The 288,358-nt window shown below is 40.7% G+C and overlaps 1 protein-coding gene and 1 long non-coding RNA gene across 2 annotated transcripts; one reads left to right on the top strand and one right to left on the bottom strand.

Annotated features, from left to right (window-relative positions):
• The first annotated feature begins 77,531 nt into the window (after positions 1-77,531).
• Positions 77,532-80,775, top strand: LOC148595413 (uncharacterized). Its single transcript, XR_015913162.1, has 3 exons — positions 77,532-77,583; positions 79,074-79,215; positions 80,225-80,775. It is a non-coding gene; the product is annotated as an uncharacterized LOC148595413 (long non-coding RNA).
• A 16,705-nt stretch (positions 80,776-97,480) lies between these two features.
• On the bottom strand, positions 97,481-234,686 carry GLI3 (GLI family zinc finger 3). Its single transcript, XM_010223780.2, has 13 exons — positions 234,426-234,686; positions 187,543-187,648; positions 164,354-164,559; positions 159,710-159,856; positions 151,667-151,868; positions 136,191-136,407; positions 134,637-134,753; positions 133,220-133,360; positions 108,766-108,915; positions 108,012-108,176; positions 104,576-104,866; positions 101,124-101,451; positions 97,481-99,974 (listed from the first exon to the last, which is right to left on the bottom strand). The coding sequence occupies exons 1-13, from the start codon at positions 234,613-234,615 to the stop codon at positions 97,684-97,686; spliced, it is 4,551 nt and encodes a 1,516-aa protein (XP_010222082.2). The 5' UTR covers positions 234,616-234,686; the 3' UTR covers positions 97,481-97,683.
• Between the last annotated feature and the right edge of the window lie 53,672 nt (positions 234,687-288,358).

Raw genomic sequence — 288,358 nt, 5'->3', positions numbered from 1 at the left:
AAAACTTTTACCTTTCTAGAAAATTGTTATTTAATATAAGAGAAAGGTATATGGCTACTCTGGCTAATCTGGTTTCTACCTAGCTGCACACTCTTGATTATTCCTTTATTCAAAGTATTTCTGAGCTCAGTCATATGCCTTTTGTTGCCTAGATCACACTCCCCTTCCTTAACTCTGGCTGCCACATTCAAAATTTGCCAGTAAATCCATGCTCCCACAGTTTGACAGATTTACTAACAGATTGTTACCAGGCTTACTGTTTAATAGGCCAATTTTTTTAAAAAAAAAATAGGGTGGCAGTTACCCTGTGATTTGAGCATACATAGCTCTTTCAGTTTTGTTTTCACTTCAGATGTGTTCATTCCATTTCCAAATTCTCTTTTTGCACTTACTATATAAACCTTTCCTTTTTGGCTCAACATCCACAATTTTACTGGAAATTGAGAGGAAAAAAAAAAGAAGAACATTTTGGGAGATATATCTTGATTTCTATCGCAACATTTCTGCACAACATTAATCTTGTTATTTTATTATTTCTACTCAACAAGAATCCTTTGCTGTTTGCTTTAAAAAAAGTCACAAAATACACCAAGTCTGTGTGACTCAGTATGACTTTTGGCAACTTCATGACTTTCAAAACGCAGTCATACTCATGCAGGCTTAGTTCTTTTCCACAAAAATCTTTCTGTGTAACCTAGTATTTTTTTGATACCCTAACTCAGTTAGGTCTGGAGCCCTTCTTCAGATATTTTTTTAGCCTCTTTGGGGATACAAGTACAGTCTTAAATAAAAGTTTTGTGTCCAGTGGAGTTCTTAAGGCTGGCAGAAAAAGCATGGCATGAGTTGTTACAATATTTTAAGATTTCTGAAGCTGCTACAAAATAAAAATCAAAAATGGAAATTTGAAAAAAAAGATAAAATAGTTTATATCAAATGAGACATTATCTGCCCACTTTAACCATTTTTATTTTTTTAAGTTTGTAATATTATTATTTAAAATATTATTTGAAAGGTGCTTCAGACTTCATTTTTCAATTTTAAAATGAGACTTTTACTAGAACAGAATCATTAGAAACTGTAGGTAGTTTTTCACTTTAATTCACAGTGAGGAAATTCAGCACACTGCCTTTTTCTACTAAGTTTTAGCCAAATCAAGGGTTTTTTTTTTCCTTATGATCAAGAATTCCCATCAAAATAATTTCTCCTGAGCGTTATCACCCAGACGTATATTATAATGCAGTGTCATATTAAGCCACTACCTTCTGTCACTTGGCTGTCCCCTTCATTTGACAAGATGCCCATTCATTATATGCTGTAGCATTCTGATTCTGATGCATTTACTTTTATAAACTAAGGTATAAGAATTGTAGCTATTTATTCTGTAGCTTATCTAATGGATGGATCAACACTGGATGAAAGTTACCTGTGTGAATGGAGGAGGTTGATGAAGGGCAGGTGCTCTGGATCTACCATATTGCATTCTTTCCCTCGAGAGAGCATGTACTAGTACAACAGGTGCTAAAAGGATTCATACTGAGATAGAGATGATGTCTTTGGAAGAGAAGCGAGACCAAATTTCTGTCTATTTGCGGTCATTAAGTTGCCCTGTTCAATGGCACTTTCTATCAGTGATCCTATTCAGTCTCACTTCTTTGACTTGATCTAACTTGATAACTATATCTCATGAGTCCAACATTACATCATAGTTTTGCCCGGTTTGGTATCATTCTCAAAGCCCTTATGCATAGAAAAAGTCTGATGTTTAGACATTGTCACATTTCACTTCTGTGCTAATTCTACCGCTAGTGCAATAAATAAATAAATAAATGCACATAGTTAAAGAAATGTGTAATGTTCAGTTTCAATTGTGATTAACTGCAGAAGGATCAACCTGCTTCAAATCTGTCCTAAAAATTTGCATGAGTCTGAGGTGTTAATGCCTGCTACTATGGATTTCTAACATTTGCCTACTTGATTTCACCTTTTGCACTGTAGGCAAAAAACTTGCATGTAGCTCAAAGCAAAATTAGAAATGTGTCCATTTTTGCATGCTTCATATAATGGGATCAGCACACTACAGGAATTCTTCTAAAGTGTATAGTCAACATATTTAATTGATTTTGAACTGATAATGTTGTGCAATGTAACCAAAGTTCTTCCAGAACTTCAAAATGGAAGATGCAAATCTCCTGAGAACAGTGGCTTATCAGAGATAGCACCAGTCTTTTACTATGTTTCAACTCCCAAATAAAATCAGTGTATAGCATTTGCCTCCTTTCAGACTGTAATATGTATCTTGAAACCTAAAACTGCTGACTCCTAATTTGCTCTAGTTGACCATTTCTGCTGAGGAAAGTCTCCATTGCGAGCTCACACAGAGGCTGAATTATATCTTTGGCTCCATGAGAAATAGTCCCTTCAGGTCACATTTGAAGTCATTATTGAGTGGTTTCTAAAAGCTTGTCAGTATTAGGAGCATGTTGTTTCCTTGTTCTTTGAGGCTTTAACCCTACAAAGTGCTGAGCACTTTTGGTAGATATGGAGCACCATCAGCTTCCACTTGGATTAAGATAAAATTGAGGACATTCAATCAGTTTTGTTTAAAACATTTAGTTTTTCATAAAATTGAACCCTGACTGACTTTTTTTCTTTCACTTTATCATCCTTAGAGGATCTTAAATTTAATTACAAAAATTCGGCTGAAGCTCAGGCAGAATGGACACTAGCACACACCAATAGTATTTAAACCTATGTGTCAATGGAGTATTGAATTGCTCATTGTGGATTTTAATAGCTTTTTCTAAATGAGTAAAAATAAATTATTTAAATCCCATGCAATGTAAATGAAATTAAAATGTACTTTTAGTACAAGACAGTTCATCCAGAAATTGTTGGATATCTCTTCTACACTCAGGGGAAAAAAAAGACATAGAGTTTAGGAGTTCTTTTTAAAAGTCTAGTGAGGGCTTAACATTTCTCTGTGCACTCCTTGAAATCAGAGATAACCAAATGATGAGATAAGTGGATAGCGCTTTTTTTTTTTTTTTTAATTCAGTGAAGGCCTCCCAGTGCATATTCCTGTTAGAGTTGATGAATAGCTCCTCTGGGATGCTGTAAGCTCCACTCAATGTATTTATGGAATACCTTCCATTTACACAGACCACATTTTTCTTGATCAACCCATGAGAATCAGCAGAAAGTAAAAAAGGCAATAGGCTCCTAGGCTCTGTTTTTTTTCCCCCCCGCTTCTGTACAGTTCTTTTATGCTATGCGATTATGGCAAACTGAAACTGCTGATATTCAGTCCGGCCATAAACCTAAAAGATAAAGTCCCCCCAAAACCCTCAAGACATCTTATAAAAGGCTCCATTGGTTATTACCTTTCATTTTTATATGAGGTAGCCACCCTGTGTAAGGAAGCTTCTGGGCATGGATAGGAAGAAAGCCCTTCTTTCAACTCACTTCACAAAACAGGAGCATTTTCTATGCCATTTCTTTTTCAGCTTTACCTTTAACATAGTGGGTCGTGATTCTTATAGTTTTTATGCATGGCCAGCAGTAGCAATAAGTACACTGCAGTGACACCCCTAAATCTCAGCAGAGTATCTGGAGGCCAAATCAAGTGGCCAGATTTTGTCCACTGTCATTAAACTCCAAGATCTCCAAAGGACTTGCACAAGAGCTGGGCAGTGTCCGTCCAAAACACAGATAGTGGCTTGCACACAGAGCATTTGTCTCTGGTCATCTGTCAAAATGATCATCTGATCATCTGTCATGATTCTTCTATGCTGTGACTTCAAAGCATTCTGTATACTTCATCCATCACATGATATAGCTCAATGGTGGTATTTCCATTTTACGTTTGGAGATACTGATTCATTATAGCAGTTAGCTGACCAAGCACCCTTAATTCCATTCTTGCATTAGAACCTCCAAGCATGTTGCCTAGTGATCCTAGGGTGTTGTACTGTTGATAGGGGAAAACAGGAAGGAGATGAGTTTTGGTTAAGAACTCATTCTTCTATGAAGTACTCCTCTCCTGTAAGTGACTGGGAGGTGGCTCTGGTTGAAAGGTTTGAGGTAAGGACCCTTCTCTGGGTCAGACCAGCAGAGTGTGGTAGGTTTTTTTGGTTTTGGCTTCCGCCATAGCAAAATTTATGATTATTTCTTAAAATCATTTTATGCTAAAATGCTGATGTTTTCCAGTTTTTAGATGCTGATGCTGCTTGATGCTGTGTTAATTCTGTGGCATACTCCATTTTTCTTAATTTTATTACATAAGAACTGGTTTATGATCTGTGGCATGTGGAGTAGATGTTCTTCTACGAACTGTTCGTGATTAAACATCTAATTGATAGTAGCCTACGGTGTGAAGAATGGCTCACAGATGGTTACAGATGGTCCTTTCCAGTTCTGTGTTCTTATATTTCTATTAGAGCTGAAGGGTAGCAGCAGCAAAGGATAAGTGAGAATCTCTGTAACATCTTCTCTGGATTAACAATGCTCTATCATCTCCAATTCCTTTGAAAGAAAGAAGGAAAAATATTTTATTTGAAATGAAATGCAGGAATGAAGAGTGAAATGCAAGGTTAAAAAGAAACAGCATGAGAAAGCAAGCAAGTGAGCATTTTGCCATGGTTGACTGCAAGGTTCTCACTCCTCTATTTTTATCATTTTGCTTTGGACTGCAGTGCTTCTCTTCAGCTACCAAATCAAGAGCACCCCAAAGGTTTTCAGCATGCAAACAACATCTAAGAATATCACCTCTTCACTAATACTAATATACGTAAATTTTATTACCCAAAATATAGGAAAGTGTCAGTGTTTTCCAAAACTGGACATTATGTGCATTCTATATCTCCATGTCTATCTGTGACTGTGATTTTTGTTAATAGCTTGCAGCACGAACCACTCCATATCTTACAAAACAAACATATGACATATTTTTAGGCTGCATAAATATTCCACATTGACGTTCCCACATGCTTTACTTACCATGCGACATGCATGCTGACGCAGAGCAATGAAGCAACGCAGAAGGGGGAAGCCCCAGACCAATAAGGCTCACTGAAATGCAGAAGTTGCTGAACATCAGATCTGCCAAAGGAAAGATCACAGACCTTCCTTGCAACAAGTAACTCATGCACAATTAGAGCAATAATCAATTGTCCATGTACAGCTTGGACAGCTTGTCCGTGTTGGCCAGGCACACAGAAAATGTATCCTAGCTAACAAGGCTGGAGTAGTGCTCAAGAGCTCATTTTCCACATAGTGCATAACACGGAGTTTCATGCTCCTTGAATCATTAGTTATGGGGATAAGGATCCAATTAAGCCCATGTATGTTTGGAAGCTCTCACTTAATATGTGTATGTTTCCTGTGACCCTGTTTCTGTGACTGTGATTCGCTGTATTAGAGCTGGGGCTCAATAAAGCTCTACATCTACAAAATTAGGGAGAGCTGGGATGAACCTTGGATTCAGACCAGAATCCTACGGCTCAGGCCCGTGTCTGCTGTAAGCGTTTGTGAGGCTATGGGTGAATAGTGAGGCTTACTTGTGTTGGTGCATGCAATTGCATAAATTGCATATCTAAGATGGTGAAACTAGATAGCCGAGGGGCGATAAGGCAGAGCTGGCACTTTTGCCAGATCACAATTTCTTTTTGATTGAAAGGTTGTGGGTCTATATTCCAGTATACTTTAAAAGAGAATTTCCTGTGTGCCAGCACTTAGAAGGAAATTATTGAGCTGGTGTCTTAAAAATTTGAGTCAACTATATAATTTATCAGTTTGAAGTACAAATCAGAGCAATCTTTCAGGGTTGAAAAAGAGAGGGTAAACCATGAGACTGTTGTTTCCTGACACTATTATCATGTATGGCAAATGAGGGGCTCTGATGCTATCAAGATTAACTGAATTCTCTCTGAACAGTTAGTTATCACGCTGGACCAAAACCATCCCTCAGACATGTTCACCAAGGTGTTTTAGATTGGGCAAATATGACCTGTCGTGTATATGTAAACCCATCTTCTTTTCAAGTGCTTCAGCCCACAGTAGTCAGCCAAAAATAAAATATTGGATGTTTTTTCCTCATTTGAACAAGTAATGGGGAAAGAAGTTTTAGTTTTATAACTTGGTGGACTTCATACTTGCTTTTGCTCTCATACTGCCGAGGTCTCAAAAGTGACTTTGAGAAGCAATTGCTCTCACTTCTTTTGAGTGTGAATAATCCCACTTATTTCTGTGTTGATGGTTTGTTTCTATTATGGATTTCCTTGAGCCTAAGAATCTTGAAATAGGACCTTTATCTTAAAAAGTTTGAACTTGATTGAGTCACAGTCTGTAGCTGTCTGGATATGTAAATGCATATCTATTCTTGGCACCTGTATGGCCTTCACTAATGCAGTCTTTGAGCATCTTGCAATCCTAAGAAAGCTTTATTCACCCATTGCCCCTGCCAGGCAGGGAAGTATTACCTACATTTTGCAGACAGGAGGCTGAAGTGTAGCACAGACCGAGTTGCCTGTTCAAAGTTGCCCAGGAAGTCCAAAGTGCAAGTTCACAGTACTGTCCAGTAGGTCATCCTCCATGCTTGCCTGCTCTCGCCATACAATCAGAGCAGCTGCAGGAGCAAAGTAAAACAGAACTGGTATAGCATATGTTAACCCACTTCTGAGTTAAATTTGGCCCCTCTTAACACTGACAGAAGCTTAAAAAAAAAAAAAAAAGAATTTTAAGGGTGTATAACTTTCTTCTTGAAAAATACACCTATGCAATCAAATCAGCTTAATAGTTAAGGGACAGGACATGCAAAATAGTGTAGGGAGGAAGACTGTGATTTTTAGGGGCTCTTCACTCACAGGAGGAGATTTAGGTTCTTTCATGGTCGATTCCACCTGAATCTTCTGTCGTCCTGTTTATGTGACCTAGCCCAAATCATCTTGTCTGTCTATGCCTTTTGTTTATGAGGTGTAAAATGGGGATAATGATGTTTATACATGCATACACTACACTAGGAATCACAGAAATATATTTAGTAAGGAAAGACTCAGGCCTGAAGAATAAAACAGTGTGAAATATCCTTATTGCTCCCCTGCCTGAGTCATGTTCTCAAATGCTTGCCTTGAGGAAGGCACACATTTCCCTTTGGCAAAAAAAAAAAAAATGGCCTATGAGGGAAAAAAAAAAGAAAGAAAGAAAAAGAAAAAAAAAGAAAAAAAAAAAGGAACAGAAAAAGAAGCTACAGGTAATGAAGTGTGGTTTCTCCAGTGTGGCAGTTCTGCAACCAGTGTCCTGTCTACCTCTTTTCCGTCTGCATGTGTCTGTTTGTGAGCGAGTGAGCAAGCTAATCCCCATAAAGTGAGACCCTTTAACCGGGGCTTTAATTAACTAGAAATGCTGATTAATATAATTCTGGGTATTTATTTAATGTTTGAGCGCCCTCTCCTGGAGCCAGGTCACACGAGAGCCCTGGAGGAGCCCTTGCCAGAGCCCTGCGGCACAGGCTCCTGCACCAGGCACAGCCCCTGTTCCAGGCTGGAGCCCAGAGCTTTCATTAATAAGAAAAGGGAGTGTAGAGAAAAGGGGGATAATGTCACTGTGAAGTTGGGAAAGCGGATTGTATTTATTCCTGATTTTAGTTTCTTTGAATAGAAGCCCATCTTGCATGTAGAATATTACCGAACATGGGAAACTTGGCCTGGTCAAGATTCCCAGTCTTCCCCCCTTCTGTCTCCCTCCTTGGTCTCCACCAGCTGAAAATCATTGCTCCATTTTGCCATGTTGTTCAGTGTCCAAGAGTTGAATTATCTTGCATCTTTTCCTGTTGCTGACTTCTCTGATGGTGCTCAGAGATAGGCGTCAGTCTGGGTTTGCCTCCTAGTCTTGCTCAATCTCTGTCCCTGTGAAGGAAGGAATATTCTGGGCTGTCATTTCTTCTCTCAAGTGCCAGAGCCTAACAGTCTGTAGTCCTTCAGAAAGGTCTCACACCAGTTAATTTGAGGAATTTAATGTGGGTTGCATTTTGGCATACACGGAGATTCTTCAGGAATAGCATTATAATTGATTTCTTTGCTGAGAGGAAATAATCTATGCGTCTCAGTGTTTTAACACCATGACCATTATTAGAAGATGCATACCTTATAAATACATGGTAGCTAGAGGAATGATCCTGTAGACAGAGCAATGATCTTGCAGAATAGTGTTGGGATAAATACAATTTCCATTCATTTAAATATTTTCTGTTTGTTTCAGTGATCTGCAATCTGGTGGATATTCTTCTTATTTTTATTTGTTTTGCTCTTAAAGCCATTCCACACACACAAGGGGTTCCTTCAGCCTCTTGTAAAGGATGAATTCCAGCAAGGTAGGAAATACAGAAGCAGAGTCATTTGCTGTGGGAACCAGCAAAGACCAAGAGCATCATGAAAAAGGAAAAACTTCTGCACAGCTATGAAAAGAGTACCAGGATGGCCAGAAGAGGGGAATAACTCTGTTCTTGAGCACAGATTGCTGTCATATGTGGAAGAGATTGAAGGAATTTGTGTCCAATGAAACAAGAGAGTTCTCAATGTCAGAGCAGCCTCTGCCCTTGCTGTTCCTCTCTTGATTTGAGTGTCTCACTTTCTGATAGAATCTGCAGTCTGGTTCCTGAATTTGTTTCACCCTCCCAAATATCCAGGGAGAAGTCAGTAGTTGTGTAAGGCTGGAGATGCCATGTGGTATGCTAGGGAGTGGGGGGGGAAGGGAAAAAAAACCTTTGGCTTACAGGCCACAGAGTTGACATAGACTGAGGTTGTGGGCCAGCCACAATTGTCTTGGGATTGTTGTTCTCTTCTGCTGGCACGTCATCCTGCTTGCAGCAATGTGCTGACTGAGCTTGCTTGTCTATTGTAGCTCTGATTCTACCACTCCTTTGCCCTGTAGAGCATTTCTGCATCTCAGCTGTGGGTCATAGCTGCTAGTCTTGTTTCTGCCCCTGCCCTCTTGGGGCAGGAACAGAAGCAAATAGATTTTCTTGTGAGCATGGATGCTACTCTATGGTATGGATATGTGTCCTCTGAGGTTGTGGCTGAGTCTACCAACCTGTGAGTCTCTCCTTTTTATTCACTGTATTTAAAAACACAGAAGGTCACTCAAAAGACTTCCTCTCCCGACAGCCAGGCTATGCAGTATCTCACACATTCTAGAAAATTTCAGAAGGTAGGAGTAATCCTAGGAAAGATGGGAAGTATACCTTAGGGAGGAATATCCCACATTCAGTGAGCTCTCTGAAGGCAGAGACTTGGTAACAGCTAGGAAGAGGCTTCCTTTGAGTAGGCTTCACAAGTGCTTGTGGAACTGGCAAGTACAACTAGCAATCAATTTGCCTATGGCTAAAAATGCATATCAAAATAAAAACAAAAAATAATACAAAAGAATTAAAGCCTTGGCTTCTCTTTTTGTGCTTTCTCAGGAAAGATATAAACAAGGAGCAAAATGTTCTCAGCATCAGCAAAAATGCTAGTGCTGTCAAAAAGATCTGAGATGTGCTAAACTTCTGCAGATGCAAAAGAAATGGTATCAGATCTGGTCTCTCAAGGAGCTTTGTGGCCAGAAATTGTACATGAAGCCATGTACAGTATCTCCAAGAAAGACCATCAGGAGACAAGGTTCTACTTATGGTGCAAAACAGTGGGCTTTGCAATTGTTCTTCTTTCAAAAGCCATTTTCCTTTGCTTCAGTGAATTTGGACACTCCTATACTCTCAGTATGGGATAGCAAAGTGTAACAGTGAATGCAGCTCCTTAAAGGACCTGTGGGAATAGCTGGTCCTGCTGTATAACAAAACAGTACCCAAATACTGGAAATTAGCCGAGAGCTACAATTCCCAGCTGACATCCTAGAAGGAACAGAGGGAACTAGAGGCAACTCTTTTAGAGGAATAGGCTTTCAGTAGGGCCAAAAGACTAAGAGGCTGTTCCTAAGTGAAAAAGCCTTTTTCCCCCTAGATTAATATATAGGGCATTTCTGTCCAGCTTACTCAAAAGAGGTTTATCGCATTGGCTTTGGTTTTTGTTGTCCTTGGCTAACTGAAAGCAAAACCAACCTCTACTGTGTACTCAGAGAACAAATTGTGTTTAACCTAAGTTATAAACCTCATCATCCCACTCCTGTTACTCCAACCTACTTTGGAAGAGGATTATCCAGAGGTGACTTTAGATCATTTCATTGTCATTTCATTTTCATTTCAAATGCTTGACCTCCCTAAGTGTAATATAGATTGCAGTGGTGTTTTTAAGGAGATTTCTGTTCAGCAGGAACAGGACTGCAGTCACTAAACTCACTCTACTCAGGTCAGAGCACAGAAAGCAAATGCCAACAACTTCGAATCCCTAGTATGATGTTTGACCCTACTTTGTTTCATTTCAGTGTAATAGCTATTACTTCTGCTCACCTGAGACTGATTTTTCATCAAAGAGACACTTTGCAAGAGTGAGCAGATTTTACCAGGAAAATCCATGGTTTCTAAAACCACATCACCAACTGACAAGTCTCTTCCTCCAGGCATTTTGCTACTTCCACAGGCAGAGCTGAGAATTTCAATCAAAATTTAATGAAATAAATTAAGGTGACTTTTCAGATCCCAGTATTTCTAGTTGAGTGTTTGGTAAAGATGTGAAAGGGTTTTAATGATACGAGATGTTTCTTCCATCACAGATTTCCACTTCTGTTCCTTGCTGCCACTTGTCCTTTTTTTGCTCTATTTAAGGGAGTGTCATTGCTGAGGGCTTTCTCAGACATCTCATTACTCTGTGGATGATTTGAGCAATTGATATACCTCACTGGGTGTTCAGTCAGTAATCTGAACTGCTGATATTCTTTGCCTTGCACATCATGATTTGATATGAATAAACATCGACACTGTACTAATTGTTTATTAGCTTTGGCTTCTCTTTGAATTTTAGAGTAGGAATCATATTCTAAGAAATAGGTTTTTAGGTCAAATTCTCTCTTGCTTTTCCCATAGTCTGTCATTTCATGAACTTGAATTAGTTTTTTTCATTTGTGTTCTTTGGAACTATCGTGTCTTTTATCTAAACATGTATCCCAGGCCATAGCAATACTCGTCTTACCCTTTGCTAACATTTTTCAATACCTAGATATGTTGTGTTTTGTTAGGACTTTGTTTTTCCCAAACTGTTTAAACCATCACATTTTCCCTTCTAACATTGTAAGATTCTTTCTATTTGTTTCTTCCTAAAATAGCTATTTAATAGCTTAATAGCTATAGGTTGTGAGGATTTGAATTCTCTTTCCTCACTCTATCCTTACAAAATGGTTGATTTTAGTTAATGCAAAACTAGAGAGGAGAAATAGTTTTCTGACTCTGCAGAATGACAAGGAATGTGCTTTATTTTTAGCTAGTATGGATCTGTTTATTGCCTTGCTAAGCATATGACCTGTCCCAAAGCCAAATTGTTTTTTATTTCTGTGTTCTAGGTGCTGCTAAAGACAAACAAGATTGCAAAATGAATTCTCAAGCAGAAAGCATTTAATTTAGATAAGTAATGTTTTGTTTTATATTGGTAAAACAACCTACGAACATGCTTTGTTTCAATATGGGCATAGTATTTTTGTTCCATTTAAGAAAAAATGCTGGTTTTAAAGTTGTTGAGCAGTCTTGGTATAAATAGAAGTCACTGCCCTTTCTGCATTAAATGCTTCTTTGAAAGGTGTCTCTACCTTCTATACAAGAAAGTAGCTTGGTCGACCAAAAGTATTTCAAAATTAGTGGACAGAATTCTTAGTGACTGAAAGAGTTGTATGTGCTCTCCTAAAGCTACACAAATGGTGCTTTTTACAGGCATATCTTTGGTAAGCCACCAGACTTAATGATGGAAATTCCCTTCAGGTGAAGCCACTCATAGATTAATTAAAATTACTGTCATTCTCAAAAGTGGTGTTTTTTATTTCAGTGCTAGGAAAGCTTGTTCACTAGTAGGGAGGTACTTCATACTCCAGGAGCTAGGTGCAGGTTAGGGAGGAGGGGTAAAGGGCAGTCATAGCTTTGGGGTAAAAAAACAAGGCCTGCCAAGCCCAGCATTGCCATGTTATTGCAGGCATGAGTTGCAGGTATGCTATGGAGTGTGCTGAAGCAACGAGATGCTAGTGAAAGGCTAGTGAAAGGATTTGCTCTTGTAAGCCAGCTCTTTCTGCTTGTTCTCAGTTCTTGGTAGACAATTGTCATGTGACCAAGCTTAAGTTCAGCATTATGTTTCTCTATCATAGGCAAAATTTGTCCGCGTAGTACTGACTTAGCTCAGCAGACTAGGTTCAGTATCTTCTAGGTTCAGAAAATGCAGTTATTTTTTCCTCAAGAGGATTCATCAATGAGTTTCTCAGATGTACCTGCAGCAGGTCAGTAATATGAATGCTTTGTTTGACTTTGACTAGATGCTCACCCAAAAGACATGTGTATGTTTTTCCTTCTCTTCAGTAAGGTGTGCAATGTGTTATTAGCACCTGGACTACAAGAAGAAGTTTATGCATCTGCAGTTATTTTTGTTATTAGGCTTCACCCCTATTATCAAGCTGAATTTTTATACCAGCTCTTTAGTGAATGGAATTTCTCTTGGCAGCTGAATTGTTAGAATTATTGATTTGCCCTCTGTGTGGCATTTTTTTCTACTACCACAGATCTGAGGGTTGTGCTGGTTAGCCTTGCAGTATGTGATCTATGACATCTATAGCAAGAATTTTTTAACTAATTTCCTAGCTGAGCAAGTCTTAATCCTAACATCGGAGATAACAGCTCCATTTATGACCCAGAGGGCCATCATTTTATTGTGCCTGATTAACTAAAGCATTATTCCAGTTTTGCTCTGGTGTGGATTTAGATCAGTGTTACAACTTCAGCAAAGTGGTAAATTAAACCCAGCATGCCAAAACCTGACTCAGCTGAAGCTGATAGCAGAAGTTCTGTTGACATCACATAGTGAGTGACCTCTTTTAAAGCCCTTGCAATGTCCTCGTATCTTAACTTCCTCACGACTTTTTGTGACTGAATGTGGTAAAAAAAGCTAAAGCCATTTTCTTCCAGCTTTCTGTATGCTCTCTCAACATGCTCTTGCGCTGCTTTCGCAAAATGCAATATATATCTGTTACAGTGTCCAGTTCAAAGAATGCAGCTCTGTTGCCATTGTCTGGCTTGTTATTGTTCACCCTGTGTTCACTGAGCCTCCAAAACCAGCTGATTTACTGCCGTACAGTTACCCAACCGTGGGACATTCTTGTGGCTTTAACTGTTTGGCATATCCTTAAGAATGGTTTTCATTTGATTTTTAAAGCATAATTGATCAAATGAGGGGAAGTTTACTGGCCCATATGCTTGACCCCTGTTTAATGAATAGGAGCTTTTCCCACTCTGTAAACCATTTGTTCTTGTTTAGCTTGCTGGTTGGCTTTTCATACTTTAAAGTGATTTTTGGATGATGTAACATGGACTGTCCCATTTGATAGTGGCGATTTAACACCATTTACCTCAGTGGAGCTCTGACAGTTTTACCAGCTGAGGATTTGGCCCTGATTTGCACTGTTTTAATTTCACACAGCATCTTTGGTCAAGGTTAAATCAGCTTTTCACAGCAGTCAGAATGCACATCAATTATTCATTCTGTATTCTACATATGAGCTTGTATTTTATTCCCGTCTTCTCACAGCTGTGTCAAGCACCAAGCAGCTATCTAAACACTGACTATCTCCTCGTAATAGAGTTATATGGTTGCCTTAAAATCATGTTCAAATTCCAAGTTTTAAGGCAGCAGTATATGAACTGGCTCTATCTTATTGACCACAGTAGTAAACAAAAGATGAATGTGACACAGCTCTTGAGGTGACGCTGTCACTTTTATGTTTTCCTAGCCTTTGTTGCTTACTGTTTATCCTTTCCTCATGCAAAAGTACAATGTACCTGCAGTAGGACCATTACGTGAAGAAATGTCATCATGTATGAGTTCCCTCTGTGAGGGAAGGTATATTAACTTCCACAGTAAAGAGCTCCCGTTTTTGTGTTTAAGTCCCTTGCAACTGTGTTGCATCTAGACTGGAATGTTAGATCAGCTTTGCTGGAATAAAATACATGATCCCTTGGAAAGGGTCATCAGTTTTCATTAAGAAAGATCATATGTTTTTGATGGCACTTTGTTCAAATGAATTCCATTCAGTTTGTGGGCACCTGCAGTATATGTTGGGCCTACTTATCAACTTTATGTAGGAACATTCACTCTCAAACACTCAGTCTATTTCATATTTTTAATACTTTAATAATTCCTATTCAAGTTGTGTGGTAACTATATTTACAGGATTCACATCGTGCAGCATGCATCATCCACAGAAACATCCATTGAATATGGGAAACCTGGATAACTCCAGCTGTTGTTGTTGCTTTTAACCCAGTGTGCTTTTAACCCAGTGAGCTTTGGGGTATTTTTCCCACTGCCTCATGTTATGATAGCTCAGTGCATAGATTTGTAGGATCTCTTGATTTTTACTAGAACTAACCTGGAGTCCACAGGTTAGCAGAAGAAAATTTGGATCAGAAATGCAAAAGAAAGAAAAGGGAGTTAAAAAAGAGGAGCAGAGAGAAAATGTTAACAATTTTAGAGATTTTCAGATTCTTCTGCAGCACGCCTCTAAACCTGTTCCACTCAAGCCAGTCCTACAATGAAATTAGACTGACCTCATTATTATTCTAGTTTGCCTTGACGAACAGAAATCTCCAACTGTCTCCCATTGATAGTTCTGCCATGGGGAAATATTTTGATATCCTGCTAAACCATTTTTGAAATTCTTCTGTGCCAGCAGATAGATTTAAAAACCCCAACAACCACAACCTGGGCCAAGATCTGGACTCACTTTCCAGTTTCCCATATGGGAAACTTTATCATATGTGAAAAATAGAACAGACACCTGCTTATATACAAGGACTCATGTTAAAGTACTGCTGCACTTACGTGAAAAACAAAGTGTTCATTATTTCATCCAAGATTAGTCAAAAGCTTGTGCTTTAGCATCCTATTTCATAGTAGGAATGATAATCCAAGCACATAGTTTTTGATTGCTGTTGCTTCATTTTCCACCTGCATTAAATCTACTTTGCTGCACAGTCGCATCTCAGCAAATGATCCATTCCCAAGCGTCCCGTCTACCAGTTTCCTGCCAGAACCACCAAACCACACACGAAGTATTCCTCCCAGTACATGGCGTAGTCATCAAATAATAAATGCCGTTGCACTGGATCATCTTCAGACGAAGCCACTGAAATGTCTGAGAGTCTAAGAGAAGATGGTAATGATGAAAAGTAGGCCATGTCCCTGTGTTTAAGTCTCACGGGCAAAGCAGGAGACTCAGCCCCTCTGCTCAGTGGCAAGGCAAGAAACATGTTCTTGCTGTTACTAGTGCAGAACTCTCCACACTAGAAGAAAACTCAGATAACATTTCTAAACATTTTTCAGCCAGGGCTGAGGAGCTGTGGTTGATCCTAAATGACCAGAGTAAGCAGGAAGAATTTTGTGTGCCAAGGGTTGATTGGTTTGTCTCCCTAGACCTGTCACCATGCAGAGCATTAGGGATAGCTGCTAGATGAACTGTTCTGCACTAGCAGGTGTTTCTTTCCTGATGCTCTACTACCAACATTAAGGCTGCAAATGTCTCCACAGTAGAATGCCTATGTTAAACACACTTAATCCCAAGCAAGCAGTTTGAAAAATTCACATTGGAAATCTGAATCAAAGTTGTTGGGGCCTCTGGGAAGAAAAATAATTTTAGGAGTACTTCACAATGCTCAAAAAGAACGCATTTTATCTCCACTCCAAGTCTCTATTTTCATAAAGGGCTGCTCTGAGACAAAGCATAAGGACATTTTTTTTTCCCTGTGAATCTGAATGCTCTCATTTCACAAGTATCGAAGTTCCTGAGTTACTATGAGTATCAAAATCTGAGCCAAGCAGAAGGACAACTCATTTTTATAATGATCAGAACAAAGCCCTTGATCTCAAACATCTTGGCTCATCTCCTATACAAACCCCGGCCTGGGTTTCACAGTTTTAGCCCATCTCTCCTAATGACACTCTACTTTTATCCAGAGGGTGCTCTGCACTTGTCATGTCATTAATCCCAAGGCGTATTTTTAATTCTAACAGCAGCGTGGCCAGAAGTGAATAACATATATCAGAAGGGATATTCTAGTGGAGTTTGTCGTGGTTTTGGTAGACCTCATCTTTGAGGCTCAGCACTGGACGTAGGCTGCACAGCTGGTTCTCAGCAAGGAAGGGACAAGTTGCACTAGCTCACTGTTGAGCAAAGAGAGTGGTTAACATTGTGCATGTCCGCACTTCTGTATCCGCGCAGCGTGCTCAGTGTCGAACTGGACAGCTATCATGGAAAGACCACTGATTTTCTTCCCATGTTCCTTAACTGTAGTCACATGCGGCCAAGCTAAACCCCCGCAGTGCAACTGTTTTTTCCTATTTACACATGTTACTAAGAAACATCAGCTAAGGATATGTTATTACAAGTTGGGAATGACCCCATTCTTGGCACGGGGCCAAGCCAAACATTTTATTTCATTTAAAAAAGCAAAATGTGATAGTCAGTAGTTATAATTATGATTGGCAAGCAGAGGTGGAGTGCTACTATGAAATAGAAAGACAGGAAATGCCAATAATCGTAATTAATAAGCATAGTCACTAATTCCATTAGTGGGATTGTGGGATAGAAATCTTGTTCTGTCTTAAAAGCAGTTTACCCAAGAAAGAGCCCAGGAGACAAACTTTTTGTAAAAAAGGCGTATTCACTGATCAAGGCACCTTGATATGAAGAAGATGTTAGTATTGGAATTTTTTAGCAAAGTTTATTTTTCTTAAATTTATTAACTTTCATGTCTAATCAAAAAATGAAGGAAAAAGAAAAACAGAAATAAGATTTAAGTAGCAATGAAACAAACCAAGAGGGTGGAAAATGATGAAATAGTCTTATGAAATAGTCAAAGATGGGTCTAAAAAACATTTAATGGTCTGAAAGCACAACACAGAATGCTTTCCCTTTGTCACACCAGTACTATTGTAAGCAATTCCTTTGTCCTTTACTTCTCCTGTTTACATAGGCAAGAGGGAATATGCTGCTTTCTCTTTGACTGTCTCTTGTTCGAACATATGAACCACAACATTCTAGTAACAAAATTACCCTGTTTTTGTGGTTATTTTCTGAGGAGGGACAGTAATTCAGAAACAACTATTTTCCTCTCTTTGTACTGGTTATTTCATTGTGGACTTTAAATGCTGGCATGGGACACACTGACTGCACTGCAGCAGGATTTGAAGGGGATGTTACTGGCGCATCCACTTGCACTGTTCTGCTGGAGAGTTTGACAGTGCTTCAATTGCAAACTGCTCCTTGCGGAGATTTATAACTAGGTCATAAAAGTTCCCTCCCAGCTAAAATTTGCACTTCTTTTAAGTTTTATGACACAAACACAGAATAGGACTCTGTTTTTTTTTTCATGGGATATATTTCATCTTAATGCATAAAGATTTATGCACTTAAATCCATCTTTGCTTGGGAGAGTTACACATCAGGCTCCATCTGCAGGCATCAGCATGGATATATAGGGGCAAATTGTCACCTGGTGTCTTGACTCCAGTCTCAGCAAAGCCCACGGAACAGCACTGATTTACACAACCTGATTTGGCTCACAGTCAGTATCCTTCAGTTGGTGGCTGTGGCCAAATTGTTTTTCTCAATCTTTTGAATGGTATCATTTCCATACACCTCCTAAGCTAATTGTGGGAGAGAGAGCAAATACAACTCAATGTACCACATAAAGCTGGCGTCGAAACAGTGTAAAATAGATAATGAAGTCTGAAATATACTATTTTTTCTCATCAGAACTATCAGCTAGAATCCAAACTGATCAGGTGTTCAACAGCCTCCTTGGTTATATGCAGAACTATATAATACAAGAACAGGAATAGTGCAGAGCACACAGGATGATCTTCACTGCTATTCCAGGTACAAGATTTATATTATACACACACACAAAAAATACAGATTTCAATTGTTTATATGTATTATTTCATTTGAAGACATAAAGATTTATGCTTTTCCCCATGCCTCCATCTGTTTTGTGGTCAAAAGTTGTGTTTCACTTCATAAATGACCTTTACAAGAGTGGCATAGAACTGGGTATCGGAGAAGTGCAGGGGCCGCTGAATCAAAGGTCCTTTCTTTCCTGAAGCTTAATCAGACCTATCAGAGAATAATGAGGTTTTTTCAAGTTCACCTGAATCACACAGAAGCCGAGTCTTTGGGTAGTTGGGGGGAGAACTATGGATTTGACAATTAAAGGTGCCAAATCCATCCTAAGTAGGGTCGTTTGCAAACATGCCACAAAAATATTTGGGCTGCCATTGCATATTACACCTTTTTTTTTTCCTAATAGCACTGTTGCTATTTTACCAATCCAGGTTTCAGGGATTTAGTTCTCTTTTGTAGACACAGCCACATTGTGTTTCCTTAGCCAATAACTAAGGCCATGTGAAATACTCACTGTGAAATCCCAAACCACCCAACACCGGCCAGGTTTCAGTTTTCATTATGAACTCAAAATTCAGACCGGGATGGTCTGTTGAGGAAATGGTTTGTTAAGGTTCACAACCCTTTTGAACAAACTTTGGCCCCATTTTCATTAACCCCACCTACTAAAGGGGGGAGGTATGTTTGGGAACCAGGTTGAAGATGGCTCCTCCTGATGTATTTCCCAGGCCTCCAGCTAAGCCAAGCAGACATACCAACCCTACATTTAACCATGGCTTCTAAACAAAATGTGTAGCTTGATCTGGCACTCTTTACCCCTCAGATGCTTAACTAATGTTAGAGCATAGCACTGAAAGAGCCATTTCAAATGGTTTTGAAACATGCTTCATTCTAAGCATAGACCTGGAAGTAGCTCAGCAGAGCTGTATGGATATAGTGTTCAGACTTCTTGGTCCTCATCCAGAGGTACACAGAGCTTTAGGTTTAAGTTACTATTCAGTTAGTTATATATTCAAAACAGAGTGACAGTTTAAACTTCCAAATAAACTGATAAAAAAGACCTCCCTCGCCCTATTTTAACACTCTAGAATAGCTCTCCCCATTACAACATTCAGTGTGTGTGGGTGTGCATGCATGACGCACATACTTTTGCTTTTGTTTTTTGTCTCTCCTGGTATTATATTCCCGAGACGTTGTTTTATCACCAGATGAAAGCCTTGGCAATGAAGTATTGCCGTGTGGCTTGCATTAGTGATAGCAAGTGTCTGCTCCAGAGTCACCCACCCAGCATGCCTTTGAATCTGTTTGATGGAATTGACCCGATGAGGTCTTAGACGCGGTTAATCTTTGGCAGACTGTCTTCATTAGGCCATGGCAGGATTCTTCAGGAGCAGCAGTCTGTCGGGATACTGTCATCTCACAGTATGCGGAGCTCACAGGCCAGAAGGGTTAAGTCAGCACAGGACGAATTTAAATGAGGTTTGGTTTGTTCTCCACCACCACTAATGTCTACGAGCTCCAAAGCTGGGGCTCCTCATATCAAATCATACTACATGGGGTGCCAAAACAGGCAGACTGTACATGAAGCAAAACTCAGTTAGAATCAAGTCTGGGAGAGGCACTAAATCTAGTGCTGCTTGTGGCACTGTTGATGCTAATTCTGCCTGGCAAATAGGAATGAGTCTGAGTAATGCTGCAATCTGTCACCTCTCACCCTGGTTAGTATGACAGCACTCACAAGGTATCGCATGTAAAAACCAAACATATGTAAAAAAGAGTTAGAAACTAATATGACATGACTTACTTGATTTGAAACATTGAGTTATCAGAGAAGACAGCTTTGTAACAGTTCAGCTGTATCCATGGAGCAGCAATAGCTTCTCAGAGTACTGTGGGTTTGCAAACTGTCCATACTAAATATTTTCCTTTCTTTCTCTCTCAATACCTTAGTTTATCTATATATTTAGAAGATATCCAAGTTTCTGTTCTTAATGTTCTGTTCAAGTTTGTTTCACAGTAATGAGTCACGGAAAATAAGTCAAACAATTTTTTTTTCCCTATATGGTTGAGTGGCTGAACTGTTTCCATCTTAGGGAAGGGGGAGATAGAGAAGGGAAGATAAACTAACAGAAAATTACAGGGTTTGATGCACATATGTCTAATACCCCAAACATGCAGTTTTTCATGATATAGGTACAGGACATGCATTGAGCATAAAGAAAAATATTTAAAATTGACTAAAAGAAATATCGTGGTCTCAAATCAGCATAAATCGCTTTGTCACACTCACTGCCACAAGATATACTTGATATTCTAGAATATGTAGGAAAAGGGGCTAAACATCAAGTGGAGGAATGATGGGGAGAGACCAGGAGTCACCATAGGAAAGAAGGAAACCAATGGTGGATGAGAGTATGCAAGTGTCTAGTAGTGGTTGGGAAATTAACACAGAGTCAGAAGGCAAGGGAGAGAAAGGAGGACCCTAGACTACGGAGTAAGGAAAACTGGAACTAAATGTTTGGATAAAGATTTGGAGGCAAACAACTAATGAGAAGGTAGTTAAAAAATGGTGTACATCCAGTGTATTGGAACAGAGGACAGAAGCATATGGCAACATGTAGAGGTCAAAGGGGAGTTAATGCAGGGTAGCAAAGATAAGTAATAGGGCAAGGCTGCAAGGCAAAATGGGACTTGAGGCTGTCTGGACTGTATGACAAAAATCGGAAAAGAAAAGTAACTTTGGATTTAAGCATCCAAAGGATTCAGATTTGTTAGGCAGAGAGGTTCTGGGATTAGAGAATGGAATAGTTTCATGGGAAAGAAGAAATTGGGACAGTGAGGGAGCAGCAGGGAAGATATAATTAAAGTAAACTTATATCAGAGAAGGTGAGACAGGAAGTGTAATGCTGACATGGAATAGAAAAATAGCCAAGGAACCTGGAACAGAACAAGTGATATTCAGGTCTCACCGTTCCTCTGTAGTCAGCAAATATCTGTTTAAACACTAGCAGAGTGTGTGTCATCCCCCTTCAGTGCTGCCAGTAAAGAGGTCAACAACCTATTACTATAAGCTACTCCATAAAATTAAATTACTTAGATCTGTGTGGAAAATTCATATGGTTGACAGTGTAGTACTTGCAAGTAGTTACATGATGGAACTTCTGTTTTTTCACTTTGCTTTTAGAAAACATAATAAATAAATCAAAATGCACAGAAAAATACATATTGAGACTACTATTAAAGTTGCATTTAAGCACCTGAAAGTTTTCAGATTTCTAAGGCACTCTGAACTTTGCAACTACAATTATGTTTCCCTGCCCTGTCCCATAAATTTGCACTCTGATACCATCTTTAATTGCAGGCGTTCAGATTATTTTTTTCCACAGGCCATTTACTCATGGACCTGCTTTGGGAATGAGTCAAGGATGAGTACTGGGGCAAGGTATTGTCTTTGACATTCTTGCTTCATTTGTTGCAAAAGTCGTAAGATGGTTAGTGATGGCAAAAGGGGCTTGTAGGAAGAAAAAGGGACAGTACAGCTACAATTGAATACTGGTTGAATACTGGCCCATAAAATTGGATTCTCTCCCTGCATTTACCATTCAGCTTCTATGCCTTGCCAGGCATAACACTTTTCCACAGGTGGTCACTAATTGTGTGTTCCTCATTTTTGGGGGTCCTGAGAGGGGACTCAGGGGTCTGATTTGCTGAGAATTCACAGCTGCAGCTGAAGTTAGTGGTAGTTGTGTTTTAAGCACATCAAGGACTATGTAATGCTATATACTCCAAAATAGCTATATGATAAATTTTAAGGGAGCTAGTTAGTGAAGTCAACTGGCCAGAAGACTACAAGGATTTGAATATGGAGGATGTTTGGAATTTTTTTAAGTCAAAGGTACAAAGCTATCTGGAACTTGTATCCCAGCAAAGGGGAAAAAAGACTTACCAAACAGGGCCCCAGCCCTAACTGGATGAATAACCATCTCCAAGGGGATATTAAGAGTAAGCAGGGAGCTTAAAAGGGATGGAAAAAAAGGATCGACCAGCAAAGAAAGCTTTGTCTTAGAGGTCAGGAAGTATAGAAACAAAGTGAGAACTGCCAGGAATTAGACTCAGTTAAACCTTGAAAAGAAAATTAAAGCAAACAGCAAAAAGTCCTTTGGTTTTAGAAATAAGAAAGAGAACAAGAAAAAAAAAAGAAAGAAGGAACATGGCATCGGATTGCTATATGAACTAGCGATATGGCAGAGATTACATCCCCAAAGCATAACTCAAAAAGCAAGTAAATATCTCAATTTTAAATAAAAGTGATGGTGGGCAGGATGACAAATGGGACTAAAGATCTGCAGAAACCAGAATGAGGTGAAACCAAGCTCACAGTGATCGGTGACTCTGATCAAGTCAGGAGAGTGGGTGATCTGAAAGGATCCACCTCTGAAAGCTGAAAGAACTAACACATGAAGTGGATTTAGTCAGTGCTTTACTAAAAATCTCTTATGGATTATATATTGACTGTCTATGGAAAATAGTTAAGAGGCAGCAGACAGGGATTAAGATTGAAGTTTCAAGGAGGGTAAACAGGAATGGTTGGTAATGACAGGTGAAAGACAGGCTGCAAGAGAACACAAGTAGACTTCTGCGAGATGTTTTTGCTACTTATCTACTAGTCTATTTTCATTAATGATGCTGGCTCAAAATGTAGCAGTATGCTAATGAAATATGATTTCCAATTGGGAAGCACTGTGAAAGAAATGAGATAGATATTATATAGGAAGAACTGTATGACACTAAGGACTGGAATATTTGTAAGGTACATAAAGCACTAAAGCCAGGGAATTCTGCTATCAACCAGGAGCTCATCAATTTTACTATGTGTGAAGAGGAGAAATACCTGAGGTTTTGGGTTACATCATGACAACAAACATTCATGTCACTTGAAGAAGCCCTAGAAGTAGCAAAGACTGATGCATTTAAACTAGAAAGCAGGCAGAAAAGGGCTATAAGAATAATCCAAGGTCTATCTTGTGAAAGAAAATTTAAAAAGCTTTGCTTGCTTTGAGCAAAAAAAAAGGAAGCTGAGGGTATGCTTATTATCTCTATAATACAGGGGAAGAGTTGGAATTGATTGGAATGTGTATGGGGAGTGTGGAGCAGGGGGGGGTCAACCCTTGATATCAATAAAATGTCTTTAAAGGAAGGTAAGGGCAAAAGAATTTTCCAATGTGAATTATTTGTGCGCACTAGGTTAGGCATTAGAATGATCTTTGTAGGTATCAGAGGGGTACAAGATAAAATCTTATACAGCTGCAGGTAGCTTCCCACCAGTGTACATCGAGTTTTCCTCTTGCTTTGACCTGCAGCAGTCTAGATACCTCCTTACAAGCTCCACACAGGTTGCTGCATGTTCCCTTTTAAATATGTTTGTTGTTTCCATGTCCTCTGTGCCAGTACTTGCTGATTTTCTGAAGCCAGACATTACAAGTACGTAAGTCACACAAGAGACGAGGAATCTTGTCTTGCCAGCCCATTACAGTTGGCAGCCTCACAGATGTTCAAATATATTGGTTTTGAAATGAAACTCCCACTAAGTGGTTGAATTATTGCTGTTAGTGAAGGACCTGCCTCCACCCTACCTGGCTTGCCTTTACTGTTCAGTGGTGCTCTCGTAGTCATCCATGTGACTGGCATACTTTATTTCCAGCGATGCTTAAAGCTCTTTCAGAGTTCCCCATTTCTGGCCTTGGTCCCATTTCTCAGGATATGCTGACTTTCTGCCATTATTCCACAGCTATATTCACGTTTATTTCCATGATTGCCTTGCATATGCAGTTATCTCACAACAATGCCCCAGGTTAAACTGGAAGGTGCATCCCTAAGCTAGTATCTCACTTCTGAGGATGGTCAGGGCCAGAAGACTGAAGAAGGGTGTGGGAAGAGGGCGAATGTAGCGAGACTTCCTCAAAACACTCTTCAGCCTCCAGGAATTTGTGGCTCGGGTAATTCCTGAGCCAGAGATGGGGCCTTTGTTTTTAATGGCTCTGATGGATTTTTCTTCTGTGAATTCGTTCATGAAGCTTTAAACTCAAGCTAACTTGTGGTATCCCACAACATCCTGTGGCAAGGAGTTAGTTGGCTTAACTGTGAGTTAAGAAAGTGAAAAGCTACCTTTCTATTTGCTATAAAAATGCTTTCTGGTTTCCATTTGATGCTCCTTAGCTTGTATATCAAACAAAATAGCAAATAGTTGTGTCCTAATTACTGTGTCCATGTCACTCACGATTTTGCAGACCTCCATTACTTTGTGCCTTTGGCTGAAGTGTCTTAGTCTGTCTAATCATGTCTGATACGGAAGCTCTTCCATACTCCTTGTCAGCAGGGTTATCCTTCTCTCTACCTTTTCCAGATGTACTTATTGTTTGGGTGAAGTTGACAGTGGCTTCTTCGTGTGTTGGGTTGTACTGGGACTGCATGTCCAGCCAGTGCCAAAAGGTGAACTGATGGTGCCTCTGAATTCCAAAAGCTCAGTCAGGTGGTGTTTCAATTTTGAAGCCTTTAATGTGACTCTGTCATCAAGTGCTTTGAGCTACTGACTTTATGCAGTGTTTTGCAAGGTAACTTTCCTTACATGCATGCTTACGTGCTGCCCTTCTGTATACCTTTTCACCCCATCGTCAATGCCCCCATCCCAAGGGTAACAGCTTATGCTCTCTAAAAAATAAATCCTTTCCTAACACCATCTTCAAATGACAGCAAATTGGGGCCTGTCTCATCTACCTTTCCTCCCCTTCTCAGTTCTTATATCCAGTTCCCTGCACATCACCACTTCACATCTGCTTCTCCATATTTCAACTCCTGAGGCTCCAGAATTTTCTCTCTGTCTCCTGCCTTGCACCTCCGACCTGTGCTAACACCCCAACCTAGTCATCATAACCATTCCCCAGAGCAGCCTTGCTTGAGCTGATGATCTTGAACTCTCTCTGGAAGTGGAAATACAGCCCTAATGGGATCCCGGCCTGAATTAGGAAGAGCGTTGCCAGCAGGTCAAGGGAGGGATCCTCCCCCTCTACCCAGCTCTGGTGAGGCCACAGTTGTGTGCAGTTCTGGACTCCCCAGTACGGGAGGGATGTGGAGCTACTAGAGAGGGTCCAGTGTATAGCAACGAAGATGATTAAGGGACTGGAGCATCTGTCTTATGAGGAAAGACTAAGTGAGCTGGGCTTCTTTAGCCTAGAGAAGAGAAGGCTGAGAGGAGATCTGATCAATATGTGTAAGTACCTGAGGGGTGAATACAGGGAGGATGGGGCCAGACTCTTCTTGGTGACGGACAGTGACAGGACAATGGGTAATGTTGAAACAGAGGAATTTCCATCTCCATGTGAGGAAGAACTTCTTTACTGTGAGGGTAACAGAGCACTGGAACAGGCTGCCCAGGGGAGTTGTGGAGTCTCCTTCTCTGGAGATCTTCCAGAGAAGATGGACCCGCCTGGATGCGATCCTGTGCCCTGTGTTCTAGATGTCCCTGCTGGAGCAGGGGTGTTGGACTAGTTGATCTCTAGAGGTCCTTTCCAACCTTAACCATTCTGTGATTCTGTGATCCATATTGTATCCATAAGCCATAGCTCATCCCCTCAGCCCAACCCTGCTCACCATTGCACAGGAAAGGGAAGGCATGGGAAAGAGGAGGCAGCCATCCAGTACCTGCCTTTGCAAAGCGATCTTCAACCGAGCCACAACCTTTGACTCTGTCAGCTTCCTATCCCTGTGTGCCTGTTGACACAAAGTAAATGTGTCAAATGCCTAGGCCTCAAAGGGCTGCTAGAGAATAGGAAAAGGTTTCCAGAAAGGAAAACAAAAAAAAAGCAGGGGCGGGGGGGGGGGGGAGCAGAATCAGGTAGAGGAGAGATAAAGATCAGCTGAAATTTTACTTTTGCTTCATTCCCTGTTGTTTCTTGCAGTCGTTTTGAGGCCATGAGTGAAATGATGCCTGACTGAGAACCACTCAGTCTCCTTTGCCCCACACATCTGAGGCACTTTCTGGTTTTCTTACTCTTTTCTGAGCCTACACAAGACCATCCCTGGGTGACATCCATGTTTGTTAATTGACTAAGGGAGAGTGAGGAGAAAGCAAGACCTAGAAAATCAATGGGTTGGCCATGTAAATCTTTGGATTTCTTTTTTATCTCTCTCTTTCTCAAGTCTGACCAATATCTCTTGGAGATCAAAAGATGTCTGGTTGCAGCTTGTCTGCATGCAGACATATTCCACTCCTATAGTGTCTTGCAAATCAGTTGTGATATTATTGTGTAATTACCTGGATAGTCTGTTCCTTGTTGCCTTTGGCTACTGCAATAGTACCTGGTGAACTACAGGCTTGATGCCTCTTTTTAATGACAGGTTCTTACCAGAAACCTTAGGGAGCTAGGTTTATACGAATGATATTTATTGACACTTGCCTAATTGGGTGACAAATTGTCATGTGACTGGTAATGATTCCTCAATGCCATAAACCCCTCTGGACAACATGAACCCTGAGTAATTTTGGTAGTAAGGTCTACCTTGCTGGGGGGTGGTCTTCTGTTAGGCATCCTGCTATCTAGGACCCATCCACCTTGCTTTGAAGATTTTACCATGATTACTAAACCGCTGGTTAACTCTGTACAAACTCTGTTTGTGCAGCCATAAACTCTTGTTTGTAAAATTACTCTCAGTGACTTTATCATGGCTGCATTTTGACTTGCACATGTAGAGTGCATGCTTCATGCTTCAGCTTGTCTTGTGTCTTCTTGAAAGGTGACTGTTTATGCTTGAAAATACTGGACAAAGTAACCATTCTTGCTCCTGTCACATATAGAGAATATTCTAATTCTCTATGGCGTCTTAGTTACAAGAAACTCCATGTGCATGTTTTTGCACATGTTCTTGTGCATGTATGTGCATGATGTTTGTTTCTTCCTGAGAGTTTGCACTTGATCCTTTACTCCTAAATAATTATTACTAAAATGACAAGTTTATCCAGTCTTCTATTAATTGCTTAGCAATATTGTATTTCCAACAGGATGGAGTTAGGTTTGATCAGTATCTTAATCAAATCTATTCATCGGTACCTTTTTTCATGGTAGTTTAATTAAATTTAAAAGACACTGTAGCATGTTTGTTTATTTTCTACCATTTGTGGAGGCCAAAATTGGCATCTGTGTGAATGGGTTGCTACATTATTCTCATGGCCTAGTCATCCCTAACTGCTCTGAACCACAAATCATTTGCTCATTCCTGTTCAAGCCATCAGTTATAGCCCTCTGGGCTTTGCAGAATCCAGCAATAAATCTATCTCTGATGACCCAGATCTCCTGAACCCTAACCTTTGAGTTAAGGTTAATAGTCCAGAGACCCTGTAGAGCAAGAGGATTAATCACAGGCCATTTGTCCCTTGTAGCCTAACTTCTAGTTCTACAGGTCATGCCATACCCAGCTACTAAGCTATCTCTTTAGTCCCTGCTGCCCCAAATATAATATGAACCTTAACCCTAACTTTGGCTTAACCTCAAGCATGAATCTCTGTTCTGTGGTATAGTAAAGAGAGAGTGCTGGTTAGACTTGGTGTTGATGGCATCAGAACGTGCAGACTAAAAAATATGGCTTGTTATGGCTCCTGCAAAATTCACAGTGCTAGCCCACTAACAGCAGAAAGTCTGAATAAGTAAGGATAGGTTCTCCTGTTATTGTGGCTAGAAATGCTTAGTTTTATGGCTGTGATAAACTAACAGGTTATAACTCAGAGTAGGTATGAAAATGAGGAACTGATAAATTATCTTTAGTACTGGATCATTTCCTCTCCAGTGAGGCAAGGAAAAGGCCTCATTGCACTAGAAACTTCTAGTGCAGAAAGCAAAGAAGAGACCTAGGGGCAGCATGGCAAATGTTGCCATATTCTCCCAATCCCTGATACTGACATGTAGATCTAATCTTACTAACCTGCTGACTTGATCCTTATTTGCAGTACCCACACAGAAACAATCCTTTTAGGGCTTAAAATAAAATAGCTCTTCGGCAGTTCTGCTTCAAAACCTTAGACCTAATCTACTCTACCGTCAAATGGCCATGAATTCTGGACTAGCTGCCCTGAGTTGTCCCTCCTCCTTGGACTTGCACAATGAAGCAAAAAAAAAAAAATCCTGTAGTGTCTCCTGCTTGAAATCTTGACTGTCACCCAAATACCACCATTTCCTTAATGTATAGAGACCAAGAACGGGAAAAGATTATTCTGGTATGTGCCTTATCCATAGTCTGTGGATGCAACAAATCTTCAGTCTTGAAATAGCAACCTGAAATACTCACTCCATAATATGCTGAATGTTAAATGTAACGCAGAACTTTCTCTCTGCGTGTAAGGGAAATCTGATTTGGATTTGAATGAGGGTTGTAGGGTTGATCTTAGTGTTAGAACTCAGTTTAGGTTTACAGGTGGTCTCAGAAAGTGAGAAATGCTATAGCTTATTCTACAGAGAACTTCTACTTGCCTACGTTTTGCAGTCCCCAAAGGATTGTGAAGGTTGAGGAGAAATGGCTTATGACTCGTATAAACTTACTGTAAGTTATGGATCTTTCTTTAGTCTTGGGCAAGAGTTAACACTGAGGAATCATAGATTTAGTTTTATTACTTAGCCTCACAGTTTTTGGTGAGGTAACATGATGCATACAGGTAGCAGTGACGAAAGTCTTAAAAGGAGTATAAATGCTGCAAGGGGGTGACTTTTCTTTCAGTAATAAAGAAGAGAAGACTGTGTACAGCTAGATTTCTTCCTGAATCTTACAGCTACTGAGAGGCTAAGATGTGGAACAAAGTCAGTAGGGAAAAGACGTTATGACAAATTTCTTATCCGTCATCAGATGCGACTAGATTAAAATAGACTAGGGCTAAACAACCTGCAACTCATGAGAACTATCCAATTAATCATAAACTATTTGGCCGGAAGGCTACTTACCTCACGTTGGTCATGTTGGCAAGCTCCCAAATGAAAACAAAACAAAAACAAAACAAAACAAAACAACAAAAAAATGAAGTTCTAGACTTCCTTTCCCCTATCTTATCTCTGCCTTGAAAGACAGGTTGATAAAGTGATGATATTATTCAATTCTTTTCTCCTGCTATGTCCCTCCCTGTACCTGTTAGGACTTGCAAGGTGCAAATATAAAGTTATCCAGAGGCTTTCTTTCCCTCAGCTTCAACCCTGAAAGGATGGTCTGCCTCTCTACAGAAACAAAAATGATTTCTGCCAAATGAGCACATGACTGACACAACTTTCAAGATTCAGGAGTAATACTAACATGAAAGTTTGTTTCAGAAAAAAAAAAAAAAAAAAAACAGTTTTCCTAACCGCATTCCTAATCATGATCCAATGCAAAATCCACAGATCATACAAGGAGAAAAATAATTACAAAGTAATTCTTCCTGATAACGTCATCTCTTTTTAATCACACCAGGGCTTGCAAGATTTAGAAATAAACCTCATTTTACATTTCCTCTCTCCCTCTTCTCCAGCTTCATGTGTCTAAAAGAGGTACTTACAACCCAGGAGAGCTAAGAGTTAATCTGAAGACACTTGTCTCTGCTGTCACTTCTCTACTTGGCTGGCAATTCCAAGGTTTGATATTAGAACTAGCTCTGCTGTTTTTCTTTTCCTAAAACCTGATTGTAACTAGAATGTTAACTCTTAGCTGGGTCAGAGACTAGAGAGGCAGAATTGATCATATGCCTTTTCTCTGTTACTAATCACTTGTTTCTTCCTTCTCCATCACAACCTGCAAGGTGCTATCTCATGTAGTTTTTTGTTCTAGCTAAATTTCTTTACACTGAATTTCATTTCATGGTACAAACATTTCACATTACAAACTTACATATCTAAGTTGCATCCTTCACCTACTCATTTGAAATTCCAAGACTAGGTAAAGGAAAAAGACTTCTGGTTCTTTCATTTTGATCCTCATCATAGTCCTCGGAACTTGTAAAAAAAGGAAAAGATACATGTGACCATGAGATCAATAAAACTGATCACAAGATATTTTTCCCTGCCAATGAGATTTCTCATCTCATTTTCTGGGGACTTGTTCAATTTAGCAATAATCTTATCTCTAGAATTCTCTTAGTCCTGAACCTGAACCCTAGCACAAACCTGAAATAAAAGTTCACAAACCAGAGGATTGATAACAAACCATGGGAGTGTTCAAAGTAACTCCCTCCCCGCTGGGGACCTCTGGCAGAGGCAGCATGCTGAGGTCTGTGCTAGGAACTGGCTACATTTCCAGAAGCACCTCAAATGCCAAACTGTGATCAAGCAGTTTTGTACTGTAGAGGAGTGTTTTCTGGCACCCAGAAATTGTTCAAGTTACTAATGTTTGCCTAGCTTTAGAAATAACCATTGATAAGTAACCATTTCTCCTGCTGTTGAAGATAGTGGTAGCACAGGTTCTTTCTGCTTCTGGTTTCTTAAATCCAAAAGCTAGGCCTTTTTTCCAAGAGCTGTTATAAACCTCACCTGATGCGACACCCGCAGAAAGGCCTTACAGGGCCCATCAAGAAAGATTTCAACCCCCTCCCCTCTTCAAAACTTTCATTTAAGCACAGTTTATCAGCTCACACCTGCCACAGAACTTCTGACAGTGGGGGACCTAGAAGGATCTGGCAGTAGCATGATACGCTAAAGCAAATGTAGCCTAAATTTTTCCTTTTTCTTTCTGGAAAGTTGAAGAGCTTTAACCTAATTTGAAGTTGAGTACTGGCTTAAGGACAAAAATTCAGTGGAACTGGAAAAACCTTGGAGAAGTGTAATAAGGATGATCAAAGACAGCGGATGGCTTTAATATGAGGATCATTTAAGTAAGCTAGGCATTTTTAATCTAGAAAGGAGACAACAAAGAGAGGACATGACAAAGGTTTATAAAACCACTGGCAGCATGGAAAGTAGCAGCAGGGATCATTTGTTCACTGTCTCTTCCTATACAGAAGTTAGGGTAATCAAATGAAATCAGAATGATGAATATTTAGAAATGCTAAAATTGGTTCCTTCTGGACCAAGTAACTGTGTTTCAGAATTCCCTGTGGGATGGTCCATGGATGATGTGTTTGTATATGCTCAAGGCTACTCTAGACAAGATCATGAAAGGAAAATTCATGGCTGGATATTGGGAGTGTATTGTGAGGTTTACTCTGTTTTATACCGTAGGCATTTCCTAGTGATTGAGATAAGATCCTGAGTCAGGTGGACCTTTGTCTTGACCCCATATGGGCAGTCTTACATTCCCATTTCCAATGCCAATGTGGTATTACCGAATGTGGTCACTAATCTGAAAGTCACAGATCAAGGGACGAGCTTCTCTCACCTGCCACACCATAGCTATTTCCTATGCTAACCTCACAAGGCCTAAGAGCAAATCAAACTAGCCAGTCCCTGCTCTCCTGAACCCTAACCCTGATTTTAATATTAGATAAGCACAGGAAAGTTAATTCTAATCCACTTTTCTCTGACATCCTTGCAATGAACAACAAACTCATTTTGAACTCTAACCTAGCACTGCATGCATAGACAGAGACCCTTAATCCTGTCACCCTCCTGTATTTCTGCAAGTCTTGCAATGAATTATGCTTTTTTTTGTCTCTATTTTTCCAATCTCTAATCCCAACACTTGCCCAAGGTTGTATCAGTTTTGTGACTCCATATCCCCATAGCCGTAAGCCTTTTGCCAGTGCTGGCTGCAGACTGTCTACTAGCTCTGTGGGCTTGCAGGATCTGGCAGTGAAACTGAGCTCCTCAGACCCTGCTGCTTTAAACCCCAATGCTGTCCCCAACTTTAAGATTAGCTTTCCCAGGTTCACCATAAACCCTGACGATTCCAGACATCTCCTAATCTCTTCCTCTTCTGAAAACTGTTCTTCCTTCTTGGCTGGCTGGATGCTGGGACAAATTTCCTGCACCCTCTGCACTTGTATTCAGTGGCTGAGAATGTTAATTTCTGCCTTTCATGTTTTTCCCACAGTATGTACACTGCGCCTTGGTTTTCAGTCTGGCTGTGTCCTGAGTCATTGGCTTCTTTGTCTTGCATCTATGTACTTGTTCTGCACACTAGTGGCTGTCACTGTTTTGATTTTTCACTTGGACAGCTCCTGTGCTGTTGACATTTGTATGTGTTTCCTCAGGGTTGGAGATACTTCTCTTGACATTTTCTCCTGCAAACTGAAATCACATGTCTCACAAAGGATGCTGTTTCTGATTAGAGAATCTTTTTTGTCTCCTGAACTACATGTGAGAACCAGAGCTCACCATTGTGTAACTCACATGTCTTAGCTACTCTCTTCCTCTTGATACCAGGTGAAAACACTCTCCTCCATCCCAAACCCACAGTGTCACTATGTCTGAAGTCATGTGCAATTATCTGTCATTCCGGTATTTCCTGGAACACTGGGAATGAGACAGGGACAAGTCTTTGCCTTATTAATTGGTGAAGTCAGTTCTGTATTCAGAATCCATTTCTCCCATACACTGTTTCTGTGATTATGCAGGGCTTTTTGTCTAGAAACGCAGCTTTCTTGGGGGATGAGCTATATTGATTCTTTTCAGAAATATTGCCTTGTTTTCCTCTTATATATACCTTCCTTCTTCAGTACGAGTGTCACTCTGCCACCACTTCAAACCTTGGACATTAAAAAAAGGGCAAAATTTCATTATCCTTATGCTAAAGTGTGTTTTTATTAGGAGAACTGTACACAGATGCTGCAAGTCAACCGCAGCTAACACCATGACTGCCTAACGGGAGCAGACTGCTGCCTCCTCTAGACTTCACTCTCCTCTGTCTTGCACCCCATGTGCATGGCAGCGTCTCCCAAGAATGATCAAAGAAATCCACACAGCTCTTGGTACACTTTCCTCCTTTTGCAGGCATTATAGGAGAATTTTGCTGGCAAATTCCTTGTTTGCCATTTGGCTTACGCGGCTGTGTTTCCATGGTTAACCCAGCTGAGCAGAAGCCATTTTCATCTAGGTTTTCAGTCACAAGATACCATTCAGTTGAGTTCCCTGATTCAGCTGTGGGGAGGAGGGGGAAGAACAAAATAGGGTGCAGGTGGCAGAGGGTTTATTTCTAGATTTTCAGCCTGGTCAGAGCTCCTTTATGCTGATATAATACCACTGCTTCAAACAGCGCTACACCTGATTTATACTGGTTCAAGTTGTACCCAAACTGGACAGCTGCAGCAATTCCTGTCCAATCAAATAAATTGACTGCATCTTTTAATTCCTTTGGAAACTGCAATATTTTACTGGTATGTGGGATGTCGTGCTTCTATCAGGTGATTATGCTGGCTCTGAGTTCCTATTTATACATTTTTGGAGTGGAGAAATAATGTCAGTTTGCCCTCTCTCTATTGTAGGATAGTTGATACCTTGGTCCTCACTGAAGGATATGTTTTCAGTAATCACTAACTTCCACCGATTGCCTTTTTAGATCAGTGAAATCTGGGGCAGTGCAAGTGGGAGAAGCTGGAGAAGAGAAATAGGCCCAAACCCTGTTTGCTGCTGCTGCTGCCGTTGCCCAGGAATATAAGCTGCAAGCAGGGTCAGGGAAGGATGTTTACAGCTGGAGGAAGTCTGGATGCCAAAATACTCAGCTGCAGCTTTAGTCAAAGTGGTTTTGGCTGTGCCAGTAATCTGCAGCTTTTCTCGTAGTCTCTGTAGGGAAGAAGTGTCCTTGAAAAGCAGGGATTTTTTTACATCACACCCAAAGGGCATGGTAATGGTGGGATATACCTTATGCCTGTGTTATCTTAAGGCACCTCGATCTGTAACTTTGCTGCTGCTGGATTTCCAGCTGTGTGATAAAACCTGCTGCCTCACTGGTAGCTAGCACTGTGGTTCCTTGCAGGTATGTGGCACCATCAGCACTGCAAATTCCTGAGAAGTCATGACTCAGGCTGACCTTTTTTTTTGGGGGGGGGGGGGGGCGGGGGGGTAGCCATGGCCACGAGATGTTATTTTAGCTCATTTTTCTTTTCTTCCATTCTTTTTTCATACAAGAATGCTAAGCTTCTTAGGTAATAAGCCAGTTTCAGCAGTCAAGGCTGTAAGAAAGAAAATGCAGCCATCATTATGGGTGCAATAAAAACGGAGACCCTTGCAGATTGCAATCACAGGCCACTCTCACTGCTCTGCTGAGGGAGAAGTGTCCCCTCTGAGCTGCTCGGCTGCGTGAGGGCCAGCGTGTCGTCCACAATGTCCTAAAAAGTGACCAACATTTAGTGGTCAGAGAGGGACATACGTCTTTCCACTCTTTCCTCCAGAACCTGCTTCACCATTATTGTTATTCCAACAGAAGCAGCAGAATAGGAACAGAAGAGCTGTGAGTTTTCCAACCCCCTCCAACTTTTTTTTTTTTTTTTTTTTAAGTCTGGGATTTGATAAAACTCTAACTCCAAAAACATATTAAAAAGCCTGAGCTGCTTACAAAACCTCCAGCTCCACAGGGTTTGCTTATCCCTAGTAATTATCACTTAATATTTGGCCCAGCACAGCCATCTTTCAGTCTTATAAGGATAAATGTATTTGTTTCACTGCTATCTGAACTCTTTTTCACGATCAGGCTGAAACCTATAGTTTATTATTCCTGGACAGAGGCCTACACACACTATGTGTTACTTCTGTAGTTCCCTCAGTCAGTGGGAAATGTTTTAGTATTATTATCATTAAATATTTTGCCAGACGCTGTGGTCTTCCAACTTTCACAAAGATTGGGGGCAGGGGGAATGGATGGATGGATGTGTGGCTAAAGAACAGACTTAAGAGATGGGAGACAGGCCTTTTTTTCCTTATCTGTGCCAAACTGCTATAAGAGAAAATTCCTCTAGTAACAAAGGCTAGAAGGCCCGTAACTAGCAACTATCTCCTTGTTCTCGGACTTCTCAATCCATCAAATTAAATGTAGCATTTCATGACCAACCACAGGTGCATTTAGCAATAAAACTGAGGCCTGAGTAACCTAAGCAACTCGTCCACTTACTGAGCGTAGCTTCCCATCATTATTTCTTGGTGTGCTTAGAATGGGACCCACTTAGTTCGTTTTCTTGGATGAAGTTTATTTTCAGGATCCTTGACGATTCATTATTTCAGTGATTTGTACCTTCTTAAGCACTGTATTGCTTGTTATATGACTTATTGTTACTTATATGTATTAAATCTATAAGGTTAATCTTGAACCAAAGATAATAGAGTTCACATGCATAAGGGACTGACACCAATTTATTTAATTGGTGCAAAATTATGAATTAATGAATGAGTGTCAAGTTCATCCTCCAAGGTATTTAAGGCTCTAGCTCACAGTGAAAATGATAAACAGTAGGTACCTCAATACCTACAGACTCCTTAATTATGAAATAATTATTATATTTATTATATTAATATTGTGTATCACAGCATGTTAGTCTGAGAGCTTTAGGTGCCAGAATAGGGTGAGACACAGTACAAGCACAAAGTATATTTGCAATAGGAAATGCACAAATTTTGCAAACTTCTGATTTATCACTGCTGATGACCTGACGCTAATAATAATGTTTCTGAGAAATCCCTTAACCGCTGCCTGAAAATAATATGTATCAGTAATCTAATTTGACTTTACCTATAGGCAATACCTTTACCTTTAGCTATAATTGAAGCATATTGATTTCAGAGCCAAACTTGAGGAACTGTCAGTCTCCTCTTAACATGTCCACCTGCATTTTGGGAGATGTAAGCGGACTTGGGGCTCATAGTTTGGCAGGAAGACTGGATGCAGGTGGATGTGGAAGTTGTGCACTGCCAAGTGCAATAGTGTGCTATTCCCCTCCCAGCCACCTCATAAGCCCCTCACTTCTTCCCTGGCAGCACGGGCCATGAGGACCGCTAACACACATGGTGGTGAGCAAGTTAGGAGATCTCCTTATGGCCCGTATACATTACATGCATCAAATGAAATGAGTATGAGAATGGCCCATTACCTGCCTGAGATCCAGGGTGGGATTTTTTCAAACAAATTTGGGTACATAAAGTTGCAGGTGGACAGCGATATTTTCAGAAGCACTCTTGTGCCAGATTCCCATAGATTTCTGTATGGATTAGACACATGGAGAGTCCTTTGAGAGGTGAAGTATTTTGCATTTACTTCAGTGTCCTGCAGGGTGCCTGAGGGTTGTTAGTATAGAGCAGCTCTTGTGCTGCAAATTCAACATTCCCTCTTGCCCTGTGGTGACTTATTTATCTTCCCGAACCCCGTGGAACAAAACCTGTTACATACATCCCACATACTTGCTGACCAGGGAACAATGGCTATTTGTGCTCTGCAAGCCTTCCTTTGAGTTTACTTTCTCCAGGAAGAAGGGGGAAAGACAAAGGGAGAGGCAAAGAGAGAGGCATCGGTGTCCAGCACGCAGCACATTTACCCGCTGCGCTGCCAATTAACATGCCAGGATTCCCTGACTTGCACATGTTCTGTTGTTTTGATTTAACTAAACGACAGTTGCATTCAGCTGCTTCTTCTTTCTATGGAAAAATCATCTTCAAAAGAGCAGATGAGCCTGACCCCATTTCTCATTTTGTTTCCCATTACTTTAATTGTATGTGTATTGAACATATCATCTATTGCGGAAAATTGCTTTCGTCTCTGTAACATCTGCAGGACACTACTATGGAAAAGACTAGCGCATCTGCTGATGCAGCCCTTGCTCTATGAATTTGTGATTTCAAATAGCAAATGCTCACAAATGTCAATGTCCAGCCTGCTAAACACACCGAATTCACCAGGAAGTGCAGGTGCTCAGTGACACAGCCCACCAAAACATCTTTATTTAGGTGTCTAAATTTGTCTGTACTAGCTTAGACATTTGGCCTCAACATTTTTGCTCTGGGAGTATTAATCTTGCATCTTGAGTATACGGTAATGTCCATCTAAACCTGTTAAGGATTTGTTTCTGTGTTTTTATTAACACCATCAGCAGAGCTTGTCCTTGCTTCAGCCTCAGTGACAGGCCATGGCTTGCTCATCGGCAACTCCGTCATGATCTACAAGTGTGGTCGTTTGCATGCATGCAATATTCATTATTATAAGAAGAACATAAGCCCCATGCTGAGACTTAGGCTGATAATAATTTTCTTGCATATTCTCCTCAGCGCCTTGTATAAACCAGAGGAGATTCTGGCTTGACAGCCGAGCTGGAAGGTTTGTGCAATTAATACGGAGGCTGATTTATTCTGCGAATGACCCTGTTTAATCCTGCGACTGTCTGTGTGCAGCGCATGCATATGATCCCCCAGTGCCTTGGTACACGTTAACAGTGGGAAAAGTACTCGGTGGAAGAATGTAACTTCCTAACTCAGCTGCTGCTGTTGGCAGAGGCTGCTCCTCTCCCAGGCCACAATTTGTTTTACTTGATCTTGTGACTGCCTGTGGCAGTGCCCCAAATGAGTTTTCCTGCATTTTCACCTGCAGATCTTTAAATAAGGGTCAGGAAAAGCATTTCATCAGCATTGAAATAAACCTTTTTTAATTGTCCTCTTTTATAATTTTTAAACTTTTTTTTTTAAAAAATATTTTTTAAAGATCAAAGTAAGCTAGTTGGGAAAAAGGAGAGGGCAGAGTTCCACATGCTGAATTCTTTTTAATCCCTTTTTTTTTGGAGGAGGGGGAGGAGTAAAGACAGTTCATCTCCCTTCAAGCAAGCATCTAGCCGTTAAAGTGTGTGAATGGTTTTCTGAGAGCCCTAGAGATCCTGGAATATCTGCCAAGGACAGAGACATTCATAGTTAAGATTGAGCACCAGATCTTTGCTCCTTGCCTGCTTTTCTTCAGTGCAGGAGCATCTATGCAACCCTTGGGGTGCACCCTCTGACTTTTCAAGGGATACATGCATGGACCTTGAGAAGTGACTCAGAGGCAGCTGTAATATTTGGGACTTCTCCACAATGAGTTCCTTCTCACTGTTATCGCCCTGTTAGTCACAGGACCTCTCTGAGCTCTGCAAGATGTTGTATTAGAGACATCTCAAATTTATTTTACCCAGTTTACATAACAGGGAGCGTGTCTGTGTGCCCTGGGCAGACAATTTTGGTTTTCACTTTTCCCATTCTGCTGTCCAGCTGTCTGTAAATGCATTTAAACAAGTTTATGGCAGCTTACTTGCTCAAGATCAGCTTTTGCAACAGTAGAAAAATGTTGTATATAAGGATATGGGGATGTACATGTTAGATAAAGATATATACATATTTTTTTTAAAAAAAAAAACTACTCTAGTTTACTTAAAGTAGAGGAATCTCTGTGCAAAACAGGATTGAAGTTAGAGGCAATGGGAACATTTTCCCTACATTTCCAGAAGTACTGAGCCTTCTCTGCAACTTGCATCTGAAAGATGCACTTGTATCCACCTCCTGGAGCATCGCCTCTGACTCCGTATGCGTCTCTGTAAAACTGCTTCGTGTTTTGGATCTTTCCTATTTGTACTTTGGTCACAGTAGTCAAGTTCCTTACAAACATGAATGGTTTTAATTTTTGATATCCTTAGACAAGGAAAAGTCATCAGGAAATATGTATCGGAGAATAAATCAGGTTTTGAGGATTGAGTCTGAGATAATGTCAGAAGTAAAGGTCATAGCTGCTACATTTTTAAAACTCAATAGGTAATTTTGTTCAAAACTGCTATAAGCTTTAGGCTTAGCGAATAAGGCTAAATGTCTAAATGTTCACATGTAACATATTCAAAAAAAATACAAGTTCCTTTCCAAAAGGCATGGAAGTTCTTAAGTTTCCTAGACTGTCAGTGGGAATTAAGATTGCAAAATACTTAGGAAAGAGGAGAGAGGAGAGGAGAGGAGAGTTGAGTTCTGGTGCTTTGCAAATGTTGTGTTCCAGTCAGGTCAGCTCAGTCCTCATTTTAAATATAAGAGCTTAGAAAAACAGCATGCTTGTTACTTTTTAGAATAGATTTGCTGTTTTCTTCCCCACTTGATGGAAATGACTTTCTTAAATCCCTCCTCAAATCACAAACAGAATAGCCTTGCCATGGCCAGTAACCCAGCTTCTTGGTAAAACAAACTTTCAGGCAAGGCTTGTAAATTTACCATAAGCCACAGAAAAAAGGGCAGAAGCTTAAGTTAGTGCAAACATAAACATGGATTTAGTGTTTGCATGTATTTAAACCATTTACACATTCACTTTTTCTTTCTGTGTGCAATCTAGGAGAATGACAATATGTGCTAAAAGCTGTAGAAATTGAATTGGAAGAGTCCTTTAAGGAAAAAAAAAAAGAACTAAAAAACCCCACCTTTCTAAGTTTTTCCATCCTTGGATCTAATACATGTGTAGGTTTGAGTCCTCTGTGGAAGTCAGTGGGAGTTTGCCATTGGTTTCAATGGAAACATGTTCTTTTGCTGTGAATCCCCTGTTAAGAGAATCCTGCTAATCAGCAATGACTCATGTAGAAACAGAACTTGTGATCTGTTTAAAACAACTGTTGTTCTATATTTAGCACTGCTTAAAATGTAGTATTTAAAAGATCTCATAACAAATTAGCTTACGAAATGCAACTGAAGGGCCCCCTTTTCTTCCTCAAACCAGCCTCTTCCTCTCTCTACCCACTCTTCCCCCACTCAGAAGAGCAAAGGATACAATAATGCCAGTAATTACGTGTTATGTGATTTTTATTGCCTCACAATTTATTACAAATGTTTTTGTGGGTGGTACAAAGTATTTGAACAGGTTTTCAAACTAGTCAGAAATTTATTAAATATTGGTGATTGTTATTACAGGTTGTGTTTTATGACCTATGGTTGATTTATTTGCACAAGAACCACAAGGCAACGCGGTGTGGCTTTTCTAGCATTCTTCATGCAGGAGCCTTCGCTGATGTGTAGTGAGCCTCTCCAAACCAAAAGCTCCACAAAAAGATGAAGAACAAAAGACTATTATTCAAGCACAAACAAAGGCTAAAGTGCTCTGCATACCCTGCCACTTCCACCAACCCTTATAGGATTTGTGGATAGTGATCTCTGAAAAGTTGGTAGCAAAATTTTAATATTTAAATATGAATAGGAAATCCTAACTTTAGCTATGGGAATCAGAACATTTTGCTCAATTAAATGTTGAGGATCACTTGAAAGGTAGATGTAATATTATCTTTCAAAGGAGGGATCAAATAATTGTTGTTATGATGCACATTGGATTAAAAATTAATATCTTTATCAAAAAGGGAAATGCACAGGGAACATCATGAATAACAAATAGAACATAAGATCATTCAGATTATTTCAAGATGCATGCTTTTAAAACTGTGCTATAATGACTAATAGCCAGAAGAGTACACATAGATATATTTGCCCTGTGAATGTTCTGCAGATCTCAGGATATCTAGCTGATTTTCTCAGAATTGCTAGACCCTCCACACGTTACCCCATTCCAAACACAGATGGTAGCACCAATCACACCATGGTCAGGATACACCATCTCTCCTCATCAGCAGTGATTTCTATCCTGAAGGGTCTGAAAACAAATAAAAACGAACAATCAACCACAGAAAATCCTGAATTTGAACAAGATGTTTTCAGATAAATAAGAAAAAGGCCTGGAAAAAAAAAATCAAATGCAATGCCTATTTACGTGCACAAAGGCCTTCCCAACTCTTCTTTCCCCCTAACTAGTAGAAAACTACGGATAACTGGTAAATTTAGAACTGAGAACTTGCTCCACCCTACTTTATGATGGAAAATATTGAGAAAAAGAAGGGCACGGCTGCAGGCACGGAGGTAGCATCACCTTTTCTCTGCAAGCCTGGTATGGCTGGGTTTATAGACATCTAATTTGTTGGCCCAGAGGTTGGGCACTAATTTGTCTTCAGCTGCCAGAGGTAGTGGTGATTGGGGAATGAGTCACATCTCCCTTTGCTTCTGTTGTTGAATCAGCGGGATTACCAAACTAATGAGCTGCAAGGCTGTCTAGGTTTCCCAAATGGTAAGGTCCCAAAGAAAAAAAAGCACATGTTTTGGGCTAAAGGCCATCTCTATGTACTTGCATTACAGCCAGCAGCAAAAGGTTTCTGCTCCATTTCAGCCTTCAAAACGCTTAGATTTTTTTTTCTCACATTTCTCAGAAGCAGCAAAAAAGGTAGGTATTCTTAAGTACAGAAGGAAAGACCAAGTGAACCCCTGGACAGGCACGAGAGAGGAAAAAGCTGTAGTTAGAAATCTATGCAAATCTGTGATGAAAAATAGTCTAATTTTTGATTCCTGTCTCCTCCAGGGCTTGAAAGGAAATCCTGTCTAAGGATCCATACAAGCAAGGATTCATACAGACATTTTCCCCTGAGATACTTCTCTCCAGCATGCTGTGCCTGTCAACATAATCCCAATCTTTTCCAAAATTAAAACTTGACATTGCACATGCTGTTCTCCCTCAGGTAGCAGATGCAAGAAATGCCCCATAGCTCAAGTGCACTTTGGAAAGCATAAAAGCATTATAGCGATGAAAAAAAAAAAGAAGTTGCTTGACGAATGACATTAGAGGCTTTTATTTATTTGTCAATTGTTGAAGATTTCAATTAAAAAATTCTTTTAGCTCTAAGTTTTTGGCACAAGTTTTACGTCTCTGCTGAATCCATCAGGTCACAAGGCTGTAGCAAACAGGCACATCATTCCTTCTTTAGGCATTTAAGTCCCATTTACATCAATGGAAATTATATAATTTACACATCTGGTCCTCAGTCTAATATTTCCAAGTGCGTCGTTGGAGTACTGAAGTTCATACAGTAAAACAGGCCTATTCTCACCATCCAAAATCTAGGTGTTTTTGCAGTAAGTAAAATTTGATGCTTCAAAGTGGAGACACCTAAAGCCCTTATTTATGTATATATATATTTTACATCTTCATTTGTTTCTCTGTACATTCAATCAAAAGTATCCATTGCTTTATAGTTTTGTTTAACTCTTCAATCATTAGGATTTTAGACTTAAGGTACATTGATAAATAGCTGTTTTCTTAACTTTGAGGAAGATAATAATTTCTTGCACTATTCCTTAGTCCATCCCAAATGTCCCTCTTCATATTGCTATTTTTATCTTTTGAATTTATTATTGTTACTAAACTTCTTAATAAAACACATACATGCATTCACATATATCCATACACACATCCAAAGTTGGTGTTTAGGTGCATTTTGCTTGCATGCAATTTAAAATACAGCTTTGTCGTATGTTATTGGTAATGTCCCTTTCAACATCATTCTCGCTATGTAAAATACACATTATAGAATTATGTTTAAATGAAACTCAGTTAAAAAGACAGTCACATTTCTCTAAACAATATACTCTTCTGTGGATAGGTGAGGACCTTGTTAATTTCTCATCACAAATCATTCCTTCAAGTCTTTTGATCAGTTCCACTGGTTTTCTCTAAAACAATTCTGAGTAGTTAACTGGAATGAGGTTTCAGAAAGAAAAATAATAATTCAGGTACTGTAAAAAACGGCATGGTTCAGTGCGCTGATCTTACAAGGTGCTAAGTGGTCTGAATGCAGTCCAGAAGAAACTTTCATCTGCCTGCACACTTTTATACTGCTTACAGTCTGTGGGAGAAACTCTGCCTGCAGTGAAATCGAGGTTGGATCTTCCTTTGAGTTCCATATTGTCAGAGTGCCACACTAACCATCTGCACTCATTGCATTGCAGACACGTTGCTGCACTGCTTGGACGATGGATTCCTCTGTATGGTGACTTTCTGTTCTGTGATATGATGCTGTGAGATGCTGCTCCAAGAGTGAACCTCTTCATGTATTTAAGGTAGACAATGTGACTTTGTTTTCTGTATTCCTGGACACGTATCTGAGCACCATCAAGACAGCTTGCTGCGTGCCCTGCCACAGAAGTAGGAGGCAGCAGCTGTAAGAAGTCATACCAATGCCACTTCCTTAGTCTTAGCCTTCTGGGTACCAGCCTTTCTGATGGGATACTTTTTTTTTTTTTTCACACAGAAAGATGAGGAGGAGAAGGGCCAAGGGCTCCTTGTGGAGATGAAGGCTACAAAGGAGAGCATCTGAACAAGGGCCAGTTCTGCCCTGGAGTGTATGGAAATAAGAATGGGCTCATCTCAGCAGGAGGGACTGTCAGAATTTGGATTCACAGAAGCGGGTGACTAAGTGAGCACTTTGCTCTTTTCCAGAGGTCTGTGATTTTCAGTTCCTTTTAAGGATGGCATGAATGTATTTAAGACATTTTTCTGTTAAAGCATTACTCCTTGCTACTCAGTCACATCCTTCCAGTAGGAGGGGAAACAGGAGACATGGAATCATAGAATCATAGAATCGTTATGGTTGGAAAAGACCTTCAAGATCATTCAGTCCAACTGTAAACCCTCAACACCATACCTGCTAAACCATGTCCCTAAGCACCTCATCTACACATTTCTTGAATACTGCCAGGGATCATTTCCACCGCTTCCCTTGGCAGCCTGTTCCAATGCTTGACTACTCTTTCCGTGTAGAAATTCTTCCTGATGTCTAACCTGAACCTCCCCAGCGCAACTTAAGGCCATTTCCTTTGTTTCCTTTCCTCTTGTTTCCTTTCCTTTCATTTCCTCTTGTAGTTATCCTCTTTCCCCTTTCCTTTTCCTTTTCCCCTTTCCTTTTCCTTTTCCCCTTTCCTTTTCCTTTTTTCCTTTCCCCTTTCCTTTCCTTTCCTTTCCTTTCCTTTCCTTTCCTTTCCTTTCCTTTCCTTTCCTTTCCTTTCCTTTCCTTTCCTTTCCTTTCCTTTCCTTTCCTTTCCTTTCCTTTCCCCTTTCCTTTCCTTTCCTTTCTTTTCCCCTTTCCTTTCCCCTTTCCTTTCCCCTCTCCTTTCTCCTCTCCTTTCTCCTCTCCTTTCTCCTCTCCTTTCTCCTCTCCTCTCCTCTCCTCTCCTCTCCTCTTGTAGTTATTCTCCAGATCAATCCCCACCTCACTACAGCCTCCTTTCAGGTAGTTGTAGAGAGCAATAAGGTCTCCCCTGAGCCTCTTCTTCCCCAGACTAAATAATAACCCCAGCCCCCTCAACCACTCCTCAGAAAAGCCCCTCTGAATCTCAAGCAGAAATGCACACCAACTGCCAGCATTGCAGGAGGTGGGCCGGGATCAGGCTGGCCCCACCACAAGGTTTCACATCTTTGGGAAGGGACATGGGGAGGTCTGGGACCCTGCACAAGCCAGTGTGAGGAGAAGCAACTCGGGAACGGCTGGGTTTGAGGCAGGTGGGACCCTGTGGACTGAGCCCACTCACAACAGACCGGTGACCTTATGTGATGGTACCAAGCCAGATTGTGACAGATGGTATTCCTGGATCTGAAAAGGAATCCTGGCTCTTGCTGTTTAGTTAATTGAGAAGAACGTACAAATTGACTTGGTAAATTGTGGATATAGTATAAAACCCTCTATTTTTTTAGATAGCTCGTATCCAGTGCTGCAGTTTAGTGATTAGTTTAATCCAAATTGCTGATGGATATTTTTTTTTCCCTGATTTTTGTCAGTTGATCCCTAGAATTAGTTCTGGAAGGATGCTTTGAAAGATCTATGATAGAGCAGACGAGGTTTATTAGACCTGCAAGACCAATGGGAGAGAGACATTACTGGTCCTAATATATACCTCTCTATCACAGAATGGTTAAGGTTGGAAGGGACCTCTAGAGATCATCTAGTCCAACCCCCCTGCTCCAGCAGGGACACCCAGAGCACGGGGCACAGGGTCGCCTCCAGATGGGTCTTGAAGATCCCCAGAGAAGGAGGTTCCACGATGTATGGTTTATATCCAGCGGGTCTCCAGAGTAAGGCTGACGTGGTTGCAAGTATTTTTCTGCACCAGACATAATACTGAAGTGCCATATTTTACCTCTTGTAAGTTGTAAGTTGAATTTTTTGAAGCTGCAATGCTGTATACAAAATAAATAAGTAAATAAATGATGCAGAAATAGAAAATAAAATAACATAAACATGCTGGCAGACTTCTGAGTGCAAATGGGAGGTTTAGTGGATTGGACTCATTGCCATGCTTTGGGCTACTCACTCGAAGGAGGATGTTTGTGGCAAATCTGGATGGGTGTTTCGTGGAGCAGCAAACATTCAAAGAGGCAGAGGCAGCAGGGCAAGGTCCAGCTTTGGCCACGCTGCCCGTTCTTGCAGGCATGCCCTCCATGGCAACAGTTAGCAAGGAGTTAGTTGTCCCTCCATATCAGGAGGAATCTCCTCCTCTTTGGTGAGCTTTCAGATAATGCACACACTTTAAAGTCTTTTTATTATTATTATATATTTTTTTATTTTAATCCCAGCAGTGCAACAAAAGGAGTTGCCACAGCCCAGCCTCAGGGTTAGAGCACCATCTCCTTCAGGCACTTCCTTCAAGACCTGAGTGATGCCTCTGCACCAAGATAGCCCATTTGCCTCCACAGTGGCTTTTTTCCAGCAGGTTTCCAGGAATGAGAAGAACAGCTGGAGAAACTGAATGTTATGCTTCACTGATGGGGGAAATTCACTGTACTGCAATATTAGTACTCACTGCCTGTTGTGGTCACCAAGCACTGTCATCAAGGAGGTTTCAAGGGGCTGGTAAGGAAGTGGGATGTACTGAAGCTCTCATGCTTGAGCAATACAAGTCCAGAAGGGTAATGCAGGGAGTATGTTTATCATGTAAACAGTGACCGTCTGTAAAAGGGGAAGTTTTATGCAGGGATGGGGGGATGTGGGAAAAGAGAAACTAGAGATTAGTGAGAAACTGAGGTTGAAAGTAATGACTGATTAATTTTGATTTCACTTTGGTCAGAGTGGGAAGGGGAGGCTCCTAGGCAAATACAGAAGCCATAGCATTTCATGGTAAGTCTCGTATTGGCATGGATTTGAGATAATTCATAAGTGACTAACCCACATCAGTACCAGTAGCTCATGTTATACCATTCTGTCAGGTATTTTGCGTGTGCTATCAGAACAGATATTCCAGACAAGTCTTTTTTAAACATTATTAGAAATTCTGTCTTTTCTCTTTACCTATAAAGTTTCAATAGTGTTTGCTGGTATCTGTTTCTCGGAGCAGGGTGCTGGAGAATAAAAAAAAAAAAAAAACACTGAAAATACCTCTGCCATTGTACTGTGACTAGAAACACCATAACTTTCCAATCACATTTCTCAGACATTCCAAATACAAATATAGATACAGGGTTGTGTAGAAAGCCAGGAATCTCCCTTTCTGTTCTTCCCAGCTCTGGCCCTCAAGGTCGCTCTGATCTCAAGATTTACTCTGATTGTCCTTTTTTTTTGTTTGTTTGTTTTTGGCAGGGCAAGATTTTTGGGAAGGTTATCTCCAATGTGAGAAGTGGCTGAGAATTGTGCAATGGTAAAAGACATCTCTGTTCTTAAGGACAGAGGTAGGGCACAATTCTTCAAGTTTTACTGAGCCTTCTGGAAATGCATAGTTGATGCAGTTCATGGCAAAAGCCCGTCACTGATAACATGTATATCAAGTTAACAACATGTAGCTGAATCCAATGTCATTTAAGGTGAGGAAAATGTGTTTTTTCCAGGATTGTTATAAAGGTAGAAACCTATTTTGTGGCAGAATTCTCAGTTGTTAATTAAATCTGTGTTATCTGGAAAGAGCTCAGCTTGTTAGCTGTAGCTCAGGTGGTGGCATGGACAATGAGGCTCAGGTGAGTGTTTCCGAAGCTCAGAGACCTGTTTGCCTCCAAAGCACATTGCTTTCTCCTCTGCTGTATCACATGCACACATGTGGGAATCCTTCCACCATTCCAGAGCTGGGAGCAGCTTTCAAACTGTTAAAAAAATCCCTGCCACAAAATAGTTTCCTTTTTATTTTCCAAATGTAAAATTCTCAAATTACACTGATGTGTTCTGCAAGAAGGTTTTTTGTTTTTTTTTTTAAATGTTGGATTTGTTACAGGATGAAGGTGCATTATCTTATGAATCATTGAGCAAGAAATGGGTGCTTTATACCAAAAAGGAGAAATTAGGGATTTCCTTAGCACAATCTCCATCGTGCTCTAATCCTGACATATGGGAAGTTACATACACTGTAACTGTACAATGATATTTTGACACTTTGATTGAACAAATTTGCCTTCTAATCATCTTATGAATTTGCCTTCTTTTCTCATGAAAAATGTTTTAGAAAATGTCAAACTCGACTCCTAAATTTGCCAAGACAAATCATCTTAATTCTGGATACAGTAAGATATGTAAATGATCAGTGTTAGGTAGGAGGAACTAGATTCTTATAAATTACTGCAATTTACATTTGCAGTTTCATATAAACCCACTCCCATCCACTTTTCCTGCTGTGTAGCTTCATATTTCTTTCTCATTCTATCCCAATTTTTGCTCACTGTAGGAGTAGTTCTTTAAATAACTAGTTTCTAGTATATTATTGAAAAAGTATACTTATTTTGCACTGTGGTTCTGTAGCTCAAGTGTATGTGCACTACTGTGATCACATCAGACTTCTGGAAAAACAACCTACAAGAATTACCTGATATGCTGATAAGCTGATAAGAAAAAAAAAAAAAAAAAAGAGCGAGAAAGGACAAACTTATGTCTGTAAAAGATCTTCACGAGTTCCAGAACAGAGAATAATTGGGAAGGAAACTTTCTTTCTTAGACTCTTAGAAACACTTGCCTGATACTACCTGTGTGAACAGTAGGAATATTTTCATGTACGGATCAGGAAAAAAAAAAAAGAGGGGTCAAGAGCTAGCAAGAGTCTGCAAGCTCGAACAGAGCTGACTTTATTAGCTCAAGTTAATAAAACAGCCCACAGCCGAGGACAACCACTCTAGTGCTTAAGAAGCGTAGAGATATGATGGCAGAGCACAATTTGGTACCAGATTTTCCATAGCACCATCCTGGGGCTTTGGGACTGTCCTGTGTTTTGGCCAGAACTGAATGATGCTACATTATCTATGCCAAGTTGAAAATGAATCTGTGTGCTTCACTTTTGTAAGACAAATTTTCCATCTAGAGGCTTGGCCTTCAAGATTAGAGTAGAGCTTCTTCAGTGCAGCTTCTTCTTCCTTAAGCTGACTAGTTTTGAGGAAACCATGGCATTTTTAGCTCACTCATAATTGCCATACATACCTGATTTCTACTCTGCCACTGGCATTTGCTTTGACCTGCTCAGCACATGGGAAAAAGTTATTTGTTGCATCTGTCCCTCTGAGCCTGGCTCAATTGCTTTAGCTTCTTGCAGCCCCATGTAGTTTTTTGCAGTATTACTGTCAAGGTGATGTTGAAAGAAATAAATCTTGGGGTTACACCATGAATGTTGTTCCTGTAGTGCAGGCATGTTTCACTTATATTTTATGACCAAATCTTTAATTCCTTGGAGTTATGATATCACTATGATCTGAACATACAAAGTTAGTGTATTAATAAGGTAGAAGCATCTGAGAAAGAGACAATATTCCCCTGCAGACTGCATCATATGAGAAGAAAGTAGCCTTTTGGGAAATAATTTTTCTCCTACATACAAGAAGGGGAATTTTTAAAATGAAGTGTCTCCACAGATTGAAAGTGAAACTTTAAAAACTTGAGAACTCTTGAGTGAGGGATGAGATATGCCCGTAATGCTGGCGACTCATATCAAACTCTTCATCCAAATATTTTCAGCTTCACAGGTGATCCAGACCCGTGGATCTGTTTCAGAGCCTAGGAGTTTACAGTTTTTCATACCTAGCAGTATAGTTCTGACTTTGTATGTACAAGTCAAGAAAACAATTTCTGGATGTAAAGCCTGCTTAGGTCAAGTTCAGGTCTGAGTTCAAAGAACACTGAAGTTTCATTTCAGATGTGTTTACCGTGAAATCTTACCAGTCCTTTGTTGTCCATTATGTCTGCAATGTCTTCTAACACAACAGTTCAGTGTTTAATGGCTCAGTGGTTAATTCACAGGAGCCTTCAAGGAGTCCCCGATCATGTTTTACCACCTAACTGAAAGTAAGGTTGAGGGACTTCTTTTCTTCTCATGTCGTTGATGGAGAAGTGGGATCCATGGGATTCATAAAAATATTCCCGTTTGGAGAAATGGTCCCATTCCTGGTGGAGAAAATTCCTTTCCACATTCCAGTTCCTCTCTGCTAATGCATTATCTGATGCTATCATTACAGTCACTGTGCCATGTTAGCCTAGACTCCAACGGTATCTGCACCTAATCCGAGGAAGAACTGGGTACTTTTAAATTTTCTAAGGAAAATTTCAGAGGACCTAAGTTAAAATTTAAATTCATGAAAATATATATAGTATTTTTTTTCATAAGAAAGTATTTTGTAGGCCACTTGACAAATGATTAGCAGATCAGCAGTGTGAGGATAGCAATACTAAAGTCACTGATATTTCTGCTGTTAGGTCAAAGCATCACAGTAATTTTACCTGATATCAAACTGAAACCATATTCTGTTTCCAATAAGGATTATCTCAGAATTAAAAATACTCAGTGTCTGAATCCAACACAACTCACCTGCAATATTTTACATGCAATTCCCTCATGGTGGAGCACTCTCAGTTTTTAATTTAACTGTCCCCTTGAGACCCACAGTGCAGAAATACATTGAGCAGTTCTGTATGCTTGGATGTCTCTTCAATAGTACCATTCATACAGTGGTTCTTAGCATGAGTCAAGAATTAGGGCTTTTTGTTCTAGTTTAAACATCCATGAAATCCAGAGAGGGTCTGATTTCACCGATCCAGTAGAGATTTCTCAGAAAAAAAAAAGGGGAAAAAAAAGTATTTTAAAGATATTCAGAACTACTAATCCAGCCCCACATTGAATTTCAGTTTCCCTTGCAGTCCGTTGTTGTTTTCACCATTTTATGGCAGTACTGGCCAAAATCAATCTTTTACAACTCCACTTCCTACTCATTCTAAAAGAAAAAGGTTGGGGCCTTTAATGAGAGCTATTTATATTTTCAAAATGAGGAAGACATTCTGAAAAAGAAATTGTTTTTGCAGCCAAATCAGGGACTGTCTACAAAATCTGCTCTAGACACTTTCCCACCACAACTTTTTTTTCCATTATTAGGAACTTACACCACGTTGTATTTAGTTTGGTATTTTGCCAAAAAATGTTCTTTAGGTCTCTATAGTACAAAATCTGACAGAAAGCATAACACAAGGAAAAAAGAAGGTATTTTTAAGTCCCTACTTTTTTCCATTTTCCCATCAGATTTTTTTTTTTTAATACTAGTAATATAAATCCATCTCTGTTCCAGTTTTTGCTCTGGTTATTTATACCTTTTAAATATGATCCATGTAGAGAAGTCCAATGTTATTAAATCTGTTCAGATAGTCTTTCAATCTATTCAGGAGCTGAGTGTACCTGGCACAAGCATCGAGTATTTCCTTTTGGTTTCTGCACTTGAAGTAAGTCTGAAAGTAAATGATTTTCTGTTATGATAATGATGATACTACCAGACGTTCTGAGTGGAAAAGGCCAGGGAGGTTCCGATTCTGACTCACGTTCTGATATTGCCTCTTTCTTTTTTAACCTAAGCAAAACTCAACTGAGATTCTGTCTGTGGTTTTCAGCAATAGTGCTTTTCCCTTCTTCCTGCACAATTTTCCAGCCAGATTGGTTGAACTACAGAAAGGTCAAATGACTTACTTGGAGGATAAGCCATGAGTCAGTAGCTCAGCTAGCACTGAATCCAATCTTTTCCTGTCTTCCAGTCCAACCGCTAGACAACATACGATTGCTTTCATTGACCAGAAAGCTTTAATGAACTCAGCATTAGCAGTTTCTGTGCTAGGATGAGTCTCGGAACAGTACTATCATACATTAGCATGAGTATGTCAAAACTGGTCATCTTACACAAACAATTCATTTGGTATGTGGCAGACAGCAGACCCTGGGTCCCCCCTGTCTTTGTGTTCTTTGTGTCCCGTGTGTGCAAATTGCCATTTGTGCACACAGGTCGCGCAGCTGCGCTCCCATCTACACCAAGAGTTGCTGAGCACAATCCTATTCAGGAGGCTGAACTGCAGCCTCCATTCCCCACCTTTTGGTCACAAGACCTCCAGGGGAATTTCAGCTGCCTCTCCTTTATAACCAGGAAGAGGAGAACAGACTTTTTTTTTTTTTTTTCTATTGCAAAATGAGATCATAGTTTGGGAAATGTTCAGAAATGCTGGACAAGATAAACTCAGTAATCTACTTTGACCTTAGAACCTAACAATGTTTAGATTTAGTTGACCTGTATGCATCTGTGCAAATGTTGGCATATGCATATAGACATCTGGAAATTTTGCAGATACACTGATGCAAGAAACTGTAAAACATATAAGCGATGGCTGGAAGGGAGCTTGAGCAAGCATCTAATCCATCTTCACCTAAAGCAGGATGGGCTTTATCTGTATCATTCCTCAGAGGCAACTCTTAAAAACTTACATCCTCTACCTCCCCAGGCACTGTGTGCTGTCACTTCACCTCTCAAATTATGATGTTAATCAATAAGGGGACTTTTTTTTGCTCTTCCTCTTCAAAATAAATGTACTACTTTCATATATAGGAGGTAGTAAAAGAAATATATCATTTGGAATGCCAGGTTTTACAAATTTTGCAGATGCAAATGTCTCTTTAGCAAGCTTTTTTTTTCCCCTTTACAGTGCTTTTTTGCAGTACAAAGACATTTTTTTCTTGTCTTTATGCTGCATAATGTCTGCTTCTGCCTTTCTCCTAAAAAGGCTCTATTTGCAAAGATTTTCTCAGTGTATGCAACTGACTGTGTGTGAAGAAAAGGTAACAGGAAAAGAAACAGTTTTCAAACAGCACTGCAGATTTGACTTTTAAACTTGTCAAAGCCAGGAAATTCATACTGAATCATCCGACTGCGTTTGCTGTGCTGCACTGTGCTGTACTGCGATGCTTTAGCTCATATGGCACACAAGATAACCACTGTTCAGAGACCCTGCAGTAACTCAGCAAAATAGGATGAATGGAGGATGACGTGTCTGCTATAAATCATCGAGTCTATTGTGTATATGTGTGATAGACAGGGCTTGGGAAATAGGGAAATACAGGACGCTTATGGCATTCCAGAAGGAACTTTGTAACATGTTTCTTCTGCTGATTACTGGCTGGCAGCTCAAAAAAAAAAAAATCTAGTATAAAGACACCATATAAATTAGAAATGGAAACAGCTACTATTAGATCATCTTTTCCATCCCCTTGTCACTGCGGAATTGTTCCCTACAGTGTGTTCTTGAGTGTTTTGTCCAGTCCACTCTTAAGTAACTTAAGCAACAGGGTTTCCATTGCTTCTCTTTGGAAACCTACCCCACAATGTAGTAGGTCTCGTTAATAGGAAATGTTTCTCTACAGCATAAATTTTCCTGTTCTCAGTTTCATCTCATTAATTCCACTTATATCCCCTTCTCCAGTCCTAATCAATTCCTTTGCCTCGTAAGTGTTTATATCCTTCCAAGACTTATGTGGAATTATCATACTCCAATTAGATACCGTTCAGCCAAGATATGTGCAAAGCCCATTCCCTTCATTTTCCTTTAGCCCACATCTAAGCCTTGGATCATTTTTTCCTCTCTCTGAAGTCCCTTCAGTTTGTCATCGAGTCGCTCTCAATTTAAGTTGAATAAAGGTCTGGCCCCTTCGCTGCAGCCAGAGATTCAGCGATCGGGTTTCCAGAACACCATCAATTCACAATTTTCCAGAAAATAAAATGGAGAAGAGCAGCCATGGAGACCACTCAGGAAGAAGATGAAAACAAAAAAGAAAGGTAGACTGCAGGGGAAGAACGATGCAAAATGTCAGCAACAGCAAATAGCCACGGTGCAGAAGGGAAAGGATTGCCTTAGGTGGAGAAGCAGACAACTTCGCACTATTCTGGGACCTGCAGAGCAGTGCATAATGTCCCCTAGGAGATGAAGTTCACCAGGCCTCACGGGACCCAGCCTGGCCCCTTGTGCATCCCTCAAATCGCTCATCTGTCCATGCTCCTCACGCATCCCGTGCACATCCCACTCAACAGGGCTACCCTCATCGCTTTGCCCCTATTTCTTACTGTTTCACGGGATCCCACATGATGACCTCATGAGCAGAGACAACTTGGGCCACCATGTGTTTTGCAGATGGACAAAGGCAGTTCTGTGTGCATTTTTTTTTTCTCCTCGTGGCTGTAAAATTAGGGGTGGGAGAGAAACCTGGGCTATATCATAGCCTCCTGGTGGTCCACCCCCTCAGTCCAACACCACAGACCATCCAAAACGTTGTCATTTCACCCCAGAAGGCGAGCAGGCCTGGGGTAGATCCAGAAGGGATTACAACATAATCCAATTCACAGGGAGGGGTATTTTTGAAAGAGGATTATATTTTTTTTCTGGCTGGCAGCCAGAAATAAATAAATGCTGTAAGAATAATGTAATGTTTTTAGAGGGCATGGCGATGGAAAGAGAAGGCTTGTTTCCATATCCATGTTGGAGAGGGGGAGGAGGTAACTTGAGTTTCGCAGTGCGAACCAATGTGAGGCTATGTGAGGTATAACTGTTGGTATTTCGCACTGGAATTTCAAGCACAGTATTTGTCTGAAGAAGGCAATGCTTCATTTTTAATCAGAACAATGTCCTACCAGGGATTGGTCTGCATTTCAGCATCAAAAAGCCCCCTCCTGAACCTTTTGTGATCTTCAGAGAGTTTTGCATAATTAGCTTGATTAAAGACACGGCACAATTTTAGCACCAGGGACCAAAACCCACAAATTACTGAGGATCGCATGTTTTGCAAAATAATACCATTCATGTGATTATTTGTTTTCCTCTAATCGTTTTTGAAATATTACTCCATTTCTTGGACTTGAATTGCTGGTTGTAACAGATAGCCAATTCCCAAATAAAATTTAAGTCTCTACAAAAATGTTTCCATTGCATGAGAAACTGTTATTGGATTTCTCTGATATCACAGGGCTGGGTTTGATGTTTGTATTATGGATATTACTGAAAAAGGCCTTCACTTCAAGTACTTCTCAGCTATGTATGCTGTTGTCTCTCTGGGTCTCCCTCAGGGTTTACTCTTACAATTTTGAGTTTAGTGAGTTAATTTTAGTTTTTCAGTGCTGTAAATCTGATAAAAATAGACCCGGAACATATACCAATATATGAGTAGACTTCCACATCCAGGAGGAGTCAGGTTGTCTTACAGAGAACAGTTTGGGCTCTGCTTTCACAATGGATCGAGGAATCTGCAAAATGAATGTGAGGAGATGAAGCAGAGGGGAATACTGCCTAATCCTCCTTGGGTCATGCAGGGTAGACACTGTGCAGTATATTTCCAAAGCTTTCCCAAAAGAGATAGATATGCCTGGCTATTGATATAAATAAAAGGCATCACTTTGGCAAGGTGTCCCACCTACCCTCTTCATGCAAAAAGAGGCTGTTGAGTTGTTTTCGCTCCTCTCAGACAAGCGGTGTTAATTTCCCACTGCCTGACAGTGGTGGGAAGAGGAATGCATGTCCCAAGTGTGTCTCAGACCCAGATGCAGAGCTCTTTTATAGGATCTTCATCCTCTGCCAAACATCGTTTTCAGCACTGCTTTGGTTTGGAGCAGTCATGGATCCTTGCCCATCCTCTTGCCTTTCCTAACAGGTTTCTCGACATGTTCCCTCTTCCTTGTAATGAAAAAAAGAAAGAAAAAAAAAAAGAAAAAAAAATGTCGGGCAAGTGTTTTTGGGTTTCCATGACCTGCTTTCACATGCATATGTAACAGTGTAAGGCCAAGCTTACATCCTGCTGCTCCTCCGCCTGATTTCCAAACTGAAGAAAGTCCACTATGTTACAGGACTTGCAAGCTATTTAAAGGGACCCTGCCCTCATCCTCACTGCACCCACAGTCCTTGCTGTCCACGGGCCTGCTACACATAAACGTATGCAACCCTCTGCTGTTGGTGTACCCACATTGCTGCCAAAGACCTCAGCTCAAGACCTTCATGTGTTAAAAGAAATTAAGGAAGTTGCAAAATCTGTTGGTACAATAATAGCAGTGGGTGTTCTTACAGAAACCAGTAGAAGCTGGTTGAGTGGCACATCTGGGATGGTTTTAAGAAGAAACTTGATTAATACCACAGATGACTGCTATTTAAAGCCACTCGTTTTTATGCATAGTTTGGGGGAGGTTTGGTCTAGCCTTAAGGAAAAAGCAGGAGTTAATACAGAGCGTGAGCGTATATGCAGCACTGGACAATCTGATCACTGCCAGTTTAGTTTTGGTGTTTTAAAAGGGAGGAACTTGCTTGGAATAAAGATGAGGTAAATAGCTGATGACTATTTCTGTGTTTGTAAAGAAACTTTCCTTGCTGACAGGAAAAAATGGTAGCCATGTAGAAAAGGTGCACGCCTTAAATTATGCTTGTGACACCTATTACTGAATTTGCCCTGCTTTGGCTGAGGAAATGCAGTTTTGAAGTTTCATACGGTAGTCAATATTCCTCTGTGTTAAATCTCTATAAACTGGACGCTGCCATGGTTTTTTCTGGTTTATCAGATTTTTTTTTTAATTTATATGTAAAGTTTAAAATTCATAGCAGCTTCCAAAGAAAAGAGATATTAATTGCAGGAGTGATAGCTTTTTTGCAGGATCAGTGCTGGAGGTTTGTAGTTGTGCAACTCGCTTCTTGTTCTTTGGAACAAGACTCCCACCACGTCTCCCAAGGCCTGTGTGGACATCTCCGCATCTGCAGTGCCTGTACTGAATTGCCCTCCTCTGATGAGGGGTACAGAAGAGCAATAAATGAAAAGGCAACATTAAGTTGACTGTGAGGCTGACAGAGCCCGGGAATAGGCTGCCCAGAGGGGTTGTGGAGTCTCCTTCTCTGGAGATCCTCAAACCCCGCCTGGATGCCAACCCTGTGCCATGTGCTCTAGGTGACCCTGCTGGAGCAGGGGGGGTTGGACTAGATAATCTCTAGAGGTCCCTTCCAGTCTCAACCATTCTGTGGTTCTGTGAAAACAGCAGCAACCACCCCTGTGCCTTTGATCAGAGATTTAACCTGAAGGTCAGGTGAGAAGATCTGGTTGAAAAACTAAGTCAAGGAGAAGTAAAAGAGCATATATCTGCTGCAACTCACTCTTCAAAATTAAACCCCTAAAAGAAACCTACCACCCCCCAAAAAGTGAGCACACAATGGTTGCTAAGTGAGATTTAAGCAGGAAATTAACAGGGTCGTGGAAGCTGATAATGATAACGGCTCCTTGTTGGCTGCTGCAGACATCAGCTGAGTAACAACTGAAGAAGATTTTGACCCTGCGTGTGCAGGGGGGTTGGACTAGATGACCTCTAGAGATCCCGTCCAACCTTAAGCATTCTATGATTCTATGAATTTGGTGTAAGTAAGTGAATGTATGCATGTTTTGATCCTTTGCTGTTCAGAGATTCCTGATCCCTCCTTTTGCTAGAGTATATATGCTGATCAGAATTGAAGACTCTAGGACTTGGAAGAACTTGGAAGAAACTCACATTTAGTAAATTAGGGGGACCCTAAAAGCAGCTATGTGAAGGAAGTATGAAATAAGTGGGATGCTATCACAGAGATATACTGAATGCCATATAGCTGTTATTAATCAGCACTAGAAAGTTTGCCCAGTGACTATTTTAATAAAAATCAGAGGAAGATGGTAGAAACCTTTCACTTAAAAGCAGTAAAAGCTTCTCAGGAATCCTGGAAAGTGACTGAGGATCCATTTGGCAATAAATCAGTGAACTGTATGTGCAGCTTACCATAGGCCAAACCTACAGAGGCTCTGCAAGGGAAACCCTGCTCTGCTTTTCAGTGGAGAGATTGCTCCACAGAGATAACTACTACATGCAGAAGTAGATGAGGATGAGTGATGAATCCTCCTCTGCGAGCTTAAATTTTTAATAACTTTGTCACAATGTTTTGTAACTTTTTTTAGGCAGCGAGGGAGAAGTTTTCCTCTCTTCATGTAAGAGAGGAACACTGCAGCTTTGAGGAGCAACAGATTTTAGGCAGCACTCGAGTCAGCATACACACCAGTGGCACCATATGGGAGGTGATTGGTATTATAGCAATTGATATAGTGGATTGGATGGTGATCTGGCGTGTGCTAGTTGTAGGCAGATGCAAGTCCTCCAACTGTAATGGCTTTACAATAATAGCTTTGATTACAATATATCTCCAGCAAGCAAAGAAGGACTCACGATTTCTGTGATATCTCTTTTCCTTTTTCTTCTTGTTTTTTTCCTTTTTAACTGAAGTACTAGCATGTTCTGTGGTGTGACCTTTTTGTCATCATTAATAGTTACCGCTCTGTGGTAAGTTGCGTGCAGAGCTATGCAAAACAAAGGCATCGCACTGCGCTGTGCCAGCTCTTCGCTGAGGAGCTTCGTAGCAGTTTTGGATGCATTTTTCTTTGCTGGGAGTGGAAGGGGGGAAAAAAAGAGCATGTGTGCACAGCAAAGGCAAACTTTCCAAAGCTGGTTAATCTTGCGGTCCTCTTGCTGTGAGGACCCCAGCTGTGGCAAATGAAGTGGAGTCAGAAGAAGCATGAGGTATGTGAGGAAGGAAGGAAACAGAAGAGAGAAGCAATGGAGGAGAAGGTAGCAAGGTAATAAACCAGACAAAGAGGACCAGCAAGCTGCAGGCAGGCTGTGATAGCAGTGCTGCTCTTGGACAAGGCAAAAGCGAGTGGAAATATTTCCTTACAGATAAAAAAAGCCCCAGCAATCTGGAGCTATGCTTCCTTTCTTCCATGTGAGAACTTGCCTTCTGCCCATCCATTTCCCACCATTAGTCATCAGCTCTGCCTGAAAATGTGAAGCTGGAGGAAGCAGGCAAAAGTTATCCTAAAGAAGAGCTTCTAGTCCGGTTTAACACATATTCATGGCAGCAGGTCACTCGCCACCAGTGCATGGCCAAGACAGCAAGGAAAACAGGGAATAGTGAGCAAGGTGGGAATGATGGTAAGCAGCAGACACAGGCAGGGCTGAAGGAAGCAAGAAGAAATTTGTATAGCCTTGCCATTGGAAGGAATATGCCTTGTGCGGTTGTTAGAGCTGCTTTTGTCTTGTCAACATGGGAAACATTGAAGAGTCCAGTCCTGGGAGGCAGCCACAGATTATGGAAGCTGCCTTTGGAGTTTTCTCTATGGCTATGGGCTGATGTAAATTTAAAGAGGACAGTATGCTATTGGGTATATTTGTGGGTTGTTGTTTTGTTTTGCTTTGTTTCGTTTGTTTGTTTTCTTGCAATGGTTAAGTGAAGAAAATGTGCTGTAAAAAGATGTCATATTTACTTTCAGCATTGTAGCTTATCCTGCTGTGGATAATATTCAAAGTTTGGGATTCCATTTTGCTATAGACTGCTTTGATCAAACATGAAGAGGAGCAGGCTGCAAAATGCTACCCTTTGTGCAGCAAGCACCTGACTGATCTGCTCCCTTTACAAGTGATAGCTGGCAGAAGTGTGAGCTGTGGGCTGCGGGATGGAGGGGTGGGGAAGGCAACCCATAGAGTGATAGCATGTAGGATATCTCTAGGTTGCACCAGACAGGCACTATACGTGATTAATTAATGCTATGGATTCTCCCAGTAGTAGTTTTGGTTCATGTATGAGCAAATTGCAATGCTGTTAACATCTATGCTGACTGCCCTTGCCATGGCAGCAGTACAAATCAAGAGTAACTCCATTCACTGAATGGGACTGCTATGAGACCAGGGCTTTGGCAGTGTAGGAAAGAAGGTTTGAAAGAGAGATGAGATGACTGCAGAAAGCAGAGTAGAGGTGATATGACTCTCCTTTGCCATGCCATCTGTTCCTCTGTGTGCTCACAGTCGTTCCACTGAAGGTTACTGAGCCAGAATCAGGCTCGCCAAAGGATATGAGTGTGCATTGTTTCTGTTGGACCGCATGATCTGTCAGATGACATGATTTGAGGAATGAAGACAGAAAATGATGACATTCTTCTGGGGTATGAAATAGCAAAAGCCATCATTTAACCAGGGGAGGTCCCAGGGGGATTTGGGGAACCTCTGGGGTGGAACTGTAACGCAAGGCAAACCATGTGAGTGCATTAGCCATACTTGCAGTGTTTGGGATTTTCACAGCAGCCATGCAATGCAAAAGGCCAGGGACCTTCCCAGGCCTTCACATCTCTGCATATTTGCAGAAGAGAAAACATAACATTTGTTCTGTTCTTAGCTACAGCCGATGTCAATAGAGTCACAATGGAGAGAAGCCACTGTGACAGGAAAAGTTTTTTGGGGGTTGTTTTTAAATATTTTAGTCCGTTCCATAGTTCTATCAGCAATGCCTTGCCTTTGAATGTAGCAGCAGCATGCGTTATACTTATCCCAGCTCAATCCTTAATAGTGTCGTTATTTTCAAATATGTCAAATGTTGCTGAGAAGCCACTTCTCAGTGAGGATTAGCTGTGTGGAAGGATTCGACTCTTGGAGTTCATCTGTTTTTAATTACCCATACAGATAAGTATGACTATTTCTTTCTTTGAACTGGAAAAGGTTTCTTTTTCTGTTTTTAACCCCTGAAGATGGTAGAGTGGTTCAAATTAAAGTTTTCAGACTAGAAATAACCTTTTGTTTGTCTGTTTTATTGGCCTTTTTTTCTTTGTTATTATTTTGTTTTGTATTCTTTGCCCTTTGAGAACCAAACACAATTTTTCACAAGCCAAACTTTAACCCATACCTATTCACTTCAGCTTGATTATATTCAGGTCAGGTTTGTACAGCTCTATAACCTTAGCATCTGAGCACCATCCAGCTGTGCACTGAGCAACATGACTTTCATTTCTCTTTTGAGAGGGCCCTTCCACAATACCACGCACGCAGAGAGGCCCTGCTTAGCAAAATTCCTCATTGAGTAAGATGCTACTCGACATGTAGAAGGGTGACAAGATCTGGTCCAAAACAAACATGTATGCCCAGTTTTCCAAAAGAGCTCAGCATGTTGCCATTAATGCCACAATGGGGAGAGCCTGCGTGCTAAGCACTTAAGAAAATCTGGCCCTTGTTTAGATGTGAATGGGGGCTTGAGCTCTTTTGAAAAATCTGGCTGCAATTGTGGGTGCTGAGTATTTAGGAAGCAGTGGTGGTCTTGAACTGGTGTTGCCATTACTCCTTGATGTCAGCCCATCGATTTTCAGCAGAATTACACCCTTGCGGAGCTGGAGCAGCACAGGCGGGCTGTGAGCCCTTGCCATCACTTATAAATCAGAGCACATATAGATAGCTTTTTTATTTTTTTAAGAAAATGTTTTTGAAATATTACCCTGTTGCATGAATCTGGACTGCTCCTGAGTGACTGCCAGCTCCCAGATTAAATGTAAGTCATTACGGAATGTTTTCCTCACATGGGAAAGACTGGAATGGCTCGGTGTTAGTTTTGCCCTCCAACATTAATTCTAATTACCTCAAAATGCAAACATGTTTGAGTTTCCAGCAGATGACATTATTTTCTCTTTGACATCAGACATCAAAGGAAGAAAAATAAACATGGGACAGTGACAGCATTAGGCCTCTAGTCATTTTTCAGAAGGTTTTTCATGTTTTATTCCAGACTGGTTCTTCTTTAAGTCTTGTCTTGGATATTAGGGAGGGGAAAGGTTTGCAGACTTGGAGACCGATGGAGTCTTTTCCCTTCCAGTCCTCTTTAAATGATGGTGGGGCGAGGGGTGGGGGGGCAATAGAGAAAGAAGGGAGACAGTCTGGTTTAGATCAGATTTGGAGTCTTGGTTTTTCAGACACACACATACAGACACAGACTCCCCAATACTTGGGTTGTTGTTTTTCTTTATTTTTAGCATTTTCTTTTGAATGCTTCTGCGTGATACTGTTACTTTTCAAAACTGCAATAATTCTGAGGCCAGAAATTTGGCAGCTATAGAATATTTTGCTCATGCCCAGCAATCAGATTTTAAACATGTTTGGTACTTTTTAGACACTGCTGTCTTGTAAAGTGTCACTCCAGTAGAAAGTAGCTGATGTTTCCACGTACCTCCTCCAGAGAGTAATGACCCTTCCAGTACTGTGGGTGTCGAGAGAAGACTGATGGGGGGACCTGCCTCTGCACCCACTTGGCAGAGCTTGGGATGTGCAGGTTTTCAGCCCTCCACACCCTCTTTTTGGAGGCCTGGAGATGTCAGTTTTGTCGTATGAGAACCTTTCACAATCTAGATGCAGCGCAAGGATCTTCTTGCCAGCACCGTTGTCCTGCACCTGGAGCTATCTCTTCCCAGATTTATCTGCAGCTACTGAGTGATGCTGGGCCACCAGCTGGAGCCTCTGTCTGTGAAATGGGAATGCTGCTACTGCTCAGCATCATGGACAGCACAGGGAGAAATAGTGGACCAGCGATCAGGCACCCTGTGCTGTGGTGAGGCGGACTGTAGAAAAGCTTATGCAAGAAGTTAAATCCTAGGAAAAAGACAAAAGTCTATTCCCAAGGAAGGGTTACTATAGGACGTGGCCTTGGTGCCCTGTGTCGGTAGAGCTGTGCGGGAAGCTCGGGCAGCAAATCTGCACCCCTTGCTCAGTGTAGCCCTAGGGACTGGTGCTTACTGACTGAGCTCTTCTTCAGAGGTTTAGTTGTCGCTGTGTGTGCTATCAGGAAATTTCACTGTGACAGTCCTTCTGCCAAGAAGCATTTTAGGAAAGGTTACAGCTCCCTTCACAAAAGGTATAAAGAAAATGATTGAGTAAAATGCTTTACCTTCTCAAAAACATCCCTACTGGCTTTAGGAGATGTCTAGTAAGGGACATCCTGAACAGTTCTTTTGAAAAAAAAGAGCCTTGAAAACCTGCCGTCTGAAAGTCAGTGTTTCCATTTGGGCACTCAGAAATGGATGTGTTTGAAATCAAGCTTTGTATGGAAATTTCAACCAACTTGCGTATTAATACTGGCAACAGCTCTGCCTCTTGGTAGAATGCACCACTCCTCTTCTGACAAACCATATCGTTTGGAGATATGCTTTCAAAATTAGATACCGAAAACTTTTTTACAAATGGCTTTGATTACTTTCTGCCTGTAGATGACCAAGTTTGTGTAAGCAAATAGGCAACTGCCTGAGGAGAAATGGGTAGTGGAGTACGTGAGTATCCTTTTTCACACACATCAGTGCATATTTGGTATATGAGGTGGTGCTTACACGTTTTTCCTTTCACTGTTTAGGCAGCCAGTTTTTCTAAATGTGGCCTGCGGTGTTTCTGTTCCTTTGATGATTTCAGATGAGTTCCAGTTCTCTTAACGTATATGTTTTATCTAATTTTCTGCTAAGGCTATTTCAAGGTTTCAGAGAAAATCTGGATCAGGTTTTAGTTTATCCAGGCTATCTCACCCATCTCTAATTTAAACAAAAAGGGAGCTGGATCCTTTGGTAAAACTACATTTACAACTTTGTGTTTATGATGTGAGAGATCCTCTTGCTCCAGAAATTCACACTCCTTCCATTCTTGTTAAAAGAAAGTCTCTGCTGGCTGCTAGAAGCATCAGGCCTATGAAGAGTGGGTGAGATGATACTCTCAACTCATTTGGATGCTGAAAGATGGACAATAATCAGGTTTACATGTAGACTTTTAAGGTCACCCATGGTTATAAAACAAGACCAAAGATACTGGCACTGGGTTGCATCTTCTGAGAAATCTGAACCAGACATTGCTGGCACTATGCTATGGGATTGAGCCTGACCTACATGATTTTCTGCTCAGGCCGTGAGCAAAAATCAGCTGTATGATTTGCTGAATGTAGGACTGCTGTGAACAGAAGAGGCTCATTCGTGCGAGCTCTTGGGCACCTCCAGCCCTTCACTGAGATCAGTGCATGTACCGCAGTTGCTCAACTGCTCCTCAGGTCAAGCCCTCACTAAATTGTATCCCTAGTAACTGCATAAATGTACAAAACTGCACAAAATGACGTGTGTGCGTGATAAGTAGCAATGTGTCCGCTAAGACTGCGTGACTTGGTGGAGGAGAGATTTTTCTAGTGCAACTTCAGAAGCACTTAGGACAACAAGATATTCTCTGTGGGAGCCGTCTACTTTCCACGTGGAAAATGCAGGATGGGCTTTTGGGTAGGATTGGATACATTTTGCTGCTTTGAATTACTGCCTGGATGAGTCAAGCTATTTTTTTGTCTTGTCTGATCTCTGTTGTGCTGGCAAATGGCTCTTCTTCTTCATGGACTGTGGATTAAAGTTTCTATTAATGGTCAGATTCTCTTCAGCTCCAGGATTGCATTTTATTTTTTAAATGAAAATGAGTATTTGAAAATGATTCCTCTGCAGTTAATACCTGTTTGGTAGTCTGGATAAGAATAAGAGCATGTTTTTGGAAGCAATGACCTACTGCCATACACCCTTGATATTTCTTCAAAATCTGACTGTAATATATCTTTGGGCCCTTATCTCTGCTGCTGGACTCATTCCTGTAGAATGAGTCTACAGGAGTAAAATAGCATTTTGTATGAGGTAGTAGCTGCTGTTGTTGTTGAGTGAGACTGTGCTGCAGTCATTAATCTCAAATACTCTTGTAGACATTTATTAACAAGAAATAAAAGCAAGAGCATCACTGCTTGGAGGTTAGAAAAGGAAATGGTGCCATTCAAGAGGAAAGACTCCAATCCACCAGATCAGAGTATCAAAGCATTTTTCCCAGATGAAACTCAGTAGTCTGACCTAATACTACCTTAAATAGTAGAATTTCTTTCAGAAAAATTGTGTTTAGGAGTATTCAATATTTGCTGTGCTTGGAACAGAAGGAAGCCTTCATAAGTACATTCATATGAACTATTTTCACAAAATAGTGATCACTGGCTGAACCTAGCAGCAGACAGAGTCTTGTTGCAAATATATGAATGCTAATATAAAGAGATCCAACCACAAGTTTCATTATTCTCTCTTTTAACATTATGCAGCTAGTACATCGAGGAGTGATTGCAACAAGGAAATAATTTGCCTTTAGGTATTTACAGATGTGATGCTTTATAGTTGCTCAACATTTTAATAATTAATGAAAAGAAGAAAGTAGCTTGCACTCCTCAAAAGTATGTGAGAAACTTTAACAATGTTCTGTGCTTCCCCGTACTACCAGTATTTAAATAGACATTGATCTGTTAATATATGTATGGGGACACCTCCAGAAATTCTTCAGAGCATGTTCAGTTCAAGATTAGCTCTCTGAAAATGGCCATGTAAGAAAGATAACAGGCCATCAAGATGCTCTAGTGATGTACAACGTGACTAAGCTCCATACTGTTGCACAAAAGCAGTCTGATTTTCAGGTGTGATGAGTGCTAAAAAAAACAGGTGATACTGAGAATTCTCTCTGATGTGATGTGTCCACAGACACCTTCCCAGCTCATGTGTGTTTGTGGTCCCTGTTCTTTCCATAGCCTTTTCATGACACACGCATAATCCACATACAGCACTGTATGAAGTATGGCTCATAAAGTTCGTCCAGATTGAGCAGAGTCCAGATTGAGTCAGCGCTCATCTTCCAGCGTGTCATTTAGGAAGGGACTGGAATAGAAACTTGCTGTCCTTCCAATATGATTTGGTTCAGCAAAGAACTGTGGGAAGAATCCCTTATATGTGGAGCTGGGGCTGAGCCTGAGCAGTGTAGCAGAAAATGAGGATCCATCCGTAGTTCTGGGACGATCAAATGGTAGCAGTGGGAAATAGGATATTGGGAGAGGGGTCACCATTTCATGGTGGAGACATGTTACAATAAGAAGTTCAAGGAATTGCTGCAATTCAACAGCTGGTTTGACCAAACTAGCTGAAACTGCCCTCAGTACCATCCTGGACCAGATTTTTTCCAGAACAAAAAAAAAAAAAAAAAAACAGCAGCTTGGTAGCTAAACCCTTTTGCAAAACATCTTACCACTTATTGTCACAATAGAAGCTGCTGGATGCTGACCACTTCAGAGAAGCTGGACCCAACGCGAGATGCCAAGCACTTGAAACTCTGGCGTTGACCTCTGTGGAGAATTTGATCCATTATGTGCTCCTCCACTTCAAAGTGCATAGCAGCTTGTGACAACCATACAGCATCACAGAAAATGTCACTTTTTGTGCAAACATTTAACCAACAGAAAGCAGCTTTTTCAGCTTTTTTAGCCTGGTAGTAAATTTCACCCGAGTTTCAATTTGCTTTGAAAATTTTCAGAAGTTTTACTGTCTGGAAAAGGAATATTGGGCTTGGGCCTTTCTGATGAAAATTTTTGTAACCTATGGGGGAGGGGGGACAGTAGAGAAAAAGGAGGGATACATTTCCCCACCAAGCCTCGTTCACTGTCCTCTGACACAGCACAAAGGACGAGTCTAAATACAGAAATAAAGGCAAAACCTCCCCTTTTGATAATATTTACTTCTGTCTGGATTGATGTTATAACTTTGGGAGGAAATAAAAGGATACATAACATCCCCAAAGAAAAGAGGAAGGCCGTTTAACATGGACTAAGAGCTGTAGTTCAACTCTGCAATCTGGGTTCAGACCCATCTCCAGCTTTCAGTATAATCTTTCTTTGGATATTCCTTTCTTAAATCAAAACCAGGAATTACACAGCTGTTGAGATAAGAATAATTAAGAACAATGCATTTCCTTTTAAAGCTCCTCAAAGGATAACCTCTAATAAGATGAATTGAGCGTCTCATTCAGGCCACACACAAATGATGGCTCATATTTAGTAACAACATTTTTGGGGGCAAAGATAAGCTAATTTTGCTCAAGAACAGAGGGTGGTCTTTAAGCCTTGCATTTGTCAAAGAAACAAGCACTTTTTTATCTATAGTGTATAATCTTCCACAGCTCAAAGAGGAATAGTACAGGGGGAGGGAAATTCAGGCAATGTATTTATGTTGGAGCGCAGGCCCGAGCATCTGAACAGAGCATGAAGTTAAAGAGACAAGAGGCTAGATCATGGAAACCGTACTTGCACTCATAGGCTTTCATGAATTGATGCCATTACTTGGCTCCATGACTAATTTCAGGGTCATTTGGTCTCCTGCGAAAGTGCCACAGAACTAATCTGCATTTAAAAAAATAGAATTCTCCATAGCATAGTTAACCTCCCTGTTTTGTTTGTAAATTCCCTGTCTCTTTTTATGCAAATGATTTACCACTGAACTATATGGGTGACAGCAATGTCATCACAGTGGAAGTGAGCCTGCAGGGTGCCTGCTGCTCCGCTGCTCCCTCCTATCCCTTCTGGGATGCAGCGTCAGGCAGGCCCTGAGTTTGGATGAGAAATTGGGGCCTATGTGTCCCCTCTCAGTCCACATTCCTGCTAAGAGTGGCTCTGATTTTGCTCCTTTTGCACTACTGTGGACCTGGTATAATAGGATGAGGATGTTCTTCAGCCCCACTTGGTATGGCAGAGCGGTGTGAAATCTGGTGCCAGGTCTCCGTGCTGGGGAAAGTGACCTCATTTGGAGGAGTTCATGGAGGAAAGCCGTGGAGTCCCTGCAAGCCATAGTGCAAAACATGACACTGACAAGTTCTCCTCCTCCCCTTGAGACATTTCACCTGAAAAAAGAGAAGTGCCAGCTGGAGTTATAAATGATTCCAGCTCCTAATTGCCAAATGCTTCCCCTCTCCCCTTTATATCTGTTACAGATGCATCATCCACATATGAATGTTTCCTGGAATTTGGTTCCAGAGATTTGAGCCTGTGAAGTTTTGGGGCCAGAATTGCTCAAATGGAACTCCCAGGGAGCAGAAATTGCCTCTCTGTTTAAATCAAGGGGCTTATCAGGGAATGCTAAATGATTTTTTTACAGCTAAAAGTCAAAAGATCTGACCATTCTTCTCCTTGCTGTTTGCTGCATGACTTTCAAAAAAGAAAAAAAAAAAAACTGCTTTCCAGTGCCCCTGATCCTTCATCCAGCAGAGTCTGCTCCTGTCACCACCCTTCAAATTACTGGAAAGACCCCACTTGGCTAGAGAGATCAATGCAGGATTGTTTTACACCAGTCCAGATATTTTCCCAGCTTAATCAGAATCTAAAGATTAATAAAGTGATCCATTAGTCCATCAGATGGCATTCAATCAAGCAGTGCTCCGCATTCATCCAGCATTTTTCATGATCAGTGATTAAGCATTCATTGATTACAGGCATTAGTTAGGTCTAATCACATGCCTGCAAATAAGGTGTTATGGAAACATGAAAACAGGAGTGCTGTGTTTTAAAAGAGGTTTTGCTGGTTAAGGAGATGGGCATCTCAAGGGATCCCCAGAAGCCCCTCATGCACATAATTCAGAAAGACAAGGTAGTCATCACCCTCTGAGATGCAGGCCCCACTGGGCTCTCTTAGGCTGTGCTGTTAAACATTAAAGCCTCTGATTCTGCTCTCAGCTGAACTCCAACCACTGCCCCATATTACTCCAGTATAATGAAAGAGAGCACAACAGGGAGAGAGCAGACAAGCGAGTCGGGGGCCTGGCAGGGCCGAGATTAGGGACAGAGCTGCCCTGACCAAGGACCACACACTGAACAGGGAGCAGTGAAACCTTGGAAATTGTCACGGCCAAGATTAGATCAGCACGGCTGTAAAGTTTGCTAGTCTCAGTAACGTACCTGACGTTTTCCACTGTCATTTTTCCAACCGCAGGATAGCTTTCTATAGGGATTGATTTTTTTAAGGCCATTCAATTTACACATGTAAATATACACATGTATATTTAAAATATTTTATCTAATGGCAAGGTCATCCAGTTTATGCCTTAGGCTGAAGGTAGCTCATCATAGCCCAGTGAGCTCTGTTAGGAACTCAGTACCTGCTTGTGCTTTCAATAGGTACTAGGTAGGTATTTGACACATACATAGCACAGCTATAAGTCAGCATCTAGATGCATAAAGGGACTTTTCTGCTCCCAGGCTGGCCCCGCTGCTCACATCCTCAACCTTCTTATTTTCTCATACTCCTCCATTCCACTCTAATTTCCATTGTTTTATCTCACCCAGCTCTCTCTGTCCCTCCCCTCAGCAGGACACAAAATAAACAACTGTCAAAGCCTTCATTTTGCAATGTTGTAAAATTGGGTGTGTAAGTACCAGGAAAAAAAAAAAAAAAGAAACCCAATCCTTTCTCCCTGTACCCGTGGCTGAATTCCAGTGTGGAGGGAAGAAACGATGACCAGGCTGCGTTCACCAGGAATGGAATGGGCACCTGGCTGCACAGCTGTGTGGCTGCCAAATCGCTGCCGGGGAGCAGCATGAATCACGAGTTCCACACATACGTTTTGCTCCGTGTGCTTGGACAGCAGCGTTGCATCGCAACGCCCACTCTGCCGCCAAGGAGCTCATGGCAGAGCAGGGAGACGCGACGCAGTCGCATGAGTAAAATCGGTAGGTATGTGAGCACCACAGTGGCACGATATGGATCACATTCCCATGCCAGTCTAGACCACTCCACCCTTCCTCCATGGATAGGTGTGGAAAGTGGATGCTCAGATTGACAGTTGTTCAAAGGCTGTTTCCTGTGGTTAGAGAGTTTGCACCCTACAAAAATCTAGATCTCATGTGATGCAGCCGTCCTCTTGGCTCAAACCTCTAATGCCCCTGATTTGTGCATATGCAGGGAGGCCTATTTAAGATCTGCCCTTGATTTTTCCCTTGCTCCTATAAAAGAGGAGTAAGGTCAGGTGACTTGTGACATCACTGTAAACCAAAGCAGGAACCCCAAAATGTGGTGGAAAGGTATCCCCTCAAGAGGGTTGATAACGATTCTGATGGGCACACTGCAATTGCAATAGCGGAAACGGAGCCTTTCAGCAAAGAGTGTGCTACACGAGCTGCAGCATTAAAGTGGTTGCAGTATATGACAATAATTTGAGAAGGAAGGAAAATCTGGGCACCAAATGGTACAGCCTTTTAAAGGGCCCTTCAAAGCCTATGCACTCTGATGATATTCAAGTGGCCAGCTGCAGAGGCTGACATTCGTGCAATACTGCAGGGAGGCCAAAACCGGAGTGGTTCCCCATAAAGTGCTGACCTCTTCCTCCTGATGGTGGTCCCCCTGGACTTGTGGGTAAGGCGACAGGCAAAGCACATCATGGAAGTCTTCATCAGTGCTGCTGCTGTTGCTCAACTGATGAAGTGTTTGGGAAAAGCATGTTGTTTCTTGGCATGGTAAGTAGGGTGGCAGCGTCTGAGTCTCCTCTTTCTTCTGGCAATGTTTAATGACTCCACAGGTCTCAGTGGAGTTGCCTCCATGCAAAACTGGCACAACAGTAAACCAAATCAAACCTCCACATCTGTAACACCAGATAGGTTCGCAAGGATTTAATTCACCCTTAAGCATGTACAAATCACACAGGATGAAAATGCCAAACTCCCAACATTTCCACATAGCACGGTACTGCCACTGTTCACTGGGAATTTCATATTTGCATTTTCCCAAATGCAGTAAAAGTAATCTTGCTCATCCCTTAACACTCAATAGCATTAACTTGTTTTTCTTTCTCTTTCTGGAGAAATAGGCCCGGGTTTTCCATACTGTGTCAAAATCTCTATGAAGAGTCACCTCTCCAGGGAAGAGGAGAGCACCTAAGAATCAGGGAAATAAAACAAAGGTGGGTTTGAGCTTGGGCCCCAAAACCTGTGGGCCACACTGGGGTTTTGCCTGCAGTGTATAATGGCAGATGCCACTAAGTACAACAAGCATCTGGGAGCATATCAACACTACTCTATGAGTTACTGACTGCATGAACAGTCAACTCCAAAGCTGGGGGTAATACAGAGTCGTTAGGGACTGGGACTTATCATCTCAGTTGGAGTACTAAAACCTATCTTTTATTTTAAGAGTCACACTCGTGTCTCCACATGACTCTGCACTGAGAGCTTACACCAGCTTGGTTTTCTGTAGTGCGCTCTACTGAGGGCCGTATGTCTTGAGGATGTAGGGTCTGCCTCTTGTGAGATGTGGTAAGTTGTATGATTTTTACTTAGAAAGGGTATGTGTCCACGCAGCTTTATGAGAAAGAAGGGCATCTGCAGGAAGGGTGTCAGGCCTTGCTCTTGAAATATCTAGCTCAAATGTAGGAATCCAGTCTCAATGTAAGTGTCCTAGGATGTCCTCCCAGGTTCCTGCAGACCCATGCTGATGTTTCAGGTGCTAGTTGGGTATCGAGAGCAGCACTAGACACTTAATTTAAGGCAAATGTTAGTTAGCTAGAATTCGCCTGGCAAAAATATTTGCTAGGTGTTGTAGAAAAGAGGGTGTTACATGCAGTATGCTCAGGTCACTTCAGAGACGGTATACCTGTGATTTAAGGACATGAGTCCTTCTCTGTGAGTGCAAGAAAGAGTCTTGAAGGACAGCACCCGCCATTTATCAATAACGGGGTGACACTGGTACCCAGGCAAGATTTTCTTAAAAGGTTGCATCACTAATAGCCACTAGAGGTTGATCAGGAGGTGCGCAGGTTGCATCCATCCATACTCACATTTGCCCACATTCCTGAAGCAGGGTTCTCAGGTCTGGGAAGGTCAGTCCCAGCCTTTAAAGGAAGTATCTTTAAAGAAGGAAGTCTCTTCTCAGCACAGAGAGCAGATGTTTCAGTCTAGGCAGTCAGAGACTTATCTGTCTGGAAAAACCAATGGCAGGGGGGGCACCGTGCTACACGGAAACAGAGCTGGATCATCAGGGTGACTGGCGTGAGATGCTATCGACCCAGTCTGTGCAAAGGCCATGTCTCACCTATGGCACAACAATCCGCACAAACATGTTTGCATAATAAATTGCATTTCCAGAGCCAAGTTTGCCACATCTTGCTGGCACGGTATTTCATTTCACCCCAGAGTAAAAGGCTGGTTTGGATCAGGGTCATTCACCACCATCGCGGGCAGGGGAGGAGGGAAAGCTGGCTCTGGTTTCTGCTCTGGGTCCAGCTCTGCAGATCCTGTACCATTAAGCACAGCTAAGCTTATGAGCTGCACTTGTGTTGCTATTGTCTTTGCTGCTGTTTTTATTGTTAATACCTTGGCTGCTGCTATTATGTCTGGTGTTTTTAGCATGAAAACAGCATTAACTGAGCAACCTCAAGACAGCAGGGGTTGCCAGATTGAGAAACCCTCTGATGCTGGGAAACAATGCGAGTGTCTCCTCATCGCAGGGCTGCGACCTGTACAGGCTTTGGGCCACAGAAACCCACACAGCCCTGGGGCTGAGTGATGCCCATGATATGTGCAAGTGTTAACAGCGTGTGTTTGGGTTTGGCTGTTTTATTTCATAAACCACACCTGCCAAAGGTGAGGGCACAGGCGCTGAAAATACTTAGCCGCTAGAACAGGGAAGTAACAGCTGGGGTATTGGGCCTTTTTTTTTTTTTTTTTTTTTTTAAGTGCTCTAAATCATTCACAATATCAGTGGTTTCCTGTGACATCAAGCTTTTAAACATTGCCTGATTGCCGTAAACTGCAGCCCATCCAAATTTCTATTCCCAGCTACACCCAAGCTGCGGCTCATTTGGAAAGCTGCTTGTGCAAAAGACATTTGCCAGATAGCAGCCAAAGAGCCGACAGAGGCGGGTGACACAGAGACACCTTGTATGGCTGCTCAACACTGGTATAGAGGCATCCATGTGATTTCTTCCATTGAATTTCGAGAGAAATGATGGCAAACGAGATAATGAGTCAAAGGGAGGAAGTGAGAGCAGAGGCTAACGAAGAGTGTGTGAAGAGAGAGCTCTGCGGACAGCTCTGCCAAGAGCTGGGGAGAGTTTCCGTCAGCTGGTTGGGAAAGTCGAGCAGCTGGGGACCAAACTACTGTCTTGCCTGCCTCTCAGCGTGTCCGCAAGCACCACTGCCCTCTTTTGGGTGGAATTAGACCTGTGCATCTGTTTGTTTACCAGCGCACGCTCCTGGGTCGCGTGGGTCAGATGAGGGGGCACGGCTCCTGCAGCGACGCCGATGGCAATCCTCCTACAGCTGAGGAGACAGCGGCGAGGTGGCATGTGTGCCATTACACATGTGGCACATCTGTGTATCCCTGCACTCTGTGCCAGCTGCTGTCCACCCCCTGCGCGAGCTCTGGTTCTTGTGGTCTGAGTGATCAGAGCCACAGCCCATTTAGGCAGCGCCTCCCCACTATTTTGGGGTCCAGGAGCAGCCATGCTGGTACTACTGTCTCCACTCATCTCCTGCTGCCTTGCCAAAGGACCCGGGGAATCAGCGAATGACTTTTGGCTCCACTCTTGCAGCAGACAGGTGATCATTTCAGGCAGCAAATGCTGGTGCCAAGTTGTATGGAGAACAGCATGCTCGATAACTTTACCATGCGGGAGCTGGTTCTGCTACATCTAGGCAAAGCGCAGCATGAGCTGAGTGTTGCATGTCGGGCCAAGGTTCATCTGGAGGCTCCTCCACAGCTGCAAGCACTATTGTTAAAAGAGACGTAAATTCAGGATATGGGTCAACCTACTGGTTCAGCATATTTGGTGGCCTGTGTCCAGTAACAGTCAGAACTTGAAGGACACGTGTAGTGGTGCTATTTGTCTTAGAAGAGAAAGCAGCCCTTTGAGAAGCAGCTCATGACCCCAGCAGTATCTGATTACGCTTCATTTAGCTTCCATGGCCACAAAACTTTATCATGCTGGGTCACAATCTGCCAAAATCCTCATCGTGACCTAGGCATAGGATCTGGCTTGATGACTGACACTTTTTTTGACACCAACTGCTTCATTATGAAACTTCTGAGGTTGGGCGGGGGGGGGAGAAAAGGCCCAAACAAATAAGAACATGCCGATAATTAGTGCATTTTTACATATCCTTCCTGTAGCATTCATGGCTGTGTGTAAAAGGCAAGCATGCCTTGTGATTGTGGGAGAGTGGCTAAAAAACATGAGTCACACAGTCAAACCTTGTGACTTGGTAGAATTAAGAAGGTCTCCATAAAGGCAATTTGTAGAAGAATTGGAGAGAGACACATTTTTTTCAAGGTCAGCCAGAGGCTAATGAGCACTCTTTCAAAGTGTGATTGTATTGCTTGAATTTCTGCATTTCAAAGCCAGGCTAACTACTTTATTGCTGAAGTACTGTAACTGAAGAGGCTGTAATAATATTGACGAGTAATCCTGCCAGAATCCGAGATGGTATTCAGCATAATATGAAACATTTTCTCCTTGCCTGTTTGAGTACGGAACAAAGAGTTAAACGAATGTGTGGTTCCCGCGAGTACCACTTATCTTGCTTCCCAAAGGGCATGCGTACAGATGCTTTGTAAGTTGGGTTGTCAACAACTGAGGCTTGTGGCCAGATTCACATGTTCCCCACCTTTTTGCTTGTGAACTGCAGGAGACTCATCTCCAGAGGGACAGTTTTTCATAACTTAATTAGATTGGCGCCATTCGCACAGCTACAGTTTCAGGTTGGCTCAGCATTGCTTCTGCTCTAGCTCTCTAGTTCAGGGGATTACAGTAGCACTTAAATTGGTTCTGAACTAAACATTTGGCAACTTCTCCAGGTCAAGGAGGTAACTCTTGTTGCTGCTATTACTAAATTAAAAATAAATCAATAATCATTGTGTGGCCCTTTATAAGAAACTAGGAATGAGAGGCAAAATGGTTTTGCAGCTTTTTGATGAGTATGTAGATAGAATTAGACTGCTTTGGGTTTTTGTTTTTGTTTGCTTTATTTATTTTTATTTATTTTTATTTTTCCCACAAACAGACTACTGTAGTCTAGTAAACCACTTTATTTAAAGCAGAGTAAACTCCAAATGCATCCTCTTGGTATGGTATTTACACCATGATTACATAAGTGTTTCTTAATGAGCTGGGAATCCAGTGAAATCTAGCAAAAGTAAGCAAGTGAAGGTAGGTTTTCCACTAGAGTTTGTGGTGGTTTAACCAAACCCATTTAGTAATGCATTAAAGTCATGGAGATTTTTAGCATGGAAAAATAGCTTTTAACTCTGCCTAGGGGTGTATTTCATGCTACTAAATTGCAGTTAAAGAAAAAGGAGATTTACAAGCAGGAAGAGTATACCGGAGGAAAAGCAAGAATAGGGATGCATTTCCAAGCTCTGTGCACAACATTGGTCCCTTCCACCTGTGATGTGCAGATGTTCATTATAGCAAATATTCTGCACAATATTTGGGCTTATTTCCTCTCCATGTTATCCACAGACACTCACAGGATGGCCAAAGTCCTTGGCTTTCTGAGGTGGTCAGGCTTACCTGAGAGGGTGGTAGCTGTGTAACTAACTACGCACCTATGGCTTCTTCACCAGCTTCAGTGATGGCTTGCAACCATCTCTAGCAGGCAGTTTTGAACAAATCAGTTTGTAAATGTCATTTTAGCAGAAGGCAGATGGAATAAATTAAAAGGAGTCTGGCAAACCCTGTGCAAAGGAGGCAATATAAATATTTGCAGGGATGGAGAAGAAAGATAGAGAGCTAGTAAGAACAACAAAAAATTGTCTTCACTTAATAATGAATGCAAAAAGTTCACTTAATAATAAATGGAAAGAAAACAAGCAAACCCACAATCCAATTTTCTCACCTGTCTGTAAATTAAAACTATTAGACTTTGCTCTCTGCAGCCCAAGACTTTTGATGCAAAAATACTTCCTGACACAGTGGTTACAAGACTGGGTTTCCCTATCTACTGTGAACACTACTGATCTACTGATTATTTGGTGGGTTTTATTTTTTTTCACCTTGTCTGTGATGGCAGCCATTTGTGAGCAGGAAGCAATCTGTGGAAGTAAGTTAGCTGCCTGTCTGTAGCATAGAACAAATAATAAGCAGGTTCAAGCCTGTGCTTCACTGCATCCTGTCTGGGGCAAGTGGTCAGCAGAATATTACAGATTATTGCTGAATCTTCACAAATATCCAAACGCATCACTGCACCAGTTTCTGAATGCCTGACATTCAAGTTGCACTGACTTGTCTGTCCACTGGTGGTGCAGTGCAACCACCAGTGGTGGCTATGCAAAGGCAGGTAAATCACTTACCTGGCACATCTCAGGGATCCTAGAGGGCAATTCAGAGCAGGACCTTAATTTCACTACATCGCATAAAGCTCTACAGGGGATTTTGTCTTTCTCCGTGGACTGAGAAGAGGCTGGAGAGCCTCTCCGAGCAACTTGGCTGTTTGCAGTCGATGGTGTGAATTCTCTCCCTGCTAAAGCCAATGAAAACATCAAGAAACAGAACTATCTGTGACCTCTCTAAGTAATTTATTCACTCTCATTCTTCACACTTGGTGCCAGCTTTCTCATTTGATCTGGCTGGAGTTTGTCTCCTTGAACTCTTGTTATGGCTTTCCCTGCTAGACAGAGAAAGATGAAGTAGTGACAGTTTCCTTCCTTCACGCCGAAATCAAGGCATCTGAATCTTCTTTGTGATGACAGGAATAAACTCATCTCTTAAAATCTGTCACTCAGATGCAGTCTTGCCATTCATTGTGTGGCTTCCTGGCAGGTTTGTAAACACCCCTTTGGAAACCTGACTTCCAACCACAGCAAGTGCTGCGGGCCAGTCTCACCGGTGCAGACTGCGAGATGATACCCTACTTCTCCTGCCGACTGCTCCTCACACAGGGCAGAAGGATTTCACCCCGGGCACTTTCCACCTACCTGCAAACAAATGCCTGTCACAGAGTGATATTTCTGAGGCAGCGCTCTCTCTAGGATCTCTCTCAAGAAACCTTTGGCACGGCTCTCAGGCAGAAGACTATGCTGCTCAATGTAAGAAGTTGTCCTTGCTTACTAACAGATATGGAAGGTAATTTGCCTTCTCATGTGAAATATGTTCCTTTTCCTTTTCCAGTACTGAGCAGAAATTATCGGTAACATTTTCTGCTTTTCTGCATCAGTTTTACTAATTTTATAATTGCTATCTGCTGCTTCTAGGTTGATTTTTCTGTTCTTAGAATCTCCAATAACAGATTATAAAGGCCCTCAGCTTCCCTTGCTACATTTCAGCATTTCATAACATCTCATATGTGTTCTTTTCTTTTACCTCCTGCTTTTTTTCTCTCTTTATCTAGTAGTTTCCAGTTGCTGCTGAATTTGGATGAGTTTTTAGCTTAAAACTCTAGCTTGATTGCAGAGTGGAGGGAGAGGTTGTGAGGTTTATTATACCTACACATTTTTGTGTACATATTTCTTTTGTCAGGCTTTTTGTGCTAAGTAATTTTGCTCATAGTTTTTGGCAACTTTGAGAAACCTTTTTGATTCAACATGTAGAATTGATTACTACTCGCAAGACTCCTCTCTTTGCCCATAAGGAGTGTGATCCAGTGTGATTACAGGTCCCTCTGTAAGCAACCACTTCCAATTCAAGAATTAATCACTTAGTTGTTACCTGCTATAATGAGGTCTCTGGTAAAGTTACCTCCTTTTGTGTGAAATTGCTTCTTTGTTCTCTAAGTGTTGCCTGTTATTGGTAGAAACTCTAGCTTGTTTCATTGCGGGATCAGTGAGACCTCAAGAATGATTTTCTCAAACTAAAGTCGCCTGTAAGAGCCAACATTCCTCCTTTCCCATGTGAAAGATGGGTGATGAAGGAACGATTCATCCTTCTCCTTTCGTAGGCCAAGTGACCTCGAGTCTCCCCTTGGGCTTCATGTATGACAGTAGAGTTACACAAATTGAAGACCCACACTCTCAATGAGTGTTCAGCAATCAGTAGGCCACAAAAGGCACCCACAACACATCTGTCTTATTGCTTTTTTCCTTCCTGCTGACACACTATCCCAGTGTTCGAGTTTTTCCAGTCCAGACAGTCTACTATCGCTTTTTAATCTTATTTCTTTACTGGTTTTTCTTACCAGTTATCCTAACTTCCCCAAAAGATACATAAGCAATGGAAGAAATTGATCATTCATTTAATTCTCTATTTGACTTGTTTTCATCATGTTAAATTTGAGATTCCTCTTTCTTAACCTTGAATCGTTAGTTAATATCAACCAGAAAATTCACCTGGGAAAACTTGAGCCCCTTGGTTTGAGATGCAAGAATTCCCATCCAGTTCTTCTGTTGCAACCTGTTTGACAGTGTAAATATCATCAGTTTCATGCCAACCAACACAGCTCCAAAATTTTCTGCCATCTCTATTCACACACCCCCAGAAAAAGAGAAATCTTTGTCAATACTGTTTGGGTATTTTCCTTCTTCATCCCCACTTCTGACATTCCTGTACACTTCTATGCTCTAGGCAGATCTACACATTATCCAAGTGCACAGCAAAATCCATGGAGATTTCCTAGGCATCCCAACGCGTTCGGCTGCTCTGAGGGAATGGCATGCTATCCCACCAGCCCCAGCTCTCCAGCTGGTGGCTTCGTGCAGTGCTGTTCAGGCAAGGTTGCTGATGACACCCAATTGCCTTTGCAAGGCATAGTTGCTTTTGCCTTCTTCATCACTAGTTGTTTCAAGTATTAGAGCAGTAACCAGGTATGGGACCAGTAGCAACGGTCTTTGGAGAACCTGTTTGCCCCAAGACGAGGTCCTCAGTGTAAGTAAGTCCTCTCTATTCTTTCTATCTTGAATGCTCCCTGACTTCTTTTTTTTTTCCACTTGTATCAGATGATATCTTTAACACAAATAACTGTGATGTTTTGATTGTACAAAAAATGCCGTAGGTGGTATTTTTTGAAGTTTCTCTTCTGTTTTTTCGAGTTGTTACTCTGCACCCTCCCATGTGACTGTGCTGATGTCCCCCAGAAAAAAATCTTAGGGGACTTGAGGAAAACCAGAAATGCCTAAACACCTTTGCTGCTAGGCAATGACAGCTAAATGGTTTGCTAAACCGCATTTCTAAATGAGTGTCTTTGTCCATCAGGATTCAAAGATGGGATGAGAGACTTAGTCAGTATGGCCTTTTAATATTTCAACATCTTTAAAAGTCCAGTCCTAAAGACTTAGGGTTTTATGTTAGACCGCTTTCTAGCATGGTGATGTGGATGCTACTGCAATTTGTATATATATTTAAGCTAATCCAGTTCTGGGATAAGATTTTGCCTCACATAATATTTTTATTAAAGATCTGTAGCCAAAAAAAGACTTTAAATTAGTGGCATGAGCTTATAAGTAACATTGAAAGGAAAAAAAAAAGAAGCTTTATTTAAAAACAACATAACCAACAATTTTACTTATTTTTGTCTCTACACAGATATTTCTCTAACAAGTCATGTGTACTTTAAAATCATACCTGATATATACATTTTTTTTTATTTTAGAGCAGATCAGCAGTTTTCTGCAGTTATTTCTGTGCAAATGATGCAACTAAACTGCATATTTCTGGTGGAGTTTGGTTTTTGTGTAAAAGTTCCTCTGTCTCTTAAAATTGCATGTTTCTACTGATGGTTGCATTTTTTTTAAAGTGAATAATCACTTTTCTTGTCTTCATTTTCTGTATCCAGCTTTCGATATTTTTTTAAGAAAGCCTCATCTTCAGCAGGCATTAAATATCTAACTTCTTGTATTGTGCTTTAAAATGTTTAAAGGTTAAGTACCAAAACAACTGAAACAATCAATAGCTGATCATTTCTTTTCTTAATTGGAAGCACTAGAAGCAGGTGACGATTTTCATTTTGGTTTTCAATGAAGCCAGCAATCAAACTCTGGAAACCCTTTTCGAGACAGGACTTGCACTCTTCATGCAGCAATCTCTGGCTGCTTTATCACAAGTGCCTGAGATGAAAGTTTGTGAACCAGATAAAAATAAAAATGCTAGAAAAGGGAATTGTGCTTTTCACGCTGATTTAACCGTTCACAAGTTATGCTTATAGATAGTAGATTAATGTGATTTATCTGCAGCCCAACTTTGTCCCCTTAACCACAATACCTGGCGAGTGCCTTAGCACCTGGACTCCAGAATGAATCATCCACACTAGCTTCGGAAGTAAACCTTCTCAGAGAAATAGCAGCAATATCCGGACTGGCCATCAGTTTCTATTCCATTCAGCCTCAGCTGATATATTTCATATGTTTTTTTTTTCTCAGCTGAAGCTGGGCCAGCACTTCTCAGGCTTTGACAGAAGGGCTAAATGAGTGGAGGGAATTTTATGTGCCTCTTCCCACAACATTCCAGTAACCATGCAGGAAGTCATTGATCAAGGGGACTTAGGCAACGTGCACAAGAAAGGTACATGTGTGTGGCCCGGTGGCTTTTACAGCATGTGCTATGACGACACCACCGTCTGATTCAATAAACGGAGGGATAAGAGACTAGGTGGTAAGCCACACACACCAAGTTTATGATGCATCTCCATAGCTGAGTGCACGCAGTGTGGTCTTTTTTTTTAAAGCCTGCTCTATAACGCTGAATGTTTCTTACTAACCCTATGGTTTAGACGTGGTCATAACAGAGAGATCTTCCTGGAAAATTGCTTAACCTGCTGTCACAAACACAGAGTAAGTTGCCTGACCCAGTCGCTCAGACTTCCCTGGAAATAGGCATGTGTTGACCCTTGGTGGGTCACTCAGGTTTATTTTGTTGTCATGATTTGTATAGATTCCCAGTACTGCAAGTCAGGAGAGGATGTGAGAAGTCGTGTCAGCTACCATGCATTAAAGCCACACAGACATGGAGAGTGAGGTAGCTGATGTGCCAGCGTACATGAGCCAGAGTTGTTAGCATTGATGGTTCACAGAGAAGCTCTGCACTTTCTAAGCTTGCTCCTGGAGTGATTTTGTAGACCTCACTGCATGTAAAGAGTGGATAGAGAGAGCAGATAATACCAAAACAAACCACCACCACCACCACCACCACCAAAAAAAAAAAAAGACATTATCCAATGAATGGGCATAAATTGTCTACAATTGCTAAAAGGCATTAAAATTGGCATGAGGAGGCCCTCAGGGCATGTACCTGTCTATTTTGCAAAGGAAACTTCACAACAGTGAACAGTGAACAGTGAACAGGCATGCGTATTAGCCCAGCTAATCGCCAAAAAACACTTCTGTGACTCAATTTCCCCATTTGGCCACATTACACTGCTCAGTGTAGGATGCAGCTGTGACAAGGAGGACAGGGAAGGAGTTGATGTCCACTCAGCATTCTGTCACTGCATGACTTAGAGTATAAACTAATGAAGTAAATCTGCTTGTTTGCTTGCTTGCTTGCTTTCTTATCTGCGATTTTCCACATACAGAGGAAATGGAGAGGGGGAGGCAGTGAGAGGTTGTTATCATGTAACGATGAGCCAGGCTGCAGAGAAAAAGATGCTACTCCTTCACTGATCCCAAATGTGCTCCCAAATTTCAGAGGAGCTGGATATTTCAGCTAAAAGAGTTGGTTGTGAAATAATCTATTCCCTGGGCACTGCAATAGTTGTCATTATTGTACCGCATCAGCAGTCCATTGACCTGAATGGGGACTGCCCTTACAGAGCTAGTATTTCAGTCTGTCCACCTGCAGCCTAGTAAATAATGAAGAGGATAGTTTACTGTTACAGAGGGATTGGAATTGCCTGGCTGAATGGTCATGATCCAAGAAAATGTGTTTTAATTTAGCTAAATGAAAAGTAATACATCTGGGAACAAAGAGTTCAGGCCATACCTACAGGATGAGAGATTCTGCCTTGGAAAACAGGATTATGGGGTCATTGTGGTAACTACCACTGCAATAGCTGCTGGTTCAAGGGGGCTGGAAAGGGCTCATCTGGCTCTGGGAACGGAGAAGTAAATAACTGGACTTGGGGAAGGCACAAGCATTGATAGGCACATCCATAGGCTGCAATGATCTCAGCTGGTGTCCAAATCTCAGCAAGGCCCTGGAAACACTGGGGAGAGGTCCAAGAAAGGCCACTGGAATGATTTGATGACTGGTCAAATAATTTTTTTTTGTCCTGCAGGGGTTCAAGTGTGTGATTTGGTCAGATTTTCTAGGCAAGTTTTCATGTCTTTGTGGCAGTGGATCACAGCATTGCCATGGTGGGATGCTGAAGTTAGGCTAATTCAACTGTGATATGAGATGCTACTGCCCAGCAGTGGCTATCGATGACCAGGCAGGAGACAACAAAATACCGATTCTGCAGGCAGGCAGACTCAAAAAATATATCTGAATCTACTTTTTTACCTTATTTACCTTTTTTTCACTTTATCTGCCTTTTACCAGAGAAAGTGTCTGGCCCAGACATGTAAGGTCTGATTGGAATAATAATGAGGTCTCTTCTGACCTTCTGCAAATTTTCCTTTCTGTCCATTTGGTCATGCTGATGGAAAGAGATGGATAGTTCACATTTCTCTAAATATGCTCATTGCTGCAGCTCTGCCATGAGCCAGTGGCTGTGCCAGGCCTTCTGCTTTAAGGTTTTTGCATTGCAAAGGGCCAAAGACTTTTCTTCTCCAGTACAAAATAGTCAATGCATTGCAGAGTTTCCTTCACCTTCTTCTGAAGCATCAGGAACAGACAGGGAAAACACTTTGAAGATATGAACTATGTCCTGGTATGGTGCAGCTCTCTACTTTTGGGACTTGGCTGAGGTCTTGCCTGTGATTGCCACCTCCTTGACCACTTGCTGAGCTTGGGGGGAACTTCTGCATTTCCCTGCAATGATATGGTCTATCTGACAAAGTCATTTGAGTGTGTTGCACACATGCATTCCCTGGGCTGGTGTCCTCTGGTCTTTACTTGTGCTGTAGACCAGTTTAGGTTTCTGAGGACTGCACAGAATAAAGATATCAGGCTTAATAGAGGAGCTGCTAACTGGCCTGTGCCATAAGGGAGGTCATAATAAGCTCGTCTTAAACTCTGAGAGTCAGAAAGTCCAAACATTTCTCTGAAGAAAGCATCTAATCACACAAAGAAACAGGGCCAAAAGTATGTTTTTTTCTGTGATTTAAAGACATAAAATTGTAAAATATGAGCAAGGGGATTGAGGCCACATATGCAATATTCCTGGGATAGCAATCCTACATTATTGACGCTAACTTTGATCACTGTGTTAAGTTTCTCATTTGCTACTTCTGGAAGAGAAGGCAACAGCTGGCTTCTCCAACTTCTCTTAAAGACTTTCTTTCTCATGCAGGGGTGCATAAGGATATTTCATGGTATAACAGAATTTAAATCTTTGCACATTTTTGCATGCTTCTCCCACCACAACCATAGACTGCCCTCATCTTAAATTTGCATTGCAACTTATGTGTGAACTTTCGCAACTTAGGATCTTGGGTTTTGGGTCAAAGCATTATCAAGAGAAAGAGTGGCTGAGATGAGGGAGCTCCAAGACATCCCAAACCGTGGGAGCGCTCCATTTCATGCAGATCTGACCTGGGCCCATCTCTAAATATAATAGTAATGTAATAATAATATAAAAAAGTAACTAACTGAGAAATAACTGTAACCTTCCTTCCAACAGTGGTTGAATTATTACTGTAGTTACATCACAGCTGAAACAGGTGCAAGGAAATAAGCCTCCCCAAAGTTTCTATTCAGGAGGGAAATGGTGGAAGAAAGCAGAGGCAAAGGAGGAAGGAGGAGGTAAGGGTAGGAGCCAAGGGACAGAGAGGAAGTTGTTTCTCTTGGGACGTAGCCAGCTTAGTAGCTATATGAACCCATGAGAGGTCTCGGATGCTCTTCTGTTGCTATCTTTTTGCCTTTTCAGGCAGACTATTTTCAGAGAACATGATAATGCCACTATTGTGTTGCCCTTTGAATACCCTATTGTCTGGGATCTTCATAGGCTGCCGAACCACATTAAGGCCTCATGCAAGCAGGCATACATCCTTCCAGGCATATTTTGTGCAATTTCTGAGGAATCCTTCAAGGACTCATCAGCCCAAGTAATTCTTTGCCCCAAAACTATGGGGAAGGGAAACGATTATGAGAAGGCTCATGTTCCTCCAGCAGCTGCAGACGCTTTGGGTGGGATTCATCTGACTAAACATAGATGTCTCCATCTGAGGTAGTCACACTAGACTCCCTTTATGGAGGAGAAAATGGAGGCACTGCTATGAGTCATCCTCTCCCCAAGTCAGTATCTTAAATAGGTCAGGCAAGTCTTGCCCATTTCTCTTGCCTATACAAGGAACTACAATGAGGAAGCCAAGTGTAGGCACATAAATGATTTGATGTGGGGCCAAAGGGCCAAGTCATGGTAAAAGCAGCATTTGCCAGCAAATACCGTGTAACCACGGGAGAGCAGAGTGAATTGGCATAGTCAGCGTGAGCATATTTCAATGAATGCTTCACAGTGGGATGGAAGGCAAGAAGTATAATGTCGGAAAGGAAATGGCCTAAGAAAAATGCCTTTAAAGTCACCATGGGACATCACTTTGGTGCCAAGACAGGGTTTTTTTTGCTATTTTTTTTCTTTTTTTTTTTTTTTTTTTTTTTTGAACAAGTGCAGGTGCCTCTGTTCTTCTGTTTGCAGGTTAGAATTACTGCCTTCCTGCCTCCACTACAATGCTCTGTGTGACCCTGCTACTTCACCTCTCCTGGCCTCCCTTTCCTTCCTATCTATCCTTTTTGGACTTCAGTTAAAGCAGTCCCATCTTCCTATTCACGTGTCTCTGAGCACTGCCGAGCACACACACTACCAGGCAGGCATGGCGCTTATGTTGGCCACCATTTGTGACAGAGCTGTCCTTCTAAAACACTCGCAAGTGCCATGGACATTTGGGCATCTTCTGGTGGGAATTTAGCTCTTCGCATCTGGTGCTATAGCTCCTCATTGCTCAGTTCTCCACATGTCCTCTCCCTGGCCTAGCTCTGAGCTGCATGTTGAAATAGAGGAGTATTTCCCATGCTTTGTGTACGTCAGTGACACATGGAGAGAGGAAATGCAGCAGTTGCCAGAAGCACCGCTGATGTTACTTTATGTCGTTATCTGATGAGAAAATTAATGAAGCAAAAATGCTTTGAGCATGCAGTGAGACAGCTCCTCTGTCGAGGGATTATGGCTAAGGACTCTCAAGACCTCATCTGCACCCATGACTGTAACCCGTGAGTAAGAGCATGAAGCATGCACAAAAGGTAAATAAATGGTTAGAGAGAGCTGCTCCAAGTCAAATTCCTCCCTCTACATTTTTTTTCTTTCTCACCATTGAAAGACATACAAAAGCTCAAATGATATCATGAGGCCATGTATTTCATAAGTTTTTTTATGCTTTGTCCCAGCACACAACAGGCCAGTTTCATGACATTGTCCTTGCATTTGCTGGCAGAGACACACACAGAAATTACAGCAGGGCCTGGTGATACAAAGCATGCGCAGAGGAGAGATGAGGCTTTTCAGATCTACTGCAAAAAGTCCCACTCAGTGGCACCAAATACTAGTACAAAGGGCAAATGCCAGATTTCCCAACCCATGGTGTAGGCGGTTGACTGGCAGAGAAGAGCAGGAAGAGTTGTGGAAGGGTTGGCTATATTTTTGTTTACCATCTCAGTCTCTGTAGATAGTTTTCTTCCTGGAAACATCAGAAGAGTGAAAGTTCTGCTTAGAACAATAACAACAAAACAATGGGTGTAATGGCGAGGGTTGTATGTGTCTAACATATATTTTGGAAATACCTGAGGAGACAAAGTCCTCAGCAAATGATGTGGGAATTTAGGACCTTTTCTTGAATTAGGAACTTGGGTTTCTTAGCCTCTGCAACACACTCATTAACATTTTTTTTTTTTTTGAGAGAGAGATCACCTTTTGGATAGAAATGTGCCTTTAACCAAAAGATCTGGTATCAAGGCAGCTCTTTGTGCCTGGGTATTTCTGGGAACGCTGGAGCCAGAGGTACAAAAAGGCATGTTCATCAAGTGCCACCACTTGGAGTTAAAGGACCAAGCATGCTCCTGCTTTCTCACTCTGCTACAAGTGGCTTACTGAGAGGTACAAAGTGGTGACGGGTGGATTATGAGAAAACAACCTGGTAACTATTATCTCAGCTGTGGAGGGGTGGGTGACTCGTGGCAGGTCCTGAGGCACATCTGTGAGTGTGAATGTATGTTCCTGCTCCCTCCCTCATGCCATGTTCCCTCTCCCATGCCCCTCCAGAAAGCCATGCCTGCCTCCTCATGCAGTAGCCAGCTGCCTGTGGGATATGGGTGGTGGATCCTAACAGCACAATTTAGCCTGCCCTGCATGATCAAAACAAGCTGCCTCTCAGCTCCCATGCCAGAGGTGCAAGGACACAGGGTAGGATCCACTGAGGCCCTAGGCTGGACTGGTGCAAACAGTTATTTGTAGAAAGAGAAGAAGGGACTGCGGGGAGCGGGGGAGAGAAAATCACAGTTTGCTCTCCCTGCTAGCACCCTGCTCTGCCGAAGTAGAAAGGCATCACCATGGTCCTTGCATGCAGTTTTCTACACCATCTACACCAGGATTTTTGCTTTCTGCAGAGAGCTGACAATCAGACCCCCTCTGGCACCTGAGTTGTACATGTGCCCTATGACACTCTCTAAAAATTTGCTTTGAGACACAGCCTGTTGTGCCTTCATCCCAACAGTTTGGCCAGCGAGCTTGCAGCTTTCCTGAGGGAGATGAAGGGTAACAGCTGAAACCGAGGGCATGATTCCTTTACTTAGAAATATATCTGCAAATGTTTCATCATTTTAATATACCTGAAAGGGAGGGCTGAAATACAGCTCTGGGTTTGCAGCACGCTGCAAGCCAAGAAGGCATGCAGGCACTCTCCCTTTAAGAACTGATTTCCTAAGTAAGTGAACTGTCAACATCCAGTGGCTATAAAAATCTGCAAACAATTTCTAGTCACCAAACAAAGCAAATCTTTGTACTCTACTGTGATAGTTCATTATTAAATAAAGACTTCTTTGTTATGCTGTAAGAAATATTGTGTACTCCACTGCTCTTCATAATATGCCTCAGTGTGACTTTACAATGAATATAAAAATCATATTTTGTGTCCCATGAAAAGATGACATAGTGGGTTATTTTAATTTTGGTAGGAAAAGCACAGGGTGAAGTAAAGATCATAGCAGAGCTCTGATTTGAACTCTATTGTTGATACATTTGATTCATGATCATAGGAGTGTGTCCCAGAGGCTGGACTTTCTCTCATTTGCAGTAGGCTAAATGAGAAACAACATGGGTGAGATTAGTGGGCAGAAGACAGAGCAAAAACTTAGCAGAAGCAACTTCTGTGAGCTATGTTCACTCACTGCTCTGCCCTTCCGCAATTCTGGGCTTCAATGAGTCTAAACAGGGATCAAAGTGTGTTAACATTTTCTCATCCAGAAATGCAAGTGTTTCCAAAACCGCTCCCATCTTTCTTTTGTGGTGCAAAAACTCCCAGTAAAATGCCACTCTTGGACACACAGCTATAGGGAAGTCCGAGCCCTGTTCTCCTGCCCAACATCTGCTGGCCAGCCAGGGGCATAAATTCACCTCTGTGTTGTGGACTGAGGCTTGTACAGAATAAGGTGACCCAGGGTCACTGCCTGTTCTCTGCACTGGGGGCTGATGGAGCAGCCCTTTGAATTTTGGTGCGCTGGCGGCGCCCAAATTTCTGCCTCGGCTAGGAGATGCAGTGGCTCTCGGGGGATTGCAGCAAATGCTGGGCAGGTTTCCTCCAACTCTGCTCACATTTGGCTTTCAAGCAAGCTGCAAACAGGCCTGTGCAGGTTACTCACGTGCCAGCTAATAATAGCAACTGCTGGCCATGCCAGCAAAGTAACTGACCATGGAAAACTCCACTCTTCTTTGGGCCACAGGGCCATGAGTTTTCATGAGCTGAATCGGCCGTGGTCAGTGGCTTTTCTTCAAAGGTAGGCTCAGCAAGAGGCTGCAGCATTTCTGGGAGGAGTACTCCCCCACCAGCCACAAGCCCTCGTACCGATAGCAATGGCACTGCTCGGCCAGACTGTGCTGGGCATGAGAGGGAAGCCAATGGCTCTTCATGCCACTTTACAAAAGGCAGTTGCTACTGACTACCTCACGCGCTGGCCTTCTTCCAGGTCAGGTAATCACACGCAGCCCAACTAGCACCCGCAGTAGTCTGAGGGAGAAATTACGTTTTTTTCCTTCCTCTCCATCCCAAATTGCTGTTTAGAGCATCTACAAAGCACTGCATAATTGCCAAAGTCATCTCAGCGGCAACGTCAATGCTTCTCTTGCATCCATGAGGGAGTGGGAGGCTTGCTGGCAATGCTCCCAAGGGGTGAAGGCAAAGCGAAATACATCTCATTCCCCATCACCAACCTCCTGACAGCCAAGCATGTGCCTTGCGGCCTGCTTCGTTTACTTGGTGTGGTTTTTGAAGATACCCATAGGAAAGGAGTTAGTGGTAGAGGCTGGAGGTGGCTCAAGGGGCTGAAGCACTAGCTCATGCTGCCTGCATATCCCCTTGGTCCACGCTAGCAGTGAGGGGACAAGCACTTGGCAAATCTGTATTACAACCCAAGTCAATTCCTAAAGCTCTCCTTAGGATCGCAGTGGGACTGTGACTTCTGGAGCCGGGAAGAGCTTTGTGGGCAGGCCTTGGCCGCACAGTAAGCCCGTCCTCCCACAGCGTGGCAGCACTGAACCGCTCACGGTGTCAGCACACCCACCTCCAGCGTGGCTCGTTCTCCGCTTTTTGGGATTTGTGAATTTTACCAGGCTGTGTTGCTCGGCCCTGGGTTGAAAAAGCCTTTAGGCGATATGAGCGAGGCCAGATGCCAAGCTGTGCTGAAATACATGTGTGCAACTTGCCATCGCAGTTACTTCTCTGCTCACTGGTAGTTACTGCTGAACCGACCTGCAGCAGCTGATGCACATGGGTTGTGGCATGTTCTCTGTTGGGTTAGTGATGAGCTGAGATGGGGAGGACACAGCAGAGACCCCTCTGTGAGGAGGGGTGTAGGTTTGTGTTACAGGTGCAGTGAGTTTTGAGTGGTTGCAGGGCTGCTCAGATGGGCAGCAGGAGGACATGTTTGAGGCAGTGACACAGGCTTGGAGGCCAACCACACATCTAAGGGGAAACAGAAGCACTCTGATCCACTGAAGGTGACCAAGAAATACTGAAACATGATTAATTCAAGATAGAAAGTCAATTTATGGTGGAGCAATGTGTGTTAAGCAGCAAAATGCGGCAGCATAGACAGGGCTACTGTTACTCCACAGGGCCCTGTCCCACTTACTACCGGAGCCCCTGCTCTTGGTGGGATGGCAAAGAGGAGCAGGCCAGGCCTCGCTGTGGTCACGGAGGCAAATGGCTCGCTCTCCAAACCCGCAGCTGCCACCAGGGCTGTGCGCTGTGTTGTGACTGCCCCGGTGACGCTTCCTCCAGACCAGCCTTGCCCAGCTGTAAATTGAGTTGCTCCCTGGAAAGCTTCCCACGTAGCTCAAGGACATGGCAGATGGCCTGGGCAGGGGAGACACACGTTTTCCTCGCCTGGTGCTGGACAGGAGCTCTGTCCTGTTCTTCGGTTTCACTGCTCTCTCACTGCCCTGCTCTGGCCCCCAGCTTCCCAGCAGTCGGGGCCATGGGATGTGCCGAGCCGGCACCCACGCATCACCCAGAGGAATTTCTGGGACTGCCTGGAAGGCATCTGGGACCGCCTGCTTGTCCTTTCAGTTTTGCTATTTATTTTCTGTTCAGGAACCCCCTTTCATTCCTGTGCAGAAGGAAACTGGAGTCTGTGGAGAAACCTGGACAAGGCTAGCTTCAGTCCTTGCTGACCTTCACCTTCCCATGTGTGTCTCTTTTAAAAGGGAGAGAGTTGCATCCAAAACTGAGGGGAAACCCTGAAGTTTTCAGGACAGTGTCGACATAAAATTTATCATCTGGCATTGGACCAAGGGGAAAGAGAACAGAGAACATGTCACTCTGCAGCCTTTTCTCTTTAAGGAAGATATTTTGTTGGTAATATTCACACACATATAAAAAAAGAGGAAAAAGTTCACCCACACACATATTTAAGCAGATAAATCAAAACTGATACTGGTTGTCTTGGGAGAGTAGATATCATTTGTGACTCGTAGCTCCCACAAAATGAATGTTCAAGAAGTTCAGGTAATTTCCAGGGCTTTCTGAAAATCTGGCAGAGACAGTTTCCACCCAAAGACCCTAAATTAAGTAAGTGATGTGATAATGGTAGATTTGATTCTAGAGCAGGAGACGCTCAGATTTGACGTGTATTTCAGGGGAGGGCTGTAAAGATCTCAGACAAATACTCTAGTTTAAGTGAACACCTTGGACCTTGAGAGAGGCCCTGGCCTGGACATCAGCAGAGACATTTCCAGGCAGGGAAGGTTTCCCTACAGCATTTTGCTGGCTGATGCCCCAGCCCTGTCTTTCTCTGTCAATGCTCAAGCTGAGCTGGAGCCAAGCCTTGCTCTAAAAACCAAGCACAGTTCAGAGGAAGAGCTGCTTCAAAACCCAGGCCTTCAAGCACATGAAGGTAAATACAAACTGCTGTATTGGTTCAAGATTACATGTCACTGAGCTGAACAAGACATAGCTGTTTCCCTAATTGTGTGTTTAGTCTTTTCACAGCTTCAAGCATTTTAACTACTTCTATAATTTGGAGCAAACAACAGCAATCTCCAAGGGACCAGCTGAGGAGAGAAAAACAATGATGTGCTATATTTTTTCCTTGTGTCCCAGCACAGTCTTGAGAACACGATGAAAGGGTGGAAAAAGAAACCCACGGCAGTAAAACGAGCGAGTGCGGGCAAGGTGTAGGAGTTGTGCCACCAAGTTTACTCTTACTGCGCCACATGATCTTCAGCCAGCAGCCTGCATCAGGGCTGAGTGATGTGCACAGGATGGAGAAACTGCACTGGAAACTTTAAAATGACAGGAATGACCTGGATTCATAAAACAAGTGCACATTTACCAGTAGTGGCGGCCAAAGTAGAGAGCCTCTCAGCTGGATCAGCAACAGGAGTTTGCCTGCTCCAAGGGTGATGCTAAGAGCAGCCCTGGCAGTCTGTCTCTGCTGCTTCTTCCAGGGGAGCTGGAAAAGAGAGACTGATGCATTTCCTGCTTCCTGAGGGAAACCAGCCCCAAGCCCCACACAAGCTGCAACAACCTTATTCTGCTCTGATTTTTTTTTTTTTTCGTTTTTGTACCTTGACTGCATTGCCATTTTTTTCGTGTCTCCATCTGTACAGCTTGGCAGGTGTGTTCCATGGATTTGAACCTTCTTGCCTTGGCTGCTTTCATTGCACTCTTGCTTTAAAGGGAGGTCACCCAAACACTGTCATATTTGCTGTCGAAGTGCAGTGCATGTGTATAAAATGGCATGGCTTAGCTCACCATAACACCGTGGCATGGCTCACCATACTGCCACAGGTACAGTGCTTCCACCCTGGACAATCTAAAGCCCAGTGTGCAGCCACATCTTTTTGGAGCTGTGGCGAGGTGCCTATTCACAGCTGAGCTCCACAGCTCTGAGAAACCTGTGGAGTTCAGTGTCTGGTCATGGCTTTCACATAAAATACAACCCTGTCAACCCAGCTCAAGTATCAAGCCAGAAAAAAAAAACATTGCCATGACCCTTGGGCACTGGGAGATGTGCTGTAGGCCTTCAAAGCAAAACTGCCTCAAGGTAAGATAGGCAAATTGACATCTTCCCATGCCCGACGGGGCCTGGACATAGACTAGGCCCTCATGATGTAGAAATAGGATGTCTTCCAGCAGAAAACCTGCAGGGGGGCTTCTGGATGGGAGCGAGGAGATGCTTGTTTCCCACAGTCCTCCCTCAAGTGTGATGACCAGGCTGCCAGGCAGAAGATGCTGTCCTAAGCAACAGCCCTCTCTGCCTGGGTCTGTAGATGCCCCTGCACTGAGGGTTTAAACTAAGGGATGCTGTAAGCATTCAGATAATTCTACACATCCAGGGCTAAGTAAGATTCTGCTCCAATTTCCCATCACTCACATGGGGACTGTGGACCAAGCTGCACTGCCTCTCTGAGGAGAGTGGAGGATGCTCAGGTACAGCAGGAATGGGGCTGTTTAGCTCTGCTAATTAGCGCTACTATTTCCATCCCTGGTCTTTTCTCAGCTCATATCCATCTGGGCATCTTTTTGATCATTATAGAGCTTTCCACTCTCTTATTTTTTTACTTCCCTGCTCTGTCTTCCAGATTTTGCCACTGTTTTATGTTGTTATCCAAGTTATTTGTCTCTTCTGCCTTGCTCTGGCCATGGGAACATTAGTAATGTTTTTCTGTAGCACAGGGTGGCTCAGAGACAGCCTCACAGACCTGACAGCAATCCTAATACTGCTGGCAAAGGCTGGAGCAACTCAGCCAGCCCAGGGAAACTATCCTGTTTATAGTTTATTGCCATCTGATCTACCCACTGCTTCTCCCTCCTGCCTGGGCCCAACTGCACCATAGCTGTACTTGGCCTTGTAAAGCAAGGCAGAGAAATACAGTCTAATGCTCTTTTTTTCCGCTTTCCTGTCCCAGCTGCCCCATGCACGTATGCAAAAGGAAGCGTGAGTCACACACAACTCCCACCCATGAGTAACAGCTTTGGTCTATCACGTCTCAGGGAGCCACAGCAGTTTGGAGGGAAGCTGCATCCCCCGCGAGGCATGGAGAAGGCCACCCCTTCCCCGGGACACGGGTGAAATGGGGTGCCATGACTCGTGAAGCACAGTGCTGTGAAGCACCCTTTCACCCGGCCCTTTATATATGCTCCCGAGCAGTGTGCGATGGGAGCAAGGGATTTAATTGTGTGGGAGGACGTTTTGCTGATGAACAGTGCGGTATGTGCGTGTTGGGTGCACTGGTCCCCTGCAGCACATGTTCCCATTAAATGCCTGTGTTGGTTCTTCCTTCTGCGTTGCCCCAACCCACTTTCTGCCTGGGAAATCCACGGCATAGTTTAAGACAGGGAGGAAAAATGGGAACAACAGCAGTCGAAACAGAAACTGATTATGTGCTTCTCTTGGTGGAAAGAGGCCCAGGTCATTAAATAGTAGGCAATTTTAGCATGAGTTATTATTATTATTTGTTTGTACTGGGAAGCGGTGCCTGAAGGCTCCCATTGCACTAATCATGTAACAAAGCTCTGTCCCTGACACAAATAGCTTGTGTTTCAGCACGCAGGGAACAAGCAGTCTTCTTCCCATTAGCCCCCTGTGAAAAACTGTAGCAAGATTGCACAGTCAAGCCCACAAAAATTGAGAATGGAAAAGCTACTTTGGCCTGCTCTGCAATGTCATTCCTTGGACATAGACAGCCTGATAACCTCATCACCACCTTATCCCATGTTAGTTCCTCTTCCTGTGTGACTGCCCTATTTCATTCACTACCTTGCCTGATCTGGTCTCAGTTATTTGTACTAGTGTTATTAGCTATTTTGCTCTTGTGTTTGGGTATATTCACCTCACATACATAATCTTTTGGGGAAAGTCTCTTTTCCTCCTGCACTATTCTGCCCCATGCATAACTGTAGCATCAACTGGCTGAGAAACGGCTGCAGCTCAGCAGGTGGCTGATCTGTTCCAAGAGACACTCAGCAAACAACGTATGAGACATAGTTGCAGGTCACAGAAGAGGGTCTCACACAGGCTGGCCTTGACCTCTGAAATGACGTTCTCCTGGTGGCAGAGAGCTAAACATCACGGTCCCACCGCTCTTACACAGGAGAGCATTCCCCCTCATAAATTTTATCTGTGTAACATTTCAGTTTTATCTATTACTCCATTCTGTACCCTCCACCCCCATTTTTTTTCTTTAAAGGGAAGGTAGACACCCTGTTTTGATCCTCTTAGAGTTTATAAAATGTGGATGAAATGAAGCAATAGGCTCGGTAGAACAAACAGAAAAGCAAGCAAACATTAATGGAACTGATACATGGCCTGATTGCTACCAGGCTCTTCAGTGAAATTAAAAAAATAACTGCCTCCCCCAAGGAGATATTTAAAAACTGAAAGCTAAGAACTTAAGTACAAAGGCTTTTGTGTTTTTATTGACATTATAAGAAACATTTTTTCTTTGTTACAAAAGAGCTAAGTGGTTCTGAAAGCAGAAGTACAGTTTATATGTACACAGTGCTACAGACCCTTCAGATCAACCTAAGGCTCAAGAAACATCAGATCATAACTGCAGGTTTATCAAATGAAGACCACTAAGGCCTGTTACAGCCGAACACTATTCCTACTGTACGTAAATGTATTTACACATTTTTTTTAAAAAAAGGATTACAAGCTTTATAAAAAAAAAACTAAAAAAAAGGTGAAAAAAAATGAACACAGTTTTATCTTACACATCTGCAGGACCGACAACAGTAACTTTTCAATAGAAGACATTCTATCAATTCAAGGACAAATAACACGTGAATACCAGAGGTTTACAAGACATTTGAGACACTATTAACAGTGGTATGTGCTATTAGCTGAAATGGTGAGTAGAGCCTCATTGTGGAAAAAATTTGGCAATACATCTTGGTCCCTCTCTTTTACAGGATCAACACAAAATAAGGCACATACATTGTGAGAATATAAACACCGCTGTTCAGGAGGACAAGCCATCGTGTAACATGTGTGGGTGAGCCAACCGTCCATTTCGCCAAAAGAAAGGGAGGGACGGGGCAGGAAGGGATGACTGGAAGTGAGCAAACAAGCCAACATTTTAATGCACGTACCACTTGGGACCATTCTCCATGGAGAGAGAAACATCATCTGCCATTTGGATGAGCTAGGCCATAGTACTTACTAGCAAACCGACCCTATTGACATATCTGCAAAATACCTTTCATCCATGCAGTTGTACCTTATGGATGAGACCCCACTGACAATTCCCACTTTGTGGGAAATAAAAATGTCTGGAAAAACATGCACGCTTTATGCACATTGACCAAGGCACATGCACCCAAGGCCAACAGTAAAAGGAACTGGAAGACTTCCCCCTCCCTGCCAAGAGCCACTAAAAGAAATGGTAGACTGAGGCTGTACCTCGATGGTTTGAAAAATATGAAAATCATTTCAGCATTTTCTGGTAGTCTAGGGTGAGTGGTGGCCTTCCAACTGCCTCCAAGCCAGCTGATGTGCCAGATAAAGAAAAGCAAGTTTCAGCTGTGTAACTGGAAAAGCAGGAGCAGAGCACCTGTGTGCAATGTGGATGGGACTTTCAACAGATTGCCATGTTTTGAGAAGGAGGTTGAGGACCTAAAAGTTTTGTGTCCAGCCTAACTGTGCCACGACAAAGAGGCCAGACTACCTCCTTAAAAAGTATGGTTGGACTACTGTGTACTGGTAACTTCATGAGTACCAAAACAGGATTTTCAACATAAAAGCATGAGAAGACACTAAAAGTTGAAACGTGACATATTTAAACCCAAAAAAAAAAAAACAAGCACACATGCTTAATGTTGAAAACAATTAACCATTTGCAGAAACTCCCTGGGGACGTGGTGGAGTCTGTCTTTCTTTGCATCTCCAAGTCAAAACTGGATGCCTCTGGGGAGCATGTGGTTTATGGCAAGACACATTGTTGGCCCAAGATGGGGGTGAGTGAGTGACAAAGGTCTGTCAAATCCAGGAAGGCAAGTTTGTTCTTCCAACAGTCTCTTTTAGCCTTCAGCAATAGGAATGCCTCCTCCTAAGCTCTGATGGATCACATCTGTTTAGAGCTTCCCATCTTCAAATAGACCAGCAAATACAATCATGAACTGGAAAATTAAGTGTTTAGGATTGTTTGTTTGTTTGTTTGTTTTTAATGTACTGGCTCAATAACCATAAAAGGCTTCTCTCCCAAAGTCACCTACTACCAAAGCAGTCCTAAGTCGCCCTGTTGAAATTGTTTATGAACATGGAATTGATGGCTTAGTGACCAGCCAGCCATTGGCTACTGAGAACTATTTGGACCAGTTCCAGCGGACGAGCGAGCAGCCTTCCCTGGCCCGTACACTGGTGTTTCTCAGCAGGGGTATGAGCTGCCTCACAGTGCTGCAAAGCAAAGCGTCAGCATCTTAACACTCCGCACCTCCAGCCCTCCCACACCCACCTGCTGGGCCTGAGGAGAAAAGGAGAGGCAAGGCTTGAGTGCAGGGGATGGGTCTTCAGTGCTGCTGAAGGTATAAAAATCATTTGTTATAACCCTGAAGTGTCAGGGCCTTTTTTATCTCCCCATTCTGTATTTGGGTCCCCTCAGAGTTTTCTTCTGAACCCATGGTGTTGCTAATGCATGAATTGCCTCTGCTCTAAGCTCTTGTGAGAGGGCAGGCATCTGCAAGGTGTTGCCGCTGCCCCAGCAGAAGGACGTGGAAGTGGGCACAGGGTTGCGGCCTAGATCCCTTACAACAAGACCGCCCAGGGAAGAGGGCCGCTCCGCCAAGAGCGAGGGATGCTCTCCAGGCAATGAGCGCACGGCTGGAAAAGGCAAGTCTTAGCCACATTGTAATGGAAAAAAATCGACCATCTGCTCTTGTGTGTTGTGCCCAATTCCTCATGCAGGCTAGAGACCACCACAGAAGTGTTGTCGTGTTTGGATCACAGGCAGGGAGGCTGGCAGGGGACCAGCAAAGAGCAGAGGTCACAGAAGGAGGGGATTACCCATGTGTAACACAAATCATGGAAGAAACGCTTGCTAAGGACATAGAGAAATTCAGGAACAGGACAATGATAAAACTTGCAGGATATTGAGAAAAGTTTTCTCTCTATTTGTGTTTGCTTTATTTCTGACATTCCAGCTCATAGTGTAGCTACTGAAAAACATTTAGCACATGCTGTAATAAGCCCAGATATGGCCCCAGCATTCTACTTCTGTGATGGTTTCACAGGCATTTACAACTTCTTTCTCTGATTTTAACAGCTGTTGATATAGTAGTGTGCCAAAGTTGACCAAATCCCCTTTCTCACCATATGTCCATGCATTAGTTCCTTATGGATACCATATCCATAAGTGTATCATCTGCACCACTTACATCCTGTCACAGGACTTTAGAATTAGGACTTAACTGAGCAGTGTGGGGCCTGGACTTGTAAGCAGCTTCTAAGAATGAGTGAATTTAGCCCTTGGTCTTGGAAATGTTCTCCAGCACAACCAGTATCCCCAAGAGCAGTGTGTGTCCAGGGGAACAGGAAAAAAAACACAGGAAACACAAGGGAAAAAAAAAAAAGATTCTAATAGCTAGATACTACCAAGCAAGTTCTGTTCATCTATACCAAGCAGTAGCTTCTCAGGAATAACATGGCTGAATAAACTCCCACTAATATGGCTAAGCCAAGACACTGGCCCACAGATTTGCTTTGAAATGGCATGTGAATTGGTGTCACCAAGTTTGAGGAGGTATTTTAGTCCTTTTTTTTTTTTTAGTGCTTCAGTTATCTGCCAGAAATATTCGCTATTCAACCTGCATCTTCAACATTTTTAATGGGAATTTGAATAGTTTAATTTTGTAAAGACTGGATACGCTGGAAACACATGTATGATTATCAGGTTGGTTGCAAACCCTTATTTTATTTGGCCAGTCAGAGAACACAGCCATTCTTTTTTTTTTACTGCTTTACATGCCAAGTCCATGATGCTTTTGAAGCTGTAAATGTGTCATGGTAATGGGTGTTTATATCCTTTTAAACATATGATCTATCTCTGAAACTGTCTGTGCTAGAAGGGCTATATAAGCTAGTCCTGCAAAAAAGCTATTACTGTGAATGAGAACTAATGGTTCAGCAACTTAGGTGTCTCAGTGATTTGCACTTAAGCAAACAAAAAATCATTCAAAAACATGGAATAGAGGAATTTCATTGTGTGAAATACCCTATGATGAGACCCTGAACCTATCTCCAAGAGCGTGTTATACAGTGAAGGAATCAAAGACTACCAAAATGACCAAATGTGCATATAATTGTGCTCTCTAGTCATTAAAGAGGCTGAAAAAATGAAATATCAAATTCAGTAAAAATATGAATTGTACTAAAAATATCTTTCTGGTCTCCCTTTCTTTTGAAATTGGTTAAACACATATGACACAATTTTTGCATCATTAAGCAAGGGAGTGGCATCTATTTGTGTGTGCTTACAAAAACCTTAAACATTTGCTTGGGATCAAAGGGTTGATTAATTTACATTTCTTATTTGCTTGAACTTCATCTTTCTTGTGTCCCACCACTCTGAACTATAGCCTAGGGGTACCATGGCAGTTCACTTCTAAATCAGTTGTCCACCTCAATGCAATGTATCCAATGTATGAGGAAATAGTTCTTCCATGTTCACTTCATTTTGTGCCTGGTTATTTTGTGCCTGAAGGTTTAGTGGGGGGGAGAATTGCAACAGTTGTACAAGATGGACTTTCTTCTGCGCAACAGAAAATTGCAAAGGCATTTAATTAGGCCTTTCATTAAAAAAAAAAAAAAGAAAGAAAGAAAAGAAAAAGAAACCAAAACAAATAGAAAAACAAAAACATGCACTTCACACGTTTACATTGGTTTACAATAAAAAAAAAAGGGAAAAGGAAGGATAGAGACATTCAGAAAGGGAGCGAGAGAGAGAGAGAAGAGGGGGAATGGTGTAGCAATACTGATTCAAAACTGAAATGGAAGACAGTTTCTCCCTAGAACACTTTAGGGTTTTCAGAGTCCTTATTCCATAAAAGGAATATACTTGAAACACATCCCATTTAGGTGAGATGAGATTGCTAAAATACATACACAACTAAAAAATATGAGTCTTTTTTTTCATTTGTTATCTCCTAAGTGTTTTTTTTTTAATCATGTCTATTGCATAACAGCAAGAAACTTGCTTTCTTCTGCAAGTGAGGTCAACAAAGAACTCATGTCCCCAATAGCCATGTTGGTTGTGCTTACGGGCATAGCTGGGAATGTAAGAGACGCTCGGGGAGTGGTGAGGCGCGAGGAATTGCGTGAGAGATTCTGAATGATACTCGGACTCAGGGCTCCGGAAATCAAGCTAACATGGTCCCCATCATCTATGATAGCATCGAAATCGATCTGCACACCTTCTAGGCTGTTGCTGTCAATGCTGTCAACTGTGCTCGTCACTTGGTTTGCCCCCGGTGAAAGAAGCTCAGATGAGTTTGCGGCACCAGTCCCCTGCAGCAGGCAGTTAGCTTCCGAAACGAAGAAAGAACCTGTTTTCATAGCTTGATGGCTAAAGCCTGTGGTTTGGTCATATAACTGACCAGAGTAATTCTGCGCATTAGAGCAGAACTGCTGTGATTGAGCTTGCATCTCCATCTTAATGGTGTTTACCCTGTACGTCTGGTTGCCATCACTTATATGTCCTTGCTGTTGTGCCAGGTTGTTTCTCAACACGTTTTGCTGCCTGTTGCCATTGTAATTAGCACACGGCTGGTAACCTTTGGCCACCAACAAACCTGACGATTGGCTACCAATGTTGTGAGACACCGGTGGACAGCTCTGCGGGCCTTGATACAGACTGCTTTGTGAGGTAGGACTAACCTGCCCTAGTATCATGTGATTGGGTTGACTGACTCCCTGGTAATGAATGCCATCCCCAACTGGTTGATTTTGCAAATATTCCTGTTCCATCATATTCCCGTTCTGCAGTCCATTTGCCATACTGGTGCCTTGATTGCTGGATGCCATGGGATGACCAAAATTCTGCTGGTTCTCACTCACTGGCATGTTGCCGTTCCTCAGCTTCTGCCCTTGAACTGCCATGCTACAGGAATTGTCCGTTGCCCCAGAAATCATTGGTTGCCTGCTGATGCTTTCGCCGAAAGGCTTATTGGGCTGCACACCAAAAGAATTACCAGCGCTGCTGCCAAGAACTGCATTTTGCTGCAAACTGTAGGAACTGTGGTTTTCCATCAGGTTCTGATAGGCATTTTGCTGGGCCATGTTGCTTCTCTCCAGGTTCTGCTGCTGAACCATCATATTGTTGTACAGTCCAAAGGCCCGAGTCTGCTGTGCTGCTGAGCGCTGACCACATTTCAGTTTTGAAGGAGATAAGTCAGAACTTCCTGAGCTTACTTCATTCCACTGAATTGGCAAGTCATTCTTGTTTGCTTCAGAGCCTGCCTGTTGATTGCTCGGCGGAGGGACTTGGTCGAAGTTGCTGGGGTTGTTGTTTCCTAACATCGAGCCGTGATGCATTTTGTTGTTGTCTAGGACATTATTCAGCAAGTGGTCGTACATGCCCTGGTTCTGGGAATTCAAATACTGCACCACATCATCTGGCAGGAGATCCTCATCATTCAAACTGCCACCCGCTTCCATCGTAGCAGCCTCCAGGGCGACGTTCTCGCTGATGCTGGGAGGACAGGGGGAGCTGAAGCCACGGAAGACGCCACCCTCAGAGCGGGTGTAGTTCTGAAGAACAAAGTTGCGCTTTTCCATGGATGGAGGCAGAGCAGGAGGGTTAAAGCTATTAAGACTGTTGAAACGCTGGACTCTAGGGACAGAGAGGTTGTCGGAAACCATTCTTACCGGATCACTGGCTCTCCTTGTCCCGTTTCCTAGACCGTCATGAGACAGAAAATGCCTCCTGCTGTAACCATTTGTCCCACCATCACTACATCTTCGAGGGGCATTCACTGGAGGCAATGGAGATACTCCAGACTCCCTGCAGTCACCCAAGAGTGCCATCCTTGTTTTGAGGCTCATCCTCTCCATGTTAGGCAGTGGAGTTGGTGGGGGTCCACCAGTAGCTGCTGCATATTTAACTTTCAGCCTGTATTGCTGGGCTGGGGTGAGGCTGAGGAGACTCGGCAGGTCATCGCACTGGCTTGCTTCACTGGAACGCCGGGAAGCATCCGTCGAGATGGGGTCATAGGAGTCTGCAACACTCACGTTTTGAGGTCTTCCCTCCACCTGGGAGGCATCACTGGACCTCCGGCTGGAAAAGCAAGGAGAGATTCCAGAGGACCTGCGGCTGCTCAAGTAGGCTGAACTGATTGTGCTAGTATTGCTGTCCCTCCTGTTCAGCATGTTTAACACGGTGATGTCTGTACTTGAAAGTTCGTTCCTGTTTGGTAGAATAGTCATGGATCCTCCTACACTGCAGCTGCTGTTTGACTGGGTACCTGGAAGTAAAAATCACAGATAAGCAAACAGACATTGTCCAGAAACTGCTACAGAAAACACTCAGTAAAGAAGTAAGGGGCATATAGCAAAATGCCTATGTCATCATAACAGCATCCTTTATTGAAAGAAGTTGGGATAAAAATTGTGTTCTTAAGTTAAAAGTCAATTCAGAGACTTAAGGGTTACAATTCAGTGTGAATCCCATCACAGAGTTTACAGGACAGGGCCACCAACTGTCATCAGCTGGTGTAGTCCCCTGGCCCTCAATGTGGTTCTCCGGATTGATGTGCCAAAAGAATACACTATAGGCAAAATACAATTGAATGGGCATATGTATGGAACAGCAAAACAGACAAACTAGAGACTATTCAAGGTCGTTTCTAAGACTTCTTGGTACATTCTTGAAATAATCCATAACAACTGCAATCCTTGCTCGTTTCCTTGCTTTGTTTTTTAAGTAAACAGAAAACATTTCCTAATTTTACATAGCTTCTTTCGCTTGAGTATGTTTCAGAAAACATCCACAGCCACTGCTGGGTGGACAGCAGAAATCTACAGGTATACTGTAGGTGCTGCAGAGGCAGAGAGGATATGTATTTTGGCAATGACATCACCTCATACAAAAATACGGATCTTCAGGGCTGAATCTAGTCTTGCAGCCATTCATAGATACCTGCACTTTGTAGCAGGTATCTGTCCATAATCACTTGCATGTGTGGAAACAGCTCATCATGAAGGTTACTTAAAAAGGCAGACCAACATATTTATGTAAAGGATGACTTGTTAAGGCCTCACCTGAAAGATTCCCATACAATAAAGTGCTAGGTATTAAATTCATCTGCCTGAAAAGGAGACAAGCTTCTGCTGAACTTGGGCCTGAACTTCTAGCTCTTGGGAATATTTCAATTGTGAAATATTTGGATGTCCTGCTGACCTCCATTGCTATAAAATATGGGACTATTAGGCTACTCTCAAAGTGAGTAGCAGAATTTGTAATGAGGAGATAAACAATAGTGCTCAGTTTAAAGACCATTCTTGAAGCTACTGAACTTTGTTAAGTTGCACTGCTGCAAGGGCTGCAGATTTGAGCTAGCAACCAATGAGTTCAAGGACAAAAAGTGTTATCACTCCTGTTATGTGTAGCTCACCATTTCCTATGAGAGGTGGCAAGGTCGGGGCTTTAGAAGGTGGAACGGGGTTCAGTCTTGGAAGCAATCCATTAACTTGTTTCAACCGTTCTAATTTGACTTGCTCCATCCATTTGGTCCCTGTCATATTTCTTCTGGCCTGTAAGCCAAGTGCTGTGGTGGCAGTGGAAATGGTAGAGTCCATGATTGGGGTTTCATCGATGACACTGAGGTCTCCTACACTACCGCCACCATTCAGAGTAAGCTCGATCCCATTGTTGGAATAGTTGCTGATGGGGGACTGTTCGCTGCTGCATGTAGACTGACCACCAGGGCTTGGCTGAGATGTCTGTTGGAAAGCAATAAGAAGGACCATTATGATTAAGCAAAAATGCTAGCAAAGTACTTGCAACAAATGTGCATCTAAATGAACCAAAGAAAATACAATATAAAGAAAAGTTTAGCATTAAGTGATGACAGTGATCATTAAGAGGCTTTCTAGATTATTGATTTTAACAATTTATTGTTAAACCATTGTAAACCTTAACATTAAAATTCACTATAGTATCTTGCTCATACAGTACATTATATCTGTATCAATTATTTCTGTTATCTCCATAATTGCTCATATCACTTCATACAGTTTGTGAGCATGCATGTATGCATACCCATATTTTGGGTATGTATGTGCCGTTCCCACATGAAACTGCAGGTCAACAAATCAAAGCAGAATCCAGCCATGTGAGAAGAACTTATTTATAGCACTAGCTTGTAACAAAGAAACAAACAACATTCCAAAAACATCAGATTTTTTTTTAATTAAACTTGTGACTAAAGAATGTATTTTCCAGGCTTAAGGCTCATTGTTACAAGCAGTTGTTGGCCTGAAATGCTGGCATGTAATAAAATAAACACAAAGCATCAATACAAAAATACTGTATCATATTATCAGTCTTCTGAAAAACCCTAGCATACAGTTAACTTATACCACCTCTTCACTGACTCAGATATAAACCTGCCACAATATAATCTCATTTCTTAACTGTGTTCCCAGGTGTCTATTTCTTTCAGAATTCTTTATGAAGGCTTGATCTCTTTTTTATACTAATATGGCTTTCATAAAACAATGTGGAAATTCCTTTAACAAGTTGAAACTCCAACAGACTGACAGACAAACAGAGAGCAAGACAGAAGACTCTGCAAGTAAAATCGTACTGTGCATGGTATCAGTGTGATTACAAACCTGTGGTCATCTGTGGGGCAGGTAATGCCATTCTGCTTCCAAAAACAGTTTTGTATAAATATCTTTCCTTTTGCATTTTGCATTCTTTTTGCATTCTTTTCTGCCAGTCTGTGACTTTTTGCGAATTCTTATTGAAAAATGCTAACCAGAATTTCTGAGGTAGCAGTGATGGCTTTCACTTTTAGCATCAGTGAATGAAGACACAGTTTCATGGCAGTTCTGCAGCTTCATATGTCCCTCAGAAGTACATTAAGGTGCAAAAACTGCTTTACTATTTCTAACCTGAATTATGACACTCAGAGTTTATGAAGCCAGACTGAATAAGTTGATTTCCCAATCTTGGCCATAGTAGATTTGGTGACAGGAATAGAAGGAACTGTTATCACATGGACAAAAGCTTCTGGACACTAGATCCACACCAGATGGAAGGAGGGCACTAATGGTTAGAAGCCTGTTCTTGTAGTCACATGTCAAGACCACACGGAGCTAGGTTACAAGAGTAAGAATACTGTTATGGGAACATGTATCTTTAGGTGCACAACACAAAAAATAAATGGGGAAGGTGCAGTGATATCAGAAAATATTTCATGAATGTGAGACAGATTTTTGCACATGTCAAGTGCTACAAAATACACACAGCACACTACATTTGGGAATGAGTTTGGTGGATTGCACATTACTAAATAAAAGAATGATTGGATAACAGGCAGAGGGTTAAAATAAAGACAAAAATAATGTTGCAATAGGAAAAACAGCAGAGTTTTTCTCACCTTATTACCCACTGTCCTTAGGAAGTTAGAACAAGACATTTAAGGGCATTAGACAGAAGAGACATTGGATTAGTTGAAATACAGTAAGTATATCTTAATTCATACAAGCAAAGAAAAGCAAGAAATACAGAAAATTAACTCTTTTCAAAAGACCATTCTTAGTGAGAAATATTTAATACTATGCAAGCAATACACATTAAGACTTCTCTCCTGCAAACTTTATTCACATTAAAAACATTATGCACATTAATGCTCAACAGCTCAATATAGCATACTAATGCTAAGGATTTATCTACCTAAGCAAGAAGGAATAGGTGTTGTTTCTTTGCAACCTAAGGTAATTATTATCAAAGACAGTAGAGGATCTCATTTAGACTTCAATGAAAGTTAACTCTAGGCCCTTGGAAGTTTATGAATTGGGATTAATGTTCTACAGATTGGAACAGTCACAATATAGTAGTAACTCAAATTTCAATGAATAATCAGTTTGAAATGGAAGCAAGGAGATTAACCCCATGAGCTAAACCCATGAGAACTTGGAAAGTCTGTGTTTTTAATTCCCCAAAGCTGGGTCCAGATGAATTGTATGGCCGAGATGTGGATGTTAACACTTCGCTAGTTTTAACCCTTGTGGATGGTGCATGAAATATAGGTATATGAAAGAAAAATATTTCTTTATTTAATATACTCGTTCAAAAAGGGAATAATTATTGGGAGGTTCCAGAAAGAGGGATAAGGCACTTTCATCATCGAAAGTTATACTGGTACTTTAAACTAAACCAATGAAAAGACCTATAGAGACCCTTAATTAAGCTTAATTTGGTTAAATGGGAATGAACTTAACTTGGTTAAGTTGAATTAAGTATTAAAGTAACATAAGAAATCACTTCACAGTAGAGATCAAATGACATGAAGAGATCTCCTCCTAATGCTGAAGCTTTCTTTATCCTGCTTCAGTTTAATCTATGCTTTGTGTACAAACCTGCCAATCTCTCTCTCATGAAAATCAATAGTTTCCGCAAGTTTTCCAAAAATTATCACCATCAACATACTATTTTGGACTCAGTTTTATTTTTAGTAGCTTATACTATTTTCGACTCAGTTTTTGATTCGAGTGCTCTTTCTTCTACAAAGAAGAAAGGAAAAACTTGCCTTTTTGAAAAATGAAAGTTGAGATTTTCTCATAATATGCTGACTCCAGAAAATATAATTTTAGCAGAAACAATTATTATGGGATTGCCAACACTGCACTTACGGTATTTTGCACAATCTAGATATAATCTTTGTATTTGTTATTTCTTAAGGCTTTAAAAACATTTTTCAATGTAAATGAAAACGAAAACCTCGCAAAACCCAAGTCTTCTGAGCTAGAGTTTATGGGCTCGAGCATTTCACACAGGGATTATGAACTGATGGCAATAAGAAAGAGGAAGAAGGGAAGGGCACGGTATATTGCATACCATTGGTTTTTCTGACTTGACTGCTTTCACTTGGAGGCATTCTTCACGCTTTGAGGTAGTGTTGCTGAGGTCCTTCTGCTCACCAAGTGCACCCTGAGTCTGCTGGCCTGGTGATCGGGTCTGAGAATGGCTGCCCGGGTCTCTCGGTGGTGGAGGCCTTGGGTGGATATCCCCCCGCTGCTTCTTGGTGACGTGGGCCTCTGGGCCATGCACGGTCTTCACGTGTTTCCGGAGAGAGCTGGGGTCCGTGTAGCGCTTTGTGCAGCCTGGTATCTTGCAAACGTATGGTTTCTGTCAAGTCAGGATAAACACTCAAATCAGACATAATTCCCTGTGGAAGTCTTCAGGAACTCCTCAGAGCACTGCTGGTGATATAGTTACACCCTTTCACAATGAATTTGGTACCTGTTTTGTAGCCTCTAGCATTAATGCTGCATAGGTAACAGAGGGCAGAGCTTCTCATGATAGGAACTGGCATAGCTTTGACTTACCATCACAGCAGAGTCAACAGAGCTGTGGCAATTAATGAAGATCAGACTAATTTTCTATGCTGCCCATTGCTCTCAATAGTTCGATATCCTGTTTCTAGCATACCCAGTAACTACTCCTTGAAGTTCCCCTTCACAACTTGCTGGGACATTCAGCACGTTCCATGAGGGAGAAATTTTTTCTGGCCTCTTCAGATCACTAGTTTAAAATGCCAAAGCATAGGATTCAATTCCATAAGCATTTTTAGCTTGTAGCAGTATATAAACTAGTACTTCACAACTATATAAGCTAGTATTGTACTATATGTGTACTAGTACTCTAGCATAACTGTTCATTCATTTTCTTTAAATCCAGCAGCCTTTGTCTGTGAGTATGTTCACTAAGCAACAAAAAAATGAAACATTTATGCTTCTAAGCCAAATTTACTATCTTATAATGACATGAAGAGCTTGCTTATTCTTAAGTGTGTCAGCATAGAAAGGAAGATTTGAACACCATTTCCTCAGGAAACAAAGTATCATTCACTTCCATAACTAAACTACTTCCAAAAAAGACAACTTTTTTTTTTTTTTTTTGGTCTTACTTATTGGATCAAATGCACTCTCAGCAAGTTTGCAGAGTAACCATACCTGGGAGGAGTGGCATATGCATCAGTTGGTCACAGAGGGACCTGAATGGCAGCCTGAGGGACAGGTTGGAGAGATGGGCAGAGAGGAACCTCAAACAAAGGCAAGAGTAGAGTTCTGCATCTGCAGAGGATGCACCTGTACAGCCTGGAGGCCGATCTACTGCAAAGAAACTCTGAAAAGGGCCTGAGGGTCCTGGTGGACAACTAGGTGATCATGGGCCAGCAACCTGTGACAACGATGCCCAATGGTATTAAAGGCTGTATTAGGCAGAGTGTTGCCAGCAGTTGAGGGAGATGACTTAACCTTGGTGAGGCCATATCAGGAGCCCTGGATTCTTCAGTACAAGAGAAGACTGCATTTATTGAAGCAAGTGCAGCAAAGAGCCACAAAGATGATGTAGGAACTACAGGATCTGTCATATGAGAACAGACTGAGAAAGCTCATACTGTTTAACCTGAAGAAGAGAAGGCTCTAGAGGGATAACCTCTCTCAGTGACTTACTCTTGGACATGAAATTTGTATCTTAAATAACAGGGAGTACAGGTCTACAAGTTCATGTGGATCTTATTTATGAGCTAGGAAACCAACAGATTGGTTCAGAGAGTGAACAAAATGGAAGCTTAGTCAGCTAGCGAACATCCTACTATCTACTCCTGGTGACAACTCACAAGGTTGCTGCTGGACTTTAGTGCAGCTGTCAGTTCAGCTGCTGAGAGCGCACACTCCAGTGACAGGGCAAAGTCAGATATGCATGATGCTGTCTACTTAGCCTGTGTCTCAGAGATGCTGCAGGGACCATGGCATATGGAGATCAGTGCCTCTAGGAGATTTTGTCAGGACATCCACATGCCTGTGATGAACCTGACAGACAACTAGAGACAAGGCTTGTGGAAATGGGTATAGCTGGTGTGGCTCCAGGCTACACTGTGAGCATGCTGGTTTGTTCTGCCCTGCTAGAGCACTTTCTGGTTTAGGGACAGAGCACAGGAGACAGACTGTGCTCCCCCAAGATGACATGAATTCCTATCCTGAACTTGAAATAGGGCAACAGAAACAGGGACAAAGGATTAATATGATGTGACACTTGAAAAAGACGACAGCAGTAATAGAAAACAGAGCAATGAAGAAATGTTACGTTGAGAGTCTGGGAGACAGCTATGACTGGCTGGTTTCCTGAAGAAAGATCAAATTTCCTCCAGTGTATCTATTCACCTCTATGTGGTGAGATCTTTCAGAATGGAAACGAAGAGGGCGACAAAGATGATTAAGGGACTGGAGCATCTATCTTATGAAGAAAGTCTAAGTGAGCTGGGCCTGTTTAGCCTAGAGAAGACTGAGAGGAGATCTGATCAATATGTACAAGTACCTGAGGGGTGAATGTAGGGAGAATGGGGCCAAACTCTTCTCAGAGGTAGCCAGTGATAGGACAAGGGGTAATGGGTACAAGTTTGAAACACAGGAAGTTCCATCTCCATGTGAGGAAGCACTTCCTGACTGTGAGGGTGACAGAGCCCTGGAACAGGCTGCCCAGAGAGGTTGTGGAGTCTCCTTCTCTGGAGATCTTCCAGACCCGTCTGGATGCCACCCTGTGCCATGTGCTCTAGGTGTCCCTGTTTGAGCAAGGGGGTTGGACAAGATGATCTCTAGAGGCCCCTTCCAACCTCAACCATTCTGTGATTCTGTGAAAGAATGAAGCAGTACTGATGGAGAGGGAAACCTCAGAACTTCAAGGGAAACTCAGTTTTCCTAGCCTCTTCAGACTCCTTTCTATTTGTCAGCAGCAGCTGAAGAAGACAGCTTTAGTCTTGCAACAGCCTCTCATAGAGGCCGGGCAGTCTTCGCTCCCCCTCTCCCGGATAGCAGGACGCACACTGCAGCGCGCACTCTCCTGCGCTGGAGATGCAACTGCAGCTCCACCAGTCCCTGAGCAAAAGCTGTTGCTTAAAAGCCAGCAGATGTCAGCACAGAACAACACAACTGCACTGCTCGAGACTGAACGTCTCCATCCATTTCCGAGTGAAAAAACGATCCCTGCATTTCAACTCAGACCTTCTCCTGGTTAACACAGCTTTCTGTTAAATCACTCCTTCAATTCTCCCTTCCTCTTATGCTTAATAAAATGACTAAGACCTCTTTAGCCTCTGCATGGCACTAAAAAGATTGTTTTTGCTAGTAAGAGATATCTAGAACTTATTCTTTTCAGGTTGTTGAGGATTTCTCTGTCTGTATTCCATAATAAATTGTTATGACCACAGTTAGCTCTATGAGACTCTGGACCTTTTTTTTTTCTTTTCTTTTTGGAAGCTGTCATTACTTACCTCATTGGAATGAGTCCTGTTTTGGTGCTTGGCCCTGTCAGATGCATTGGAGAAAGCTTTGTTGCAGCCTTCATGTTCACACACATATGGTTTCTCTCCAGTGTGAGATCTCAAGTGCGTTTTCAAGTTTTCTAGTCTGGAGTAGGCCTTTGTACAACCTTCAAACTGCAGATAAGAAATAAATCTGGATTAATTTTAATATTTGTACTTGCAAGAAATGGTAAAAGCTGACCTGCAGAAGTTCAGAAACAAGGCCTTCATAACCTTGCCTAACCTGATTTTGTTTTTATTTGCTGGATTTCAATTTTACCCAGGCAGAACCCATCACAGCTCAAGTTAAAATGCTTCTAGCATTATGTAAACTCTTACAGGAAAGAACAGTATTTGTGTACTTCATCTAAAACAAAAATCCACTGCAAATTTATAAGGATGCTGTGGCCAGCAATAATAACCAGATGTAACTGTGTAAGAGAAAGTTCTCCTAAATAATTAAACAAATTGAGCGCTATTTTACAGTGCCTTTTGGGGATTCTTTGCACTTTCAACTTGAGGAAGTGGGCCAAATTGCCCAGTGACTCTCCTCTCCTGAAGTCCTTATCATCTGGGCCAGCTGGATAACAAAACAGTCAGGGTAGTCTTCTCTGCAACTAATGTCAGATGGGCAAGAGATCGGGGAATGCCGCATCTGAGCTGTTCTCTTCTCTGAGTAACCCAGCTCCCCTGCCAAAGCCGGGACCTCTGCGCGTTTACTCACAGTGCATTTGTGTGGCTTTTCCCCTGTATGTCTCCTCATGTGGACCACCAGCATATACTGAGCTTTGAATGGTTTCTGCTCCCGGGAACAATCCAGCCATCGGCACACAAACTCTTTCTTCTCACCATGTATATGGTCATTATTTATATGCTGTCGGGTAGAGAAAAGGTTGCAGCTTAACACAAACTTGTTGAAGTCGTCATCAGCCTTGCTGTTAATTTACACTGAAGCACAGCACCAAAGGCTCAGCTGTGTACCACGGACTTTGGGTGCAAGCAGAACAAGACGACTGTCCATGCTCCAAAGACACCGCAGGTTTCAAGCTATCTCACAGGAAGTTTGCTAAGGCCCATGAGTTTGTTCCTACTGACATTGACAGGCTTTGGATACAGATACTTCAGGGATACAGAATGTTAAATGGATCCAGGATAATCTCAAGCATGGAGGCATTTACATGATTCACACCGAGTAATGCTTTCTTGGACCAAGAAGTCTTACTTAAGTGCTATTCAGTGTGAATGAAGTATACAAAGCCATGCCTTTAAAAAACATCCTGCAACCTCAAAAAATAACAGAATTGCTAAACAAGATTTCCACAGCTTTTAACTCACTACCCGTATTTTCTTTCAGTGAACACGCTAGGCTAGCACACACCCTAGATACTCCAGCAACTAAACACTCTGGGCATGAAAGCATCCATCAATGCAGTTTTTACCTTTATGAAACATGCCTTTGCTTGAGTTTTACTGAGAAGTCTCTAGGAGTTACCCCTGCCCAAGCCACCTGATACTCATGCATGTGTGCACACTCTTATCGTCAGGGTAATCTGTGTGACTGTACCCACATACAGGCAAGGGATGTGTTTTCTACTCTTCAAAAAAAAACTTACTGACTGTGTTTCTGAGCAGAAATTTGCAGCTGGATCAGGGCTGACCTCAAGTTGCATATTTTTTTTCAAGGCTTAACTGTTTACTTTTTTTTTTGCGTAACTTCAGAAAAAAAATCATCTTAAACGGGACTTTCAAAGGTGCCTGAAGGATGGAATTTTAACTTAAGCTAGTTGATGAATTCTCTTGAACTCTCTCCAGGAAATCCGAGCCTCAGAGATTGCACCACTACCCACTACTTCGCCATGACTTTCCACAGGAGTGTTCAGTTGTGCCACTAGAGGGCCCTCTCTCTCAGAGAATGCATTTATTTCATTTAAGGTAAGTAAGATAAACTCCTCCAGAGTTTCTACTTGATTGAAGCACGGAGATAAAATCAATCTCTACTCCATAAGTAGCTCACAGAAAAAGTTAGGCATACAGAAAGTCAGTAGTTCATACTGGAATACAAAAAAGATAATCCCGATCTTTTCAAAAGTCCTGAAAACAATCAGAAAACCAAATAAAATCACTTATGTTCACAATTATACAGCATCCCCATGGCAAACAGATGTGGATTGCCTATAAAAGATGACTGCTCTTTTTCTGGTTTTGAAACTTTATTGCCATTTCTTAAAAGTTCTGATGGCATACAGAGCGTATGAAGAGAACAGATGTGCTGGACAACGTACAACATGTAATCTGTAGGAGTTTATGTTTCAAGTGCCTATCTCTGTAGTCCATTCATATTACACATGCTTGTACAGAAAGTGTACAGATGCCCAGTGTTTTGAAATCAAATCAGAGCAATACAATGAGGTTAATGTGCACTTTTATTTCCTGAAAGAAAAAGAAATAACAGGACAAACCTCAATGCATTGAAGTAATTCTTGACCAAATCTTTCTGTAAATAATACAGACTGTGAGCTATTTGGTTACACCTACACAGACCAGGGGGGAACAAAATAAAATTGGGTGTATGACCTAGGCATTCCATCTCATTCAAAAACTTCAAGACTGGTTTGATCAGTTCTTTGTTATGAAACAGAACAGCACCTCCTTTTACCTTTGCTGTCCTGCATGGGCACTCAGGTCCTATGGCTGCTTTTATGGAAGAATTTGCAATATGACCTTTTTCCTTTTTGTTCCTGAAGTTGAGCTTGCTCCTCCTGCCCTCTGGACCTTGAGCTTTTATCAACGTGAGCATCTTCCAGCTGGTTCTTCTCACCAGTACAAGTGGCCTTCCCCACTCTCCTCCTCCAGCCAGGCTAACAACTGCTGGGAAAAAGTTTGCCCAGGATGGTGACTGGCTCATCCACCTCTGTAATTCACTGGCTCATCTATCAAGTATCTTGTGCATCACCTTCAAGACACTGGGTAACTCTGCCTTTCCCTACTCATCTGCCCTGCACTCTTACGTTGTCACTCCTTTCCAGTTTCCTCTGCCCTTCCTACAACCAAGCTCCTTGATGTACTCTTTCCGCACATGGCTCTGCTATACCAAGCAGCACCTGGGAGCCAGCCTGCAAAGCCATCTTGTTCTCATTTAACCTAAGGATCCCAACCTGCACGTACTGCCTAGAAGAAATGAACTATTACATCATCTAGTAATCTGCGTAATTTCTTTAGTTCTCAGATGAGCTGCTCAGTTGCTTTAGACAGAAGGGTAATATATTAGCAGACCTATAAACTTGCCTGAATACTCAAAGACTGATGTGGAAGAAGACACTGCTACATGTCAAACCATCACAAGCAAGAGCGCAACAGTAGAATTCAGCAATGCTCATACCTAAGGGGTCTCACAGCTTTCATCATCCTGGTCACACAGGACCCCGGTCAGATAGCTTCCCTCCCTTAAAATGTGCTCTGAGAACAGACCAAGCATCTGCCACGGACATGTAGACAGAACAACGGAAGTGAAGGACAGACTAAACCGGACCAGGGATTATTCTGCAGAAAACAATGTGCAATCATTCAAAAAAAAAAAATAAAAGTTCCAAGGAAGAGGGTGTTTTTGCCATGCAAACAATGGCAATTAGAAATGATCAGAAGTTTGTGAACTCTGGCATTCAGGTTCTCTGAATCAGATGATTACCTTTGGATTTTGCACGGTGTTTTTGACTCCCTGCTCTCCATTATAAGAGAGAATGAATGGTTTTGAGCTTGTAAAACAAAGAACAGTCTGGAATAAGAGTATTATGCAAAGCAGAAGCTTTGGTACAGTACAATAAGGATTTATAGGGTTTGAATTTATAATCTGTTTGTAACCTTATTACACCCATGAAATGTCACATTCCAGGGACTAGATCAGAAGGATTTTTTTTTCCTGTTGAAATTGAATTTTGATGCAGTTGCAGGGTGTGAAAAGGCTTTTATTTTAATTTTGTAGGCCCAAACCTGCAAGTTTTACTCATGTTGGTAATCCTTATTATAGTAAATAGGCGCATGAAGGCCAATGATATTACTCCCTAGTGTCAGGTTTGCTAACACGAGGCTCTGAAGCACCAGCTCTGTAGTATTAGCAATTTCTAACCTGAAAAAAAGAGAGAAAAAAAAAAGGCCACTTAAAAGCTAGGATTCTGCCAGCTATCTCCCACTGCACACAGTTCTCTGAATCTGCTAACCAAGGGTCATTCACAGCATACCAGTGACTTTCATGCCGTTTCAATGCTAATTACCAAACCCAAATCTGTCCTGGCTTTTCTGGTTTTCTATGGAGTTCCACTATTAACTTTTGGCTCCAAAATACCCTAACATGAACTAAGGGAGCTGACCTAAATACCAGGTTTGGTGTCAAAACACTATGGCTTTGGAAAAAGGAGGCCCTAAGACAGCTTTCAATTCCAAATCAAAATAAGCCAGCGAATTAACTGAAATCAAGGGTGAACTTGGCCTATCATGTCTGCTGGGAAAGCTCAAAAAATAGAGGCCATAAGAAGAACAATCTACAGCATTCTGAAAACACAAATGTTTATATGATATGCAACAGTATTTAGAATAATAACATCTTAAAAGGTATGTGTTCTTATTTAATCAATACATACACGGTGTGCAGCTCTCTACTGCAGCAGATAATGCAAGGTCTCTTTGGAGTTATGCCCTGCCATAATCTTAATGTTTTATTTCCTCTTCAAGGTATTTTTCAGAAGAAAGGAAATGCATTAGTATTCTCAAGTCAACTGCTTGTTACCTATTAGTTACTGAATACATAAACAAAGCCCAAATGCGCATGCACAGCAGTCAAACAGTCCCGGGGAAGCCGATCCTTCACAGCGGTGGAGTGAGTTGGGTGGTATGGTGGCATAACGCATAATATGGGCATTACCAAAGAATGCTTTGTTTTCAACTACAATTACAATTATAGATTTTTTTATCATCTCACAATTATTTTCCTCTATTTTAGGAATTTTGAAAGTGTATATGAAGTAACTCCCTGTGAAACCTCACTACTGACTTCAAACAGAACAAACATTCAATCACGGCCTCCTCACACAAACCTGCCCCTCAACTCCACCGTTTCACAAATGCCCTCAGACCAGCCCTGCTGCTGCAGTTGCCGCGTACAGGATGAAGAGCAAGCTGTGAAGAGGCATCGCGGTGGAACAGCCGCTAAACACAGCTTATCCTGCAGCTGCACGGGGGAGCTGGAGAGCCCACAAGTCGCACAGAGGAGACATGTGGAGATTGTGTCCGGCAGCAACACACTGAGGCTGCTTTGGAAGGGGATTAGTTGTTCCTGACCAGAAAGTCCTGCAGGGAACACACTTTTATTTAGGTGTTTTGCACAGGCAATGTAGATTTGTCCCTAAGCTCATACACAGTTAGCTACTGGAAGGGACTTTCTGGTCAAGCCCATCCCTCGCTATGGCAAGCCCCACTACACCTAATCCTGTTCATGAACAGAGCAAGCTTCATCTTCTAAGTACTTTGGTGTTCAGCTCCCTCTATTCCCAGGGGAAGGCTATTCTAGGAACTCACTCCTCTGCTGGTTAACAACTGTCTAATTTCTAGCTTGGATTTATTCACAGCCAATTTACACTCATTTGTTCTTGTGCCAACACTATCCTTCAGCTTAAATAGCTCTGTTTCCCTCCACCGTGTTTCTCTCCTTCCCTCTCTATTCCCCTTCCCCCACCCCCCACCAACCCAACTAATTTACAGACAACACTCTCCCGTTTGCCTTCCTTTTCTGGGTTAGATGAAATGTTTTTTTCTAGTCTTCTGGAGAAAGATCAATTCCTCACTGCCTGTCTTAGCCTGCTTTGATTCCAAGTGTGGAAGCCCCTGCATCTTACTCATGTCTGTCATTTTGGCCCTAAGTTCCTCATAGCTACGCATAGGGCTGTGTTAGCCCACCCAGCTCAGCTGTCCTCTCAGCCCTTCTCTTTGCCTGATCTAGAAAGACATCACCTTCTTGGCCACAATAACATGAAGTGTCTGAGAGCTCACCTTTTTTTTTTTTTTTTTTTTTTTGTAACAGAATTTAAAATTACCTATCCTCACTTAGGTGTATTTGCAGATCTCTCTCTCTCTCTTCTGCTAGTTACTTGAGACCACTAGAAAAGCATCTGAGTATCTTACAGCTTGTTAATATACCTCTCCTAACAACAAACCTTGGGAAATACTATCTACTACTATGGTCACATTAGAGATGAAGATTTAAAGCCCAATAAAGCTAAGACTCACAGTCTTTAGACTTTAGGTTACTGACTCCCACTGAAATCATTCATGAATGGCATGCATACTTCTGAGGTTCTTGACCCACACAGCTTCCTGAGGTACCTAAGTGATCCACTGTAAAAAGAATACCAGCATTCAAAATACTATCAGGGAACATTTAAGCAAGTATCCATGCTTAACTTACTCCCCAAGGATGCAATCCATGGTTCTACACTGCTCCTCGCTACCATTTTAGGTAGTCAGGCAACTAAGAGATGACTTCAGTCAGTCCTCCCTACCATCTCATTAACAACTCCATAAAGATTAACTCTAAGATCCATGGCTACATGGACAGACAAAAGGTCTGTAAATGAGCCAGGAGATAAAGGATGGCCTGGTGAGGCAGGAAATATCCTCCAACAATAGAAATCCCACTGTGGCGAAGCAAAAAAACTCCATCTCTGTAGAGTGAAACCCCCAACAGACTTTTCAGACACATTCCAATCACTGCAATCGAGTCTTTCTCTAACCTTTGTGACTCTCTGTTAGAACGACACATGCATTTTAACTTCCTCTCATCTGCTGGAAAGTAGGTACGGATCCCTTCTGTCTTTTCCCAACTAAAGACCATTCGCAGGCACAACCACGTTAGACAACAAGAGACTAACATCTCCTTCCTGTTCTATTAAGAAGAGTATGCATTTGACCTCACTCCTTAAGTACTTAAGCTGTTTTCAGTTCAAGCACTTAAGCTGCTTTAAGCCATTATGGTGGCATAAACACTTAAGCCGCTTTCAACTCCTAAAGCCGAACAGAAGCTATAGCTATACATTAAGAAGCCTGCATAGGCACATGCCTGAGGAGAAACTGAGATAACTCTCTCTGTTCCTGTTTCCCTTCCTTTGGATACATTTATTGTTATGCTATTAGAGTTCTTGTGACTGTCCTGCATATTTTACAGAAGAATTAGGAAATACTGTTATGACAGATCTGATGAGCGACATGCCAATTTGTACAATCCACATATCTGGCCCAAAGCAGGTCAGTGTCTCAACGATCTTGACAGCTTTGCTGAAATGGAATACCCCCAGTTAAAATCAGCCGGATCTTAAAAGGACTGCATGGCAATGTCCTATACAAAGAATACAATAGATACTGTGTCTGCACACTGCACCCCTCAACTTGTAGTGTTTGATCTTTGTCATTCAATTTCAATACCCAGTTTTCAAAATTTTCCACTATTAAGAAATTAAATCCCCTCCATCCCCCAAATTTGGTCATGATTGTAAAGCTCAATGAGGACTAGAGGTACACTACATTTCACTAATCAGATATTTTGGGCTTTTATGTAAGAGAGGATTGCAACTTTTTTAGGAGTACAAAAAATATGCTGCAAATGTCTATCTCCAGTAGGACTGGAAAGTTTTTAGACATCCCATTACCAAAAATCTAATCACTAAGTAAAGAAAGTTTCATTCAAAATAATGGCTATTTCAGAATTTCAAAAATAAGAAATGTAACTTAAACCATTTTAGAAACTTAATACATGAGCTGTGCACATGAGCATTAATGTTTAATTCGAAAAGAAAAGAAAAGAAAAGAAAAGAAAAGAAAAGAAAAGAAAAGAAAAGAAAAGAAAAGAAAAGAAGAGAAGAAGAAGAAGAAAAGAAGAGAAGAGAAGAGAAGAGAAGAGAAGAGAAGAGAAGAGAAGAGAAGAGAAGAGAAGAGAAGAGAAGAGAAGAGAAGAGAAAAGAGGAGAAGAGAAGAGAAGAGAAGAGAAGAGAAGAGAAGAGAAGAGAAGAGAAGAGAAGAGAAGAGAAGAGAAGAGAAGAGAACAGAAGAGAAGACTGTAACCAGCATACTAGCTGACTTCACAGCTGCAGCTCATTTATTACTATGCTCTTCTGGATTCCCGTCTCTATTTTTTAAGAACGTACAATAGCCGTCAATGAAAGAAAGAGAGGATTGAAATCGGAAGGCCAAGTCAACTGAAAAATAATGATAATCTATAACTTGAGAAAGCCCACTGGAGATGGAAGAGAATGACAGGCATTAGAGAAAGACAATCTGGAAACCGACAGTTGGAAGAAAGAATGGAAATGGTAGGAAAGGAGGAAGCTGGGGAAGGAGGATTGGGAGAATGTGCTTGCCCTCCTGCAAATCTGAATTCAAAGGTGGCTACTTATATTGGTAAAACACTTTGGGATAGTCTGTCAGGAACCTTGCCACTCCAACCAAGAAGCCTTTTCCTGCCCTTTCACCCACCATTGCCTCTCTGCACCAGTTCAGCAATTCCCCCTGCTCCCCGAGTAGGAAAATTGTTTGCAACACACACGTTCTGCCCCAGGAAGCGGTGCTGATCCTGAATGCTCTGGGTGGGAACAAGCAAAAAGTCCTCTGCCAGAGGAACTCCTCTGTCCTCACTCTTCCTCTGGAAGTCATTGCTTTTACTCTCGGGTCGGGAGCACAGAGCATATTCTGGACACACCAAGACACTAATTTGAGAGAACTTGCTGCCCTTCCAACATCTATAAACAGCTCACCTCACCTGCCACAGTGAGAATGGCTTAGGCTAACTCGGCACCTTCTGATTGCAACATCCCAACGAGCTCTCTCTTGAGAGGTGCACACTACACTGAGGAGGACCCTAATTTCCAACAAATGTGAACGGCTAGGGACAACTGCTACCATTGGCCAGTGCAGATGCCGCTGGGAGAAGACCTGGGTCTACAGTCATAATTAAAATCTGCATTAAAGATCTGGGGTCAATATAGCAAACAGGAAGAAAAGTTCTTGTCTCACGGGACATAAAACTTTGAAAGCAAGCAATACACGAAGAGTAGGCAGACTAACAATAATTAATAAAGATTTACATTTTGTATATTTTTTGTCCCAAATTGTATTTAACCAAGCTATAGTGAATCAAAGGATTTCTAATGGAAGAGTCTGGAGAAATTTTGTTCGTGAAATGTGGAGCAGTATTACTGATAAACAAGAATATGCTAATTCAAAGGCCACAATGGAGCAGGACTGTTTTCTTCTCATCTCCCTGCTTCAGCTGAAAATATAGGTTTACTTAAACAACAACGAAAATGTTTTCTTTCTGCTTCTCCTTTTGTTCTCTCACAATAAATTCTGTAGTTGTCTTTGTTGCCTATCAATAGGTTAAACATATCCAACTTGTATGTTTAAATGCTAAAGACAGAGAAGTCCCCAAGGATATGTCAATCGTTGGCTCTTGTACAAAGAAAATACTGTATTTTGCTCAGAAGAGCTTTCTATGGCAATTTAAACACAGTGAGAGAGACACAATATCCTGGAGAGAGGAAAACCTGCCTTATTACATTCCTGACCCAAGAGAAAGGATCTGCCCTTAGGACATAAAGAGAATCAATGGGGGGTGGAGGGAAAGAGAAAAGTTATCTAATCCTAAAAATAAAGACAGCAGTTCATAATACAGCATGACCTTTCTTTTAATCTCTGATACAGTAGTTATACAGTATGGATATGATAAAATACCGAAGCAGCAAACACAGCTTGCTCTTCTCGCTAAGAACTGATTCCGCAACGTTGCATCTATGTTTCCAGATTTTAGACAGCTTTTTGTAAGGCTTTGCGATATTCTGTGCAGGGAATGGAAGTTATGGGATATCACAAGGATTCTTTCCCAGTAAGATCACATCTTGTTCTTGTTTTATTTAATATATTTATATTCACATATACAGTATAGCTAAATCTGTTAGGAGAGAAATGTAGCTCCATCAGTTTTTACAGCTCTTGCTTGATTTCCTGTGTAAGACCATCCACCTATAAAGCAACAGGCAGAAACTGCACCTTTATTTCCTTAAATGAAAAATTTACTAAATTACATTCTACCCAAAAATCAGCAGAAAGCTGTGGACATTAATCATTCCACTTTTACAGTGGTATAAGAGGCACTTGGATAGTTCTCAGCTTTGTTTTTTTCTCTTATGTTCAAGACAGACAGCTAACTCCTCTCAAAAGTTTTTTTTGCTTGCTTGTTTGTTTTTGCTTATGCCTCCACCCTCCAAGGATATGCCCTGTGCTCCTGAGCACTGCTGCTGAAGAAGAGGGATAAAGAAATGACCATGAGGATGACTGACTTCTTGGGATGCTGGGATGCAGGAGCCCATAGGGAAAGTGTCCTCCTCTCTGCTCTTCCTTGGGGACAAGGGCCAGCTGCAAGCTGGTCGCTATTTATCCCGCACCCTCTCACTTCTCTGCTCTAGCTGTGCACCCAGCTGCCTCCTCCTATACCCCAGTGCACAATTTCCTGCAGTTTGCATCACTTGCTTTACTCCAGCGTGTGGGTGCTGGTGAGTTCCCCTCCGCCTTCCGCATTTTTCTTGGTGCTTCCCTGCATCCCTTCTGGATCCACATTTGGTCTCACAGTTGAGAGCTGCACTGAGCATACAGCTGTTACTCTAACAGCGCTTGGGGAAATGAAAGTCTTTTGCTGCTGGGTAATATTTTCCAACAGCCTGAGTTCCTGAGCAGTTGTAATCCCCTTTAGAAAAAGCAGCCTGACATAAGTAACTCCATTGTAACGGTCACACTCACCAGGACTTCAGCTATGTGCACAAATCACTTCAGGAAACTCTGGCTTACATACTCATGTTTGTCTTAGTTTTACTTTGTATGTCTTACGCTCTTCACATTTAGGTCCCCAAGTCATACCCATATTTTCCAGTTGTCTCTCTTACATGTAAATTTCACATTTTAAAAACTGGGGAATTTGGCATCTGCAGAATAAACCAAAAGACCCAAGACAGACTAGTGAGAAAAAAAGCAGAAGCAGCAGCCAGGCAAAGGGTGTGCCAGTGAGGGAGAATTCCAGTTTGAGCTCGAGAGGACAGAGAGGGAGGGAAGAACTCAAGAAAGGCCACTTGCTGAAGTGTTTAAGATCCATTTCTGACTAAGTGGTGGAACTGTGATGCTGGTCTTTACACTGGAATAAAGACTGAAGGTGGTCTTTTCTCGTGTCCTACACTCTTCTACACCCTGGTTTCCTGGCTCTCCAGGAGATGGGAGCACCACGGGGTGAGATGTAGGAACTATTCCAGACTGAACAGCAGGAACTGTTCCTGCCTACATGGTATGACTGTAGGGAGGCACAAGGCCTTGTCTTGCTGTGGCTTACAAGACAGAAGCTCCTTGTTACAAAGACTTTCATATTCCCCATTCCATATATCGGTTCTTCTGTTGCACGTTTCTCCCTCAAACTAGTCAAAACAGTAGTATACAAAAAGGGCAGAGCTCCTCCTACAGCTGGATAAAGAAAAGGGTCTGAAACTGAATGTCAGCCCTTCAGTGGAATTGTTGTTACCTCGAAATGTTGTCCAGAAAAATGCACCAACTGAACTTTCTAGGACCAACTGAATATGGAAGAACTGAAAACCACCTAAGGCTCAACTTCAAAATTTTCTGCCTCATGATCTTTGCATTTAGGGATAAAAATTGATTTTGCGTGCAATTGCTAGGGAATTTTCAGGAAAACCAAGTTAAAAGCCATTAAAACTCCCTAACAGGCAATATCCAATGTGAACAATGGTTGACTTCCTTCTTTGCATTCATGAACTCGCATACAGCTGTGTACAGCCTTTAACAAAAACATATGTGAAAAACAGGCCTTGCACACACAAAAAAAAAAAAAAAGGAAAAAAGAAAAAAGAAAAAAAGGTCCAAGCCCTGCACATCCAGGCTCTCAGCATTGCTGCAGATGTTAGTGTAACACACTTAAAAGCACATATTCTATTTCTGTTTTTTTCCAGCTGACAAAGAAGTACCACAGAGAACTCCCACCAGTGTCTTTGAGAAGGAAGGCATCATGAATGGGCATTACAATTTCATTCTATTTGCAAGTAGCATGAACAATGAAAATATCCTCCTGGTTTTCTGGTTTTGTACAAAACACACTAGCACACACTAGGTAGAAGAACCAAATAGTTTGGATTTTTCCCTACATTGCAGCTGAAGACAAAATCTATAGGCCTCTATCCTGCCACTATAACTCATTCAACTTCAATGGTAATCAGACCTGCTGTATATATTAAACCTGAAATTAACTATTCTCCCCTCATATTGTTTGGCTTTGATATATCCCAGCCATTGCTCCTAGCTGTGACGCACAGATCTTGATCCTGTGAGTTGCCCTGTGTTCATGGGTTCTTATGGCAGCTCAGAGCCCATTAAATGCTTTTGGGGCCAAGCGCACTGAGCTCTCTGCAGGACTGAGTCTTTAGCAGCTCTCTCATGGTTAGTTATTGTGCCTTGGGATCAAACCAAACTAAAAGTAATAATATTTCCCTTTAAAATAGCGGATGTTCACAAGAAAATAAAATGGGAGGAGATTTCTAATCTCCACATTCCACAATGCAGACCAGACTCGTGGAGCCAAGAAACAAACTTACGATAGTAAAGATGCATAAAGGGGGGGGAAAAAGGACATAAAAAAGTACCCAGCAAAATATCCCTATTGGTGTCATGCATGAAATGAATATACTAAGCCAGAGTTGTTTCATATAAACTGTACGCCTTTAATGACAAAAATCTGTTAAAATGTACATGCCTTTCAGTGCAACGGTTGGGAAATAGCCTATGAGCAGGTTAGTACCAACAGTCTCTTTGAGTTAAAATGTAACCATATATTACAGCAGCTTTATATCATTTTATATTAGCAGAGACAAACTGCTTAATCCCATGAGCCAACTTATAAATCTAAGAAATGCTATAGTAAGATAAGGAAACACCAAAAAGGAGTGTTTTCAGTATGATTTTGAAGACTTCCAAACTCCCAGACAAGTACAACGGGTCATTTATCTACATGGAAGATTAGCAAAATACTCAATTCCTTACAAGAAAATTAAAACATTGCCTTGCTTTACCAAAAATCCTATGCGCGTAATAAGGGAAAATAGTAAGGTAAATGTCAGACAATTAAATGGATCTGCTGTTCATGGTATATTAAACATATGGCTAGAAACACTAAGCATGACAAGCCTTATTGAGCAATGTGCATTTCCCTTAGTTCAACCTTGGACCAGACTCTGCACAGCCCTTCATTTTCTTCTGCTTTTAGCACTTTTTAATGATTACAGCACAGCTAACACCAATCTCCTTAAAATAAAAACTCCTCTTCAAATGGATTTTCCTGTGTAAGTCCATCAGTTAAGTCTTTTTAAATTTTTTAAAGAGAGTCCGATGCTTACTATGTGAACACATTCCAAATGCCTATACACTAAAAATACCCACGCTCTGTCTGCAAAGATGGACTGTTAAATAGCGTTTTTTTTTTTTTTTAAATGCACTTAATGTCTCTTTACAGATAATCTACAAGACCTGCAGGTGAATTAGAGCTAATACCTGACCCACTTTTTGCAACAAAATGCACAAAGAACTAAGACAGCCATGAGGGTAGTGCAACACTTATATAGAATTTACAAAGGTATATGTAGTTATAGAATATTACACAAATCTTTACTAGATGATGTATGTTTTAATGTTTGTTTCATCACAGAGGAGAGCCTACTGGAATTAATATAACATCAAAAAGTGATGGAAAGAGCACTGTGTTACGGTCACGACATCGCGACTGAACTGCAGAAAATATTTCAGGCCCTTCCTCTTTAACATTTTAAGAAGCATTTTTAACAAGCTTCTGCAATGCGCAGCAATTTATTGCTCCTCTGAGACACCTTCCTCGATGTCTTCTACTGGACACCCATTTAAAATTTACCCTGTGCGTCCGTGCTAGGTTTGGCCACGCCAGTCACATCCCAGCAGAAGTCAGGATTTGTTAAGGTCTCTACCACGTGACAAGTTAGCCACCCTTGATACTGCAGGGAATGGCAGAAGAGACACTGCCTTTTATCGCTGTCTTGCCACAGGATAACATTTTCTTTTCTCTTTTATAGGCCATAGACATTCTTGAGATTAGACTACAGCAGCGTGTTAGGGCTATTGGAACAAAAGCTGTGTAGGATCACCTGCCAGAAAAGAGGTGTATCCCCGAGGAAAGAGGGATATTCCCAGAGTATCACTCTTAGGACAGAGCCAACACTAACTTACTTTCTGCCCTGTTCTCCATGTAGCAATTTTAATTTACTCACAGTGTAGAAGTGCTTCAGGAAACTAGGGTAACTAGAAAGTAAGCCTACATAGCAGTGTTGTGGCACCATCTGAACAGGACAGGCTTGTGCTGGCTGTCAATCCAGGAGCCCATGGCAGGAAACCAAAGGGGAGTCTCAGTGACAAGCTGGCATCTTTGCAATTCTCCGTCACCCAAAACTACTGGAGCTGGAGCCTGGCACCTTTAGAATGTGATATAAAACTCTTTGTTTAGGCCTTTCTTGCTAACCGTGAGTGTTGGAATCCCCTTGGCAATGAATTTCCTGGCTGGTAATCCCCTGGCTCTGATCCACGCAGAGAAGGCTGCCGCACTGGAGGGAGGTGCGAAAGGCACATGCTCCTCTTCTTGCAAAATGATTTAAATGACAGTGGCCAAGCCTCAGAACTCTAAACTTGCCCTGCGTAATGAAGTACGCTTGTTGTTAAATGCTCCTTAAGCTGGGCAGAATGGTGCAAATGCTGCAGGTAGGAGCATCTGGATTTTCTGTGGTAATATTTTAAGGGCTTTAAGTACAAGAAAGGTAGGCAACAGTATCCCGAAAGTACTGAGATACAGAAATACACGTAGTGTGTTAATTAGCAGTGAGAATTGTTAAAAGGATAAATCCTTAATTCTACTGACTTTAAGAAAAATTAGATTAACAAAAAAAAAAAATTACCATGTACCCATAATGTATCAGGCTGCTACATTCTAAGCTCTGTATGGAAGTACATAACTCCTACAGCAAACCTACCTAGTGCTGGTAACTGCAAAATAACCAAGAGCTATTGCACTGCCTCCCCCTCATAGCCAGCCCAAGTGGGTTAGAACAGCTTTGACAAGATATTTTTTAAGTTCTTCTGAGCCAAGGGAACCAAGAAGATGAGTGGACACAACATTTATAAACAACCAAACTCTGGAAGAAATATAGATTAAGTTTCCTTTACTTTTAGACAGTCTCCCACAAGAGGAAGAATACTGGTACCATGCTCACATGTGCTAAGAAGAAAGGATTGAGATATCATCTTTTTAATTAACTTAACCCAAATCGAGGCAATCTTAACAACAGCACTCCAATGCTGGATTTGTCAAATCAGAAAACATCAGACCTAAAGCAATATGGGAAACCCACCTGTCCATCACCCTCCAGAATTAAATACAAAAAAAAAAAAAAAAAAGAAAGATCCCCCTGGTTGCATCCTTCTTCCACATCATCATGACATGGAGGGGTCTACCACTGGATCATAACTAATACCAGTATCAAGGCAGTAACAGGATAATAATAATAAAGCAGTGAGCATGTAAGGGTTGAATACTTGTGGAGCAAGATCTTGCTTTCACTGAAAACAATCCAAAAATCTCCCTGAATTCAGGGGCTGTTGGAACAAGCCCTTGGCTGGGAAAAATAACTAACTGCTATAGTAAGGGGCTAAGGACAAGGAAAGGATGGACACAGGCGTACTGTGCTTCTTTGAAAATTTAGTGAGTCCCTACCCGCCGCTCTGCGGCTGCTGTTCTTTCTTTTAGTGCTTTCTTGACACATGTAGGAGAGGATAAAAGCCTAATGGGTGCGAGTGTCAGCACAATATAAATTACTGCAAGGAAAAACTTGATGCATGGCTTGGGATCTGAAAGAGGAATGTCCACCATTGTTTGTGATTATGGATCACATCACAATCTAATAGCAATTTTTATTTAATCAATAATTTCCATGCTGAACAGACAGCCCTGTTACAGAGAATCGACAAGCAGGTACTGATAGCGACAAGGCTTGTTATTAATCTTTACCCTGCCAACATATCAACCAAACTACTGTAAAAAAGCACCACCAAGATGGATTTAGAAATAGGGCGCTTTTTTTTCTCCTTTTTCATTCTTTCTTTCTTGTCTTTTTTTTCCTCTCCTTTCTTTACATTTCTCTTTCTCTCTCTTTGCATTTTTTTTTCTCTTTCTTTCTCTTTCCTTTCCATTTCTTCCTTTCCTTCTTAGTTACCCATCCCTTTCCAGGTATCTAATGTTTCCTACACTTTATATCCTAAGTTTATTTGAAAAATCTGGGGCTTGAATTACATAAAAAGGCAATTCATATTAAGCAATTTCACAAATCAGTGGGACCTAGCCCAGTGCTCAGTGTTAGCCATTATAGGCTAATAAATCATACTTTCTCTTTGAGATGTCAATCGCCAAAGTGCTTTGTAAAAATGTTGGCATCTGTAATTCAGCGAAGCCTTTTCATCTTGAAATAAGATGCTCCAGACTGATAACAAGAATAATCCTCTCTTGATCAAAAAAAAAATCTGCATTTTACCAATTAAAGCTGCTGCCAGAAGCCAAACGGAGCAGCACTGAGACTCCACTGTAGTTTATCTCTGCTAAACACAAGGAGGGATACAGTTAGAGCTTTGTTTCATTTTCAGCTTGACTACTTTATCTCTCCAAGAACTGCAGCATCTCAGCCCGGCGATGCACGTAAGAATGGGATACGCAGACCTCATACCTGCAGTACCAGACACCAAAGCCACCCACTCCCAACAAAAACACCATCCACTCACTTTACAGATTAGGCAGCCGACATTTTGAAGAAAAGTCACGCTGGCACAAAAGTTTGAGCACAGGAAAATACTAAATTTAACAATACAAAAGGCTCAGCTGTTTTTTTTTTTTTTTTTCTATTAAGAGGTTAACACAAACAAAAGAGGGGAAAAAAAAATGAATCCCCCTCCCAGGTCTCAAAAACAAATGCAGAAATGGCACTTCAGTCCCTATCAAGTGCACCCATCCCTGCTTTCATTCATACAAGCAGAGAAAGAGCACACAGAGCAGGGGACTGCAGGAAGCTAGACCTATGGCCTTCCACGGCTTCACCATGAGCAGCCCCGTGTGTGACAGCAAATGACACACTCAGATGCAGCACAGCAGGGAAACTTGCCTGGAAAGGACCTCTTGGCCCAGGCGCATACGCTGTGCCCCGACCCTTCGGACAGGACTGCGTGTCCTTGCAGCACTGAGGCAGCACCTCCCGTTTTCTCTCTTCTAAAGATGCCAACAAGAGACAGGAGCAGGAGTGACACTGTAGCGTCACTTTTGCTTTTGCAGCTTCTCATTTTACGCTTGCTCTGCAAACTGGAAGACACTTATGAAACACAGCTAAAACCTGCAGGAGTCCACTAGGAACCACACAGCTAAATGAACACTTAGAATAAATACTTATTTCCACAGACCACCTGGGTGTGGTGATTAAAAGCACACCAGAGGCCAAGTGCTGCCCATTCCCATGCATGGCCTTTCCTATTCGAAAGCCCACTCACTGAAATCTAAATGCTAGCAGTAACTTCTCAGGAGGGGCACTGTTCTGTCCTACCCACAACAGCGAGAAGAAAGTACTATTTAAACTGCACATCCTAGTTTAGCAACTAGTTTCAGTGCCACCAAGCCAGGGACAGTCACTTTGGCAACTCACCTGAACAGCAGCCATAGCAGTGTCAGACTAACAAGTTTTCCTGATGCTGCGAAAGAAATGCTAATTACAGAGGAATTAATTTTTTTTTAAATGATTACATTTCCTTCTCCAAATCCCCTCAAAACACTTCACAGATTAGGGTGGATTTTTTTTTTTTTGGTAAATGTTTTGCTATCATGAAAAGAATGAAACCTCCACTTATTTTTTTCCCTTTCTGTTCTTGATTCATTGAAAGTCAGACTTGAGGCAGGTGTATGCACTGATGCAGTTGTGCAGGGCAGTGGTGGACCTGAGCCCAAGCACAGCTGCCCTTTCTGCACGAGGCTGCAAGGCAGGCGCTGGACACTGCAGCAATACAGAGGGCATCCTTGCTGTGTGGCAAACACAGAGCAAAGAGGGGTTAGGAAGGCAAACAGGCTCTGCGCCAGACCCCTGGGGCTGCTGACTCCCCATGAAGTGCATACAGAACAGCAGAGAGGTCAGTTTGTGGTTACGTGACCTTAAAATACAACAGCACAACCCCACACTTTGATGGGGGTTAAAGACTTTTTGCATAGAAACACCTCATGTTAGGTACCCATATGGAAAGAGAAAGAGAGAAGGAATACAAACTTCAGGGCAGAGATCTGCATATTAGCTTTCATTTGGCATGCAGCGAATTGCCGGTCCATAAATGAGGCTACCATTCTGGCACATGTGGAAAAATAGGGACTTAGGCTGCTCCATATAATCCAGAACAGTAAGGTGTTGTCTTAATTACAACTCAGCCTTTAAGCAGGCAGCAAGATGGAGATTTCAAAACCTAAAATCTAAAATTCACCCCAAACATCTGGCCAAATGTTTTTCCTGGTTATTTGCTTTCTCTCTATAATCTTTCCTCCCTCTCTATTCCCTCACAGCTATCAAGACCAGATATAGAGCATGAACTGAGAAACCATGTCCAGGGCTCTTGCCTCTAAAAGCATCCCTCTGCCTTCCCCATGCTGTCCCAACCTTTAACTCAAGCCCTGAGTTTGCATCTCTTGAAGAACAATTTCTTTTGTACACAGCATGGCTTCTTCAAATTTGGATTACGGTCCAGATTTCATTGAGTAAAAAATAAAATAAAATAAAATAAAATAAAATAAAATAAAATAAAATAAAATAAAATAAAATAAAATAAAATAAAATAAAATAAAATAAAATGGATAAAACCACCACCACCACCACCACCAAAAAAAAAAAAAAAAAAAAAAAACACCCTTTGCTATAATACATAAAACATTCTCCTGTTGGCAGGGAAAAAATGATTACTATAATGGATTTCATGTTCTTATCTATTCCTTACTCTTTTCAATTTAAAGGAAACATTTCTGAACATTTCAGGGCACTGGCTGTCATTGCCACGCACAATGAGCCTCCAAATGGGCTGAAGCCTCTCTCTGCTTCTGCACCAAAATCAAAGGAAATCATAACAAAATGCACTGAAAATTGCCATTGCAAATAAGAATTACAAAAAAAAATCCCTGCATGTTTTATACACACGTAGAAATTGGGATACGTAATTACCCCCATTCTGGACTGTGAAGGGACTTTATACACATCTCCAAGAACTGCAAGCACAGCCCATCGACAGGACTAGCACCCTACTGTCTTTATCAGCTCAGGGTGTTTTGCTGGCTACTCTGCAGTGAGTATACTGCAGCTGTATACTCACTTACACCTTTGCCCCTGCAACTATAACTCACGGGAACGTTCTCATCCCGAAAAGTGGCTTATGCCCTACCGTAGTTGGGTGACTTCTGAAATTGAGAGATGGAGCTCTCTCCACTTCTGACCTACCATGTCCTATTGGAGAGGAACTCATGTAGCAACCAGAGACCAAATAGAGCATGGCGGCAGAGGGAGTTAAAAGACTTTCAAAAGTCTTTTAACTGATTTGGGGTGCCTCTTAACTGATAGAACTGATTTGGGGTCCCGCTAATTTCTGAATGTCCAAAATGATCCCTCTGAAGGGGTCTAGGCCTTCAGAAGGAGGATGGGTTCTTCATCTGCAGATCAGGCCTGTTCTCAAGTGCCTCAAGCTGTGCAGCATTGATTGAGGCACCCCAGATCACTGCTGACACTGCAAAACCTCATCTGAAGCAGCCTCCAAACATCCTGGGTTCATTTGCTGTGGGTCTTCATGGATATCTGGCCAACTTCTGCCAGCTGGGGTGAAACCACCCTCTTCCATGACAGCAGAGGGCAAAAACCTTCAAAACAGAGAACTTCATCTACTGGTGCTTTTGAATATTGTTAGTCTCTTAAGACTATTAACAACCAAACTGTGGCTGGCCCTGGTGTGTATAAGGATACCAGAAGAACACAAGGAATTTCCCTTTGGGCTTGCGTGCAGTAACAGAGCCTGGTGTTCTGCCCCTGGTTATTGCTGGGGGAACTCTTCAAGTCAAGATGACTTTTAAAAATAGACAGGAAGGCCTCTGCAAATGAAATTCTGAGCCTAAGACATTGCTGTCAGTTTAGGGCTTTTTGATCTCATCTAAGCAAACACAACAACGAGAGCATTTTTGTTGCTGCACAATTAAGGAGAAACCACCAACAAAAAATAGCTTTGCAATTCTTTAAGCGTGTTTCTGAATAAAAATAATTATCATCAAGGCTACACAGCAAGGGGCATGAGAAATAGGCAGCACTGCGCTTTTATGATTGCTATTGTATTAATATTTAACAATAACGTCAGTCATTTCCTTGAAGGATAATTTTCTTCAACAAACTTTTATCTTTAGTGTCTAACCCTTTTGCAATATTTTATTCTTAAACGGATTTCTGGGGGAAAAAAAAAGACAAACAGCAACAAAAAGCAGATTTATAAAAATATACAATATCTTATTAGCTTCTGGGTGCTCAAATGCATTTATCACGTATTTAAAACAAACTTGTGCTCAGCTAAGCCCAATTATAATATCTCGCTGGGCAGAGAAATTAATTAAACGGCTGAATGATAAAGACCCCAGCAGCAAACTGAAGTTCTAAAATAAATATGATTTTTTCTCTCTCTCTCTTTTTTTTTTTAATAATAAGAAGAGAAAGAAAGCAATCCATAACACACATGTTCAAACGGTAATGTAAGTAATCTTTTCAGAAGTGCAATGTGGTGTAAATAAGACTACCTGGCAGGCGAACACAGCGGCGGCTCTAATGCCGCTCTCCAACTTTTGATTTGCTAATGTGAAACACACGCATCCCTTTTGCACCAAGTTCAAATAACCCTGGCATTCCAGCAGTGCAGCTCGGCGACTGAACCAGAACAAGGGCAGAACTTGTCAGGATTTAAGAGCTTTCAGCAAAACCCTTCAATTGCAGCCGGTACCCTATTCCATAGAAGGATATCAATTATAGATAGTGACTTGCTTTAGCAGAGCAGTCGGTACTGTCAGACACTAGATAGACAACCATGAAGAATCATGAATCTTTCTATTAACTGTAGGAGAGGGAAAAAAAAAAGGATGGATAGGTGCTATAAATAAGGCAGAGCGTCTGAATGGTTTAATACCTTTCCTCTTGGTGTATGTATCATGAAAATTTAACCATGCTGAATTCTAAGTGGCACATATCGCTTGAAAAGAAGAGCTTCCACACCAAAATCACTGCAGTGCCAATATCTTCTGGGTGGGTCAATGACTATTCTTTTATGTAGCTTTTTGCTTATTTATTTATAACAGCCCAAGTTCTGTTCATAAATTCAGACAGAAAACATTGTCTCTTGGGACCTAAACAGTCCTTTACTTGCACCCACATTTTGACTAGTAATAGCAGGACTTAGCTATGGAAAGAAAAGAAGAAAAATACCATCAAATATTAAGTATTGTGCCAAAGACTTTGATTTCTGCTGTAAAATTATACCATATATTCAAACACATTTGAATTTACCTTCCATATATGCTGTATCACAAACACCTATTTGAAGGAAACAGTCCTAGAAGCTGCTTGTTTACTGTTGATTTCAGAATAAATCAAGTCTCACCATGAAAGGTAATAAAGCTATCTTCATGTGAGAGAAAGACCGGAATATACAGAAACAAATTCACAGCTGCCTCTATCCGAACACGCGCACCCATGTTTGTGGACAGATGTGCACACATGCCCAGAGCAACGACATCTAACACACGAACTGTATGCGCTGCGGAAAAATTCTCCTGAGTTCCGCTCTGCCTGGCTAGACTGGAATTTGCACTTTACCTTGCTCTTTAGGAGCTCACCACAAAACTAATAGGTAGAAAAACACTTCCATCTTTTCCCTAAACACTGCAGTTCCTCTAAAATACCAGCAGTTTGTGATACAAGACTTGGGTAGCAGTCTGTTCTATGCCAGCAGAGCTTTAGGGTCTGATAGCTTACTAACATATATGGCTATAAAAAAATAGCTTTATTCCCCTGAAAAAAGGGGAAAGATATGTCACTGTGAGTCTTATTGTTAGCTTGCATAGATCTTGAAAGATTCAGTCTTATTAGGAATGCTTTTCAGGTCTTCTTCGGAAATTTTGCATTTTAGAGATTTTCCTCATCCCAGCTGAACTTCCAAAGCCCTGGAAATTGGTTTGGAGAGCTACAGTTGTACATGTGCAGGGATATTCCAAGTATTTTAGATACCAATGCATTTTCCTTTCTATTGAATATTTGTTACATATCAAATACTCAATGGGGTGGGTGATACAGAAGGAGTTTCTTGCAATTCTTGGCAAAGATCCACATAGTTGACTCTTAGGTATGAGTATTATGTCTACCACCACTATTTGGGTACGAGTTACATACATGAGCTACATCATACATAAATATATCATACAAACATGAGTACATGAGCTACATCACTGGGGAAATTTTCAAGGGCCAATCTGTTGTGTAGGGACTTAACACTTTTTTTCAGAATGACACAGCTAAGCAAAATTGGGACAGCTTTCCTGTGAAGCTCTACCAAGATTCAGACTTTTTTCAACTTCTCCTGGTTGCTGCAGGTATACATCATAGGCCTGTGACAATCAAGAGCAGACCGAACGTGAGAGGCAGACAGGGGTGAAGGGCCAGGCTTTCAAACAGAGTTCAATGTCTAAAGCCCTTTGCAATTCTGGGCAGAAACAAACTTGCTCAAGCCAACACGGCAGGCCTTGGCCAGAGCAGCAAAAGAAATCACAAACTAGGACCCCATCACTGAGTCATGCTGACTCCTGCACTTTGATTTGTGCTACTTAAATGTGGTGCTTGCAATGATGGCTATGATAATGATGATGATTTTGTTGTCTTCAGGATCTCAAGTCAGGACTTGCTCCTTGTAATCTTAAATGCCACCCTAAAACCTTGGAATCTTGACCTTTGCCCAAAAGAACTCTTGGCATTATAGAATGTTTTTCATCTACCTGTTTTTATTGCTAGAGAAACCCATTTCAGATGCTGCCGTCATACAAAAATATATGAAGTTTTTTTTTTTTTTTTTAAGAGGAGTCTTGCTGTTGACTCATATAGTCAGATCCTCTACAAAAATCACACTGGGAAAAAAAAACAACAATAAAAAGAACTATCACACCACCAATTTAAATAATTAAAAACTCCGAAAGGTTAGATAAAGAGTGGAATTCAAGTAAATATTATGTCTGAAACCTCAAAAATCATTCTTCCTTTCTTTTTTTTGATTACCAAAGACACCTTTATTATGAATTTATTTTTTATTTCTTTTATTTTAGTGTAAATTGTTCATCATCATCATCATCGTTTCTGAATGTGATCATTTCTGAATACTGAGAAAGGTTTTCCAGGCATTGTAAAGCTTCAGTTTTACAGTTATTAGGAGATATAAAGACTGCCTGAGCAGATTCCTAGATGATGTCAATTGGTCTGTTTGCATGGAATCAACTGCAAGACCAACACTTTATCTTTTAAATGTATCTAACCTTTTGCAGCAGCCAGTCATACGGCTTTTTTTCCCCCAAAAGATATTATGATATTAAAAGACTCTCTCCTTACATTTCACTTTGGCCTATTACAATGTTAGGTTATGTCTGATGAAAAAAACTGTCCACAGATTCAACACCAAATACTGCACTGGAATTTCCAGTGTATCACAAAATTTCCACTAAGCGGTATTATTTTTCATTATTACTGTTACTACTGCTATTTAATTATAATACCAATAACTACAATGAATTAAAAATACACCTTGAAGAGGAACTGCGAACATCACCAAGCCCTCACAATCCAGCAAGCGCAAGCTGGCATTGCTTTACTGAAGTAAATTTTGCAGCATCAGTTTCCCATAGTTGAGGATTTGTATATGGTGTTTAAAAATGCATTTTTGATAAGCATATATATATTTCTCTACATACACATATGCATATATATAAACTTAGATATAGATAAGGCTAATAAATAACTAGGGAGAATTACATTTTTCAACAAGCTGTTTCAGTAAGATCGGCAAGATTGCACAATAGATTTTACAGGATCCTCAGAAAGGTATTAAGCATTTTCTACATAAGATATGATTCTGATGCACAGATTATTTTCTGAAGATGATCATTTCTAATATGGCTACAAGGAATTCATTTTTTTTCAGAGGATTTATATTAATCCTATGATTCTTGTAATTATGAGAGATGCTAAGGAGCTTGGAAATAGGGGGAGAATGTACCTGCTAGGATACATTCCTAATTTTGACAGTTCATTTTCTGTCTTACCATTATACCAAATTGTAAAACATGATTTATCTTGATGACAAATGTGAATACAAAACAACACAGATATGACGAATGTTTCGTGTAACCTAAATAACACTACACAGTTCGCTTTTACTAAATGGGCTGGAATAACTCCATCTCCACATATCTTGCCACATAATCCACTTCAGTTTACACGCAATGGTAAATTGATACACAAAACCCCTGTAAATCCTTAAGGAAGGGGAAGAATCCCTCCATGGAAGAAATCTCTCATTTCTACAGTTACAGTCTCTTGTGGGAAAAAAAAAAAAGTCAAACTTGGGCAAAGGTTAATAATAATTCATGTCCAGCTTACTATTACTCAATAACTATCAAAGTCTCTAACTCGAAATAGCGTTTGCTGGCTTACAGGATCAGAGCCATTACAATCTCTATTGAAGACTTTATTGAATTTTACACTAAGCTTTAGCTGACTGAACAGGTCAAGCACCGTGGCTCAGAGTTTTCTTTATTCTCAGAAACTCATAAACCCCTCTCCAGTTTGCAACGCTGTTAGCTAAGAAACTTGACTCAGCACCGGGTCAGAGACCCTGACCCCCATGAAAAAGGTCACGTAGTTTTAAAACCCAGTTCCTGAATACTATTAACTTACATGCACTAGCTGTTCTTGTGTGTCAAACTCCCGGGAACAGCCTTCCCAATGGCAGTTTGTCTCGTAGACCACTTCAGGCTCCTGCTTGCTTTCATCTTTGTCCCCCTCCTCTTTTACAAGGGTCATTCCTTCTGGCTGTTCCTGGAGAGAGGAAAAAACAGAGGTCAGGAGAGGAGGGAGGAAATTCTCAAACAGAGGAGGAAGAAAAGTGAATTACTTCAGCGTTAAAAGAAGGATGGGGTGGGAGGAAGAGAATATGTTATTCTCAGTTCAGCCTATTGCGCCTTTCTATAAAACACAAAAGCTCAAAACAGGCCTGGTAAGCCAAAAAGCATAAGCAGACTGATGTGTAAAAGATGTTTTCCTACCCAGAATGCTACAGGGCAAAGAATCTCTAAAAGAATCCCTTCAATTATAATCCAGTCATAAAACCTCAGCTTCCCTCTCCCCATATTTAAGCAGCTCGTTACTTGTTCCCTGCATTCAGTGGCATTACTCATGAATAAGACACCGGTCAATAGAGTTAATCAGAATTTGACTTGTGTACTACAAGTAAAAAAACCTTTAGGTTACTATCTAAAGGGTGTTTTCATTGTTAACAAGGATAGTTTCATACTGAAAAATCTCTCCAAAAGCAGACTGATAATTTTCAGGCTATTTATTAATCTGTTCTTGCATACAACGTGTGTTGTATGGAGGACTGTTTAATTTGGGGGATTGATTTTTCCAGCTTCGGTTCCTCAAAGCACTGCATGCTCCCCAGTTTGTTGCTCAGGTTAAGAGTCAGATGTTAGAGTAAACTTTCATTTCAGGTTATGTGCTCTTGCTATTTTCCATTTCAAAATGGACAGGGACAGACTTCTGTTTTGTTTTCATGGACTTTCTTGCAAGAACAAGGCTCTGATTCTGATCTCCCCTAAGCTGTTGTAAATCAGGCATCACTCTACTAAAACTAGTGGTGTTAAGTGGCATAAAAAGTGGAGTAAACAAGATCAGAATTCAACACTAAGGCTTCAATTCACTCCAGTCCTAAATTCTGTAAAAGGTCAACATGACATTAATAATTTTGCTGAACAGAAAATGCTTCCTGAACAAAGACCTGGATGTCTTTGGTTCATTTTTCCTTGGAGAACAGAGGATTGAGCAGGCTCTGAGGAGACTAAAGCATCTCTCCCTGTCTTGCATCTCTCCCCTCATTTGCACCAGACTCATATGAGAGAACAAACCCTAACTCTTTATATCCAATTAACAATAATTAACAATCAGGTCCTTGCTATTATGCACTGATGCCACCTGTGTGTGCACTAGATGAAGGGCCATTAGAGGGCAGGAAGCCTTAGCATGTGTGCCATAGGTAAGGTGCATCTTCCCTCCAGCAGTGAGATGAAATGCCTGTTAATTAACCTAAACACCATACCTGCACGCTTCCTGCACCTGGGCTGGGGAGGTCCTCATCAGGTTTTATCTTGGAGCGCTTGTTGTGCATGGGATCTCCAGTGCTGCTCACTGCAGATTCGCTTGTGGGTTTATTCTGCTGCAGGCAGGTTTGTTTTTTTTTTCCCCAAAAAAGACAAAATTAGACTGTGATAAATATGTAGCTCCAAACAGAAATATGCAGCATCTGCTCAGCAACTTTATTTGGAGATACTACACTGTTAATTATATCAGATATGCAATTACATTGTGCTTCAATTACATAGCATTAACTCGTGGAATAGCTGCATCACTCAACCTTGTAATGGAGCTGGGAGGGAACAGGAAGGAGCACATTTGATGCAATTCCTTATTACAGACCAATGCTGTTTTTGTCAAGACAGGGAGGAGTAAGAAGAACTTGCTTTTCCACATAATGATGACTTCAGAGAGGCAATTTTGAAAAGTGAAATCACTGCACATTAGTTTGAATAAACACAAGAAAAAGATGTATTTTTAGACACCTGGAGGAAAGGTTTTGCCCTTTACATCTACATACCAAATGTCGGCTGTTTTCTCGAGTTTCCATTTATGATGCTGGATAGGAAGAAAAACTGAACACTGGTGTGAACTCTAGACCAGAACATTTAGATGAAATCCTGGGCTCTCTAAAGTCAATAGCAAAACTACTGCTGATATAAACACGCCTGGCTCTTGTTTGATCTCATGCTATGCTAGACTAAATACTGTTATCTACACCTGCGAATGGACCTTGCAGAAATCAGAGATCTTTTGGAGATATCTGAACTTGTGTAGACACCACAAAAAATTAAAACTGTTCCTACAGTAGTATGTGCTGTTTCTACATTTGTAAAAGCTAGACAGGAGATAAACAGCTCTCAGGCTGACAAAGAACCTATCCTGGGTCATCTGGAAACAAGTAACAATAGTTTATAAGAAGCATAACACAAGCTGCAGTGAACTCCACACCATGGGATTCACTGCTACACAGCTCCAGCCTTTAAGAATATAACTTGCTTTATTGAATAAAAACATAATGTAAACTCACCGAGTCCAATTTTGCACAAACTCGAGAAAAAAACTCTCAGACTTCTGCACAATCTTTGGAGCTACTCTATCCTCATACATGTTCAGTAGAGCAAAATATGCCTCTATGCCTAGAGGTGCACTACAGTTACCCTGATTTGTAGGTGGGACTTACTAACCCATACCCAGTTAGAGTTCTGCAGTGTTTTTGCCTTTGCTTGTTTCCCACCTGCATTAAGTTGTCTGATCCAGGAAAGACCATTTTGAATGAGAGGCTGCTGCAACACACTGAAATATTAATGAGGACTAAAAAGTATGGAGCCAATCAGACTCTGTGCATATGCTCTTTTGATTTATAATAAAGGGACTGAAAACGCTACAGCTCCAAGAAAACTGTTACCGAAGGTTCTCAGTGACAGAGGTGATTAATTGCCAACAAGACAACGTGATTTGTTTCATTTTCCATTTTTAAATCAACAAGATGTAAAGGTTTCTTTTGTTTTTTTCTTACCTGTGTGGACTCAGAAGGCCCGGAGCTGACCTGGATAGGGTTCAGGACACTGGGGATGCCTGGGATAGGTCTCTGGGTAGGAAAAGTTGGAGCAGGATGAATGAGCGGAGGGCTGTGTCCAAAGGCTGAACCTAAGGTCTGCTGACGACTTATAATTTGCTGATGCATTTGCTGGAGGGATACTGGTGTGGGAGGGTATGTGAAACTCAGAGCAGGGCTGAATTCAGGAGGAAAAAGAGGGGAGAAGATGATAAATATCATTACAGGATGGAACTGTAGAGATTAAACTTTAAAAAATATTTGATACATTTACATTAATTGAAGTCAACCCCCTCCTGCCCCTCTTGTCTGTCTTCATGCCCCAAAGGATGATAAATATGGCTCTCAAATCCATAGTTGGCCTGGATTTACTAGTGAGTGCAAAAATAATACCGTAACAAAACGTAACAATTTTTCCTAACATTTACCACAAAAAAACACAGAAAGCGAAATAAAATTCAGAACAACTGAAATAAAAGGCAAGCAGTTCAATAACAGCTATTTATTGCAATAACAAACTTTATATAAAGAAAAAGAATGGGTGCCTACACGCTTTATGGTACTTTTATTGATAATGCAGTTCCCCTATGTTCGTGTGTATGAAGCAATTCCTTTAATCTTGGCTCGTGCTACGCTCTTTCATATGTCTCTAGATCTTATTACAAGAGGAGAGAAAATCAATTGGTTAAATGTGTTCTGAACACCATGCTTGTCATATCACTCATTTGTTTGTAAAGATGGAAAGCTCAGTTCATCCAGAATGTCACCTAAAGAATTTCCATCAGTGCCGTTTGGTTACAGAAACTGATGGATTAACCTTTCCCCTTTGAAATTGGTGATCAATGAGTTTCAATGTAGAAATATTCCAATGGGAAAGCATTTCTCCTTCTTCCACTTAAACAACATTAAATGTCTATTAAAGCCCATTATGCATGTTAATACCTGTCATCACTTCATTACTTCTCAGTATTTCTCAGACTACAGTGACTTAGGAGGAAATTACACTGCCATCTAAAGACCCATTTTGCAGGTTAGTGCCAAGGCATTCTTTGTCTCACGCTTGAGAAATAGATGGTATAGTACTAAATCTTCACACAAGACTATGAGATGTTCCTACAAAGGTTTGCTAATAATTTACAGTCATAACAAAAAATAATAAAGGGAAGAAAACCTGTATTTATTCATTTTTTATCCTTAAAAATTCAGTTCAGATGAGTCACACAAATTTAAAGCATCAGGGCTTAAAAACAAGAGGTGCAAACATAATACCTTTTAAGAATAAAGGCTTCTTCTAATATCAAGAAGGTGGATTTAATCTAAATTTAAAGCCTGGAGTCTTAAGTGCTGTTACTGTTAAGTGCATTAACTGAAAATATTGTGATACAAAAAGAGCTAAAATGGCTTCAACCGTTTTAAGTAATAATTCTACATAAATTCTGTGTTCATTAATCTGACTCTACATTTTGTCTGTTTAACTAAAATCCATAAAGAGACAGCTTCAATGTGATTACATTACTATTATTCCTGGTGAGAACTCTACATTACAATAGTTTGCCCATTTAGGACAGAATATCATTAAGAATACCCTGGGAGAATTTTACTGGTCTTTGAGGAACTCTCTTTTCATTTTGTATTGTATTCTTTTTAATAAAGGGAGGCAGAAATGTAGTGAAAACAGTAATTGTTCACAGCAAGAGTTAGGGAGAAATCAGTAATAATATTCAGTTATTGCAGCTCTATAGTCCCTGCTAGTGTTCCTGTAAGCAACCATGAATGATTACAGCACGACTTAGCTAAGGTAGCCACTATGGATGATTGATAGGACATTAATCAAAAGATGCATATCAGGCTCAGAATTTGTTCACAAGCTTTCTTCTAATAGCTGATTTCATGTTCACTGAGCTCTATGCCAGTTTGTTCAATTTATTCTTCAGTGTACAAGCCATTCATCAAAGAACACAATGATTTAACACCCCTTTTCCTTTTTAGTGAACAAACATTACTAAGTGTAACTACTCTGGTCTGTTCATTAAAAAACATACAATTACAATGTCATAATGTGAGGCTGAAACAACGTATCCTTACCATACCCCTGTCTCTATGTTTCCCTATAAGCTCGAGCTCACCTCATGCACTTCAAACACTAGAAGGCACCATGCCCAAAACTCTGTCCTATTCTCTGGAATCAACACAATAAGGCAAGGAAAAATTAAGTGGAGCTGATTTCAGCAGGAGGTCCAGGTACATAATACTCTTGGAAACACAGTCTTTTTTTTTTTTTTTTTTCTTTTTTCTTTTCCTCCTTTCTAGATATTTAAGCATGCATGACAATACCTGGTTTTGTTAAATCCAAGTTCAAAACTTTGGCAATATTCTTCAGAAGCCATGTGGTAAAAGACAAACTTAACATTCATCCACAAGACAGATTTAAGACCTCAGCTAGTAAAGTGAACAGCCCGCCCACCACTGCCCTGTGATTCCACCTAACAGTCCTTCTTTAACCCGTTCAACAGCAAGGACTGGAAATGACTCCCCAAAAAATCCAGGAGAGATCCTAAATCCAGAAGAAAGGCAAAAATGCATATGACTAAGAGGCTGCTAAAGTGAGTGCTAGAGACTTGTGAAGTTGGATGGTGAAGCGGAAGCTTTTACCTGGAGTAGGAAGATAGAAAAAGCCCTAAGACATATACATAAAACTTGCTGCTCATTTATATTTACTTGAGTTCAGCAATATTCTCCACTCCTTCCAAAAACAGGAAAAGACTGCCATGTCAATAGGATATTTCTAGTCAACTATCCTTTCATAGCATCCTCCTATGGAGGCCAGCAACCTGCACTTCTTTCCCTCAAGTCTTCAAACTTCAAGCATGCCAAACTGAAACAAAACAGAGATCACACGGGAGCAGGGGAACAGGGTATCAACCAGCCAGCATATCTAAGGAGGAGTACTCAAAAATGACTACAATGGTTGAGTCACCAGGGTGAAGTCTTAAATAGCTTAGATCGTTGCATTGAAATGAGGCTCTCCAACTGCTTCTGGAGAGCTCTTCACAGGCCAAGATGACCTGGCTGGGTTTAACGTCACCTTCCCACAAGATGCTGTCACAGGGCAGCTGGTCTGATTTTTCTCATCTGAAAAGATCAGCAGGGTCTTTAAAGAACAGAAGGTATCAGGTCTTTCACTGCCTTTGAGAAATCATTCAGGCTGTTCAACAATGAAGCTAATGTTGTTGGCCAAAAAGAAGAAAAAAGAAATCAAAGCTCACAATATTGCAGGCACTGAGTGCTTGCTGGGAAGGAGGGACCTGGATTCTTGCTCTCCTTCCCAAAGTTTTTAATGCATTTTGTTCAATAACTGTTTAACGCAGAACGCATAAAGAAACTCTGTAGCCCCGACTTTCCTCAGGCCACATGCTGATCCCTTTTTCTTAACCAGCAGTTTACCCTAGTAAAGTCAAATAGGGTTTAGCCCTCTTGCTAGCCCCATCTAGCTCACCTGCCTTTCTAGCTGGTAGCCCAGCTCCAGCAGGACACATGGACAGCGGCCCTGCTCCAGCCTCACCCGGCTGTTCTGACCATGTCAAAAATGTGCACCTGTGTTTTCACTCAATAACCGTCTAAAATTCATGCCCAGAGGCGGTTAAGCGAGACCCAAAAGTAATTATTTTGAGAGCCTGACGTTCAGGATTACTAAAAGCAACAATTAGGGTTTTCCAAAGTGATGAGTGGTTTCAGAGGCCACAATTTGCATCCTACATCTTTTAAGAGAGCCTAAAGGGACTGCATTTCACACAAGGGGTGTTCAACACCATTTTAAAATGCAGATCCCAAAAGAACTCTGGCTCCCCAAGTCCTTTACATTCACAAATATCAGTCACTTCCAAAAAATCTTGTGATACACAAAAATGTAAGTTAATTGCATGTCTTTTTCTTCCATCTACTTAGTCAGAAAAGAAAATATATACCACCTGAAGGAATTTGATTTCTACTTTCATTACTGTCTTCTTTAATTTTAAATCTGTTAAAGTAGGAGAGGAAAAAAATACTTATAAAACCACTAATAAACTGCATGCAGGTAATCTTTTTAGTTGATGAGTTTAATGCAGGGTCAGGATTAGAAAAGAATGTGTGGTACTTCTATTTAAGCATTCAATAATTCATATTTAGTGACAGAAAAGCCCATCAGTGACATCATTTATTTTTCCATACTGTGGGCTTTTGCATCTGTCTGTCAGTCTGTCTCTCTCCTTCTCTACTTCTCTGTGAAGTCTCAAGCTCCCTTCACTAGAAGTAAAGCAGGGCAGTGAACTACATTGCAATTACATGAGCGTATCAAATTTTAAGGAACTGACTTCAAGAAGAAGAAAAACAGACGTTATAATCAAAACCAAACTTTGTGGCTACTTTGTGGCTGTCCTACTAACAAGGTCATCCAGTTTCTGGTCACAGCTGCAGAATTTACCACAAAACAGCTGTGAATTCAAAGTCAGGAAAAATTCCTGCTTCCTATACATTGCATAGGTGGGCCTAAGCAGACAGGCTGACACACACACATGCACAAAAAAAAAAAAAAAAAAAAAGGCACAGGAGATCACAATTTTGTGAAAACTGTGAGGGTAGTTCCAAACCTTTCTTGTATCACCCAATACAAATAATTCTGTAAGATATGATGCCTATAATTGTTCCAAAAGCAACTGAGTGCTTTCCCTTTTGTGGTTGCATTTTACAATGTTTTTAGGAAAAGTTCTTTTAAGTGTGCAAACTAAGGTGCACTCAATGAAACTCAAATAAGATTTGTCTAAATCTCATAAAAGAAGATATTTCTTTGTACAGTGGATGGTGGAGTTCTGGACTTGCTGCCAGAAGAGGCTGGTGATGGAGACAGAACAGGAAGGTTCAAAGGGGACTAGACAAATTCAAGCACAGCAAGTCCATAAGGAAATATTAAAAGGAACAAGCAAGCATCCCTAATCCAATGACTGTGGATGCTGGGGGAACAAAAAGGGAGTGGATGACAGAAAACGGGCAGGTTCATGTGCTTCTGCTTTCACAGCTTCTGCTGCTCCCATTGTCAGAGACAGACTATGTGGTTAGGCAGCCTCTAACACCTCTAGTTTGACTCATTTAAACATTTCTTCAGAATCTTTTTTTTTCTATATTTCAAAAATAAAAGATTTGGAGATTTGGGATATTCATTCATATAGAATCACAGGAAAAGTTATTATTATTCCTGATATTTGGTCTAGTTTCTTTTTCAAAGTCTCTACTTCTGTGGGCCCCAGAGTTAACTACTTCCAGGGCACAATTACACTTACCATTATAAAGTCCTTCCTATCCAATATCTTAAAGCTTTCCGGCTGCAAGCAAAGGCTTGCACTTTATTGTTCTACCCAACCACCATCATTCTCATTTCCCTTTATATCTTCTTCCTCTTTTTTCCTATCTTTTAAATATTTGAAATTATTATTGTACTCTTCTCCTACCCAGCATTCCCATCTTTACCTGGACAATCTTGGTCAAGTCTGTTTTCCTCATTGGTCTAATTTTTCAAAACTCTATTCTTTCTCTCTCCTCCTTCTTGAACTCCCTCCAACTGGCTATCATCTTTCTTGAAATTAAACACACAGAATTGGCTGCAGTACCAGGAACACAACCCATAACGACTTCACCTCCGCCATCACACAGGAATGCTTTTCAAGCTTCTTTCTTCATTGCCCTGCTGAAGCACTTGTAGCACAAGTCACTCCTTCCATGAGGGAAGCCAAACTCTACACTGCAGTCAGCACTCAAGGGGGTCACCTACCCCTTGATACATGGATAAGCCCAGGCACTCTCCAAGGGCTCTGGTAGCCTCCAGCTTTTCCAGTTGTTCCAGCTATCTTATACTAGCAGACCAAATAATTGGGTCATTCCAGAAAAATACCTTAGAAGGAAGAGGCAATTCATAGGTGGACTGATTCACATTGACTAAAACTGACCATCAGGTATTTGGGTAACACCATGGCCTCTTCTAACTTATGCTCACGTAGCTACGGATGTGGCTATTTTGTCCTACTCTCTCCTACAAGACGCACGAAACCTGTGGACAAGCAAAATTTAGATAAGCAGGGTGTCAAAACATACCAAAAATGTTGACTGACAGGATGAATACCAGCTATCTTGCAATTTTTCTCCTTTTCTCCCAACAGGCCAGGAATTCATTCTTAGTTTCTGATCTGGATTTGCAGAGTCCTTTTTTTTTTTTTTAAATTTAGGAATGTTAATAAGTGGCAAACAAGCACTGTTCCTGTATTAGGAATGAGCCCAGCTACCTCTTCAGTAAAGCATGCCTAACTGTGACAGCACTTAAGCACTTCTGAAGAGAGTCTAACTTCAGCAAGTCCTTAAGTGCCACCCTGAACACAAACATTACAGTCTTTGCTGAACTAAGTCAGAATATTAGATCATAATTAAGCTACTGATGATTACGTTGGTTTTTTTCATATGCTCAGGTGCTGTTTTATATAAGGAGTAATGTATGAAACAACTCTACGGATCCCACAGTAAATAAACAGGTAAGAGCCACTGCCTAAAACATCGGATGTAGGTAAGGGTAGCCAGGAGCTGAGTAGGTTTGGATGAGGGCTCAATTTAAATATAGAAGATAATGTATGTTTTGATGGAATACCATATGGTCATGGACGGACAGCTGAAGACAGCTGGCAAGAGAGACTTGTACTATGACCCCAAGATGAGAGAAAGCCAACAAGTTTTCCTTGGAGAGAAGGCAATTAGAAGCTGGGAACATTACGTAAGAAAATTGTCTCCTGTTGTTTGAGGCTCATGGAGTTCAGAGAAACAGAGACTCGAGAACTTTCTTCGCAAACAATTGAGGAAATAAAAAGAAGTTTCTAACTCTGTCACCACTTTCACCTTCTGATGAAAATGACTTGCATGACCAACAATTGACAAATTGCTTGGGTCACCAAAGTGACAATGTACTCAAGTACCTTGTAGCCCTGAGAAGCCCTGTAAAATTCATTCATCTTGAAAGGTCCTAGATGCAAAATGAAAACCAAATGACGTTACAGGAAAGGACTACAAAAAATGCACTTCTGTTTGTTTGAAACATTTTGACTAATATATACGTACTTTTTTTAGTACTAAAATACAGGAGAAAAAAAGTTTGTTATAAAATGTGATTTTTTCCTTTCCTTTCTAACCAATAGCGCTTAGGTTACAGCAGACAATGCAGACAACTAATTGATTTCTTTTATGGCTAACTACAGGAGAAAACAACATAAAACTGTGAATATGAAACTAGACACATGGCATGAACTTAAAGACAGGTATGAGACTTGAAACTCTGCGAAATAATTTTTCAAAACTGGCTAAGTTTCAAGCTGAGAATTACTGTCTGTAATATTGACACCTTTGTTAAAATCAATAACTTAGAGGCAAGTTTTCTAACTTTCTTTTTAAAAAGAGTTATCCTACCCCTAATAACATGTAGCATACATTTTTCTATTTTTTCCTCTACATATCTATTTATCAGTCATCATTAGTAGATAATATTAACTCAAACACATTATGCCTTTTTTCTCACTTTTCCATTGCCAGCTTAAAATTAACAGAGACTGTGGTTTGTTCTCTTCTGTGAACCATATTATCTATTCTGTTTTATCTGCTGAAGAATTTTTTCTTCATGAATACATTGGTGTATGTACAAAAAAAGATTCAGTTGGAGCAAAACGGAGTGTGTTCACTGAGAGCAAACAGAACCACACTGATCAACCTCATGTGCTAATACCGCCTGGACAGCTTTGTCTTTCTCCCTGTGATATTCCTGTTCGGGAACATAACTGGACTTTGTATTAACTTGTGCAATTCATCTGTGTTGCCTCCACGTAAGTTGATGACATTTCTGGCAAACACTATTTTAAATTAAAGTCACGGCTAAGCAAGTTTTTATTTCTAAAACAGACATCACTAATTACATGGAAATGGCTTGTTTCTAGTTTCTGAAAATGAAGTAAGCTTTGTGTTCATCCTCAGTACACTTCTCTTAGCTCCAGAACTTTCCTTCAATTAATATTGCACTAGGCTCCAATTCTTCATTTAAATAATTCAAACAACAACACTGAGCCCGTCTAGAGCAACTTGTTTTAAAGATACTTTGATTATAAGATCTATAACATATGCATCTAGAGGCATACAAAATCACACTTGCATATACATGTATCGGTGTGTGTAAATATGCATGGCACACGCACCTGCACATTTTACACTTTTTGTCTGGCTTCCTACATTATAAACGTTTTGAAGACAGAGGTCTTGCCATTCTGTGTTTGTATGTATATGGGTTGGAAAAGGCCTGCCACTTCCTAATGAAAGATGAAGTTGATTTCCTGAACTATCTCCCTGAATGTTACTTTCCCACAATCTATATAACCTTTCTCTTGGAGGGTAGCTGCAAAATTCTTTTCAACAGATTCAACTTTCCATAATGCTGAAGAATTTTCTTTTTATTTGTAGCACTCTATCATTTGCACTTGTTGAAAGAGGATATAAAATGAACCTGCTTTGCTGCTTCATACTGCATTCCTTAAATAAACTATACACAATGCAAGACCATGGAGAATAAAGCGCTGTGCTTTAAACATGTGATATGCATCTACTTATAACAGAGCCTGTTTTGATATAATTACACCTGGTCTGAATTTGACTCAATCTGAATTGCAACTAAGCCTTTATTTACAATATACCACATGTCACTGACTGGATACCTTTCTTCTAACTAAAGAAAAAGTTGCACTCAAAGTTAATTTTAGGTCTCACTTAAGACAATAAAGAATGATAATCAGACAGTGAAACACCTTTAATGAGCACAGAATTAATACACTCTTTTTACCCTGTACAACTTATCATAAGGAACTTCTTGCAAATCATTACTGAATATATTGTGTTCTACCCGTTCTACTCTAAACATGTCCTTTGTAAGATTTATTTAATTAAGTATCATTTGAATGTGGCCTTTTACACAGATTTAATCACATAAATATTCAATCTTAAAACATATAGCAGAAAACAGAATTCAAAATGTGGAATTAAGTAGCCATTTTTAGTAACAGCTGAATATGAATTCTCAGATGGGATCTGTATTTTTTCAGTGTAATGAACAGCATTCTGGAGAATAGTGGTGAGCAAGGAAGAAAAAATCTGCATATGACAGAAGTTTTTTAGAGCAATACAATGAAGAACTAAGATGAATTTTTGAAGTAAATTAGCTGATTAGCTGGGCAAAACTGATCCCAAGTTTTACATAGGTATTAAAGAAGACAGTCATAGACCTGTTCTAAATTAACAGAGCTAACTTGTGAGAAGGATCTCTGTCACAGTGCAGAATTCAACGGAGGAATGAAAGACTGAGTGAAGCTATGGCAAAGTATTTCAAGACATTGAATAGGACACAGAATACAGAATGCATTTGCCATGGTTTATCTAAATGACTAGTCCTCGAATATTACCAGATGTAACAGAGGGAGACAACATAATGAACACGAACAACAATGCAATAACTCTCAAAAGAAGAGATTGAAAACAACAGTTTGCCTTGGAGAGGAGATGAATAACACGAGACATAATACAAACGTATAAAATATTCAGTAAAGACGGGAGATAGAGAACATGTGGGCTCCCTGTGTTATAAATACAAGACATTCTGTTAAACTCGAAAACTGGATAAGTTAAACCTATTAAAAGGATATTCTTAACTTTTATTTTATTTTATTTTATTTTATTTTATTTTATTTTATTTTATTTTATTTTATTTTTTAAATACAGTGCATAATTAGAACGTCAGGCTCTCTCTCTGCAGGAATTACTTTAGCGAAGATTTTCATGTTCCTCTGAGAGGTCCTTATACTCTAATTTGTGTATCTTACTCTGTTTTCATTTCTCTCTGGCTTTCTCTCTGTTTTTGCAGAGGGAAACAGGCCTCTGTCAAGGACTTTCACTGAGAGGTGGCCCATGGAGAAATTAATGCATGGTCACTTGTCTCTACAGGCAAAGTAGTTCAGAGAAGAGGGTACTGACTAATTATAGATATTGCTCTACACATTAGATAGGTGCCCTACAAATGCTCTACCCAATGAGTTTATATGAGATGAGAAAATCACTCTCTCGGATGAGATGAGACAAGAATCCATCTAACTCCTGCTTGCAGAAGGACAAACCAAACTCTCCCAGCTGTTCCCCAAGCTCACCCTACAAACCTGACTTCTCCTTCCTGCACTCTTTATGGATGCACCCTCACCACTGTTCCATCACATTTAGCTTGGGTTCAGCTCAGAGCAAAGTGATACTAGCCAGATGGGTCAGGAGCTGGTTGTAATTACCCAAAGTGTGTTAATTCACCTCTCTTTTTTAATGACATCAGGGAAGCAAGGGCAGAGCCTGGAAAAGAAAAGTACCGCTGTATTTTCACAGTTTCTTTTGAGCCTTGGAGAAGATCCCAAAGGGTTCACAGGCTCATATGAAGCTCAATTTTAACCTGTGATTAGAGGACTAAGTTGTATTCTCAGTGATGCCTGCTTAGATCCAAAGAACATCTCTTTTTGTTGGTTGACATTCTCCTGATTTAAACACTTAGCAGCTGACGAGGAAATTTGGCTCATATTCTGAAAACTGATTTTCTAATTTGGTATTGTAAGGCTGTTAAGGAACTGGAAAAAATATGTTTTCATTTCATATAGCATGAATTCCCAAGCTCTTGTGTTTATTAAAGACCTTCTAGTCTTTTGTAAAGGATTTAAATTCGTACCTTTAATATCATGGTAAGTGATTACCCCCTCTATACTCACTCTAGGCCACTCTGCCTCTCAAGAAGGCGTGCTAGTGAAGTGCAAAGTCTAATAATTCTCACAGATAGAAGATATAACATCGTGACAAAAGATTAATAGCAGGGGTGCTGCGCTGCAGGACTGAGGCAGGTAACCAAATGAGTAAATGTCAAATGAAGGATTATCCTCATTTGATGCTATTTCATATGCCTCCTTTCTGCATAATCTTTCCCAGCTCAGACCCAAACCAGGTGTTTTCAAATGTGCAAAGTAGAAGCTCTACCTGGTGTGCTAAAGGAGATCCACTATTAGCTGTCAGCAGGAGGAACATCTTCTTTTCAAGTACTCAGCCAGTAGTCAGGATACAGCATTACACTGCCAGCTGACAAAGACAAAGTGCCTGCCATGACAAGCCCTCTCTGGATTGCACTAAGTATTATTATTTATTATTATGGGCATGTGTTGAGGAGGAGGAGAACCCCCTTGTGTTTGGCTCTGTTCAAAGACAGACCTACATGTGGCTCCTTTCATTTGATCTCGTCCTCAACATCCCACACTGCTCATACAGACAGCCCTATGGTGAAAAGCTTTATGAGGCAGGGAATGTAATTTTTTAGCCAAAGGATATATTTTTAGTCAAGACAAATCAGGTCCTGAAGATGATTTTTAACACAAGCAACACCCCTACAAAAATACATTAAAAAAGCAATGAGACTTGCAAATTAAGCATGCCACAACTAAAGCTGTCTTACCCTCTTGGTGCTTACTCATCAGCCTTTAACTACGTGACCACACACCTCCTCTTGCTCCTGCAGGATTTATACCTCCTTCAGTGCACAGGATGAGCAACACTCTTTAGTGACAGACTCAGATATTTTTCTTCTCCTTGTCCAGAAAATTGCCCATAGGCTTTCCTTCCACTATATTTAAACCTTCTGTGAATATGTAATTGCTGACATGCTCTTGAGTTTCTCCACTCTTCTCACCATTGTAGAATCTAAGTGCATTAGTGCTCTCAGCCCCCCTCTGAGGTGAGGGAGAATGACTCTCTTCTGCACAGGCACGTGAATTAAAGACTGAAGTAAAAAGTGCCATTCATTGCAGTTGCCCAATTTCAGAGATGGAGGCCTGAGTTAATTAACATGGTGTAGCACAAGAAATGTGAAAACAATTGTCAGGAGCTTCAAGCCATAGCTATGACTACTCAAATCCTCTGCAAATGGACCTCTGCCTAGTTCAGCTTGACCAGCATCACACTGGGATCCTGCAGCAAGAGCAAGGTCTGTTCTCCAGGCAGCAGTCAAACAGGTAGGAGGCTTCCTTGTCTTTTCACAGTTGCCCAGAACAGGTGAGGCAGGGTCCTAAAGCTCTGACTGATCCTGATAGGATGTTCAGCCTGTGAGGTCCAGTAAAAACATACTGGACAATCCCCAAATTAAAGATGGTATCAAAACACAATCACAAGGGGGCAGTACCTTCATTCTTGTTAATCCCTGACATCTCAATACTTCAATTTGTAACCTCTTCTCTCTTCCGGTGCGGTCCTCTCTCGAGTAATATAAAAGCATATTTTCCCAGGTTGCTTATCCCTTGGTGTGGCTTCTGTTTCTTCTCAGGATTGCTGCCTTCTTCACATTCATGGAAGGCAGTTTTGATCGGACAGTCAGCTTTGCCTCCACGAGCTTCCCATGGAGGCACCAGAGAGCTAGAGCAGCTGCCGCAGGGCAAGGTCCTACCTTGCCATGGGCCCTGGCCTGGAACATGCTCAGTAACCATGAAATCTGCAGACCTGCTGCATTCTTAGGTACCTTATATATAGCATATGCTAACAGAAACCTCCTGCAGGTTAATCACTTGTCTGAATAGCGCAGTTTCTCAAGAACCCCAGCGATCACATCGATAGCATCCAAGTAACGTGCCTGGCAAATTTTAGCTTCTAAATGAAATGGTAGCAAGAGTTTTTCACTTTGTATGGAAAAGTCTGTTTTTCCCTAACTTCGTTCTGAGAAATGAGTAACTTTGCTGATGCTTTTCGGAAATATTCAGCCTTAAATAGATATCTGCTGTGGAAAAAATGCTGCCAAGTGTAAAATACTGGGGCTAAGTTAAAAGTGATTAGAAACAAGATTTTAAAAAAGAATGATTGTGTAATATTAAGTATGGTTAAGGCTACTGATTTTGCTTAAATGCAACTCTTTTCTGTCTTGGAACTCTATGTACTGGCCTGCTGAACTGTAACACTTTCTTATGGCATCTGCTACGAGATTTCAATGCAAGTTTCCAGAAGCTGGGAGTTTACACCAGGAAAAGTTTTTTCTTCATTTTGATCACTGCTGCAGACAGGATATTAAACAGGATGAATCAACGGTTTGATCCAGTACAGCCGTGCTTGTGCTTAATACATTATTTACAAGACAGTGAGTTGCAATAAATTAAGTTTTACTGATAGCCCTGTTGCTATTTAGTCTTGGAATTTATTAAAGCAATGAAATGCAGCTTGGGTTGAATACCTTGCGTCACTATTTATTTTGGTGTAAATCTTTTATAAACAGGTTCACATGGGACAAGTTAAAGGGCAGAGGTGAGCTGAAAAGTTTGAAAAAGATCTAGAAATGCACTCTTTAATGTATTATAGGATTACAAGGGCTCTCTTCCTTCACCTTCTTTCCACTGGGAAGAATGAAATGATTTGTTTCCTACTTTTGATATTGAAAGCACATACTCTTATAAAAAATTCAAAATGGTATGAAATTCTGGATTATGCAAGCCTGGAAAGTATGAACAGAAACTGCTAAAAGCTTCAGCCAACCATAGGTCCAATCTCACAAGTTTTATTCTCTTCATTGTCACCAGTTCACAAGACTCACTGTACCAATCCTTAGGATCCTGACTTGGTCTCATGGATAGCTCATTCCAGTTCATAGCTGTATGCAACAAAACCATTAACCTGACTGATTTTGCAGGGATGGCCCTTAGGTTTGTGGTTCCATGTATCAAAAACATATCCAAACCATTTGCAGTTGTGGGGGGAGATTACAAAGGCAGGAAGAATTACTCCAGCATAGAGACTAAATATGCCAATTTTCATGCCCTATTTGCTTCACCAAACTTACAACCAATGGAAAAGGAGGTTAGTAACTGAACTGCCATCCTTTCTTAATGATAGGGGGGACAGTACACCCCTATAGTACATATATTTAACAGATGTGGTCCAAAACTGCTGCCAGCTCTTGATATAAATCATATTCTGCAGTTATGGTGCTTCGTAATTGGAACTGCGGTTACACAGATTGTAGAGTTGTATTGCAGAGCTATGATATCATACCTGTGAAATACTATCCAGCTATTCAAGTACATCACAGCTATGAAATACAACTATTTAAAAAGAAGTGCTTAAAAAAAAAAACGATAGCACTTGTACTAATACCAAATATTTACAGCGCTGTCACTTTCAAAGCTTGGCAGGCTCACAGTTTCCAACGCACCATTTGCAGGGCCCATTTTCTCCAAAGTGAAAATCCCTATAGCCAGTTTTTGAAGTTTTAAGTATGCCATTTTTGCTGGAAAGGCATGTTTGAACCTTGCCAAAAATATGGGTCTTTTAAATCTCAAGAAATTTCTGTGGGGACTTGCTCCTTTTACTCATTGAAAATTGAAGGTAGAGGCTGCTTATAAGCCAGGGACCAGCGACACTCTTTGTTCAAGTGCCATAAATGCAGTATCAGTGTTTTTTAGGCTTTGAAGCGATGGATTTGTTTTTGGGATACCAAAAGAACTTTACGCAGTTAACATATAGTCACGTCACAAATACATGATTTTCAGCAGTTGCATCTGCATTTTTTTTCTGCTGCTTCTCCTCATTATCTTTTTCTTTCATTCACTTTGTATAGTAGTCTTGCTTCCTGAACCCTATTTGCTACCTTCTTGTGTGTGCAATTTCTCCATATCTCTTCCTTTGCTACTCTGCTCTTCTGCCTTTAGAACAGCCATTTTTGATTGTTTTGCTGCATGTGTAAGTGTAGTGGCCAAATGAAATTCCCAGTATTTTTGACAATACTGGGAAATATCCTTTGGTAGAAAGATAAGTCAGCCATAGAAAGTCTAATCTTCCAGTATACTAACTAGAATATTAAAAATAGTCTTAAGATGAGCATCAAAGGGCTTCTATATGGAGCATTTCAACTGAACACCACCAAGCAGCTGTGTTTTACTCTCTGATCACCGCAATGCAGGAACATTTCACAGTCTGTTTTCTCTATGGACGAAATGCACAGAGGAACCCAAGTGACTTAAATTACAAACCTACTCTAGAGTTTCTTCTTTGAATACAACCTTCTGAATACACATACGCACACCATTATTGTCAGTTAAATGGGGTATTACCTCCAGTAGATAACACTATCCCCAAAACTCCTTTAGCAAGAAAAAAAAGTACTTTGTACTTTAAATTAAGGTCTGGTGAGCACATACATTAATGAAACTGCAAACTACAAATATAAATAAAACAGTTACTTAAACATGTAGGTAGCATGCACACTTGCGCATGTGGGTGCACGTTCACTGACATGTGTGTCACATATATGAAGATACAATAAAGGTAGCAAATGCTATTCTTACCTTATTGCACTTGCAGATAAATGGCCATAAGAACCACTGGCAGATGAACTGCTACGAGAATTATTGAGAATTGTGACCAAGGAATTTGGAGATGTTCGTATCATGGTCTGAAGGTCAAAGCTGTGATCAGACAGGGGCGATATGGACAACGTACGCTTTCTGCTTGGTCTAGCTGACAATCTTGGACTCGGAAACCTGGCGCCTGTTATGTAAACACAAATAATTATCCACCACGGTACTTAATCGCTTTTAGTTTTTATCAGTGATGGGTAGAGGGAGTCACAAGACACCAACATGCTGTGACAAGCCCACTCTCCTCACTTGGCTACAATTGAGGAAAATTAGCAAGAAAAATCTATCTTCCTGTGGCTTACCTCAGGGGAGCTCTGTTTATTAATGTGCAAGCAAAATGATAAATTGCTAAACAAAAGGAAAAGACTTTTATGAGTTATCCTTCTCATTTCTCATGATTTATGAAACTGATGGCTTCTTAGACATTCACATCATTAATTCAACCATAAGGAATGAGACAGTGGTTCAGATATGGGCTACCAACAAACTCAAACCCGCAACATCTCAATGCATAGAGCCAAAACTTAACTTCTAAAACACAGTGCATTTCAGTGAAGAGCCAGCTTTTCCTTTGTGGATCATAATTCTGCCTGGACAATGATGATGCAAAAAAAAAAATCAGGACTAAAAAATGCTATAAAGACCAACTCTATCACCAGAAGTCATCAATTTGACATTATTGGAGTAAGAAACAGTAGGTTTTATTTGAATTTGTCAAGTATCCCACAATTTTCTATGCCACAGTGTACAGAGGCCTATAATTGCCACATTTCTCTAAAACTAGAGATTAGGCTTTTCAAAGTAACAAAAAAGAGACAACTATTCAGTTACCAATTAAATAGATGCATAATACATGGCTATATTCTTTATACTGGCTAAATTCTTTCTGTTTTATTTTACCATGTCACCCCAGCTTTTTGCAGATATGGAAGATATGCCACCTTAAATTTATTCTCTTTGTTTTATTATTTTCTATCTCTGTTGAGACTGAGCAAGAGATAATTAGCTTCTCCATGATGTACTGAACTATTTCCTTTAACGGCAGTGCTGCTTCTTTTTAATCCCTTCAACCTGCAGTAAAGGACTGAGTTTTAGCAATCTTGACAGCCAGTGCCATGCAGGTCTTCGTGCAATGCCCACTTCATAGCTACTTTTTCAGGTTCTTTGTAGCTTGCTAATAATTAACAGCAGGGCACAGGCCTCCATTTACGAGGCCTCCTTTATTCTTGTTTGCCTCTTGGTGTCCAAGACCATTTTTCAACAAGGTATTTAGGATTATGTATATAACTTTAACCAAAGGCCAATGGTCTCCCATTAGACTACTCTTTAAGATACAGCTGGATTTGTATATTCTCTATTTTCCATCTGAGTAGGTTGCCCTTATTTCTATGTATGCTATCCAGATTTTTATCCGATACTAAGAGCTGCCACTTTATTGTTGCTATGAATGTGTGAGCAGATCTCTGTCTATAGTTCTTTTCCTAATCTGTGCTCAGTTTTGCCTCAAATGCCAACACGGATGTCAATTCTCTTTGGCATCTGGATGACATATTTTTCCCCTTTGTGCTGTAGCTCCACAATAGACCTTAGTCCATGCTGCTTCAGGCTCTTACTAAGTATTCACACTTTTGATTTATCATTTAAAACTTAAGCACAGTTATTTATTTCTTCTATTAGCTACTACAAGTTATTTTAAGTATCTTTTTATCTCCTTTTTAAGAGCTTGCTATTGTGCTATGTCTTCCTGATGTTTTATTAGCACTGTGCTTTGTGACTTTCAAAGCCTGAAATGTTTTATTTATGCTAAAATAAAAACCAACATTGATCAGCAACTATAAAAAGATGCAGTGCATTTAATAAGAATATTAAAGTTCTATGTCACTGTAAAACAAAAACAGGAATACTTTGCTTTTACATCTTTCATCCACAACTCCCATCTGCTGGGTGTTCAGCTAATGTAAATTCGAACTCCACTGAAGTCAGTAGTGGCAATGTAATTTGCCTCAGCTGAGGATATGACACAAGCACTTTATAAGTGAATAAACTCTTAATATCGCTGTTTTACAAGGGGATAGCTAAAGTACAGGTGTTCCTAGTTAAGCAGCAAGTGAATGGGACAAAGACGGCAACCTGCTAGACACTGGCTGACCAGCAAAATGAGATGTTATTTAAGCACCATTACCATAGCATCATTTGTTATTACTAGCCATCCTCATGGTGTGCTAGATATGACAGGAGCAGTGTGCACTCATGTGAACATCATTATGAGCCCTCTGATGTCCTGAGGCTGGTGGGAACAGACCTCATCGCAGTAGCTAGAGGGCAGCTGGCATGCTCACAATGGGGCAAGCTCAGTTCCCATCCTTTTGATAAGCCTGGCCTAGTTAAATCTCTGAATTTACAGCTGAGAGGCATTGTGCATTACTGACAGCATCAGATGAACAATTTCAGCTATGATTTCCAGGAGAAATACTTTTGAAAAAAATCTTCTTGCTGATCTGAACTCCTGAAAAGGATTTGCTACTTATATGGTTATATCTGCTTGAAATTTGTTAGTAGCCTGCTGAACATGGAACATGGACTCATGGCTATTGAGGTGAATTAGAGACAGGGCATGGAGATTTCATCAAAAATTGGAGCAGTTATGAAGAATACTAACAACTGCACATCACTGGAACAGATCTCTCATTTGAAGCTAGACTGGGCAATAAAATCAGGAGACAACAGTTGTGTTTTGCTTCTGTGATCAGACACCATTTATTTTCAGTGTCAGAACTACCTAGCTGGACCTGTCAGTTCTTTAGTCCATTTCTCAGAGAGGCTCATGCAAGCAGTACTGACAACTGAAGGAAGCCCTTAGGATCACGAAGAGAAGCACAGTCACCTTCAACAAATCACACAGAGCGCAATTTATACTTGCTGCCCTGTGGATTCCCAGAAATGGCAACGACTCTCTTCCTTCTCCCTCCTCTCTCTGAAGGGAGCCTGTCTCCTTTATCCCTTGCCCAAGTCACGCTATGGCTCTTGTAAGAGGCCTCTCTCCACCAAAGGCTCATTAAACCTCCCCCTTCCCTCCCAACTGCTGTCAGCAGTCAGCCCGCTCTTCAGTGCGGAGCCACTCCAGGCCCTGTGCCAGGGCATCCCTGTCGCCTACGCTGCTGGAGACACATGAGATTTGTGGCCAGCAATGAAAAGAAAGATTCTTTCCAGCTGTGAGAGGAAGAGCAGGGTGAATTTACTGCAGAGAACCGAGGCTTTCACCACACCATTCAGGAGCCCTCGTCTCTCTCTTCACGTTGCTGGCCCCACCTAGGTCTGGGAATTAGTTAGTCCCCTCCATCTACCTGGGACGGGGCCAATTTCCCATGGGCTAACAGTTCCTTGTGTAAATGGAACATTTCTGGTGCACAGCAGGAGCTGACAGCTAAGGCCAAGCTGGAGCTCTACAGAATGTGACAATGGAAGACGGGGATTCGCTTCAAGGGAGGCCGTGACTTTCAAAACGGAAAATACAATTAAATGGAATTACTGTTTTTTCAGATCTTCATGGTTTAATTAGGTTTTACATCCTTAAAAAGTCTTAAACACGAGATGACCATTCATTATGCTGCTGAAGGTTTTCTAAACTATTCAAGTAGTATATAACACCCTTCTTAGCTTGTCTCTTACCATAAAAAGTAGATCACAATTTGTAAGTGTCTCTGATTGCTAAAATAAACTGGAGGCATTTATTTTAAACAGAAACACTTCAATATTTATTTGGCAATTTGACATGTTTATCTGCTCGCAGCATTCTCCCATCGAAGCACTGCATTCCACAGTCTTTTAAAAATGCTTGAAAATCAAAAAAAAATGCAGAAGCAGTGATTCACTAAAAATTAATTTACCTTTATGCAAGTGCTGAAAAAAATATCAACTTTGGAAAAGCATGCAAAATGAAGCTGGCATTGAAAAGTTGTTTAAGAATGTCATCTTTCTGAAGAGAAATTATAGTAAAAAATTCTAAGAGTAGACCGTAAAGATCTGAGTGCTCAGAAATTCCACAAGTGTCAGAAGCAAAGATCTTATTCCTGGGGTGAAGCTCAATCCTAAAATAACAGATATCTATCTCCATCATGAATTTCAAAAAAAATGGAATATGCCATATAGTAAATTTGCCCATGAATTTGATTTCTGAGTTGAAGTTTTTAGCATTGCTTAATCTTTTATAAGGCAATTTTCAGACATGTATCATTTATTCCATTCCTTTAAATCTAACTTCTTCAAATCTGTCTAAGGCATTAGGTTTTGTTGAAGGTTGTGAACATGGTAAGTTTGATATATATATATATATACTTATACAAATATATATATATATATTTATATATATATATATTTTAATTAGAATATACTGAATCCTTCTGTTTTCAGCTTACAGATGTGTGGAGAACTTTGTTTTCATTCCCTGAAAGTTTGTCCTATATTCATTTAATTTCCAAAATGGTAGTTCTCTCACCAGTATGAAAGGAAAAGGAACAGCTCTACTATTCCACACTCATGCTTCACTTGGACTTGAAAATCAGAATTCAAAAGCTTCCTATATTGGCTCAACTCGAGGCTGGTCAGAAGCTTTGTGTCTATAGAGTTGGCATCAGTATTTCCAGCAGCAAAAGGGCTTGGGCAGTGCTGAATGGCTTTTAAAAAAAGGAAAAAAAATCCCATTCAGAGTGAGCATAAGGAAAAGTTAATCAGACTTCGGCTAATAATGCCATTAGGGCCAAACAGAGTCTGGAAACCTCTACAATCATGTCTGCCTCCTACTAGACACTGGTTAAAAACACAGTAAAACATATTCCCTGAGTGAAAAATGCAGAACTCAAACCTAAATGTTTAGAAGTTTTAGACAGTCTAAAGTTTTAAGATAGTTAGAAGTGTGCTTAAAAGATAGTTTTGGCATACAGTTATCTTTCCAGTCAAAACAGTGAATTTCATTTGTTGCTGTGGTGGTACTGTCAATACTTTCCCCGTTTATTCTCCTGCATAAATAAAAGTAGCAGATTTGATACTTCAAGACCAAGGAAGAGGATGAAAAGACTTGGTCAGGAAATCTGGCCACCAAAACCCACAGAAATAGCAGCAAAGAAAATTCTGATCTATTTTTTATGCCATACAGGAGAGGATGAGTAAGCAAGACAATCAAGAATAAACAATCTTGGCCTTATTCTTTCATGAAATATCAGAAAGTTCACAGACAGCAAAGTTCAGATCTTCCAGAAGTTTCTTCCTCATGAGGCAGGATTTAACATCCTGATTAACTCTCCTTCCAGCCATCTCGTCCCCACTTTGAAATCAGTTTTCCAACACCACAGGGGCAAAGGCCACACACTGTATATAAAATACTTCTGTACCTTGTGCATCCTGTTGTTGGAATTATTATTTGTACTACAGCCAAAGGACTGCGCTAGACACTGCATAGACACACAATTAGGAGAGAGACTTGCTTCACCAAAGGGGAACAACATCTTGCTTGTATCTATTTGGTTGTTGTGCGATATAAATGCGCTGCAGCCTTTGAGTGAGTTGAGTCAACTCCCTCAAAATCAGATTGCAGATAATGAGGGAAACGACCGATCTCTCTTCCGCTTCCTTTGACGAGATTGGGCAAAGGTGAAAGAGTACTTTTAAGATCACCATACAAACCCTTAAAAAGAGAGATCCAAACAAATGATATTACTTTGCATTGATCACTGTATATAGCTATTAAATGCAACCATGGGCATTCTTATTGTTTGAAAAAAAAGAAATCTTAATATTGGCTTCCTGCTAATTGTTTTGTTCTTTCTTCTAATCTAAAATTCCAACAAAGAAGAAAGGGGTTTTCTTTAGCATGATGAATGATAGGACATTCAGATTCCTACTTAATGACAATTAATTTACTGTATACCCATGCAAGTTAAGATAGTTTTAATTAGTTTTTACAAAGTAAAAGGGTAACTTCATCCTCTATTTAGATAAAAGCAGCTATTGCCTGACTAAACACATTCTCATCAAATACAGAAGGTGAGCTGAGTGACCTTACCAGGATTCACTCTTATTTTAATTCTCTATTTACTGTTTAAAAATAACCCATTTGCATAATACTGCTACACATTTTTTTCCTCCTTAATTCTGAAATAATCTCTAATTGAAAAGTTGCTGCTATAATGAATCTCAAATGTGTGATCTTAATTTAAAAAAAAAAAAACACAAAACAAATTAAAGACTGTCTTTCAGAAATCTGACAGCTAAAGCTGCTGACAGCAAATATCCTTATTAGAGATAGTGTTTAGGTGCATTTTGTGAATGGGTTGAGGTTATGGGCAAATGTCAATACATTTCCCTTTAAATAAGAAGCGATGATGTGCTTTGGGTGCAAAAGCTGTAATTCTCTGTGTACTGCGGTATGCACAGTTCTTTATTCACATATGAAGGTACTTTATGCAAATGTTGTTATTTGTATGAGTACTGTAAGGTCTTCTGTTTTTCTTAGGTTTCCTGTCTTCCTATAGTCTGAATAGGCCCATTCAAAGAAGTCTACATTTAAGAGCTCCATTCTGTAAGATAGTATTAATATTCACCATAGGCATTAACTTGGGTGTCCCTCTTAACATCAGTTCCCTCCTGTCTCTCTCTCCCTCTCAAAATCCAAATGAGTAAGTATCACATTCTTATGCTTACAAGCACTAAAGCCTGCACAGTAATTTCTGGTTTAAATCCATACTACCTGTTTGGATTCGTTATGTTCTTTCAAGTGGCTTCAAGGTATTTTGTCTTATTATGAAAATCACTGTACACAGTACGAATGCAATATGTGATTGGTGACAGAAACTGAGTTTAGAATCCAAGAAACAGAATGAAAGTAGCTGGCTTGCCCCGTTCCAAACAACCTGTCTTGCCTGATTCTTGTAAAGATTGTTGGTCAATCAGCTATTTCACACTCACAAACATGCAGTCTCCAGGGGTAGCTATCAACACTCCCATGCATTCTGGAGGTGAATGTCCCACCTCCTGCCTCATGGCGGCTCCCTGGGGTCAGCAGGTATGGCACAGGGCCAACAGTGGGATGCAGCTTAGAAAAAACCATATGCTAACAAGGATTTTAAAAAGCTGTGTAACAAAAAGGTGGTCTAATGCTGTTGCATTGCTCTGTACTACCAAGCAAGAGTGCTTGATTTCTTTCCATTACATTTTATTTTCTTGCTAGAGGAAGCACTCCAAAGAGCATGTTGGCATCTTCTGACTAGAAGGAAGTGTTCTGCCTATTCCCTTTTGGCTGATTAAAAGAAGCTTTCTATTCCTCCACAGCTACAGAAAAGGAGACAAAGATTACAGGTCTGAAAGACGGTGAAGTGGGTAGGGAAGGGTCTTACTACTAGGGAAACTGATTCAAGATCCTTGGAAATTCAACATCCTGCTTCGTCATAGTCAGAAGTAATCTCAAAGTCTATCCAAGACTATGATACTCAATATCCAGCATTCTCTGAAACTGACTATGGAAGTTGTTATTTGTACTACTACTATTGAGAAAAAAAAAAAAAAAATAAGTGGGGGTGAACACACTCTCCTATGGGAACAATGGATGTAAACCTTTTATTAACAGAGAGCTCATTGGAAGAAATACTCTCTGCAGTGATGAAAGTGAGTTACTGATTGTGATTAGAAAAGGACTTTTTCGAAAGCACTCAAGCCCTGCTGGAAACAAAATTTATAACCTATTTTCAAGAAAAGCCATGTGCTCTCCCTACTTTCTCTCCAAGTTCACTTTCCAACTTAATGCAACCCTTGTACTTCCAGCAATCAGTGCTTAGGCACTGCAGCCTCCAAAGAAGAAGCCTCCCACTTCCTCAGCTGCACAGAGCCACACTGATGTCAAGAGGCCTTTGGACAGGACCATGAATGACCCATGTGGTTATCTTTTCAGGACAGTCTTTATTTATAGAAAACATCACTTACTATCCATGGCATGAAGATATTCCATATGAAGGGCACCGGCTCCGGCAGTGGCAGCTGAAGGAATGATGTCTGCATATGGGCTGCGCTGGCCTGCCAACAGAGCCATCTGATGATAATATTCAGCTGGGCTGACGCCAGCATGTGGAGCTAAAAACACAACATAAAACGCACTGTTAATGATGTAAGAGAAACAAAAAGGAAAGTTCTATCACATTGCTTCCTCCAACTATTAAAACAGCTTGTTTATTTTTTAATGTAATGCAACATCTGCAGTATGTCACTGCGGGTCAATATATTTTGACCAATGATACTGCAAAGACACCATTCAAAAAACAGCAAAGCATAAAAAATTAATTAGCTCAATGTTCTCATTTTTTTATATTTATTATTAAATGACTCAAAAAGTGACAGGCTGACAGCAGTGGAAACTAATATGATTTATTTAGTCACATCGAAAGCTAACCACAAGTAGCAAAACCTTCCTGGAGCTTTCTTCCAATTTACCTCATCTCAGACTAAAAGGAGTCAGTCTGCAATGTAACAAAGTAGCTGAAGTTCCATAATCATTCAAGTCTCTGGATTCGCTGCTCATAGGACCAGATGATTTTCACATCGCTGTGCCAGTTTGTGTTCAAGTTCAGGACTAAAACGCATCGCCTTTATTCTTACCAAAGGAAATGTAAGAAAGTGCCTTTGATGTCATAATGTTAAACATATCAACGAAAATATGTTCTATTATTTTAGAAACAAACCTTCAGGATATGTTCAAAACTAAAATGACATTGAGCAGGTACACAAATGGCCCAAAAAAAAAAAAAAAAAGAGCTAAGATAAATTAAAGGTTGTGGAGAGGTTTTTTTCCAAATTACAAATTGACTTCTAAATTAAATATAATCCACTTCAGCTATTGTCACTTTCTATGAAATGTCAAGAAAAATATACAATCCAGATTTATAAAAGAACAACTCATCATACTGAAACACTGATTTTAAAGTTTTACTGTAGTAGGCAAGCACTGTATCTTTCCAGACACACTTAAAATACTTCCTGAGCTTCTGACATAAGTGTCTGGGTTAACTAACAATAACATTGGCTGAAACCTTGAAAAAGAACTACTGCAGAAAACATACAGTGAGCACATAACTAAATGCACCATATGCTGAGAAATGCTCTGGTGTTCTTTAAAGATCATTCCTTATTACCTTCTTCAAACATAAAAAATTAGCCTACTAAATGATGTATTGCATGAAGGGTAAATGAAGGGTAAATGAGGTATAGCTGTGATATTGAAATCACTAGAGATATTTTATAGATATATATACAGAGATGCAAACTTACAAAACATACATATGCCTGCATGAATGGATGGAAGGCTGTCCATAAAGAAAAAAAAAAGAAAAAAGAAAAAAAAAGGTATTTAATATAAGTATTCATACAGTTAAATTTGCCAGAGGTATGTTAGGGACTGTATCAGGAAACAGAGAATCAGTTCCCCCTGCACTGAAACAAGCATGTTACAGACAGGCCTGCAGTCCTGCATTTTCCCCAGATTATTTTGGGGTAGCTTCAGCTCTGCTCCCACTTCTGTACAAGAGCAGAACTTGCTCCTGTGTCCCTGCATTTGCAGGCACTGAGGAGTTTCATGCAAGCACTCAGCTCTACGTATACCAAAAGCTGAGTCCTTGACCTAACCTCTGAAGCTCTGTGTTATCCGCAGGAATCCTTGGCCCACCGTAAGCCGCTCATTTTGTTGGACAAGGTGAGGTGTTAAGATACAACCCACACTGCTGTGGCAGTCCATAATTACAGCTCACGAGCTTTTAGTGAGCATGAAACTTTTCTTAGTTACTTTACAGATTGTTTTGGCTTCTGGCCATTCCCAGATCTATGAGGCTACAGACTGAGCCCAGTAGTACACTGACCTAATTACCTAACTGGCCTAAAGCAATTAGGGCAGGTAGTGAAATCTCACTAGGACTTTCAGAAGAACAACCTACAATTCTTCAAATTTCAAATGGTATGTGACTTAATCAAGGGTGTCCATTACACACATTACATGCATGTCCTGCATTACATTAGCACATTACATGCATGTCCTGCTTTACATCACACTTTCTTATCATTTGCATTGTAATAATGCCCAAAGCCTGATCTAGACTATCATCACATGTGAGACACTGTGGTCTGACCATAGGAACCTATACCTGAAAATAGGTAATTCTATGCTATACCTGACTGACATTCCAAACAATTTATAGAATCCAGAGAACAAATTTAACATCTTTCAATACGCAAGTTGTTTTACTGAAATATCTCCAAGGCCTCAGACACACAGTTAGGTTTCTGCATATTCATGAATTGCAGCACAACACCTGGGCTGCAATATCTGATCACAGATGAACTGTGAGCCTAGAGAAAATGTGAGGTAATGCATAGTTGTTTAAAACTCAGTGAAAGAAGTTAAACATATATAAGTTGGCTTGCATTGATGAAAGGCTAGAACTGTGTATACAGCCAGCCATCAAAGTCCTGGGCCTGAGCAATTACTCATTGAGACAGAGCACGCTCAACCGTGTTGTCCACATATAAGTATGGACAGCACCATTTGAGAGCCCTGAGTATCCAGAATATCTACATGAGGCTGGCAGGTATAAGACAGGCCTTAAAGCAGAAAACTGCCTTTCTGAGTTGGCAGCTGGAGTGAAGACAAGATATTTCACAGGCCTGAATTGACACCAAACACTTAATATGTATCAGATGAACCTTAACATCACTGTAGGTATGACTGAGCTCCAGATTCAGTTTGTAAAATGGCAGTATCTACGTTAGGGCAAGCTGAATAATTTGCTAAGGCTCCACTGACCTCAGTGACTAGATCTCTCCTGACTATAATGGCAAAATAACACGCAAGGGCCAGAGGTAGAAGTCTATACTGTAGATGCCCAAATTTAGGTGTTAGAATGTGGAACTGAATTCCACACAGAAAAATCCTAGAATATCTGAGTTATTAGCATTGGCCTGCCAAACATGGCAAAGAACCTCTAGGAGACCCACATCTCCTGGAACGTTAGACGGATGCCAGGGCTGATACCTTAGGGTATCTCAAATGGCTCTGTATGCCTGTGTAAGTGAATTGAGCCTTGGGTACCTGAAAACAAGAACTTATATACGATAATATCCTACAGCTGTGGGGTAAGTAGTTTCCTTCCCTCCTTCATTTCTTTGTATGTGCAACTGAAATGTATATTCAGCAGGGAAAAAGTTCTGCAGGAATGGGATCTGAAGTTTATTGAAGGAATACTTGTGAAGTGTTCTATATATTAATTTTTTTAAAAAGCTGATATATACACTTCAAGGCTTTTCCTAATATATGCCATAACACTATAGCTATATCATGTTTATTTCATACCAAAACGTTCCCAGAGTCAAAATGTGCATTTCTGACCAAATTGTCCCTTCAAGCTATTTCTAATACTTCTAAAAAATACATTTTGGATAAAATAAAAGGGTGGAATTAGCCAGGATTCATACAACTTCCAGAGTACTGCCAGGAAAGCCAACTCCATGCCATATACCTTGACTGACAATAGGTCATTAAAATTTATTCTCATAAGAATATGTGCCCATAACTAATGGATTAACTGTAAAGTTATATGTTCTTACAAGTGAGGATTAATTAGTTATCCGTTTGGATAGGGTGTACTGCTCATTTTTCAATTTCAGCTAAAGGCAGTTTGCCTCTGTTTTGTAAGTTTCTGCACACACTGGGAAGATCTTTCCCATAGTTAAAATAATAGCTTAATTATCTTCCCTACATGCTTACTTGCTAATCTGTTATGTTTTAGCTCTCTCCAACAAATAGTACAATTTTGAGATGTCAACCACCTCTATTGGAAAACTCACCCATTTGCAATTCTACTCATTGCTCACTGAGGCAAAATTCCCACTGAAATGAATAGGAAATGTGCCAGAGTTATTACAGAGGTTAGCTTGTTCTCACATAACCTGGAAATAGTCATGGTTACACCAAGACTTAAAGTATCAACTTCAAGTACTGCCTGTTGTTAAAGCTAAAAGAGCTAACCCAATAACCAGTGACTTCTTTTACATCAGTGTCATTTCATCTGGCCAGATGATTGCTCAGAATAAAATGAAGTAGATCTACTATTCCTAATTGAAACAGAAGTATTGACTAAATTTAATGAGTCAGTGGAAGATTTCTAATTCAAAAATACTATTTTAATTAAGAAGTCTTTCCCAGGTGGGGAACTCCATTGTATAACACCAATTTACTCTCATGAGGAACCTGGTTTGATTCAGTGCAGATGCTTCTCGTTTCCTGGAAGATCAGAATCATGCCCAAAGGTAGCTTCACAAGCCAAAGATGTTTCAAGACATATGCCACGTTTCCAGCTTAAATTTTGAATGAGGCAAGGCTTTTCTTCCCCCCACCTAAGTTTCAACATTTGTGAAAGGTACAAATGAGCCATGATAGGCTGATGAAGTATTGAAACATTTATGACATAATGAATATGTCTGACAAACCTGCTGAAGCTGCTTTGAATGAGGGGGAAAAATGTTGACAAGATTAATATAACTTAAGTTGCTACAATGACAGAAAACAGGAAGCCTGCCTTAACCCACCGTCTGTTGGGCTGAGTCCGCGGGCTGCCGAGATCATGGACAGGGATGGGCTGCTGTGCAGTGACCGGATATAGTCCATGTATGGGTTAATGTAAGGGTGAGGAGGGCTGAAGGGAGATTCGGACGTTGCCGCAGGGTTTCTGTGCGGGGAAATTCTAATGAACGGAAGATCTGAGTATGTTGGGCTACTAGATAAGGCAGAAGGCCTGGAAAAAAAAAGAAACAAAAACAAAAAACAAAATCAGAGAGGTTATCTGTATGATTGAGATCATAACCACAGAAGGGAAAGTGGTTTACAGGTAACATACATTCATTTCTCAAAAAACAACAACTGGGTTGCACATGTAATAACTTCTACTAACTTCAACTGCCTGGGGGGAAAATGAATAGGAAATGAATTCTTTTCTATACCCATTATAAGTAGCATTGCTCTGACCAGTTTTAACACGAGCTTATTTTTGGTTTAAACTTTACATCCCTCAATACCTTTTCCCCATGGAGTTCAGCAGAAAATGACTTTAATTAGTGTGAAATATGCACCCCATACACCACATATTAATTACTGCTGCGCTTTGGAAGACATACTGAAATGCTGAATCACTTACAACCACATGTCTACCGGAAAAAAAGCTTTTTAGAGTTACACTCTGCCCACTGCCTTGGGCCCACTGCCCACTTACTCTTCCTGGAAGTGCAAGATTACACATTTATACAGCAATAATTCCAGAAAACCCAAAGTTTGTAAGCCATTAAGACAGCTGGGCCCTTTGGAGCTTTTTTTCTGTTGATGTCCCTTCCCATGAAAGATGCCAAAAACTTGGTGGCAAAGGAACAAAGATTGCCCCATATGTTTGTTTTTAGAGTGGCTCCAGGGACTCTCTGATGCTTTCTACGAGGCCACAATAATTACATACGTTACTCCCCAGAAGAAAGAGCTGCGCTGCCTTCTCAGACCAAATGTATGAAGCTAGAATGGACTAAGGCCGAAGCTCGAGTTCACAGATGATCAAGGACAACCAACCTTTCACAGCCCCCTGCCTGTGTCAGCACACCTGGATGATATGACAGTGCCTGGGCCCTCCGTGGAGAGCCTTCTATAGCAGTAGCCAGGCTCCAAAGAAACTGGAAAGAGTCCAAATTTCATCCAAACGGGTTGAAGTGCCTGCCCTTGCCAACCTGCTCTTTGGCAAAAGACAATGATTAAGCCTGTCGTGCATTTGCTGTAGTCCAATTGGTTGACCTAAACTAAATGCCTTTTTGTCCCTGTTTTTCCAATTAATGTAGTGTATATGCAGCACAGACACAGGCAGCAGCTGTGGGAGCAGTGAGGGCAGCCTGTTCCTTTGATGCTGCTAGCTTACAAAGAATAATAAAACAAGAAATGTATTTTTTTTTCTTTTAACATGCACATACCATGATCAATGGGGATAGCTGCCGTCACCAACAGAACATAATCTGATGTCAGAGTCCATTCTGCCCTGCTATTGTCTTGGAAACTCTAATGTATGAGTGGGACATAGATCAAAGTTATGCATTCCTACCAGGACACCAACTTCCCTGGAACAAAATCCATGAGGCCTCATGAAATCTGGGGAATAAAGATTTTTCCTGCTATGCTTTTCCCGTCCCTTCCTTATTTGGCTTTAGTGTCTTTCTTGCCCTCGTAAGGCTTTCTGCAAGGTAAGCCTGTTTAGCCTTACACATATGAAAGTACCTCCTAGCTGCAGAGTTTGCTACACAGCTGCATTCTGTGTGTGTTAAAAACAGACACTGGCAACAAAATCATTTCTTTGGCATCCAAGCAACTTATCCACATGAAACCCAGCCAGACACCAATAAGCATTCGGTGTGTTCAAAATGCCTTAGAACCAGAAATCAGAAGTGGTTTTACGTCACCATGAAAAACAGGCATCCGCTTTCCTTGGAGCACCTTGACTCTGTAGGCTTTTTGAAACGTATTTGTTTTACAGTTGAAACAAAGCTTTTTTTCATATTGGTACTGTAATATCTGAACAGCCATGAGGAATTAACTCGTCTTGTGGTTCCTTGTCACACTAAGCGTGGAATGCAGAATCCTGAAAGCTCATGGTGATGTAAGAAGCAATAATACCACAGTTGGATATCACATTACAGGGTAAATTTCCTATCCCCACAGTGAGGAAAATATAGTAGCTTGATTGGTTAGAACGAGAAAATTTAATACACTAGTATTGAAGAAACTAAGTTTGGAAGCTTCATCTCACGTCATTTTACAAATAATTTTTTTCTAAAGTGAGCTCAACTCAAAGCCAGTTAGAAATCCAAACAGAACGTGGGCAAGAGCCCTGACATTATCCGGTGCATATCGAAAACTCTCCAACAGATTTTGCAAGAAGGCTGAAAGTCTACATTATTCTCAATGATTCACTCTCCAACTGGCCAACAGCCAAATGCAGCAGCAGGAACAAGATTAAGAGCCAGGCTGTCAGCTTCTCCCTCCAGATCCAATGGGAGCCATTCAAGGACACTGGGACTCAGCCGCTTCTCCTCCTCATCATTCTTGCTCCTTCCTCTCTCTCCACTCCTCTGAGTTCCTCACAGTTTTCTGAGGACAGTAAAGAAAGGAACCCAATCTGGGTAACATCAACAAACAGCAGGTATACAAGCAGTCTTATCTGAGGCAGAAATAAGAAGTCATCAGATTCCACATAAAATTCCCAGCTCTACACTCTGATGTCTGCTAATCTCTCCAATGTCTGATTTTAATGTGCTGCTAACTTCTCACTCACTTCCAGCCTGTACTTCTCATTCCTCTGTGTTTCTGGATCCTCCTTTCACAGCAGTCTCATTTTCCCTCCTTCCTTCATCTGCTCTCAGCTCCCACTGTCTGAGCCCCTCCTGATTTATTCCAGTAAATGTCGCATGTTCTTCTCTTCCTTCTCTTCTATGATAAACTTCACCACGGACGTCTTTAGAATGTATTGTTTTGTATTCATATTTGTTTAACTCCCTTCTTCAGACTAAAAAATGACCTTTAGAAAGGGCACAGTCAAACACACTTACTATTAACTGTTTCTTTCCAGCACTGCATCTAATCTTATATTGTAACCACTGCCAGCTTTATGTACTAATAAAGAATGATTTTTGTCCTTCATAAATAACAGACCTCATATGTACTTAACCAGTAGCCTGGGTGCTACTAGTAATGCTGAAAGTCAGGCTATTTCATGGGACACAATGAAACTTCAACAAAAGAAAATGCAGGTATATTTGCAGTGATATTGCTTGGAACTTCACGCCTCAATTGTAAACTTGGGACTAGTTATTTTTAGTCTTGCCTCTCTTTGCCATGTGAGTGTGTACTTGTTCTGAATCATCTCATGTACAGAGTGTCCAGCTCATCATCTATTAGAGGCTTTTGGTCTTGAGGAAAAATCTGAAGATTTCATAAAGACTTTCATAAACTGGTAACATCTTTGTGCTTAACCATCACTTGGCAGCATCCAATCTCTGTTTCCCTGTAGCAGTCATCACTGTAGCATTTGGGCCATGACCCAGTGAAGTTCTTCTGCAAGTACTTAATATCTCACACATGTGGTAATTCTATTCAAGAACACACTTAAAGTGCTACGGTTTACTTCAAAGAGGGAGGTGAGCAGATGCAAGTTCTTTTCAAAATCAGGACCTCTGGGTCTACCCCCAAAGATCCTGGAAACTCCACTTAAATTTAATACACAGCCTGTTATATTTTCAACGGTTCTTTGAAGTTGGACATTGCCTGGTTTGGCATGAAAGTGATCATAAGGCTGTGTTTTATCACTGCAACTTTTATAATGGCACTTTAAGCTGATTTTATTATTCTTTTCAATAACCTTGATTACATCTACACCTCTGATGTAAAAGAAAAGCTTCACAGAATAGCACTGTGAAGATAGTTTTTTCCTCCTCTGTGAGTGATATATAGACTAGTTCTGGCAAAACAGGTTTTCTAATTAACAGCTAACGACATGCAAAGTCAATACTACACAGAATTGTGTTTCCACATGGAAGCAGAGAGCCCACCATGGGTACTCCTTTCTGTCCAGACCCCCTTTCTTGTCATCATTAAGGTGACCAAGTATTGTAAATGACAACTTTCATACCTAACTCAGAACATGCCACTACCTGCTTCATCCTCAGTCTCCCCCTTCAGATTCCGACACTCTGGAGAATCTCATCTATTCAGCAGGAGAAAGACACACAAACACCAAGGCAATGAGATCAATGTAAGGGCAATCAATTGCATTTTTGCCAATTAGTCACGACATATTGCTTGATGAATGTTACAGAGGTGCCTAAGCACAGTCTTCAAAATTTACATAGTCACATGAGTTCAGCAGCTGCAAAGCATGGCAAATCAAAACAAAACATGGAATGTTGCAGCTAAAGACTTTTTTTTTTTTTAGCTACTACTGAACTACAGATGATGTAAGACTTCAATTACTCTTACGGAAAATGTCATGTTACCACCAGTCTCTTACTTACTGCTGCAATGCATGAGCTCCTCATAAAGATGTCCAAAAAAGGGCAGAATAATGAACCACTTCTCAGGGCCTCCGCTAAGAAGTAAAAGGCAATGGGGCTAGAGACAGGACTGGAGACAACACTAAAACATGGGTCTGAAATCCCGCCAGGAGACAGTGCCAAAGACAGGACTGCAGATATCCTATAATATAGGTCTGATGGGTCCATCCCAGGACCCGTTTATGACCATCCCATCTAGGAGGCAAGGTCCGAGATAGGTACAATTACAATGTAGCTTTGAGCAGGACTGAAGGCCAAGGACTGGCCTTAAATTGATCTCCAGGGCAGAGGATGCAACTGGAGTTCCCAGATGAGGCTCATCAAGGCAAAGAAGGCTCATTTCTGCCCCTCTTGCAACTGTGTAGAGTGGGCCCAGAGATGTAATACTCCCTCCGTCCTTGTCAGAGGGAGCTTCTATAACAGTAGGGTTCTCTTAAAAGTAAAAGCCACTCAGAACAGCTGCAAAGATCTGTATCACTGGAAAACCTGAATCAAAATTCTGTAGTTGGTTTGGTGTTAAAGAAGTGATCTGTCACAAACAGCTTCCAAATTGCTATAAACTGAGCTTAGATAAAAGCCTATTTTAAGCACAAGCTATCTTTAAAAGAAAATCATGGCGATTTAAGCATTTTCTGATTTAAGAGGAAACTATAACTCCAAGACTAGAAATTTTAATGCCAAGATTTGTTGTGATAAATTTTTAGATGTCTCTTTAATGAATCTGTTGAAAAATACATTTATATTGAAAACAGCAAGTGATCCTTAACTATAACATTGTAAATATGACACTGAGCTGAGGTTACAGATGGAACAATAATCTATCTCACAGAACAAAGCTTGTCAACGAAGTGGGATGAAAAATTGTAACATAACCTAATTTATTATTGCCTTTTCATCCATCTTAGTGTATTATGAAAGTGTCAAAGTTCAAACCTCGATATTTAATCATTTAACAGTACGTTATTCAGTGCTGGTGCAAGCATTTATGGCATAACTCTCATACCAACGATACCCATGCTGTTTCTCTGATATCTGTTCAGCTCAGTGCTGCTGGGAGAATTGAAACTCATTACATCACCCACATTTTTTTTTCTGCGTAATCTTCTGATGGCTACCCCAAAACATGAATGTTTTTATTTCTGGGAGATCCTGGAGAATGAACTAACTTCCTTGTTATATTTAGCTAGTCCTCCTCTAAAGCACACAGGTGAATTCTTCTTGCAATACCTCCCACATTAAATGACTGTTTGCTTAATGTTACAGTTGTGTGTACAGATTGACCTTTTGGCACAATCAGTCAATAACTGGCTAATAAGGCTTTCTTACTAGGAAAACTCAATTCGAAGAAAGTAGGGCTTGATCATGAAAATAAAATGAGGACAATTCTAATAGTTGTGATTAGCTGAAATGATCAAATTATTCCTCAGAGTTACGAGCACATACATGATTGTAGGTGTTTGATACCACAGGCTTAGGCAGCTATTTATATACCTGAACAATACACAAAAATAATGAGTCAAATAATCAGCTATTGTAGGGCTCAGCCCTACAGAAACTGGAATCAATGGTAAATCTTCCATTGATTTAATTGATAAAGTCTTTAAGTGATCATGGATAAGATCTTCATAAGCACAAAATGCTGAGCTAATTCCAGTCTCTTGAGAGCTATCAGTGAACTTCCACTCACTTCAATACAGTAAGAGTTAGGCCAGCACCAACTGTTTTTAAAATAGCATCCCACATCACTCACCTCCTCTTCTCTCTGCATATCTAGTTGAATTTATAAATAATCAAAAACATATGTGGAATCTATGATTATAACACATTTCCATATTTAAACTTTTAAAGAAATCATGTCCCAAAATAAGCAGTCAATTATCATAATTAAAATTTATCATTTAAAAAATCATTCACTGCTTCAAAGCCGTTGTACTGCATTTTGAGAAACAGGAAATCTACATAAATTATTTATAATGCTATAAGAAATACAATTAACTGAATACATGGAAATGTCAGAGCTATTTTCATGGGAAAGAGCTCCAAATGCTACAAGAAGGTAAGCATTGTTACTGTTATTTTCCTAATGCAGGAAATGAAGAGGGAAATCATGGAACTCCTAATATGAGAAAGAACCTTGATTGCCTACATCTCTTTCCATGCTCTAGTTATTAAACTAGTCTGTATTTTGCTTGCTTTTCCTCAGACTTAATCCTGGAACTGTAGTCACTACAGGGAAGTAATTCAATGACTTTAACCCAAGACAAACTCATAGAGTAATATTTTGTAACTACCTTCCATTCAGTAGGTATGTATATAAATTAATACGTATTAATACGTATATAAATTAATAAGTCAGGGAATATGCAATTGAGATATAAAAGGAACTAGATCAGGATTTAATGTACACAGTTCTATTTTGGGTTTCATCACTCAACTGCTATGCAACCTTGGACAAGTCTATTGACTTCTGCTGTTTCCCAAATGTAAAACTGTGGGAAAATATTTAGAAAGTTCAAATGGAAAAGTCAAACTAAGAGATACTATGCAAATTCATAAGATATACAAGTAAGCTCACCTTGGGTTACAGTAAGATGATTCTCCCTGGCAAAGTTAAAATGTACCATGAAGAGAATAAGATACAAGTGACTATACAAGAGATGTTCATGCTGCTGGAAATTATGCAAGATGATTAGCTGATGACCCACAGCAAAAGAATATTACTCTGGTTCACCTTTCCTTCCTTGGGAAGTGTTAACATCATGTAGTTACAGTTAAAAAATTGGTTACATTAATCAGTGCACCAAATTCCTAGGCACTGATTGTATTTCTATTTTTCAACTGATGAATTGCCTGAAAACAGCTCCAACCTTTACATACTTTCTCTGTTCATCCAAAAAATAGTCCAATCACAAGTCTGTTGATTCACTTGAAAAGAGGTTACACTATAATAAACAGTGAATATTAATTCCAGGATTTAATATTTTGGGTGCACCAGCTCAGCAATAAGACTGGTGAATTTTATTCTAAAGTAAGACCTCTGTTCTGTATTGACTACAGTAGGCAACTGTGGCCAACCAGTAAAAGTATAGTCATTTCTTGATTTCTTGATTAAACAGGTCTTAACTTAAAAGTCTTGTCACATGCTCCTTAAATGTATGAAGATAAATTTTTCATGGATTTTTTTTTTTGCAAAACACATTTTAAAAAAATAAGAAGAGTACCATTTTTCAGTATTTCCCCAAATCAAGATTAGACTTCTTATTTTCACCCTTCCACAATGGTAACCTCAGCATAACAACCTGCCTCTCCTTTTTTTGTTTCCTCACATTCTGCCAACAGCTTGTCGTCCACCTCCCAACACATCTCTGAAACACTTTCCAGCTGGCTTTAGCTTATGGGATGTCCCAGCTTGTCAGGCCTTTCAGATCACTGCCTCTTCTTCCTTCAAATCCTTATCAGTAATGCTGAAAAGAAACTGGCAACTAGCGGAAGGGCTATATGGGTTTACCTAGCAATTTCTTTGCTTGTACAAATAAAGAGTGCAAACATACAGAAGCATGACTGATCGTAACTACTCCCTTCAAATGCCACTTGTCTTCTTGCAAATTTTGCAGGGGCTGTGAAGTTTGTATTGTCCCCATTTACCTAGCTAAGCGCCCCCTTATAGCATGGGTGGTATTTCTCTACCTCTAACCAATTTCTGTGAGCTGGAGCAGTTATCAGCCTGTACACAAGGCATCAGCTCACGTTCTGACCCTGCTGAGGGACAAGAGACAATCTGCAGAGAACAGGTTAGGAAAACAGCAGGCACTGGTAACATCTAGAACTGTCACAGCAAGTTTCACCGGCATTCATTTGCCTAAATAGTTTGATGTGAGCTCTTCCTCGAAGAGCTCTTTATATTTGCACAGCACTCAATAGAGCTCTGATTCTGCACAGAGCTGTCAGATTATCACAGTAATGTAAATAGTAAATAAAAGTAATGGGATAACCAAATATGTTGTGATTACCTTTGGTTTTTGGCAGAGCTTTAGTTCACTCAGTTCACACTGATTTCTATGAACTGTGGATGGATCCTATACCTACATAGCATACCCAGTATCAGTGCTGGTAAATTTTTATTCCTTTCACCTGATTCCAAGTCAATAGACTTGTTGACATTAATATATCAAGGATAATGCATTGATGTTAAACGTGATGCACAACTCTTGGTCACAGGTATAAAATATACTCATGCTAGCAGCAAATGTTGAATCAGCTCAGGAAAAGTGCTGCTACACTCCACAGGATACAATGTCAGGGACCCCCATGTACCATTCCGTCTTTAAACTATGCTGGCCTGGCACACAAAATGCAGCAGGAAAATCTAAAAGATCTCCAGCATACTAATTGTTATTAATTAATGTTGTTATTAGTCATAGTTTGGACAGTGGAATTAACAGTCACATTCCTATGACAAACTTGTGCTCTTCAATCCTCTTTCTAGAGGTAGTCCTATTTGCTATTCAAATTTTAGTCTTCTCTTGGTTACAGGCCAGGCCTGTTTCACCACAGAGGCACCATCATACAAATATGTGGCCATACATAAATCCTGCCTGCATTCTCTTACCCCTTTCTTCCTTCCCGTTCCCTTTCCTCTCCTCCTCCAAAAGAGCAGGTCAAAGGAGTGTCACCAGCTTTCTCACACTTAATGCTGTTAAGTCAGCTAATTGAATAAACATTTGTTTAACATTTGCTCCTATTTCACTAATGCACTGTGAGAATGAGAAGAATTTTATTCCCCTTCTCCCCCATCCTCCCCCTTCCTCAGGAGTGCCACTAGCTGTTATCGCAGTGACTAATGTGCTGTATGTGGCCATTATAGTCTTCAACTCTGAAATTACAACCAGGATGAACGATAGGCTCTGCCTGTATGCTGATTGGAGTTGGATGATGATTGATTAGAAGAAAGTCAGACTACGTAGCCATGCAAAAAGAACTGCACTAAGCCACAAGCTTAAACACTGAAGAGCATTTCACCAGTGGCTTCAGAGCTATTAGGTGTTTTCACATTAACTACATTTCTCACATCCAGGTTTGTGCATTTTATCTGTATTCTTTCAAATCCTGAAATTGCTTGGATAAGAGGGTTTTCTCTCTATATATATTTATACACATTTCTAAGAGTAGCCTGAACTTTTAGGGGAAATTGAAGAGGCTTTGTGTCAAGTACAGCTAAATCCAGCCTTTCTATATCAAACCCCTGCTAGAAAATTACTGTGCAGATGATAAGGCTGAAAGATATAATAAAAAGTGACTCTACTCAATTTACACTGCAATATTGGTATGACTGAATATTTTTCATTCAGGTGACTGATAAAATCACTAAACTGTATTGCAGATAAATAAAGGAGGCTTCTGTCAAGAATAAACACCATTAATCATGAAGTCTCACCCTCTGAGTGGCTCTGCTATGCAACTGCACAAATGCACCATCACAAGTGGCATGTGACCCAATGCCTGCTTTTTTTACTCTGTCCTCTGCTGACACTATCTTCTTCTCAGGAAACTTTTATTTTTCTAGCATGTTTAAAAGGAAGTCCTATGATATCTCCTCCATTCAAATTTACAGGTAATTGCAGCTGAAATCTAAATTTCAGTGATTAGATGTTTGACTAAAAATTGATCCCACAGAACAAACTGGACCAGTGCAGACCATGGCTGCAGTGGTATAAACCTCTTGTTACGGCCAAAGTGTGTATTTAAAGTGGTAAGATGGGATCTTTATGCCTAAAAGCTCAAACAAGTAAGGATTTTATCTTTTCCTCAAATCCTCTATTTCCCTTTTCCCCAAAAATCACATTTTCTGATAGGTTAATTTACTTGGAGTCACTATTTCAAAGAAGATGCTGGGAATCTTTTTGAACATACAAATCCGAAAATTCTAAGTATCATGTGTCTACCTTAAACAGAATTGACGGGTTTTCTTTCAAACAGTGATTTTTGTGCTAAAACTGGACACGTGCATAAAAACACTGACTGCTATCTGGCAAAAGCACAGCCATATGAAAAGAAAACCAGACAACTTAGGTAACCTTTTTGTAACCTGTTTTAGAGGGAGCAATGATTCAATAGTGGCCAGGTTATTAAGCGGGAATGAAGCAGTGCCCTATACACTAATGAGGTTAAAAAATGTAGTTAGGTCTTCATGTTAAAGGCACTTAGCAAGCAGTTTGCTTGGCAAAGACCAACTGTGTGTTGGAGCAGAGGACTAATCACACAGGCAGGAATCAAATCGACTGGAAGAATTAGGAGACTTGCGGCCCCGAGGAATGTAATTCATGCAGAAAAGCAGTTGTCAGAGTGAGGCCAGGGAACTGTGTGGGAAGAAAGCAAAATAAACAGCTCAACAAAGAAAACAAAGACACTCAAATAGTGGCTTTTCTAATGGCTGAGTACACTGAAACTTCACTGAGTGCATGTGACAAACACCTCATCACAGAAGACCTCTGTCCAGGCAAGCACAACGGTGAATGGCGCGCTGGTTCAAAAACACTCAGAAAATGTCAGAAGGTATTTAAAAAATAACCTTGAAGTCCAGAAAGTGCACCTACATACACACATATCATGAGTAGGAGAAGAAGAAAAATATCCAAACAGCACAAAGGTAAGAAGAGAGTTAAAACATTTTCTGCAATTACTTCTGGTTCATCTTCCTACTGTTCCCAGATGAGAAGAGTTTGCATGCAAACGCCACCACTGCTTGGGGAAGAACTGCACTTTGTTAACGCGGGTCCACTCTTGCAGCATGAGGACCAGATTACTGTATCCACCAGGGAGAACATCTGATCAGAAAGAGGAGGTTGACTCTGGTCCTAAATCTCAAAAAAACTTATGTTATATTCATGCCAAGGTTTTTCTTGTGATAGTATGATGGATGACAGTAAAATCATACTTTGAAATCAACTGACTGATAATATAAATTTCACAAGTAGTCTGTTTACCTTAAAAATATTTATTTTCAACTAATGGGCGATTGCACAACCCCTGCCCTCAAATTAACGTTTTTAATTTTTTAGAGAAAGGGGCTTCTCCAGTACTTAATAAAGTATCTCTCTCCTCATTTAACTCTTTGGATCATTTGTAGAAGCCCTCTCCAGGCAGCCCATGAGAATATTATGCTTACTATTGTTTCAGCAAATTTGAGCTTCTCTCCTTCCCTTAATTCCTTCCGCTAAGGTAGTAGTAAAGAAGGCGTTCTTTATCCTAGCAAAGTACCTGAAAAGCCTCTCATGTTACCTGAAATGAGCACTCTCTTCAAAGTCTGTTTTGTGATGCCAAGAAACATTCTTTTTCCAAATTCGAAAATGAAACAAAACAAACCCCTCACATTTCCAACATCAGCTGGAGGTCACATCCACAATATTATGGAACACAGATTTGGGGAAAAGAAAGGGAAAAACAGAAAGCTTTTGTTTCAACTTTGATCTTATATGCTAAGATAAGATCTTGAGAAGTTTAAAGTAAAAGCAAGTTGGAAATAACAAAAGACAAATTCAGTTACTCAATAACACTCATAGTGTACTTTCTACTTAAATTTGCTGGTGAAGGGAACATTTGACTAGAATTTTAACTTTAAAGGACTGTAATCCTGACAGAAATCTCAATGTGAAAGTTCAACATTAATCACTTTGCTGAATTATGGCTGGATTTGCTTCTCATCTCTGTACTAACATTAGCAGACAGCCCAAAATTGATATCCACAAGAATTAGTGACTATTATTGAGCAGGGAAAGTCCCAACTAGAATTTCTCGACTAAAAGTACTACCCGAAGTAAAAAAAAAGGGTATATGGATGCACAGAAACTTATGTCTGTATAAAATACATAAGCTATTTGCTGAACACCACCTGAGTCAATCCATGAATATTAAAATTCTGGGAAAGAAAACCCAGCTTGAGGATGGTTCTTTCTAATGCAACTCAGTGCTTCAGTGCACCGTCCATATACATATATACGTATGCACATATATAAGTTGTATCTAGCACTGCCATTCGAGAGTAACCCTATAAAAACACAACTGTTTTCAGGCTCTCCATAAGCACAGCATTCTCAGGTATATTATATCAAAGATGAATGCTGTTAAATGCAACTTAGGACGAGGAAAGGAGATGGTTTTGCTGATCACTTCCTCTATTTTCTCTGCTGGTATCAAAGACGCAGTTGTAGGGACCGGCTGACTGCAGTGCAACCAAATTGGAGCGGGGAAAATGCCACGCTCTTACGTTAAGCAAAGAACTTCTCTCTCACATAGGCCAGTCTCATTGCTGGATCTTGCAGGCATTGAAAACCATTGGGATGCCACATAATCTGCACTAGAAGTCAGTTCTCAATACTGCTGAATATATAATGACCAGGAGACCATGGCCTTCAGAAGAAACAAGGGACTTCACAGTACAGTTTTTGCTTTATTTGTGCACAAAACTGGGGTTAAATAAGCCTTCCTCAGGCAAAGTTGTATCTTTCAACAAGTATATCTCCAGAACCAGAAATGGGTTGGGAACACTATTTCTAATGCAGTTACAGGGAAAATACGTGAAAAACGAGCATCAAGTGCAATACAAATGAACATTCTGGCTATGTAATTTTACAGAAACATGAAATACAATTTTGAAGTCTTTGAAATAAAAGTGGTGTTTAAATACTGGAATTATTATTAGTTCTCTAAGCAGAGCAGGTAACTATTGGTACAGATGGAAACCTCAAAGGAAACAGATTGGTCATCAAGGGACGCAACATCCTGCAACAGCAGGTTGGCCTACACATTTGCTCACTCCAAATAAAATATTCGTTTTTATCTAATGGCATGAGTATAAAACAGATTTCCTAGGAAATGAGTCAAAAGAGGAGTTTGAGGTCCACAGAATGAGTTCAGCAAAACAAGACAGAGATCAGCCATGGACGCTTTCTTGGTATTGTCTTGATGATGTACATTGACAGTGAACTTCCCTGGTGAAGCAGAGAACATCTGATTAGCCCTGGTCATTTGATTTCTGCCCTCCCCACCAAAACTGTCTAAAATGTTGTTAAATGGGGCTATTTGTGCTGGTAGCCTCTATAAACTGGACTAAACTATCAATCTTCTCTTACACAGGCAAGTGAAAAAGCCATGATAAATCTAGGCTGAATTTCAACAGGAGATATAGGAGTGAAAGATGTGTATCTTTAAAGATATAGCCACTTAAATCGGATATGTTTAGGAATTCTCCCTCATGTGAAATACTCCCTAATTTTCTGTTGATCCTTAACACTAACGGTCACAGTACCTCATAAATAATGCTTTCAAAAAGAAGACAAGTGAGTTCCTTCAGAAGCTTCCTATACCTCGCTCACAAGCTTCGGGATATTCTGCCTGTGTGTCTAATCTGTGTGGGGTTTCCAGAACCTTACAAACACCTGCGAAAAACCTTATAAAGTTTATTATAAATGTAGTAACAATGAATCTGTAGGATCAGACCTACTATTCTTGACTAGTTAGTAAAAGGAACTTTGTAGCTTCAATGAAAAGTACAGTCTAAAATGAGGTCTTTTTCTTTTCTTTTTTTTTTTTGGGGGGGGGGAGGAGGTATATAAAGCATCCTAATAGCAAAAATCAAACAGTATAACATTTTTCTTTAAATCATTTCCTCTATGAACCAATATAATCAGTTACAAATAGCAGGCCAAATCTACTCTTAGGGGCATGAATAAAACACCCACTGAGCATTTTCCTTAGGGTGGAATTATTTGGGGTTCTTTTTGTTTGTTTGTTTGCTTGCTTGTTTCTAACAAGACATAATGCAGAATATGCAAGGGACAGCTAGTTAGCTTCCCACATCTCAGAACTACAGGTGACAACAGCTCCAGAACCTGTTCTCCACTAAATTTACACCAACAAATGCCTATATATCCACACACACACATACATATTTTATACACGACACATATATATTTTATATACGTACACACTCACAAAAACATACATAAATAGATTGTGTGAGTGGGAACAAAAAGAGCAACAAGATACTATGTACACTTTTACATTTTTGTTTTGTCTTCCTTGGGAAAAAGTCAGAAGCAAATTCAGTCTATTCTCCAAGATTAGAGGACATGCTGCCTTTGTTGGCGGGGGGGGTGAGAGTTTAAGCAGAGGAAAGATGTGTGAGAACATGATGAAGAAGCTCCCTGCTCCTACACTACAGAGGTACTCATTGCTTGCATTTCTCCCAGTTTATACCTACTCTCACTTGAGGGAAACTTCCACTTCACAACACAGAAATCTCACCAGAAAGACAGAAAGAATGAAAGAAAGAGAATGAAAGAATGCTAAGACTGTAACATTTCAGTCCTCTTTGAAGCAAGATTTAACATGAGTGGAAGAATTGTACTGAAAAAAAAGGAGTCTGTCACAGCCCAGTACCTCACAGGCCACTGCAACAAGTTTGACAGCAGCCTCTATAGAGTTGGCTTGCTTCTGGTTCACTGCACGTGAATACCACAGTCAATATCTGCTCACTCGACTAATACTGCTGACTACAGCACAAAGAACACAGGAATTTTGTCCAAGAAACCACAGGCTCAGAGCCTCTGAATGTGCACTATATTTAGAGCTTGCATTCTTTGCAGCTGATAACAGAATGAGATGATAGATAATTCAAAAAGCAGAACTACAGCATTGTAGTTATTCTACATATTTGCGGGTTTTATGTTACATTAACAAAATTATTCAGCGGTGAAAATATGCTCAGTGTTTCCATATATGAATTATTTTTTTCTACTTGTTTTGTTTATGTGTTCACCCTAATTTTCAGCCTTTTGCAGACACTGGAGACATTTCTCCATAAGCTGTAACTTCACAGATCTACAATAACTAACTCAGTCCAAGTCCATGCTAAATGCAGGCCAATGCATCCACCCTATTATCCAAAGAGGATGCATGCACATGCACACGAACATGCACGCTCACACATAAACATCCACGCCCGGGGCGTGTGCCAAGTGCTCCAAGTTATTCCTAGTTATTCCTCATGTCTGCAGAAAACTGCTATACGTGAGAAAGCGTCCCAAGGCAGGACTGTGGTTCACATTCATTTTGATTCCGTCATCTCTTAATTCACGTTGGTTTGAAAGTCTGCCGCAGGGAATCACTTCTCATGGGCAACCCGCAAATTCATCCAAGGTACTTGCAACTGCCCTGATGGGGTAAAGCAGCTAAGTGGCAGTGTTGCCCAGTGCTAACACCTTAATGTTGCTAAATCTAAAAGCTCTTTCTCACCAACAACATAATCCATACAAACCACTTTAAGAACTAATTGCTTTAGATTTAGGCACCAGCAGAAGAATTGGTGCCAACCAGCCTCTCGGGTCTAGTGCCACCACTGGATTTCCTTTAGGATCAGTGCTCCCAAAGGCTGCTGCAGGCTTTCCCCTCTCCTGCCTTCCTTGGTGTCCCCTCTGGAAGCCATCCTGCGAGTTGCTTTTACCAGGTGACTATGGCATGAGTGGAGGGCAGCGCGCAGCCGGAGGGGACTGTTGCTTCTTGTGAATTTGCAGTTTGTTAGGTGACAAGAAGCAAGAGGAAATGAACCCCACTGGTGCATACAGCACAGCAGAGCTACCACGAGGTCACGAGACAGCCTCTAGGAACTTGTTATTACTCTAGAAAAAAAAAAAAAAAAAAAGAGAGAGAGAGGAAAAAAACCCCCAAAAAACAAAATGAGGCCTGTTGTTTGCTTTTCCTAGACATCAAAATGTCACGGAAAATTGGGGGAGCACTTCTATAAAACTATTTTTAACGCAGGCAAATCACCGCATTTTACGAGCTCTAGTTTTCCCATATACATTAAAAGCCTCACCAAGATTCTCCTCTTATTTCAACTGATACAACTTCTCCAACCTTCCTGAAATCAATCTAGCTGTATGAAAGGAACAAAGGCCCTCTGTAAACGCAACACTTATCTGCTGCTATTGTTTCTGCTTTAGAAATCTGTAGTGCCCTGGCATTACAATTAGCTACTCTAGAGAAAATGATTATGTCACAAAGTATTATCCGCAACAGAAACAGATGAATGATGTGAACCAAATCTAATCTGGTGCAGTTAGAGGCAATTCTGTTGACTTTCATGTAAATGAGCCTGCTTAAAACAGGGTTGATTTTTAGCAGTGAATTCTTATTTGATCGAGAATTTATTTCCCAGATGTCCTATATATAAGATATTCTTTTTTCTCAATGCAGTACTGTCTGTTTCTCCTGAGCAGAAAGAGGGCAAATCTGTGAGAAATATGACTTCAACTAAGTGCACAGAAACTTTCAACTACAGCTAAACTAAACAAATCAATGTAACTGAACCTGTGTAAAAGAGCTACATTCGAAAATACCTATTTCAGTTCAGGGGACTTTTTTTTAATTGCAACTGTCTCTCAAAATCAAAAGTGTAAGAGAAGAACCCCCACTTTTATTTTTTTTTCTTTTTTTTCTGCAGCTCAAGATATGCCACCAAACAGAATAATTTGCTTTTATGAACTTTCCTCTGAGTTTCATGTACTTAAAAAAAAAAAAAAAAAAGGTCTGCTTGAATCTGATTTGCAAGTACTCTTTCAAAGCAGAATATATGACCTGCAAGTCTTAAGGTAAATATTGTTAAACAAGTAGCTACAACTAAACAAAACACTGATTCACTATTCTATATACTGGTGAGAGATCACAGTCCTAGTCTAGGCTTAGGCTTCCTCTTGCGTGGATTTGTAAAAAGCCTTGCACTGAAGAAAAACTATGGAAAAACTTCTGTTGAAGTCAATGTGCAGGCTTCCAGCCTTGCTATTCTATGACTGTGAGCTGCCATCTGAGCACTGCTCTGTCACTGTCACCAAGAAAAAGAGGCATACATGTTACCACAGAGCGTTCAGCACATACCCATCATGGACAAACCCTGACTAACTTGCAAGAGGCACCGCTTCATACCTCCTTCCTTTTCAGATAGGTGCTATAAAATTTCCTAAACTATCAGCATCTGCTCATTATTGATGCTGCACCTCCCCCACTTCAGGGAAGGGTTTCTTCAGCTGCTGCATATTTAATATAAGATTTTTCTCTGCTTACAGAAGAGACTTTCAGAGATGATTTTGGAAAGCTGTAACTACAGTCATCTTTTAAGGTCCCAAGAGCTTCTGAGCCTTTCTTCTTCGCTGGCTCCCAGCTAAACCATAAAACCTGCTCCAAGCCCTAAAGGAATGCAAGCCAATCCAACCAGTGTTGTTTTTCACACTGGGTGGGGTTTTCATTCCGACTGTGAAAGGATCAATGAACACTCTAACAAGCTGGGGAACTCCTTGCCAAGTCTTTGGCTTAGCGGTACACTGAGGTAAAGCAGTCAGTAAACATTCAGAGGTTAAAACATTGAGATTTTTAAAGGAAAAAATAGCATAAAGGAAAAATTAGAATAGCAATGATGAGATGAGGAAAACCTAAAGGTTCTATCAATAGTATGACAAGCACTGTCTAAAAATCGAGGATATTTTGTGGGGCCAGTGCTTTAATCTTCTTGCATTTGGACATCCCCCATCATACTGAGTGGTCCAAAATCAGAGGCTGATGAAAGCTGAAATGTCTGGGTCTGCCTTCCTTTCTTTTTCACACTGTGTAACAGATGTCTGTATAAATTAGATATGAAATAACATATCCAAGAATCTGACTCTCTTTTTCTAAACTTGAACCTGACTCTGCAAACAGAACACACGCTTTGCTTTAGTACTGGTGTGTTCACATACAGAATTCAACATATGTGTTCACGGGGTCAGTGTTAGGTGCATGTAGAAATGTCTGCAGATTCAGAGCTAAGACTGCCAAACTCTAGCCTGAAGGAGCAGTTAGAGGAAAGCTGCATGGAGTCTAAATCATTCTGAGAAGCTACAGGACAACAAGTGTAACTTGCAGCTTCCCCTGTATGCACCTTCTCCCTGGCCCCACACATATGGGTAACGTTGTGCTCTCTTACTCAGAGTTCCAGGCCAAAAAAAAAAAATGAGATGGCAAAAGAATGAGAGATGATGATATGAATACATATGAATATTTTGGAACATACATGGTAAATCCTGCTCCATGTTCAGCTCTGAAACTTGAACTTTCTAGCACCTTCCTACAACATCTCCACTAACCAGCCCAAGGAAGCAAAATGGCCACCACTCCACAGCCATTGCGGAGGCTGCCACCTCTCTCTGCTGTGGCATTCTTCCTCCGCAGCCAAGGAACAAAGCTCCAAATGCTTTCCATCCATGGTAGGTTGGGCCACCTCAAAAGCCATCCATTCTAACCCCGCAGTAAAGCAGACTAGGAGCTTCCACACAGTCTGTTAATGCAACTCAGTGAAGGCAGGGGGAAGAATGACCAAGAGTAACTTCTTAAAATCGCTCAACTACTTCTGTGAGTAGAAATTTGCTGCTGCCTTGAGAGTCTTTTTTAACCAATACGTAAAAACTCTCATGCAGCCTAAGTCAGTTTTTTCAAGTGTGGAAGTGAAAAGTTACAGTCCTGCTTTGACATAAAAAATAACAAGATTTCACCGCTCCTCCACTGCTCAGTCCTAACAACAACTCTCACTCTAATAAAGGTAATGTCAGCAAAGACATCAGATGCTGTAAGAGCTAGTGATAGCAAATTTATAAGTTGCTTCTTGGGGAATAAAAAAATCAGCATGCTCAGAGTAATAATTTATGTTTAAATAAATACCCTCATCAGCATCAGAGTTTTGAATCACTGCACACTGGCTGGAGAGGAGACACTATCTACTAGATGGCCTTACAAATGTTAAAGGACCAAAGCGTTGTTTTGTTTTGGTTTCAGCTTTAGAAATCAATTTTGAAAATTAACAAAGAGCCAAACCAATGAAATAAAAAAGTGCAAATAGTAGAATTATTAAAGCCATGTTTCTTTTGATGTTTTAATCATATGATGTTTAACAAGTAATTTAACTTGCTGTTTCAATGCAAAGTAGTGAAATGGAATTATAGTTTACTAGAAACATTTTGAAAACAAAGATTCATGCCTTGAATTTGAAAAAAAAAAAAAAGGAAAACATGCATTCCAGCTCCAGTTACACCGTTCATATGTTGCTGTTAAAGAACAAGTTGAGTTTCATACATTTTCCCAGAAGTGTAAGCGAAGATGCACTGTAGAAATTCCAGGATAACTAACAGTCCTAACAAACAGGTTTTCGTTTGTGACAGTACATATTCATAAGGGTTGGGGGTTATTATTGGGCTGTAATTGCAGTTGTTCTAACACCTAATAAGCCATGGCTGGAAAAACAAAGGCAGGTTAATTTGTGATTTCCTCTACTCATTCAGAGGCAAATTAAGTGTCAAACAGCTAATACAGAACATATTTCATTTTATGAGATTTTAATTTAATTCTGCACCATATCGTTGATGCCTTAATGTAGGGTGGTTTATCTAAGAAGAAGAGCAATTTATAAACCTCTTTCAATTGAAATCTTTAATGATAGGATACGATAGCATAATTACAGCAGTGCCTGCTAGTCCTACTACACATAAGCATCTGTCAGCAATTCCATCATAAACATAAACCCCTATTTTAGGGTTTATAACTCAGTTATAAAATTTGGCTCCAGGGTGAAATTTGGGATATAACAGTTCTGCCCATTAGCAATTAAACTACAAAAATCATATATAAAAAACATATATTTCTTTAGAGCTGGAACTGCATATGAGCCCTGCAACACCTTAAAAATTCTTCATCCTTTTTTTTTTCTACTTGCCCATTATTCAAAATTATGTGCATATGTTGTAGGTATCATGTGGACAAGCCCGCTTCCACATTTTTTTCTGCAGTTGTATGATTACTAACTAATTCCACTAAGGCTTGACAGGTTCTGGAACACATTTCTATGAGCTTGGATAATTGGAAGGATGCCAAGTTTTTGCCCTTTTTTTTAACATTTGAGGGAACTATGAAGCTGAAGGAGAAAACCACTCACACAATGAAGTCATTGATGAAGCTGTGGATAAACATTTGTATCCTGACTGGTGCTCTATACATTTTCTCTCAGAATTCTCAAATAACTTCCCATATCAGGTTCTTCCCTTTTTTTATTTTTCACGGTATTAGGATAGCAATGCAAGTAATGCCTCCAAAAGATCCCAAATCTGACATTCCTAAATAATACTTACATCAGTGTCTTTAAATTTTATGTGAACATCATTGATGTCTATTGCATATGTCCATTAAAGAGTATTCCTAAAAACTGCCAAAGCATGACAAACCTTAACACCTACAAAGAAGCTGTTAAATCTGACAGATTTTTAAGTTGCCTAATTACATATTTACAGTTAATTACACAGATCATAATGGCTCTAAGGGTCTATTACAGCTCATCATTTCAGTGGTGACATAAAGTAAATGAGTGGAAGAATCTACACAGTTTATGGGGAAAAAAAAATGGACAATATCAAGGAAATCTTCCTTTCAGAGCTTGGGCTGATATCAGAGAGTGTTTCTAAAGCAGCTGCCTGCAGTCATATCACATCACACTAAGATCTTCTTGTCTCGTACAAGCCTGTATGGGCCTGGCTGAATCGCTCCTGCAACATAAGGCCTGTAGGGTACAGCTGGAAACAGGGCTGTGGTGACTCAGTAGGTAAGTGCTGTCTTTCCTTAAAACGGACATTGAGTTCAGGAACCAAGTGTGGCGTCACAGAGGGGATTATTGCTGAATCCCAAATAAGATGTTAATCTGGCTTTTTCAACATCACTTTTTGGATCTTAAAAAAAATCCTGGCACTTTTGTCAGTATAGGGAACTGGTCCCAGTTCCCCGTCTAACCTAGGGGATTGCATTCAGCCCACCCAAAACACCTTGCCCTCAGTTGCTCAGTGTAATCCCAGGACCCGTGTGCATTGCCTATAGCTTGGGCCTCACAGACCATGGGAGACACAAGTCTCAGCGAATACTCACAGATGGTGCCCAGACTTTGAAGACGGCCCTCTGCTCATCTGAGATAAAATATTTTAGTCATCCACTTCAGATCCGACTCACCACTTAATCAGGCTCAGTCTTGTCACTCTAGTTCTGGCAACCCATGGAACTGGTACACTCATTTATAACGTGTTTGGAAGCCCTGGGAGTTATTTGCTGGTGCTGCCTATCCCAGCGTTGCTCCCATGGGAGACAAACACAAATTTCCCACTAGCTTTGGAAGGAGCAGGATCACTCCCAGAACTTCCAGTTGAAAGTTGTTTTCTTTCGCTTTACAAAATAAGAGAAAAACCCCAAAATTATCTAATCAGAAAATTCACAGGCACTGCAAAATCTAGAATAAAAGCGCTGAGTCTGTATGAGCCTGACATCTTCAGCTTACATTTTTTTTTAGCAACAAATTTAAATTAAAAATTGTTTGGTGCATTTTAATATGTTTTATTATGTGGCTGACTGTGGTGTAAATACTGATGTATCAGAGGAACTCTGAGGAGTAAATCACAAGTTTCTGCACTCTCTCTTTCTATAAATACCCACTTTTCCTCTAATGCCCAACGAAGACTGCAACACAGATTTATTACTTACCTCCAGGCAAATTTGTTCTGAAATTACAATTCAGTAAAAGAAGACTGATCCAAAAAAACGTTAGTAAAATATTGTGTGTGTACTTGGGCATGTAGTTAGGATTGTTAATATCAATTAATTCTGCTCACAGAGGAGGACTTGTTTTAAAACAACTTCATTTTTCTTCTGCATATATGTAATTACACAGCTGTAACTAATAACCATAGCAAAGCAATCTGCCATCTAAACAACTAGCATTATTCTTCAAAGTATGGCTTGCGCTTTTCTTCTTTTATTTTCCCAGTATGAGAGGTGATTAGCAGATATGATTAAATGTATATATCAAGCCTTTTAGCAAAGAACTAAGGCCCATTTTGGGCTTCATTTTAACAGTATATAATAGCTTTCTGGACACAACAACTACTTTATTCTGCAATGCTGGTATCTGTCTCCCCATATAGAATAAGATAATATTTATTTCTTCAGGATCTCACCACTACCACCCTTCTCTAATGCACGTTATCACTGGTATTCATTTCTTTTATCTTTGTGTAAACCATGTGCTCTATCACATTTGCCATTTTGTTTGGGTGACATTCCCATCAATCAACCGATTGCCTGTGCGTGCACACAACAGGGACTATGAAAATTCACCAAAAATTTCATTATGCTTCATAGCAGTCACTACAAAAAAAAAAAAGCTTTGTCATGAGAGAAAATTTTAACTGTGAAGAATCCCACACCTAATCCAGACAAAATGTATATTTTGCCTGGTTGTATTTCACAGAGATCAGTACTTTTTAATTTAGTATTTATGGAACGACAGCACACAGCATAGATGTCAGCAAATATATATAGGTAACACTTGCCAGCTACCTACTGTAAGAGGAATTCCTTAGGCACCACCCTGTTTGTGCTTCAGATAAACTTGAGGTGTTCCAAAAGAAACCCTTGCTCTTTGGCAGGACTGGCAAAATGCTCCCCGTGTTCACTTTCAAGCATGTAAAGATTCGAATACTTGCCCATTTTTCGAGGCACCACGGCCAGCTGAAGCGAGGGGGACACATAATACTCACACATGCAGAGGAGGAATGGGAGATGGCTCATAATGGTAGCGTCCCTCATGATGTCTGGCATCAATTGGTACAGGAGGGTGGAATGCTGGAAATAGGTGAGGCGGATCTGAAAAAAAAACAAGCAAGATTCCCAAATCTGAGCATCTTGAATGTCTCTTTAACATTAAATAATGTTGGAATAGATACTGAAAAAGTGTGTCAGCAGCAATACGACTTAGGGGTCCAATTCTCCTTTCCGGTTGCAGTCAGGCAGGGTCTGCTGCAGAGGAGAGTTTGGCCCAGAGTATTTGCATGAATATGTATTTACTATTTTTAATATTCTCTTTTTATAGCTTAAATGGAAAGGGACATAAAGAAGTCTTTAATAAATAATTACAGTGCCCATATGTGAAGTGTCAGATCAAAAGGACCATCAAGCCTTTTATAAGCATTCCTGATTTATTTATTTTTTATTAAAACAAGAAAAAATATCCTGAAAAAAAAGGCCCAAGCAGAGAATACAATAAAATAAAGTGTATCAGCAGAGATATATACACAAGCCGATGACGGAAAGTAAAACTGAAGCAGCATGCTGAGAAAGGGCTATCTGGAGTAAATCAGACGAGGAAGTTAAAAGAGAAAGGCAATTGGGAAAGGCTGCACTGGAGATGCTTAACTGCGTGGCACCAGCAGAGGCTTCAGGAGGAATGTGCCTCAGGACAAGGGGATTAGTTTCATACCGCCCTTAAAAAGGAACGGCGCTTTCTTTGCCGCCGCCGCCGCGGGAGGCCTGAGCCCTACGGCTCCAGGATGCTCCCTGCTCCGTGCCCTCCATGGCTCAGCTTCTCCCTCACCTCCCACAGGCGCTCTGCACGGAGGAGCCCAGCCTGCTCCGCATTTCCCAACCAATTCTGTGAAAATATCACCTTTTTTTGGATGACAGAATTCAAACAGACAGGTCTCTGCATCACACAGCGTTGCACCTTTGCAGTTTGCTTGCATAAAGAATGTCGCACTCTGCTCCCTGCTGCAACCCGAAGGTGCGGGGTGCAAATCGTTCCCCAAATGAGAAAAACTGTGTTCAATGGCACAGAGCAAACAGATCCTTCCCAGTTATTACCTGATTGCTGCTTTGTATGGTCGCATGTTTATCCAACACTAAACGCTGACAAGAACAGACACGAGGTCATGTTATGGATTTGTTAAAATGTGTCTAGAAAAAGAAAATCCTTTAATTACAAACTCACTGTAAAGCCAAGACTATTTCAGTTTTTCTTGCTGACTCTTAAGGTATCTTCTCTTTGTATTTCCTACCTTTGCCATTCAGAAAAATGTAATACTCTTCTTAAATTACATTATCTATGAGAACAGTTGCCTCTGACTACTGAGGGTAAGAAAACGGATTTTTTCCCCTTTGTATTTGTCAAAAGTTGGGTTGGTCTGTTACTATGTTTTGAAGCAGGAGTAAGAAACAGAGTAATAAAAATCATTTCTCTCAGGAAATAAATGGAGGGGATGAAGGGGAAATCATGTAAATTCTGCAGAAATATTTCCAGGAGTTCAGGAAAACACAGAAACATTTGAAATCACCCATCTGGTTTCACTGCTTCTTTCTGTGAAACATCAGCTAGCGTGTGATCAGCCACAGCACATTTCTGCCACTTACTGACTCAGGGCTTAGCACCAGGAACAAGAAATAATTGTGGCTTACTGATGTGAGCCGGGAAGCCAAGCTCACGATAGCTCCGTTACACAAACTGGGCCTAAATACGCAGTGCGGAACCGTGTCCAGAGCCAGGAAGCGTCCATGCCCACGCTGAGTGCTCCTTGATTTCAGCAGGCTTAAAGGCATGTCACAGATAACCAGATATCCCTGTGAGCACATGGCTATTGCCTGAATGGAAAACCTTGGCCTCCATCTCATGAAATGCATTCTTGACCGATTACCAGCACAGAGAAGGGGAAGAGGGGCACGAGAGAGATGTTTCAGCGCATCTTTGCACGCTCCTCCCTCTCCCTCTCTGCTACTGACTTTAATAGTGTGAACTGAAGCAAGTAGGTTTTGAAGCAGAAGTTCGGAATTTTAGGATAAAAACTCTTGCCATCCTTTCTACAACTAGTAAGTGCTCGTCTACTTCCTTGCAGATGCACGGGCAAGTCCCTCTCTGCAGGAGCAGGGTGCCTACAGCGGCCAGACCGCAGGGGCTCTGCTGCCCTGACTCACGCCGAGCAGGACGGGCCCCCCGCAGTCACGGCATGGAGGCCTGCTCAGGCCACAGGGCCGACCTGCTGTCCCACGCTCAGCCAGGCCGTGCGTCGGCGCGCGGAACGCAACGCGGGCACGTTTCCTCACAGAAACACGGGACCAGCGCTGAACTGGGAAGGTGATCATCTATCATTGCCTATCTGGGGAACGGAAAATGCATATTAAATGGCTTAAAAATGGGATTCCCTCCTGTGAGGCCTATGCAAGTAGAGCACCAGCAAGTTGTATTTAACACATGGGATATAAATCTCCAAGAACACCTTTCCGAGTTCTCTCACATTAAGTTCCTTTGTATATCTTGGTTGCATCTTGTGTGCAGTTTCCATCTGGGAAGCAGACGTGCTCCATCACTACACAGGGAGCTGTCTCTGTCAGCCCCGCACTGACTACAGCAGAGCTGCATATCAAAACCCAATATAATTATGCATCTCACAGTTTATTATTTACACATGAGCAATACAGCTGGTGAGCATCATAACTCAAGTGTATGTGTAATAAGTTACTGCACTGTGGCCATCTCCTGTTGCAATCGTTAAGAAATACCACATGATGACTTTTCCAAAGTCAGGCTAAAACTGCTGAAGCAGAATAAAGTGCCACTAAACCTGGTTCCCTCCTATTTATCATATAATTTCCTGACTGACGGTTCCACAAACCAGCTGCTAAGTGTTGTGTACTCTACTGTCAGCAAACTAACATGCTAAATAGAGACAGGGGGAATGATGTACAGAACTAGTGGAATCAATTTTATGGAGGGAATTCAAATTCTGCCCTGTTTGGATATGTCCTCAGCACAGAGGTAAGCAGTAAATTCTAATTGCTTGGGGGTCCAAACCTCTCCACGTTGAAGAGTGTTGAATATTTAAATTAAAATACTCTTACATGAGGCAGAAACCTGCAAAAGCACCCGTCATCCGGGACTTTGCTTGGAATACACTTGAAACACCATAAAATGTAATTGGATGACAAGTATTTATATGGAAATACATAGTAAGAAGTTTGTAAAGCAGTAATTGAGGCTTGTGCCAGTTTCCCATTGCTTTTTCTTATGCCATCCACTGTCTACGTCATTAGAGACACCACCAGAATATTAGAGGCATATTCTGACATTACTGCTGAAGGAAGAACAAGAGAGGTAGTCACAGGGAATGAGTGATTCTCATCCAATTATCTTTGTGAGAAAGGCTCTACCTATACAGAAAAACAGAGGGCCACTTAGTCTAAAAGACAGGACATTTGCTATAAATACAGCAATATTTATATGCTTCCTATTTGAAGTGTGAGGAACCAAACTCTTACCTTTAGCAAGCAGGAACCCCTCTTACCAACAACTATCAACATCTAACTTGGACCTTCCTATTCTGTTGGGGAAATGGTTTATTGCCATTTACAATTTCTGATTGAGATTGTTAAAAAAATCTGATGGAGATGACAACTAGCATTGCCAGGCAGCTTCTTACACGTATCCAAGCCAACCATGAGTTCATGGATAAATCCTTCAACAAACCCTTGCATTCTTGCAGAGAACCTACCAAGTGATTCCAGTACAGGAATCAATACGGATAGATGCTGCCTGTGTATTTAAGGCTCTTGGCTCCAATTCAATGGAAGTCCATGACTCTGTGCTTAAATTCCACTATTTTCAAGAACTGCCAAGATGATACTAAAAATAAATATAAGCATACTTCTCATGCACTGCTGAATTTAGTATGTGTTGCCTTCTCCTGACTCTGCTGGCTATTCCTGTAAGCATCCTGCAAGCTTTGGCTGGTCCGTCTCCTACATAGTTAACAGAGTCTCTTCAAACAAAATGGGGGATACAACTGTCTGAAATGCTACAAACGCATTGATTTCAGCACTGAGAGATTTTCTGGAGAAGACGTCAATTTTTGCTGACTTTTTATTGTGTAGAGTGTGCTTTTCTTTTCTTCTTCAAGAATCCTTCTTACCTCCTTAAAGAAAGTGAATAGGATCATCTCTCTCAAATTACAATCACTCCCATGCCGGTAGAAAAAGAAAAGACTACACTTGTTCCCTGGGAGTCAGTAACCTACGGCTCCTCTGCAGCATCAAGGGAAAGAAACTGGGAGGAATGACAGGTACGTTCCTTGCTGCTGAACAGAAAATCTGAACTGCAGCCTAATGAGGTGTAACAGCCAGCAGTGATTCATTGAAAGATTCGGCAGAAAGGCGGCTGATTCCAGCTGGCTCCGCAGTGCTGTGCGATGCCTTGAGACAACAGTAAAGAAGCTGGGGAGAAGAACAGAACGGTGAGACTTCTCCAGCACTCCCTGAAGTCAGGGAGGATTTTTCTGCAGAGTCTGTAGTCTTATTCAGTCCAGGGGATCACTGAATCTGGCAAGTTTGGCTTTGGTGGTGAGGCTAGCAAAACAGACCGTGCCCTCAGTTAACCGATTTGCTCAAGCACCTTGTGGTTCCTGCCAAGCCCCTGAGCAAGGAGGCCACTGGAACGACAGGCTGCATTTTTCAGCATGTTGAGAAAACACGTGCTACTGTGTAAAATGTCTGAATCAGCTCAAAAGCATTCAGTGAAGCCCCAATATCTACACCTGCGTTGCGAGACCATGGAACCAGCAAACACAGGATTCAAGCACGACAGAAGTATGGGTTATATTTTAGCAGACTGTCATCAGAATGATCAGCTCACCAAATTCAATATAACAACTACGCCAGGTGCAGAACTCCATGAGATATAACCTCATTTGAGGTGAAATCTTGTCCCCATCAAAATTAAACAGGGTTTTGATGCTGAACCCAGTGGTACCAAGATTTCATACCAGATGTTGCAGAAACAATATTTGACAAAATACAGTCTCTCCACTAATGTCTTTTCAATACACAGAACAGTTTTGAAGAGTTTGCCAGCAAATTTCTATACTTCCTTTGGTTCATAAGCTGATCACCAGATGGGAATTTTCTAATATTCAGGTTTGCAGAATCCCTAAGGGCACCACTGTTTCTTCATGTACATTTGCTTCAGCTGACTTGAACTTAACTGTGTTGCTTGCTTCTGTGGCAAGAAAAACACTCTTTTTGGATTCTTCTTTTTTAGTCAGAGCTTATATTAGTGCTCAATATGACATGCCTTGTCTTTCACAGAGCAGGGGATCAGTTCTCTTTAAAAATGGGATGAGTCTACGTTCTGTACTTTATACAGAGGCCTTCAAATGGGAAGAAAAAAGACCGAGCTGCAGCCACACGTTAACGCACACGCTTAACTCCGGGCACTTTGAAGAGTCTCCCCACGGTGACTGGGGCTGCTGGCTGCCATCTGCTGACTTGCAGACGGGGCCACAGATGCGCTGCAAGCAGCAGCCATCTCCGGAGGCTGTTCTTGGTCCGCGCGCGCTTCCAGCGGCCCAGCCGTGCTGGTGGCGCGAACGGGACTGCACGGCCTGGCCTTCCCCAGAACCATGTTCTTTTTCAGCAGACAGTAAAAAAGCCCCCCAGTGCCATGGCAGAAGCAAAATGTATATACAGAGATAAAGAACCGGAAAGAGAGCTTTTTTAATTTGCTAAGTTCTCTCCATTTCAGCGACACTGGATCTTAATTGTGATGAAATGCAGTAGCTTTAAGAGTTTCAGAGAAAAATGCAGTTTTCAGTCAGATCATGTTTCCCCTGTGCATGTGTGTTTATTAATGATGATCAGACTTCGCTCCCTACCTTCTTTCCAGGGGTCATATGCTGATATTTAAAAGAGGCCATAGGAGTTCTTCCCCAAACCTCAGCAAGTAGCACACAGCTCCAGCTCTGTGCCTCTTGGTGTTGTTGAAAAATAATTTCTACCTTTGCAAAGCAGAAAATTAAGGCTGTAGGGCATCTTAGATCTCTACCATCCAGTTTCCTGATTTTACTTTGTAAACTTAAACACCTTGTGGGAACATGTTTTATTGTTTTAACTAATTCCACAACAACCATCATGCCAAACATTTGAAAGAGGAGCAGTTATCTGTGTGCTGGAAGGAAAGCAACTGGAAATTATTTCATTAGTTGGCACTGGTAAGGCTTTAACAGGCCAGATTTGCTGCAGGTATTGGCTAAGTAACTGCTGGACTGATTTCAGTTTGTATGCTTTATTATTCCTCCAAGTCACTGCAATTTGCTGTCTGAGGAGCAGGACTGTTCTCGGGAATACTAACTACACTTCTGTGAGTCCACTGGACTCACTTTGGTGCCCCGTGAAGTTTTATTCAACCAAAAAAAAAAAAACAAAAAAAAGGGAGTGGGGGAAAGTAGTAAGAGACTAATGTGCAGAGTGTATTTTGTATATACTTCAAAAATCTTGATTTCAAGAGCTTCTTTAAGGAGGTAATATGCGTTTCATCAGAAGCCAGGGATTTACTCACAAATGACTACATCTACTGGGACAGACTCACCAGCAACTCCAGGTTTCCTTGTGTGACCCTCATCACACAACACACCTGTGAACTAACCCTCTGCGAGCGGGGCGTGCACCCAGCGACACCAAACAGCTCGGGAGCCCCAAACTCTGCCTATTGCACAGATTTCTCAAGTAGGAAAGCCAAGGCACCACAACAGTACAATCTCCTCAAGATTAATGACAGTACAATTCCACATGGTGGAAATAAGCCAGGACTATCCCATCTCAGTGGCTCCTTCCACTCAGCAAACACCACCGGCTGCTTCATCATCCGAGCAACCTTAGAAAACCCTCATGAACATTAGCAACCGTTGCACATAGTCAGCATCCATACATTGGCCTGTGCTTTCAGGAAGGGAATCCAACGAGACACCTTGGCCTCAGCACCATTTTTGGTGGGAGAATGGTCTCATCTAATGCAGCTGGCTCTTGGTAGAGCACAGCTCATCTTTTCTCATAATCTCTGGATCCCATGCAGTGTTTCTTAACAAACTTAATCATGCGGTCGTCACGGGAAAATGCCAAATTGTCCTCTGCCAGGAAGCTGAAAAAAGAAATCCCTCCCTCCACTACCTCCAATGGACTCGCTACAGTGAAAAAAACATTTATCTTCTGCCTTGCAACATGCTTTCTGTTTTACTGTTGTTCCCCCTAACTTCTTGTGCCACTGGACGTCAATGCATCTTCCACAGCTAAAAATTGCTTCCCAGGAAACTGCAAAAAACAAAACAAGCATCTATGTTTAACTCTCAGCATCCCCAGACAAGTGGCTAATCCAGATGCTCTGGAATGCTTCCTACCTTTGATTACATGTGTGGAACTGTAACATCCTTGTTTTTCTCTCCTCTAAGAGCAGTAGACAGATGCAAAACCACAAAAACAAATATTGGTGTACTTACATATACGTGTATGCACAATTCTAGCTGCTGAACGTGATCTACAAAGCTGAAATTAAGAAAATTAAAATATTGTTTAAAAAAAATCCTCATCCTTGCTAGAGAAAACTTAGGGCAAGACTCTGAGATGCATAACTCAAAACTACTCCTAAGCAGATGTTTAACATGGGCTCCTCAACCAGTGGAACAGGAGCTGCCTCCCAACTGCATGCAGAGATCAACACAGGCCAAGAAACCTGTGCAAGTAGCCTGCTACCAGACACATGCCTTAACTCAGTGATTACAAATAAGTGTAAGATACAAATGGTAATATCACCAAGAAGTGATAATGGGAAGCTAAAACACAGAGAGAAGTCTGGAAATACCCCCGTATACTGCTGGTTTGCTGTGGGAAGAAATGAAAGAGAAGGCAGGCAATTAAACAAACTTCAGTGACATTTTTAAGTCTGCACAGTCGTGTGAGTCAGACTGAAAATTGTTACTTGTTTACGACACCTTGGAAATTTGTGTGATCTTCTGTGTAACAGAATCAAGTTTGAAAGCCATTTCAAAGGCGAAATTTGAACTGTTGGATATCAGCAGAGTATGCTGAAAATCACTGCAGCTAAACAGATTTCCAGCAGCTGATGTTCTGGACCACAGGGTGAAAGACTTGGAAATAAGTTATACTTGGCAGCTTTGATGAGTAATTTATAGCATGACAGGAATTAGAGAGGGAAAAGTATAATTAGATCAATTATGTCTATTTTTAGACATTAAAACAGCTCAGATTCTATGGGATGCACAATCAGATGACCCCTCAGAGACTTTTCTTCTTCCCTGCTGTTCAACTTGATTTTTAAAAATTTCATCCAAATATTCATAATTATTTAGCTACATTCTGTACCATCCTAGGCAACTACTCTCCTGTGGTATTTACACTCTTGAAGTTCTTACAGATGAGCATAGAGGTATCGCATGCACTCTCAAAACACTCCATAACATGCATTTACCGCATTCTTTAATCTCTATGTCCATATTCCAAATTAATATCAACCACTTGTTGGTGCTCCCTGGATTCCTGGCAGCTGAGGAGGGAGCACCTCAGTGCTCTTGGGCTTCAAGTCTTCACATGTGCTGACAGGACATCTTCGAGAAGCAAGAAAGGAAAATTTGTAATGCAAATATCTTATTTCTGAAAATTTCTCCTTACAGCTGTGTTTCTACAACTATCTCAAGCACCATTAGCTTTCATTTTCACAATATGAGACAGAGCCTTTGCAGAGATCTTCTCTAGGATCTTATAAGACTCTGCTGAAACTGGCCCTGTTTAAACCACCTCAAGGCAGCAGAAATTGCCTCTTGGTTTTTATTTTTTGACATCCCTAAATACTTCAGTCTGAGTCATTTTCTCCCTCCTTGCTCCCTAGTGTCCCTCCCCCAAGCTTCCCGGCCAGTCTCTCTCATACATTTCATTCTGATGCTGTTCCCTTAGTTTGCTATATTGACATTTAACCTAAGTGATCATTCAGTCTATTTTGGGGGATGTCATATTCTCAATATTCAAGTCAATTATCTGAATTATTTTTTTCAAGACAGGTTTTGCAAGGCAAATATTTTGAATGGAAGGGACCCTGATCAAATTACTTCAACCTCTCTGTCGGTCTGTCTGGTCTCTGTTAACATGGAGATATCATTTATGAAACACCGAGCTGTTCAATTACAAGTCCTGATTACAAGACAGAATAACAGAATTTTATCCACTGTATGTAGTTCACTTTCTATTTCTCTAACTCCTTAAAAAGGCGACTCGGTTGCCTAAACAGCTCATTCTTTACGAAGACACTTTGGGTTTTGCTCATGATCTTATTTTAGATTTGTTTTTCTTTACAGACAACTTCTAATCATCTTCTATTATTCAAACAGAGCATGGAAGCATTACCATATAATTTTGGATGCAACCCTGCTCGCTGATGTTTTTTTTTAAAGTAACTGTTTGAATTCCTCTCATTTCTTCCTCCCTCTGATAAGGAAGCCCTCACATGAGCTTCCCTGTCTAGAATCTATGGGAGGTTCCTCATGAAGATGTATCGACAGCTTCACTCTCCTCCGCTCTCATTCTCCCTGCTGACATGACGGCAGGATTTGGCCGATGATTTTGTTGCTTTCTGATCTAAATGTTCCTTGGCAAAAGCAGACGAAGCCTTTCCTGAGGAGAGTGTCACCTACTTACAGGTAGCATTATCACTGAGAAAGAGAAGTAAGTGCACATAGGTCTGAGACTCAACAGTGCTATTAAAAAAAAAAAATCAGTAAGAAGCATACAAACGCTGCAGCAGGAAAAGCTGCCCGCAGCAGTAGCAAAGATTTTTGTGTATACAGACAGCACAAGGCATGTGCAAACTCTTCAGGGCAAAGACCATCTTTACGTCATGCGTGTACAGTGCTTACCACAATAGGCCCCAGCCTCTGACTGAACATTTGGCACTGATATTGATGACTACACCAGTCATCACATTCTCCAGTCTCCAGTCTGGGCTGACCAAACACAAAGTTTCATTGCTTGCCTGTGGGCAAGCAACAGTGTTCTTCAAGTTAGTTTTAAAGGACAAAATCGGAGAAAAAGTAGAATTAGGCAACTCCACAGACAGGAGAGGAGAAAAGGACTGGCATGCACATGAAGGGTGCTTCATGTATGATCCAATCTGGGTAAGGAAGTGAGCACTGAAGATGAGAACACTGTTCTTCATTCCTCTCTTTGCATCTAATGATGCTAGCGATGCTACTGAGAGATAACACGAGCCTGGGGCGCAGGAAAGACGCGTGCATAAGGTTGTGGCACACACCCAGTCACTCCCTACCCCACTGCCAATTGACACAGGATGCTGTGGAGACTGAAAGTTTAGACGGCCTCAAGGGGAAAGTGGCCAGAGTCATAGAAGAGAAACACGGTGAGGATCCAAATACGTAGCAACCATTTATCGCACTGGAAACTTCACAGACTGCAAATGACTGGATATTGGGGGAGTACTTGGGGGCAACAAGAGACAAAAATCACGCCTGCTCTGTTCTTATATACTATCTCCTCAGCATCCAGTTCTGGTTGCTGCTAAAACGACTGTATAATCCTTGCCTTTTTACTCACCAGATGCATCGCTCCCAGCAGTACCTGAGCTGTGGGATTCCAGCAGGCTGCGCAACTGGTTCCTGAAGGCTGGAGGGGGGCAGCAGGCTGTGAGCTGAACATCTCCATCCCTGAGGGCCTGTACAGCTTTAAGAGGCATAAGAAGGAAGACTTCCCAAGCTTGTAAAAGTGTATCTTTTCTTTCTGTGTTTGTGCAGCACACTTCACAAAAGAAGGTCTTGGTCTATGGCTAAAGTCAAGCACATGGTGGTAATAAAAATAACTGCTAAGAGGTCTGCCCTTTGCTGACCGAGAAACATTCTTCCCTCCTGCACTTTTGTGCAGAGCCCAGACACAATCTGGTTGCAGGAAAACATGCGACTGCACATGGGATTTCATTTACTCTCCAACAGAAGAAGATGAGACAGTTCCAGTCCGTCACGCCCCTTGGCAATCTTGGAAGTTTTCCAAAACATTAAGCATCAGTTTCCCGCCAATGAAGTGCCTGATACTCCACTAAATGCAGTGGCACTTGGAGAGGTATAGTAGCACTCCATATGGAAAAGCAGTTTGCCACAAAGGTTGGAGGTCAAAAGTTTAAATGTTCGTGACAGAGACGACAGCAGCCCTTCCCCGGTCAATAACATCAAAGGGCTGCCAGTTCTTAATGCTACTATTGTTGCCTCTCAGAATCCTATTGTAATTCCAGCATATTTATGGCACTCTGGGAGCATAAGGACTTTTTGTTTGTTTTAATCTCTGTGCTGAACTGAAGGCGTCTCAAGCATCGTGACTGTCCTTATTCCTGAGAACGCGCTGAGCTCGCATGAGTCCTGACCAACTTGGAGCTCTCTTTTCCATAAAAAAAAAAAAAAAAAAAAAAAAAGATGGAGGCATATGGTCTCTATTGCATAGTGCTAAAAAACTCTTCTCCTGAGCTCCCCGCATTACTGGTTTTAATTGTTTTGCGCTAGGGCAGGGGGTGAGGATCTTCAGCGAGGCCAAGCTGTCCGTCTTGCCAGTCATTGTTGGGAGGTGTTAGGAGCCCGACGAGCAGCTCGGGCGACGCTGCAGCAGCGGGAATGGAAGTGAGTTTCCCGGGGACAAACTGCGGCACCCAAACCGCAGCAGTACCGCTTCTTGCGGCCCCTCTCTGCACTCAGGACTTCTGCTTGTGGTTAGGCAGAAACTTCATTACACGGTTTCTGTAGCGCATGTTCCAGGCATTGTATCAGCCATTGATACCTCATTGCTTGCCAGAAGTAGGATCCAAGTTCATTTGTTACTACCTTCCTCGGATTCCTGTTCCCCTTTCCACAATAAGGATTAGCAGTTCAAGTTATGTTCCTAACCTCCATCTGGCTAGGCAGAAACAGATGTCTGCGTACTTGGGCACGATCTTATTTCAAAGTGGGGACTCTGGGTTACTAATGACGTTATAAAGGCAATAGCATATGTTGGCTCTCAACAGTCCATTGTCTAATTGGGATGGTTTTAATCAAATATAAATGTACCCAAGTTTTCACAGCTAATGAATAAATCCCCATTTTAAATAATGACAATAATTTAGAATTCCCCATCACGGCAACATCCTGAGGAATGCCTACAAGAGCAGCAGTTATCACAAAGGGCCTGCAAGAGGTTTCGGCAACATCCGCTTCAGCCCGGTTTATTATTTAAACAGTCCCTAACTACTCTTCCCAGAGGTAAGCTGCAGCCAAATTGTTTTCCTTCACTTCACAAACCAGATATGCATGGCTTATTTGAACAGCCCGAAAGTTTACTTTAGTCACTGTTTAAATACCTTCTACCACATATTTCAAACAAACAGTTCACTTCATTAGAAAGGCAAACAGTTTAGCCATAGAATACTAGCACTTGAGAAGAACCACACTGGGCAGAGATTTTCTCTGCCCCTGTGTAAACACTGCCTTGTCTTCGGCTCTAAGCAGCGTCCATGTGGAACTTCACTTCAAAAGCCTTTTCACAAATACTTCACACGTCTGTTTGTAAGTAAATGATAACCCTGAAGAGATTATCTGCAGGACTGAAAGCACTGATGATTATCACTGTTGCTGTACAGGCAGAGAGAAAACCCAAAATGTTCACTGCCAGACATCGGTGAGTTATGAAACAATAATAAAGTCAGTGGCAATCCAATAATATAAGCTAAACCTGTTAAACTGGAAAAACAGTATTGCTTTGGTAGTCTGCTTTGGCATATTGGGCTCCACAACGGAAAGCAAATTTTACCCTCAGCAATGGAGAGATTACTGCATCTCCATCATTATTTAACCCAGTTGTTAAATTGACAGAGAGCAAAGAGTTGTACAAAAGAGAGAGAAAGCTACAAAATCAACAAAGCCCTTCACTAGACAAACTCCTGGGCTATTTCTTTCTGGACAAAATACACATGCAGGTAAGAATTCCTAAAGAAAAGCAACACTGTTCTCACAACATATTCTCAAACCCAAGAAGTATGGAATGATGAAGAAGTACAGGCCAACCAAACAAGGACAAAAAGAGAGATCACAAAAGGTCGCCAAGTGCTAGGGAGGCCAACCCCACTCTCAACAGATCTACGCAGCTTCTGCAGGACTCGCACTCACCTTTTGAGAAGACAGTACACCCCAAAGAGAGCAAAGCATTGCAGAAGCAGAGAGTTTGCCACACTATGTGCTATTTGTCAAGTGAAAACTTTTATTCAAAGCAGGAAATGACACAGGACAGCTCATTACAAGTAACTGCATTCCCACCACCTCAGTTACTAACGTCAGCTTTGGAACAATTTCCACAAGTTTAGAAGACAGAATTTCTTAGCATCAGTCATAAAGCACGAAGCCAGTGGATATGCCCATAACTTTAAAATAATGTTGAAGAATAAATCATCAACTTTATATATTCCCTTAAATCCTTTCTCAAGCCAAAAGGAACAACGAAAAATCTAAAAATACCTCAGAAAATTTGTAAGCAGGGACTGCCTGCAAAACAGCTGTTTGTTAGTTAAGGTGCACAAACTACAGGAATGTTAAAGTTACTTAAAGGAAGGATCACATAAAGAGGAGATGAACAGATAAATTTATTAAGTGAAATCAGACATTTGAAAGTTTGGAGAAATTTAAGACACCTAAACAACTGTAACTTTGACACTGTAATAATGCCAAATTCAGTTTTCGGTTACTTTCATATTTAGGGTGAAACCAAGCTGCCACTAAGTTCAGTTAGAGTTTTACCACTAATTTCAGTGGATTCAGTTTTGTCAGTTCTTGTGATTTTATCATAAATTGTGTTTTTTTTACAGTGCATTTTTGAAAAAAACAGCCTTCACAGTCATGTCACTAAGTAAGAATCTTAGCTTTTTTTTTTTTTTTAAGTTATGTTTTAAGCTGTCATGACTGCAAAGAAAAGCTGGAAAAATAAAAGAACCCAGGTTTCCAACCCAGTAGAAGAAAATTAAAAGATGCAATACAACCACACACAAGCATGCACATGTGCACAAGATCTTTAAATAGGAATATATGTTTATGCATACTGTCATTCATAAAGTTATTGTGTTGAACACCTAGATACATGGGTATGACAGGACAGTATTTTACAAATTGCAGTTGTTGCCACTAAAATTTGTGGGTTTTTCACAGTGACCATCTTAAAAGTTGTCTGAGCAACTTTTGTTGGAGTATCAGATCTGCATGTCACAAAGCAATGATTTTTTACCTGACTACATAGATATTTCCTGTACAAAGGAATTATCTTTCCTCTGCATTAAAACTTACATGTTCCTCTACATTTAAGACTTGAAGAGTATAATCTGGGCTTAATAGCACTGTTTATTACAAGATGTGAGGTAGAAAAATACTTTCTCCATTTGAATGGAAGGGTTGAATTTAGGTCTAAAAGTGGAAAAAAAAAGTTTCAGCATGAACTACAGAAAATAACAGTCTTATCCAGTTCTTTGAGGGCCAATGATAACAAAAGCAATAAATTTACTATTATTATTACAACTGATAACACAAGCAGAGCTAATGGAACTAAAATATCTCTGAAACCCGTTCTTGGAGAACTGATAATATTAACCTTTAGGTGCCAGGAGTTGGGGATTTCCCAGCATACCAAGTTGGTTGGCTTAATGATACTAAAAATAGTCCTCCAAACCCTGCTGCTCTTGTGGGTTATGTAGAAACAATATGATTTTTTCAAGTAACTCTGATCCATTCAGAAGAGTTAAAAAAAATCCATTTCTTTCATGATGTTTATGGCCTGAGGCTTTTCTAATACAAAAAGGGAAAAACAATTTATTTTTTATTATGCCATTCTCCAATCTTCAACTTAAAAGAGACCACTTCTGTAGAACTTTTTTACAACATTCCAGCTATTCCTCTGTTGCAGTTTTTCATTCTCCAGCACATTCAGCTATGATCTGAAATTTGCCTATCCATTAGGTTTAAAGCATCCTTGATGTGAATAACTGTAAGTAGCACAAGATGCTACTGATATTGCCGATTCCCTATATTATGTATTTATTTCCCATATTGTTAATAATAACAAAATAAGAATAGTTTGCCTGTAGTAAATCCGACTTCTAATTTCTGTTACAATGTCTGAAACAAGGAGGAAAATACACTGGTCTGATGTGTATTTAGCACACTTCTGAATTTTATTTCCCTGGGTGACTTCGCTCAGCTTCTACAAGTTGTGCCTATCCAAACAACACATTGTTTTGTTGGGCTGATGCAAGAGGCTGAGTTAAGATAAGTTGCATCTCAGCCACTAGCTTACAGCTTTGCTCCAAATTTGTTGCACGCTCTTGACACAAACAAGCAAGCTCCATGGAAGAGTCAGTTCGGAGACAGGGAAACCCCTCATGCTCTGAACCACGAATATGAAGAACAGAGTACTAAGAACACAAGAAAAATGTTGTCCATCTTGCTCTGCAATTGCTACTTCCATTACTTTCCTTACTTCAACAGTTTGCGGTCCATGTATTTCATCTACCCACATTGCAGCAATGAAAACTTCAAATGAGGTAAAGAGATGAACTCATGCATAGTTCTTACAAATGCAATTTCTAGACTGAAATACATGAAAAGTATTCATTGAATAAACCCCGGTCTCTATTTTAGCTCCACAAGAGATCACTATGGCTTGTCTTTCCTAAGTGTTTAACTTGGGGTGACATCTCTTTGGAAAAAATGACCTCTCACTTGATGCCCAAGCCCAGGGTCATCCTCAAGAGGCTCTCAATCATGCTCGAGTTCAGCAGCCTTCTTGATAGTGGAATGTGAACAAGCAGCATCAACAATAGCCTGTGCTCTTAGATTTCTCTTGGTGACACATTCCCATTAGTCAAAATGAAATGGCAACACTTTGCTGATGTTTACAATAATGGTAGCACAAGCTGCCTTTCAATATAGACGAAGGGCAAATAAGAGGGGCTTGCCCCTTTCTCCTGTGCAAACACCATTAAGGCTATATAGCAGCAACAAGTACATTTAGCATTTTCTTCACTATAATGAAAACCCACAACTTGTTGAACAGGCGCAAACAGTTAAAGCAAGTGAAAACTGGAAATCTATGTTTTGTAGGCCTTTGTAGGCCTAGGTTTTGTTGTATTTAGGCTACACAACAATATAGACTATAGGTTAGGACTCATACAGAGTTGATTAGAACTAACTATAGAGAAAATGACCAACAATAGACATTAAATTGCAAAGCAGTGAGCAATCCTATGATGAGACAGAGTGGTAGCTGAGACTCAAAAGATGTTTCAAGAGGACAGGCAACTACCATTTCTCTTTCACGTGCAAGGCTGGTCTGTTCCAGCCGAAGTCTAAGAAAGTACTTTCTAAGAGTACTCAGCACATAAGCTTGATTTCAGGCAGATGTAGCATGTAAATCCTCAGGGCAAGGCATACATGCCTTTTCTTCTCTCTGGTCTGAAAGTTTTGGGAAGGCCAAAAGTGAGGTAGCGACAACTAGAGTACACTGGAGTTGAGGGAAAACACCAGAACACCAGGCAGGCCCCTCTGTGTGACACAGGGAGAGGCCTGAACCATTGTGCCATGCGCATGTAGGGACTTTGTGGCCAGGTGGGAAAGCAGTTTTCAAGATGAAAAGCTGTCTTTGGCTGCTTATGCTTTTGGCTTTCACTCCTCTTTGTATCTGATTACAAATTTGGCACAGAATTTGCTGTTCAAAAAAAGAACAAGAGGAAGAGTCTCTTTTCCAGTCACAGGCTAAGAGGGAAAGCAACAGTCTTGAATTCCCTTCTCTTCCCCTTCCCAAGAAGCACAAAATGTATATGTTGGAGGGGGAGAGGGCAAGCAAAACCTCTGCAAATAATCCACAATTAAGTTATTTCTTAACTGAAATACTTGGCATAGGGTGTTTTACCTAAGCATATGAGTACAGCAAACACAATTCCCTGGCTCAAGGCTCTGCATTCTGAGTGCAGGGAAACTCCTTGTTTTGTGCTAGTGAACTAACAGGTGAGGAGTAGGAAGATAAGGCTGTAAGAAGCAGTGCATTAAATGGACATACCTAACTCATAATTTGTACAAACGTCCAGCTCTATGTTCTCTAAGACTTAAATGAGTCTGATTCTGAACCCAGTTTACACATCTCACACAAGCTCAGCACAGCATACAACAGCTTCTAGATGCAATTTCTTTTGGGGGGACCTGACAGTGATAGAGGAACAAACTTGACAAGGCTGCTTTGGGCTAGTTAATCATTACTTTTGGTATCTAATTCTTTGTGTAAAGCATTTCTACCAGGACCAGATCTCTTCACTATAGAGATGGAGCAAGTCTACCCAGCCTTTGCCTTCATAAATCCAGAAGGTGTGACCAGCATGTGCAGACATCAGAGGACAGTGAAGCCCTCATGACAACTACACGTTGAGCCTCACACAATGAGGACCAGGTACACTCTCCCTACTTGAAAACGGTAAGGACAGTAAAGTTGTCTTTGGGACTACCTACTGCTGCCCCGGCAAGAGGCCGTGGACTCTTTCCTCTGCCCATCCTGGCTCAATTTAACTCTCCCCTGCTGTTCCCTCATGTTCGTGGCAGCCCTCAAAGCCCTAGCACAGTGCAGGGACAGAGCAGAAGGATGAGATGCTCGTGTGCCCCCGAGCAATCCCCCCACCTCTGACTGCAAGCGAGGCCCAGGCTTTTCTCTGTGCTAACCCCGTGGCCTAAGGATAAGGGATACAAGCCCAGCTCTGGCAGGAACCTAAACTAACACTCCAAGTACAACTCTTAAACATGTCCAGGGCAGTAATGAGGACAGCCAGCAGCCAGACCAGGACATTGTTGCTCTGGGCATTTTTCGACATATACGGACACATCCAACCTCCTATGGAGGCTCATACCTTAAGACCACTTAAGAGCCTGAAGACAAAAGCAAAAGAAAGGCCAGGGGGTTTCCAGCCAATCAAATAAAATATAGAGGTGTCTGTTGGGAAGAGCTTTTCCTGCCAATGTTGTCTACTTAATATCCTAGTGCCTCCTAATACAGCGTTAATCCCAACATGGAAAAAAATTAAAAAAGGAGTTTGGACACGATCCAAAATCCACATTCCCAAAGCAGCTGGGAATCGCTATGGGGACAATTCAGTACACACTGTTTTTCATTTGACAGCTTCAGACTGCAACCCACAGGCACTGGCACAGACGTATGTTGAACTATGTGTTTAAGTCCTGCCACACTTCTCCAGCTACAGCATCTGGAGTGGTTGCGGCAGCCACTGCCACCATAACAGGTATTACTTTTGCTGCCAAACCAGCTGGGGAAGAGCTATTGGCAAAGATCTAGCCTACGGATGTGCGCAAGGGCTTTTGAACTTTTTTTTTTCTTTTGCTTGTTGGCAGAAGCCAATGCCAATACAGACACTTTGAAATGATAGAGAAGAACATGGAGAAAGTTGAAGTGGAATGAGGAAATAAAGAGCTAAAAAGAACTAAAATCCGAAACAACCCAGGTGCATTTGCAAATACAGATTTTTTGGAAGTATGGGAGAGCAGAGTCTGTGTGGGTAATGAGCTTTTGCAAGAGACCTTTGCGAGAGGGCCTGACAGAGCTCATTTGTTGCTGAACGAGGTACAAATCTGGCAGGCAGCAACTGCAAGGAGGAGTAAGAAGGGAGAACGGGAAAGGAGACCGGAGCTTGGCTCCCAGATGAAGAGAGAGAGGGAAGCTGGCTTCCCTCCAGGATTTTTGTGAATGGGTGGGTGTAGGATCCATTTCCGCAGAGTTCCACGGGGGAAAAAACAACAAGAGGGTAGGGAAGTACTTAGGGTGATATGTTACTTGGTCATGCTTCAAAAATGTGCAACTACTGTCACATAATTTTATATTTTTCTATTATTAGAGGTATTTTCTAGCAGCTTAATCCATTCATAGCAAAGGTATTTTCCATAGAGTGCTGAATGTTTTCCACTTTTATAATACTAAGTGCCTATTCATAAGAAATGCAAGCCATTTAAGTTAAAAAATCTGAATTTATGAGTAGAAAAGATTCCACGGTACCTCAATTGCCTTATATTCTGGTTTTCGCAGAACTAACATTTTATTCCAGCATAACGGGGCAGCAAAGGGGATTACTTCTGAGAGACTGCAAAAATCACAGTTTCTCAAAAATACATTTTAAGTATTTATATTTTATGGTATTGCTGGGAAGATGAATTAGGAAGAGGAAGAAGCAATGATGAAAAAATGAACTCAACAGATGAAAAACATCGGAGCTCTAAAATAGTCAGGTTTGGGTTGTTTCTGGATTTGGCCTAGATGTATGATCAAGCCTTGTCCTTGTCTTTCATTGTTTTGATCTAGTTTTTCATTACAAATGTTTAATTACAAAGCACGTGAATTGTGTGGTAAAGATATTCTAAGCTGGAATAATCACATAACATAAAACAGATTACTGCAAATTAAAAGTTAGCTGCAAAACAAAGCAAGTAGACCAGTCCAGAATACTTCACGGAGCTTCAGTGAGTGCCTGAATTCAAGACAAAGCATTCTACAATAGTTAGAGCCAAGATGGAAAGCAAAGTGCTTCAAATTAAGTTCTTCTGCAGGGATTCAAGTACCTAAGTCCCTAAAGACAACATGTGTACATGTGCGTAGGAGTGGAGGGACTGTCTTTGACTTAAAGTGAAGTAATTTGCAGCTCTGATTTTGAATTATATTTATGACGTGGGCACTATCTAATCCAAACATCACCTTTATGGACAGCTTGTTTTGCTTACTTTCTAGCACAGGCTTTCAGAGACCACGCTTCTTCAGTGCTTGATAAGAGCTTGAAAATTCACAATAGGAAATTAGAGTAAGAGAATGGCATTTACTCAGGGTGAACACCAAAAGTGAAATATAACTTAGCCCTGGCCCCCTGGAATGAAGGCGGTTTAAGTTTCCTCTAACCTGCATAAAAGCTGCAGGATTGCTCTGTGGGGACTTCAGGAGCTGCTCATTTCGTTTGTACAGTGACAGCTTCATAAAAGAGCTTGTGAATGAGCAGCCTGCAGTAATCACAGATAAGAGTGGCCCTCTGCTTCCCAACCAATAGCCCCCAGAGCAAACCAACCTGTCTAGACTATTTCTGTGATGCAAAGAAAGAGCAGGCATCAGGCAGCGCAGAAACTCCATTTGTAACTTCTCTCCAGCTCAGCTCTCCGGCGAGATTTAAGCAAAACAGAGGACTTTGAGACCTGCCTGTAACTGGCCTCCAGTTTTGCATGCTTGAGAAGTGTTTTGAAGATGTAAAGGAGACTCTGTCACTAAATATAGTATAAGTATTAAACAATGATAACCATTTAACATTTCAGCAGAGCCTTTTGAGTCAACAACTTATCACCTTGGGCTTGGCTGACAGAACCCTTAAACTGCCATGCAAAGCAAACCTTAATGTCTCCTTGCATCTCATCTCTTCAATTTCTCTCTCAGGGTTTGAATTTTTTCAGAAGCAATTTATTTTTCTTCAAATGTTTTACCTTCAGAAGAGATTATATCTTTTGTTGTTGCCCTGCTACTTCACTTGAATTTATTTTTTTATTTAAGTGAGTAAAGGTATGGAAAAGAAAAAAAGGAATAATTCCTTCCATCAAGCTTACTTAAAAGGAAATACTATCTGAATGGTTTCTTTTGACGGGTCAGTTTGTTTGTTTGTTCATTCAACAATTCCTTATTGCTCCTGTATCTTTCCCACAAAATTTACTAACCGACTGGAACTGGTATGCCGTATGACTTTTACCACACTCTTACTAGTTTTACCCTCTCTGTTACTATACAGAAGTGCCACTCCAGCAGTCTTCGCTATGGAAGAATTTGCACTGTTCACCTGTGATGCTGATGTATTTGCTTTCCTCTGATCTTAGAACAACAAGGAGCAACTGCTGAGCCTTCTGCTTGGTCCTCTTTCTCAGCTGTGTCCAAATATGTCAGAGACTTCTGCAAAGATAGTTTTGCCTTTGTCTACTTATCCCAAACCTAAAACTCATTCATATGAATTGTGCTGTGCTAGCATTTAGGTTAGACCGTTCCTTTTCTCGTTGTGCTTTGCTACTTTTTCTGTCTGCTGAATTTAGACAAATGCCTGGCGGCGCGAGGTCCTTGGGTTTCTTAGTGCAGAGGACTGTCTTTTTCATTTCCTCCCAGCCACTTCTATGTGCTGCCCAGCAGTTCCCTGGCATTCCCTGCAGCACTGCACTCCTCCCTGGAAACACAGGATGGATTCTCCAAACTTTCTTTCAGTGTTCAGGAACTCTCCCTGTTATCTAGAGGCTTTTGAGAGGGTATCACTTCTGCTTATTCTGTCTTTGCTACTAGTTTTGTGGAAGGGGGTTTAAACACCCCCTTCCTGACAAGTCCTGTTGTTTCAAAGATATCCACGGAAAAAATGCACTGTCTTCAAATTCCCATCTGGAAACTAATTGTGTAAATTCTGCTGCATAGCATCATGGCTCATTTTTTGAATGGCTCATTTAGTTTCCTAAGTTTACCATTGATGGGTCAGAAGGACTAGGCGTGTTTCACAGCTGAAGAATGAGTAAGCAAGTACACAACTGTACTACAGAAATATAAAAGGCATTGAAACCCAAGAAACTTCTTAAAGATATAACTTGCTATAAAAAGTTCCTAAGGAGAAAATCTTTAAATTAATTTCTTACTCTTTTTGAGACAGATAAGTCAACATGCAGTTTTGGAGACCCTACAGAGTATATCCAGATCAGATTCCGGTAGGGATCAAAAGCTCCAAAAACACTTACATACTTACAAAAATCTGTGAGGATTCTGTCTGTAGACTAGACCAGACCAGACTAGGATTCAAAGTTCTAGAGAGAAAACAAAGCAATCACAATGCAGCAAGGGTAGCAAACCTCAGATCTGTTGAGACTAGCAAAAGTGATCCTCCAAGAAGAAGCTTGCAAAACGCCTACAGCATGACCCTGCAAGAGGCATGAGGAATCATGGTTGTATGCACAGCGGAAGCAAACAGAAACACAGGTAATGTCCAGCCTGAGGACATTAGATGTTTTTCAAAGAAATTAGATGTTTTTTAAAGAAATTTTGCTCAGAGCTGCAGAAAAGGATCAAAAAGAACACATCCATGCAGAATTCCACTGTGTGAAGAGTTTAAAAGATTGCTACAACTATCTATAAGTGAAATAAAACCATGAACACAGAGAGAAACTCTTATTACTTATAGGCATATTGGAAGTATATTCATGAGGTGTCTGACAAGAAAACTTAAGTCTTGCAAGATGTGGGCCACAGAGGAGGAGCACAGCTTACTTAAGGTGGGCAACTGAGAGTTAGGTGGCATGGCTTCCACCTAACACTCCGATACGCTTTCACTCCTAGGGTGACTAATCTGCTTCTTGAATGCTATTCAACCACTGCTTTACAGATTAGGTTCTTGGATCAGTGAGAAAACTCACACATAAATGTACATGTCCCCAGGTCTCATATTTAGTCTAAGGTGTTTTTTAATATGTCACTGGAAAATTCAAAGTATCTGCAGGTACAAACTTGATTCATTTTAATGAAAGTACCTAAGTACGATGGGCTGCTCTCTAGACAGCTCCAGTTCTCACTAATGAAAAACCCAACCTTACACCAGACAACCAGCTTTATCTCTCTTGATTTTGTCCATCTTAATTCTTAGCTCCAATCTTTCAATTAAATCTTTCTCAATAAGGACAAAGCACAAAAATGAAGAATATGGGTCATGTAATGAAAGCTTTGCAACCCTATACAGGTATAGAGCAACAAAAAATGGCAGATGAGGTATTCCCACTAGGTAAGTTGGTTCTGATCAACCACGGGCAGAGCCACAAAAACACAAAAGATATTTTTAGCTACTTCCAAAAAAGATGGGGGAGCAATATATGGATTCTGGAGCATGAGGAGCACAGAAAAAATACCAAAACATCACATATAATAAAACCTATGAGTCACCGTGGAGACCAAACTTGAAAGCAAGTGCTTGATCGTCAGAGCAAGATACACAAATTCTTTGCCCTAAAGTGGGTTGGTTTACCCACCATTAAACCAAAGACTCACTGTAGCCAGGTGTTCTGGCTCAGGAATCCCATTTATCAGCATCAAAGTATGCTGCAGTATATGCACTGTATAAAAAGAGAAGGCAAAAAGTTTGACAGAAATAAAGCAAAAAGTGGGCAAAAGCCAAGAAAAACAAACAAACAAAAACAAACAAACAAACAAAAACAGATAGGAACAGAAGCAATCCAAGTTGGAAACTGGAATTGACTTCGACTTTTTTCCTTCTTCCACTATCAGCAAGACATTTTCTTCTGAGAGGGGCTCCATATCTACCCCTGCTTCTAGCTAGTCTATAACACAACTCAGTGGACTAACTTGTGGGCTATAGACGTGCTATAAATGCAAGATAGACTCAGTGTGGTTTCACCAATGCGTTTTCTGTTTTTGCTTATTTACTTAAATATTTATATACATATATATGCAGAGAAGTATTTAAAAAATAAAGGGCTATTAAGGGAAATTCACTCCTCCAACTTCTCAGATACTTGATCTGACAATATTTGATAACTGGATTGCTTATCAGAATAGAGTCTTACCTTTAGGGATATACTGAAAGCCATAAGTTGATCTATGAATGATGTGTTGACCAACACTGACATTCATGGGAGGCTTCAGTGAGTCATCAGCCCCTTTGCAGAGTCAGGCCTTTTGTATTAAGGGGACAACATTTCTGCCAGAACAGGCTTCAATTCTCTTGTGACTCCAATTCTATTTCATTTTTTTCCAACACTTACTGCTTTCTTCAACATCAGGAAAATAATGGAACTTATCTTCAGTTCACTTATCTATGTTTGCCTAGACTACTAGATTTAAAAATAGATACAACTATATCTACAAAAAGTGATGGATAAGGGTATAGCAAAGATTTCCTGGGTATTTTCAGCTGAAATAACAGATTCATTTTGTGCAATAAAACACATCATAAGCAACTAGTCAATGACTTAAGTCACTTGCTCTGTGAAGGTGCAGGCAGAACACATCCGTCCTGGACACACTCCATTTTTTTTTTTCTGTATAGGTATGACTGCATAATTTTTGTTCACTTTGAAGTAGAACGACATAATTTGATTCGACCAGAAGAATAGAAGAAAAGAAAGACTTCCTTAAAAAACAGTTCAGAGCTTTTAAATATCTCCTACATATTCGTGGTATCTATGCAATTAAGAAGAGCCATTAACCACAGAAAAACTTAACGCATGCTCTTAAATATCCTTCTGAATTGCAACTAAAAAATGAAGTGACCCAGCTGCACTGAGGCTTGCCATTTTCCCTTCAGCTTGCCCCACACTACCTTGAGTCCAAGTCAGAGGCCAAGGCTGAGACACATAATTCTGAACTAAAAGCCTGTGCACTGCCAAGGAATCATGACACTTTGTTTCTGGGGGAAATGGGTTATTCTTCATTTAAACAGAATGACAAACAGTAGTCACAGCAGAAATCATAGCTTACGCTTCAGACACACTACATGGAAATTTTACTAAAATTTCCCCCCAAACACACACCTTTCCTAGGCTGAACAAAGGGGGCCTTTCTTCGATAACTTCTTTCATTCCTCTACGTTAAGATGGCCAAAACTGGGTTATGCCGGTTTCCCCTTATAAATAACAATCACACGAATTTCTATGATGAGAAACACAGTATGGGAAGTTTCACACACACACACAAAGAGCAACGATCACCTCATTTTCTTTTAATAATAAATGGTTGTAACCAAACCATTCACCAGCCCTGCCTCAGTGGTGCTTCTATGATAAACAGCATGCGCTTTTTATATAAGCGCAACAAAAATGGTTACACAAAAAAAACCTTTATATTTCTGAACTTAGTTTAGCACCAGGTTTTCATGCCAGCTTTATATGAGTATCAATTGGTATGCAAAGGACTATGACAGAATCATCCACGCGACAGGCCATTTTACATGTAACAGCAACCGTGAACATCAAGCAGCTAATGTAGCAGTTTTGAGAAGAAAGCTTCCTTACTGACAAGAAGTCACTCGTGCTAATTGAAGTCCCACACTTGGGTACTGTAAATGACAAACATCTCGGGATCTTACAAGAGAAAGCTTTCCTTTGATACAGCTGCAAGCTTGTCGTGCTTTTTTGACTCATTGTAAAATAGGTACAGGGCAGGAGGCTTTTGAGGCTCCAAAAACATAAAGAAAAATAATGGAACTCATTACAGAAAACAGTTTTGACTTGTTTGAGGTCTGCTTTTGCTAGTGAATGGAACAAATGATGTTACTGGGTGAAAGCTGCCAAGTTTCATTAGAGTACTTCTGTGAAAGTGCATGATCTCAGAGGCTATACATGTTAATTTACAGTAGAGTTTAGATTAAAGTGATGAATGTGTATCTAGTGTACGTTTAAATACAATTTTAAAAGAAAACCAAGCTGGGGCCTTCCTGTTCAACATGCCACTGCAGATTCTCCAGCGTAAAAGCGGAGCACCTCAAGTATTATTATAGTCCCTATTGGCAGGACGACACTGTATTTAATTAAATGTCCACTATGAGTGTAAAGTTCATTTCCTAACACTGGGTTCAGCTACCAGAATATAAGTAGTTTGAACCGTGTTTCATATCTGCTTGATGGGCAAAAGCTGTCAGAATGTCCTGTCAAACATGAAGCAGAGTAAAAGATAAGATGAATTTCCCAGGAAATTCAGTTGCATCCTTTTTTCCTCTAGCTCAAGATGCCAGTTACCTTTTGCTGTTCTCCTTCACAGCAACTAGCATTAAAAAGGCAAGCCTAGCACTCTCGCATGCCGAAACCATTTCAGTATTTTTCACTTATTTTTATACACAAGATTAAACACTGATCCAGGTGCATGATATAAACAGAGAAGAATGTGAGTATGACACACAAGCCAGTCAAGTCCATTCTTCAGTGAGACTGTAATTCATCTCCCCATTTACAACAGGCACCCCAATGACAGCTACCCTTACACAATTAGGAACTGCAGTACTGCTCTAATTCTGTCATTAATTGAACTAAGTATAAGAACAACTCTTAGGTCTGATGTATTTGCTTTCATCGGTTTATGTGGTGTCAGGCCAGTGGGTCCTGTTGGAAGCTCTACATGTTACCTGTGAAGAATAAAATACTGCACCCAAAGAGCCTCCAAGTCAAAATCTTGTCTATTCCTATCTTACTGTCAATACAGAGTGGTGCACAGACCTTCCCAGGAGACAATGTTTTGGATGCAAATACCAAGCATCCCACAACCTCCGCCAAGCCAAAAATTCACAGGAATTTGTGCCGCACTGACACCCTTGGCTTCTTACAGCTGGTCTGGGCAACAGCTCACATGCTATCAAACTGTGCTGGTTTAGTGACCAGCGCACTTCATAGCAAGTGGCTGCATGAATTTTGAGAAAAGTTTTAAAAAAGACAAAAGTAATCAAGTCTGCTTAAACTGAAGCTGAACATAGTGCTTGTAGAAACAGGACCTATCGGCATCTGCTGATAGCAGTGCTGATACAAGCTCAGCTTCGCTTTAGTGTGTGACACAGGAAACGGGGGAACAAATTCTCCTTTCTGTTACATGACTGCAGTTCTGCTGATTGCAACTGCAGTATCTGCGTTTTACACAAATACAGCACAAAGAGAACCAGAGCCAGGGACATAGACAGACACCAGTCTAAAAGAGCTGTATTTTCATTGTGGAATTATCTGCTGTTCTCCACAAACTAAGCTGCGTCCTGTGCATTTAGGTGAGTGCAGGACTTCGCATAACCTAATTACCTCAAGAATGGGGTAATCTGCTGCAAGTGATCATACAGAAAGTAGGTATGCATTTCTAAATACCCAGGGAGATTTCAGAGCATAAGAGTATGTGGGAGCTACGCAATAAGGAAGTGGAATGATACTTTTTCTTACTATATAACCCCTCAAGTTAAAAACAAAAGCCAGTAAAATATGAAGTTCTGTTTACTGAGTCCCTAGACTGGCCATGTTATACAGCTATTCATGAAAATACAGCATGCTTTTCGCATGACATGCGTGTCTTGTTCAATCAATGCAAAGCTGCAAAAAATCTCCTAAATATCCTATTCTAAACAACACTTAGTGGCTACAACCGGAGTCTGATTTTGATTTATTGAATAATTTGACCAGAGAACACCTTAAGTCACAACAACATTAAGTGCAATAACTTTTCATTCCTTTGCTGAATACCATATGAAATTTACCAAAATAAAAATTGACAGCACAAAGTTATCCTGAATCCATTCCAGATGGATTAAGTTAACTATATGTATTAAATGGAGATTTAAGCTAGGGTTTGACATCACATTTCACTGACTCCCAAAAAAACAAATCAAAAATAACCCAGGATGTGTTACCAATTCCATTTTAAATCTAAATATTTCTGATACTAATTACGGAGCAAAGGGAAAACGTTGAAGACATTCTGACTTTAACAGCCCTGCCATTCTGATTAAAAAATATCAGCTTTACATCTGCAAGAAATTTATAGAGTGGACTCTACAAATTGTTATGGAGCAATTTGTGCACAGTTAGTTCTTTGTTTAATCGAGAAATCTGCCCAAACCCTGATTGTGTGCTTATTTCCCTAAGGCTGGGAGTGAAGGTTATTTCATTATGCCTTTTGGGAGCAGCAATCTATCTAATACGTTTCTGAATTACTCCAGACCGAGCTGAAGCTGAACATGAGAACAAAGCCGTGCTTCCACAGCAAAAAGACTAGCCTAACTCCCAGCTGGGAAGATTTAGGCAGAGATTTATAAGTACAAACACTGAAGAAATTTGCAAGTAATTGCATGTATTTGCTCTCTGTTGTGGTATGCAGTAAACTAATATTTATTAAAACATATCAGCAAAGTGCTGCTCATTATACCCTTCCCGGGCTCTTCTCGCAGGGCTGTAATGAAGGTTTATTCTGTTTTTCCCTTTATTCTGTTGGAGCAAGAGTGCTATCAAAAGAGGGCAAGAAAATCTGGCTCACTGCTCAATGCCTGATGGTTATGGAGGCTGCAATGTACACAAATTCGAACACTATAATTATGTATAATACTGTAATCGCCGCCGGTGAGCAGGCAGGAAACACATTACTCCTACCTGCTCTAATTATCAAGAATAAAAATCTCTTGGAGCGCCTGCATTTTCACTAAACATCACCTTTGTAAAGTAACCATGAGATACTCAACCTTATCACAACCTACTTTTTGTGTTTCTTGCTACATACATAAATACCCATTTATTTCATTAGTGCCTATACACTCCAGAGGCACAAGTTTTGCAACAGCGTGCAGTTTATGTGTTCCTGCAGTTTTAAATGTTTAAATGTTGGTTTAACCAGCACTGGTAAAACCTTAGTTAGCTTAAGCACTAGTTACCTTAAAAAATACTTTATTCAATGTGTGGGAATATGGCACTAGAGTTCAATTTTTATTTATTTATTTATTTTTGTAACACAGGCAAGTTTTTTGGAAGGAAGATGTCCCAGGGAATTTGCTTTTTCAACTGTTTTGCCAAAGCTCAAATTTGAGCTGAACTTAAGTCACCTTGGAGGACATTTGTTCTCCAAAGATTCCCTAACAAAGAGGACCCTCGATAAAAGCAGCAATATCTAATTTTGGAGATTGCCAGGGAGAACCCAGAAAAAAAAATGATTCCACCAGATGCTGGTCCAGACTGTCTATCCCAAATATGATTTGGTTCAAAACTTTACTTACTGAGTGAGTAAAGGAACACACCTAAGACATCATTTCCGAAATCCTAACAGTTTCAAAGCAAAGACATGAGTAACTATTGACATTATAAATCCTATTCTGTCTGTGTAACGAACATGCACATGTCTTCATCACATATGAAGGAACATACCTTCTTCACAGACTGAAACTTGAACACCGAGACCTAAATTGATGAGGTTTTACAATTGTGTCATACCACGTTATCAAACTGTCTTAAGAGGACATACTATCCATTTCATAGGTTTACTTTAAAAGAAATAATTCTGTTTAACAATGAGGATGTTCAAAAAAGAACTTCCACCAATACTGTATAGAGAATTCAAATGAAAAGTTTAAAATACAGACTCCTAGTAAAAAATTAATGCATAGTTTTTGACTCATATTTGGAATTTTAAGAAATATATCATTAAAAAGTACTTAGCATAACACTCTCTCATAAAAAGATTTTTGTGCAGTTCTTAGTATTTTGACTTTAAGAGAGCTTGGGATTTTCAAATCAATACGTAGAATTTATCCTATCTTCTTGTATCCCAGTGAAAATTTCAACAAGTAATAACTTGGGGTTAGAATTAATGTTACTTAAAGTTAATAACAATAATGTGCTTATTTACTGTGTTGATTGGGAAACCATGAGACAGGTAACTTCATTGTTGTCACTTGGCAACCATAACTGGCTGTTAAAATGAGCGTTTTTCTTTGGGGAATTTCCCATGAGGTCCCTGCACTCCTTAACAGCCTCTCCACACAAGTTTCTTTTGACTTTTGTGGGGATACCCAAGGTTTTGGCATGAGAACAACTTATTAGGGAAAACAATTAAACAGATGCTTAACTTCAGATACCTATTTGTGACAATCTGCTGTTTGCAGAGTATGACATGAGTAAATGCTGTCCCAATAAATAAGCAAATAAGCATACAAGAGCATTTTATTTTTCAAAGCATTTTTCAATAAATGGGGAAATAGGCCACTGCATTAAAATGTAGACATGTGCAGAGTTGGCCAGGCTGAAAATTGCTCCTCTGAGATCTGCCACATTCACTGCACACTTGACAACACCTGCACTTTCATTATGTAGCAAAATTAACCACAGCCTATTTTCACCTTGAATACTGGCAAAATATACACAAAGAAGATATTCTAATTCAGGACTAGAAATTGGGGCCAAGTTTTTCAGAAATCAGAACTAAAGCTAGGCTTGCAGAGTGGGGTCTTCACAAAGTACCTTACTAGGAATTCAAAGCCTCATTAACTGAGAAAAAGCACTCTTCATTTTCAAGCTATGAAGCCCTCAGCTTCCAAGAGAACAGCCCCGTCATCACTGTTGAAAATCCAGCCACTTATTTAGATAGCTGCATCAAATGGTAGTTTGACTCCTCATGGTTCCTAAAGCAACACTTGGAGATTAAAGAATAATTAAGCATTAAATCAATGACTCAACCTCAGTTCTTAAGAGAGTTCATGTGAAAAAAAAATTGTGGCCAACAAAAATGCTTTGAAAAAAGTGCCTATAAAATAAAGGGTTAAAAAAAAATGAAAACTAGGCTAGGACAGAGATTTGAAACCATTTACATGAAAGTCTTTCTAGTTAATTGGTAAGGCATGGGCTCAGCACATAGACAAAGATTTTATTTGTGGCTTTGCCACAAACTTCCTCGGAGATCTCCATGAATCTCAACCTCTCTGCTTGTCATTGCTAGAAATGGGAAACGGGTCTGTGCAGACTTCTTTGAGAGAAAAATAGCACTGTATACAGAACACATGCCACGGAGCCTTTTTTGATCAACTCATGAGTTTTGTTTCATTTTCTTGAAAAACAACATGGGTCAATGATGAAAATATTCTTCATCAACAGCTGCTCTATACTAGCTTTATAAAGAATCATGCCTAATAAGCCCTTTAATAATTTAGGATGATTGTTCCAGAAAACTGCTTTCTTGAGCAGATGACTAGATTTACTTTCTTATTCTCCCCCAAATTACACCTTGCAGAAGCAAGGTGTACACCAAGAAGCAGTCAAACAGATAGTAGACCAAAATACCAAAAAGGCATCACTCTCAATCTGATTATTTTAAAAAGCATTTTGCCTGTGTTCTTATTTTTAGATCCTGAAAGTACTTGCGAGGCTTCAGCTGTCTGCAGCTGGCGGGAGAAGAGGGTTCCTCACTAGCAGGCCCACAAGCCATCTGCGTGGTTTACAGGAAAATATGTTCATCCCTTCCAAATAAAACCCATCCATACAGCCACTTCCAGAACTCTGACCACAGTTTTGTACTATAGTGCCCAAATCAAGGGAAACCTCTGTCAGCCACCTGACATCAAAAACTGTGTATTTGCTCAAACTCCAGTCTGTGCTCAGAGAGATACTATAGAATTAGGGTCCTTGCTATGTCTTACTGTTTATGTTTATACTGCTTTTCCTGATCTGGAAAGTTTTGCAACGTGTTTGAGCTCATGACAGAATCTAACAGGACTGAGTTAATAGAAGCAACCTACACTGGGAAGATTTTCTCCTATTAAGGCAACCAGCAGTGATGTAACATGAATGTAAGTAAAAGAAGTAAACCTCATGTGGTACAACTTTGGAAGACTGAGGACAGGAAGAAAGTACACAGACAAGCTAAGAAAAGGGATGGCCTCATGGAATGTCAACCATGGATAAAAGCAAACCTGGAAGGAGAGTATGGACAAGAGCTCGCAGAAAATAAGGAGAAGTGTTTGGAATATCCTGATGGAAAGAGAAGACCAAAGAAAGAGGGATTTTCTTTCTATTAGGAGACCCTAAAAAAAAAAGTTTGGAAATCCATCCTTTTTTGTTTTGTTTTGTTTCCTCTCTCCTAATCAAACCCTTGGTTAATATAATTTAAATCTATACCAAGTGTTTAACACGGGGTTAGCAACTGGATTTCACTGTAACAATTTAACTAGGGTGAATTCCTGTAGTTCTCACACATCCAATTACATTTAATAGATCTTCTGATATAACCCCCTACAAATACATATAAATATGTATTCACATTTTGTTTGCCTTTTCAAAATGGTATTTTCTAAAATGATGTGAATATCAGATTTACTTCCAACAGTTCCCAAGCAGTTTCATACTGGTTAATCCAAGATCTGTTCTGATTAAACTTTTGTTCCTTCCTTATAAAAAATAACAAGCTACTGCTGGAAATATGAAATACAGAATTTACTGCCATTGAAAACTTTTACACTAGTCATAAATACACATATATGTGTGTGTATGTATGTATTTGTGTTTGGTAGCATCTGCTGTTACTGATTTATTTCGGAATTTACAACACCCTGATTTAGCTGATTATAACTTTCTGGAAACTTCAGTTTTGGGAATGATGTTTTCCATGCTTGTTCTCCTATTGAGCAAAATCTATTACCATATTTTTGGTTTATGTAACAGTGAAGATATATGAGTTTTCATCTTGATATATTGTTTTGCTCTCACAATGAAAGAATGGTTGAACTTTACAGTCTGAACGTCCAGGATGGCTGATCTTCACTGATTACTACACACTTTTGTTATTTGGAAAACACTAATAGCAATATTTGTACATATACCATGGTAACATTTACTAATAGTGTGAAAGCTGACAATTTTACTTCCCTTTCTCTAAGATAAACTATTTTCTGGGGCCTGGGAAAAGACTAGCTAAGGAATTACCTCTATAGCCCAGAAGGCAGCTCTTCTGCCTCTTGCCCCACTATAGACGACCCAGCTGCATCTCTGGGCAGGAGCACCACATTCCTGTCAAGCTGCCTGAAGAGCAGCATCTGCCCCATCCCGTCCAGCTCTGTGGCATATGGAATGGGTCGCAATTCTGCTTGGCACCGCCAAGCACATTTTTCCATGTGCAATGCACCTAAAAACTGTGCGCTGTATCCCCAAGCCCTGCTAAACTGCAGTGTTGCCTTGTAGTTTGAGAAGAGGCTTCATAATGGAACCTTACAGTAAAATTACACAATAGCTATTAAATTCAATTAAACACTTACCCCTGGCAATCCATATGCATTTGTCAACATATGGAAGAAAAAAAAAAAAAAGCATTTCAACGTTCCCTGTATTTTATCAAGTTACAGACACCAGCAACTTCCAAAACAGTATTGTAGAAATCTAAATTGCTGACACCTAGCTCTGATGTGAAATTAAAGAAGGGGACATAAATTTAATGTCATGTTATTCAAAGTATTTGTATCTTAGAGACAGTAAGTATGGTTTATTCTATTTATATACATATTCAATATATGCCTCAAGACTTGAATACAGCACTTGAGTGCATGTGTATATATAAATCAGACAGGTGTGTCTGTGTGTATAAAGTTAGGCTGCCAAGAATTTGCCTGTATTTCTTCAGAAGACAGGTCTTCTTGAAGGGATCTACAGCACCTCACATCATGACATATTTTATTATCCTTATTTTAGTTAATCTTTTTTTTTCCTTTCCCTAGTTTCTGTTTCTCCCATCCTCCCACCATCTTAGAATTAGCTAGCAGGGAAACAATTTGTATGGGCAGATTTTAATGACCTCCAAAATACAGTAAAAATTAAATAAGTGCATTACTCTTAAATTATGTGCAGTTTGGAAATGTCAGAGTGTATGAATGTCACAGCCATATGCATATTAAAAATGGCACCATGCAATTTTATATGGCCAGCCTTACCTATAGGGTTTCCTATAACACTTTTATATATAAAGAAAACTAGTATGCTATACATGCATTACGTGCACATTTCAACATATCACATAATTTCCAAACAGGACATTTAAAAAAACAGCCAGAATGCTTGTGAAGCCTTTTTTTAAAAAAAAAAAATAATAATAATAATAAAAAATAAAGTCACCACATAACCATTGACCAGGTACTTCCTAAGCAACAACAACGTACAACTTTTTATTTAGCCTCAAAAGCATTCAATTTGTAGGCATTGCTGAGATTTCAAAGTAGATTTTTTTAAAAAATAAAACACACAACTACCTTTCATAATAATTTGACCTGAGACCAGCAAGTGTTTAATAGGGGTTCAGAAGGCCTAAGCCTTCTGCTGCGAGCCAGAATCAAATCACTCAAGACATTCATGGGCCTCAGAGCCATAAGTTTAGTTTTACTTCTGTATCAAGCTCACTGATATTATTTTCACTTATCCAACATCAATGTTCATCTTATGTTTATCCCAATCACCCTCTTACAGCTGCAATAGCAAAATGACTTGGCAACATCTGGTTTGGTTAGGGAAATAAAGAATCTTAAGGAGAAAATGAAGTTCGAGTAATATGCTACTTGGGTTTGATATCAAGTCTGCCAGCCTTTTTTTTTTTTCCATCCTCAAGGTGTAGATACATAATTAGGAGTCACAAAGAAACTGTACCAACAGCAAAACATATCATGGTGCTGAAAATCCGTGCTTCTTATCAGATCAAAAACTACAGGATAGATTTGTTATTGCTGCACTCTGCCTGCTGCTATTTCACTAAACGCAGGTTTTGCCCCTTGTAGCAAGCGGTGCATGTTTTTCATAAACAAACCCTTGTAAGTCTATCTCCATAAATTAAGACATTCCTGTATCCTGAGCTCTCTTCTGAGAATGGAACAGCATTAATATAAAATCCATAACTGTGGGCACTCAGATATAACAGCAATGGGATGATCTCTGATTCTGAAGCCTAACTTCAGCACTTCACTCCCTGGAAAAGGGAAAAGGTGGGTGACGGGCAGGGAAGAAGAGAAAAAGAAAATCTGCCAAACCCAGCAGGCTAAGTAGGGTAACCGGAAGCTGACAATTTACCACTAATGGTTCAATGTCTGCAAAGGACTGCTCAAGCTGTGCTCAACAAAAACTCAGTAATAGCCAAAGAGGGAAGCAAAAAAGGCAAGATGTTTGGTTTTAGCTTCCTGTCAAATACAGTTAAATATGAGCCACTTTAAAAAAAAAAAAAAAAAAAAAAAGAATAGAATGAAAGAACGCAGTAATGCTTTGCACAGGTGGTACCAGGGTCCCTGGCTGGGCCTTCAGACAAAACCACCCCCATGTAAACCTTAAAGAGGATTAATCCTCAAGGACCACTGTAATGAGACCTTAAAAGGCTGAACAACAGCAGCCTATCACGGAGGGAAGCAGTAGCCTGCTCCCAGAAGTCCTCTCTAGCAGAGTTACATCAAAGCAAACAGGGACCAGATAGCGGGATTCGGCAAGAATCCCTTATCTCAGCGCTAGCGGATGCTTCTCCTCTGATTGTCTCGAACTGCCACCTGTCCCAGGCATCTTTGAAGGCAACGCTAAGCCTGTGATGGATCTGACCTCCTTGAGCTGAGATTCTTTCATGTCTTTCTTCATTTTCTGCTCTGTTACATTTTCTTCCTGCAACGCACACTACATGAAACAAAGGGAGTTCTCACTCCTTGACTTACTGTCCCCAGCTATTTGAAAGCAAAAAAACAATGTTAAGGATTATACTCCACCCGCAATATGGAACTGTCCTCAGGAGACAAGCCTCTTATTTTTGCGAGTTATAACTAGATGGCTTTTACACGAAGGGACTTTACAATGGGGTTCAATGTTGCTGGGAGCCAAGATATGAAAGCTGCATATCAGAGATAGCTTAAAAAAGAAAAAGCTTTATAATACAGAACTATATGAAAAATCACATTACAAAAACAAGCAGGAAAATAACCAGGAAGCAACAAGCCTAAGAGAAAACATTCAATTACTGCAGTGTATGCATCCTGCATGGAAGGCAAATACACATAATACCACTGTCCAGAATACTGCACCAACACGAAGTTACCCTAGATGAAAAGAAAAAGAGTTGGCCATTTCCATGAAAACAGCAGCTCTGCTACCTGAGGTGCCTGTGAACTTAAGAGGCCTAAGGAATAGACTGAGCTTAGCACATGTGCACATGCACACGGGTGTATGGCTTTGCCATGCAGGCCATGCATCAGGGGAGCAGTTTGCAGTGATGGTAAACATGCTTTCCCTGCTTGGTAACATGTGCTTCGGGTAGGCAACAATTAGAGTTACAGAGCCTGGCGGTTGGGTGTTAGGGGCCTGTTACCAGATTTTATTGATATCTACCAGCCAGAACACATGAAAGTCACCAGGGCACTAATAAGGCCGGAGAGAGGAGGAATTCCGCTCTGCCAGTCTAGCACTCCATTCAGTTTTAACCCAAATTTGAAGCCCTTCTCAGCTGCATGCACTGTCAGAGGGAGAGGAAGGTAGGTATCGGCTGGGCTGAACAGGACATTACCGTCAGCACTACTCAGTTGCCTGCACTGACAAACGAATGGGTGTTGTTAGCTGAGGTCAGCTGGAGCTCATGGAAGGACTACACAGAGCTAGAAGGAAAAAGCATTTTTTGTACTTAAAAGTTTCATGGAAAATCACAGCTGGAAGAATTCAAACAACTATGTAAATGGAGGGATTCTGCATCATACTGAGCTGGACACTGCATTTCTTGTTATTATAGACAGATATGCAAAGACTGCAACAAACAACACGCAGATACATAGGGCATGAATGTTAATTAAGAGCATTACATGGAAAACACTGAGGGGACCCACAATGTTTTCTAGGTCTAGGTTGCCAAATGAGCTTGGCCTAGAGGCACCCTTCAATGCACCCTCAGGAGGAATGTAAAGTTGCAGAAACACTTTTTCTGGCTGCTGTTACACTTCCCACAACAAGGAGCAGTGCATCGAGACCACAAAGCGGTGGCAGACAGGCTAACACCAGCCTCCCTCAGAAAATACAATAGCCAATTCTTTCCTCAAGAGCCAGCACAGTGCAGTGTTTCACACAACAGTGCATTTGGGGCCTTATGGAATGGGGCCTTTCTTGGAGCACTGTGCCAGTACCCCGTGCAGCCTTGAAAAGCAGTATCCACAGCTACACCACCTCTAAAAGGCAGCCATGAGGCCGCTCGTTCAAAATAAGACGTGACAACTTTCCAGTTTGCCAGCCTTCAAGCGTGGCCTCAGCCGCAACCAGACTAAACCCTGGTGAGCCAGCAGGACCCTGCTTGCCCAAGTAAGCCCCATGCATTAGCACAACACAGGCACCATGCAAATGGGAGCAAATTTGCTAGGAGCAAATCCCAGGGACAGAGGCTGGTCGGGATGCAGCGTTCCCGCCCTGCCCAGGCCGCTCTAAATGAGGGATCTGTGCTCAGCTGTGGTTCCTAGGAGGTACCACCAATGCAGCACAGGCCCTCACCCTGCCTCTCTGGTTGAAAATACACATAAGTTCTTACATTAAATGTAAGAACTATGTTACAGTCTGCAATGCAGGTGGAAAATAGTTGTCTTGTCTGAAAAGAGGTGCAATTCCTCTGCAAGAACCGAGACACACTTTTCTCAGGCTTACTGATTTTTTTTTTTTTCTGGAAGCAGATAAAGGCAGATCAGACCCTTGGTTTTTATTCACAAAGAACTTCTTTATTTGCATATAAGTTTATTGAGATTTTCTGCACTCGGTTTGGAAGAAAACAGAAAAAAAAAATGGTAGAAGTAAAAATAACCCTAGACTATGGTCACTGCCAGTCTCAGGCAAAGTAGAGGAACACATGACAAGGGCATAGATCAGACATTTACCAAGTCAACCTGAATACTGGGTGGTAAATATTCAGTGATTAGCCTGCAAGATATGACTGGGGCTCCTTCGCTCCGTTCCAGCTAAAAGAAAAAAAAAAAAAATTGATTCCTATCACAGCAGCAACAGACCTCTTCCTTGCCTGGTACCACCTTTATTGTTAAAAGTGCCTTAGCTCATTATTGCTGATGCCAGCCCTAATATCAGCTCGTTGAAAACATGGCATCAATGCCAACAGCTCGCTGTCACTGTACCATGCTGGGGCGCCCCAGCAAAGGGAGCAGCTCGTGTTTACACCTAACACAGGCCCTGAGTCAACAAACCTCAGTCACATAAATAGTCTGATTGCATTTCAACAATGACTTCTCACGTAAGGCAAAGCCAAAGCTGTGGGCTTTCAAGACAAGTTGGTAGTCAGGTTGGTAACAAAAAAAAAACTAAATCAAATGAAGTGCCTTTTATACTAAAGTGTGACATGCTGGAATGAAACTTATTTCAACATTTTGCACCTCATCAGTTGTTTGCTTTAGCATTTGGTATGGTGTTACCCTCAGCTGTTACCATAATCAGCCATTTATTTCAAAGTATGTCATATGCCATTGCTTCGGGCTGGTTACCATAATCTGCTTCAACAGGGGGCTGTAGATACAGGAATAGCAGTGTTCACCTCTTCATTTGTGAAATGGTAACAAAGATGCTTGGGAATTAAGATTTTAAATTACAACCGGTATGTGGAGCAGGTAAGATGAAAGGCTGGAATATAAGACAACTGGGGATTATTGCAAAGTTCACTGAAGCCAGCGGCTGTTGATTCATCAAATTCACTGGGTTCTGGATCAGCTCCATTTGGCTGACTGGGAAAAATGATGGCTCAGGGCAGCACAAAAAATGTGGATAGGAGAACAGAATGAGCCATGCCGGACCCTCTGCTTATTTTGGAAACATGAGAAATTGAGATTAAAATGCTGTTCTGTTAACTGGAGAGCTATCTGTGCTGAACTCCAAATCCTCAGCACAATAAATTCTGAATAATATAAAACATCTTCTTACTATTTTTTTAAGTGCTAAATCATATTTTTAAAGTGAAGTAAGAAGATGCTGTACAAATCTGTACATAACAAATATCTTATGCATCTTATGCTGTGGACACCTCCACCACAGTACATGCTGATAATCACAAGGCAGTGTAGCAGCTGTAGTCTTTAAAACACAGCCACAAATACACGGGTGCTTAGTCCAGTACTGGTTTCCTATGCTGGTGATTGCTGTAGCAGCATGGTCACAAATGAAAAAAGATAGCCAGCATAACTGGGACCAAAAAGGAAAATATTCCTGAAGTATCTCCAAACCAACATGTGATCCAAAGAACAAACTCAAGAGCCCCAGTAAGTAATCTGAGCACTGTTTTAATAAGGGGTTAAAAGTTAGTCTGCAAACCACCCAAGAGACAAGTCAAGGGGAAGCTAATTAGGTTGCTAGGTATGAATAAAAGGAAGCAGAGGATGCGGCTAAGAGGCTCTCCTCCCAAGTGCTGAACTCCATCAATGGCAATAAAGCTGAATCCATAACAGCAATCATGAAAACAGCTCAACAACCAAAGCATTTAAACTGCCTTAAGAGCAAAGGCCTGCTCAATCCCGGGCTCCAACAGGAGGTCAGACACATTGCTGAGGGACACAGGACAATTTCTAACCTGTCCCATCCCAGCAGGAACCACACCACCTCTATCAGCTCTCCGGCCAAGCTTGTGCTGTGGGGAGAGCAGGCAGTGGCCTCACGCTGCGCAGCGACAGGAACCCCCGGACGCCGCCGTGGGTCGGGCCGGGCGCGTCCACGCGCGCCTTGGCAGGATCCACCCACACAACAAAGCTGACACGGGGCAAATACAAAGAGGGAAGGTACAGGGTACCTCCGCCAGGTAACTACTACCACAGATACCTTCACAAGAGCAGGAAGATGGCAGCAAAGATGGCAAAAATAATCATCATTGGACATCAGCCAAAGTTTGTCTTCTGCCTTTGAACTTCGAGATTTAAATGTTCAGTTGCAAAACTGATGCGAGTCTTTTGGCCACAGCCACAAAGAGTAGGATTCAGCTGACTAAGCAGAGACACAGAGATACATAGTGGCATTTTAGATCCTTACATCAGAGACATTCATGCAGTCGACAGATATGATAAGCGATGTACTGGGCTTAGCACCTTTCCAGAGTGTCAGGCACAAACCAGCTAGGATCCTACCAGACATTAGAAGGGTGCATGAAACCCTTGCTTAGCCAACTGAATTCCTCTGGTCTGCTGACCAGATGCGAGAAGACCAGCACACCAGAACTGCCCCCTTGGCGAGGGAAAGTCCTGCACTGTGGTGAGCAGGTACCAGGCTCGTACTCAGGATGAGAAAATCTGTTGCAGTACGTCGTGAAAATCATGATCCCTCAACCAGCCCAGAGGCCTAATCGAGAACCAGCACCTCACTATGCTGGGTGCTACGCAACTGCAGGGTAAAGAGGCAGTGAAGAATAGGAGTGCTCATGCTTTGCCACAAGGACTCAAGTTGTCTTTGCTGCAAAGCTCCTTACAGATACGGGCAACACATCTGGCACGTCAGGGGAAACCAAAAGCCCCATGGGACTGGGTTCTTTTTCTTGGCTAATCTCCTTTAATGTAGCCACACCAAGTAGGCAGCTTTTCAAGTCTTGTGTCCTGTGCCAGAGAACACTTGCGAGACAAAGCACTCATGAAAACGTGACTAACAGAGACAGACAACAACCTCAGGCATTATGGGAGGTTTCAAATTTTGCAATAAATGATGTTTATCTTCCTTTGGACACTAGTTCTGTACATACCTGTCATAGTTGGCTAACTCCTTGCACTACATATCTTCAACAACAGCGCAATGAAGATGACTATGATAATTAGTAGCAAAGACAAACTAATGATCTTGCCTGTTGCCATGACTTTTAACAATTGAGCACAACGGTGGCACGTCAAGCCTTGATTTTGTTTCCAAAGAACACAGCAAAGAGATGTACCATAGCTCCAGCATGCTAACAAATCCCCATGACGGAAGAGTCAACATTATCCAAAAAAAAAAACCACTCAATTTCAGGGAATCTAAGCATTTTCTTCCAACTTGGACATACTGAAGCTATAGGAGTTACCATGAAGGGCCACAACATGAGTCCCAAATGGCTATTGGTGTCATAACAAGACTTCAAAGACAGAAATGTCCATGTATCAGGGGTCATGCAAACTTTTAGGAAGCCTTACATTCTCCTCTCATTTAGGGATAGCTGGTCTGTCTTGAGGCTAAAGAGATGGATTAGATTATTTCTTGGCCTTTTTTTTTCGCCAGTGTTCTTGACCATAATTCTCTCACTCTAAACAATGTACTCTGTCTCCTTCGATGAAGGTATACAACAAATACATACTGTAAAGCATCTAAAAACATTTTCCTCAACAAATTAAATACAATATGTGAAAGAGATCAGTATTATTGCATTCATTCTCCAATTTGTATCACCCATGCCCCTACTTCCCCACCGGTTAAGAAAAATAACTAACATGAACTTAAAATGAAATTAAAAGAACTTGCTTGCTTTCCAGAAGGCGCCATACCCAGTAGATCCCAGCACATAAATTCTCTTAGGAGTAAGAGAGGAAGAGAGGGACATTTTTTTCTTTTTCCTTTTTTTTTTTTTTTTTTTTTAATTTGATCTCCAGGACATTTCTTAAAATGTGAAACTCAACAGAAATGTAGGGCCATTAGGGATGTCAGGTATATCCTCCTCTACCCTCCTGCACAAACAGGATCTACTCTGTCCATATCATTGCCTGCAGTTTCCGGCTTAATTTAACATTAGTGGTAGTGACAAGAAAACAAAGGATGAGATTCAAAAATATGTATTCATCTACATATAAAATCAAAACAAATTAAAAAAAAAGAAATGTAGAAAAGAAAGATCATCTTTCCCCTCTTAAACTATATGACATTTCAAGGTCTCTCAGGCATTGGCAGTCTTCAGTCTGTCTCATGCTGAGGAGAAAGAAAATCAAGTAGAATAAAGGACGTCTTTATATGCCACTTCTGGCTGTAAATCTATCGGTGCAGTTGTTACTTCCAAACGAGAGGTCCAAGCAGGGGCAGTAATTCCCGTGCTCTAGAAAGATCCGTCTTATTCCACAGGACTCTGGAGAAGTGAGCAGTAGTATTTGTAGTGGGCAAAACATCCCAAACATTACCAAGGAGGTTTGGGAGGCATCTCAGAGAATAGTTTGCCATTTATAAGCAGCTGTTAAGTTAGTTTGACGTTCTTTCCAAAATTTCAAGTTTCCCCTGATCCTCAGCTTGATTTTGAGAGCAGTAATGCTTTTCTGTTGGAGGCAACTGAAGGACGCTTACTGTTCTTTTTCAGTTCTTTTTTTTTTTTTTTGGCAAAACCTTTTGTAAACACACTATTTTTCTAATTTTTTTCTTCTTTAAGAACAAGTATTCAGTTGCTTACCTGATACCAGTAATCTGACATTTACTTTTGCACTAGAGGCTTTTTTTTTCTATGAGATTTATTAAAAGCTTTACATTTGATTTTTTTTTCCAACTGTCCCTCCTGACAGCATTTGGAAATCACTCCATAAATCACTGTCAGTGGTGAGTTTTGTTACTGCAGTGCCTAAGCCCCTCCCCTGCAAAAAGCTGTGGAAAGGATTTAAGTAGCACCCAGATTTTTAAGAGGGATTTAAGAAGCCAAACTCACTCTGAGATTGAAGAGCCCCCAACAGCTTTAAAGACTCTGGCCCTACATCTCTACAAGACTCCTCATCACTGGTGCTTTCCTACTGCCTTCCAACTGGCCAGGAGCACAACCCTCCCCAGGACACCGGGAGCTGAAGAAAACCAGAGGCTGGCAAAGCGAAGTGTCTGCTTTGGGACTGTCCCCAAGGGGTCTGCTGGCTCTCTTGGAGGGAAAGGAGGCCACTGTCTGCTGTGGGGGAGCCCCTCCACAAGCTCTGCCCTGGGCTGCTCTCGCTGCCCCACAGGCCGCATGAGGCCGGCTGCCGCGGTTCAGGCCACATCACCACTGCAAGTCATTGCTTTTCCACCAGTACCTTTTAACGTAGAGTTTCTAGCTAGCAGCTTGCATTTGCAGAAGCTGAATCTGATTTCCTCTTTGTATTTCTTGTCTTTTCTATGGGGAGGCAATGGAAGGGGAATTCTTGTCAATAGAAATTAAAACCCGGTAAATGAACAAGTGCACCTAGTGAACTACCACTGTATTTTCCTTGCTGTGTGCATTTGTTCACCTTGCAAATTGATTTTGAGATGACGCTGTAATGCTGGGAGAGCTAATTGGGGCAGTTACAAGGGACTCGATCCTTACAAAGCGCAAGTGCACAGGCAGGCAGCGGGAACAGAGGGCAATCAATACCTTGGAGGGTTAATCCTACGAAATGCGCAATGAGCAGCTCCCCCTTCCCCAGATAGATACAGAAGCTTCAAAATAAATCTATTCTAAAAAAGAAAAAGAAAAGAGCAGGGTGAGCTCGTGCTCTCAGCTACATTCAGCACAACCTCTTTGAGATGAAGAGCTACAGCAGAAGGAATTCTGCCTGGGCCCTTCCTGCATACAGGAATTCTCAGATCAGAGCCAACTGAACTGTCACTGCTTTTTACTTATGATAACTCTTCAGGCTTTACTAATTAGGAGCTAACAATTCTTTCAGATGAGCTGCGAAACCCAAGGAAAAATACCAGCAGTATGTTTTAAATCAAAGTGTTTACATCAGGAATGATTCATTTTTTCCATGAGGAATGACTTGTTAGACAGGCAGACTTAGCACTGCCATAAATCTGCGTGGGAATTAAAATTGGGGAGAGAATAACAAAAGGAAGTTCCTATCCCCACCTCTCCGCCTCGGCCCCATCTCTAGAGACAGAATTTACATTAACCAGGGGCTCAGAGCACCACAGCAATCAGTGCTTGAGAAACACTTTCTCAAATCCCTTTCAGAAACACCGCTAAAATCTGTAGTTAAACTCAAAAACTCCATTCTTCCCGATAAAGAAATGGTGTAGCACATGAAGGGAAACTGTAGCAATTTTGTCAACTGCCTTAAGTTATATATATATGTGTATGTGTGTGTGTGTGTGTGTGTGTGTGTATAAATAAACAAAAAACAAACAACTTTGTGACTTAAGAATTCCATAACATTTAAAAAAAAAAAAAAGGAGGGGGGAGGAGAAAAAAAAATATCTGTTTTGGGCTTGGAAGTATTTTCATGTTGTGCAGGACTGAGGACTCAAGGCTGAGCACGAGGCCGCTCTCTCGTCCTCAGTTGTTACATGGTTGAGGAGCTCCTCAGCAGTGCAGAAGCACTGTCAGCTCCAGAGCATGTTTCATCCCAGCTGTTTGAAAAGCGGGTCCACTTGAAACACAACCATCATCCCCACCCACTCTCCACAGGAGAGCAAACTCCCCCTCAATGAGGTATTTATTCCACGTATATGGTAACTATTATTTCCAACATTTACAACATCAATCTTCTTAATTAGGGGAAAAAATTATAACAACAACAAAAAAATCCTGCAACGCACATACACAGACACACGCATATTCGCTTGTAGAAATGAAAAGTATTCAAGTTGTTTCTAATAACTGCAGCTCCTGGAGCGGACACGCGTTCCACACACAATTGACTTAAATGCTCCTTTTCTTTTCTTACCATAAAAATATACAGATGTCCTTCTTCATAAAATTATTTTTCCTTTTCCTGCATTACAGGAAGCCTGCCCACACTTTCAAGTACAAAATGGGTATATATAGAAGCACTAATTAGGCATCTTGAAGTCTATATTTTACAACCACAGGGAAACTAAGGAATTACTGTGAGTCTTTACATACCCAACTATGTTGAATTTCCTATCCATATGCCCTGCAAAGCCGACGAGAAAGTAAGGAAGAAAATGACAGCTTTGCTAGTTCTTCACCTGTTGCTACAATGGGACTGGGATACAATTACATTATTCAGCCTTCCTCCTACAGACCACTATAAGTGTCAACCTGAATACAGTCATCACTTTGGTGAAAGCACGTCCTACATATATAAATGATACAACTGCTATGAAAATTTCAGTCTCCTTGTCTGATTTCCTATAAATTTAACCAGGCATTTCTCTCTTTAGTTGCCCTTCTGCATCGCATCCATTATAGGTAAATAAAAGCATGGTGGCTTTTCATAAGATATTAATACTAATATCTTAAGATATTGATACTAATATCTTAAGGGATTCTATAAACAAGTAAAACTGTACAATTCACTACGGCAGCAAGGAAGTGGGTCTGTCCATGTGGTGTTTTCTGGCTTTGACTTCTGTTTTAAAATCTTGTTGTTGGTTTAAAATGAACTGGTCGCTTTTTTCCCTATTGCTATATGCAATATCCTTTTCTCTCAACTTCTGGCATGGATACTTTCCCAGTAGCGCACACAGCCTACCTAGCTAGTGCAACTGGGAAAAATGTACACTTAGTGGCTAGGCAAAACATTGGCTGCTCTACTCAAAAGATAAATTCAGTAAAAGAAAACAAAACCAAAGATCAGTCTTACTGGATGGCCCTAATTCTTCAGTGCACATCTTTAGCAGTATCAATAGCATTTTGACCCATATTTAAAGGGTGAGTTGGCAACTGGTCTAATGGTCAAAATGACGCTCATCACCAATAAATTCTGCATGTTTGGCTTTTTTCCTTTCTTTCTTTCTTTTTGTTTTTTTTTTTTGGATTTAATCTCTCCCCAGATGCACTGCTTGCCCACAGAGGCTATCTGCTTTCCCAACAGGATTTTTTTTTTATTTTCCCATCAGATTTTGGCTTTCCATTAACACACAAAACTTTAAGGTGCAAATTATACCTCCAACCTGCAAGCTAGTATTTCTGGGGGCCGCTGCTTGTGAGTAGTGTTTTTCGCTGCATAATCACCTGTAGACAAGCCTGCTACTAATATGCTGCGTATTCGTCTCAGTAGAAAGATAAATAACTCCCTTAAAGGGTTCAAATATGGCTGCATGCAGATGAAAGGAGGAGGATGGACAGCAACCGATTGGAAGAGATCTGAAAAGCGTCACTGCAAACTTTTCCCCTAAAAACAGATCTAAACTATAAAGACAACAAGTGTTACTTTTCTCATGCCGCCTTCATCTTTATTAACAATCAGGGTCTTTTCTTTAAAAGAGGTGGTTGGGGAGACTTAAGGTTGTGCAAGACCTACTTTGATCTGCACCCTGATGAGTGAACATTCCCCTTTGCTGCTAGCCCAACTAATGAAGGGATAAAATTAGCTTTTATCCCTGGCACTTTCTTTAGCAAAAAAACATGCACTAATCAGCTGTCCTCACTAATCAGTCCTCTGGCTAATGACCTTTTGCCTTAAAACACTAAAATTTCTGAATGATGTGGAGAAAAAAAAAAAAACACACACAGAGCACAGACTGGCCCCTCTTTGTGGGTCTTAAGCCTATCATCTGGAACTGGGGACTGGAAGGTTAAATGGCAAATCTGTATCCTGACTAGGTGATAAATCTATAATCAAAAGGCACAAGCCTTGACACCTCAAGATGTACTTCATTACTACAAAACTATTTTTTTCTTTTTTTTTCTTTTTTTTTTTTTTAACTAGAAGCAGATGAAAAAAAAGTTGCTTAACTCCCTCATATTTTGCCTGTGGAGAAATCCATTCCACATCTGTGTTTAAGTGTCAGTTAATTTCTTACTTTTTCATTAATGCCCGAGCGGGAATCGAGAAGTTGAAACTCTTTGCTTCGCCCTTCCCTCCCCTACAACTCCAGGGAACTGCGAGTGGGGGGAGAAAATGGCAAACAAGCTCCGTCACTTCACCCACAAGTGAATCCCCGAAAGAAAGCAATAAACTTTCCAATCCCTCCACACATGCTCCTTGTACAAGGCATGGTCCTTCCTCCTCCTAATACTGTACTCTGACATTGTTTTAAAAGAGGGATTTTAAGGCCTGTTTCATTTTCCTTCTCTGTTTCCTTTAATGAGGCTTTTTTCTTCATGCATTAAGGAGGTGGAACAAATACAGCACTGGCTGGCTGAGGAGGATTAGCAACAGATGATATACCCTGTGCAAGCTTGCTTTGCAGAGGCCTGTGATAATTTCAAGCTGCAATGAAACTGCTCCCTACCTTTTTCCTTCAAAGACAGAAAAAAAACATGTTTACTTTAACCCACAGGGAAGCAAAGTGATTTTCCTGGAGACAATACAGAGCAGCTAAGAAAATGACATTAAAGGTGGCAGCCTCGACAACTTGCAACTTCCACAAATGAACACACAGTAGGTACTCACGGTAATGAGGATCCATGTAACCATTTCTGGGGTCCATAGTAAAGAGTGTCCCACGATAAGGTACAGAAGGTTCAGGAAGGTGCGATATAGATCCATGGATCTCCTTCTTTATTAATGAGGCCCTTTCCTCGCTAGATGTTGAAGGCTCTTCACTGATCTTGCTGAGGCCTTGCCCACCTTGTGGCTGCATCGTGACTGCGTTCCTTCTCTCTCTGTGATAGGTCTGTCCAGGACTTTCATCCTCTAGAGAAAAAAAAATAAGAAGAAAAGAAAGAAAGAGAGAAAGAGAGAGAGCGCCAGTGACTTTTTGCCGTTTTACAGAAAATAAAATAAGAAGTTCACCTCCCCCCTCTTCTTCCCACCACTTTCAAAGCTGCAGTGCAAGTTGGTGACAGTAGGTGCATGTCTGGCTATGAGGGATGCTCAGGGACACACGTTTTAAAAACCAACCCATTCAGATCAAGTGGCAGTTGAGCAGTAGATCAGCGTCACCCATTCCCTGATGCATTTACCAACAGGGCTATTAATCGTACAAGAATGGACGTGGACTTGCTGTTTTCTTGCCTCTGCGACAAGTAGACTGGAAGTTTTGGCTGCCTGACTGGGAGGAAAAAACAATTTGTCACAAAGAGCCGAAGACGAACCCCGCTAGCTGGGACTAAATCAAGTCTAGCCACCCACCGCTGCTGCTCTCTGCTGCTCCACTCCCGAGAAGATTTGCTTTTGCAAGGGGCTGCAGCCTTAGAGAAAGGTCCGTAGGGATTAAAAGTAAGGCTGGCAATACTAAAATGGGCAAAACTGTACAAGATACAGCACCAGCAGTATAAGGCATGAGCAAGTGAGGCCATCTGCCCTAACAGTGTCACCACTTAAGGGAGGGACATTTAAGGAGAGCTGTGGAGCGCACTCACCCTTCCCTCTTCCTCTCAGACCCACAAATAAACCCCCCACATTCTGAGGGGTTGTGAGGGAAGGAAGCCCCAAGAGGGTCAGGAAAGAAAAGAAAATAAAAGAATTAGGAAGGTCAAGTGGCCTAGACTTATTTCACACTTGTGATCTCTTTTGTGTGTGAAAAGCTGAAATAGCTTTTCAGCTCCCCCTCTGCCTGTACACAGGGCCGCCTGCTCTGCGGTTCTTCACCTGCTCATCCCCAAGCCACGTGCTCAATCCTTGACCCCTGCTACGAAAGCGTCGGCGGGATTTCTGACCATGGAGCCACTGACATCCTTGCACACTCCCACAACAGGGGATTTCAGAAACCTTCACCCCTGCAAGCCTTTTAACCCTCTCTGGGCCATATGCACCCTCTGAAAAACAGATAAGCAGTTTTGTTCTTCAGAAGTCAGATGCTGGGCAATACTTCCCATGGGCCATGTGGCTGAAGAGTTTTGTTAGCTATGCAAACATCTCCTGCAAACACTCTCCTGAAGTTATATTACTGCTTTTATGAAATACAGAGACTTTTTGCTAAATAACTCCATAATTCCTGGCTGGAATTCTTGCCAATATCTACATTCCAAATACAGCCTTGAATTTCTCTTCTAATAAATCGCATTGCACATGCGTTCTCAAGTATTAATGAATATGCTTAATTTCAAAAGTTGTTCAGCAGTTCTAAAAGTACACAAAATTTCAGAAGAATAAACATTGGGTATAAAACAGGTAACTAGAAGGGAAACGAAAATACAGCTAGGAATTAAAAATAAACCAAGGCACACATACTCTACAAGCCATACATAAATAAGAATGGTTCAGAACAGTGCTGAGATTTGACTTCAGTTGTCAGAGGCCAGAATATTCAAGGTCAGGGCTTAATTTTTACTGTTAGCTTGCCCTGCTGTGCTCATTCAAACAGCAAAAGCAGCAGCAAGCAGTGAGCCTACCTTCACCAGCATAACTCAGCCTATTTGCCCTCAGTTAAGTTAGACTAGAAACAGGCTCCATACATATTAGAGACTGGGGGCTGAATTTTGCCATTATCTGCATAATCCAGCTACAAGAGAGCTTTTCATGTGTTGCTCCCTCTGCTCTTCCCTCCCCCTCTTCTCCAAAGCATTGGCTGCACCAATGCAGCCCCCCTGAGCGCTCATTTTCCTGTTTCCACGTACTACTGCAGTCAGGGTCTGCCGACTCATCGGCACCTTCCAGGGAGAGCTTCTGTTTTACACCTAGCCACGACTGGGCGCTTCCAGGATGGGGCCTGGGAAGAAAGAGTTAACAGAAACAGACAACACCACCGCACAACTTAAACCCTTTGCCCTTTTCTAGTTTTTATTAATATGCACAGGCACTGGTCCCTGCTCTGGATTAGCACGGTTTAAGGTTTCAACTTTTTACACTAAAGCTGTTTTTAGTTAGAGAATTGCAAAGGGGAGGCTAAAACTTTAAAACTTATATTAGGTTTTTAGAAAACTGCCTGTATTAAAAAAATAAAAATAAACAGCCCAAGTAATATTTTCCATCATGTTTCTCTCTAGTCAGAGTCTTTTATGTTAAATTTCAACCCAGAGTGAACTTTCACTGATGAGATGTAAACTCTTGTAAAAAGAGGGGATTACACTCCATTTGAAATCCTGACAGACCCTTAAGCGGCACAAGCGAACCTGTGCTACCACACGAGCAAAGAAGCAAGCTGAAGTGATTTGTGTGGCTGCATAATCAATCTGAGGATCAGATAGGACTGCAGCTCTTTTACTCTTCCATATAAAGATAATATTTGTTAAAGCTGCCGTCCCGGAATATAACGAGAAGCTGGTGCCTGTCTGCAGGCTGCAGTTTTGTTCTTTCCTTCTCAAAACACGCATGTGTCACGAATCAAGGTACCAGGGACTGGTATGGAATGAGTTGGTTTTTTAAACTGCTGAATGAAATTCAAAACCTACTTTCACAGTAACTTTGAAACTAAAGGAAAATATGTTTTGTTTTAATAGGCTTTCTTCTCCTTTCTTTAGTTCCTCAAGAAACAGAAAGGAAAGAAAACAAAAGAAAAGCAGCAATTTCCCTCAGCCAGCACCAACCATTTCTCTCTCCCCATTGTGAAAATAAAGCCGCACGCTGTTCAAAGTCATTCAAACATTTCTGCACACTTTTTGCTGCATAAAAATTAAGCCAGAAATATTTTTTCCAGTAAACACGGTGGCATTTTTGCAATCGTAAGGAATTTCAATGGACAAACATTTTGTTAAGCGTGTACTTCATGCTCTGCACCACAGAGCTGCTTTTGATAGGGGGCAGATGAAAAACTTGACAGTACACGCACTCCAGAATACAAATAGCCGAGTGCTTTGAAAGAGCTCTCTATACACTGAAAGGGAAACTTTTCTTGCAATAATTCTGCCTCGTCTTACAACGGCAGTAAAACCACTTCAGCGAGCCAAAAGGCGAAAGCTGCCTAATCTTGTTCTGTTGCAGCTGAATTGTTCAATAAAGTTTAAGAGTAAGTGCAGACAAGCTGCGCCAGGCCAAATTATTGACAGAAACATACTGTCCACCATGGCAACAAGTGGGACTCTATAGCAAAAATGTAAGCAAACAACCCACTTCTCCGGCAGCATCTGCCAATGGATTCTTACAGCCAAATACACGACAACTGTTACTGCTCTTCTCGTGTTTTAAAAGTGGCCCGCTTTAAGGGCCAAAGAAAGATCTGATGTACTATAAAGTTGCAGAGATGAGTAACAAAGTCCCGGGGGCTGATTCTCCCCCTCGATTCCACCTGGTTTTCCCTGGTAAAGCTCCATCAACTTTGGCAGAGTTTATCCTGTCTTTTGCAGGTGTAAGGGATGGAGCGAGGGAGGAAAAAAGGAAAAAGGCAGAAGGGTCGGAGGGCTCGGCATCGGCAACAAGCTTCCCATTCTCTGTGCGTGCCCCGCTCCGACTAAACAAGTTGGAAGCCAGAGACACGTGTTACTGCAACCCAGTCTGGAATGATCAAATTAATCTGAGATTCTCCTATCCACTGCAAAATACTCAGCTTAGTGCTATTGTTTAAGCATTTTTAGTAAACGTGCTTAGCACCAAGGAACACCTCATTTAATCTACAAACATTTTCAAAAAAAGCGCACGCTGAACAGCAAGACTGAACGAATGCACCTCTAATTATTTGGCTAATTTACCCAGCAAATTAAATTGAGGTCAAACCAAAATCAAGCACAGAAAATCATTAAACCTTCTTTCTCTGCTGAACTTTCCCTGTTCATTTTCTTCAGCCCACAAGCCACAAAGTCGGAACTTCTCTTTTTAAAGTCAGCGATTGGAAAAAAAGAGAAGTTGAAATCTACCGCTCTGCCACCCTAAAAATCGCTCCCGGCACCATGCAGAGATACCCCGTCTAAAGGAGAAGCCACCAGCCTGGTTAAACCCGCTTATGCATTAAGTTTGATAGCCGCATTTCCACACGCAACCCCCAGCTAGCAGGACTGTCTCGCAAGCAATCCGGTGGCACACATGAACGGCGGCGGCAAAGAGACAACGTACTTACAACTCAGTCCAAAAGCCCCCGGTTTACACTCTGTGCAAGCTCTTCCCTTGACCAAAATTCGCTGGCTAGCGGTTCCTGGACATTCCTCCCTCTCTTTCCCTCTCTCTCCCTCTCTTTCCCCCCTCCCTGCCTCCCTCCCTCTCTCTCAGAGGCAGTGCTTCTCCCATTAGAGGAATTAAAAGTGGTTGGTGCCATGCTAAATTTAACAAGCTCATTAGTATTCTTCCTGTGTGCTTCCTAGTGAACTCTCCCTATTCAAGCAGCTCTCTCTAGCTGAGGGGTCAGGCGGCTAATCATTAAATCAAACTAATGTCACCCTATCACAATCGGCCTAAGAGAAGGAGGGTTTATTATTTCAGTTTATGCTAAATAAACGGTTTTACAAATGGTCTCCACGCAAGGTCAACAGCAGCTTCAATTACAAGACAAACTTAACAAGAGTTGCTATAAACCAAGTGCTCCATATTGACCTAAGCACAAGCTCGGCTCCACATACTGCCACTAGCAGGATTGTACAGGAATGCATATTGTAAAATAAAGGGAAGGGTAATCTTTTCTTTGCCAGAATTTGTGACTGCACAGAGACTGCTCATTCACCTCTCCCCAACCAGCTTGCTGCTCAGCTCAATTCACCCCACACAAAGGCTGAAGACCAGACCTCAATGGACCGAGTGAAACATGTTCAAAACTAGGCTCTCTATTGTGACTGAATTTCTTAACATCTTTTCAAAAAGCGGAGAATGCCTTGAGGCTAAAGGAAGAAACAGGCTAATGGTGAATTGGGAATACTGAGCAAATTTCAGAGCCCTTTCCTCCTAGCTTTTGAGGTTGAAAGCAAGCTCTTTCCTTTCAAGTTTCAAAGTCCTTTTTCCTCCCGCAGTGTCACAGAAGGATTTGAAAAGAAGGTAATTGTGCTCACAGTCCCCCTGATCAGAGCTTACGTCCTATTTCTGGTATTTCGGAATACTTCTTGCAATAATGGTGCATATAGCTCAATCCCTTAACCGTCCTGCACTCTGCAATTGCTCATTAAATGAACAATTGCTGGTATAAAATGCCTTTTATGTTCAAGGTCTGGATATAAGATAAGCATTCTAGTACTCTAAATTTGGTTTACTAAGGAAACTCTCCATCATTAAATTACAAAACTGAAGTCAGAATATCAGTCTTTCCCAGAAAAGTAGCATTTTAGGTTGCTGTGAACCGGAATGAGGGGGGAAAATGTAAAAAAGATTGACCACTTAGATTCTTAATAGAATAGATATCTAGTAAGAAAGCAATTTCCCTCACGTTTAAGAAGGTCTAAGTTTTTCAGACCTGGTATTTTCTCCTTTGGAATGATGGAACAGAGCAATTGCCAAGCTCATTAGGACACGGGTATCTGTGGCTTCTTGCATACATACATTGATCACAACTCTCCGGCCACCTTAAGAGCAAACTGTGAGGACGCACATACATCTGTAGAATTGTGCCTGCCTTTAAAAACAGCGTGTGTCGTAACCGAAGCTTTGTTTTGGGTGGGCACAATAGTTTAATTTGGGCGCTCTTGGTCCCATGTTTGTTATTTTCCTGCATTTGGAGCAACTGCACATGAAGTACGCGCTTTGGAAACACTAACACAGATATGAAGCACAATGCTTACAATCGGTTTTAAAAATAGAGTCCAACCATACGAGCGGCTACAAAATCTGTTAGATAACAAGTACAGGACTTTATTTGCAATGCCTTAGCATACCTTATACAAGACTTTTGTGCTTATAAATAGCATACATTATCTGAGCGCACCATTGAAAATGTATAGATTTATATTCCCGCTTGTAATGGATTTTCAGCTTAGTTATTTTCCATTAGCATATGTATAGTATTTTCCAGGAACTGATTTGTGACCTTTGGAATACAAATATACAGTTTTTTTTCTCCATTTTTGTTTGTTTTGAGAAACCTGTTATATCCTGTTTGTCTTCTTTAACTTCCACTGAAAGAAGAATTTATCAGCAAGCCAGAAAGAGGAACTGCCTGTGGACCCGGTCCTCAGAATAGTTACACAGACACTCCAGCCCCCCATTATTTTCTGTGAACGATATGCGGGTTTATTTTAGCTGCACATACTGCACAACTCAATTCAAACCTTATTTTTGAAAGCATAGAGGAAGTCAGAACACAGGGCCATGATACAACTCCTGCAGCTTCCAAAACGGGCAGCCTGATCCTGCGCTCCTCCGGATCAACGGCAAAGCGTCCTCTGGCCATACTTAGGCAATATTGTTCCTATCCAGAGCTCATACATCTCCACCACTAAGTTAGTGCTGCATTTCTGTCAGCAGAACATGGCTCACAGCCTTTTCCAGCTGTGCACCTAACTTGCCCCACAGCTGCTGGGGGACCTGTGAATGGGAAGATGAAGCTCAGAATTCAGGTAAACGCTCTCAAATATCCAGACTAGGGAAAAGCCTCTTAGTGGTGACATCTTCAACTCGATTCCACAATAATCGGGATCAATTTGCACTGCCTGCTGCCACCGCAACTGCTCTCAAATAAAATCAGGTAGCTCAATTTAAATGGTCAAATATGAAATTACGTAAAGCATCTGCATGTTTAGAGCTTTATGTTAACCCACACTTATTGGATTTAACTGGGAGCCTGCTTCTACTAACTCCAGCCGCAGACCTACAGCGAGACATTAAAAATCACAGTTAAGCTGAAAAAATCACACTTGGGGAACATCAAAAGTGGCTGCTGGCTCTCAGTAGGCAAAGGCACATTTTGCGGTGGAAACCTCCTTGACAGTCCCAGCGTTCTTGCCGTTGAAAGGCACACAAGGGCAGGAAGCAGGGCTGGACGGGGCTGCCTTGCACCGCATCCTGTATCTCAGCAATCAGTGCAAGAATAATTTGCAGGACATGGGGAGTGAAAAAAGGAGCGATATTTGGGTATGTCTGAAGTCACTGACCTGACGCTTGAACCATTCCACTGACTCCAATGACTTTGGATCAAGGCGCTGAAGTTCTTTGCTGTGAACCAGACCCCCATGGCATCTGCTATTGAAGTTTGTCTGCGGTCGCTCAGGTGAGCAGACAACCAGTCGATACGGAGAGCTGGAGCCTACAAATTGCCAAATCCCACAGCTGCAACAACCTGTGAAGCTAACGAAGGCTCAAACTCTCCACAACTTCTAGGATCTGACTCCAAAGAAATGGAAACCTCATTTCTGAGAGCTGCCTCTCAGCCTATTTCCACACAAGCTTTAAAATAACAAAAACAAACAATTTAAATAAAAACAGCTGAAAATCATTTTCTCCCTTCCCAAGTTCAGGGCTCCGTGTTTCTCCTGTTACAGACAGTGGATTATTGCAGTGATACTTAACACCACTCAGCAAGCGCAGCCCCCATGCTCTGGTTTAGGTGTTAGTGACGACATTGGCTGCTGTGGAAGAAATACTAAACCCTGCGTCCAGGTATCGAGCAGGTGGTGATCTTCTAAGTTCACCTTTTGGGGGCCTGCACAGCCCAAATCCTGCTTGCCTTACTCACACAGTAATCCCAAGGATTCGGAGGAATTCCTTGCGCAAGTAGAGCAAGAGGGATTCATATCCAGCATCGGAAATGCTTGAGCTGTTAGGTGCAAATGGTCTGGGGATGCAAAAATACACTGGAGGTGTTTGTTACGATGTAGAAATACTACATCATTAGCTTGGCAAGAAAGAGATTCTTAATAGCAGGAGTGCTTTGTACTTCCAATGGACAAGAAAAAAGAAAGTCTTAATACAGGAGTGGAAGACATTTGAAGGTAGAGTTAATTGGCAAAATAACACATAGCTCTATGATTTCTCCTTTTAAATTTACAGGATCAAAAGGCAGGCAAAAGCATTTCCCTGTCCTGGTAGAGTAAATTTAATGTTTTCATTTTACTACTTGAGGATTGAGAAACTCACCAGAAAAAAATCTCTTACCAAAACAATCTTACTTTTTCATTTCCCCTTTTAAAAAGTGTTCCATCACGCAAAAATCTGGAGAGGCAGCAAGTTACTGTGCGACAGCCTTAGCAAACTAAAACATTTGCTCCAAGTCTGTGGATTGAGGCTAAAATCAAACGCAGTACTTCCAGAATATCTCCAGGATCATTGCTCTCCTCCAGCATTTAACCTCTTCAAAGAGCCAGGATTCTCAAATATAACTTGGAGTAAAATGACTGCAGACACCATGGTCTGATTATTGGCAACCATTTCTCAGAGGAGAAAAGCTCCTCGGCTTCTTGCAAGACACTCAGAGAATCCTGATCTGAAAACATTATGAAGTTCCTTCCATTAGCCAGTTATTAGACTGTTAGTCACTGCTTACTTTGAGCAGGCTAATTAGTTACATCAAAGGCACTATAGTAAATTCCCAGGAGGGCTTTAGGGGGGAAAAATGTATTTCTCAACCATCTAATAGCGCATTTATGCCTATCTGAGGGTAACTACCTCATTTCACTCATAAGCACTGGGGGACATATTCTGTGGTGCTGTCACTTTCTACCAGCCAGCAGCAACACTGGGCCTTAAAGCTGTTTTACAAAGCTATTTGTAGCCTGATGTAAATTAAATTAGCCATGCTTAGAAGCCACCGAACAGGCAAAGACTGAACAAGGAGCTGTAACTTCTTTGGTGCACCATCTCTATTTGTGCTATATACAGCATCAACATCTTGGGCTCGACAGAACGAAAAAGTTACTGTAATTCGTGCTTTACATGCAAAGTTAGTAATTCTTTCCTTTCTTTTTTCCTCTAGTGGAGGAACAGCTAAACACAATCACTAGCCCATCAGTAGGCACCCTATAATAACCAAGAGCCATGGCAATCCTTCAGTGGGGACAGCAGATTTCACCTATTTCACTGCAAAATACATTCATTGCTGCATTCTTTTGCACAGTTGCAGTAAGAGTCAGTGTTTCCATTATATCCCTGTATTTCGGGCCTCTGAAGCATACCAGCTGTTTAAAAATATGTTATGGGTTATTCTACCCTGATTTACACAAGTTGCAATTTTAGCAGAAAGCAATCAGGGCAAAATCTGAAGGTTGCCTAAATTTGTGCATTACCATGTGTGTATGTGTGTATTTATATACATATACATGCACACACCTACGCATATATTATATGCACATGCACACACACAAATTCTGCCCCATTCTACAATCCATAAAATCCAGCAGACTCCCAATGAGGCGCTGTGATATATGGATGTACACTCATACATGTTGGATACTTTAACACAGAAATGAGTCTTTTCACATTCCTCACCAAGGGTCTAAAGAGTCAGGAGGAGAAGTATGCTGCCAAAGGAATGCAAGAATTACAGCTAAAGGTGTTTTAAAACAAAGAAAGAAGAATGCAAAACTGTAGCCAGTAAAGAAGAACTCATTCTAAACAGGAAAGTATTCCAACAACAGAAGAGAATTATCAATTTTTACTGAAAGGGCCTTGTTTTTACAAAACAAAGGTAGGACTGCCCCTTAAATTCCCCACTAAGAATTATAACTATTTCTAAACATGCCACTGATTTTCTTATTATGGCAGTATCAAAACTAACACACACAATTTCCTCAGTTTCTGTTAATAATAAGTTGTGTGTAATAAAAATAACGCAGCGCTGTTGCACTAAACAAAAGGAAGTAAGGCAAAAGAAACAAAGCTAATATTAGCCTTCTATTGAAAAACAAAAGACAGATCCAGAATATTTTTAAAGGAAAATAATGCTTGCCAGCATTTTACATGCAACTATCAGAAAGGACTGAACCTACAGGTCCCTGCACAAGTAAAATTCTTATGGGAGAACTCACGCTGGATTCTGGAGATAGCAATGAAGATTTCTTTCTCCTCCCCAGATTTCTCCTTCATCTTCCTCATTTTTCACAATTTTTCTCCACCAAACAGATAAAATACTAATGACTGATTTTGTAAAAGGAAAGTATTTTTATGTAACAAATAATGATCATAAAGAAAGAAAGATCATAAAGTCTATTTGATTGTATATACAGGAATATCTAGTCAGATATCCAGAAGGCAGAATACACTGAACAGCCAGCCCAAATCTGGCCTAAACATCACCCTGTATATTAAATCTGCCGATTCTGCAAAATATAGTGTGCCTTCCATTTCTATTATGCAAGATGGTTGTCCACAACTTGTACAACTTGTCCACCAATACATGACCATTTAATACTAAGTAATAACCACATCCCTTCACAGGGAAAGAAGAAATGATGAAAAGAAAAAAAAAAAGGAAGAAAATAAAGAAATTAACCTTTAAAGTGTTCTTGCCTTGAATTCATGATGCCTAATATCATCTAACTCTCCTCCCTATTACATTAGCAGCAGAAATACCAAGTTCAAAACACACTTTTTCCTTCTTCATATCTGAAATTAAGTTCTATATATGATGGCTTTTAATAAGCTTCCTGTAAATTGAATAATAGCAGAAGGCTTGGTCTACCAGTGTCCTCCACAGACTGATAAATACTTGAAGCTTTTTGTTTTCCAAATGGTGGACATGCTTTTGTGTGCCCAGCAATGTCCAACAATGTCCCTCTTTTTGGCACCAATGAAAAGTCATTTTTTGTCCATTTCTACAGCAATCCTAGTGTCGGAACTATAATATAGGTATATTTCACATCAAACTGCCAAACCTTTCAGAGTCAGAATAATATTTTTATTCTAATCTCATTGTTTGGACCAGAGAACAGAAGTCTTGTAAACTGTGAAAAACAGCAATAGATAACCTATAACCTGAACAACTGGTGCCGCTTCTACTGTTATTCTTGATAGTTTATAGTAGATACAGCCACAACTGTATGTTATATTAAGACAGAAAAACTTGTAGAGAAGATGAGATTTAACACATTTGTCCCATAAAATTTAATTGGTCTTTTCAGATGTATCAGAATTGAAACATCAAAACTTGCTAGCTATAAAGAAGAAATTCCCATTAGAAAATGCTGTTTTTTCATGGCAGACGTCTATAGTCTTCTCATAGCAGAATACATACTGGCTTGCTGGATGCAACTCCTTTCTTAAGGCTATATAAAAAAAAAATCTTTTCCAGAACAGTGAGGTTACCACTGTCAGGTGCACTGAACTACATACTTCCCTCTCTTTTGGGTTTTATCTTCAAAAATCACGGAAACAAAGATGTAAACTTGGACATTAAAGAGTGTTAACATCAAAGTACATGCACCACTTTTGATATTAACCAAAGCCTTGAACCAGCAATCTAACTGGCACAAATCAGTGGTGTCTATATAATTTCAGAAACAGTTGAACTGAGCTCTCCGCTGTGGCTTGCATTTGCTCAGTGACTTTTCAAAGCACAGAATCAGTGTATGTTTTCCTAGCTAGCTGCTGATAAAGCAAGCAGTAGGATTTGAATTCACTGCTTGGTGTCTACACAATTCATCTTTCCAAATTTGCGAACACCTGAAACCTTTTTAAAAAATGTTTTCCAAAATCTTATAAATCTTTTAAGCCTGCAGCCAGGGCAATTCCCTCTCACTAGGGCAGACAGCTGCCTGTATTACATCACTACACTTTGGTTTACACAGAAATAACTGCATACCATCTCTAATATTTTATTCAGAGATCTTAGACCTTTATTCAGGTTTGTTCCATCTCAACCCCCCCATGATGCACTCTGTAACTCACTAGTATAACTACAGAACCCATTGGGCCCTGTAAAAATTAGAGCTCTGTGAAAAAGCGTCGAGCATGAAACCAGAAACCCTGAGAAGCTTTCAGGCTTTGTTTCCATTCGGAGACTCAACCCACGATCAGCAAGAGACTTGCTAAGGTCAGTGAAACTTATGAGCCAATGGGGCCCACTTTCAAGTGAGACCGAGATAATTTATGATTGTGTGTTGAAACAAGGTGAAACTAGCCATTTTACTCGAAAGTTAAGAGAAAACAAATTTTGAAATGTTTTCTCTGAGGCAGAGCTTGTTAAAGCCTCAAATTAAGTGGAAAAAGAGAATATACACATGCATAACGAATTATGTCGATAATGTTTCACTTCATCCTTAGGTTTGTGGTAGTACAGATGCAAAAGCATAACCCAACAGTAATTCAGATATCCTCAGTGGAAAAGTCATCCATTTTAACCACAAACTAAAGACGACAAGTTCAGGAAGATAAAGTATTTATTCTCTCTTAATTTTCACCATTTCTCATGAAGCTCTGGATTTTTGGCAGCATTCATATGCCTCCTTACTCTCCCTCAGAGTTCCAGTATCATCTTCATAACTCTGATTCAGATTTGTTTGGACCTGAATTTAAAGGCATGACCTTAAACATACTACTTAACAAGCTCAAGCTAACGTAACTCGTACAGAAAAGGCAGCACAGAAAATGAACTTGGATTCCTGGACTACCCTTTGATTTTTCTTTTCCCTATGCTTTAATTTGCCAATTCAGTGCATACTACAGACTACACTTGTCTGCAAAGTCTATGCATAGACTCATAAAATGCCATGTAACTTTAGTTGAGACAACACATGAGGACTTCAACCAGTATAGTTTATGGATGTCAGGTTAAAAGTATAACCTCGAAGGATGAAAAACTGTAGAGAGGGATTTGAGCCTGGATTCCTGGAATCTTTGGTACCATATTAGCTCTCTGTGTTAACAGGGTAAAACTCAGGATACACATGATGATGGAGGAGTGAAACACTGAGCAACCCACTAGTCCAGAGTGGCACTCAGTGAGATCACTCTCCTCACACATCATATCCTTTTCTAGTCTAATTTCCGAAGGGAATAAGGCTACATAACACTGTCCTGGGAAGACAGGAGGGCATTCACTGTCTACTGTCCTTTGCTTTCGAATCCACTGATCACATACAACCAATTTTGTCTATGAGGTGGGAGTTTCCATACTAAATTCCCATAGAAAAAGGCAGCCAGGTGGAAGAGGTGCTCTGTTACCACCCCCTGTCAAGCCAGGGGATTTCTGTTTATTAGACATGAAAGTATCTAAGCAGCAATTGAAGACCCCACCAAAAGAAAAATCTTCGGTCAGAACTAGAACCTTATTAGACCACAAAGAATCAAATTACAAGACAGGATGTCTACAGGAAAATTCCCTAGAGGAAAAGGCCAGTAAGGTCCATTCCTATTTCAAGCAGCCTCTTTTCTACACAAGGAATTTACACTCAGAGTGAATGATTAGAGATTTGACATAAGACAAATTTCAGGTACAAATCTAACAACTTAGAGTTGCAGAATGCTGCTGTTACAGACTCTTACTCTCTCTCTCCATATATATATATATTGCACTATAGCACTGTTTGAATGATTAAGAGACACATATTATTTGCACCTAGTTAAGTACTCTTCTAAGAACCAGACGCCTCTCTTTCATAGTCTCTTTTAGCCTCTGAGAAAGCGAATATATGAGTACGCTTTCACATACCTGAACCAATTCGTCAACCACTTGCAAAACTATTTGCAGACAGGAAGATCGGAGACTGACTACATAGTTTGTTTTTCCAGGCTGACCATAAAATCTGTCACAAACTGGAAATTAGGAAAATTATACATGCCAAGTCTTAATAAAGGCTAGCAATTAAAAATGTGACCCAGGAGTGATCACAGTCATCTTCATAGAAATCTACATCTTTAATAGGGGAGACACGATTGTAAAAACTGTAGATTTTTACACCATGAAACCAGGCTTACTGGCAAAAGGGCCTTCTCCTAGACTCCTTTGCAAGACAAACCTACCATTCACATCAATGGAAAGTACAGGCAGGAAACAACGTCAGGAGTGGGTCCAAAGGAACTTTGGAACAAATCACTCCTTTAGCCAATAACGTACCTATGCCCTGTAAGTTGTCTCATTACTGAGAAGGAGTGATTAAAATTTTAATGGGAAGGGAGCAGGATTCCAAATCATTAGGCAACATTCACAGACTGTCAACAATATGGCTGAATAGTGGGGCACTACTGCTTTGGGGACAGAAACAAAGCAGTCCTGCTTAACTAGCTAGGAGTCAGGCCTGGAAGCCTGAGGAGGATTATTCAGGAAAGTCGGTTCCATGAATGCAACTACCTACATTCATAGCAGCAGGCCTTAACTTACCCTTTTCCTTCCCAGATTGTAACACTTTACTTGTAAGAGTACATATACATGTTAACCACAAGTGGCTGAAACCATTATACGTGTTTAAGTAGTGTTTAATCAGTCATCACACACACACATATGACAACTGGAATATAACAAAAACAGTAAGAAAAAGCATAATTTGGAAAGTAGAATCAAGGCCACAGACGTAAGACATGGCAGACGTAGCATTGCCTACACACCACCAGTTACAACCTCACGTAGATAATTAACATCTATTTCAAGATGCATACAAAACCATGTGTCATATCTTTCTGTAGGACTCCTGCCTCACTCAATGCCCAGAATGGACAGCACTTGTTTAATGAGCAGCTTGTCACTATCTGGTTCTCTTCTCACAGTTCAACACATGGCTCCTCACCTTCATTTACTGCACTTCACTGAAATGCAGTTCTGAAAACAGAATTATTCATTTCCTCCAGGGCTTTCTCTAGCATTCAGCACAATAATATTTGAGCATTTCATGAATATTAACAAATGTATTTTACAACAGTTCTTTGAGGTGGAGAGATGGCATTATTCTCTATGTACACATATACCCATTTAGCATCCCCAACTGTAAGCGCGAGAACCTGAATCTTCAGAGTATTTACTATTGAATAAATGTTGTATTTCTCAACATGTAGGAATGCTCACCCTCTTGATGGTATTGGCTTGCCCTTCATTATCAAGAAACTCCAGAACACTGTCTCTGTCACTAGGCTTTCTGCAGGACAGCACCCTAGTACCTGAACTCTAACAACCTCCTGCCTCTTTCTGCAAGCTTTTGCCTCATTCACTGCAAAACTTCTGGCTTTCCATCCAATGTCATTTTACTGGCAAGAATTGCATCTTTGTACAACCTATATTCTTCTTCACAATGCATTCATTGCGAGCACTGAATAAAACAAACCTGCAGAAAGCCAGGATTTGTTGGAGAGCTGTCATCAATGACACCACAAAATTTCCTGCAGATGTGCACTCTTGTGGTTAATGTCTTCTAAAAGGTGGCAGTTGTGACTGAAGATTTTCTCATTTCTGAGGCATTTATAAGGCCCTCTACCCTGAGCAGTTTTTTTTTTTTTTTAGTTTCTTAAAGAGGGTGAATTCAACCTGCAACTTCTTCTATGGTAGCACAGATATGCTCTCTGGCTTCTATTTGGCTATATATTTTATTTAAAAATACAGAAATACCTCCACCTCTCTGCCAGTATAGCAGAAGTCAGTATAAGGACAAGTGGGTTCAATCATGTAATTAAAGACTCCATTATAATACACAGGCACAAACAACTCCACACTGACATCCATGATTTTCTATGTAACTTCATACTGTATAAAAAAGCAACAATGGCACAAACGGGATGGAAGGCAGTATATGGCAAAAATGGATGTTTTTGACTCAAACGACGGAAGCCTTTGAAACTCAAGCTAACAAAATATCTTCTTACAACGTTAAGTTTTCAGCCCATAAGAGAACTAGGGCAGAATAAGATGGACATATTCTCAAGGATTCATGGCATTTGCTGGTAAAAGCAGATTATGCATGTTGAATTCCAGTCCAGGTTTTGAAGAGCAGGGTGGTTCTAATAAGGGTAAACTTCCTGCTTCTTGCACTGAAATATACCCCTCCTGCTTCATCTTTAGCTTATTGTTAAAACCCACAAATATTTCCTCTTCCCAGTCCTATCTATTATACAGACCCTGCATTCCACAAAATTCTTACCTAAGACTCATTCTTTTGGTCAATAAAAAGTCTCAGATCTCCATCTATTCCTTTTGGTAAGAGTCTCCTTGCACAGTCATGCCCATGTGTCTTCATTCACACAGGCACCAACAGTACCCCGTTCCTGATGATTTCTTATACTTGCCTCCAGGTTCCCCACCTCATTTCCCTTCCCTACTGTTTTTTCCATGATATCTTTCTCACCCCTTCTGTCTTCTGACAGGCCTCTGACTCTAAAATCCCATTTTCAAATAAGCACAAAGTTTTCTTCATAATTCTCAGCATCAGACCATAAACTAACATAGAAATACAGAGGGAATGGATTTTTGCATGCTTCCTTTTTTTGTTCATATGATATTTATAACAATGGGATCCTGGCTAACTGCTTTCCATAGGTTCTTCCATTTGGTCAGGTCTTCTTTACATAGTTAACATTCTCTTTTCTACACTGTAGCTGCTCCTGGCTTATACCAGTGAGAGATAAAGCACAGAGCTAAGATCTCCTTGCATTCTTTGTAGGAGAAGAATAATACCTTAGGAGCAATTAGCCCTGCAACTTTAATAGAGACAGTTAAGTTAAAGCTATGGAAGTTGAGGAATGCCAGTTCAGAAGATCAGAGCAATAAAACAGGATCCTAATGTCTTTTAATACAGTCTAATTGTCTCAGCTCCTTCTATTGCTAGCAGAGATAAGACACCTCCAGATGGCTATTCAACCTGTCCATTCTGGAATGGGAGGAATCATCCTTTGAAGGAACTACACTGACTACGGATTACTCAGACAATTAATGTAGGTTAGACATCTACCTTTCAGAAAGATAAAAATGGGTGAGATGAATCCTTCACAACTTCTAGAAACAGTAGGAATGCAAAGTTTTTCTTTGACCCGTAGAAAGTACTGTTTTACCATTTAGTAGTAACAGCAGCACTGGAACAGCACCTAAACAAGAGTCCTACTGATCTCGGTTGCTTATTTTAATCAAATATGTTGTCAACCTGTTTGCAATGAAACACTATTAGCTATGATGGCAGAGGTCATGATAACACAACCAAGCCAATACAATCATGATATTTTTATAACATCAGAGAACATCTAATACTTCCAACTTCATAACCAATAAGACTGTTATGTTAGATCAGTAGATGCCCTCATTCGCAAAAGTGTGCTCTGCCTCAGATGCCTCACTTCAGAGGAACCTCACTTTAGACACCCTAGGTGCCAGAGATGCAAAGGCATGGTATGCTCACAAGTCCCATTTGCATAGTGAAGTATTCAGAAACCTTCTGAGTCTCCTCAAATTCGATATCTGAAACGCAAGGCCTAAAAAACTCATGGAGCATCATGATTTACTAATCTATACAGCCTTTAGCAGCTAAAAGTAGCTTGTCTTAGTGCATAACTGGAATAAGGTTGAACAGAAAGGACTGGAGATACAAAAGACCAAGTTGCTCATGAGTGTTGTAGAGCCAGGTATTTCTCTTTCTAGTCCAAATAGTCAAAACAGATACAGGTAAAGAAAGAGATACTCTCCAGGGCAGGAACTATCTGTTATTAAATAATCAACATTAAGCAACATGAAACCCCATCACAATAGGTCTTTCAAAGGCAGGACAGACACATTTTTCAGACTGTTCCATTTCAGTTTCTCAAAAGTCAAATTGAATGTCAAAATTTAAACATTAGGTAGCTGATGTGCATACAGCTCACTGCAAAAAAGTGGTGCTCTCCATCAAGCATAAACACAGTGAGGTCTGTCATGGCTGAGTTGCACAAAGGCAGGGCAGGATATTTTCCCTTTGTTGTCATGTTTAACTGGCATCATTAATTTTTTAACAAACTAATCTCTTGGAAGCCACATTCAAAATATTCATCCTTTCCATCTGTGTTTTACATTTGTTGAAATTGTGCTTTCCCTCACTGCTGCAAAGGTAATTTGTCTGGACACCAAAAGGTTGTAACCTGTTAAGAATTTCCCTCTACTTCCATCATTGTCACCTCCAATAATGATCAGGAAACATCACCAGAGTTGTGTGCTGTCTGGAACTACTGGTCCTCTGATCATTAGGAGAAGGAAAAATACATGCATGCTGGCTTGCCACGACAACCTTTTTTTTTTTTTTTTTAAATCCAGGATCAGTAAAGATTGATGAATTGTGCAGGACAATTAATTGCCATTGTTCCCAGATGAGTTATTAAATCTGTGGAATAATTAAATCACATCTCGCCTTTCTTCTTTCACAGTCAGGACAATCTCCATGTTAGAGAAACACTGGCAGAAATGAGAAGCAGGAATAAAACTCCAGACTGACTCCTTCACTTGCAGACCTTAACTTGAGACACCTTTGAAACAACACTTTGCTAGGAGACAAAAACTGTGGAAGAACTATTGCGAATGATGCACATAAGGCAAAGCAGAGCCTTAGTAATTCATGAAAAATGCTCAAAACGTTCAAGAATTTGTACATAGCTGGTATACGTTTAGATTTCATCATTTTATTTTAGTTTGCATAGCCAAAATTTTTCATTACAACCTTAGTGGAGGCTCTATTTACTGCTGTGGGATGGTAAGTTTTAAAAATTTGTTACCATCTCTTAACAGCTAACAAATCTGGCAAGAGAGTCAAGTAGAAAACAAAATTGGGATGAGGGAGTTGCTAACAAAAAAAAAATACTTCTCCCTTCAGCTTTACAGAGAGATCACAGAACAGTTCTTCACTCAAACCAGATTTTAGATGCTTCCTTCCGTGCACAGTACATATGGCTTGAATCTATCTTTTCTTTAAAACAGAGTTTCATTTCTGCATGTTAGTAAACATATCAAGGATTCTGTGAGACGTAACAACAACAAAACTTCTCCTGCTTTTAATGTAGATGGAACATATGTATTTTAAATAGGAAATCATTTCTCTAACCATATGTGTAAGTAGAATGGTTTCATAAGAACTAAATAACAGGTAAAAACAGACTAACATAAACTTGCTTCTTTATTCATTTTTATGTGCATCCTTTGAGGAACTCGGTGTCTAGCACATGCAAGTACTTTGACAAAGATTGTAACCTTGCCTCGAGACTACCTGCATGACCGTTTCCCTCCAAGCTCCTTACTTTCCTGCCTCCCTCCTTATTCCACTCTCTTTCCTTTATTCATCACCCCTTTTTTAATTGTGTTTTTTCTTTTTCAAAAAGTAACTGCTGAGTACATTACAGAAGCTAGCATGAGAGCACATAACTCCTTCCCACTGCCCTACCACTCCTCCTTCTTCCATCCTGAAGGCAATAGAGTAGTTCAGAAAAGTTGGTAACAATTTTAGGCTATGCTAAAAAATGAAATATCACAGTTTTTCATGCTTCACACTTGCAAAACAACACAGTACTAACCTCCACTCCCACAACTGGCTCTAAAGATTTTATTTTTTTCCCAACTTCCCTGGCTCAGTTTCAACCACAGTACTAAATTTGACTGCAGTCTAAGTGGCTATGTGAAAGTCCAGACAGTAGTCATTCTACTTGTGCATTTTGAACACTTTTTTTTTTTTTTAATGTGTGAAATCTGCACAGGAAAAATGTACAGAAACTGATTCAGCAATTGCATGGTGTGAATATTAAGTATAAATATGGTTGGCATAAATCCAATAGTGAACAAGAGCATATCTGAGATGCACAGATAAAAGCCAAAGTAAAGAGATAGAAGTATCTGGGGACAGCTATGCAAGTACAGGCCAAGAAAGGCTATGCACTGCACAAAAACTGTAAGATGCAACTAGGCAATCATAAAGGTGAAAAGGAGATACTATTTAATTATGTAAACTACAAAGTTTTGTATGTGGAAATGGCCTTTATTGGCAGCACAAACCAGAAATGAAACACAAAAAGGGTGCTGGAGAAGACAAATCTATAAAGGAGCTGGTGTAGAAATGCGCTAGAAATAAGCTCCAGAAACTATGCACGCAAGAGAGAAACATGCCACAGTGATGGCATCCAACATTATCTTGGTGACAACTACATATAAACAGAGCAAAGACAAAACAACAGCTACAAGCCAATAATTTTGGTACACAAAGATCTAATATATCCACTCAACTCTTGACAGACTAGTTATGTGATCCTAATTGGGCTCTGCTAAGAGCACGGCAAGAAGAGGCTGTACTGTGGGACTATGGACAGCAGCGATCCAGCTAATCTTAACGCAGACCTTTGTTATCACAGCTTGGTATCAATATTGCACTGTCCTTTGAAAGCCTCCCACTCTGGTATCTCTACAGTTGCTATTACAGCAATCACAGTGACTTTCTCTGAGGCATCCAATTTTCCCAGCAAAAGCCTTGTACTTAAGTAAGAAAGGACAAGCCAAAAGACGCCTCATTTACATGCCCCACTGCCCTCCTTTCATCCATCCAGTAGGGCCGAGAGCATGAAACATGCTTTTCCTCTGGCCTTATCTTCTCTTCCCATGGCCAAGCTGCCCACACAGAAGCGCAGAGCACTCTTGTTTTCACGGGTACTGTACATTTCTTGGCAATTACAGACCATAATTATGTTCTTTCCCTCTCAAAAGAGATACAAATAAACAACATCAGCATTTTAACAGACTTTCATACAACTGTATACCACCAACACTAACATCATTGATGTTTTACCTTCAGCCTCCCACAACAAGTAAACTTCTGTCAAAATAGATATCAAAGTATCTGTGGTGCTAACAGAAGCAACAGGGCTGTGTCTCCTTAAGAAACCATTTGAAAAGGCCCTGAGCAGCCAGACTGCTTGTGTTTTTCTACAAGTGATGTCTGGAAATAGCTGGCTAGCTATCTCAGAGCTCCTTAGCAGACGACAGTGCAAGCAGGCCACCATGATAACGTATCAGCGTATATCTCACGGCAGGAGCTGGCCGAGAGAAGAACTGGCCAAACCAGACACAAAGAGATGGTGATAGGAGTCCATCGGAATAAATGCATTGCTATCCACTAACAAGAACACAGATCAGTGAAGCTCTTAGGCTGCTGCCAAAGGAAAGACTTGATTAGCTCCCGGGATCCAAACCACATCACTGCTTATAAACTCTTGCTAGAAGTTGTAACTTAGATGTCAAGAGAGGAGGGAGGCAGGGTTCGATGGAGGGCCTCTTTAGAGCTCCTGACAGCTCTCCCTCATTAGCAGAGATGAACATTTCTCAGAATCAAAAAGACCAAATTTGAGGATAAAGGGAGAGCAAGTTTGGTGTCACTGTATCCACGAGGACATCACTTTGAAGTGTTCCTTCTTTGAAGTATGAGCAGTAGCTGCAAAAAATGTGAAATGCTTGTAAATGAAATCGAAAAACAAAGAAAGAATAAACCCCAAATGCTCTTACCATTCCTGAAGGATGCCAGTAAGCAAGAAGCCACAACTAGGCTAGAATAACTATCCTCCCATTCATGCTACTGCAGTACGCAAACCAAAATGGGAGCAGAACTTAGAAAGGAAGATTAACTTGTCCTACTCTGTAACTTTCCTCTTTTTACATCTTACTCCTCATTTATGTTCTTTCACTTCTCAGAGAATGAAAAGAATGAAAGCAAAATAGCAACCCAGAGGATATGACTTCAGCCTAGTGGTCATGTCAGCAGCCAGGCTCAGCTTTCCAAAGGAATAGGGAGGCTTTGAATATAAAAATTTCACAGAGTATTAAAACTCACTGTCATGGTAAGGGATAAAAATCCACTTTTCCTACAGCAATAACACAGCATTGAGGAACCCTCACCATATTTTATGGTGGTATAGAATATGGTGGCACCACACTTGGCAAGATCTGTAAACCTCTAGATCTTCCCAGTAAAATAGTAACGGTGGTCAACCTCAGGGGTGCCTTTAAGGGACATTTGCGACATAAGTTGCAAATAAGCCCAAAAAACAACTTTCAGAGTAGCGCATGCTGACAGAGTCGGGATCAGACCACAGCAGTTACAATTTGTCAGAGCCTCTCTCAAACCACCAAGCACCTTCTTCAAAGAAGAGTCTGTGCAGTCAACAAATCTTCCTCTTTACTGTGGCAATAGAAATAATATCAAGCTAGTTTGCACCCTCTGGCAAGCTAAAGCATACAAAGAAACCTTGCTCCAAAATGAACGCTTTAAGATCAGTGTTCACTCTCTGTGACCTTTTCTGTTTGATTCCGACACACACTAGCTTGATATATTGGGTCAATATTAGTTCAAAACGGTCTACGCTTTATGTCAACTGCTCTTGCTTCAACTTTTATCAAGTCAGATGGGGTTGTTCTATCCCAAATCCAAATGTTTTGTTTTATACCTTTCCTGTACAAATTGTTAAGGATTTTGCACTGTTAAGCATCTGGCAAAAGCTGATTATGCACCATTTAATCTCTTCTTGCACAGGAGCATAAGTGGGTTCAGGGCAGCTATTAACATATGCCAAGGTAGAACAGCATCATCCAGTGAGATCTCCATTTGAAAGAACATCTTAAACATTTTAAGACAAAACAAAACACATACCTCTATCTGTTCAGTATTATACCTCTTCATTTAACATCTGTGCTGTTATTCTTTCACTTATGGAACTTTCCCACCTTCTTGAGAGAAAAGAGTGAGGGCAAATTTGGGGCCTGATCCTTAGAAACAGGAAGCTGTCGTCAAGTTTTGTACTTCACACAATAAGCACCATTAGGTCACAGTCAAAGAACATACAATTCATTTATTTAAGCTAAAAAGTCGTCACTGAGCATTAAAAAACATAAATGCATTTACATGCCCAGAAATCATTTGTTTCAAAGAAAAACACAGCAAGTTTCCTCAGATTTCTTATTGGCTTGGTTAGAGCTTAATCAACATACTAAGAATCTGGCTTAGAATCAAACATTCTTAATTCTTTTACTTGTTATCATGGTATTTTATATAAAGGTTACCTGTCCAGAGAAGAACAACTACAGGTATCTTTCAGTTGTTCTTAATGCATAGTAGCATCCTGAAGAAAGCAGAAACTGTCATTACATGTCCAGTCACCCAAGCTGTATGTAAGCGGATCAGACTACCAAAATATTTATGGACCTGTCCATAAATGCAGCTGACCAGTCACAGTCAAGTTGTCACAAAGGCACCCGAACCACTTTTTCCATACCACTGGGGTATCCTAGAGGGCAATACACAATCCTACATCCTCTATAGGCTTCTTCATGGAGTACCTGTGTGTTAGGAGTACAGTAAGGCAACACATGAGATGTAAACTATAAATATGATTCAATCCCTGCAAGTTAATGAAATGTTATGAAATATTAAGGATTTCCAGGGATTCCACAGAAATCACTTCTTCAGTTTCTGTGCCTCCTAAAGGCATTCTAACAAGGACAAGGAGACGCATATGAAATTCAGACTGGGAGCATGTATTGTGTTACACATACATCATTACTCCCCCTTTGGCCCTGAGATCCAAGGGTTGGTCTTAGCCATCTTCAACCCACCCAGGGTGCAGAGGGTAACTGTAGGAAGTGCTGTAAAAAGCACTGCTTTGTCCTTTGGTCTGTGAACTTGTGATCTCATGAAGCTGAAACAGGAATAAATGTTTGGTCTCTAAACACCAACACCTCCAAACACCTACAGTACAGCACAAGCTCTCCAAAAATATTCCAATTTCAATTGGAAGAAATTGTCTCCATGTTTTTTGAGTTTTGTTTTGTTTTTTTAATGGCAAAGTAAGGATCAGCCATTTACTCTGGAGTTGTTCTCCATCTTTTCTAGAAATATGAGAGCACAAATCTTGCAGTTTTATCCTTCAGAAAAAAAGATTAGACTCATATTCTTTTTAGGTAATCGCACAGCATTCATCACCATGTTCAAGGAAACTAGTGGTAACAGTTGATAAATCATGGCATGTTTCTTCTGTATCATTTCTGTTTATAAATCACAGAGACCCTGTCATTATTACTGATTCTCCACCAAAAGCATTCAACAACCATGACCCTGTACAGTAACATAAAACCCTACATGTATTAGTCATTTTGGCTTTCACATAGCTCTTTTATATGCCCCTCATCATTGTTGTACCTGTAGACAACTCTTACTGTAGTGACATGTCAATAAGATGAACAGCTCTATATGTCATATTTCTATCGCAGACAATTTCCTTATAGTTAGAAGCTTCCTTCTTGACTTAGCTTACACCAGTCTTCAGCATGACAGCAGAAGAAGGGAGAAAAGCTGCTTTACACTTGGGTGTGGAGTTAGAGGAAATGTTTATGTTGTTTTGGGAATATTTTTGTTAACTTTTCCCAGTTTTTACAGGCAGGGTACTTTGAGGACAGAAATTAAAGATCTTCCTGTCAGCTACATGTGAAAAACAGCAACTAATTAGCACATCGAAGTAAATCACAGTAAGAATAGAACAGCAGGCAGAGTATAGGTGAGGGACATGACAATTACAAGATATTCATTGTGCCTTTAAATATCTTTTGTATACTTGCTGAACTTGGTAACATTTGTACTACATGTCAGAGTGCAGCCATTTCAAAATTGCCTTCAGAGATGTCAAAATGTCCTAAGTATCTCCAGTATACCTGAATATCTCCAGTATTTACAGGACAAATCAAATTCTAACAAACCTTGGCAGAAGGTTTGGATTTCAAATGGATTTCGTTTAAGAAAATCACTAACCACTAATCTTAATAACAACATTTGGCTCTGAAGTAAGCATACATAAAAAAAAAAAAAGAAATATTTTTATTTGGATAAATAACTACTAATAATTCAAAATATCAATACATAAAGTGTGCTTACTACAGACTTAGTTGCAGTACAGTCTGTAATATCACATTCATTTCTACACTTGTAAACATCATCGTTAAGTACCCATGAAGAACTGCAGTGCCAATATATGTAACCATTTATGCGAGCTGATTCACAGATTTTGTGTGTTTGTGTACATTGGCATATCTTGAGGGCGTGCTCAGTCTAGTGTGCTGCATGTTTTTCATTAAATAGGAAGACTTTTTGAAAAAATAAATACAGCTTTTCATCAGAGCCTTGAGGCACCCACTCATCAACAATTTTTAACACAGACATATATATAATAAAGGAGTTCTCATTTTGCCAAATGCATAAAGGATTTGGGGATGGAGAATGAACAGAATGAAAGTCTGATGTACATGCTTCCATCCCTTTTGCTAATACACAGTAATGTTCCCCGTTTCATTCTCTCTGTCCTGCACAGTAACTGCAGTCATTTCATGAATTCAGCCTTCAAGATTCTCTGGAATTTCACTGGAAACTGAAATATCATTACACAGCTAGCCGTTCCAAAGGAGAAAAAGGGAATCTTTGTGAGATTCTTATCTAACATGAGGAAAATGGGAATTAGCATTTCCGTTAAGTATGACAGAGATGGAGCACTCTAGAAACATGATTGTTTCTCCTCATTTACTACAGAAAGATCATGCAGACAACAGAGTATCAACCAAAGACAGGTACTGCTCAAACCTAATAAAGCCTAATCTAAACTCCTGAAGCCAACCCTGGTTAGGAGGGAGTAAAGGCAGGAAAGATGACAAAACATAGGCTGGCTTCAGAACTGCAGGGTGGAGTTTGAAGTGGGGTAAACTAAGAAAGTAAAAATGAAAAGAAAAATGACAGGAAGTTGAAAAGTAGCAACAAAGCAACCGAAAGAAGAAAAAAAATAAGACAAAAAGAGCAAACAAGAAATAACAGGAAGCAGGCAAAGAGAATACAGAGCTAGGAGATGAGAAAACAAAGGAAGAAAGGGCAGCTTGAGAAAAAAAAATGAGGAGGGAAAAAAAAAAGAAACTGAGGAAGAGATAAAGGCAGGAGAAGAACATGGAAGGCCAGTCTCACCACAGCACACATTCTCATTCTCTCAAGAGAAACAGCTCCTGGTAAGGACCAGGAGAAGTACCACACCTGTGCTGTGTAAAGAACCCAACTCAAAGAGAGGGAAAACAAAACAAAACAGAGTGGGGGCAGAAACATATTATTTTTAGCATTCACTCAATGTGCTTTCCTGGAAATTAGGGTTCCAAATTCTGGGAAATTCAGCATCTCTTCATTTTGTTTTTCCCTTTCCTCCCACTTACCCAGCCTTACATCTCCTCTTCTTGCAGCATGACATAGTTCTGTGCTAGTCACATCTACGATTTTCGGCCGGGCAATTCCACGGGGAACTCTGCCACCAAAATGCCACAGGCAGTTGATTTATGCTGTTGGTGTAAAATGCCGCTGTAGTTCCATGTTTACCACTACACACTACACCAATCATCACTTGTGGAGTTATGACAATGAGAACCCAAGCAACTCTCAAAATACTTGCAAAATGAGGTTTCCTGTCATTGCAACCATTGGTTGGGGCCTGCCCGAAGATTCTCATAAAAAAAAAATGGGAGAGGAGTTATTTTTGTTTCAGGTTTGTTTGGCTTCCTTAAGAAAAGAAAACTGCAGGCCACTTGTTATGCACAAGGCTGCTCCAGCAGAATGTCTGCATTTCAACTCAAGCTGTGATCTCATCATCTCTTACTACTTACAACACTCACACAGAATATTTTTGTAACTCTCCCCATCCTAATCAAAACATGTGACATCACTTTTTCTATAGGTGCAAAAATACTGTCTTGATTTTCCACACACTGTTTTAAATTACTTCATTAATCAGATGGAAACAAGCTCAGCAAGTCTGAGAAGCAGGAAGACCAAGAGGACACGCCGGGGTTTACTATTTTAAACAGCATGCTAGTGTTTGTGTTTAAGTTACCTCCTGTTCCTTTTTGCTTAGACACAGGTGTTTCTTTTCAAAATTATTACATAGCTGAAAAATTTCTGTTTACTTCCCTCTAACCTTGCTTCAGTTGTTCTATTATTTTATATTCCACACCATGGATGTTCTCTTTCTCAGAAAGAGACTGCTCACATGCTCACCTTTTCTTCTCCTTATGAGCTTAAATCCATCTTCCCCCAGCAAGTTGGGGGCTCTCTCCTTGATATCTCTTCTGGCTCTAATTTCTAGCTTGCTTTCAACTGTTTCACCTTTTGCCAGCAGGTCGAGGGAGGGGATACTGCCCCTCTCCTCAGCCCTGGTGAGCAGCTGGAGTATTGGGTGCAGATCTGGGCTCCCCAGTAGAAAAGGGATGTGGAGCATCTAGAGAGGGTCCAGCGTAGAGCCACGAAGATTAAGGGACTGGAGTATCTATTATATAAGGAAAAATTAAGCAAGCTGGGCCTGTTTAGCCTGGAAAAGAGAAGACTGAGAGGGGATCTTACTAACATGCACAAATAACTGAGGGGAGGATGTAAAAAGGATGGGGCCAAACTCTTCTTGATGGTGGCCAGCAATAGGAGAAAGGGTAGTGGGTACAAATTAAAACACAGGAGGTTTCATGTCCATATGACAAAGAATTCTTTACTGTTAGAGTGACAGAGCACTGGAACAGGATGCTTAGAGAGGTTGTGGAGTCTCCCTCTTTGGAGATCTTCAAAACACACCTGGATGTGATCCTGTGCAATGTGCCCTATGTGCTTGAGCACTGGGTTGGACTAGATGATCTCTAGAGGTCCCTTCCAACCTCAACCATTCTATTACATACCCAGGTCTAGTCTTAAAACATTTCCCCCTCACTTCTTTTTGATTCAGCCTTCATATCCCTTATCCTATCCTCCAGAATTTCTAGTTTCTTCACCTGCCTTGTTCTGCAACTCTGTTTTACCACTCTCCAAAAGCTTGCAGCTCAGCCCCTGTAGTCTGGGACACACTCATGTCTTTAGCAGGGACTCTAAAGTGCAGGCAGAGGAAGAGGAACCAAACTAGTCAGTGAATAACATCACAAGCAAAACCGTCTGGTTCATAACCACGAGTGCCCTGTAGTGCGCCCTGCTCCTGAGCTCCCAGTTTGCCGACTGGCTCACTGCAGCCACTTCCAATTCTAAAATACAGGAGCAGCCGCCTGGATGGAAAAGAATGCTGAACATGGGAGTCAAAGCAGTGGGACACCTCTGTCCTTGTTACCTTTGCTATCTTAGGAGAGCATACAATCCACCTCTTTCTTCCTCTGCCACGCATAGCAGGTCCTTTCCCGTTTCTCCTCTCTTGCTCTGAGGGAAGGAGTATCTGCATACAGTACTGGGTCAGACTTGTTCTCTGAGTAAGGCTTCTTTGCCAGCACCTCCATCTATACCAGCTGCTGGCTCTTACCACAGAGACAGCAAACAGTGGAGGAGGCAAAAGGCCTGGGAGGGGAGGAAGCAGCAGGAGTTCAAACGGGCTTTTCTTGGGGATACGTTCTGTGCTCCACCCTGTGCCTCCCACTCCTGCACTTCCAAGCAGGGGAGACTCAGACTCTAAAAAGCATCTCCCACTTGTACAGAATGAGGGGAAAGCGATTCAAATGTTTTACTGTCCTGATTCCTCTGCTCCTTCTTTACAAGAGTGCATAAGGAAAGAAAGAACTTGGATTTTTTTCTGGCAAAGTGAAGCATTCTGATAGAGGGCTTCCAAGAAAAAAACAAAATCCTTTGGGAAGCCAGACAGCATATCAGTAGAGCACATGTAGTGACCATCTTAAACACGTATATTAATCAATCCTGCAACATTCTTCCTACACATAAAACTATCAAGATGTGTGAAGGCTGTTATGTATATAATCCTCCCTTTACAGATGAAAATAAGATGACCAGCAAAAAACCCAAAATCTACAGTCACATACTGAGTTGATCAGACTCAGATTGCAAGTATTTCAGCCTCTGTTCTTGCTTTCCACAAAACAAAGCTGACTCATTTAAACCATAAAAAACAACAAAGCATTTAAGAGTGATTCTTTTAAAAGAGTTAGCTAGCGTAAGAGTTTCTTTAATTGCTCAGAACCAATTAAGAAGTAGAATTTACAGGCTCTATAAAGCTGCGCTCAGTGTCTGAGAGGAGCCGACTGCAGTCAGGGCAAATCGCAATTGCTTTTCAAGAGTCTAAGCCCAAATCATGCTCAAATAGTCCTGGGGAAGTTCCGAGAAAGCCATTCCAAAGGGTGCACCAAGCAAAAGTTATGAGCTAAGCACTGAAAACTTGTTTCCAATCTCATTTAAAACCAACATAAACCAGGAGGAGTCATTCAGTGAAGCAACAGAGAGATAAAACTGGTCCAAGAAAGGACCCAGAGTCCTAAGGACCATAATTCTGCGAAAGGAATTTCCTCCTCTCCTTGGCTGGCTTAAGATCAGTGAATGCCATCAAGTTCTTGCTGCTGATTTCTGATTTCAGTGATTCTTATCACAAAGTTTCCGAACAAAAATTACCCTGTCTACAGGAAAGTCTTCCCAGAGCATGCATTCACATCTTATTTAGATGGTAACCGAATCTTAACTACCCAGCTAATGTCAGCACTTTAGTATTAGCAATCTGACCTTTATTGCACACGCATAGCAGCTCTTATCATACCCTTCAATAACAGTACTGCCTACTTAATTTCAGCTCTCACAGGTTACTGCTTGCTTTATTTGTTTTCAGGTCTCAAGACCGAATGATCTGTTATGAAACTCAGAAAATACCATTAAAAATATTTTGTCACTGACAAATGCAGCTGTAGTCTCACTGTAACAAACCAAATGGAAGAAATTCATCCCACACTTTCCAGTGAAAGTCTCCATGAAATGCAGCAAGACAGCCTACTTCCCCACCAAACGTCATGTCATTTGAGTAGAACATCTGCTCTCCCAAAATCTCAGAACACGTACTAATAAAATCTGAAACCCACTGTGATGAACTGTTTTGTACAGTTCATTTGTTCATTTTTATTAAAGGGTTTTTTTCTGGATAAGGTAGTCCAAAGGTGAAAGAGCCAGGGACTCACTTTTTTTCCTGATACTCTGGTGATTCCTGCAAAAATGAAAATAGGACTAGCAAAAAGAGCAGAAAATATTTCAATGGGCTTTCTGCAAAATACAAAATTAGAATGTCTGACTTTATCACACAGGCAAATTAAAATGAATATAACATGTGATACCATGAGATCGGCATGGGATAATTTTCTAAAATGGAACACCATAATTCCCCCATCCCCAAAGGAGTTGATTTTGATCCTTGAGTGCTTTGAGGTGTGTTCCACAATAAATTATAATGATGCAGTCTGGCTTTGATCTTAAATATTCATCTTGGTTTCCATTTGCACAATAGCATCCACCTACAGCAGAATAGGCTGGGGCAGTTGGAAAAAAAGAGAGCATTATGTTCAGGAGAACAGCACAACAGACAGATAAAGTTTGGGAAGATTCGTTATCAAATCCTCTTGGCAATCTTTTGTTTTGCTTTGTTAGATAAGAGAAAAAATAAATATGGGGTAAGTATTTCCAGCACAGTGGTCACTTTTTGAAGAGAAGGATCATCAGGCTGTATGGACCAACATAGTTCTGTTTGTGCTGAAGAAAACCCTACTTTTTTTGTATGGAAACTAAGTTTAGACAGCAAAAAGTGGAATCCCATAAAAAATGCCTGCAATGTAAGAATGTTGACCAGCTTCCTTGCCTCTCTCATCCTTGGTCCAAAACTCCGTTCTCAACTTCACTGGAAGTAGGCCCTATGCCCTTAATCCCACATTGCCATTCTGTGATAGATTGACTCCTGACCACTTCCATTCCTGTATTTCTTAAAAATAAGCAAACAAACAAACAAAACTCACATAGTAAAGACACAGCTGAAGGAAAGCCTTAAAGCTCATTCCTGGAATGTTAAGCCTGACATTTGTGGAAATCTCACTTTAACCACTGTAACACTACAAGATTCCTATCATTATGGCTTTTATCAAGCCATAGAAAATAAAAGTAATCAAGAAAATAATCCAGAAATAAAAAACTAGCAGACCAAAAAAATGCTTTAAACTAAATATGACTAGAAAAATCTACCAAAAAGAAAAAAAAAAATCATACTTTAAACTGAATATCATTGCTGTGAAATAATTAATAACCTTGGACCTTATTCTCTCCCATTATGCCACAGGAAATCAGCTTAGGGTTATTACAGTTATTACATTCTTACATGAGTAAGAATGAATATTAAGTGTTACACTTATTGATTCAAAAAGTTATCAATATTTTAGAAAATGATTTTAGTAACAAAAATACTTGATTATTTAAGCCCTGTTGCTATGATCTGTCAGTGCATATACTTAGATCTACACATTTAATCCTCTAGTTCCTATCAGTAAGTCTGTGTGTTTCAAGGCACATGCTTAACCTTAAATGTTGCAGTATTTTGTTTCTAACATTACAAATCAAACCCCAAAGAATCCATTTACCTGTGAACTGTACAGCTGTCCCTAGTGGTTGTGAATCACTATGAGCAATGGAAAGAGAGGCACAGGCCTTCAAGAACATCACAAACTTGGTCTGCCAGGAAACTCATCTAGTATAGTTGGTAAAAATGTTGTTTTCTCTTCAGAAAAGTGGGACAAATGAGGAAGGAGGAATACTGCTGGAAATTTACTGTGCAGTTACTCAAGTAAAATATAATACACTTCTCTATCAGTAGTCTGCTAGAAACATAAAGTTAGGTTATCAGCGATGAAAAGCACATATCAACTCTTCAAATATTAGCTAAAATAATTCCTTACAAGTCTTCCAGGAGAGAGAGAAAAAAAAAAAAGAAAAAAAAAAAAAAAGGGAGAGAGGAGAGAGAAGAGGGGAAAGCGAAGAGGAGAGAAGACAGAATTGGGCAATAGAGAATGTGTGCGCGTGTGTGCATGCGTGTGTGTGTGTGTAAGGAATGTGGGGCTCAATATACAACAGCACTAAATATTTTATCTTCCAACCAAGGTGCTACAAAAGAGTCCTGATTAACACTTCATTGCAAAAGATGCACTACTATAGTCAAGGCCTTAAAATCTACATTTAAATGGAATCCAGAAAGGAAGTGTTATACAAAAGCATCCTCTAGGCATTCCCTTTTAAAAGCAGTAGGTTAAAGGTTTGATTTATATAGACTTTAAAGAGGTTATACATTGCCTTTGTCGCAGCACAATTTAATGGTGTAGTTTCACCTCAGCTTCACACTTATGAACTGGATGAAGACCATTTCTGAAGTGCCGATCTAGATTTTTTTTTGTCTGTTAAAAGTCCTCTGGTGCAAATAAATGCTAGCCTTTTTTATCTATTTCCCTGAAAAACTAACATACACTACAGGTCTTAATTTCATTTTATAGTAATCAGCACATGAAAGTGACTGCAGGAATATTTATTAGATTCATCTGTTATCCTTTTGCTATATGATCTACAAAGCAGAAAAAAAAATGCACTCAAACACCATTATGCAGAAGATTACGGTTGGTGTACCATAACTGCAATATGGACTGGTTGATCTTTGCTGGACCTTTACTTTACTACAAATGAAAAATCATTGGCTTTTCTACGTCTCAATTTATTAAGTGTCCACACAAGCCATGTTGTTTGAATTATCTAAACTCTCTGCTGTGCATCACCTGTAGACTAGTAATTCTCACTCCATGCAAAATCCAACTAGGCTAAAAGCAAGCTCAAAAGATAAAATTTAGCACTTTTTAATCAGCAGTTGCAGAGCTGGAAAAAGGTAGAGACGGTGCTCACAAGGCAGCCAGTTTCTGTGGAATGCTGAAATATTCCAACTGGAGGCCCATTTTCCCACTCTAATCCCCAGTGTTTACACAAGGAACTGGTGAGAGACACTAAGCAAAGACACCAAGCCACAGGAGAGCAGCAATATTTAATAAATGCAAAACACATTACAATCTAAATATGTTAGCCTAAATGTTGAATTACTCCTAATTATTTGTTTTCAGCAGTCATTAAGGTGTTTCCCTACTAATTCCCTCAGTGGAGGGGAGGCAAGCATGAGAAATGGGTTAGCATCCCTTCTGCGGGCCAACTGCTCCTGCTCTCCTAAGGGCTCATTAAAAACCTATTAGAAAAATACCCCCAACCTCAAAACACTGTGGAACAGGCCCGAAATCCCACAGAAGTCCTCCAACTTCCGACGAGTTTGTTTTACCTGGTTTTACAGCCAGAAGGAGAAGACATGGGCAGCTTCAGGCTACAGCTCTTTTGCCTCCGGAAGACTTTAGGCTTCCCACTAAATGCAGCCAGAGGTTACACAGTGCATAACCACCCGCTTCCCTCCCACGCTCTTGTGAAGGGGTGGCCACGGCCTGCGCAAAACTCTCCGAGGCAGGAGCCACGCGCTGCCGCATGAACACCAACACGTGGCAGATGGCCCCAGCCCTGCTGGCCACCGCGCCACCTACTTGCCACGCAGAGGCAGCTCCCAGAAAGTTAATGGGGATCTGATACACAGCCGGCAGCTCTAAAACTACTCTCTCCTACTCTCCAGCATTCAGGCAAAACCATACTGCAATCTTACGTCCTGGCACATCCTGCCTCATATCACACCTTTGCTGTGTTCAGTAACTAAGCAGCTCCGGAAGTTTTCAGATGAACTTTCCCCTCCATCATTCTCCCCCAGCAAAATAAAACTGCTAAACAAAAATTTGATGATGCCAATTGGCATATATCTTCTTTGATGCTGTGGAAGACAGTAAAGGAGAAATATTTTGCAAGCAATTTGTGAAACATTAGAGAGTCTAAAGCTTAAAATTTTCTAAGTAGATGATCTGGAAAGGCACAGAGCTGCCCTAAAACATCTTCTGTGAGCCCAGCTACATACCACAAACTCATAATCACAACACTTCTAGAACTCTGGGAATGTGCACTGTAGGATGCTTGATGATATAGCAAATAATTCTTTCCTAGATGCAGCGGTAGCAGCTCTGAAAAACAACTCTGGCATTTACTCCCTAAGAAGTAAATATTGACTTAACAGCAATTCCCAGGGTATGTACAAAAAAACGCATGAAAGAACCCTTCTGCCAGTGCAGAGTCCAACATTCAGAATGACATCTGCCACTTCACTCTTGATTTACTGAACACTGCAAACTGAGAGAAGTGTTTTTTTTCAATCTGCAATGAAAAGAATCAAAAAGATCCTCCTATTCAGTTTCACCTACCCATAACTCTATTCTTACACAGGCAATTTATATACAACAATCCAATCCTGCCAACATATATCCATATTAATTATTCCAGGCGAGAAGCCTGTATAAGCAATACCACACACCTACCCATAACATCCAAAGAGAACTTTACTTTGTGTGGATCTGAGATTTTTCGATCATGGCATTGTTTTCAAGCAATTGCTGTTTCAAGTTCATTTTACAGTAAGGGGCAGGATTAGTGACAGGTCAAAATGACCAGCACAACAAGATGTTCTCCACCCAACTAAACAGGTCTCAGGCAAAGAACCAAAGGGTCTTTTCAGGGAAGAAGAACAGACCCTGCCTGTTAGGGAGACCACAAGGAATTAAGACACCACAGTGGCCACTGTACAGCCCTACGAGCTCAGCTGTGCCCTCTCAGCTCAGTGACCACTGTCATTACCCAACCTGCTTCCCAACTTCCTCTTACCGCTGCTCTCAACTTAGCTGCTTCATAGCGAGTCTCTGTCACTCTGTCCGGATAGCATCTTTCTTTGCTCTGCAAAGGGACCTTCATACTAAACACCTCTAAGGATCATAAACACTTTAACAAGTATTTTTTACTCTGAAATGTAGCATAAAATGTGTTGTCCTTGTTGCCCAAAACCTCACAGGAGTCTGCAAGGCATTCTAGCCCTCAATAAACACTGTAAAATGCAAATAGCTAGCACCAGCAGATTTATTACCCAGTTCCAGGGCTTTATTCCCAAGCTGACAGCAATTCTTAACATAAAATTAGACCCGTAGATGATGAAGCTAGATTGCTGCCTACTGCTACAGACTTAGGAGAGCGTGATTTCATGGTTCGTCCTTAAGTAACCCACCCAAAAAGATGTGGTGGTAAATTGGAGGATATGCAGGTATGTCCAACGCACACTCAAGAAGGGCTCAAGAAAGGCTGCTTGCCTCCACAAGCAGTCACGTGACAAAGTCAGCCCCTTGAAAGCCCAGACTGCAAAGCCTGGGCTTTTACCCTATGACCAACAGTAAATTTACAGTACTGCTATCAGAAAAGTGAAAATCTCAGGCATTTTCTTCTGACGTGAACCTATCCAACCAGGGTAAGGACAAGACCTCAAATCCCTTCTTAACTGCAGCACAGCTGAGGGCTCGACACACATTCACAGAGATAAAATAACCCACATATAAACAAGCTGCGATGGCTGGTTTCTTGAAACCTAGTAAAAAGGAGGTGTAATAAGGGAGTCGTGCACATGCTGAATTATACCAGCTTCACAAGAATTTCTTTAATTACCATTTAGGCAATCCCCAAAATAATTTATAACTCAGTCATAAAGGCTGATCATGATTTATGTACACTATGTACAGCCTCAGATGCTAACAGTGCAGAGAGGGGTAGCACCCTCATTTTGGCAAAGGTCCCTAATGACCGTCTTTCCCCCGGAAAGCAGAGATGCAGCCATCATCATCACCACCACTCATCAGCTTCTGGCACTCCAGAGCTAAAGGGAACACAGGGACACTCGTCTTGATGGAACATGTTAGAAAATAGTATTCCCCAGAGGACATGGGCAAGCTTATATAAGCAGCAGTGAAACTGGGCACCATTCCAGTGTATTTATCCAAGTGCCTGCAGTCTCCTATTTCAAGGTAGCTGAAATAGTGAGCACTGAATAAAGTCATTTGATCCACATCCCATGCATTTTGGGAAGAATGGGAAGGAGCAGGCATTTATTCGTGTTTGCTAATTCTTATTTCCTGAAACACTGAAATGTAAAACGTCCTCCTTCATCTCTCCTGCCCATACTGTCCCTTTTTTGTTTTAAATCACTAGCATTAAAACACTGAAATAAAAACAAATGTTTATGAATATGAGCTCTCTGAGAATACCTTTAAAAAACCAAAAATGTCCTACTTACTACCATTTGAGAAAAAGTAAGAGGTAAGAGTTTAAAGAAGGCATCATAAACTCTGCCATGTGCCAGAGCTTCTCTGCCACAAGAGCCAATTTCTCACTCTTCACTCACCTCTTTAAAGAAGTTTAAACTCTTTGGACTACCTAGGAAAAGGTAACATAAGAAGGAACAAGGTTACCATGTTGTCTGCAGCACCTACACATTTTTACTTTAGGGCTTCCTTTTCATACTGGAAACTGTCTCTGTTTGACCTCAAGAACCAGCAAAAGGAAAAGACTAAACTAAAAGAGTCGGTCAACAGAGATGTTCGGCGAGATCTTTTTATATCTCTTTATGCCTTGTATTTACTTTAGTTAACATCCACCTAACTTCAAGGGCTACTTTATTTGAGGAAGAACCACCTATTGGTAAATTCTACACACTCTCCATTTCTCTGACAGCCTGAGGTCTTTGTGCTACTACTTGCCACAGTTTCTCCAGCAAAACCAAGGAAAACCTAATTCAGTCTTCTCCGTATTTCTAATCCAAAACAAAAGCCCAACCAAATAAAGTATAACAGTTGAAAGGTAAGTAATGGAAAAGCAACATGGTATGCTTAGCCAAATGCATGATCCTCTCCCTACATGTCTAACATTTACAGATTTACATTTACAAATTACTGCAGTTATCTAAATTCCAGGTAGCCTTTTTCCCCGTACCTAAAAGGTTTGAAATCCAAATGTTTTCTGAGATTCAGCATATTAGGAAAATTCACACGAGTTATCCTGCAATAACTTGTCTGTAAGTGCCTACGTGCAAGCTCTTCCACCTCAGAAACTAAAGTATCAGTCCCATGAATAACACGGACTTCTCTCTAACAATGCTGAAATGCTGATGTTTTTAAAGGTGCTCAGTCTAACCAGGGCCACACAGAAATTTGTTTAAATCTACTTAAATGAGAGGACCATAGAGGGGCTTTTGTTCCTTACCTCTTCTTCCGTGTTTTTCCGTCTTTGTGGAAAACATCTACCCAGTGAAATTTTTGATATCTTTGCTCAAGGGTCTTATTCACACACACACATTCACATATACGTATATTTAAATAAATAAATAAATAAAGCAGGGTTCATCTTAGCATCTGCTCTGAGCCTTGAAAATAAATACAGTAAAAAACCAAAAGTGCCTGATTTTTATTATTCAAGATGTGTTGATATCCTGCACACTGATATTATTTCTCAGACAAAAATAAGAATTATTTTTGCAGTGGCAAAGTCAATTGTGTATGGCTTTAGTTTTAAGTTAGATGGCTGGAGAAGACCTCTGAAATTTTAAAAAGCAAAATTAACCTTCCTCACCCTACCCCCTGACCAAATCCAAAAGAAAGTTTTCAAAATTAAGAACAAAACTTGTAAATTGTTCTGATTCTTATATATGAACCTATATATAAACATGAGCCTTAATCATGCCCAAAAGTTGTTTCTTAGAAGCCATATTCTAGGGAAATGATGAACCACATCAAATTAAAAATATTAAATAAAGCCAATATATAATATAAAATATTAAATAAAACTAATATAAATATTTTTCTTAGAACTATATTTAGAAAACATATCACTGACTTATATTTGCATGAATGTTGGGAATGGAATCAAGAAAAAACCTTTGAGGGACTCCAGTTCCATAAATAGAAACATACGAGCCGTTCTTTTGGCAGGGGTACTGTGATCCTTTACCTTTCATTGTATGTGAAAGATATCAGTGCCCACTCATTCTAACTCTTCAATCACAAGTCTCTGAAAGTAAGAAATAATTCAGCATATGTACATTCAGTAAAAATAAACATAAAAAGAATTGTCAGGCAGCAGCTCAGAAGTTTTGGTATTTTGCTATGCAAAATGTAACTCCTTTCCACTTTGCCTTCCAGTGAGAAGCATTATCCATCAGAAAGGTAAAATCTAAGGTAGTTCAGATAGCAATTAATTATTCTTCACTATTATAATTGAGTGGTAAAGAAATCTTTTTTTTTTTCTTTTTTTTTTAAGTCATGATATAGCATGGATTTCAAATTAGAGGTCTACAAAAAAGGTATTTGCAGCTTTGGGTCCTACATAACAGAATGGAGAACATGGAATTAAAGCAGGAGAATATGGAATTAAAGCCATAATTCCATGATAAATGCTGTCAGGATCCTGGAACTCTAACTGAAGGCAACGGTGTAAAAGATCATGGCTTGGGTAAGGAAGCTGGAAAGCTGCAAATAAGATTAAGTATTTCAATCCTATGCCAGTTAAAGCTGCTGAAAGTTCTGCTGAAAGACTGGGGCCTAAAATGAAAAAAACTTTACTCTTAAAACTAAAGAACAGTATTAAATTATGACTATTACTGCTCTGGTTTAGTTACAGCTCCTCAACCATGACTACTACAGGATTCTTCCCTGATTCCTATATCATTCTGCAATTCATGCAATTCATGTTCTATGTTTTGACTAATATCTTCAAAATGGTTGTCCCTTCATCTCCAAATGGGAAAGATTGTCTCCTCAAGACAGCCCCACAAATGTCAAACCGTAAGAAAAACTGTTTTGGACATGTTGCAGCTTCATACCTCCAGAGAGCCCAGCAAAGTAAAACTTACTGAATTTACACCACCAGCTTCAAATTACAGCTTCCATGCAGAAGAATAATCCCCTATTGAAAGAACTTAAAAAAAAAAAAAAAAAAAAAAAGCAATTAAACAGAAAGAAGGCTCAGAGACTAGCACAAGGAATGAAAGAGATGCATCAGAGATGACCAGAAAGATAGGCAAGGCAAAATTCCTGTATATTTTAAATTCATAGAAAAAGAAGTAAACACACCCTCCTGGAGCAAGAAGATTATAAGTAACACCCAAAACAAAATCAGTCCAGAAGACAGAAAAACAGAACAAAACGGCTTGGGTGGGAAAAGGATATAAAGCTGCTAAGAAACAAGCCTCTTCTCTTACTTCCAGCAGCCCAGGTTACCTCAGGATATCTCCTTTCGGATGCTCTCCCTTGAACACTGACAAGAGTACTCAGACTTCCAGCTATCCATGAAATTGTTTCCTCCCAATAGGTCTTCTTATTTGGAGCACACTCCCACTTTTCTACGGTGATCCATAAATGAAGAAACGGTGTGTTATGAACTTTAAATTATTGATGAATTTCCTTCCTGTGAATGGAGGAAGACGGGAGAGAGGAGCCAAAGGGGACACACACAGACTTGTGGCCTCTCTCTTCCCTCTGCTTGACTGGGACAAGAGCAGGAAGGATCCTCAGAGGTGCCGAGCACCTCTTGGGAGACTCAGGACAACTCCAAGTCACACACGTCAACTCTTTGCTTCTCTAACAGAGAGATGTTTTCATAGAAATTTGAAAATAAAAGCAGTAAGACAGTTTACAAAGAGCATTTCTTTAGAATTAACCTCAGAGTGGGCTCTGAACTCCTCTGGGACATCTAGTTTCACACAGTTTGGATGAAACTCTAAACTGAATATTAAACCCACATTTTATCAAATCCTATTTTTTCCAGGGAAGGCTGAGGACTGCCTGTTTATTTTTTTTTTAATCTGATTCACTATGTTTACAAGTGGTAGGCAAGCTGGTTATATCAGATGCTCTATCTTTTAGTTCTATTCGAGTGACTTTGATTTTGTTTTTCTACCACTGCTAAGAAAACTATAATGCAAAAAAAATCTATAATCTGTGAAAAGGCACTCTGAAATCCATCAACCAAGTTGTATCCATAATTGCTTCACTGGCTTATCAAAAAAAAAAGGCTCATTTGCATTATCTGTTATCTTTAGATACCCATCCTGGCCTATAAACAGAGTTATCAATCCCGTTCAGAGGCCAGTCCACAAATTGAAGTTTTCTATAGAGGGAATTAGCTATAAACAAGCCTGAGGCAATTTTCTTTGACAGCCAATGGTAAACCATAGGAAGTAACTTTAATAGTGATTTACAGTTCTGCTCTGGTTTCCATCCAACTTTTCCTTCTTGTGCTTCTGTTCCATCCAAAAAGGAATTTTTCAGATGTTCTAATTTCCTATTCAAGATGCAATCAATCCCGACTCTAGGTGTGTCTAATCCAATTTTTACGGTATGTTCATGGGCCAGCACCAGAAAAAAAGAACTCTCTTTTTATTTTCTTTCAATTGCCTCTGCTGCAATCACAAGACTTGTCATCTCCTGGTGTGAAATGCACAACAGTAGAAAAGAGAGCAAAGGGGATCTTAGAGAGAGAGAGAGAGAAAAAAAAAAAAGAACCAACTTACTGAAAAGATATACATGAAAATAACATTAACATTTTTGAATTATCCTGTATAGAGAAAGCTTGAATTTACCAAAATAATTAATACAAGTGCTTTGTTTTCTTTCCCCTCTCTCTTTTTATATATAGATTGTGCAGAGTTTTTGATTTGATTTAAATTACAGTATGCTGTTAGAAGTGGGAATCTTAGGGACAGAGTCCAGCTCTACACGAGGCTTCTTGCTTGCTTAAGCCACAGTGAAGCTAGATTCAAGTCACTGCATCAGTTGCTCATACGCGCAGCCCTTACTTCCATGAGTAAACCCCATTTCCTGACCTCTCACACTATTGAGAGTCAGAGGACTGACTTATGAATGAAAGAGCTTTTCTTTCAAGCAGCTCAACATGCATTCTGTCTAAATCTGAACTTACAAGCGATGCATATTTAAAATACTTATTTTTAAATCCCCACTTAAAAATATCTCTAAGCAATTGACACACACAATTGATCTTAAGGTGTACTGCAGATATAGCAGAGAAATATTAAGCGGGGGCATGATTCAACTCTGGGTAAAACATGAAAAAAAAAAAAGAAGGTAAAAAACTCAGCTAAAAAACAGCTGAAAACTCACTGATGACCCAGATCTAGGGAGATTTAAATCTGTCACAGCAGGTGCAAAGGAGAATTAGGCCCAAGAATTTAGCAATTGATAAATATCCCCTGTATCAAAACAATAAAAACTGCTTCATTTACATAAAATAAAAAAAACATTTAGAACTCAGAGGAAACATGAATGCCATTAGGTGTACCGTTCTTTTTCTCCATACATGCACATACATAGAGGCAAAAGGGGTTACATATCTATATATAATTATATATAGGTATTTTTTCCCCCTAACTGAGCGCTACCCTAATGGGTAGGCACTAATGGATTTGAAGTGATAAGGAAAAGGCGGGCATGCAAAATGCTCCAGAACTTCTGCTCCTAATCAATCACCAGAGATCAGTGACATCATTAAAGCCTTTGATCAGAGCTCCTCTTTCAAACTTAAAAAGGGGGACAGATTGACCCACACTAGCACAGAGACTGAAGAAACACCTAGGATACAATTCAGAGTGAAATATGAGAAGCGACCGGCCTCCCTCTTCAGAAAAACTATCGCTTCCCACCTTCCTCAAGGAATACAGCGCGCATTCCAGAGCAACCAAGCACAAACAGCAGATTTAGCTCTTCCCCTAATAATTAGAAAACAACTGGGGAAGCAACGCATCACAAAATCCTTTCAGATTTTATTTTCCAAGCCTTCTTTATCCCAAGCGTGCAATTTATCACTTCCACGTGCACTTCCAAATCTTTTAAAATCTACTACTACAAGAAAAAAAGAAGAAAAAAAAAGGAACATATATATATATATTTTTTTTTTCAAAACGCCTGAGCAGCTCTATCAACTAAACAGTGGCATTCGCATTTGAGAAGGGAGAAATCCTCCTCCTCCTCCTCCTCCGGAGCAGCCTGGTGGCTGGCGCTCGCCGCGCGGAGCGACACTCTTTGTATGGAGAGAGCCCGGCTGCTAATCCCACTTCAGCGAAAACTGAGCTCCGTTGTTTCTGAGTTCATCTGAGTTTCCAAGGCATTTATTATGAGACCGGGTTATTTACTTAGCGCAGTTTGTTAAAGACGAAAAACGGAACAAAACAGAACAGCACCATAGCTAAGGCACTGCGATAGTATCGGGCTTGGTTTCTTCCTTCTTACTTGGAATCAAGTCAGGATGCACTCGCTGTTTTACAGTCTTAGAGATGTCTAAAGATCTTCGGCAAACAACAAAGTTACAAGCAGAACTTAAAATTTTTATTTCATTGCTCTGGCTTGGTTTTCCCCCTTCTGTATTTTTAAAGAATCTAATTGAGCTTCCTGAACAGCAGCAAAATGTAGTTTATTATCTCCCTCATCAGGTGATCAATGATTTCATTAATAAGACAGATAACAAAACTGTCATATCATCGACACAGTTATGAAAGATGATCCCGGCTTCTTGCTCCATTTTCCAAGGTCTGGGATTCTCTGTGGCAGCTCTAAGTCCATTCAATATTTTCCACAGACAGAGAAAAGTGAAAATCCATTTTGAAACCAATTTCAATTAGGATCCAGAAGCTGTTATCACAGGTGTCGCAGAATGGGCCCGTAAGTGGAAATGTCGCCTATCCATTCTGAAATGAAACCTTATCAGGGTCTACGAAGATGGCTGAGGACAGCCTATCTGTAAATTACTTTTCGTCCTGTGTTAACTCAACCCTAGTTCTGTCATATGGAATTCTTTCCATCCGCCCGTAATAATCTAATGACTAACTAGACACTGCACCAAAACGGCTTTTATTCTGCTCGGGCTTCCCCTGCAGAATGTGGTTACAAATGCAAATAACCAGAGGCTGCCAGACAAGCCAGCTTATTTAGTAATATCATTTAAAGCTCTCATCGTTTATTATGGGGAAGTAACAGACTTGCATTCTGAAGTCTGTCTCCACCCATTACATTCCTGGTGATTTTTCAATTGCAAACTCTAAGGCCCAGTTATTTCATTAATTCAGCACCCAAGTAGTGAGGCTTTTCTCTCACATCTTTCAGTCTCCTTTTAGCAAATTATCCCATGACGGAGGATTTATTCAGTCAAAGACCTCGGACTTTGAGAGGCAACAAAAGAATCAAGAGACTTTCTGGTCCACCTGCCTGGCGAATGATGAGGCAGGGTAAAGCCTCCCCTAGAGAAACCAATCAAACCATTGTGTGGCACAGTCAGACCTTTTCAACTGTCAAGCCAGGAGAGCAGGAAAAGAGATGAAAGAACTCAGGATGAAGCTACCATTTACAGAACCATGTGGGAATGGTCTCCGAAGATTTAATAATTGGGATAGAACTCAACTTTCTAAAACTAAAAGGAAAAAAAAAAAAAAAAGAAAGAAAAGAAAAGAAAAGAAAGAAGAAAAGAAATGAGAAGAGAAAGAAGAGAAAGAAGAGAAAGAAGGAAAGAGAGAGCCCAAGAGGAAGGAAAACACTACTAGCCAGGCCCAGAAGGAACTTTTCTACAAAATCCCCTGTTGTTATGCATGAACCCCTGTGCGGGAAAAGAGGAGAAAAGCAGGCAGACAACAGAGAGAGAGAGAGCGAGCGAGCGAGCACACAGCTTAAAACACCAGCTAAGTTCTAGCAATTTATCATCTTATACCAAACTCCGTGAACACAAATCTGTTCTATTAAATAAAATTTTAAAAGATACATTTATTTAGCTGCATCTAAAACTATTTTCAAGGTTGCGTGGGACTCTGCTTTTTGCATATATTCATGGCTGAAAGTGTGACGGCTTCTGCATACACAAAAAGCCATAGTAAATGAATGGAAACCAGTGTATTTTAAGTAGCTGGCATGTGCAAAGAATGTGCATCCACAGTTTCTTATAGCAAGACTCCAGCTGACTGCAGGCATTAGATTACAGGGAGGTTTTCAAAAAGTAGTTCATAAAGTCAAACCTGTCCCTTACAAGCCAAATTGTAAAATCATCCAAACAAAAAAGCGGCACTGCCTGTGTACTTCCCTTCTCCAAATGCCTCTGCACACGCTGAAACGTGCAGCTTTCCACTCATCAGTAGGTCCACGCTATATACACAGAGTTTACTAGTAAATCAACATTTTTCCGAATGGCCAGGCTTACAAGGAGCAGTGTCTGTAAATTAAACTGTGATCACTTGCAGCACACATCAAAGGTAAAGACTTCTAATGGGCAGGGAGATAAACACAAAGCAATAAAATCCATCTCATTCCCTCGTAGCTGGGATGGCAAAAGAATGTGTCTCCCTCCCTCCCCTCCCGCCCACAAAACAATGAGAAATGATTTGGAAAGAATACAGGGAATGCAGCTTTAATACGGTACCTTCTTCTCAGAGTCGCATCCCCAAGCCCATGCATGTATGCTACACACACATAGTTAGTAACTCAACCTTTGCTTACATAGGAATTGTTATTACACCTAAAAAAAATAAAAGAAAGTATATAGAAACAAACAGAGTGGGAATATATTCAGATACAACACTAGGCTTCGTTGTTTCCTTTTAACTGGAGACAGATAAGAAACAGAAAATATATAGAAGAGAAAAAATGAATGCTGCTTAAAAAATCTGTTAAGTAACTTAATTACTTCAACTGGCTTAATTTACACAGCTTCAAATTGTAAAGTCAAATGCTGTGCCTGCCAGAGGGGTTGCCTGGGTTTAAGTCAATTAGAAGATATATTTTAAAAATCTCTTTATTTATTTTATATAATAAAAATTATCTGTTTCATGCAGCTCCTCCACTTGCAGATGCCCAACTGGGGTCGCTTTTCAGACCCCAGGAAAACTCTCCAGAGGCAAAGTCGCGCTCGCCGCTCTCCCAGCCCTCCGCAGCACCCAGCAGCCACGTGGCCGCGGGGGCCGGTCCCCAGCAGCCGGCGGGAGCCACCGTCCCCAGCCGCAGCACCGCTCCAGGGCCCGCCACGCTGCCACGGAGCCTTCCTGCTCCTCGGTATGAGCTGCAGCAGGAAACCCCTTCTCTTTTAGGATCTCTTGGCGGGGAGCAGCACTTAACAAAGGGCAGCAAGCCCTTTGCTGGAGCGGGAACATCACTGGAGCTTCGGCAGCCAACATCTTTTTTCTTCTAAGAATCCGGCCCCGTGGTTGTCTCCCCTCTCCACCAGTACTGGAGGCTGCAACGACTACATTTTTTGAAGTTTTGAAGTTTGATTTACGATACTAGACTCTTACAAGGCACTAGCTACACAATATGGTACCATTTGCCATAATGCAGATGCTCATGTTAAACCTTTTTATTAGTTTTTATTCTGTTTCACTACCTAGGTGCAATCGTGACAGGACTGTCTGGGGAATTTGAGAGCTTTTTTGTTGCTCATCTAAGGGGGAAAAAGCACTCCCAGTATATAATTCATTAAATTTATCCTCTACCTTGGTCTGGTGGAAAGATACTGATGCTAACCAATGTCTTCTCTTGATTCCACCTTCTGTTATCTACCAGGATGTTAAGTCATTACTTACTGATTACAGTGATTGCAGGGATAAGCCACTCAATCATCTCTTTCTGGAACTTGCAAACGGATACTGTGGGATTGACATTTAATATCCCTTATGCTATTAACCACCACAGGGAGGGGGCGGGGGGGTAGGAGAAGAAAGGGGAAAAAAAAAAAAAAAAAAGAGGAGGGAAATCTCTGCAGAATTAATGAAGCGGTACTGTACCGAACGCACTGATCATTTGGTTTAGAGCAGGGCTGGCTTGCCAAGGAACAATGATAGAAAATAGCGTCAGGCAGAATGAGTTATTGCGCTCTACCATAAACCCTAACTTGAGGAGTGCAATTTTATTAGCAAACATAAAGGACGACAGATGCATTACTCTAAATATGGACTTAATCAGCTACTCACATTATATTACAATATACCAAGCCATAATGTCCACACTTAATTACAACCTCTACTAGTTTTGGTTCCCAAACTTTTAAGAATCAGCAGAGCTGGCCTTCCCAGCCTCTCCAAGCCTCGGTTCTTCCTTTTAGATTTTCTCTTAGGACCAGCCCAGAGTTATTGGAAGCTAAGGGGACATGCAATCTTACAAGATCAGCTCTTTATACATACTTCTCTATGGCACCATATGTGACCATTACAGATAGGAATTACATGGAATATCCGTCTTGCTAAAATAAGCAGGCAAACAAACAAACAAAAAAAGATGGAGACCTACACATTGAAGGTTGTTACTTCCAATATCTAATAGCACAGGATATTGCTTTCTCCTTGGCCTGAAATAAAAAGTAAGTAGTGCTCTCCATTGCCTTTGATTTCAGTAGAGGAAGAGGGGATCTCCTGATCACTTTGCAGAATCAGGTCTCATATAATCAATTAGGGACTCAATTTGCAGGCCGCTAAAATAGTGCAGGCAACGTTTCCTGATAGCTAACAACCTCTTCTGAACCCTGACCTCTCTACAGGACCCTGAACACACCAGTCCAACTAGGGGGCCAAGAATGAGTATTATGATTAACACCTATTTTATGGTGAGCTTGAAAGCAAGCAGCAGGACTAGTAACCAACTGACAGTTTAAACAGGAAATGTGATTCCTATGGAGTTGCAGACTGCTAACTACTTTCCTCATCGAAAACTGAAAGAACTGCTGGAAAAGAGAAAAAAAGAAAGAAAAAATGACGAAGTTGGCTCTTCTTCTGAAAGAATCAAAGCGTACAAATGAACTCCCTCTCATTTATTCATCTATCAAGCTTGGTCTCAAATTACATCATCATTAAGATAATAATTTCTGCTTTCTATCACTTTAGAGTATGTTCTCAATAACTATCTGATTCTGATAAAGGTAGTCAAGTCCACAACCTACATACGTTTATAATTAGCCTTTTTTTAAGGCAGAGTAATAGGTTAATAAGAAATATCAGATTACACTGGAACGAGCTCATGGGTCAAAAACTAGACAAAACACATCAAACTGAAAATAAGTGCTTGCCTGTCAGACACTGAAGGAGTCTCTTTACAATAACTGCATTGTTTTAATGCAACACTAAGAAAAAAAAACTTTAGGGCCACAAAATGTGCAGAACAGGAAAACATTTTAGTTACCAAAAAACTCAAAAGCCAAACAGCAAATACATCAAGGTTGAACACAGTGTTATCTCCTCATATAGGTCAGCACTGCAGAGGTTTGCCTTTTATAAGTATTAATTCAGCCTAGACAGAAATTCCTTGTATTTTTTAAAGACTAAAGTTAAAACTTAAATACATTTTTGCTATAGGTTTGGTGGGGAAAAAAAAAAAGTACATAGTTAAGGGTTGGGCTAGCTTTGCGTGGGGTTTTTTTGATGCATGACTCTTTGGGAAGTATTTCAGCAACAAACCTGAGGTACCTGCAGAGCAGACTGCAGTGTCAGCATGCCCAGCCTGCCAAAGCACTGAAGCCACTGCTTGATTGCCAGAGTGCGGACGGCCACTTCAGAGCCAATGGAGCTGCTCCCGGGCCTGAGGAGAAGCGTGTGCCTGCATGCTTGCTGGACGGAGCTCCAGGGCAGGGGAATTCTCTCCCGCACCAACAGCTTCCCCGGAGGCAGCCCCACGCGAGCCCCAGGCTCCGGCTCTGCTCCTGACTGCTGCTGGCCGCAGTGCGACCCACCGCACACGTCCGAACGGCTTCGGAGACGCGGGCACAAGAAAGCAGCCAAGAGGAAACCTGTGTGCCTGCGTACATCCCCTTCTAGCAGGCAGCTGATCACGTGGACCCCTAAACTAACTTGAATGAGTTGATTAATAGATCCCTCTCTTTAGAGAGCCATTCCAAGCATGACTTGATTGAAACCTGTGTTTTGTGTATGCATGGAGCAGCAGTCAGGACGATGGCTAATCCACATACAGACTTAGCAAGGAAAGGGTCTTCCTGCAGTTTCCAGTTCCACCAGACTATCCCTGCAATAGTGCAACATGGCAGGGATGCGCACACGAAGAAAGACACTCTGACAAGGCAGCACTGGCGGACCTTGGAGGTCTGAGACATGGGCCCCTTTACTCCAATCTAATATCAGTGACACAGTCACAACACGAAAATTGCCTTTACTTGTTGTTGCTAATACTTTGCCATAGCAGATCAATCTGAGGCTACCAAATCTCACCATGCACAACAGTAAGTTTATTTCATACCCTGGCACTACGGCCAAAAAAAGAGTAATTATTTAGGCAGTCTTTTTTGAGCGAGTTTGAGCGCATATCTCCAACAGTGGTGTTCTTTGGCAAGTTTTCTCCTGACATTATCCAAGCAGTAAATATAGCAGTAAACAAAGAAAGAGCAAGAAGAACAACTTGCAAAGAAATGTACCATAGAAAACTGCATGTAGTTTGATTGAGATGCACAAAGTCAAAAACAAAGGAGAAAAGATCAAAGGCTGCAAAATCAAATTCAAAACAAAGTTAAGGTTCTAAATTACAAAGTCCCACTGGGCATCAAAGTACACCAAAGATTTTTGTTAGTTATTGCAAACTATGTTTTTTTTTAAAAAAAACCTTTTTGAACACATGTATCTTAAAGAAGTTTTAATTTGCTCCAGTACTAAGACCTTTCCCACATGTTTCAGCCTGGAGCACATTTTAATGGCTGAGTTATAAATCCCTGAAATTAGGGGTTTATAATGGAAACGCTGGCAGGCCCTTATCTAACACTGTGCAAGCATCTTAGCAATATATTAAGAGTCTGTGGTTAGGTGAGTGCAGCAGGAATCCTTTTTGCATTAAGTAATCGCAGTAACTCCGCAGAAGGGGCTGACATCTGAGGCAGGGCCCTCACTGCTTGTTGCTGGAATCTACTGCACCTCTTTCAAGACACAAGTTTGGGCCCTGCAATTTTCATTGCGCACTCAGTTAAGCCCTGAACTGCCCTTGCACTTCACCTTCTCTAACTCCTCTCTCGAGCACCCATGTTGGCACCAGCCTCTTTGGCAACCATTCAGCACGTCAAAAGTTTTAAAAGAATTCCACACTCAATGTTTATTTGAACATAGTTTCTGCTATCGGGTGCATTAGTTTTTTTTTGAGAAGTGCTTAAATAAAGGTGGATTTTTTTTTCTATTTCTTCATCACTGTAAGCTTTGCATAAAACTCCTAACAACTTTCAGCCTTTTTTACGACCCGAGTTGCAACTCCTTCAGAAGACAACAAAGCTGCTGCTAAAACTGGTTTCCATAGCACCCCTCAGACAGGTGTCACTCAGCTGTTTGTTACCCTGCAAACTTTGCTAATTAAGGTGTTGTCCAGAAAGGGAAACACTGATATTAGATATGTTTATGAAGTGATACTGGTATGACAGGCAGATGTTGATCTGCAAGGACAGTGGAGTTCTCTGACAAATGCAGCAAGAATCGTGCCACTTTTTGTTAATTTTGAAGGTATCTTACCTCATTTAACAAAGAATTCAAATGCAAATCGCAACCACTTAGCATTACCATGGCCCTCTGCAAAAAGAGGCAATGAATAAACAAAACCTGCAGGTTTTGTAGGAGTGTTGTCTTATAGCAACCAGTGATGTTCATGATTTAATACTCAGTTCAGCATTAAGGAAAAAAAGATGCAAATATAATGCAAATAGGCCTCCGGTAACCAAAATTAATTTACATTGCAGTCACATCTGCAAGAAGCAAACTTTAAAATCTTACAACAATAAACTTCACTATGTTCAAATTGATGAAGTTTTGGTACTGGTATTTGTTTCAGTACATGCTCCATATCCAGAATGAAATGCAGTTTTTATCACCTGGAGCCCAACCCTTATCTCTGGAAAGTTGTTTGCCTGGTTATACGTGAAGGCAGATTAGAAACCCAAATCCTTGAGATCCTGGTGACTTTGAAAAATACAAAGACTCTAGCAAGACCAATCTTTATCCATTGAAAACAAAGGCACTTCACATTACCTCAAATAAACACAGGCTCCAGCTCCAGAATATGTAGCACATAAACATAGCGTGTCATTAATGGGAGAAAAATACACTGACAAAAAAATGGTAACTCTTTAGCCTTAGAAATCATTTTGAATCTTGGGAGTTTCATGCCCCTGACATGCAGCAATGCACCAGCTAGATGCAGCAATTAGTAAAGTACTGCAACTCCTACTAAGCTGGGAAGTAGAATAGACAGAGAAAACAATTTAACCCAGGGGTTCTAGTAAATCAGTGTCAAAAATAGGGATAAATATCTTGAAGGCATTATTCTTAGCAATCTAATCTAAACATTTGACAATACTGTTAAAGCCAGCCCAAAACAGCCAGAGATACGTGCCAATATTGGGTTTGAAAACAACCTCCCTCCACACACACCCTGAGATATCAAAGAACATGCATATGTGCTTAAGTATGTATCTGTTCGAGAAGCTGGGCCAAGGTGGAAAATCCTATCACTGGGTAAAACACACAGCAAGGGAGCACTTCAGCTGATGTGCAGCACTGCAATTCTAATGGCAGCAATGGATCTATGCTGACTTACACCAGCTGAGGATCTAATATTATATATTTTAGAAAAATGTGGCAACTCATTCTGTATGTGTCGAAGGGTTTCTATATTCTCATGGGAAGCAACTTCAACTTCTAGGTCAGCAGGTGCTGAGTTAGTTGTGAATACAAAGACCAGTCAGAGAAGGATACTGGGACAAGGCATCTCATTTTATTGACTCACAGAGATTCCCCTCAAGTATGGCTGTGGGATTCACCTATTTTCTACTCTAGCAGACTTGGAAATAAATGTTTATTTGAGGAAGCACAAACCTTTGTTCAATCTATAGAAGTGAGAAACTGACCTGGATCTTAAGACTAGAGGAGCATGACGGAAGCAAACAGGAAAAGTTTTTGCCAGGGATATATCAGAATTTCAAAAGCATGCACACACACAAACACACACAAAAAATCCTTTTTTTTTTTTAACAATTACTAGAATTATTTGTGCTTTATCATTCTAATACCACTGCCTAACCTGCTACCCAAATTTCACAGGGCCAAACTCTGTTGGCACCTCTTCAAGATCCCTTTTTTTCGTAGGCTGCAAAGGAAGCTTTGCATTCCCATGGACCAGGACACTCAGCCCTCTCAAAGGAGCAATGGGAGGGCAGGGGTTGAGATTACCAAGTCCCTAGAGAGGCAGAGAATGTGTAAGACTGTCAAGTGAGATAACCTCTAGGGAGAACTAAACTACTCCAGTTTCGCAAATCTACAAGCTACACATTTGCAACTTTGAGATGTGAGGATACACTTGATTTTTTGAGGCCAGCCATTATAGAACTCAAAGGAGGTGTGGGGGAGCCCATTTCATAGACAAGTTTATTTATAAAAGAAAGAAAAAAAAAAACACTTTGCCACTATTTTTGACAGGGTTACTTCTGTCGCATTTGTAAAAGCTAATTATCTCACTACTGTAAGAGGTATCAATGGCAAAATGCAAAGCACTTGCAGGCCCTGCCAGGCTAATCAAGATGATTTCCAAAATACCACGACAGGAACTTCCTATACTAGATAACTTTGCACATTTACATCGCAAATTAGAACATCTGGAAGAAAAAGACTATGCCTGATGCCAAAACAGACCTTACTATATCTTATCGCTTTCCTCTGCTACCCCCCTTTCTGTTTGTTTTCTTTAGACTTTCCTTAGAACAAACACTGATCCAGGTGCAAATGCTCAATTCACAAGGAATGCAGTGAACATAAAATTACTGTAGGTTTGGCTGCTAGTAAATCCCTGCTGTTACTCACCATTGGAAGTTGTGCTGGAGGCAACAGCTTTCTCACTGACATCTGTTCGACTGGAGCATTTCACTATGGAATTCTCCACTTTTTTCTTCTCTGTCGCAGTAGAGCTATGGGACTGCGCCTCCATGATGACTTCTCATTACTTCAGCTCTTCTTGTGCTAATACCTGAATGAAACAGTAAGAGTCATAGTCATAAACTTTAAACACCACTAGAAAGCTTAGCCCCAAACCTGCTGCACAGCTCACCTGAAGAAGACACTGCAGAACAACCTTATCAGCACTCCACAGAACATTTGTGGAAGCCCAACAAATCTGTTCTGTATGCATGAACTCCCAAGGAGTTTAAGAAAATGCTAAAGACAAGCACATTTGCCTTTAGAGACGATCAGCATCACAAACTACTATGCCGCTTGACAGGTAGGTCCCTTTTTCAGGCCTGTAAGGTTTTAACAGACACAGGGGAAAAAGGCCAGTATTTTTCCCCCTATGTCCAGAACAGCTCGTAACAATGCAAAAGAAATCACTGACCTTTGTGTTGACTATAGAAGACAAATATTTAAAATTCAACAGCCCCACTATCCGAACATACTGCAGTACAATTACCCTGTCTATGTCTACATCTTGTCCGACTCATGTAAACACCTCTCATTTTGTTTGTTCAGAAATGTAACTCAAACAAAAGAGCATTGGAGCAACAACCTGAAAACCACGAGGAAAGCCAAACATTATTGCAAGTGACAGATAATCAGGTCACTTTCTTTTGCATGAGAAAATGGAAAAGACTATGTTGTTACTTTGTCTTTCTTGACTATTTTGAGCATCTACAGTTATACACTCATTTTCTAACCCTCAGATCACTTCAGCTTATTCTCAGAGCTCTCACATTCCTGGCATACATCTAAGAACCCCATAAAACTTCCAAAGGGGTGAAATTCTTACTGTTACCCTGTATCTGCTTCAAGCAACTATCACAATCTTTGGCTGTAAAGAATATTGGTATTTCCAAGCTGTGGTCTGCAGCTTAACTTGACACATGCCAGTCTGTCCAAGCAAGCTTTGTACAAATAATAAATATTTGGCATACACACAGTGCTTAGAACCAAAGTACTTTGGTGGTTTGAACCTGATCCTGTGCAACATCAACAAACTAATAATAAAGATGTTTTCAACTCTGAGCAGCACCACAGTCATTAGCTAAACAGGCCTGAAAAGGAAGCACATTACACTACTGTTCTAAAACATTTAAACGATTTTGAAAGACAAAGGCTTCAAAACAAGCCACAAAGTAAATTATAATGAAGTGTAATTACATTAGCAACCTGTTTCCCCAATTTTGACAGTCAAAAAAAAAAAAAGCTACAAAGCCAATTCGCCACAAACAGCTGCCTAGTAAACCTCTTTCCCACCTCCCTAGTAGGAGTTCTCTTTAATAACACCATAAAACACTCCAAAGCCTCACTGTTATACAGTAGGGATCAAAGAAGAGCCAAATCATGAAATGAAACATTATTAGCCAGGGAACTGGACGACATATCAGGGACTCACTGCCACTGACCTACTTGTCTAACCTCAGGTAAAGCATTTTCCTCCCTCAAGTTTCTCTGCTGCTAAAATCAGGAAAAACAACGCTTTGCCGACTATGACAGAAGGTCTAAGATTTTAAAATCTAACCGGGAAAGTGCTCTAAATACTGCTGCAATGCGTGAATTAACTTCCTACTGCAAGCTGAAAGGGCGGGTCAGGTGTCTTCAGGTACAAAGCAGTAGAGATCTCCCACTCCTCTACACTGCTCACAAATCTCGGAGTGATCTCATGGCACCTTTGTAAAGAAAACCTCTCACAGCTTTCCGCATGGCGTCTCCCTCATTTCTCTCCCACCTTCACGCAAGAGCATCCATGGCCCTGGTTAGTCACCGTATACACCAGCCCTTTCAATCCAGTCTGCCAGCAGAAACTGCAGTGAAGTGAGCACCGGTCCCCAAACTGTTTACCTAGCACTGACCAGCACATCTTATGTGTGCAGATACAGTCACACAGGTACCAAAGGCTGCTCCTGGTGGACACTGCAGGAGCTTGTCCCTCCATGTGCTCTCTTGTCCTCCAATTACCCTCATTTGAGTTA

This window comes from Tinamus guttatus, unplaced genomic scaffold (assembly GCF_059628265.1).
Source record: "Tinamus guttatus ecotype Peru unplaced genomic scaffold, ASM5962826v1 Tinamus_guttatus_pri_ptg000104l, whole genome shotgun sequence".
NCBI lineage: Eukaryota > Metazoa > Chordata > Aves > Tinamiformes > Tinamidae > Tinamus > Tinamus guttatus.
The sequence above is the reverse complement of the archived record's forward strand: the minus strand, read 5'-3'. Positions and strand labels throughout refer to the sequence as shown.

What these genes read in the sequence shown, in the direction of transcription:
- GLI3 (XM_010223780.2), bottom strand. Translation starts at nt 234,615, where the DNA reads ATGCAGCCACAAGGTGGGCAAGGCCTCAGCAAGATCAGTGAAGAGCCT. An exon ending in TTATCTGCAAGTGCAATAAG is followed by an intron (nt 136,408 to 151,666) that starts GTAAGAATAGCA and finishes TCCTGAATTCAG; the next exon opens with CCCTGCTCTGAGTTTCACAT. An exon ending in CAGGTGCAGGAAGCGTGCAG is followed by an intron (nt 133,361 to 134,636) that starts GTATGGTGTTTA and finishes TCCTCTCTCCAG; the next exon opens with GAACAGCCAGAAGGAATGAC.